Raw genomic sequence first — 243,793 nt, 5'->3', positions numbered from 1 at the left:
CTCTGTATATAAAACCATTGGGAGGGTCTCAGATATTTAAATGTTGGCAGTATTAAGATTCAAAGACCATTCCCCAATCAATCCGAGGACAACATTCATGACAAAAAGGCAATAATGATCTAGACACGCTGGTTTTTAAGACACACGTAAAGCTCCAGGGACAGAAACTGTTCTGTGAGATTTTAATCAGAAGCTTGTTGAAGTAATAAAAATCCCTTCTTTCTGACTGGGTTTGAGATTGCACCTGTTGGGAATAAGACATTGTCTTCATGCCTGCCAAAACTGTTTATATAGCTCAGGGGATGTTGGTATGAGATATCCTTTAAACAGTTTCCCATAGTAAAAGCATAGCAAAGTGCAATAAAGCAGTGAAAGCGTGGTGAAGCATTGGTAATCACTGTAAAGCCCAGCAAGGTATGGTAAAGCTTTAAAAAAAAAATCATATGGCAAACCATAATAAACTATGGTAAATATATTATAACTTATGGTAAATACATGGTATAAAAGTGTGGTAAAACTACAAACATAGCATGCAAATTTACTGTGGTACACTTTTATAAGGGATGCCCTTTAAAAATCTATGTTAAACTAGAAATGTTTTTTTTACAACAAAAACAAAGCATACAGTAGAACATAATGTAAAGACAAAAGCATCTAAGCAAGTAAGTGCAAGTTAATTGTAATTTATATAGTCAGTGGTTAAAACAATGAATCAGTGAAATGGTTACCAGTATTTGTTTACTGGTAATAAAACAAGACTTGCACAATTACAGAGATCAGCTAGTGGTGTAATACGTATAAACTGTGGTTTGCATCATTGATATGACCAGAGGATAAAACAATGAGGTAGAGAAATGTTTACAAGACAACACTGGCAGGAACATCCCTGAGAAAACAGCGTGTGGCAGTGTGTAGGTGTAGTTGCTCCAGACAACAACAGACACAAAGTTACGGTTCAATTTAATTCAGTCTCCTCCTTTGTTTGAGACCATTAAATAATAAGGCTGGTTCTACCCAACAATGGATATTGCCAGCATATAACACAAGCGTTTTGCAGTCCCAAAATAAGACAAAACACAGACACTTAACACAGAACAAAACACGTCTCCAGACTCTGTGTGCTCTAGCGCTGGCTCCGTGCTGTAGCTCCCGGCTTCGTATTAGCTGTGTGACAAAGACAAATACCCACAAGTTACAAATTAACAAAACACTCCACTCATGTTTCCACAGTCCTTATTTCCTCTCATTAACCACAACAAAGGAACAGATTACGGCGTCACGCCCCCCTAAAGTACCCTCAGTCCCGCCCCCTCCGATAGCTAGTTCAATCACATCTCCTCCAATTCATGACTGAAACTTCGCTCACCGTACTAAGGCGATGACTCCTGGTACCGTGACACCGCCCCCTTCCTGAATGGCCAGCTTCTGACCGACCCTGGAATGAACTGCCCAACCACACAGGCACACAGTTCCTGTTGTACAGTGCTCTCACAGGTCCAGAGGGAAATTGTTGATTCGGTTTCATTTGCGCTGTCACATATCCCACCGCTCAGAGTGCAGCCGAAGGAACACTTGGCTGAATCTACCTTGCCCATTACATCCCCCCTCCCGGGAAAAGTAATCCGCATTTTGGTGATCTTTCCCTGCACGGTGCGTCATGAAATACATGAAGGATTGCAGTGCCAGATACCATGAGTTATCCGGGCACTGCTATCCTTCATCATGCTTAACTATCTGAGTTGGGCGTGGTCAGTGACGAGATTGAATGAATATCCCAAGAGGTAATAGCATAAGGTCTGAGTGGCCCATTTAATGGCAAGACATTCCTTTTCTATGAAGGAGTAGTTGCGCTCTCGAGGGAGCATTTTCTTGCTTATATACAGGATAGGGTGTTCTACTCCATCGACTCGCTGGGACAAGACCGCTGCAAGACCAACATCCGAAGCATCGGTGTGGAGGAGGAATTCCTTATCAAAAACTGGTGTGATCAGGGCGGGGGCTTGGCCCAGAATTACGGGGTGCTGCAGCCTTTCCACCACCCCCACTGTGAGGTGGCGCTGTATCTGACCTATCAACATGCATGCTTTTACTGTGGGGTATGTCGCCGTGTCTCCATGGATACAGGAGATGGCCACCTTGCCTTGTGGCTGCCACGACACACCGCTTAAGAGAGCTGATTGAATTAAGGTCTGTGCACACCCCGAGTCCACTAGAGCTGGGATACTCGCATTACCAACCACCACATCAATGATACAAGGCCCCTCCCAACCACTTCCATTCCTTACCTGCTTCAGATGCCAGATTGCACGTCACCACGTTGCACTCCATTGCCGCGGGGCACAAGCGGGAGATGTGTCCAGGCTCATGGCACATAAAACAGACAATCGGGGCAGAAGGCACTGGGGTTAGCTGACTGTCCTGCTGCCGGGGGTATTAAATCTAACCCAGCTGGGGGCCAACCACTGCCTCCATGGTAAGGAGGTGGGCTGGACCATTGAGGTCGGTGATCTGGGAGGTCTGATTCCTAGCTTGAGAGGCGATGGCAATGGTCCACAAGTGGTTGGCGCGACGAGAGGGGTCAGCAGTCCTGGCTTTAGAGAGACCTGGGAGTCCTCAAAATCCTCCGCCAGGGTAGCCAGGTTGTGGCGCCGTATCCATACTTGGGTCTCAGCGCCGACCACATAGCAGAACTGCTCCAGGACTGACGGATTATCAGTTAAAGTTGCAGCAGCTGCTACATATAAACTCTGAGACAATGCTTAATTATGTTTGAGACCATTTGTCATGTTTTAGTATGAACTATGAAAAAGCCTATACAATGACTGCAATAGGTTTAATAGAAACTTTATTACAAGACAAAGGTATTCATTAAGTATCTGTTCAGTACATCATTAATAAAACAAGATAGAGTGGAATGTTAACTGCACAGGTAAGAAGGCTCTGGATTAGGGGGCAGCTGGGAGATCCAGGATCCAAAATGGAAAAGAAATGCTGGATGTCTCCAGACAATACCCTCCCAAAGGCGATTTTGTGCAAGTGGGGAAGGGCTGCAGTATTTTAACTTATGTCAAATCTAGCTTCTAACACAATACATCGAACAACAAACAGGTTTCCTTCCAGGGACCACGTTTATTTACCTGACAGGAATGAAATCCACAATTAATCAAGAGCTTTCTCCTGTAGATCTGGATAAAGGTGGGTTCTCCCAATTATACTATTGATATGACATTAATTACCATTATAAAAACTGACTTCATTTTCAAAGTTTGTGTGCCACAGTTTTAGTCACATTAAAAGGTGCAGTAGGAGGAACAGTTATGAGACAGAAAAATACATCATAAACTAATAAGGAATATACAATTGCGGGAGAAGGAACATATCAGGATTTTCATCTTGGTTAGTTAGTGAGATATCTTTTGGTTATCTAAAGTTAGGTCCAGTATTTATAGTACACAAATTGAACCATCAAATGAATGCTCTGGCTTGGGTAGGCTCTCAGCCACATCTACTGAACCAAGTCCAGCCTTTCCTTCAAGGAAACTGGATTTCCTGTGCAGCTGAGAACTGTTTTTACAGCACACAATCCCTTATAGCACAAAATACAGAATTCCTTAGAGTGGACTAAATTACCAACATTAACAAACACCTCATTTTATTTTGGTAAATGTTGTATTTCCTTATATACAGTAATTAAATTCCTAAGCCTCTCAAAATGAGTTCTGCATTCCTGTACAGATGGATATGAAAACGAGGTAGGCAAAGCTTCCCGAAAACCTGCTGTGATATCATTAGCTCTTGCAACAGCTAGTTTTGCCAATTATTATCACGTTGCCTTTAAATATATGCCTAAGTGATTAGTCGTCTTTAGTTTTAAATACTGTCAGGAAAACTTTTTTTACGTACAACGTGGTAGGTGGCTACCAGATTTTGAAATTATTCAAAAAGGTACTGGGGAATTTAGGATGGGTACCCAGTTACGTGTTTGTGCACCCCTCTATTTAAATTGTACTCCCTATGAAAATTCATATTGACAATTATAATGCACTGACCATAACTCTTACTGGCTTGAAAAGAACTTTGGTTTAAGAAAACCTCAATCATTGACCAACTCACATAATAGTTGACTGAGCAAAATGTAACCAACTAGGTCGACTTGGAATCCAATCACACCCTTTGATCAGGATCTGTTATTCATAATGAGCTGGTTAACTGAACTGTTAAAAGGCAAAAGGCAGCTTTACATGTAGCAGCATTTGGCTTCTTTTTTTAAAAGTTTTGGCTCCTGTTGGCTCTCCATACTGTTCTGCAAATAATAATCATCATAATGAGACATAATAAAAATAAAAAAGTGAAATAACAAAAACACAAGACATGACATTACTTATAAAATGCATACAGAAAGCAGTGAGTGGGTTGAATACAGTCAACACTGTATAGAAGATCCTCAGTCAGAAGAGGGTCTTGGCTTCTTTGAAACACCTTCTCCTCAGTACTGAGTGGACTGGTCTGCATCTGGTGAAAAAGCATGCAACACACTTGTTTATGTATTCATATTTTTTTAATTTAGAGTGTCCAATCATTTTACCCCTGATCTTCTCTCCAATTTAGAATGTCCACTTATGTTCCCTTATCGCAGCAATTCCCCACACAGCTCAGAAGAACTGAAGGTCTGTGGCCATTCTCCGACCCCTCAACCAAGCCAATTGCCTCTCTATACCCAGCAACTTGAGAGTGGTCAGCGAGCTAACAGTCTCTGGAGGACAAAGGCCAGCCCTGAGCTCACCAGGCAACTGGCTAGTAGGGTTAAATGGTGTGTCAAGACGTAACACAGCTGTCATGTGGTTCCAAGATTTTTTTTTCAGCCAGCAAAGCGCAACTAATCTAGTCTGCTAGAAGCGCAATCAATCCTTATTGTTAAAGGCACAGTAGCATCTGCAAGACGGGCGGATCTGGTTTTTTCAGCCGGGCGACGACAGCCACTTTGCTGGGTGGCCCGCCTGGCTGAAAAGGCCAGGGGAGGACCCTGGCATCGATTCCCCAGCTGTCTCTCAGACTCTTGACTTCTTTCTTCACTGTTCTTTTACTGTTCTTTTACTGTTGTGGTATTGGTAGAACGTATTAGAATGCCTTGTGTGTAAGATTATAAAACACAGTAACATTTTCCTACCACTACCTTTACACACTGTCGGTGTCCCCATCTCCCTGCTTCTGCATCTGGGCCTGCATCTTCGCAATCATCTGCTGCATTCGCCGCAGCTGGAACACAAACACAAACAGGTCAGCAAGAGGCACGCTGTTAGCACCAGCAACTCTAGTGAGGAAACACTGGGATCATGAAAGCCAACAATTTCATAGAAACTTAACCCACTTATCATAATTGGAGTACAACTGAAATACTTTTGAAACACTAAAATATACTCAACACATACTAGGACAACATGTTTCTTGTTTTTCAGACAGGAAATCAAGCAGCATTAATGTTTCTTGCTACATGCCGTTTGTAAGGGTTGAAAACTTACTTGGTAAAATGCATCCTGCATAAATAACTAAAAAACTTAGTTTTGTCCACTATAATTGGTGTTTTTTTCTATAGGCATACAAGGCCAGGTTCATACAACTTGCTCACTACTTGCATTCAGTGTTTAGACTATCATGTGTGATTATGGTAAGCCAAATCTGGGCCATTGTTTGCAAACATCAGTGTGGTAAACTAACTGGACTTCAAAGTTCAATTAAATTGTGCTCAATTCCAAGCTGTGGTTCTGTAGAGGAACATCATTCTGAAACGATACCTCAGCTTCCTTCTCCATCAGGATCATGTCCTTGTCCACTTCCTCAGTCTCCGCACCCTTCCTGTAAAACACAAGTGTCAGTTAGCAGCATGCCTATCGTTTTACCCACCTACGTCATCATCTTCCCAAATCTGAGGGATAGGGATCACCAACCACAAACCAAGTATCTTACGTGAACCTTAAAATGTATGCAAGTGTTCCCTCGATACTGCTGTGGCATTGACTCAGCTTCTTACTGTGCAAACTATAGTTTCAGCATCAGTGGTTGAGGCTTTGAGGTATTACAACAAGATTACAGCACAATAGTGTCCTCTTCTGTTTGCATAGCAAATCATCCCAATTAAACACATAAAACAACCTGAGATTACACAACACTGATGTAACTGCCCCTCACACACTCTCCTCCAGAGAGATTAACCTCCTGTTCACACGTCTTCATTTAAACAGATACAAGACAAGAGTACTGCTGACATGCAGCAGATATAAACAGTTCTTGTCGTACAGCCAACCAACCCACCCTTGATAATGGACACAAACTGATCTCTTGGTATCATCCAGGAAACTTTCATAGATGTTGAAGGTGAAACTAATTTGATAATAGATGACCTCAAAGAGCCTAATAGGTGCTGAGTTCAAGCTTTTTCTAACCAGCAGCAAAAGTAGTAACAGACAATCTTAGAAGGGATTATGCTGCAAAACAATGAACCTGTAGTACAAAGGAATGGAGCCTAGAACACACTGTAACTAAATTAGAATGAATGAGTCAAAGTCATTAACAAATTAAATACCCTTCAGTAAGGAGGGGGATGAGCTGGAATACATATTAATCCTAGCTTCAAAACATATCCTCAACTAAAGGAGTTTTGACTGCATTAACAGGCATACCAATAAAAACAAACACACCCCATTTAATGAGTAAGTAGCAGGGTTCCGAATATAGCGTTAAATGTCCCCACGTGTTGTTACAACTGTTAAAATAAAGTACCTGTAATTTCTTTTCATTGTTTAATATCCTAAAAACTTTTTACACTTATAACTTTAAAGTCTGTTTCAAAGCTTTTTTTAAAATGTCCATTCTAATGCCCTTGTAGTATAAGGATTATTGACCACATTGTCAAACAGGTAACACAGCAACAACGATCCATGATGTGGTATGAAAAAGAAAAGCCAGAGCACTTATGTTTTGTTTTTTTTTCCTGCAGTGATTTAGAGGACATATCTCAAACACCAGTGCACTAGAGCGAACACTTTGAAAAGAGCTTTGAAACAGACTTAAAAGTTATGTGTAAACAGTTGTCAGGGTGTTGACAATAAAAATAAATGACAGGTACTTTATTTAAACAGTGGGGACGTGTAACACTATTTTTTCGGGACCCCACTACTTACTCTTTAAGGCAAATTCTAAATTGAACACTTCAGAAGAAAACTGTTTTGTTTGGAAAATGTAAGTCATATTTTTTCAAGGCTTTTCTTGCTGTGAAAGACCAAACATTGACACAGCATGTTTAGCTCCAAAAACCTGAGAAGGTCAACTCCACAGTAAATTCTGCAAGGTTTGCAATGATAAAGATATACTTTTACATGAGGTCCCTGGCTGAAACAGGCCCAAAACAAAACAACCTAGCAAGACATGCAATGGCACCAAACCACCTTTAGTATGGCAAGATTTAACTAGATACAAACATACTGTGGCAAGGCTGATATCCTGCAAATTAGAAAAAAATGTGTTTTTGCTTTGTTTATTTTCGTTCAGGGATTTTATGTTTATTTTGGCGAATAGTATTGCGCAAACAGTGTGTAAATAATTATTACAGAGCCGGACACTCCGTTGGGGACATCCTACCTGCTGTGCTTTCTTGCAGGGAAAAGCAGCTGGCTAGTTACGGATCCCTAACCAGCAGGTGGGCGTGTCCCGGTGGGGTGTATCATGATTGGAAGGTTCTACTAACACACCTCGGGGCAGCTGCAAGGCCACAGGACTAAGAACGTCTACGCTACCTGCACAACGAAATCCTCCGATCACCTTGTGTCTAACCAGGATCGGAGCTCCAAAAGAAGATGCCAAAACCACAGATGAGTGCGTGTACCTGGGGTCAGGTTTTTAATTGTGTAAGGAACAAGGATTAGTTCAGGGATTCCCATGTAAAAGTATAGGACGTGTATAAGCGGAGCCTCCACTGATTAGCAGAGCAGCGCTCGCATATTCACGGCAACTTTTGTTTTCAGTGTTTTATTTTGCTTTTTGTATATTTGTTAGATGCCCCTAGTGAGCCACCATTTCTGGTGGGTTCTTCCGTTTGTATTCCTGTAAATAAATCCTGCGCGCCTGAGCGGCGTTGTCAACATCACCTCCATACCTCTCAGCGGATAACCCACACCCCCTATCATACATTTTATCTACCTCCCCAATTACAGAATTCAGCGGTGAGCATAACAGCCTCCAAAACCAGGATATATCAATGCAGTACTGGATTCTATCCAAGCCACTCGTGCTATAGTAGGGCATATAAATGATAGGGAGAATCACACAGATATGGGAAATTACATTTACAGTAGTTACTGTATTTTACTCAACTACCATAGCTGTGAAACGTACTGTCCAGTATACACATTATTATAAACGGAGGGAAATGAAATGTACAGTAGAAGCAATTACTGTATTTAGTGATTCACTCAACTCTCTCCACGATCAACACTAAGCTCCTTATCAGCAATTGTGAGAAAAACATTATAGCTCCTAGTGCCGACTATATAAGCTACCCTTTATAAATATTTACCATAGTATTTCTGCTTGGTAATTTAGCAGTTTTCCCTGGTTACAGTCTTCATTTGCCATAGATTGCCATGTTTTTTTAATATGCTTTACCATACTACTCTGGGCTTTACATTGTTTGCCTATGCTTTACCATGCTTTCACTATGCTTTATCACACTTTGCTATGCTTTTAATACGGGACTTTGATAAGGGATGTTCCTTGCCTTAGGCACTGTTTGTGATGCATGCAGCCTGCAGGAAGTACTTGTTTCCATACATCATATGCAAGTTAATATGAAGGGGATTATGTGATTTCACTGTAGACTGGGTCAAAAGTACAGTTTTGTACCCAGGACAAAGAGGCTTTTACTTAAGACATTTACTTAACAGCTGTCTCGGACGGGTGCCACATGTTACATGTCACCACGATGCTGCTGCCAACTATTCTTTCTTAACGAAGATTAACATGCAACAGTATCTTAAAGAACCACTTTAACTCATGTCCTTTTTTCTGCCAAACAGATCCCCATTTGCATGTTGTTTAATATCCTTTGTTACCCTGAAATGACGGTCCTATCAAAAACAGGAAACACACAAAAAAGAGGAATGAGTGAAATGGAAAAAAAAAGTACAGTGGAAGCCACCAAAAAAGACAAAGCAAAAAGATGCGGCAGTAGAAAATTTCACAGCGTGAATCGCAAAGACCAGGAACCCTGCTGAGCACACAGAGCGCTCTGCAGCAGCGTCCGCTCCTCTCTGAACTGGCTTATTCTGGTTACTTCTGTATCAAGAGGCAGGCCTGCACCGCAGACCGTGCTTGTGAGACCTGTTTAAGTTTTATCTTTTGTGCAATAGCTCCAGTGTACTGTAGTGTAAGGGAGTTCTTTTTTTTTTTATTTAATCTTATAAGCCAAAACAGAGCCTGGTTGAAAAACACAAACACAAATACAGCATCTAGATTGGACAGAGTATTGCTCTGTGTAACAGAGTAGGTTTTACTATTTCAGTGTATAACTTGCACTTGTACATTTTCAATGTGTGGTTATTGAAGGGGAAGGGGAAGAGATATGGGGCCATATCACAAATTTGATTATTCCTGTACTGGAATTGGAAATATGGAATTAAAATGTTCGATTAAAACAGCTTCCAATGTACACTCTTATTATTTTCTATACTTCTTAGCATTGAATGTACTCTAATCTTCGGAGATTCAACTTAATTTAAGGTTTAGTTTGCCATTATAACTGATAGCAAGGTGGTCAAACCATTTGAGTTCTATGCTTCTTTTATCTTTTGCCGCAGCTGTTGAAGTTAAACAGGAAATGGAGTCTATTTCTGGGAGTTAAAGACTGTGTACAAGTGTTTGTTTGTGCAAGTGTGTTGGGGATGGGAATTGACTCACATTTCTGCGAATGAGGTGTTCCACTGTGTGTGTGTGGGGGGGGGGGGTGGGGTGTAATGAGGGCCTGCAAGAGCTTACAGTAGTACAGAACTCGAGTCTGACAACTTGAGGTTATACTTGATACTGGACTAGAAGAGGAGCACATCTTTGCTTTTTTACAGCCAGGTTATAGCTGGTGGCTTACAGCTTGGTTCGTGGATATTACTTTTTTGCATGGTAAGATTTTGGAAGTTGGTGGTTTAGCTCTAAGGAGTTTTGGACAAACATCTTTAAAAAGTCTTGCATTTAGAAGATTTGAGCATTACAAAAATAATGTATGCTGGTTGCAAATGTTTTACCATCACGGATACCTGATTATCTTTTCCTTGCAAATATACCATCATATGTACAACAGGCTACTACTTATCATTTAAATTCTTTCTGTGGCTGAAAGATTGTGATATTGATTGTGGCATAAATTGATGATCAGTTCCAAAGTTTTTATTAAACAGTTATATACCTGCAATAGATGTTTCATAGTTTCTTTTTTTTAATGACCAGGTGTTTAATTAATTAATTCAATGAAATCTATGAAGTAAATCTAATCAATGAATCTATTGTCTGTTCTCAAATGGAGTGATTAACCCGATTTCTGGTGTGCATGTTGCTTTTTGTACGCCCTCTAGTGTTCCATACTACATTGGTGCTCAGGGAGGGAGCGGAGACGCAGAGAAACAGATAGGCCGACAGAAAGACAGCTACGTACGCAGGAGACAGAGGCAGAATGAAACCATGGGAAGACAACCTGACGCCTTTCTTGAGACGCTCGGAGCGGAAGCTCTCGTAGTGAAGGTCCTGGGTCACCTCCTGAAGGTCCTGCATGTGGGTTCTGAAAGAGGGGCAGATAAGTTAGACACTGGCCAAACCCAAGCCAATTCAGGCTTTAATGAATACATCCTCTTACAGGTGCATGCTGAAGCTCACTACAGCACTCAATGGTGAATGTGATCCGGCAACGTTCAGCCGCTAAGCAGCAGATTGTACTTTACATTGCTTTACACCTCCAATACGAACAACCACATCTAACAAAACCTGTGCATTTCACATCACTTACTGTGAAATATTGAACAAGCAATTTGAAATATTTTCCATCACGACATGAATTCATGAAACAGTTTGACAAAGTTAGTGAAAATGTATATCAAAATCTGGGCATATATGGAGTAATAAAATAATCTATAAATTGCTTAAATGATTCCTAATGTATGTAAAGAAATAAATGACAAATATTCTAGAATTCAAGGATATAATTGATGTGGTATAGAGCAGCAATATTACAGGGAATACTGTACAAACTGGAACTCTAAATGAAAATCTAGCCAGGACTGTCCTTTGGAACATTACTTTTTAAACTCGCTCTCCTAACACTACTCTTCTGACCCTTTCAGGACTCACATGAGCATGGTGCGGAGCTTCAGGAAGTCGTTGTGCTCAGGGTTCTCCACCTCCACCACACCCCAGGGGTACAGGCGCCCTCGTACCTTCTTCCCTTTCGCCTCGATCTGCTGGTTCGACCCCACCACCGCAAATGGGACACTAGCCTGCAACAGGACACATTATTAGTTAAGAAGAACAGATATTCTATTTAAAAGCAGTTGTAGCTATCAAAATACTGAAATAAACCACACTTGTGTGGCAGGGTGAAAGCCCTCCTGGTGCCCAGGTGTGTTTGGGGAATATTGGGTTTTGTGTGGTGTGTTTACAAGAAAGCGGCAGCTCAGCCTTAAACACACAGGGTATTGGAAGTGTTTATATTGTTTTGTTTAACCTGTTTGTTTTGGCCTCCGTTCCTGTGTTTAGTTTGTTGTTTCATTATTTAATTTGTTACACTTGTATTTCTTGGATCATTTCACCTCAGCAGTGTTTTGGGGTCAAGCAACTTACAAGCTGCAAAGCATGTCAGTCTTTGGGAAGGAAAAAAGGCCCTGAAATGACAATGAAAGTGGTCTATCCGAAAGCAAGGTCTGCAAACATGAGATTTCTTTACCTAGTCTAATATTAGATATCATGTTTTACAATGAAAATCCGTTTGCTAAAACACTAAATGTTCCCATGCTAGGAGAGCCACATGTTCAACATGTGTTTCCCTCAGAAAAAAAAACATCTTTAACATAGAGAGTACATTGTAAGAACGCCAGTGTTTTTCCTGTCCTTATGCATCCAGAACTTTAACCTGCTAGCTGGGTTCCAGAGAAGTTAGGTGTGGATGTTTACAGCACTTTCAAACACAATTGGACAATTGTTTAAGATTTATAAACCCAAAGAGAGCACCATACCCAAAATATTTTCCAGGCATAGACATCTGCTGTAACTGGTAAATGGTGCCCCAAAGTGTTATGGGCCCCCCAGTGAGTGTGGATGTTCTGGAACAGCCCCTCTAAACAGAAACTTCCACAGCTCAGGCCTCATCAACTTCCTGCTATTTTACCTTAAGAATGCGGGTCTGTTCTTTGAAATCCTCATCTTCATCAGATTCAGCATCAGGGAGGTGATAGATCTTAATGCCGTGCTCATCAATCTCATCTAGAATCTGAAACAGAAAAAGCATTTAGACCAGATACTGCAGCAATTGCTTACATTTCTTTTAAATACATAAAAGCTGGGTTTAAAATGAGCAGGGTTCACCCTGCAGGCTCCCTGTTTTCCATACAGGATCATGAAACGCCAAGTAGCACCATCCTGTCTGGCTCCAATATTTGTTTCAGCCTGGTACCACACAAAACTTTTTTTTTTTTTATATATATTGGCACTCTCATGTCTAACCTTAAGGTCCATAAAACATTATGTTTTCTCATCAGCTCTGATGTTAAAATCAGTGTAAACCTCAGCTAACCCTTGGAACAAAGGTAAGTCTAGCCAGTGTAAAACTTGAATGTGGATCTCGTTGTTGTTGAGTCCCTGATCGTCCCTGAGTTTCTTTGAAAAATTATAACAGATGATTATATAAGGATTCTAATTATACCACACATAGCTGTCTAATCAACTTTCAACACCCCCTGCTTCAAAACTGGCACTTAATCAGAAAACCTTTTTAAGTTTAATGTTTCATCTTGGGGATAAAAGCCACGACTTTTAGCTTGTGCAAGTTACATCTTGAAAGCTGATTGTACTGTAGTCATCAATAGAAGCTGGCTGTAGTTTGAGTTCAGGTGGTCTCTTACTCTGCGCTTCAGTCTCTCTCTCTCCTTCAGTGTCAGGGTGTCTGCTTTGGCGATAACAGGGACAACATTCACTTTGTTGTGGATGGCCTTCATGAACTGGACATCCAGAGGCTTCATTCTGAAAAGGGCACAGGCATGAATACTGAGGGTTTATACAGCAATGAAAACAGAAACCCTGGGCTACTCCAGACAGACATTTTGATGTTATTTTGTAATCTCTTAAAACACTAGTGACTATAGAAAATATGCAGTCACTCTCTCTCACACACACACACACACACACACACACACACACAAAATGCATTCCCCTCTACCCATAATGCAAACTAAACTATAAATAAACTAACACCATGCTTTTTGCAGTTCACTAAGAGTAAGTAGCTTCAAATAGCATTTAAATGTAAAGTTGCCTTTCTATTTAATAGTGTTTGCAGCCATTCTATGTGGTTTTGGGTTCTGTTGCTCAAATATTGGTTTTCACAGTCTCTGAATCTGCCTTAATATTGCTTTCCACTTGCTTAGAGCTTCTCTGGAGAATGCCAAGTACCAGGACTGAACAGCCTTCTTCAATCCATTGAAATCATGCAATAATGCATCACGTGGCAATATGCCACAGCACTCTCCAAAGCCAGGTAAAGGCAGATTTAGATTATAACTCAACACTGAAGCAAAATAATCTAGAAAAACTCAATTAAAAACACCACAAAATATAGGAAATTTAAAAACAAAAATTTAAAATTACATTTGAAGCTACTTACTCTTTAAAAAGAAACCTTCTAAAAGCTAGACAATTCTAAAAACAATAAAAGACAAATCAAATGAATAACACTGATCATTTATTAAATAGTAGTGTAAATACCAGATTAGAAAAAATAAAGCACAAGGAGAATGACATTTAAAAAAACAAAAACAATTATTATTTATTCATATGGAGACTTCATTTATATATAAAACTGTCATGACTTAAATACTTAGAAAATCAGGGGGAAACCATGTCAATGGGAGATCTTGGTTTAATCCTAAAATATAGCCTGTCTGATCCACAAAGCAGATCCAACGCGCACCGTTTGCAGTCGGCAACTTTCGTTGTTCACAGAAAGAATGATTCTTGGTGGTAAATCTCCTGACCTGTGAGGGCGCTAAGTAACGGGAACAGAGTACCCTGGACTGTTTGGCCTGACAATTCATTCCTAGGTTTAAAAGGAAGCCGGTCATTTAAAAAGGGGGCGGAGCTTCAGTGCATTAACTCATCGACCCGGAAGGGAAATTATGTGGCAGCCTTGGATTGGAGGAGCGGCTGCAATCGTTTACCAAAGGGTCATGTGTGACGGTATAAATACGGGACGAAGAGACGTAATCTGTTCCCTCATTTTGTTTAGAGAACAACCTGGAAGGACCTGTTATTTGTGTAAACGTATCGTGAATGTTTGTTTGTCTAATTGTGTCTTGTTATTAGTAGACAGCTAACACGTTCTGGAGCTGTCACCAAGGGCCAGCACAAACCAGGAACAGCATTGCACTTGCATCACAAATAAACTGTATTTGCACCATGAGAACTAATTCATTCACTAACGGACTTGTGTACATGTTTTGTGTTTCATGTGGGTGTATAAAGAACAGGACTTATTATTTCGGGAATAACCCGGGGATTACAATTTAAGTAATACACGCCGCTGTATTACTTAGCATCATTTATTGTTCACCGTTTGTTTTGCCGTCAGGCACTGGATATTCAAACTCATTAAACAACTTTGCACCTGGATTATAACTGTCTGTCTGTTCACTGATTACCTGCACACTGTTAACCACTTTGCCACAAGTACCTACCCATGTCCCAGCGGAGAGATGAAGTAGAAACAGCAGTGCACTCGATTATCCACTATGTGCCTGCGGTTCAGTCCACTCTCATCATGAAGGTACCGCTCAAACTGATCATCGATGTAGGCAATAATTGTGCTGAAACTGAAACAGAGAACAAGAAAACAAGAAAACATTCATATGGATATAAATAACAAACTGCAGGTGCTAGTATCACCACACCATGTAGAAGAGCATATTAAACAAATAACCATGCATACTTTCAAAACAGAAACGTAGAAGAAGGTGGACATAACCTCTGAAACTCATGGTTTAGTAAATCAGGTGTGAGGATGCCCTTCTGAATTTCCAGAAAGACTTTTAGGGTGTTTGACTCCATGAATCTTACATGAGACAGACAGGAAACAGTAATTATATTTTGCCTCATGCTCTAATAAAAGATTAATAAAACACAACTCAAATTCAACTAGCTATTGTATTATTATTATTATTATTATTATTTATTTCTTAGCTGACATCCTTATCCAGGGCGACTTACAATTGTTACAAGATATCACATTATTTTTACATACAATTACCCATTTATACAGTTGGGTTTTTAATGGAGCAATCTAGGTAAAGTACCTTGCTCAAGGGTACAGCAGCAGTGCCCCCACCAGGAATTGAACCCACGACCCTCCGGTCAAGAGTCCAGAGCCCTAACCACTACGAAGGCAGTTAAATGAAATCCTTCAGAAAGATCTGCTATTGCTAGGATCACATCATGAAAAACTATTTTCACTTTATTCTTTCTGTCATTCCTTTACTGAACTGTAGTGATCAACACCACATTTAGTATGCACTGTATATAAAACTCAGCAAATATGAAGCAACTACATGAAGATCTCAAGAGCGTTGAGGCTTTGACACTGCGGCGGCCAGATCTTTGTCAAATTACTGCCAAAAAAAGGGTTACCTTTCTTGTACGATGCCAACGATCGACTTCAACCGAGAGAATCATATGATACTGAATAGTCTCAAAGCATTCAATCTATCATCCATGAAAGGTAGTTTTGACCAAGGAGCTTCCACAACAGAAAACAATGAAGTCTCCATATGAAATGGGCTATGAGGGCGGGGCAGCTGGTTTACTCAAATATTTAAGTAATTTACTCAAACACATTTCCCTCATACGGTAGGGTTATATTTTTTATAATTGTATTTCTTTTTTTTAAATACATATTATAGTAGAATACATTGTTATACTCAAAAGGTATTAATATTGACATAAATGTCCAAACCACACATCTATGTATATTAGCCATCTATGTATATTAGCCATACTCCTATATTACCCAATAACAAAATAAATATATTACTTTTCAAAAAATCATGATGTAACTACAAAAACTCCCCCCCCCCCCCCCCCCATCTCAGATAGACCCATTTTATTGGAAAGATTTATGAATGCTAGTACAATTTTTTATATCGCGTGGTGATTTTAGACTATGTCATCAAAACTTTTCAAGTTCACTGCTTAGTTAAACTGAAACCTGTTCGGTCTCTAATACAGTTCAATTTACATGAACTTTCTTTCAGGGAGCAAGCCCAGACACAGTTAGGCAATACCCCTCTTACAATCTGCAATGGCTGTGTTTGTGGTGATCACACAGGAAGGCCTTGACTGCAGAAAAAGAGGCTGCCAAACAAGAAGTGGTTTGCTATCTATAGCTGGCTTAAAGAAACCATAGCATGAAAAATGACATTGATATGTAAGGCAGCTAAGGAGAATATGAAATGAAGAAACCATGAACTAGTCCCAGCATTAGCTTGTTATAAAACTAACAAGAACAGTTTATCACCATTAATACAAATATTATTTAGGTGAAAGACCAGCGACAAAACACTTGGGTAAAGAGGCCTAAGATTGGGTGATCTGGTTGGTTTAAAAAGAAATGGAAAAGGGCTTGTGACAGAGAGCGAATGAATCCTAGTCAACAATCTCCCTCCTGATCTGTGAGGGCTTTGTATAACAGGAACAGTGGATGGTCTGGCAGTTCATTCCAGGGTCAGTTGGAAGCCAGCCATCCAGGAAGGGGGCGGAGTCACAATGCCCAAACTAACTATCGCAGGGGGTATGACTAAGGCTATAATTGGGAAAGTGACGATGTAATCTGTTCCTTTGATGTGGTTATGAGAATGACAGAGAAAGGAAACAGACTGTGAAAAGCGTATCATGAGTGTTAAGTGTTATGTTTGTTTGTCGAAACTAACGGTCTGTGTTTGCCATTGTCAGACAGCTAACACGAACCGGGAGCTGTTGCTACAGGCCAGCATCAAGCCCGGACTACAATTCACTACTGTCACTATACTTGCCTTGCACCGCACCTGCACTAAGAGCACTCGCTATCAGGAGAAGTGACCGTGTCTGTGTTGTGTGGTGTTCTTTGTATTATTATTTTGGGACTGAACCCTGAGGTTTATATGCTGGAAATACACATCGTTGTGTAGAGCCAGCATTACTATTTGACCGGTTGCAAACCGGGAAACAGAAAAATAAAGAACTGTTTTGAACCGTGAACTTTGTGTCTGCTGTTGTTGGAGCACCTGCATCATCTGTACACCTGCGCACTGCAAACCACTCGATCACAGGGCTTAAGAGGGGAATATTCAAGTCAGAACACTGTTTCTATAAAGAAAAACAAAATCACCAATGAATAGAAGCTGAAAGGAGGTACACACAAGGAGCACAGGCTAGCTTCTGAGGCTGGGGAAAGAGTATGTGGTTCAAGCTGGGACAGCCAGTAGATTTGTCTTTAAATTTCGGTAGAACCCAGTAGGTATATAATGAACAGCCCTTTTTATTGTCTCAAACAGACAATATGCACAAAGTACTGCGAAAAACTAAATCATTATGGGCCATATTCATAAAGCATGTTTATCTCGGGGGCTCCCGAGTGGCGCATCCAGTAAAGGCACTCCTCGCAGGATGTGCCCTATAGCCTGGAGATCGCAGGTTCGAATCCAGGCTATGTCACAGCTGACCGTGACCGAGAGTTCCTAGGGGGTGGCACACAATTGGCTGAGCGCTGCCCGGGTAGGGAGGGCTTAGGTCGGCAGGGGAATCCACGGCTCACTGCGCATCAGCGACCCCTGTGGCCGATAGGGCGCCTGTGGCTGCAGCGGAGCCGCCAGATCTGTGTTGTCCTCCGGCACTATAGGTCTGGTGGCATTGCTGTGGATCTGCAGTGCGAAAAATGACGGCTTGGAAGGAGCACGTTTTGGAGGACGCGTGTTCCAGCCTCCGTTTCCCGAGTCGGCGGGGGGGTTGCGAGCGGTGAGCCGGGGATACAGATAATAATTGGGCATGCTAAATTGGGGTGAAAACCGGGGTAAAAATAATTGGCGACGACTAAATTTAAAAAAAAAAAAAAAAAAAAGCATGTTTATCTCTTAGACGTGAGGAGAAAATGTTGCTGCACTTAAATCCTGAGGTTATTTTTGGTCTCTTATTCTTAAAGCATGTTGATACACTTACATCTGTTCTACATTTTAGACACGGCCAATCAAAACACAATAGAATTTGTTAACATTTATGCAGTGCTAAAACAAATACTCATTCTTTTTTTTTTTTTTTTAACTTTATATTAATACTAATTTAAATAATCACTTACAATTCACTATTATAAAAAAATGACATGACTTTTTTGCAATTTAATTGTCAGCAGCAATGAGGTGCAAATGCACTCATCTCAAAACAAACTGAAGTCCCGGGGATCACCTCACTGCATTGTTTACAGTATACTGCTTTTATTACCTGCTACTGTACAGTATTCAAACATATCATTCTGTTATTTTTTCCATCTTTCCTGGGTTGCAAAAGACAACTCTGTAGGTTATCACTATAGCACAGCTTCTGTATACCAGTGGAACAGACTGCAGAGAGGTGCAGGGCAGCAGTGAGAGATGTAGAAAAGGTTTATTGTTTTAAAAAATATTGATTTAGCCCTACATATACATTTTTAGCCCTATGCTAAATATGTGTGTATAACACATTCGTTTTCAGCACTGTATTTAACACATTTATTCTTTAAAGTATTCTGCTTTTCACCTGCTTCAGCACAGTATTGGAAAAGTAGGATTTCATTTTTTTCTGTCTTCCTTGTGTTGCAGCTCCTTTTGACTTGCCTGATGGCCGAGAGAGACAAGTCAATTTGGAGTAAATGTGCCCCCATCTACTGGACTATGGATGATGGCACTAGTTGTTTTGGCATTCTTTTTATTATGTTATACCCATAATATTTAAAGCTAAGTGGAAAAAAATGATCCAAGAAAGATGGGCAATACAGGCAGAAAGTAGCTTCAACAGTAGATTAACTATTTACCATCGGCATGAAGGTTTGATATTTACTAAACTTTTCTATACTGTTATTAGTATACAGAAAATGCCACAGTATATATCAAACCATACTTAATTAAAACAGACTAACAAGTTAAAATTTTTCCCAGAGGACTCCTAGTCTTTCTTTCAGATCTGCCTCCAGGGTTCACCTGCTCCTTAAGGATCACATACCAGTCCTGACTGTTGATGGCATCTCCATATCCTGGTGTATCCACAACAGTTAGCCTCAGTTTCACTCCACGCTCCTCAATCTCCACTGTCGATGCCTCAATCTGAACAGTCCTCTCGATTTTCTCTGGCAGAAGCAGAGGAGAGAGCAGCAGGTTAGTATAAGGGAGTCTGGTAAACCTAGATCTGCTGAACTTCAAGATGCACTAAAATATGGTTTCAAATGAGACTGTAACTAAGGGTTGTTTTACAGTGATAGGGTAATTCAGTAACTGGCAATTTAACTAATACTGCTAAATAAATTCACCAATTACACCATGAAATTTGCAAGTGGTAGTAATTGTTTTTGTGAACAAAAACAAAGAATTTCAGGGACATAATCAAAGGGGAATGTCATTTGAGATGGAATGTTTTTTTTTATATATAGCGGTTGAAACAATGGCAGTGAAATGGTTAATTTCTGTAATTCAATTTCTGGTGGATTTACAAATACGGTACGATACTTGTAGTATAACCCCCCTTCACTGGGATGTATAATGGGGCAGCAGTGTGGAGTAGTGGTTAGGGCTCTGGACTCTTGACCAGAGGGTTGTGGGTTCAATTCCAGGTGGGGGACATTGCTGCTGTACCCTTGAGCAAGGTACTTTACCTAGATTGCTCCAGTAAAAAGCCCAACTGTATAAATGGGTAATTGTATGGAAAACTAATGTGTAAAAAATAATGTAATTTTATGTAAAAACAATGTGATATCTTGTAACAATTGTAAGTCGCCCTGGATAAGGGCGCCTGCTAAGAAATAAATAATAATAATAATAACAATAATAATAATAATAATAATAATAATAATATCACCCTTACCTGCAGCTCCTGGGATGACTCTCTCTGGGTACAGGTCTGTCAGAAACAGGCTGTTTATTAGGGTTGACTTTCCCAAACCAGACTCCCCTGAAAGACACAAAACTGATTAGCTTGATCTGCTCCTGGACAAAAGTCAGGATTATTAATTGAAAATCATAACATGCATTTTGTAATTTTTGCCCATTAAATTCCATATGGGTCAGTATAATCCACATGATGAAAATATATGTGAGTGAAACTCTTACCCACGACCATTAGGGTAAACTCAAAGCCCTTCTTAACAGATTTGCGGTGGACCTGGTTGGGCAGGTTTGCGAATCCCACATACCCGGGGGTTTCTGGGTTTGTGAACTGGCCCTGCTGTTTGAGAGAGGGGTATAGATAAGGAACCACCAAAGCCAAAATACACAGGAGCTGACTTCACTAATACAGTACACTTTAATCACATAGTCCCAAATCTTACCTTAATCCAGGCCAGTGCCACAATACAGTGATTAATTTATTGCAATATTGGTGTAGAACACTTAAAATGTTAGTAACATCTGACCCAACCATATTCTCATCTACAGACAAACTGTGGATCTTGGGAACAGATGGGGTTACGCACTTGAAAATGTCTAAGTCTCTCTATGATGCCATTATACGTGATTTTAGTAAAAATTTTAATATAAATTGTACAAATCAGACCTGACTGAACCCTGGAGGCAGTTTAACAAACCACTTCTAGGTAACATTCAATCAATATATATATATATATATATATATATATATATATATATATATATATAGCTAGCAGCCTGCTGAGTTCTAGAAGTGCACTGGGGCCTGGTTATTACAACGTGACTGACGTGCTCGTACTGTTTAAAATACTCAGTTATTTGCTTTATTCACTACACACTGGCTACCGTTCCAATGAACTGAGCATATTAATGGCAGGCACGATGATGGAAATCCGACTTCAGACTGTCAAGTCTAAAGACAGAGTGTGGTCAGCTCCAGGTCACTCTGGGATTGCTGATACAGAGCCGACAGCATAGCAAACATTCTCCCAGCAGCAGCTCATTGGAGACTGCGCCAGAAGCAATCAGTATCAAACCTTAAAGTGATTGGACTGCAGCCAACAAAATACTTCCACTTTTTCTGCCATTCACATCCATTCATTATATACATCTCAAATGTGCCGTTTTGAAAGAAAACAGGATATCTGGTATTACACTAGGTTAAAGAGATCTCTGTTTGCAGGGTGAAACTAGCTCCACCCCTTCACTGTGTAGTACCAGATCTGTTTTAAAATAATACATTTGCAAAAACATGTGTTTTTTTTCTGCACATTTAAAGTGAAAAGGGTAGAATTTGTGGAAATATTGTGTTAGCTACAATGAATTTAAAGAGCAACTTGGTATGAAGTATCAGAGTTATCTTACTGAATGTATTCTTTTTGCTTCAAACTTTGTATCACTTTCTGTTTCAGAAAAAAAAAAATAACTCAGAACTTGAAAAGCACCTTGTGGCCTCTCAAACACCAGTGAAACAATTCAACACCCTGCCACTGCTAGATGGGAGAAACAACACATAGAATAAATGTGGCATTTCTTTCATCCACTGGGGACTTGCAGGGGAACATGTTAATGGTTACATTCTGGTGTACCAGCACGAACTCGAGATCTGTTTAAAAGCTGGTTTAAGGTTTTAAAGTCACCAGGATGTGATGACTGAGGCAGAATATGATCTACAAAGACAATCTAAAGAAGAACAAGAAGAATCCATAGTTAAGATAACTTGAGATATTTCAAACTTGCACCAGGTTGTTAAGAGCTTCACTCATGCTCCGTTTATCACCAACTTCATTGTGTTTCAGGTGCTTGATAAATACATGAAAGAAACAGATGCAATAACGAGTGTCAATATTCTTGACTAGTCAGACAAGAACGCCATGCCTTGTTAAATCTGGCCCTTTGTGGTGAATGGGTTTAAAGTTAGACAGGACAAATCATGCTTACCTTCAGTTTGTCAGCTTGAGACATTATAAACCGGGTAGAGTTTCAACCTGAAGACGATAAAAAACAACGTACTGTAAGCGTCAGTGCTTTGATATTACACATGCATCAGCTTGAAATGTACGCTTTTTATTTTTGTATTGGTTTAAATAGTAAATGTGCTGTCCTATAACCTATACCCACTGTTAAACAGATGGACGCCTTTCTTTTTTATTTGTGGGAGGGTGTAGGGAATCACTGAACACACAGGAGTGTGTTCAAACCGCCTCACTGGCATTTTATTTTAGACACAAGGGGGCACCCTTGTACCGTGGATGGCCACTACCAACAATGGTATTACAGCACAGTTCGGAGACAACTGCAAGTGTCAAGAAGTAAACACAACATTTCCACAAAACCAAACGATGAAAGAAAATAGGAAAACAAAACACTAATAAAAGTACAAATTATTATTTATTTCTTAGCAGACGCCTCTTGCAGCGTCCCGCAGCCTCCGCTACTCGGTGTGGCTCGAGTTTCTGTGACACTCTCCTATTTCTTCGCTATCACTCAAGGGGTTGCCCAGACTTCCCCAGTAACACTAAACGTCCCACTCGGGGTATGTGAAAAATAAACGATGTACAATCGGCTACCTTCCTCAGCTAAGCGTGCTTGTCCCTTTTTTCTCACTCCAGATTCTGGTGTTCTTGTTAAATTTTAACGCCAGGTCTGTGTATAGACCTCCTGCTGTCGCTTCTCCTAAAAGGGCAAGACCGAGGGAATAGCAGAGTGTTAGTTTTAATGGTAGACCACCCCGACCAGACCCACCTCCTGACCACTCAGAAAGGGAGAGAAGTAACAGACCCTCACCCACCTCTCCGTGTCATCGCCATGACTGACGGGCGGATCCAACAGGGCTTTCGACTTCCCCTGCAGGAGAACGCATGCGCCCGACAGCCAGCACAGACCTCCCCTGTTACAATTACATTTACAGGGCATAAGGTCTTGAAGGGCAAGGCAATGTTGCCTTCAGTGAGCATGAAAATTCAGGGGCACCAAGGCAGTTCTAGGGCGCAAAAAGGCAAAACATAAATCCAACCCAAAAAAAAAAAAGAAAAAGAAATAGAAACTTCGTCAGGCAATGAGAGTGCTCTGCATCACAATGATGAACAGCTGGATGTACATAATGTTAGATGTTTACATTTGAGATTCAAAGATAAAAATAAAACACACAAGGAAGAGAATTAAGTAATGAGTTTATTTAAAAATATATATATATATTCTCATTTCTGATACAGAAAACAGTGTGCTTTTTAAGGTGCAGAGAGCGATGGAGCACAAAACAAGCACAAACCACATCACCACACAGTGCTGTGCAATGTAGGTAGCTCATATGTATTTAAATGAGTATCTATAAATAGCCTGGCTAAACGGCAGTTGGGAGTTCAGTTCGAAGCGACAGACAAGCAAACCAAGTGCGAGAAGGAGAGCGGGTTGGGAGAGGGGAAGAGGGAATGGGCCAGCCCCAGATTCGGCTGCTGGAGCGGAGCTGAAGCGTCTCGTCTCCCACAGAAAGCCGCAGCTCCTCTCGCAGCAAAAAAGTAAATACATTAGGAAAGATAAGCACGTAATAGGCCTAATATTTATTTAGTTATAAAACAAATGCTGAATAAGATGTCGGTGTTATAAAGTGCAAGTGCAGCTTTTCTACAGTTCAGATACTGTACCAAAAGGGAGAGACAGAAACAGAAGTTACACTGATAAGTTGTTTACAGTTTGAACAGCGGTACTGTATTTACTATAGAAATATTGCACTTGTATACAGAATTGGAGTACATGCTGTAGGAGCGTTATTTCCGAGGAGCATTATTATGTATACCTTTAATATGGTCCCCTGTCTTTGCTTCCTTTATTTAGGTATGTATTACAAATAAAAACTGAAATAGCTTGGTTGGATAAGTGTCCACCCCCCTTGTAATAGCAATCCTAAATTAGCTCAGGTGTACCCAATCGCCTTCAAAATCACACAACAAGTTAAGTGGCCTCCACCTGTGTTAAATTGTAGTGATTCATATGATTTCAGGATAAATTCAGCAGTTCCTGTGTGTTCCCTCTGCTGGGTAGTGCATTCCAAAGCAAAGACTCAACCATGAACACCAAGGCGCTTTCAAAAGAACTCTGGGACAAAGTTGTTGAAAGGCACAGATCAGGGGATGGGTATAAAAAAATATCAAAGGCCTTGAATATCCCTTGGAGCATGGTCAAGACAATTATGAAGAAGTGGAAGGTGTATGGCACCACCAAGACCCTGCCTAGATCAGGCCGTCCCTCCAAACTGGATGACCGAGCAAGAAGGAGACTGATCAGAGAGGCTACCAAGAGGCCAATGGCAACTTTGCAAGAACTACAGGCTTTTATGGCCAAGACTGGTCAAAGTGTGCATGTGACAACAATATCCCAAGCACTCCACAAATCTGGCCTGTATGGTAGGGTGGCAAGAAGGAAGCCATTACTCAAGAAAGCCCACCTTGAATCCTGTTTGAAGTATGCAAAAAAAAACACTCAGGAGATTCTATAGCCATGTGGCAAAAGGTTTTGTGGTCTGTCGAAACTAAAATTGAACTTTCTGGCCTAAATGCAAAGCATTATGTTTGGCGCAAACCCAACACAGCGCATCACCCAAAGAACACCATCCCTACTGTGAAGCATGGTGGGGCAGCATCATGTTATGGGGATGTTTCTCATCGGTAGGGACTGGGGCACTTGTCAGGATAGGAGGGAAAATGAATGGAGCAAAGTACAGAGAAGTCCTTGAGGAAAACTTACTGCCCTCTGCAAGAAAGCTGAAACTGGGACGGAAGTTCATCTTTCAGCATGACAACGACCCAAAGCACACAGCCAAAGCTACACTGGAGTGGCTAAGGAACAAAAAGGTAAATGTGCTTGAGTGGCCCAGTCAGAGCCCCGACCTAAATCCAATCAACAATTTGTGGCATGACTTGAAAATTGCTGTCCATCAACGCTCCCCAAGGAACTTGACAGAGCTTGAACAGTTTTGTAAAGAAGAATGGTCAAATATTGCCAAATCTAGGAGTGCAAAGTTGGTAGAGACCTATCCCAACAGACTCACAGCTGTAATTGCTGCCAAAGGTGCTCCCACCAAGTATTAACTCAGGGGGGTGGAGACTCCAATTATGATCTTTCAGTTTTGTATTTTTAATATATAATTTTTCTCAATAAAAACTTTTTTCCCCTTAACAGTGTGGGGTATGGTGTCTAGATAAGTGGAAAAAAAATTCTCATTTAAGCATGAAACTCTGAGGCACTGACACAACAAAATGTGAAAAAAGTTCAAGGGGGTGTAGACTTTCTATAGGGACTGTACATCTCATATGTAAGGGGGTCCTGTCAAGAGGAGACGGTAAGAAATAACAAAAAAAAAAACAATCATAACCACAGTAGTGTAATACAACATAAAACAATTCCAATTGACATGGTCCTGGTTTAATAGTTTAATAGAGAGCACAGTGTTGCTGGTTGTAATTTGCATTCAGTATGAATCTTGCAGCACTATTACAGATGGGAACCAGCTTGGTCAGAACTGTATGGAATGCTCTCATGTACACTGAATCAGCAGTCTATTTGGTAACATTGTTTGGTTTACCAATCGAGAATGGAAATTGGAGCCATGACCATACCGCATTAACTGGCTCTGTGGTATAGAGCACTGTATGTTAAAATGTAAGTATCTAGACAGAGGTTCACCCAGTACTAGGTTTCAGAACAAACCTAACTTGCATATGTTATTTAAATAATAAAAAGTATAGTTCTGAAACACAGGACTGGGTGCAGACATACAACCACATGAGAAAACGGCAGTCTATTCAGAGACGTCTGCAATTCTAAGTTACGGTGAACAACTTAGTTTTATACTGATGCAACACTTCTAAATTTCTAGTCGACAGAACGGTGTGTATACAATGTAATTATTTACAATGTGTATGAAGCATAAATGCATCTAGATTATGCCAATATCCAATTAAATACCAGTCAAAAAACACACACTTTGCTGTATGTAACCCAAGCACATCTTTACTGAACTAGATATAACGATTGAAAAAGAACAGTCTGCCCATATGCACAATTACATTGTACTGTAATACTGACATTAACACAATTGGTTTTATTATTTAAAAATATTTAACATCAACGAATGTATATCTTTTATCTAGCATTTCATATCCGGCATCTCTGGTGTATGCCTGATCAGCGAGCTCATATTATACTGTAGCGTTCTCGGTTCCCGCAGGCAAGTGCATCACACAGGGCGAGGCAAACCACACACACACAGGCGGGGGGCGGCCGCGAACCCGGGACCTCTTGCGCCGATACCGCTGTACAAAAGAACCGGCTCCTTTGCAAGGAGCATATATCGAGCTACATATATCGGGCTTATGTCTTTGTGTCTTTGTGTGTGATTACGTCACCTACCCCTACTGCTGCCTACCCCCGTGCACGCTACAATACTAACAATAAATCTAAAATCCGTTATTTAAATATGAAGTAAAACATCTTTCTACATCCGCCTTTAACTGCAGTTCAAAATGCCTTTTTCTCTTATGGACAAGTATTACTAAAATACCAAAACAGACAATTATTTAAGTGTTTAAATCTTTTGCTACCAAACAGGCGAATTCCGTTATTTCATGATAATTATGTTTTACAAGATAGATGGTCCGCTCAGTCTGACACGACAACAAGCCATCTGTGTGATGATGGCTATGTGTAAGTGACAGGAAAAGGCATATTAAAATGTGTTTCTTTGTGAACACAAATTACAGTTACTCTGAAGAGCTCACCTTATCAGAATCTTACTTCCAACTCCGTGGGAACCTCGTGCACTCGTAAAAAGAGGAGTAGAGGTCTTCTGTTTGTAAAAAATAAACCCCAAATTCCTCAGATTCCGGAGCGAAAACAGGAGCCCGCTTCACCCACGACGAACCCAGAATGCACCGAGGGGAAGCTCCTCCATTGGCCCACAATGCAGCAGCACCGCCAGCCACTGAGGAGCGAGAGAGCTACGGTAGGATAAATTGATTTATGGTCTTACGAGCTGTCAACTTTTTACTTTTTATTTTCAAGGCTCACCTGTGCCCTAGTTATTCAGTGTATAGCATGAATAATGTATTTAAAAAATCGTAGTTATTTGGAATACAACAGACGGTGCTGTACGTATTTTATTATTATTATTTTTATAAACATTATTCACAAATATAATGCACAAAGATAACAATAATGTAAGTACCAGTGGCCGTGGTACCTTACACATATATAATTATTGTAATGTATAACTACGTATTTAATTATACCCAAATCTTAAAATGAACATTCAAAACAAGTAGAACCCATCGTCAAAAACACTTTATCATGTAAATGTAACTGCCCAGAACAGACTAGAACTTCATTAATTACATTCACAACAGCAGGACTGATTTGTTTACAGCAACCTCAAGGACTAGACAGATAACCAAGAAACTCAACTGAGGTCATAGTCTCTCTCACATAAATGTACTATCAGAAATATAATAACTATACAGGCCCATCAAGGTATTTAAATTTTGTATGAATGTTTTTGATAACATTTATCCTTTCAGTGATATTTTCAGTGTTGCATGCATCCTGCAATGTCCCTTTGTAAATGTAAATAATTACATGTATTGATCAATGTAGAAATAAATAAATTCAACAGGCTGTGACCTTTCACTTCTGGAAACCAGCTGAACTTTCTGTCACAAATACTAATAATTCTGTAATGCATACATGCTATTACACAGTCCCCAATTAGCACTGCCTGCAGTGTTTACTAATTGGTTAAATAGTTCCCTGTTTGTGAAGAGAAACTGAATAAAAACAAGCTCATTAAAAATAGTCCAACACTGCCATCGTGTGTTGAGTCTACAATTTTATGTTCAAGTGGTCAAAAGATAAAGCAATTGAACTGTCACTCATGAGCTTGGAGTCTAAAATATGCGTGGGCTTGGAGTCTAAACAGCAAGTTGTCAATTCATCTTGGTAAACTGGTCCAGTATTTCCCATAGCAGTGACTGGAGCAAGCTAACACTCTTCTGAGGATTGGTAACTACAAACTGCACTAGTATCATTCTGTCTATGCCAGGTATTTTGCCATGTCTGAAATCCTATTAGATTATAACTGGGTAGTCTATTTCGACTCATGTTTCAACATAATCCTAAAATGCTTTCTGAATCTCAACGATTTTGGGACGAGGATAATGTCACTGTCTACACCTACAGTGTAAGGATTTGGTCTTCTCCGCACACAAGGGGCAAGCATTTACTCCAATACTCAAATAAAGCATTATGGTCATATAAATAACCCAGGAGATTAAATGAATATTCCCTGCATGCATCTTGTTAGTTCTATAAAAAAAAATTAAAATATTTTTTTATTATTATTATTTTTTTTTCAAACAAAGCATGGTCAATGCTGCAAGTATGGCCCAAGGCTTAAGAATTGGTATATTATGTTATCTAAACATAACTGAATCACAGTGTCACTTCTGCGGTACATTTGTCTTAAAAGAAAACAAACTAGAAATAGGAGTTTTTGTGACGAAAAAGTAAACATCTCCAGGGACATAATGTAAAGGGAAAGGCGTATCTGATCAAATGGTTTGTAAACATGGTCTGTATCAATGATATGGCAAAACAATGTGAAACCATAGGTTTATTTTTAATGGGCAACACTGGGAAAGGGGCCTTGACATAACGAATCTTCAGATGTGTAAAATAAAGACATTGAGTCTATTTTAATCATCTTAACAACAACAATACCACCCCCCTTTACTCTGTATTAATCCTTCTGGAGTGATTATAGGTGATTTGTCGACCTTATTAAAATTAATTAACACAAAAATACAGAGGAAAGAGGTCTGCAAAATATCTGGTTTAAAATTATTAGGGCAGTGGTATTATGATCTGCCAGTGCTTAGATCATTAAAATAGACCCCGCTATGTAATAGTGTGTGGTCTGTATCATATCTGGGTTGTGAAACAATACATTTCTACTGGCCAACTCCTGTAATGGAACTTGCCTAAAAAACAAATCATAGAATATAGCTGTGTTTCAAATATTAAGACAATAACTCAAAGGGTTTTGTCTCTTTACCCCTGAAACTTAAAAAGTAATGTGTCACTATGGCAGCCATATTGGGTCAGAGGTCAATGCCAACTAATTTAGCATGCTGTGTTTATATAACCCTGCAAATATGAAGTCACCACTGGCAGCAGCAGCTGTGTAAAATTACTGACATGAACGGGTTATTTTTTCTTGGACAATACTCACGAGCTAGAGAATCTTGACCAAGAGAATTAAAGAATATACCTGTGTTTGAACAACTTCAGTATTTTGTTTAGCATTAAAATGAGCAAGATGGCACAAGTGGGTCTACATAAAAAAATTATAATGTAGCAATAGATAAATTCTGCAAATATACCCAGTTCCATTAATCAATCAATCAATCAATCAATCTTTATTTGATATAGCGGCTTTCATAGTGGACCACCATCACAAAGCTCTTTACAAGATGCAGTAACAACAAAAAAATCCATAATACTTTAAATACAGAGAAATGCATAATACATGATATACATTAAAAAAAAAAAAGTATAATACATTAAATACAGTGGAAAGTGCATAATACATGATCATAGCATAATACATGAAATAGTACATTAAATACAGTGGAAAGTGCATAATACATGATAGTAACATAATACATGAAATAGTAGCAGCAACACAGCAGCTAATAGCAGATATTAGGCTTAAAGAGCATGGAGAGCAAGCGAGCAATGGTGGGAGTATCACGCACCAAGCTGGGAGAGAGTTCCAAAGAGTTGGAGCCATGAAGCTAAAAAAGCGTTCTCCAAGTGTGGTGCACTTTTCCTTGGGGATAACAAGCAGGCCAGAGTCGGAGGACCTCGGCTTGCGGGCAGGGACATAGCGGATCAGCAGGTTGAGGAGGTACTCAGGACTTGGGTGATGAAGGGCATTGTAGGTGAGCAGGAGAGTTTTGAAAATAATCCTGAACTTTACAGGCAGCCAAGTGCAGCTGGGCAAGACGGGGGGTGATGTGATCATGTTTTTTACATCTGGTAAAGATCCTGGCAGCGGCATTCTGGACAAGCTGCAGTCAGTTTATGGTGCGTGCCGGGAGACCACCATATAGAGAGTTGCAGTAGTCGAGTCGAGAGGAGACAAGTGCATGACAAAGTATCTCCGTATCTGGGAGGGAAAGGTAGGGATGGACTTTGGAGATGTTTCGAAGATGGTAGAAGGAAGATTTGACCACGGAGGAGATGTGGGCATCACATGTCAAGTACACCAAGGCTTTGTACTGTGGGGGAAGGCGGCAGCAGACAGTTTCTGAGTTTCAGGGCAGCTATATTTATATTCTTAAATTGAGTTTTAGATCTTAACAGAAGGCGTTCAGATTTGCTAGTGTTCAGCTGAAAAAAATTGGCAGACCTCGATGTCTTGAATGCAAGCCGAGAGCCGGACCATGGCAGAGGGGCTACCAGGGTCGAGTTTTAAGTAGAACTGGGTGTCGTCAACATAGGAGTGAAACATAAGGCTGTGTTGGCGGATGAGGTGACCCAAGGGAAGCATGTAGATATTGAAGAGAAGGGGCCCAAGAACAGATCCTTGGGAGACACCACAAGTGACTGGATTTGCAACACCACCATCCAGCATAGAAAACATACTACATGATTCCAGATAGGTAAGAGAACATCCAGGAGAGACAGGTTCCAGAGATCCCAGCATACTTCTGAAGGCGGTCAAGAAGAATGCCATGATCTATGGTGTCAAAAGCAGCTGTTAGGTCAAGGAGGACAAGCATAGAGGGAGCACGAGCATCATCCACTGAGCAGGAGATCATTCACAATCCAGAGCAGAGCAGTTTCAGTACTGTGATGCGGCCGGAAACCAGACTGTAGAGATTCAAGCAGATTGTTGTCCATGAGATGTTTCATCAGCTGACTGGCTACAGCCCTTTCGAGAGTTTTTTGAGAGAAAAGGGAGATTAGAGATGGGACAGAAATTAGATAAGTCAGCCAGGTCAAGGGAGGGTTTTTTGAGTCCAGGGACAGGTTGAGAGTGTGCATAATGGAGGGAGCAAGATCAGAAGCACAGAGACAGACAACGTTAGTTGGCCAGGGGTCCAGGGGGCATGTGGCAGCAGTTGATTTCAACTGTAAGCAGGAAACATCAGCAATGGAGAGAGGAGAGAAGGAGGAGAGGGCAGGAGGGGCAAATGGGGGAGCATCAAGGTTTTCAAGTAGTAGACTGGGTTTGTTGCGGGTGAGCGTAGAATAGATGTCGATGAAATAAATTAAAGGTGAAATAACTTCCATAGTGTTACATATTTCATTTTTAGCCGTCACTTATAGGCAAAATTCGTCTATTGCAGGTATATACAAACATGCCCAGGTTTACAGCAATAAGAATTATGACTTTAGAAATGTACAGTAAAGGGCCTTTACAATTACTATTTTTTGTACAACAGACCCATCCTTCTACTTGAAGAAGTGGCTACCCTCTGTCCTGAATCTGTCTAGACTCAAGTTTGAAATAGTAACAAGGTTTGACTTTGTTAAACCCTTGTAATATTTGTAAAAAATGTGATCAAGTCTCCCGTTCTATTTTCTAGGCTAAATACTGTAGGCACCTCAACTTCATAGCATTCTTTATTGTTGCATTTCTGCTTAGAGCATTGTTCGCCATGTTTACTAACAATTCCAGCAGAGACTTACTTTTCAAACGACTTCTTAAAGTAGAATTTCTTAAGTCGGTGTCTATTTACACTAAAATGGCAAACGTTTCAATTTTTGTAGAACAAATAAAGAATGTAAGAAAAACAAATCTGGTCACAGTCACGTGATAAAGGTATCGGTAACACTGTAAACAAAATAAAGAAGCAGATATGTAGCAATATTGACAACTTTATTGATATTTGTGCATTTATTAGAAGCCATTGATTGTGCACCTTGTGAACTACAAAAAATAAAAAAATAATGTGTTTCCATATTTGATCAAAACAGCCTTGTAAAAATCCTCTCTGGTCTGTAACATGCTTGTCGCTTTTGTTTTCAAAACAAGAGAGACGAGGACCTAAAACAAACCGTGTGCTTGTGTTTCCCACTATATCCTGCTGTAAGGGTTACGTGTATGTGTTTCATGTGTACTCTCTTTAAAGATACATGTATGTGATTTACCAACGCAAGGCTCTGACGTGTCTCTGTGTGATTGGAGGCCTAGCCCCTGTATAAATCAAGCAGGCTCCACGGCCAGCCTTTTCAATCGGAGTTTCAAAGCTTCTCCACCGGAGAGGTCTGACAGGAGCACAAACACAAAGTAAGTAAGAAATATTTGCACAATATAATCCAGGGGGACTACATATCTACCTTAAATGTTCAATGCTGATATAAGAGAATGTGAAAAGCGACGGGAGGGAAGATGTTTGTAGGTGTGTGTATGTTTTTTCTTTTCTCTTTTTTTTTTAGAGGCCGTTTTTTTTTTCAGTAAAATGTCCACAGTCGACTCCATGTCAATTCCGCCAGCCATCTGCCTTACTGCTTACGTGGACTTTGTGTTTGGGTGATACTTTGTAATTAACCTTGCTCTTTGAAAAATCAGTATTGTCTAGTTTTGATCAGGGGTGATTTTAATCGATGGTTATCATTTTAAATCGGATAGGGTTGTGTTTTATTTTAATATATCTTTTTAAAATTAAGTTTTCTAATGGAGTCTCGTCTAAGCAGGTCGCTACGTGTCACCAGTGCGCATGCGCTTATTAGTTTAGTTAACTTTATAAAAGTTGCCGAAATTGGTTATTTTTGTTTATTTAAAACCATATTTCACAAGCTGTGTTTGATTTAACTGCGAATATTTTGTTTGTACATTTCTTCAGTGCAAGATTTATTATTATTATTATTATTATTATTATTATTATTATTAATAATAAGTCTTGTTTTTGTTTATTTTGCCAGGCCAAACTGACAAGTTAAAAACAACTTTATGTTGCATAAATTAGCTTGATTAATTACAGCTGTGCCGTGTGCGATTATGTAACTTCCAGAATACGGTGGGGATGGGTAATCCAATAGCGATGGTAGATGGAATGCCAATATTTAAATTAAATTGTTTAAATTCAAATGTAAATTCAACACACTTCCACGACTGTAAGCTTAGGGTACTGTACCAGTTTGTACTGAGTGGATGTCGGCGGCAGTCCCGTGCGAAGTTTAAGTTGATTTAAGAACGCCGTAGACGTGCTGAGCTGGCAGTCTGCATATTTAAAGGAGCCAGCGGAATATTAAAAAAAATGGGTCTGGTTTTACTTGATTCCCTCCACGAAATACATTCATAATATCGATAGCTTTCTTTATCAATCTGTAGGATGAACTAGGTTATCCAATTAATTACTGCTATTTACAGCACTAAAAAAGAATTGAGCTCGTATGACCTAAAATGTTTGTGGAAACAAGGACTGGAATGTCAACAGCATAGCAGGAATTAAATGTGTTTTTCAAAGTGTGCAAAAAAAAGGGGGGATACTGTGGTGGAAAAGAGAAACCTGTAGTTTAGACAGTAGTCTAAACTTGTTTCTTGCTAGTTTTGTTGCATTGCTAATTTCACTAAGGTCTGAAATCCAACTTGTTTTAAAGCTCTATGTTAGCAAGGAGGTGCTGCATATGTTACTGGAACACTTGATGGTATGTTCGCTTGCCCATGAATACATACAGAACCCATGTTAGTGTTTTGTTTTTTTCCATTAATATTTAAATATTTTATGGGTAGAAGTGCACATAATTAGACCAGGTTATTGCCCCCAGTGATTTATACAGTTTATACAATTCTCTATTGCATTCTGTTTTAAAATCAACTTGAGTAGTAAAGTGTACTCTTTGAAATGAATCCCTATTTACGCGGCATATTAGGTCTAAGGCTTGCAACCTAAGGGAATACATGTTATGTTTGTGGTAAGGCTGTTTTGTAGTCATAATATTTGAATAAGCAAACAGTAATAGGATACACTATGTAAAATAGCCCAGTATAATTGCCTGGTGAAACCACGGTAAAGCACCGGTAAGCCAAAATTGCACGCTAAACATTTTTCGGTTTGCAGTGTTGTATTAAGTTTAAAATGCTTATTGAAACACATACTACAGTGTGGTAATATATCCCATCTGATATGATACAAACAGAAGGAACACAGTTTTCATGTGCAAGTCCACTGAACTCGTATTGAGAGAAGGAGCTACACAGAGCAAGCAGACTAACATGGTAACTTCACAGGACTAACTCAACCCACTTAATGTGGGACTTTGTACCAAGGCTCTAGTTTAGTACCCTGCAATTACAGTAGTCTGGCGCATATCCGACTGCAGTGGGACCAGACTAAGGGCGGATATGTGAAGTTGGAGAAATGTCCCAATACCATTACACAGCTGTAACAATTGTTATATTCACACATTTATTGATTTGAGATTCAGCTTTCATTAGGGAGCTACCCTAAATCCCTTGTTTAGAAAGATACAGTTAGTATACACAAGTGTCGGATGATTTGCACAGTAGCAAAATGTATAGGTTTACGGAGAAAAAAATAAACTGCAAGTACTGTAGTAAACATTTACTCCAACTCTTCAAGTAGGAAACTTTTTTTTTTTTTTTTTTTCTGGGAAGTTACAATAGAAATCAAATGCACAATACTTATATTACTGTGTTGGAGTAAAAAAGTTGAGTCAGATTGGCTTTGGTTTGCTGTTCCTGCCAGTCCAAGAAACTATCTGAATCCAATGCAAACATTAATCCCCGAGGCAGACTTTAAGATCAGTCACAGTGCTCTTTCCAATTCCAAAATCGTGTACTATTTTCTCCCTGGTAACTCCCTTTTCCAGAAAGTATTTCCAACTTTTTTTCATGAAAGCATGACTCGCTTTCTTTCCTGTAGCCATTTTGCATTCACTCTGTACACGTGAAGGGGGCGTTGCTGAAGAGCTTGATCATGGCGGCTAAATGGTTGGAGTGGATATGTGATGGGCGAATACACGACTGATTTTACTGTATCACTAACCTTCATCTAGTTAACATTTTAACTGCTAATCCATTTGATATGCTGCGAATTACCCAAAGAGGTGATCTACTGTTTCATGTTACTGATGACTCTAATTTTGTAGTTAGAGCTGTGGCCGGGAAGTGTAATACTGTTTTTGTAACTTGTATCTCTACCTGGTAAAGGATATGTAGATGGTTCCAGCTAAAAGCAAGGCATAATATTATGAAACTGGATACAGTATTATTTAGAGCTGTGCAGATGGTATGGTGATTTCTTAAAGTCTACACACACTAGACGCGATGCAATTTTCTTTAAAATTGATGAGACACTTTCGCAGGTACATGACCATACATGCCAGAAGCGACACAGACAATGTGACGGGTTTGAAAACTGCCAGATCTATACAACTGTTCAGAATTGCTATTGACAAAACTATGATCAAGACTGATACATATTTGTCAACATGTGGAAATTGAGTGTCTTCTCTGACAGTATTTCAACATATATTGCAATAAATCGCATGTACCCGGCTCATCCCGTTCCTTCGAAATGGACTCCCGTATATTATCTTTCAAATCTATCTTTGTAATTGTGATGTCCTTTGTCATAAAGCTCTGGCTGTTGTTTTCAATGACAAGCATTATTGTTTCCTCTGTCATTTTGAATACTGCTTCACCCTGCTGGACCACATGCATTGGAGCTGTTTTCTGATTGCTCAATGCCCTAGTTGAAGTGTCCAATCCTGTATTTTGTGCCACTCCGCCGTGGCCTGTGGTGTGAAAGATACAATACGAAAGTACAGGTTGTAGTCATTTTGACGCATTGTGTCTGGGGGGTGGCAGCCCCCCCCCCCCCCCCAGTCATCCCCTGTTTTTTGTAATTTTTTGAATTCTTTCAGTAATTCAAACCTCTTCTCCTCTTTCAGTTGTTGCTGTACCAGTATAAAAGGGTAAGGATTTAATTCTGTTAACTTAAAGCCTTGTATTTATTGATTTTATTATGTATCAATTGCCCACCCTTTTGCTATAGCTTCACATTTACACTTCTCAAATTTTATGACATTTCTGGAATTACAGTAAATGAGTATTTTCATTGCCACTCACAAAACCAGTGAAGTGATTTGGTTAAACTCAAATTGTAAACTAAAACTATGAAAACCAATACAGAACACAGTATTTAAATTAAATAAAATAAAAAATACTGACAACTTGCAATATGCCATCTTGATGAAATACTGGTATAGCAAAATACAGAAAGAGGGATTTAAATTGTATGATTGTCAATGTTGTATAATTACATGTTGGTACCTGGTTCTATATATTTACAGTGGCGCTTCCCATGTGTTAAAGTATTTCCAATCCAACAATCTCTATTGTATTTTGCAGGCAAAAGCTGGCAGGCTGACAAGCGGAAAGCTTATCAGGACGGATTATCTGGTAACTGACCATTTAGCTGGTAAGACATGTAACGCTGCAATTAAAAGCCAGTAAACTCATCAGCAGGTGACATTCCCGTATCTTGTTAGAAGGATACATTATCATTGTTTATATTGCCTTTGATCTAAGCCTAATGCTGCCTATGCCAGCGTGGTTGTAGCCTGTTGCTGGAGCAGTGTTTCTGATTGAGGGAAAGGTGGAGCAGAGGCCCAGTGAGGGAGCCTGGTTTGCTTGCCTGCTGTGTAGTAGAGGCCCCTGTGTGCGGAGGCCTACACGCTGCAGAACAGCTGCACAAGTTATTGGGGTTAGCAGGGAAATCGTCTTGGCTTTCCAAGGTTATCTTTCAAGTCCAGCACTTGTTTTCATACTGTGTCACTCTGTCATCTGTACCAAGTATTATTTTATTTAATGTACTTGTCATTTTCAGTTTTATCTGAACAAACCTGCTGTAGTAACTTGACCTGTTAAAATGCAGACTCTTCTGACCTGATAAATTTGCTTTAAGAATATTGTTTACATTAGGACAGCGGTTCTCAAATTGTGTTTTTGGGTGGGGGGATAAAATTTTTTTTTTTTGTTTGTCGATACGTTTGTAGATATGACTATCACAAAGTCCAGAAACAATGGTAAAATATTTTGCACTGTATAGAACTGAGCTGATTTTGCCAGTGCTTGCTAGTGTATTAACCAGTTTGAAATGATTTTGAAGAAAATAAAAGCATTTTCTTTTTGGCTATTGTTAAAGACTTCACATGTGGCTGACAATTACTGTATAGCAGTACTGTGACATGTTGTGAACCATAGTTTTAAAACTGAGACTGCAAATGCTTATCAAGTTTACTGGTTCTTAAAAGTAAGGGACATTTAAGAATGATAAATACTATTACTGGTTAGATGGCAGCCTCCTCCAAGTTGCTGCAGTTACATTGTAGATGCTATCAAGTTACTGTAAATTAGATACTGTTTTAGCAGACATTTAAGTAAACCATTTTATTTAAATGTTTTTGGACTTTAGCAGTAGAAATGCAAAACTGAAATTTCCTGTTATATGGTATAACTTTAAAACAAATCTTTATGCCGACACCTCCAGGCATGTCAATGTTTTTAAGCTTGCATATTTTTGGATGAAATCTGCTGACATCTGGTAATGTGTGTATCAGCTTACGATGTAGTAAACGTTGGTCACAACTGGTAAACTCTAATTTACAGTTTAAGTTTGCTCATATTATGATGGATCGGTGGCTGGAAATTGAGAACTGCTGCATTAGGAAGTGTATCTTAATGGCATTGGATTTTTTCTTGTATGTTATGAGAAACTTGGGTTTCTGTACCATAAGTGGATATCTCCCTCTGTACCGTATAGGGGTAGCAACGATTCGTCGACTAGAAAAGTGATAGTCGACCTCAAACTGGTAGTCGACTAACCACAGCCTTCGATTGCAAAGCAGCAACATAGTAATGTTTTTGTGTTTTTTAAAGTGTATGCTAGCAGCAATGTCAGGACACTGATAAAGCCAGCTGGAATGCTTTATATTAATAGATAATAGTTAATTTGCCCAGTTGGGCACTCCATTATGTATTCTAATACATTTTGTATGTCTTCCTCTTAGTGGCACACTCGGACTCCGTGTAAAGTGGGATTTCGACCATGAGCTCCGTCGCCGTACTTACGCAGGAGAGCTTCAATGAGCATCGCAGCGGCCTGCTGCAAGAGCAGCTCGGGGGTAGGTGCTCCCCCTCCACTGCTATTCATTGTACTATTTATACTGTATCCTTCATCCTCTGGACTGTGAGCTATTACAGGGGTGGAAATGACTTATTGCATAGCACTTTCACCCATTCCAGGTTGTAATACTGTAGAAGCCTGATTAGTCATAGTGTATAGGTAACAAACTCAAGTGTCGTCCTAAGCTCGTAGAGAAACCAGAAGTGGGTCAAACTGTTATGCAGTGGGAGTCGTCTTTCCATTCCTGCTGTTACAAGCCTGTATCCACAGTGGGTGGGGTCCACCATGAGATGGTTAATCTCAGACTGGGCTCAAGTTCAGCTGTTTACTACATCCCTTGGTCTTCTACATTATACACCATTGCAGATGCAAGAACACCTTTATTGACATTTACATTAGTTTTCCCAGGAAATATCTATGTGATTTGATGCTGCTTTAGCTTGGTTTAGTAGGTGACGTTGCTTGCTTTTGCCAACCAGTAAGTGCCAACACACTTATCCCAATGGTCACATTTGGTGAGAATTGTGATAAGGGAATAAACTGAATGTATTTACAATAACATTCATGTAAATACCCTTCCCATTAAAACTACATCCTGTACAATTCCTTGGATAGTTTAGGAAAGTTAATAAACGAAATACCACTTTAGAATAAGTACTTCATTAACCCTTTGCAGTCCATTGCATTTATTCCTCACAGGTCCTTTGTCGGACTGGGTCCGACATCATTATAGCAATGCAATAAACGGGTGTTTAGTCGTTTTTTCTCCGGAAAAAGCCGAGAAAACCATTCAATTGCCGAGTGGGAGCGACAGGAGCCGAGACAAGTCGGGGGGGGGGGGGGAAGGCACATCTCATGAATAGTCATACATGGTATCAGGTATCAGATAACGGGGCGTTCATAGTAAACAAGCTGGCTGAGTGCGTCGGCGCACAGAGACTATCATGGACATTTGCAGAGCTTTTTTCAGATGTTATAGTAATAAAATAATGACTTGGATCGCATTATTGAGGAGTTTGGTGATAAAACGAGTGATCCGGAGATGATCGATCGGTATGTACGACTATTATTATTATTATTATCTTTTTCTTACATAGCTGAATGCTATAGCAAACGAAAGGGTGGGGCGGGGCTGGAGATGCCTAGTGAGTGCTTTGTTGATATGCAGGGCCATTTAAACCCATTTGACTGTGAAAAAAAATACTTTTAAACAGCGCGTATAAAATTAACTGCGCGTGTGAAAATTAATTAGACCTGGCGTGCCTGACGCGCAGTTAATAAATGGACTGCAAAGGGTTAACATTATTCAAGGAAGTTAGCAGTATCTTCATTCTAGAAAATGAGTAACTCAGATTTATTTCTACTCTGACAAGGCAACAGCATTTGTTACTGGTTACTTTGCATGGTCTGCACAGGCTACTGTTTGAACACTTTTGTGATTTCATGCAGTGAGCCTCCAAGATCCTCTACATAGAACTACACTGATGTGTAGGAATCTACATGGATCTGCAAGGCCCACCCAGTGTCATCTTTGTGGATGCTTTGTGTGACATTCTGTCCTCCAATGGTTGTCTTTCAGCTAAGGACATGCCACTCGGCTCTGAGGATGAAGGGGCCCTCCCAACCTACAGAGATGCCTTTCCACCTCTACCCGAGAAGGCCGCCTCTCCTGATGGCACCCAGGAACCTGCCAATGCCTGGACTAAGATTCGACCAATTAAATCATCCATGATTACCCAGGTAGAGTAGGCAGAACTCAGCAGGAGGGAGAGAAATTGCAACAAGTATTTAACTAAAGTCCTTTAACTCCAGTAAAGGTCTGTAGAGTCATCTGTGTCTGGTTGGGGTTCATTGCCAGATTCAAGCAGCCAAAATCTGGTGACATTAGGACCCCAAGTCTACAAAACCAATGTGATGCAGGGACTTCACTATTTCAGAATTCGATCAGAGTCAGACAATACTCCAAGTTATTGGTCTGAATCCAGATTCAGAACATGAAATGGAAAATTATAGGTTGTACAGCTTATGGCTTTGGAACTTGTCAGTGTTGGCTTTAACACCTAGCATGCAAAAAAAAAAAAAAAAATTTAGTTGGGCACTGAAGTACTCCCCAGTTTCTCGGTTTAATAACTGTCAAGTTGTTGTAAATAGTACAAGCACCGTGTAAGGACCCTTGACTAATTTGCTGCCATCAATGTTTCAGGATTATTTGATATGTTTTATATAATGCCCATAAAACAAAATCTGTCCTGAAATTATGAAGATGTATGTTGACCTACAGAAAAGTATATACTGGAGTGGGAATACCGGCGTAGGTGACTGCTAAGTTGCCAGTCTTGTCTGGGGCTACTAGGAGCCTTTGGGACTTGACCCTGTTATGAAGGGTTTCAGTGTGACTGTATGCTCTTCCTTCCTGGTCCTGCAGGTGTTCCATGTGCCCCTGGAAGAGCGCAAATACAAGGACATGAACCAATTTGGGGAAGGTGACCAGGCCAAGATCTGTGTGGACATCATGTACAAGACTGGGGCCCATCTGGAGCTTTCCATGGCCAAGGACCAGGGTCTCTCCATCATGGTCTCTGGGAAGCTGGATGAGGTCATGAGGGCTAGGAAGGAGATTGTTTCCCGACTCCAGACTCAGGTGAGCATTTATTTGTTCCTCTGTCTGCTACTTGGTAAACATTTACTATAATTTGAGTAACACTTCATATTCCTTCTATTTTAGTGTTGAACTAAGGCGGCTGTCGTATTGTGGCCAATATGCAAATGTTTTCAAGTGTTTTAATTTTTATAACTAATAGTTACACTTTTAGGAACTTAACACCACTAGTTATCCCTTCCCTGGTGCACCAAGTTGTTCCTTTTTGACCTGTAGGCCTCTGCGACTGTGGCGATCCCAAAAGAACACCATCGCTTTGTGATTGGTAAGAACGGTGAGAAGCTGCAGGAACTGGAGCTGAAGACTGCCACAAAGATCCAGATCCCGCGGCCTGACGACACCAGCAACCAGATAAAGATCTCTGGCACCAAGGAGGGCATTGAGAAGGCCAAGCACGAGATTCTCCTCATCTCTGCTGAGCAGGTAACCAGCAGACCAGGATTCTAGCTAATCTGTGGCCGGTTGCTGAAGGGTGGAGTGTGTGCTTTAACCCTGATGTTGCATTGTGCCCAATATAATAGAAATTTGGTAGTGCAGCTGGCTTAATTAGCTTTAACCTTAAAATACTCTTTGTGGATTAAGATCTAATTGCTAGATGTCTATGTATTTTTTGTTCTTGCTTTCATCCTGCAAGCAATGTATCTCCATGTCTTAGCAATTTTTAAATGCCAGCTTTTCAAAAACTCTTCTGAATGTCTTTCTTGGTGACTCTGGGAAGGTAGTGGGCTTGCAAATGATTTTGTCTTGTTTTTCAACTAAACTGGTAGATTGTATTTGCAGGACAAGCGTGCAGTGGAGCGAGTCACTGTAGAGAAGGTCTACCATCCCTTCATTACTGGGCCATTCAACAAGGTTGTGAGTGAGATGATGCAGGAGACTGGAGCGAGGATCAACATTCCACCACCCAGCGTCAACAAGACTGAGATAGTCATCACCGGGGAGAAGGAGCAGGTTGCCCAGGCTGTGATGCTCATAAAGAAGATCTATGAGGAGAAGGTAACTGCCAGGGGGGAGTGGAGAAAAAAAGTGTTATGTCATTTTGTTTAATCTCTGGTTGACAGATTTACAATTGTTTTTTTTTTTTTTTTCCTGATGCCACTTTAATGTTGGGCTTAAAGTAGGGTGATTGGAGGAGACGTACCCCTTGTGCCAAGTCAATGGAATTTGCTATCCAGCCAATGGTGTGAAACAGTTTTGTAATTTAGATTACTGTCTCCATCAAAACACTTTCACTAAACAGTTAAATTATAAAACAGGGGTCAGAAAGATGTGACATCTACAAAAAGCCCTTAGAAAATTTAGAAAAGATGTGGGGCTCACTAGTTTCACATTGCAAGAAGTCGCAATCACTGACATTAGTTGGAGGGATTCAAAAATATTTTTGGCCTTGCAATGCATAATGCAAGTTGTTGAAGGGTTAGCAAAAGTGTAGGTGAGTGGTGTTTTTTTGTTGTGTTTTTTTTTGGGGGGGGGGGGGGGGGATTAGCCACGTTCTTTTAACCACTGACCGGATCTGATTTGTTGTTGTTGTTGCCCCCCTCCCCACCCTTTTTCTGGCTGACTTTTACATGCAGCAAACCCAAAGCATATTTTATTGACAAATGGGCTGATGGCAGTGTTCTAGATGTAGGAGAAACGAGGGTGTGTCCTAGTAATTAAAGCTGCCAGGCTGTTCACTCATGTTCTTCCCCATTGCAGAAGAAGAACGTGACCACGATCGCAGTGGAGGTGAAGAAGTCTCAGCACAAGTACGTGATTGGACCCAAGGGGAACTCCCTGCATGAGATCCTGGAGAAGACGGGTGTCTCGGTCGAGATCCCACCCACCGACAGCAGCTCTGAAACGGTCATCTTGCGAGGAGAGCCGGACCGCCTTGGACAGGCTCTGACGGAGGTCTACGCTAAGGTAGGGGGCTTTGTGGTTGGATGGGGTGGGTGGGGGGTCAGCAACAATAAACTGGCCACACCTTGCCTTAAACATCTTATTTAAAATGAGGTAGTTCACCATTTACTGACCAACGGCAGTCAGTAAATGCCACAATGAGAATTTTCAAACTAGACTAGGCCTTTTGGGCTATTAGTGTTTCTAGTAACTGGTTGATCTCCAAACTTTGCCAAACCAGATCTTAGATCCCAATGATTTGGCATCAACATGGCTACAGTGAAGTCCTGTGACAAAGCTCCCAATCTACCAGGAGTGGACTGACTTATTGTTGGTGGTGTTTATTCCTGTAAACTATTTTAACATTTATCCTACTGCTGTCCCAGGATTCAAATATGGATTGCACCTAAAGTTCTTACTTTTCCCAGAAAAGGTGTGGTGTTTTTTTTGTGTTTTTTTTTTTCTTTTTTTTTTTTTTTTTTTGTGGTTAATCCAAATTTATGAACTTGAGAAGGGACCTAGTCTGTTCTAGCTTTCTCATTTCAGTTTGAGAAGGGACATTGTCTTGCATATTTCTCTTAGGCAAACAGCTACACTCTGGCCTCTGTCTCGGCTCCATCCTGGCTGCACCGCTTCATCATTGGCAAGAAGGGGCAGAATCTTGCTAAAATCACACAGCAGATGCCAAAGGTAAAGTTTGTTTTTATAGAAAGGGAGACCTTTGAGTAGGCTTGACCAAAAGCCGCTACAATGAGAAGCTTTGATACTGTAATCCTCAATGTAAAACTGTTTTTTATTTTACCTTTATAGGCATTTCAAATGTTGCATTCTGTTTAGCACACTTGTTGAGAAATTGAAGTATTTTTCGATAGTACTTCCTCCAACGGTTTCCTCTCCCCTGCTTTTGTCAGGTTCACATTGAATTCACAGAGGGTGTGGATAAGATCACCCTGGAGGGCCCAACCAAGGAGATGCAGCAAGTCCAGAGTCAGATGGAAGCAATTGTGATTGACCTGGTGAGTGAATGAGTCTTCACATCCCTTCTGACTGTTTGTTTGGTGGCACACAGTGGTGTTTACCTGTTTCATTTTCCAGTGCGCAAACTGGTTGTATGGGGCAGGTCTGGTATGGCACCAAAGGCACGGCAGGAATGAGCAAAACCCTTGAAATGGACTTCATGCATATATATATATAGTACACTTTACAGAACAGTATTTGAAATACTGTGCTCAAATTGACATTAATATATTGCTTTTCTGATAATACCATATAACAGGAAATTTTGGCTGTTATTAAATTTGGTGGATTTGCTACCTTGGTTGACTGACTGTTCCTGAATTGGCGTTTTTCACTTCGCACATTCACAAAGAAATGCCACAGTTTTGTATTCTACTTTTTTAAATTTAAAACATTCAAATACATGTTTACTTAATCAGTAACTTGGATAAGAACAAAGAAGGCCTTCTAAAAATGAGTTGCATCATTATCATTATAGTCCTTAAGAAACTAGTAATTGGAAAGGATTAGTAGCTGCAGTACACTTTAATGATAGGCATTTGCTAACTCTCAGTTTTAAAATGTAGCTCTGGTTCACTAACGTAACACAGTGGAATGATCACAATATCATGTAGTAATTGTAGGACAGTATTGCCATGTGTGAAAACTAACAATAAAGCCAAAACAAAAATGCTTTAAATTTAAAACTAGTTAAGACTAGCAAGCACTGGGAATTTTACAGTGCAGAACTAATTTATTTTAACATTTAGGGACGTTGCAATACCTGCATGGTGGGTGTCAATAGTAGTATCTACAACGAATTGACAATAACAATCCAAAGCAAATTTTGCATTTGTTTCAGACTTTCTAACAAGTCTGGAATAAACACTTTTGGCTGTTGCTCTACTTAATTTAAAAAAAAAAAAAAAAGCAGGTGCAGTTTACACTGCCTCGGAGTTCCTGATCGCATCATAAATTCCAGATTTTGTAAATCCATTGAATCCAAACTGGCTTCATCACACTGCCATTCTCATTCACTTTGACATCTGACACATTCTTCCCCTTACCCAGTGCTTAACCTGTGCTGCATACAAGTCTGTCAGAGGCCGGGATCACTCGCTGTATGGCACACTCTGATTGGTGGAAGAATTTATTGGCGATCCAATAAAAACCGCCAATAAAGCAAAAATAAATTCCCTGCCAATTTCCTGTTATATGGTATTCAAAACTTCAGTGAAAATAATGAAATGGAGGTTTATGATGGGTTTATTTTCTGTGTACTGGGTATTTCCTTAAATGATGCCAATTGTAGCAATAGCTATGTGAAAAGCCATCATAATGGAATACTAACAAAATATTTTGGCAATCCTATGGTGTTTTTTATATCGGCCCAGGGATTTACCTGTAGAAACTGGCTGTAGTCCTTTTTGTTGACCAATATTGACACCAAAACAACTTTTCAAATCTATGCTATTCTATTTGTAAAAATAATTGTTTATGGTTTGTAATTAAAGTTGCTAGTGAAGATGTAACTTTATAAATGCCAAATTAACACACATTAAGTAATGTTTGCCTTCTTGTGCAGTGAATTGTATATGGTCAAGTATTTCTAAATAAAAGTATTCAAATTCACGTATCCACACAACTTTACATTAAATTGTAAAGAGATGCCTGGCCTAACTGTTTTGAAGCGTGTCTCAGCGGTCCTTTTACTTTAGTGCAGTAGTTCCAACATACAAATAAAAACTACTAAACAAACGGCCGTTCGGTCCAAAAGCTTACAGAACAATTTTTCAAGTGAAAAAAGCCTTCCACCTATGGGAAGATTGGGGAATGGGGTCCACGAATCTCTGGGAATTGCAACTTTTTTCTCCCTTTTTGAAAGTTTTGTATGGACAGCTGCAGCACGATTTCCTTTACGTTTTTCCAGGCTCGCTGTTATTGTTATGTGTCTGCAATCTTGTATTGATTTTCAAAACGGCTGCATTCACGATTCACACGCACTCGCCTCATAGGGGATAACGTGATCACGCCCAGTGTTCGGCCAAATCTATAGGAAATGTTATGGGGGTGTGGTTTAGTTCCCCCCCCCCCCCCCCCCGCCCATCAGTAGCTCCATCCACAATAATTCTGAATGTTTTTTCTTTTCAAACTGAAGCATTGAACTTGTGTTTTTGTGGTACAGCAATTTTTGTATGGCATAATTCTTTACACACCACGGTTTTCTTGTCCGGTTCCTCAAAATACTTCTAAACGTGGCTTCCTTTGTTTAGGGATTCCATTTTAAAATGTAGAACAAACTCAGAAAAAAAATGCTTGTCATTGACGTTATTTAACACTGCTGTGGAATTGATACCATACCACACTTACTACAGGCATAAACACAGTGCACCCAATTAAGTACCAGATCAACAGAGAATAAAACCCGCCCCAGTGTCAATCTCTGTTGCACCAATTAGAAAAGCTACTTGGAAGCAATTGCCAAACCCCTTCCTTTTTATAATATCCGCCCTTCCTGTGGCACTAGAGCAGTCTGATACGCGACGGACCATTGATGATAAATTACTAATTTAATGCATATAAAAATCTGTTTTTTGACATTTGTCATGTGACCGGCTATGTCTAGCACATTAAACGTTTTACCGCTTTTTAGCATTTATACGTTTTTAAAATTTCCATCCCTACTTTGGATATCTACCACCACCCCAAATACCTTTTGTATGTATTATGGTTAGGTTTCTTGTGACTACAACATCACTTGAATGTTCTTTCCTAAACACCAGTAAGGACCTTTTTTAATTGTTAATTGCAATGTGTTTCTAGTTGGGAGGGTAGTGCTGTGAATTGAAGCTATCTGTCTTGCCTCATTTTCCACCCTCTCCCTTGTTCAGGTGAGCCGCATGGACTACACTGAAATCACTGTGGATCCAAAGTTCCATCGTCACCTTATTGGGAAGGGCGGAGCTAACAGTAAGTCTGCTCTCCAATCTAGTGGATCTGGAGATTTATTCTTAAGGTTATTTAACCCTTTCAGTCCTGATGGCACCTCAAGGTCCCACCTTATCTTTGTGCCGTATGATAACATGGTTTCTGACCGTATATGTTGGAACCTCACGGGACTCCCAGCTCCCAGTCCTATTTTTGTGGATAGTCAATAAAGGAGTTTATTCTTAGACTGACAATTCAGGACTGAAAGGGTTAAACAAAAGCGGGTGCCAACACTTAAAACTCCGTTTTTAGATTCTCAGTTGTACTCCCTCTTGCTCCATTCCTTTTTATTTCTCCCTAGTCAACCGGATCAAGGATCAGTACAAGGTGTCTGTTCGTATTCCTCCGGACAATGAGAAGAGCAACCTGATCCGGATCGAGGGTGACCCCCAAGGTGTGATCGAGGCCAAGAAGGAGCTACTGGAGCTGGCATCCCGCATGGTGAGTTTCCCGGCCATCTGTCTCCTGCTGTGGTGCACAAGTACAGGCCTTGCTTGTTCTATGGTAGTTGTACAGTGGCCTCAATAGTTAAAGAATCTGGATGACTGCTAAATTATATAATTGCCTTTTGAGCCTGGTGTATCTGCAGTAGTATCTGGGGACATTTGTAGTTCTCAATTGTCAGCATTGAGGGCTGTTAAATATCTGGAATAGATTTGCTGGGCATATTTTTCGAGCAAAACTGACTTGTTTGTTTTGCTCGTGCAGGAGAACGAGCGTACAAAGGACATGATTATTGAACACCGTTTGCATCGAACCATCATCGGCCAGAAGGGAGAGAAAATCAAGGAAGTCCGTGATAAATTCCCAGAGGTAGGTTGTGAGTAATTCTAAGGCTGCATTCACACTGGGTCTGATTTTTCAAACAGGCTTGACCTGGTTTGTTTAGTTTGAAACAATGTATCCATGTGCTTGCTGTTTGTCCTCTTCCATTTTTCAGGACAGAGTCCTTTTTGTGTTCACAATGCAGTTTGCAAGTGTAGAGGGTATGTTTTATGGTCCGTGAACCAGAGGTTTACAATATCCTGCAAGGCGTATGGCAGCTATTGATGTGCTGCTTTTGGTTTTTAATATAGCATGTTTTTTAGATTCTTGCATATTGCTGTGGAAGAAAGCACGGAGGGAGCACTTTGCTAATGAATACATGTATTGAGTGCTTATAGTAGCAGAATAATGCAGTTTATGCAATTTTGCACGGCTCTCCTACTGTCTGCATAACAAAGTAATTTAAGATGAGACAAATATTTTTTACTATTTTGAGTTTTGTCCAGTTCAGATTGGGTTTTGGTGTATAACAACATTTCTTTTGACCTTCAGTTTCTTCCACTGTCCAGATTTCCAGTGAGGAAAAACTGGGATGTTTTGTTTCTTGAATTCACTGATGCTGTAACAACTCCTGAAGCTGTTAAAATATAATAACACAATAGTTAAACATTGGGTGAATTTATTGGAAATCATAACTATTTTATATTGTCATCTAGTCAACACATGTTAAATGTACAAAGCCAGATTTAAAAAAAAAAAATCGGCTATTGCCATTTTAAACAGACATAATCAGAATGATTAAACAAATAATCCATGTAATGGTGTGTGGTTTGTTTGTTTGTTTGTTTGTTTTTAAATGATGCGAACACAACGGAATACATTATTCTGCTATTAACTCGGAGGGCACACCCCTAGCCTGTGTCAAATATGCATGTGGTGTGGTGATCTGCTCTAATTTTGGCAGGGATATCTTTCGCCCACCATGTGTTGGTTAATACTTTTAAACCTGCAGTGCAGTATACTGCTTGACATTTAACCCTTTGCGGTCCATTTATTAATCGCGCGTCAGGCACGCCAGGAATAATTAATTTTCACACGCGCAGTTAATTTTATACGCGCTGTTTAAAAGTATTTTTTTTTCACAGTCAAACGGGTTTAAATGGCCCTGCATATCAACAAAGCACACACTAGGCATCTCCAGCCCCTCCCCAGCCTTTTGTTTGCTATAGCGTTCAGCTGTGTAAGAAATAAATAATAATAATAATAATAGTCGTACATACCGATCGATCATCTCCAGATCACTCGTTTTATCACCAAACTCCTCAATAATGCGATCAAAGTCATTATTTTATTACTATAACATCTGAAAAAAGCTCTGCAAATGTCCATGATAGTCTCAGTGCGCTGACGCACTTAGCCAGCTTGTTTATTATGGACGCCCATTATCTGATACCTGATACCATGTATGACTATTCATGAAATACGCCTTTTTTTTTTTTTTTTTTTTTTTCCCCCCGACTTGTCTCGGCTCCTGTCGCTACCACTCGGCAATTGAATGGTTTTCTCGGCTTTTTCCGGAGAAAAAACGACTAAACACCCGTTTATTGCGTTGCTATAATGATGTCGGACCCAGTCCGACAAAGGACCTGTGAGGAATAATTGCAATGTCGGACCCAGTCCGACAATGGACCGCAAAGGGTTAAGGTTCTTTCCTAGTAAAGATGTACAGTGAGCTGTGGTCTAGGAATATTAGGATTTGGTTATGATGACCTAAACTTTGTTACTTTTTTTGTCATGGTTTAGATTTTTTTTTTTTTTTTTTTTCTCCCTTTTAAAGGTCATCATCAATTTCCCTGACCCTACACAAAAAAGTGACATTGTCCAATTTAGGGGACCCAGAACTGAAGTGGAGAAATGTACCAAATTCATGCAGAAGATGGTGGCTGAAATGGTAAGTTAACATATCTCTCTTCCTTTTGGTTACAGAAAATGTGTAATTGTCTAAATAGTTTCATGCAAGCTTGGGCAAATGCAGGTTCTATTGCAAAAATAACCTTTTTTTTCTATTTTGTAGATGGAGAACAGCTTTTCTGTTTCAGTTCCAATTTTTAAACAGTTCCACAAGAACATAATTGGAAAAGGAGGAGCCAACATTAAAAAGGTAGGAAGCACGAATGCCCAAAGGAAGGGGGAGGGTGTTTGTGCTTTGAGCACATGCAGGATACCCTGTTAAACAAGGTTTGGGAGGTGGGCAGGGGAACAGTTCGCTTGAAGCACATGTTGGTATTTAGCCTGCTTTTGTCCATTGTTTAATAACCAGTGCCTTTTTTTGTCACTCCAGATTCGTGAAGAGACCAACACTAAGATCGACCTTCCAGCTGAGAACAGCAACTCTGAAGTCATTGTCATCACTGGGAAGAAGGCAAACTGTGAGGCTGCGCGAAACCGCATCTTGGCCATTCAGAAAGAATTGGTAGGTTAACAGATGAGCCTTGGCTATTTAGAGAACGTGAATGATTAGTCATGAAATAGACCGGTTCCACAAACAAAACTGACAGCGACTCTTACGAGATTAGAGAAGCCAAGTTGAGAAACTTTTAGAACTATACTTTCATTCTTCATGTATTTAAAATGGCGTTCCTGAATTTGTGTAACAATACATATTGGCTGATCTTATTTTAAAGCTTTAACTCTATGCTGCCTATGTGGAATGACCATATCTGGGCTTGAATAATATAATATTTAATACAACTTTGTGTTGGCGCTTGTAGTTTAGTAACCGTAAATCAGAAATTAGAACCCAATATATCAACAGAAAGGCATTAAGTAGACTTTTTTTCAATGATATATGTTTGGTTGTGGGATGTGTTATATTTTTACACAAGCCATGCCTCCCTAAAAATATTAATGTATAATAAATATTTGTAAAACATGCAAATTTACTGATGCGTTTTTGTAATAGACATCATAGTATCTAAAATCGGAGCATGTCGGCAGCAAAGGCTTAAACGTCTGCCACAATTGTCCTTCTATTATTACCGGTCCATATCTTGCCTGTGTTCAGACCTGATTCTTGTACAGTACTTCTCAATCTGTTTCCTGTGTGTGCCTGACTCTTTTGCAGGCAAACATCATTGAGATGGAGGTTTCCATCCCCTCCAAGCTGCACAACTCCCTGATTGGCTCCAAAGGGCGCTTTGTGCGTTCCATCATGGAGGAGTGTGGTGGCGTCCACATCCATTTCCCCACAGAGGGCTCTGGCATTGACACCGTCATCATCCGGGGGCCAGCGGAGGATGTAGACAAGGCCAAGCAGCAGCTACTGTCCCTGGCTGAGGAGAAGGTATGGCCTTGGAGCTATTCCTGAGAAACTGAGTGCATTTTCTTGTCCTACATGCACTTTTTTATTTGAACTTTTAAACTAACTTTCCAAGCGTTTCCACTGGCTATATAAGCTGTACAGCCCCCAGGGGAATGTTTGGGTATTACCTGGTGTAGTTCTCGGAGGCATCATGTGTGGTTTTTTTTAATTTTAACTTTGAAAACTCAGGCCACACTTATTTTATTTTTATTTTTTTTGGGTGCAGCAGTAATGACTCCTTTAAGTGCCAGATCAGCACCAGTACACCAATTTAGCAATTTCATTCCTACCAGAGGCTTGTTTCCATTTACAAGCAACAAAGGGCAATGAAATGCTAATAAATTACAGCAAGATTTAACGGGACTTCAAATCCATTTTCCATCCTTTGTATAGTATTCTAGTAGTAACATAAAACAATGTCTTCATTGTAATATCTCAACACCACTAATGGCCATGCTACAGCAAACTTCAACTTTTTTTGTTTTCTCAATCATCATCCCCCCCCACCCCAGCAAACAAGGAGTCACACTGTGGAGCTGCGAGCCAAGCCAGAGTACCACAAGTTCCTGATTGGGAAGGGAGGTGCAAACATCCGCAAGGTGCGTGACAACACAGGCGCCCGTATCATCTTCCCCACCGCCGAGGACAAGGACCAGGAGCTCATCACTGTGGTGGGGACGGAGGACTCTGTCCGGGATGCACAAAAGGAGCTGGAGGGCCTCATTAAGAGCCTGGTAAGGATCCAAACTGAATACCTGGCCGCACTGTATTCCTGTGAGTGTACAGAGAGTTTTCAGAGGTCTGGAGTTCTTTGGAAATATCCAGCAAGCACTATTTTAACAGCAGATAAATGTTTGAAGCACAATTTATTATACAAAATTACACAGGCTTCAAATGTAGTTCAGCCCGACCTATTCTAGGTAAGAAAATATAAAGCAAAAGTGTTTTCCTCACAGTGTGTTTTAAGAAAGTATTATTGTCTTGACTCTGATCCTTGTAGTACCTAGAGGGAGCAAACTAGTTTTGTTCTAATATATGCATATTTTAATTTTTTTTTTTTTTTTTTTTTAATTCACGAATCAACACTGAATGAGAGAAGGAATGAATTTAAACTTGGACAAATACTGATCTAAAGTGTTGCTGGTCATCCATTGTAGTTAATTGTGATGCTTGATTTGTTTCTTCTCCCCTGGGTTTGCAGGAGAACGTAGTGGAGGATTTTATGATGGTGGACTCGAAGCATCACCGGTACTTTGTCTCTCGACGGGGGCAGGTGTTGAGAGAGATCGCTGAGGAGTACGGAGGTGTGATGGTCAGCTTTCCACGTACTGGCACCCAGAGTGACAAGGTCATCCTGAAGGGAGCCAAGGACTGTGTGGAGGCAGCCAAGAAACGCATGGCTGAGATTATCGAGGACCTGGTGAGTGCTGGAGCCCAGGGGTGTCTGCATGGGTGGTCGGAGGCCTTTTGAGAATTAAAGGTAAAATGGATAGGGTCCACAAGTCTCATTCAGTGTTTCTTGTATTTTGTTTCACTTTCTTAACTTAAGGTCCACAAGGTTAATGACAAGACCATTTTAAGATGTCAATAGTGCAGTACACCCTCCAGTAGGGCTCTGTCATTGATCATGAAATGCATTCTGATGTATGCTGTCTTAATTGTCTAATTAAACAGTAGCACTTGGCTCAAACAATAGTTCAGTGCTATTCTGAGCGGTCCTCGTAGTTTTTTCTCTGGAAAAAGCAGAGAACCATTCAATGGCCAAGTGACACTGATAGGAGCCGAGAGAAGCCGGGGGGGGAAAAAAGGGGCGGATCTGAGCAATACACATTGCCCCGGCACCACAAAGGTAACACGGACATAAACAAGATAGCTGTTTCTGCATCCAACGCTCAGAGTATTACGGAAATTTGCAGAGCTTTTTGAGATGTTATAGTAATGAAATAATCACTTGGGTCGCATTGAGGAGTTTGTTTATTTAAAACGAGTGATCAGGAGATGATTTATCGGTATGCACTACTATGAAGAGGTATGTGAAAATACAGCAAACAAGGGGTGGGGTGGGGCTGGAGATGCAGTGCCTTTTAAACCTGTTTTACTGTGAAAGTACTTTTAAACAGCGTGTCTAAAATAAACTGCACATGAAAATAAATTTGACCTGATGTGCTGAATAAATGGACTGCAAAGGGTTAAAGGGGAAGACTCTTTGATTATCAGTTTTGCAAAGAGCTGGTCTAGGGTTGGTATGAACCTTGCTGTGCTTAATTTTTCAAAAGTTAAGTATCTGAAACAAACAGGATACATTTTAAACCAAAAAAGACACGAATGACACATGGTGGACACTGAAAAGCTTAAGGAATGGAACAGGAGAGTAAAGTGTTTTCATAGAGATCCTAGCCTGTGTAATGTATTGTGGTTTCTTTCCCAGGATGCACAGGTGACCATAGAGTGCGTGATTCCTCAGAAGTTCCATCGCTCCATCATGGGCCCCAAAGGCTCCCGCATACAGCAGATCACTCGCGACCACAATGTGCAGATCAAGTTCCCAGACCGTGAGGACCCCCAAGGTAAATTAATTCTCTCGCTGCATATAAATCAAATGAAGCTTTTTTGAAAAACTGCTGTGTTAACTGCCAAGCTACACTAGTTAGTTTATCCCTGTCATAGCTTTAACCCTTTGCGGTCCATTGTCCATTGCAATTATTCCTCACAGGTCCTTTGTCGGACTGGGTCTGACATCATTATAGCAACGCAAAAAACGGGTTTCTAGTCGTTTTTTCTCCGGAAAAAGCAGAGAAAACCATTCAATTGCCGAGTGGGAGCGACAGGAGTCGGGGGGGGGGGGGGAAGGCGTATCTCATGAATAGTCATACATGGTATCTGGTATCAGATAATGGGGCGGTCGTAAGTAAACCAGCTGGCTGACTGAATCAGCGCACAGAAAACACTGACATTTTGCGGAGCTTTTTTGAGATGTTATAGTAATAAAATAAAGACTTGGATCGCATTATTGAGGAGTTTGGTTATAAAACGAGTGATCAGGAGATGATCGATCGGTATGTACGACTATTTTTATTATTTATTTCTTACATAGGTGAAAGCTATAGCGAACAAAGGGTGGGGCGGGGCTGGAGATGCCTAGTGAGTGCTTTGTTGATATGCAGGGCCATTTAAACCCGTTTGACTGGGGGGGGGGGGGGGGGACTTTTAAACAGGGCATCTAAAATTAACTGCGCGTGTGAAAATTAATTAGACCTGACGCGTGATTAATAAATGGACCGCAAAGGGTTAAGGTGCCAATTGTCTTTGAGAGTGAACGAAAGCTATGTGTTTATCACAATAGTGAGGGGACCAGAGAAGTTTGTCATTAACAATAGGTAACAATGAAGGCCTTATCACTATTGTAATATATAGAATGCTTGTATACTACACCTCAACTAATCTGAACACCTGGGTCTCCCAATTGTGCCGCAGCTAGCCCAGTCTCTCCGGAGCCAGCAGTGCATGAAAATGGAGAGGTCAATGGGGAACCCAAAGAGCAGGCGGACCCAGCAGCTCCCAAAAAGTGTGATGTCATAGTCCTCTCTGGGCACAAGGACAGGTGTGAGGCAGCTGTGGAAGCACTTAAGGTACATCCTTGTTTTATTTGTATATACATATAGAAACACTAACTGAAGTCTGCCTACACAGGTTTGTCAATTTAAGATTTTGGGGGATATTATGTATTCTGTTTTAATCACTGTACACATTTTGTGTGGTGTTTTTAATTGAGGGATCACGTGAGACCGCAAAAGTTATGTAATGCACCAGTCAAACAGAGCAGCGTGTTTTAACTGGGTTTTGTCTACAGGCTCTGGTTCCTGTCTCCATCACAGTGGATGTGTCTTATGACCTTCACCGCTACATCATCGGCCAGAAAGGGAGTGGAATCCGCAAGATGATGGATGATTATGAAGTAGGTTTCATTTAAGCAGCAGTCTGTAGTTATATTAAATGCCTGCATTTCATTTGACATGAACCCACTTGCTTCTAATCCTGGTTTTACTGTGCTACAATTCTAAAGATGAGCACACGTGTTTCTTGCTCAGATCTAAATGTGTCTACACTGCAGTTAAATGGGTGTGTTCATTGGATACTGAATGATGCATTTCCTGCACAGGTGAATATCCAAGTGCCTGCCCCTGAGCTGCAGTCAGACACCATCTCCATCACAGGGCTGGCTTCTAACCTGGACCGTGCCAAAGCAGGCCTCCTGGAGCGGGTCAAGGAGCTGCAGGCTGATCAAGAGGATCGGGTAAGGAGGGGCTTCACCATATCTGTCAATATTGTCTTTAAAATGTATATGCATTGTATTGAGGTAGAATTTTTAAAGTAATTGCAGCTAACAAGTAGTTCGTGTTTTCTCCGCCATGCACATCCTATATCACTTTGACTAGTGACTTTAAACCCAGAAGACACTGCTGGTGTGAAATGAAGCAGTAACAGACTTCCTGAAAGGCAACACAAGTAAACGGAGTAGCTGCTTTAATTTAGTGTAGTGTCTTTCTAAAAGTACATGTTCAGTTTAAAAACTGAATGTTTGCCACCGTTTTGATGGTGCAAAATGGTTAAGGTTTGTGGAATTGTTTGCTGCAATTACTTTGGTGCAATTCAAATCCAAGATGCACTTTAAATTCCCTAAAGCATTTCAAATCATGCATGGGTCTATCAATTTGGGAAATCAAGCACAGGTGGCAATCGTTCCAAGTTTTGATTTAATTAATTTTCTATGAATAAACTGTCTGCTGTAAGTTATAAGCTTTCCAAAATTGATAGACAAATACCTATATGCTGTTTACCACATTCCCTTAATATAAACAAGGAAGAAAAACAATTTTACATTGGGACATTGCATTTAGTCATGAATGCAGTCTTTTACCAGTGCTGTCTTACCCCCCTGACACTGATTTCACTTCCCTTGCCCAGGCTCTCAGAAGTTTCAAGCTGACCATCTCTGTGGACCCCAAGTATCACCCCAAGATCATCGGCAGAAAGGGGGCAGTCATCACCCAAATCCGCACAGAACACGATGTTAACATCCAGTTCCCAGACAAGAATGATGACAACCAGGTAAGGAGTGCCCCCTGATGGGGATTTGGAGATATTAAGGGAAGCTAGCAAAATGTATTGCAGCAGTGGTTCCCAACCCTGGCGGGACCCACTGTCTGGTTTTCATTATTTCTTAGCAAACGCCCTTATCCAGTGCGACTTACAATTGTTACAAGATACCACATTATTTTTACATACAATTACATTATTTTTTACACTTTTTTTTTTTACATACAATTACCTATTTATACAGTTGGGTTTTTACTGGAGCAATCTAGGTAAAGTACCTTGGCTCAAGGGTACAGCAGCAGTGTCCCCCACCTGGGATTGGAACATCATGACCCTCTGGTCAAGAGTCCAGAGCTCTAACCACTACCCCACACTGCTGCCCATATGTAATTTTCATTCCAGCCGAGCTCTCAATTACATAACTCAGTTGGCATAAAAACCAACAGTGAGTTTTATATTTTATTTGTTTATGATAGACCACGAGTTCTCACTTTAAGATAACTGCCTGCTCCATAATAGGCATGTAGACCCAAGTTGACGCAGTATTAGTCAAACCCCTGGTTTGTGTGAAGGGTAATTGTGAATTTGCTGTGCAGGACCAGATCACCATCACAGGGTATGAGCGCAACGCAGAGGCTGCTAGAGATGGTATCCTGCAGATCGTGGGAGAGCTTGAGGAGATGGTGTCCGAGGACATCACCCTGGACCACCGCATTCACGCCCGGATTATCGGAGGTCGTGGCAAAGGCATCCGCAAGATCATGGACGAATTCAAGGTGAAGCACTTCATTAACAGTGCTGCTGCTGCTTTGCAGCACAGAATTTTCAGAATCATTTATGCATCCTGGCACTTTTTTTTTTTTTTTCTGTATACGTGATTGCAGGTAGACCATTGGTGTTTTTTTTTTTTTTTTTTTTTTTTTTGTTTGTTTGTTTTTTAAATGCAATACATACATTAAGTGATTAATAAAAGGAAGCAGTAACTTCATTTCTAGCCTTGTCTTTGAAATACTGAACCAGGACTGTCCTCTAAATCTTAACCTGGATTCTAACAACTTCTAGAATCTAATTGTTAGCTTTAAAACCATTTATTTACATGCCCTTGTGATATAAGTTTAGTAATTCTCTCATTGAGTCCAAATGATTTCATGGAGGGACCAGTATAATTGTTTAATTAAACCAATGAAAATTATATCCTATAGGTGGTTGTAGTAGGAATATAAAATGCCATTGGAATTGACATCTACAATTTATAAATTAGCCACAAATTTTAAGTTCAAGCCATGTTATTCCGGACTTGCATTGTTTGACATTTGGATCACCAACTCCTCCCTGCCCCCCCCCCCCCCAGGTGGACCTGAAGTTCCCCCAAAGTGGAGCGGCCGACCCCAACTGCGTGACTGTCACCGGGCGTCCCGAAAATGTGGATGAGGCCATCGACCACCTGCTAAACCTGGAGGAGGAATATGTAAGTGGCTTTGGCATCAGGAGTTATTTAAGATTTAACCACAGAAGAAATGCATGCATGTTCCATTTTTTTATGTAGTAGACAGGCTGGAGATTGTGCTATGGGTTGCAGGGACTGTTTAAAATGATCACATGAAGTAACAATCAACTCAAATGTGTGTTTTTGGTGTGTGTTGGTTTATTTTATTTATTTATTTTAACCTTGTTAATTAATGAAAACATTTGGTTTTAATTTGTAATAGTTGTACTCCAGTTTTACATACCCCAGTGGAAATGTGTAATTTTTAGAAATTTCTCAAAGAATTATAGGAAATCTTTGGTGGGTGAGGAAAAAGTTGCAAGAAATAGATGTCTGCAATTTATTAAAGCAATTTCTTTGCAAAACTCCAAAAAATGCTAATTCAAGTATTCATACCCTGACAAGGAAGATTAAATTGAATAGCTATTTGAGGCACCTTTTTAGCAATAACCCCTTTTAAACAATTAGGATATTTGTCAATGAGCTTTTGGCATGATTCTTTAGTGTGTGTGGGTAGGGGTGTGTTTTTTTTATTTAACCATTCAGTGCAAAATTTGTTTGTTCAAATTCCGAGAGCTTCTCTTGTGGACAGCTGCCTTCAACTCATACCAAAGATTTTCAATCAGATTTAGATTGGGACTTTGACTAGGCCATTCCAGAACCTTGATTTTATTCTTCTTTTAACCATTCTGAAATAGATTTTGATGTGTGCTTTGGATTGTTGTGTTGGAACATCCAGTTGCGCTTTAAACCAAGTTTTGTAGCAGAGGGTTTCAGATTGGCCAATATCTTTTGGTATGCTGTGGAATCCATTTTACTATGTATTGTAACTAAATTTCCTGTGCCATTAGAGGGAGAAACAGCCCCATAGAAGGATATTGCCACCTCTATCTATTTGTTTCATCACTCCACAAAACCTTTTGCCCAGAACACATCCATCATTCAAATGCCATTTTGCTAACTAAGCAGCAATATTTTTTTTTGTCCTTGTGCTGTTTTCCTAAGTGACTTTTTTTTTTTTTTTTTTTTTTTTTCCTTGACCATTGAGGCCTTCACCATGCAATACTTAACCTAAGGTTGAAAATTGAAACCCCACTCCCACTTGCAGCTAATTCACGTTGAATATCTTTGGCAGTCAATCTCGGATAATTAACCTTCACAATTCTTCTACTTGTTGATAAAAACCTTCTGTTGTCCAGACCGAGGGAGCGTTGACAGTACCATGAGTCTTGTACTTGATAGAAACAACATTTGAAATTGGGATACTCAAATGCTTGGAAATCCTTTGTATCTTTCTCCAGCTTTTGACAATTTTCTGCCTAAGGTCTTAAGATAGTGTGTGTGGTTTTTTTTTTTTTTTTTTTTTTTTTTTACTTTCCCTTATTGACTTTTTGGTAATCGACAGCAATCATCCTATGCCTAATCCTTTTTGACTCGAAGAATATTCACCTACAATCCAGTATTTTCTGGAATTAGGCTCTGCATTTATATTGACATTTCTAGCACTTTAGGCAATACTATCATGGCATCAAAGGGTATGTTTACTTTTGAATTGGCAGTTTGAGTTTTGCAAAAAAATTGCTCAAATAATTGGACATCTATTTTTTTTTTTCCCCCTCCACAAAAGCAAAACTTGCTACAAAAGATTTCCTAAAATTGTTTTGAGAAATTTGTAGAAATTCTACATTTCAATTGGGATATGAACTTTTGACCTAAGTGTGTTTGGATAGAGAGAGAGAGAGAGAGAATTGTTTGTTCCCCAGATGGGAGACGTGGGTGACAGCGAGTCTATGCAGACATACATGAAGCCCCGTGGCGGTGGCGGTGGCGGTGCTGCTGATGAGCCCAGGGGTCCTTCCAAAGGGTTTGTGGTGAGGGATGCTCCGTGGACCGCTGGACCCAGCGACCAGGTAAGTGTTTAACCTACACATGGTTTCAACGAAAAAGCAGGAGTTCGGCTTAAACACTTCTATTGCAATCATATACTACCCTCCAACATGTACTGTAGAGAGATGTCATTTGAAATGTAACTTTATTCATCAATCACCTATCACAATCAATTTTAATCCGTCATTTGAACTACCGATACCTTAAGTTAATGATTTTGAAAACAGTTTTCTTACTTGCACATCCCTTTCTATTAGTTTAGTGCAGCGATAAAATACAATATGGGCTACACTTTCCTTAACTGTCATGCTACTAGAACTATGGCCATAATAAGCCATTATTTCTACTGTCAAGTGGAGCACTTGTCATAGTTGTGGAACAATGAAACTCTACGTGTGTGTGGTATGTAGCCTATTAAATTTCAGCTTTTCATTGTACATATGCTTTATCTAGTTTTAGATAATTGACTGTTCTGAGAATCATAGCTTTCTTCATTAGAATTGTGTTTTTCTTCATTTGGTTAGTAGTTTGACAGTATAGAATCTTTGCGTGACCATCCTTTTGTTACTCTTTCAGGCCCCAGACATGAGCAGTTCAGAGGAGTTCCCCAGCTTTGGTACTCCTGTGGCTCCCAAGTCCTCTCCCTGGGGACCCAAACGTTTCTGACCTGGAAGTAAAAGCTCGCCGCCCCCTTTCCCCAACTGCTGATTTACCTGGACACCTGCCCCTGCCCCTGAACTGTCGGCAGCATAGTTCAGGGGCAGGGGAGATTGGGCAACTAGGCCATAAACCCCGATTTTAAATGGACTGCCTTACCTCTTGATCAGAAGCCCAAAGGAGAGCAAACGTTAACTCCCTCCCCCCCCCCCCCCCCATTATGGAAATCCTGTTTTGGCTATGAATTCATCCCTGTGCTGTCCGGCAGACTAACTTGGCTTAACCAAAATCTGTTGCTAACTGGCAACCACGTACTACTTCCACTCTTACCCTGTTACTATTTGTTTTGAGTTAAGAGGAGTGGCTGGGTTTTTATTTAAACTGTCTTTACTCTGTATTGAGTTGTCTTTGAGCTAGACAGGAGAATGAACAGACCTACTCATTCCATTCAAATGTCATGTGACAGTATGACCTGTTTAGCTACTAGTTATCATCCTGGTTAAAAGCACATTTTTAAAGAGAAATTACCCCTATTGGATGAACAGAACCCACAACCTTCAGAATGATTGCTGCAGCCTAGATTATGACAAATATACAAAAGCAGCTAGAAGCTACTTCATTTTTAATGACCCACAGAAGTTCGTTTCCTGTAAGGTCTGGCAATTGGCAACAACCTGGTTTTAAATTTGCCCCACTAAAGGTTCATCAGTCAGGGCAGAGAGACTTGCCTAGTTTTTAGAATGGGGATTAAATTCTGCAGCTGCTGTGCTAAGTGGATTTGTGCCATTTAAGAAAGATTTAGTTAAATTAGGAAGTAATTCATGAAACCTCTGTACATGCTCTTCCTCATTATTTGGTGATCACTTTGATTGTAAGAAGAAATTCACTTTAGTGGCCCCCCTCCCAAAGGTGAAGTATAAAATGTTTCTAATGCAAATGATTTAACTAGATATTTCTGATTTTTAAGTTAATTCTCTGGCATCCAGTAAATCCATTCCATACCACATGGAAGGGAACAAAGCTGCTACCTAATGTGCTGTGTTATATTTAGAACAAACAACCAATAAAACACTAGAACCATACTTAGCTGCCAGGAACAGTTTGCCCTTTTTGGGTCCTAGCCTTTTTAAGGTGTCTTTGGGATAGCAACCATAAGAGACGTGAGAAACTGTCAGTCACAATAAAGGGTTAAAACACTACTGGTTTTCCTGTACAAAATGGTCTTTGTTTTTGTTTTAATGTTTTAAAAACCATGCTTGCCCTTCCTGGGTTAAATATTCCAATATTGAACTGGGAAGTTCAGTCTTGTTGGCCAGCGGGTTGGCGTCCAATCCCTATCTTGTCTTCCAGTTGCCAAGCAGAGTAATCTGTTCCCATGGCAACAACCCTTTTTCTTTTTTTTTATTGGCCTTGATTTCAGAAATGAAGATTATGCAAAAAAAAAAAAAGCGCAAAACCTATTATATGGATAACACTGGAATTGAAATGTCCAAAAAATAAAAAAAAGGAAAAATGTAAAGTAGTATGGTCTCCTTATTTATTTGTTTTGGTGAAATGTGTTTTGAATTTTCAGTAACAACCATTTTTAGATGTGTTGCACCTGCTACAAACCTCAGTTTAAGAAGTCTTCCTTGAAATAGTCTAACCATGAACCTGGCAGCTGACAACACAACCCCTGTACAGAATTTGGCACCTCCTTGCTAAATAACCAGTAACACACTTCTGCAGTCATACTGTAATATTCTGAGGGCAATATTGCTGTACTTTGAGGGACAAATTAACATAGGCCTTTTCTGTTTTAATAATTTTGTATTTTCTAGATCTGGTTGCTGGAAATTTACCATATGCCACCATAGAAAAAAGAATATGCTCAAGTTTGTGATGACTTTGGAATTGGTCACCTAATCTATGATAATGAAAACCACAATATTTATCTTTTGTTTCACTAGTTTTAGCACCTGGGGTCGGTATGTAAGAAACATAAAAATTGAGTGGAGGCAGTTTGGCCCATCTAAACTGGTTCCTACTGGCTGACTGATCTCAAAACTTTGTTTTAAAGGATCCAAGTGATTCTGGTATTAGTCTGGTTTTACATTTTTCTGAACAAGATTCTTTATCTTTTTTTGAAGCTGCTCAACAAACTTGACCAGGAAACAAATCCAGAAATTGCTGCTGAGGGTTACACTGCTTAACCGCTGGTTGACACACTGATCCCTTCTCAAGGTTACCCTTTACAGATGCACATTTGTCCTGCCCCTTGGCCTTTGTTAAAACACACTGCTAGGTACCTATTTGTATACTTTTGTTCTTTTACATAATTTGCACACAATTATTCATACAGAACATACATGTATTTTGCCAGTTGTTTAGGAGTGTATATAACCACTGACAAGTAAGCATCAACAGTTCCTAAAACCAACAAAGTCATTGCAATTCTTATGTGAATATTTGCTGCAAATAATGTATGCAACTTACTCAGTAACCAAGGCATTTTTTATCAGCACTCCCTTTCTTGAGATTCAGTTTTTATTGTTTCCAGTTATGAATTAAAAACAAGTCAAGCATATTTATCTAATAGTAGAACTTAGTGGTGCACATCTCCACTCTGAGGGCAACAGGGTCTATTGTTAGAAGTATATTTGAATCATGACGTGGAATGAAATTTAAACAGGTACATTTGAATTATTTTAGGGAACAGCTTGATTAAAAGAAAACTGAAATACCTTGTGTATATTAGTTTCATACTTCAATCCTTAAGATAACCATCAAGACCAACATTCAACCCCTCCAATTCCTTTTGGGATTGTACTACAATCACATTTATGTCAACACATTTACACTGCATAAGATATTTCAGTACAACAGAAGAGTACCAGACAACAACCTCCATACCCAAATAAGGGATGTGTCCTTAAACGTAACGTTCCACCTGCTTGCTGTAACATTGCATTTATGGAAACAGACAAAGCAACATATAAAATAAAATAAAAAAATCATAAAACAACACATTATGTCTACCAGTTCCACTGCTTAATACCTTCTTTGTCCACTAGATGGCAACCCAACCACACACACATATACCTTTACAGCCTGACTTCTTTTCAACCTTTCAATTTTTCATTCCTGTAACACAAATCGTATTGGCTAACTCTTAATTAAAAATAAAATATAAAAAAGAAATGCACCTCATAATTACTGGAAATCTTGTATTGGTAAGCTTTTAAATTTTGAATTAAGTATTAATTGATAGATTATTTTACAATTTGAAAGTTGCAGCAATAGTTGCATATGCTTTCTGATGTATTTTCTACAAAATGTATATATAAAGTAAGTTTTAAGAAAGTATTTTAAATGAAATACACCAGTAATGCTTTCAAAATAAAAATGTACAATGTTGTCAATATATGGCCAGCTCATTTATTAATGGTCCTTATACTGAATGTTTTACATGTAACAAATCTATTACAAATATATTTCCTTTCCCTGTGGGCCACTTTGCAAGTTATTTTCTATTATTTTTCTAAATCGGGAATTAATGAAGTTAAAATTAAGAATGTTGTGGTTTATGAATAAAGTTTGATAGTACTTAAAGATTGTGAGTAGGATCCTTTATCCTTGAAAGTATATTTTTGCTGCTTGAACCAGATATAAGCTCCCCAGTATTGCTTATTATGTTAATAACTGACATTTAAAAATGATATCGGCGACTCACTCAGAAAAAAACCCCAGAGACCTCTCCATGGTCCCTGTTTCCAGCGCGCTCTGGAGTGAAGTGGGTGAGAGCTTGTTTATATACAGTACCCTTATAAAAGCATTTAAATATGTAGGGAAATTTAAACTCATTTGATGATCGAATTATTTATTACTAACACCTGTGAGATGGATTCTGTAAAAACTCATCCTTATTTTCATACCTACAGTGCCTTGCGAAAGTATTCGGCCCCCTTGAACTTTGCGACCTTTTGCCACATTTCAGGCTTCAAACATAAAGATATGAAACTGTAATTTTTTGTGAAGAATCAACAACAAGTGGGACACAATCATGAAGTGGAACGAAATTTATTGGATATTTCAAACTTTTTTAACAAATAAAAAACTGAAAAATTGGGCGTGCAAAATTATTCAGCCCCCTTAAGTTAATACTTTGTAGCGCCACCTTTTGCTGCGATTACAGCTGTAAGTCGCTTGGGGTATGTCTCTATCAGTTTTGCACATCGAGAGACTGACATTTTTGCCCATTCCTCCTTGCAAAACAGCTCGAGCTCAGTGAGGTTGGATGGAGAGCATTTGTGAACAGCAGTTTTCAGTTCTTTCCACAGATTCTCGATTGGATTCAGGTCTGGACTTTGACTTGGCCATTCTAACACCTGGATATGTTTATTTGTGAACCATTCCATTGTAGATTTTGCTTTATGTTTTGGATCATTGTCTTGTTGGAAGACAAATCTCCGTCCCAGTCTCAGGTCTTTTGCAGACTCCATCAGGTTTTCTTCCAGAATGGTCCTGTATTTGGCTCCATCCATCTTCCCATCAATTTTAACCATCTTCCCTGTCCCTGCTGAAGGAAAGCAGGCCCAAACCATGATGCTGCCACCACCATGTTTGACAGTGGGGATGGTGTGTTCAGGGTGATGAGCTGTGTTGCTTTTACGCCAAACATAACGTTTTGCATTGTTGCCAAAAAGTTCGATTTTGGTTTCATCTGACCAGAGCACCTTCTTCCACATGTTTGGTGTGTCTCCCAGGTGGCTTGTGGCAAACTGTAAACGACACTTTTTATGGATATCTTTAAGAAATGGCTTTCTTCTTGCCACTCTTCCATAAAGGCCAGATTTGTGCAGTATACGACTGATTGTTGTCCTATGGACAGAGTCTCCCACCTCAGCTGTAGATCTCTGCAGTTCATCCAGAGTGATCATGGGCCTCTTGGCTGCATCTCTGATCAGTCTTCTCCTTGTATGAGCTGAAAGTTTAGAGGGACGGCCAGGTCTTGGTAGATTTGCAGTGGTCTGATACTCCTTCCATTTCAATATTATTGCTTGCACAGTGCTCCTTGGGATTTTTTAAAGCTTGGGAAATCTTTTTGTATCCAAATCCGGCTTTAAACTTCTCCACAACAGTATCTCAGACCTGCCTGGTGTGTTCCTTGTTCTTCATGATGCTCTCTGCGCTTTAAACGGACCTCTGAGACTATCACAGTGCAGGTGCATTTATACGGAGACTTGATTACACACAGGTGGATTCTATTTATCATCATTAGTCATTTAGGTCAACATTGGATCATTCAGAGATCCTCACTGAACTTCTGGAGAGAGTTTGCTGCACTGAAAGTAAAGGGGCTGAATAATTTTGCACGCCCAATTTTTCAGTTTTTTATTTGTTAAAAAAGTTTGAAATATCCAATAAATTTCGTTCCACTTCATGATTGTGTCCCACTTGTTGTTGATTCTTCACAAAAAATTACAGTTTCATATCTTTATGTTTGAAGCCTGAAATGTGGCAAAAGGTCGCAAAGTTCAAGGGGGCCGAATACTTTCGCAAGGCACTGTATATTTCCATGTTTTGCACATTGCATATTTACATAGAGAGCTGATTGCATTGTGACTCCTGATAATAAGAATCACCGCTGAAACTAATTTTCTTGCTGGTCCCTTGAAATTTGTATTAATTTGTGACGTCAAACGCCTTTTTCTATCAATTAAAATGACACACTCCCTACAGTCTTTGCTTTAAGACTCAGCAATTTGGCACAATTGTCAACCTAGTACCACGTTTAGCTAATGCCGTGCACAACAGTTTAATATTTCTCACAGTCCAACAGCAGACCCTACTGGCCAGGCACCTGGTGAGTTCAAGTGGACACCTGCAGGGCTGGCCTTGGCTTTGTTGTCCAGAGGCCACTAGCTCACTGACATCTGCCCTTGGAGAATTGCTGTGGTGAGGGAACATTATATATGAGGGTGAATGTAATTGTATAGCCTCAGTCAGCGGTGCTGGTTGGTGCCGCCAGAACTAGTCATCGTCAGAGAGCCGGTGCTGAGAACTCTGGGGGTAGTCCCGGCTGCTTGAGGCCTGCTTGGGGCAGCAGTGATCCGGGCTGCTGCAGTCCTGGGGCTTGTGAGCCCCACAGCATGCTGTGCACCTTGGCTATTGTACCTGTTTCACACCCTTCTGAATGTGAGTGGGTAGGGTATGTGAGCCGAGGTTAGAAACGTTATAAATCATGGGTGAGAAATTAACCAATCAGTAATGTTACAGTTATTTAAAAAAAAAAAGAATCTTGCTATCGCACTGCATCAAGAAAACTGGCCTATATTTTGAACGATTAAGAGGGTCCTCACTCTGTTTCGGGGTCAACGTTGTATTTCTCCACCTGTTAGCCATCCAAACCTATAAGCTTCTGATGGTGTTGCTGGGTATCATTGCAGGTGTGGGGTGAACTGCAAGTCAGTAATGAACAACTTTACGAGGTAAAGCAGCAACATCTCTGAATAGAATTTTGTTTAGACTCCATGTATCATAAGATTAATTGAAATCAAAGTGCCGTTTTTTTCATGCTGGCTTTATTGATATTACATGCAAATCAGTGTATATGAACTTGTGCAATATATCAATCTGACAATTATAATTCCATTCAAATATCTACACAGGCTTGGTGCCCTGAAACAAAGATATCTTTCCATATTAATTACCATAGCTTTAACTTAAACAATGTTTCAAGTTTGCTCAAAAGTACAAAACTGAATAATTTTTTTTGTTAGAGGAGACCATCAGGCTTAAGAATTAAGGGACTGTATGGGCCTACTCACTATGAATTTTATACAATTCCTTGGACCCACACAGAACCACACAGTATGAGCATACCCTTTTGAGTGAAGTTAGAGTATATTCTGTACGTGATCAAGCCTTATCTAATTTGTTACCAGAAATGGACTTGTGTTTTGTAACCCACTCTTCAATTGTAGTGTAATACTGGGTTTACTCTGTGTGTAGTACTCACCTCCAACTATTTCTTAAACTTCCCATTGCTATGGAGATTCTAAAACACTAGACACTACCCTTATAAAAGTTTCCCACACTATTTTTGCATTGTAATTTCGCAGTTTTCCACAGTAATACTCTGCATTTACCATGGTTTGCCTTGTTCATTAATATGGTTTACCTTACCTCTCTGGTATTTACATTGCTTACCTACAGTATGCGTTCACTATGCTTTATTACACTTTGCTATACTTTTACTATGGAAAACATTTCTAAGAGTAACCCTATCTAGTGAAACTTGTTTTTCTGTTTATGCAACTGACCAATTATACAACTGGTACAGGTCCACTGTGCAGCTTTCTCCTCCATGCTGTTCCTCTGGTATTTGAGTGCCCCAATCCTCTCTCTGCTATTGATCCTTCAAAAGGAAATGTAGAAATCTGTGATATCCACCTGTCTTAGTGTTACAGAAAAGCAGAATGGGAAAACATCTGTCAATGGACCAATATGAAGGAGAACTGCTCCATAATGCTGCACCGTTCAGAGATGTTTAAAAACATATTGGGAATGAAGCTAATCGCAGGTAGAAAATGCATCTACTAACCCGGGCTGAGTGGTTGCAGGATTTCTCCAGCGGTCCCTATAGAAGGGTCCTCTTACCCTGTTCTTTGTTTTCACAGTTACAGATTCATCTCGACTCAAACACAGCAATGTCCTAGAGAGCACTTTTAAAGTTTTCTGAGCCATTATTGTGTTTAGTGTACTGTAATAACATTAAGCGTTCCATTTTTTTGTCGTTTTATCTTTTGTTAGGTAAAGTATTACATTTCCTACAGCAACTTTGTAATCCATCTTGTTGAATACGGAACAATTTTCGTGCCTCAAGCGACGCTGGATTAGACAGGTTTTACCTTTCCTCCTTGATAGGCTCTCTTGAGAATGTCATCCTACTGGAACCAGGAACGGACTGAATACATTTTTACATTGAAAAGCAGCTAATGTTTAATTTTTGTATGCATCGTTCTCAGGAAAATTGCAATAATTGTTACAGATATTTGTTTGTGGGTAGGCAGCTCAGGTCACTATTACCTGGTGTTGGACATGGTTTTGGGGGGTTGGCATTCAAACTCCTCCCTGTCAATTTCTCAGCCCCTCCTGAGAGATGTTAATAAACCAAATGCCGCAAAAAGCGAGGCCACGTTCAAGAGCAAGCAAGTCGATGCTATATGCTGTTCTACATGTTAGCCGTTTTTTTTCATTAATTAAAAATGTTGTTTTTAAATTGCAGCAATTCTAAGTGAACTGGGTTTTCATGGCAATATAATTCTTATGCCAACACCAGAGATATTGGATTTAATCTTTCAAATTTGTCATAAACTGAACCTGACAGCTTAAGGATATGAAGTAGGTCTTAGTATTCAACATCTTTTTTTTTTTAGGGGAATCGATCTTACAATAGTTTTCATAGAAATATACTTAGAATACCAAAACAGTTATATTTCCTAATTTCTCTGAAACTGAACCTGGAAGCTTAATACTTCATGCATATGAAAAGTGGTTCAGTAGTCTACATCTAATCCTACAAGTGTAGCACAGAGACCAGTACTAGAGGACACATTAGAAATGGAGTAGGACCACCATTTTGAGACACAAGTGTTTTTTCTATGGTAGTCTACACTAAATACTGTATAAGACTAAATAATTACATATAGTTGTACAGCCTTTTATTCTGGACTATTAAAATGTAAACTTTCACAGCTACTAGGAAACATGAAGGGGTGAAAAAAGACATAGACATGGGGTACATAGCCAGTTGCATAAGTTCCACGTTTATTTAATATCCCACAAGTTGTTAATTGTACATAAACATTTGAAGACTCCAACACTCAAATATCTTGAGACACTGATTAAACTACAGCCCATTTGGGATGATACAGACGAGTTACAGTTGTATAATACATCGTTCACAGCAATCATGTTTTTACAGAGCAAAAAAAAAAAACAAGGAAGTGTTTAGTTTTACAGAGCTTAGGAAGAACCCTTGAGCACTAACATTAGATGGAAGCACAAAAATGAAATGGATTAAAAATGTGTCTCTTTTGCTGTACCGATTTCAGTCACCTCTGCTGAAGGTGATGACAGGAGGACGTGCATGATGCTGTGGTATGGGAGCTAACAGCAGTTGATACTGAATTCCTTCCTCAAATCTTTCATTTCCTCTTTTAACCTGCATTTCTCACACAGAGAAAAGGCCTGGACCTGACTTTCATTCTTTAGCATTTTATAAACTGTCAGACCTTGCACAGGAATTCAACTTCAGCTAATTTTGGGGGGCAATATATGTAATGTATTTCATGTAATTCCTACATGGGAAACGCAAGCATGGGCTCATGTGTTCCTTTCTAAGAGCTCTGCTTTATTATTTGCAAAACAAAATGGTAAAACATTTGAGAACTAGCAGCCATTTGTAAACATGTTTTCTAGGCAGTGCTGACTGTCACAACAGTAGCAGAAGCAGGGGCCACACAAGCTAGGCAGTCAGTGTTACTTGTAGACAGCGTTGTAACCAGAGCTGACATTCTACCGAGGTCAAACTTGGTTTCAAGCTATAGCTGCAGTATTTATATGACTGCTTGGTGTTTACTATTCACCCTCCAAATCTGTGTTACATGGCAAACCAACAGAGAAAATTAAAGTCTTTTGTACCAGAATTTTTACATGAGCATCAGCATTGATGATGCAAAAAAATAACCGAGGACACGGCCTCGCTGTCCTCATAGCTAGTTACAGCCACACTTGCAGGGGCTGCTGTTGGAACTGATGCAGACAGAAAAAACAAACTGCCATGCGTTCTTTACAAACAAATACCTTAAAGCTGAACACACTGTGAACAGTGACAAGCTGCATAGGTCTCACACTTTGCATCAATGTAACTAAAACTAGTCTTTTCTTACATTAAAAAGTTACTACAATAAGAAACGCAAAGTGTTATCTATTGGGATAGCATGCAACAGGTTAGCAGTAATACATTTATTTTGTAAGACAGTAGAAAGCAAATTAAAAAAAAAAGGTCAACCGTTTTCTTTGTTGCAGGTTTGAGAGACTGAAGTTGACTTCAAATAGCCCCATCTTAAATCATAATGGTATCACAATATTGACTGCATTTGTTTCCTACCTCGCGTTAGGATGATAACATTAGCCAGAGATAATCTTAGTAGATCACCATCACAAACATGGAGAGGGAGGACGGGGCTCTAAGTGGTTGAGATAGATTGTTCCCATGAAGGCTGTTCAAAGATTATGAAGGATACCATTCTATATATATAGACTGAAATCTTGTGCCCACAAATGAAATACTTTAGGGACATTTTCAATTGATATAAATGGCTGCGGATCATATTATTGTGTCCAATAACGGTCATATGTTCATCGCTAGTTTGAATTTAATATCCTTGCATTTTGCGGAGATTGTTTAAATAGATCCAAGGTCTATTAATATAGTCAATTAACAAAATATGTAATGAAGGCAACCAGATTGATTTATTATGAGGTTTAATTGATGTACAGTAATTAGGATTTTTCAGTTGGCGCAAACAAAAAAGGCATAAAGGCAGGAAGAGCCCTGTATCACAGTAATCAGCACTACCCTAAACAATCTCCTGTGAAAGTGTGTCATTCTGCTTTTCTCTTTCAATCCTGACTAGGAGGCATTGCAGGTTACAGGCATCTCTTACAAGCTTATGGCTTGATGTTCTTTTTTTATTTTTAAACTGGGAAGGCGGGGATTAAAAAACCCAGATGTGGCCTGATATTATTAATTCACAGAAAACAGATCAATCTACCAGGCAGGTGAAATCTAAAACTTCTAATTAAAACTTCCAAGCTGTCAAAAGTGTTTCTTGAAATCCCATTAGTTTATTCTCTTGGATGATTTAGATGTTACTCTGTTCTCATGGTGTTATTGCCCACAACTAAGCATGCTCTGTAGGTTGGCTGGCCTCAGGCACACTCGTTCTTGCAGTGTTCATAGGAACAGCTTGAAGACTCAAGGAAACATCTTTCCCCGGTCGCTTCTGAACTTTTTAAAGGATCCAGAAAAAAAACCAAAAAAAAAAACCATCCAGACTGGACAAAAATGTGATGTCATACGTGCGCTTACAGCTGTCTGACTGAAGGCATGTCCACTATTGAGGGATTGGGATTGGCAGCGTCTGCACCTGCTACTCAATACTACTCAATATTCCCCACTGGAGTTAAAGGGTCTTTAATGGCCCTGAGATGGCCGAGATAGCTTTATTATAGTGGCTTATAGTGTCCCACCCCCCCAGAAAACAGATACAAAATCAGATAGTAAAACGAAAAAGGAGAGCCAGGGGAAATCAAATTCATTAGAAGGTGGACCTATCTTAGATGTGAAAGTTTAATGCCGTCGCTCACTGATACAATAGGAGCTGTATTTCATGCATAGTTGTCTCCACGCATACAAAGCACACCAAAATAATGCAAAGCTATGAAGACAAGGTAAACTTCGAAAAGGGAATTAGAAGGTATCCTTCTCGTTTGGAAAACTAGGATGCAGCTTCTCCATTAGCATAAGCTCTGGTGTTAAAATACAGCAGATTTAAACATACTTTGCTCCCAGGGAGGTTTAAAGGTGTTCTATTGTACTTGAATGTACAGGTAGTGAACAAAAAAATGGAAACACCTGGGTAAATGAGGGACACCAAGTATATTGAAAGCAAGGGCTTCCACACAGGTGTGGCTCATGCGTTAATTAAGCAAATAACATCCCAGCATGCTTAGGATCATATATAAAAATGCTGGACAGGCCTGGTTGCCTATAATTATGGCTAGCATGGCTGCAAGAGGAGACCTCAGTGACTTTGAAAGAGGGGTGATTGTTGGGGTGCGTTTGGTAGGAGCTTCAGTGACCAAGACAGCTCAACTTGCTGATGTTTCATGAGCAATGGTGTCTAAGGTGATGTCGGCATGGAACTCCGAGGGAAAGACATCATCAGCAAAGGACAACAGTGGGCGGACGTGCATACTCCAGGATCGTGATACCCATGCATTAATTCGAAGTGCAAGACAAAACAGGCGAGCAACTGCAGATCAATTGACTGCAAATTTCAACCTGGGGAGCGAGCAGCCAGTTTCATCAAAAACGGTCCGCCGAGAACTCCACAGAGCGGGATACCATAGTGGCCCAACACCCTATTGAGTGACTTCACATTGGTGTTTCCATTTTTTTATTCACTACCTGTATGACTCAAGCCTCCAATTTATGCAAGTACAACAAACAATCTGGACCGAAAATGTAATGCCTTAAATGCTCCGCAACTGATCGGTTTAATTCCATGACAATAAAACAGATCCGTTTCAAATCTTTACAACAGCCTTATTAGTGCTTGGTTTACTTTGCACTTGGATCGAGTTAGTTACAGACTAAGGGATTTAAGACTTTGTTAAAATTCACACATTTTGTTAAGAAACACATTCCCTATAGGTGTAGCCATCATTAACACATCCATGTTTATGTCCCAACTGATTTTACTTGCCTCTCAGAACTATCCTTTGATAACCAAGAAATGAGCCCTGTGACAACCTGACAGCTTTTTAAATCACACCTCTTCTAAAAGCACTTTCCTGTTAGGTCATCGGCAATTTGGAAACAATCATTTCCAAGATCCTGCCCAAGTTTGGCTTTTTTTGGTCAACAAGCGTTCAGCTCAGAGTTTAAACTGTACAACAAGGACACTTCAGCGTTGGCTCTACGGCAAACTGCAAGCACACCGGGTGATACATTTGTTTTGCTCTTTAATGTGTTTAGAGATACTTAATTTAAAAAAAAAGTGCAAAATGCGAATAAATACACAAATATAGAGATCAATAAATAAATATATTTTTAAATAATCTGCAACAAGTTAATTATGAATATTCTACTTTCAATTATTTTCACACAAAAGACATGACAAAGAAACATTACTTAGTACTACTGCGCCTTCAGTTACCTTGCTCTCTCACAAATTGTTAGTACATAGGGTAGTCAGCTTGGCTCATACCCTACAAGGAGTATTAGTTAAAAGTTACCTTTTTTTTTTTTTTGTAAAACAACCGATATGCACAGACACACTGCTAGCAGGACTGGCTAAACTCTGGATAAAATACTTGTTGTTTAGTATAACACTGACCCAGGTGCTGTGATGAAACCAGAGAAGTGTAACATTCTGTAGATTGTTAGAAGATAGAACACTGGTTCCAAGATGTAGGTGGTGTACCTCTTTGTGTGCCAGTCACTTTCAATGTATCATTCACCAAGCTAGATACATATGGCTTCATAAATGTTTTTGCTTCAAAATTGTAAGTAATTAAAGGGGAGTAATTCTTGGGATGGGGGAATGACAGGGTGGGATTGAAGCCCCATACCTGCATGTACAGAGAAGGAGTACAGTACATGAACTGTGAAGCTCTTTCAACAGGGGAGAACCACAGCAGCTCTTCAGGACTAGAGAGACCAGAGGAAAACTGGCTGGGGTGGAGATTTGGGGGTCCCCCCAAAACAGCAGCGAGTCAGAGACAGCCTCTGTCTCACAACAAAGATAGAAGCCCTGGGTTTTTTTCTTCTTGGTTTTACGGTGGTAAACTGAGCATGTGCAAGAGCAGGCAGGTTACAGAAGAGACAGAACAGCATAAGACTGGTGTGTTCAATCAGGTGATCTAAATACAAAGTTAGTCATTTTTCTCTGAAAAGTGATTGGCTATTCAGATCCTCATCTGTCCAGTTCTTCTTCTCGAGAGCTTTGATCTAAAAAAAAAAAACAGATTTATTACAACCTTTTAGAATCTTCTGGCTGCTAACAGTTCTGAGTTTGGAGCACATATATTTTATACTTAAAATGTATTTTTTTAAATCTGGTTCGAGTGGTTGTACCTATGTATGACTGAATTACACTACAACTGTCTACCCAAACACTGAGGCACAGATTGTTTTGTGAAGAGCAGGCTCAATTGTGTGTTATCCAACTTCAAACCTCTGCTCAAATTTTTAAGTACATTGCTACAGAAAGAGCTGCAGATGCATACCAAACTGTTGTGAACAGAGGCATCTGTGATTGCATGACCTGTAGGTTTAAAGTAAAGTGTTAACTCCTTTTAGGATTTTAAACACTTTAATAGTCTTCTAAAACTAAAACGTCATTCCTTTTAGCTCTGGGATAAGTGTGGCTTCTCTTCGCTGGATTCTCCAAAGCCGTAGTGTCCTTCTTCAAGTGTAGGGACGAGAATTAAGAGGAGTTGATGATACCAATAAAATGGTTTTGATCTGTCTGCCAGATAACATCCTTTAACTTCTACACTATTTTAGCAAGTTAAGCAATACCTACTGGTCTATTCAATTCATCTAAGTGGTAGCAGATCTCCTTTTAATGATTTAAATAACAGCGGTACTAAGATCCACCGTTTAAATCAATTGAGTCGACCACGATACCTTCAGTCCGCAAAATAAATCCATTCTTGGAACAATGAAAAGACAAGGTGGCTCAATTTTTAATATCGAATGTCTTATACAAAACGTTACCTCTGTTACCTTTTCCACACACAGCACTGTTTCTTTCAGACGCAGGAAAAAACATTCTGCCTAACTATTATTTGTGACATTACCTGATAGATCCGGCCAGCAGGGGGTTGAATGCGTACAGCCAGTCATGCATGTCTTTGTCGGTGTTTGCTTGCAGCAGTATCCCACGATGCTCAGTGCACACTGCAAACGTGTTTGGGGTCTGCAATTCCAAAGAACGGATCCAGGTAACATTTAAATTAAAATATCAAAGTTATCTTAAATGTAGCATTTTGTTGTTTGGTTTTAAGTTACTATTAAGCACTGTAGATAGAGTTTACAAATACTTACAGATTTGTGAATGACAAATAGTGTAACACAGTAACATATTATTTCAAAATTATTTTCAGCAGGAACGTTTTTTCAAGCATCAATATATTTTATAGGTGTATACACATATTAAATAACCCTGCAAGAAGCTGATATATAATTGGGACTGCATACACATAGACTGCTGTCTAGCAAGTGTGTCCTGGCTTGCTCACCTTGAGCATAGCCTGCTGGTCTTCACTGTACTCAACCTGAGCAGAAGACAGGTTCAGGATGGCACGCTCTACGCTGTCCTTGTCAGTGTTGTAGATGTAGACGTATGGACGGCGCACCACCACAAAGCGCTTGACCCAGCCGTTGGTGTGCGGCTCCAAGAAATGCAGATAGCCCTTCTTTGACACGATCGGACTAGAGCAACAACAAGAAAAGGCAATTCAGCAAGCCCCTTTCAAGCACGAATAACACCCTCAACACCATTTAAAAATTTTAACCAAAAGTAAAAATTTGAAAACAGCACATATATACAGGCTAACTTCACTATAACGAACCCTTCTTATAACAAACACCCGTTTTTAACGATCCCAACAGCAAGAACCGATTTTTTCAATGCACATTAGCCCTATTAGAACGTCACGTACAGGATCGACCTGGATACAACAATCTCAGTACTGACTGACACTGAACTTTCTCCAGTGTCAAGTGTGTTATTATCTCTCAGTGAAAACAAAGACCATGGTTGACTAATTCAAAGATAACGCTAATTCAAAGATGACCTATTGTAGTACGAGTCATGCATTACGAATGCAATCGTTTCCTGTCAGTCATCTTCACACAAACTGCAACCAGGCAACAGGCAACAGGCGTAAAGAGCAATCTATGCTGGATAGGTTTTTCAAGAGAAAGGACATGTAATTACTGTATTCAGCATGTAAGTGTACATTCTTTCCTTTTTCATTTCTTTACTGTTTTCTCTTAAACATACCACAGGGGGGAATGGTGTAATTTATATGTGGAAACATGTTTGCTTTTTTTGGAGTTGTTATGTTTGGTCAAATGATTGTTTACAGACGGGTGCTCGATTGAGACTTCCTGCCTGCCTGTCTTGTATGTGTCCTCTGTGTGTTACCGTCGCTGGCAGCATCACATGACCCGTTTGTTTACTTTCTGTTTTGTGTTTAATAAATCCTGCGCGCCTGTGCCGGCGTTTCAACTCCAACTCTCAAGTCTCTCTGTCTTGCAATGCGGTTACCCACACATGTGACACGAGTACCTTGTCACAATACTGTTTAAATGTTGATCAATGTGAAGGAATCTTCATAAAAGTACTATATATTGATGTTCAACTCAAATTTGCAGTTTTGTCATTATTCTGATACAGAAAAATGCCAAACCCTATTACAGTGAACACCCTGATATAACAAACATTTCTCCAGGTCCCAGGGGGGTTCGTTATAGTGAAGTTAGCCCGTATATATTTACAATATATATTGTAAATCTAGTAAAATGAAAGGTGAGTGCCAGAGAACAGGGGGATTTTCACTGAAAGCGAAGTCATCAAGGGTGTAGGTTAGATAGCTGGCCTCAACAGAAAAAAGAATATTGACAAGCATATTCATCTTTAGTCTATGTTTCCATGGAATATGTACGTCCATGTCTTCGGGGTTATTTGCTGTTGGGTGTGTGGGTTTGTGCTTGTATTCAGATGGTCTTGTGTAGTTTTGACATTATCCTTGCAAGAAGACTTCCACTGCAATTGAATTCCAGTTTGCTTGGCTTTCACATGACATTCTTTGGGGGTAAACAAAGTAGAATACCCATTCAATCGAGAGGAGACCACTGTATCATGTAAACCTACTCCCCTTGTTTGATGTGAATTCTTATTCAAAATTATTATTTTTTAACGGTTTCATGCCTGCCCAACCGATTGAAAATCTAAATCTTCTTTCTCTTTCTCATATAATGTATCAATGGTGCTGATGCATACTGAGGTCTGTTTCAAGAAGTGCCCACCCACTTACCTGACACGGATCTCCTGGATATCAGGAACAAAGGCTCGCACTCTCCTCTTGATCTCCTGCCCTCCACTGGGAGACTTCATCTCTCCATCCGGAACAGTATCGGGATCTGGGCTGACAGCTCTGGAGCGTGGCTCTGGGGTTCTGTAAAACAAAACGGCCTTCAGTAGGGCACAATCAATACAGTCTGATGGTTCTTTAGATAAGTCATACTTCTTGTGTTACACAAGGAGTAGTGTGCTTCACCTCTGTAAATCTACAACTGGTTTTGTAAACTAATAACTAGGGGTGGCCCAGGATCATGTTAGACCCTTTACGAGTGCCATCTTGTTTACGAGCCTCAAATGAACATTAGTTGAGTTGTGCTCAGCTGTGATATAAATCAAGAGCTGCAACCTACACACCAAACTGCCCGGGTGCCAGTGAAGATCATAGCATCTACCCAGGAAGACAGAGACCGCGGAAGATGTTTGGTTTTATTGGTTCATTCTAGTTGGATGTATACTTGGTCTGATTACATTCCTGAGTGATTAACAGCTTGTCTGTCTTATAAGGCGTTGTAGCAGACATCAAGATGAGATGCTTACAGGCTTTTTTCTAATAGTTTCCTAAATATTTCTTAAACTCCACTGGGCCTTTTTATCTTATTAGTAAAGTTCAGACCATGTGGCTAATATTGCACTCTGACTATTTTATAAAACAATTATTTCCATTAACTCTGGGATCACTTTCCCAAATATCTCAACATTGATAACAACTGATGAATATAGAGGTGTAACAGCATAATACTAAATTATTTGTCCTTTTAAATAATAAATAATAAAGAATGGAAATGCAATCTATTATTATGGCACTGCACCTCTATTTTCATCCATTGTGATCTTTTTCTCTTATTGCAATTCATTTGTGTGGGCCTAGGTCCTGCTGTTTAGAGTGCACAATGCAGTTCCATGCTGTCACTCTGACCTGAGCTCAGTGTTGTTGTAGCGCCCCTCTACCAGTGAAGGGCAGGTCGAGGAGGGGGTCAGTGTGCTGCTCAGCATCGAGGCCGACGAATCCCTCAGCAGGGTGACCGACATCTCAGACAGCTGGGAGGAAGAGCCACAAACACCACATAGCATTGGCCAGATTTTCAAAGGTGTCTACATTTCTATTACAACATTTCTACAAGGCCTCTATACACCTGACTGAGCAAGGTGCCAGCGACTGCAGTGTTCTTAGATGTGTAAATTAGCTATTTGTGCTCTCAGACATCTCCATTCCCCTAATAGGGTTCCAATCTGACACCTGAAAGTGGCTGACTGGGCCAAAAGAATGAGAATGCAAGTATACAACATAGTCTGCAGTATATGTAAGAATATGTATTGATGTGACAATACTGTGTGATCCACTACAAGACAGTCCCCCAGGTGTTCCTGGAATCGAATGAGAGATCAAGCCCACAGACTTATGCTATGTATTGCGACAAGTAAAACACATGCTACAGTGGCCCAACTCACAGAAACCTCACATTATATCACATGAACACACTGGTGAAGCGTTTCTACAGAGTTTTTTTTTTCAATATTAGATGAACACATGCCTGCACTTGCTTTTAAATTTTCCCTTGTTACTGATTTATTCGTAACTGAAAGTCTTACCTGACATTTAAATGAATCACTAATGAATACATTTGCTGAGCATGCTGCCTTGATGAGTCCTGCTCTGGCTGTACATCATCACATGCTCTACACTTATGCTGAGGCTGTAGAAAAGGACAATATGCCATATGAGGGACTCTCCTACCTTGCTCTCACTGGCGCTGACGCACACGTGGCTGTATTCTCTGTTGAATGTGTGAGTGAGGAGCCGCAGGCACTGGGGAAACAAATACAACACTGATCAGCAAACTCATTCTCAAAATGATCTTTCATTTCATTTTAAATCTAGAAATTGAAAGAGAGCTATTATATCTTTAGCAGCAATCGCAGTTTCAACGGAGGTTCAATGCTGCACTCCCTACCTTGGTGGCCAGCTCTTTCTGTCTCTCACTGGGGCTGTCAGGGGCACTGCTCGGGCCCTGGGGGGCCCTGTCTGTGAGGGAGGAGATGCTATGAGGCTCTGTGGGGTACTCGCAGGCCAGCAGGGAGTCTTGGCCGCACAGTAGCAGCGTTTCCAGCTTCTCCCGCAGCAGCAGGTAGTGCCGGGTCTTCTCAACCTGTCCAGGAGGAGCACACAGAGGCAGCGTTGTTTTCACTTTGCTAAAATACGATATTTTATAGAGAGAATCGATTTGCTGTGTTTTATGGAGGACTTACAACAGAAGAGGATTCTTTTTCGCAACCAAAAGTTAAATATCATGAACTGTGACACAAATAACATCACTGGTGGTACTTCTGCAGGAAGGCATGGGAATAGTTCAAGCTATATAAAAATGTCATCATTTTTTTTTTTTTTATCAAAAAGCATACACTGCTCTCAGCCACTCTCTGTTTTAACATACAGGTAGTATGACTAAAAAAATATGAATTGTAGCGAGCAATTAAATTGGGGATTGCTTGAATGCTGATATCTCAGATGTACATTTTCTCCAGTGTTAATCAAAAAATTAGTATGTAGCATTGATTTTGGCATTTTCAAGTAGTCGTTATGCCTATTTCGTTATTAAATAATCGTCCTTATGTGATTTACAAAATAATGTTGATTTACAAAATAATGTTAATATCTTAACAGGCAGTGCTTCTTGCAACTATTTCTTTTGTTTGCATGGGAATTTAAAAGGAAATCTGTGTTAATTGTCATCATTTATCAAGAGTTAATTTGCACTTGGAAAAAAAGGGTTTTAATTGACGAAAAAGTATATAACTCACCTTGAAACAGATATGTAACAGACCGTGGCTGTGACACCGACGATACGGAGAGAGAGTGTACAGGACCAGGGTTAATTTCTTAATGACTACCTCGATAATTCAATATTTGTAGTTATGAAAATAGTTAATCCTTTTCTATACTTGTGGTTATGAATGAGATTTATTCACTTGTTTTAACCATTTGTAACTTTACGGAACATGTGTTGTATTGCTAAAATGATATAGCATTATTTGCACCCAGTGTAATGTTACTACCAAGAAATTATCAATGCAACTGTAGCCTATTTAAATTCTGCATACATACATTATATGACAGCTGACCTCTACTGTAGATTTTATTTGAATTATACAACTGAAATCTTGGTATAGAAAACAGCATATTAGATATTACAATAAAGTTTCATTAGGTGATTGCGGATTTGCAATGCATCCTTGGCTTTTAACACCTGTGTCTTCCACACAAGAATGAAGAACAGGCGTCAAGGACACACAGCGATGCACTAGGAATGTGATCAAGATCATTGAAGTGTTACGTACATGCTATACATGTATAATAACTAACAACTATAAACACCAATGGCATTTGAAACGTATGTATTTATAGCCTACAATCGTACACACTAAAATACATACAAAAGTAGATGTCAACATAAGAATATAAATTCCAACCAATATACATAGATGGCTTACGGTAGTTTGTTCTTTTTAACCAAAAAAAGATTGCAAAATGCACATTAAAAGAGTTGCAGATGGTAAGATGTGGCAAAATATCCCGAGAGAGAGAGAGGGTAAATGACTAGTTTTCATTTTAATTTTTTTAATTTATTTTTGTAATCTGTGCCGTCGGATTTTTACCCACAAGCCAGATAATCATAAATCAGCATTTTATATTTGAAGTATATTTGAAATAAATGTACATTCTGCATGATAAAATGCATAGTTTTAAATTAAGTTTACAAATTATAAACAAAATAGATATTCCCATTTTTTTTTTTTTTCATTTGGCTGCTGTTCACTGGTGGGAGCCACCTGCCTGTACAAATTATGGTTCCATTCATTTTTCTTGATCTCGTTAGCGTGCATTTTGATTAATGAGTTCCCATTATTTAGTCGTTGAGACAGGAAGTGATGTACGTGACTGGCGACAATTAATCTTTTTAACGAGAAATGTGTTCGTTAACAACCTCATCGACTCAGTTTCAAAGCATTAACGGATTGATTTAATTAACACATTTCATTTGAAAATCACTTGCTACTAAAGCTCTCTTTACTATACCACGAGTTAGATACAATAATACTGTTTTTTGAAAATCCTGCCCCTCCTGTCTTGACAGTTTGTTGTGTATTATATGTGTTTTTAAGCTATATTGTGGTCTGAATTGCTTTAGACTGATTTAAATTAACATTGACGTTTAAAGTTGCAACAGTCTAAGGAACATGGCCCTAAGTAATGCTTTGCCAACTGAAGCTCAAAGTTTATGAAAGCTGTACAGTAGGCCACATACTTCCTGCAGTAGGCTGAGTTTCTCCAGTTCCCATTGGTGGTCCAGAATGAGGCTGTCACTGCGGGGCCTCCATCCAGCCAGATTCTCTTCTCCTCGTACATAGGCCACTGATGTATCTAGGACCCTTCTGCGCCTCCTCTGCATGCCTGATAGAAAAAGACAAAAGTGAGCAGGTAGCTAATAATAATTAAACAAGCAACTAATAAATCATTTTCAGATAAAACTACAAAATATTTATTTCTGAGAATAAACAGCTTTAGTCTGGCAATTTTTATGATCTAGGCTAGATGTAAAGTCACTAAGCCACTTTGAAATGCTGCTGTGGGCACGGTACTAAATGAAGGGAAACAAGATTCTAGGACTACAAGACAAAAACCATATCAAAGACCTTCAACTCCAGACACGGCTTTAAATACAAAAAGGACAAGTGGTCCTATAGATATATAAAAATATGTAAGTGTGACATGTAAAAATGTGACATGTCTGTATGGGTGTCACCTGTCTATCTCTGCTGCCTGTGAGGTGCATGACCTGTAGTAGTAAAGTAAGTACCTGGGCTTCCAGCATCCGCCAGGTGACACAGGCTGACCTCATAAACACCAGTAACACGGTTACTGTGGACAGGAAATCACACTTTAGTTTAGAGTGGAAAATCATGTTCTTTTGAGAAAAAACCCCCCACAAAAATTACATTGTCAAACTGTAACAACAAATATGTTTAGAGCTGTTTGGTGAACTCACCTCTCCAATGCCTTGAGTCCTCCACTGCCGAAGAGGTTACGGATGGATCTAGACGCAGGTAATTTGGCGTCTCTGGAGTAAAACACCATGCAGAAGTCTTTGGTAATCACTGTTGGTTGAGTACAGTTCTCCATCTAAGGACACAAAGGATCAAATTATTCCCCATTCACTAGAGAAATCCAACTTGGCCAATGCTTCTTTATACATTTCCATAGGACCATGCAGCATCGTCTTACATAGCTCGTAGAACAGCAATTAGCTGGTGAAATCCTATAAAAGTGTTTATCTTTCATTCAGAAACACAAATGTTCATATCCTGTAATGTCATTTTTGTGCATTTATATATATATATATATATATATATATATATATATATATATATATATATATATATACATATATATATATATATATATAAAAATAAACAAAAGGGTTTTAAATGGTCCCCAGTGGATCGTACAGTAAAGGTGCTGCATTGGTCTTTGTGCTCCTGTGGATTTGGTAGGGGTAGCAGATGAGAGGAGTCCACCACATTAGGCTTAACCCTTAACCCCTACTGGCCTATGAAGGCTGGGCACTTCCCACCAGCTCTGTGGCTTAGTAACAAGATTGGCTTGACAGTGGAAATGAAGGTTATCCATGATCTGATTCAGTACTAAGGCAAAACGTAAGTTGACCAGCTCTTTAGATAGTGCCTTCATCGGTGTAATGGATCTTCAGTGGGTAGCATTTCAAATTGGATAGCTACAATAAAGAATCACCTTCAACAAACAGTCCAGCTAAGCCTGGCCATGAAAGAAAGAGAATTCTGAAATATTTAACTTCTGTTTGACTCCTTGAGTCCAAATAGATTCTTTTTCCAGTTCTTCCAGTTTTAGAAGGGTCTTCTCTGTCATTTTAAGAAGGCATGGAGATTCCTTTTCTATATATTTGACTGCGGAATCATTGCATGCACAGGGAGTACAGACTATCTATTTGGGACGATGGACCAAAGTCAGATCAAAACAAACTACTGGAAGCATTCTTCAACCTAGGGTCTGGATCCCCGGTAAGCTGCTGTGTAGGACTGCTATAGATGGAGTGACAGAGCGTAGCAATTTCTAAAGCAAAGGAGCCGGGGGCCACCACAGTGGATTTAAAAACACATGAGTGGCATATGGCAGCCATGACCAGAACGCCTTTACAACCAGGTCCTTGAGGAAGCACTGCCAAATAGTCAGGGTAGTGACTTTTATCTTAAAATCTTAGTTGACATCACAGTTTAGGTTAGGTCTGCTTTTGGGTTTTGAATTTGAAATCACCTCTAGGTAAGCTGACAGGGTCATGTATATTTTCTCCCCGTAAGGTGTAACACGGTTCAGTAGCAGGGAGTTGTGCATTGAGCTGTCCCAGGCAGCCTCAAAACGGTAGAAGGTTCTGTGAAAAAACACACAGAGAAAAAGCTTTAGAAATTGCTTGTTGTTATTATTATTATTATTATTATTATTATTATTATTATTATTATTATTATTATTCATGTTTTCCAGTTCAGCAGCCTCTATGCAATGAAGGCTCAGAGTAAAGTGACTTGTATGGCTATGTGACTCCTGAGTAATATCTCTGGTTTTCAGTGATATCAGGTAATATCAGTGTTGTGTTGGTGTTTCAATGAACTGGTGTGCAGATAAGACCCTCCCCTTGACCCCTAACCTCTAACCTCATTCCCACCAAACTCTATGGTTTTTATGTAAGATGGTTCTAATGAGACTTGAGTTGGGAAAGGAGACAACAGCAACATGACAGACATTAGAACTACTGCATGTGGTAATGTGATTGGTACAAAGACAAATGGCCCCAGATGAAAAAAATACAGTAAAAGAGGCTGAATGACTTTCATGGCCAGATTATTCATAAATATTACTGCTGTATATTACAGCATTTTATTAATAATTTTAATACATCCTAACATAAATACCATTAACCATTCCAGCATAATACTGCTGGATGTTACATGCCTTTCTTTGACCAGGTTAAAAAGTCCTCCATTTCACTGGATGGTGAATTGATTTAACATAAAATGTAATGGTGATTGCCAGTTCTAATGTTGTTTATGGAGGGTTGTAATAAAGATATTAAAAGGTTCACAAAAAATGTAACCCTAATAGTAAGAGTACTTTGAGAATTACTTATTGTTAATATGAGTTATAATTTTAACATTGTATGTTTAAATGGAAATAAATAAATTATAATGATGTATTCTTATAATTAAGAAATTGGAAATCTGGGGTCAGTATACATTATATATTGGTAATCTTGCAGGTTTAGAAAGAGTCTAAAAAGCCCTGCAGAATATATAGCTCACATGTATAAAATGCATGTATTTGACACCTCAACACAACACCACATCAATCTCAGCAGAGAAAATAGGACTTAAAAAGTGACATAATATCTAAAACACAGCAAGCTCTTGGAAAACATTCACAAGACTTGGGGAAGAGGCAGCATCTGCATGCAACAATAATTCAGAAAATCTGAGAGACAGAGTTCCTTATTTCTTCAAAACAATGAACCAGTACAGAATAGGGAAAAAGGGTGAAAAGGAAAGAGAGATAGGAGAGGTGTGATATACCTATGGTCACTTCCCATCGAAATGCTTTGAGAGGAAGAAAAAGGCAATCAAAAAGAAAAGATAAGAAACAAGAATAAAATGTGAAATTCAGACATTTTATGGTGGAGTGGCTTCACGATTGGAGAAGTTATTTTTCCTTCTGAGTGCTTCATCGTCTCACCTTTAGATGGTTAATAATGTGGATGTTTAAAACATCATCTTCCTCAATGACTTAGTGATGATAGCCTCCCCTTGCTAGGCAACACACATTTTGTGTACATTATCCCAACAGTGCATATAGCATCATTTGCTTTTATGCTTTTAGTAAAATGCTCAATTCATAGTGGGTCTCTTTTAATTGTCTATGGAATGCAATGGAGGACACTTTTTTTTTTCCCAAAAGGTCTATCCCAAGTTCAGCACAGATTTGTCTCTGAGTATACTGAAAATAATGGTATTCAGAAAATAATATGTTTGAAATAATTTGACTCAATTGAGTTTACAGTGATTACTGTTGCCACCGTGTGATGTTCCAACTAGGTCACTTGCTCTCCACATTAGAGCAATACCATAGTTTGTTTTTTTTATTAAGATGTACTGTACCCAGAAGGAAAAGTGTTGTGATAATAAAGAGCATCACATGACAGAGAATAGTTTGTTGAATGGGGTAGAGTGACAGTGCAGCCCATACTAGCACGGTTCAAAGGAGAGGTGAGCCTCATACCCTCCAACAACCTGCCAGGTAATTCTAATGGGCGATGGCTTCAGCCAGCCCCAGACCTGAATGAATGCAAGCCCTGGAGCTCCAGGTTGAGTAAGTGCTGTGAAAGTGTCCCCCAGCACCCCATAGGACAGGCTGTTGGAGGGTTTGTTCTGTACTGTTTCCAAGCAACACATGGACAATAACGAGAGACGGCATTCTGCAAAGACCTCAGGTGGAATCCAGCGACACCTCCCCTTCCCTTCAGAAGAAAACTGTGTCTACAAGGCTGTAACCCAGTGTTTAAAACACATCTGTATTCCTGTTGTAGAAAATCCAAAAATGAATAAAGAATGATTGATTTTTGAACTCCCAGTTCCAGCAAGTGACCGTGAATATTTGTGTTTCATTCTTGTTATGATCTGGCATCTGGGTAAGCAGCCAAACTGAACTGTATTTCTGTTTGAAAAAGTCATGCTGGAACGTAATGGAATTCATTATTTCTGTTGTGTTAAGTGGTGACACAGGAAGGAAGTTACTGGTATTATGAAATTCAAATGCTATACATTTCTAATAGCTTGTGTAGTGTATTATCATGTGAGGTTTTCTCTTCAGCCTTTAAAGTGGGAGTCAGTGACAGATGTAACTGGTTGGCACCTACCAATGTAAATTGTTATAGCATATACTTTAAAGTGAATATATAGCAGAGTGGAAGTTTTTTAAAAAAACAGAGCTGACCTTCGTTTTGTTTAATATTTCCATTACTTTGAATAATTTGTTTCGGTTTGTATATACAATTTGAAAATTGCAATGACTGTGAATGTTTCTTACTCTGATGTAATGTTTTCCCAACCCCAAGCAGAGCTACGGTGGCCACATGAAAACTGACCCTTTAGAAATAGGTGGGCGTGGACAAAACTCAGGAACCATGGAGATTATTGACAGTCACATAGGCTAAACATCCCTTCAGTCATCCAATACTAAATCTGACTGGCTAGACACACCGCCTGCTCCAGTGTCTGCTGTCACAGATGTAAAAATCATTGGAGTTACTGTTGCATTTTCACTCACAGACACGACTATGTGATAGAAAAACTAAAGTTGATTGTAAGAAGACTGCTTACAATAATTTGTGTTTTACAGGGGAACAGCTTATCAGCCCTCTAATAAACTAGGGAAATTGAGTTGGTGTTCTAAAGCTTACGTAAGTTCAGTTACTGTTTCCAAAGGAGACAGTTTTTTTTTTTTTTGGTTTTGTTTCTTAAAGGGCCAGATGGTCCGATGATTAGTAATTTCAAACTTGTAAATAAAGTAAGCTTTGGTGTTAAATATACTTCTGTTTCTTTCCTGGATTATCTGACACACACTAAAAACCTATGGTTTCTGACTAGCAATGATTATATATATATGTCCAAACCTTGGGGGGCCATAGGGTGCTCAAGATGTGAGTACTGGTGGGGGGGTTGTTTAAGTGGTCATGAAAATATCCAAGTGACTATCCAATCACACTTTACATACAGTAACAGAACACTGCAACACTACACTTGCACTAATCAACTAATACATCTCAGAAATAACTACTAACAATGAACGATGTCTGATCGCCATTTAATAATAAAAATAGAAAGCACATATATTTGTCCTGATATTTTCCTGACAATATTCAAATGACATCTTGCAAACAAATAATTATACAAATCTCACTGTAATTATTATTATTATTATTATTTATTTCTTAGCAGATGCCCTTATCCAGGGCGACTTACAATCGTAATGTTATTAAAACAGCATGCTATTCATTTTAATTTTATTAAAACTAGAAAATGTTCTGAAAATGACTGTGCAGCAAGCATTCAAGTTAACTAATGAAAGCACATCAATTAGTGATCGCTTTATTTATGTTGTATATGTTGTATATTATGTTGTAATTAAATAAATGGCATGACAGTAAACAGAGGGAAAGTGTTTAGGCTCGTTTACCAGTGCCTGAACACTTTCTGGTGGCCGCATTGCTATTTTTTCCTAAAAATACTTAGTTTATCATATGAAAAATAACACAGCCACATGCGGGTAGTGGAGCTCAAGTTATGCTGTATTCAAGTAGCATGACAGTCTGCGACTGCGCACTGTCGTTAGCTCATAATGATTTCATTTTATTTGCACCTTTAGAGAGCCCCATAATACATTGCGCACCAACCCAAAGTACTGGCTTGTGGTATATGGATAAATTACTGAGAAAAATAAATAATCAATGGCATATTTTCTCAAATTAAAACATCGATACCCGGGTAGTAAAATTCGGGTACCAGTGCCGACCTCTATCTAATGTTACATTCCTATAGTCTTGCTGCATGACCTACTGGGAAACCCACTGTATGCTACTGATTTTATACATACATATTGTAAAACCTCCCTGCAGAAAAACATGTGCGTAAGGCACATTTTGGTTTTGTTTTGTTTAATTGTTTAATTGTTTTTGTTAATTGTTTTATTATTAATCATTACCTGCACCTGGCTACTATTGAAAATTGGAGCCAGGTGCAGGGTTTAAAAGGAGAGCAGTCAGTCTGCTCTGGGCAGCTGCTGAAGAGGGTAGAAGCCCGACTGTGCTGGTGTGTGGGTACAGCCGTAATTAAAAGAAAAGGTAGTGTGAAGCCTTTTTTGTGTGTGTTTTGTTTTTGTACAGGTAAACAGCTTAGCTGTCCTGTTTTTAGATAGGGTCCTGTTTTGTTTAGTTATTGCTCAAAGATAGCTAGGTGTTTGTTTTGTTTGTTTTTGTTTTTGTTTCTTTAAAAATAGCGCAACTGCGCTTCAAAAATCAATTTCTGTGTTGGGTCAGTGTTTTTTAAAGGGGCAACGAACTGTGGTGAGTGCAATTCTTTCACATATGGTGGCAGTGAGTGTGGGCGCCACTGGAGACCCAGATGGATTTTAAAGAATTAATTGAGAGGCTCAATAAAAACATGGCTGCTCAGGAGGAGCAGATGAAGAAAATGGAAAGGCAGAGACAGGAGCTGGGGTTGGCCCTGTTGATAATACAAGAGCGGGAGCCAACCGAGCTGGAGCGGCTGTTGCAAAAGTGGGAGCTGCCATCCCGAGAGCCAGAGGGGGTGGAGCTACCATCCCGAGAGCCAGAGGGGGTGGAGCTACCATCCCGAGAGCCAGAGGGGGTGGAGCTACCATCCCGAGAGCCAGAGGGGGTGGAGCTGCCGTTACCAGAGCCCAGAGGGGAGGAGCCGTCGCTTCCAGAACCACCAACAGTGCAAGTGAGTCCGGCGTTGCCGAGGGAGGTTCCCGGTCCCGTCATCGTGGACACCTGGCCGGAATGCCCAGATCTCCCTGCACTAGACCTGGCTCCCAGGTCGCAGTACAGCCAGGCACAGTCGTTTGCCTGGTCCCTTGCTCCACTCCCCCTGGAATCCCAGACGTCGCTACGCAAGAGGCAGACGTCGCTATGCAAGGGGCAGAGGTCACTAGCGTTCCCCCTGCTGTTTGCTCCGCTCCCCTTGCCTAGTGCTACGCTCCACCTGAGATTCCAGAGGTCGCTGCGCAGGTCCACAGGCGCATGCCTTTGCCTGTCAGTCCTGGCTCCCCGTCACCGGTCCGCGCTATGGTCACCCTGGACAAGCCGTCTGGGTCCCTCCTTGTCGGTCCTGGGTCCCTCCCTGGAAACGCCGGAGGGACCAACCCACCCTCAAGCCCGCCCGTGGAAGAGGGCGAAAATTGACATTTGTGGACTTGTGGGTGGTCTTTTAAGGGTGGAGGGAGGTGGCCGTTGTATGGCCAGTGTCTTGAAAAGACATGGGGAGGGATGTGTGAGACAGCAGGGAGGGGGTTAAAACCTCCCTGCAGAAAAACATGTGCGTAAGGCACATTTTGGTTTTGTATTTAATTGTTTTTGTTAATTGTTTTATTATTAATCATTACCTGCACCTGGCTACTATTGAAAATTGGAGCCAGGTGCAGGGTTTAAAAGGAGAGCAGTCAGTCTGCTCTGGGCAGCTGCTGAAGAGGGTAGAAGCCCGACTGTGCTGGTGTGTGGGTACAGCCGTAATTAAAAGAAAAGGTAGTGTGAAGCCTTTTTTTGTGTGTGTTCTGTTTTGTTTTTGTACAGGTAAACAGCTTAGCTGTCCTGTTTTTAGTTAGGGTCCTGTTTTGTTTAGTTATTGCTCAAAGAGAGCTAGGTGTTTGTTTTGTTTGTTTTTGTTTCATTAAAAATAGCGCAACTGCGCTTCAAAAATCCATTTCTGTGTTGGGTCAGTGTTTTTTAAAGGGGCAACGAACCGTGGTGAGTGCAATTCTTTATATATATATAATATATATATATATATATATATATATATATATATATATATATATATACACACACACACCATATATCGCCAGTCTCCAATAGGCACCGGGGCTACTGGGAAGTACTGTAAATAAACGTCAGGTCTCTTTTAAATGCCAGGTTATGAATAATAAAATATTTAAGTTAAATGTGGAGCATGTGAAAAAGTCATTCAAAGCTTGTGGACTCACTACAGCTCTGGATGGAAGCAAAGATGACCAGATTCATTGTTTTAAAGAAGGGGAACCATGCACATAATGGAAAAGAGCTACCGTCCATAGAGTGCAAGAAGGCACAGGCAACTGTCATTGCCATTGAAGCTGAGGAATATGCAGAGGAGCTCGAGCGTAATGAACTGTTAATAAGTGACAGCGATGAAAGAGACTCTCAGGATGAATAAGAAAGCTTAATTTAAGGTACATGTAATGTGTACCGTTTTATTAATGCCGTTATTACATTTTAAAACCAGTTTTGAATCATATTTGAGTGTGTTGTGAGCCCACAGTATAAACTTATTTTCTGATATTTACAGGGTTGCCTTTTTTTTGTATTAACAGTATTTCATGCAGTTGTTTTGCAATGAAGATGCTTTGCTGGTTCATTTTTCCATTGTTTGTCCATGTTTACCAATGTACAAGTTAGAGAGTGAACAATAAATAAAATAGTTTTGATAAAGCTGATACTTATTGCTTTTATTGTTCATTTTAAAACCATGTTTTGAAGTTTTTTTTTTTTTTTATTGTGCTGTAAGCCTACCGTAATACACGCTTCTGTTCCGATATTTACAGGGCTGTCTTTAGTGGATTTTACTGTTTTTATTATGAACAGTGGTAGATGCAATTGAGTTTTTCAATGCAGATTTGTTCTGACCTGATCTTCTCCTTGTTCATTTTCCAACGTTTTGCATATCCTTGCTTACCAATGTATATAAAAATATATATATAAAAATATATATATATTTTATATATATTTTTATATATATATTTAAAAGCTGTGCTGGTTTGTGAGGTTTTCCATTATTTAGATGACCTACTTACGAAATGTCTTCTAAAATATTACAATATGCTCTTCAAAAGTATACATATTTTTTCATGAGCAAGCTGTAATGCAAATGGATCAATTTTGTTGAAATGATGAAAGAGTGGGGGTGGGGAATTAACTTTCCATTTTACACCAATAAACCTTTTCACATAATACCTTGATATCTCTCAACAGATTCTCCTTTTCAAAACAGAAGATTTCAATTGGTGCAGTTGCACGTCATATATCATCAATTTCTAACATTCTGTTCTTCAGTTTACCCCCCAAAATGTGTCTTCAGTGTTGACTGGCAACAGCAATATGATATTTCATTGGATAGCAGTCTTGGCAGTCATTATTTTTTAAGTATATATTCCACCAAGTCATTCAGTATGGGAAGTAACTAGACCCATTTGGGATCAAACTTGACCTGTGGTATATTGTTTGCATATTTCTGAAGTTTCCCATATCAGCACATATATTAATTTTTGCACATATTCATGTATTACATATTTTTCTTAGATATTTTGGTTAGCAGTATCAGTATCTTGTAAATCCCAGACTCAGCATTTTGAATAATAAGAGAGGGGAGGGGTTCATTTGTAGATGTCATATTACATGTATCAGCATTAATGTAATCTTGCCAAAAGGATGTTATACATGTCAAAAGCAGGCTGGGTCTTCCAACACCCCCAAACACGAATTAAACTGTGCCCATCCCTTCTGTGATAGTGGAGCAGAGTGAGACTCTGATTCTTGCTTAACAACATTCCTCAGCTCCACTTCCCTGAGACATTGGTCAGCTTTAAAAACAAGTCAAAATAATTACCAGAGAAAAGGGAAAAAGGGAAAGCTAGTATCCAGAAATGTTTTTAAAGTCTGATTGTTAGATAGTGCTCCTTTTATCTTAAGGTTGGATTTCACATTGGCACTATACAGACAGAAAGAGGCTTGACCAATCGCTACTACCCTCCACAAGAAATGCAGCCAAATCACAGCCCAAAAAAAGCAAAGCATATCATGCAGCCTCCATGAGTTAGTCCCAAACCAGCTCTAAACACTTCCAAGGGGTCTTTGCAGAAAATGCCCTTGCATTCAAAATAAACCCAAAAAGAAAAGAAAAGAAAGCAAAAGTAAAATAAATTGAATGAACAAATACAGAAAAAAAAAGATTGGTGGTGATAAGGGGTGGATGTCAAGAAGTAAACTAAATTAATGAGGAGAGGGATTTGAAAATAATACCTAGGCATATCCGAATCAAGAAACTGTCTGCAAAAACACAAAACAACATTCTGTTAGTGGATTGAAGAAAAAAATGTCAGCAACAGCAAGTTCTAGAGGAGCAGTCCACCACAGAACTGAGCAGCAGCCCATCTCAACAGGGAGAAGGCATATAGTACAGTAGCACCTTTCTGCTGACCTATTCCAACTGACTGAAAGGAAGGCCCCTGTTCAACAGGCAGGTAAGGAGCTGGGCTGAGCCAGACTCCTTCAGCAATAAGGTTCCTTTCACTCAGCCAGTCTGCAGGGAATGGAAAAGTGCCATGATAATAATACAGCTGTACTAGAGCTACTCAGGCATGTGTTCTGCTCCTTTAAGGTCTTTCTTTGTTTGTTTTTTTTTCTTTTGCAACAAAAAGCAAACCCATGCCTGAAGCTTGGAGTATGTCTCAGGCAGGGGATTAAACATTAACTGCAAAGCAGCGTGGTTGAAGTGGTCAGAAAGGAGGTCACTTGGAAGTAAGCTTTTCCATTCTAATTAAGAATGATTTTTATTTAACCAGGATACATATAATCTGTTAAGTAATGTGCTTGTGGACAAAAGAAACTGACGAGGTCAACGTAAGGACATTTATGAACGAGAGGAGATCATTCAGCCCATCAATGCTCGTCTGCTTCCTAGTAGCTGATTGATCTCAAAACTTTGTCAAGTTGGGTCTTAAAGGACCCAGTGATTCTGCCTCAACAACTTTACTAGGCAACCCATTCCATTCCCTCACCACTCTCTGTGTGAAGAAGTGTCTCCTTCCCTCTGTCCTGAGTATCTCCACTTAATTTCCAACTGGGTCCTCTGGTCTTGGTTTCTGTATTATGCTTAAAGTAATAGTTTGGGTTAACTATGTAATTTCCTTTTAAGATTTGAAACACTTCAATCATGTCCCCCTAATTCTTCTTTGTTTCAGGCTAAACAGATTCCGTTTTTTGAAACTAGCTTTATAGCTCATTCCTTCAAGTCCTGGGATTAGTCTGGTTGCTCTTTGTTGGACTTTCTACAGGTCACACTGTCCTTTTGGTTCTGTGGTGAACAGAATTGGACACACCTCATCATAACCTCAATGTGTTTGTAATGAATTACAATCAATGAGCTTTATGTTAGCAATACTGAAGAACAGTTGGAACCAACTACAGGGACCACTAAAGTCCTATGCAACAGAAGGGTGTACCATGTGGTCCTAATGTCAAGGGTAGATGTGGAAGAGTAGCTGAAAAATACAGAGTGCAATTAGGGGAATTCTGGTATAAGGCAATCTTCAATAATCAGTAGTAATAGTATATGTTTGTTGCTACTCTCTTTTGTTGCTCAAACATTACCTTTTTGAATCGCCTTTTTTAATAGTTAGAACTTAGGGAGTCTGGGGATGAAAACCAAAAGTTTACAAATGACGAGAGCATTGCTCTGTCTGATGAAAAGAGCAAGGCAAGTACACAGGGATGGCAAAATGGAGGAAGAGACACAGAGAAGAGAATTCTTCACCTCAATATGTGCATCTGTTTTCTAGTCTGGCAGAATTTAGATTTAGATTTTGTTTTATTAACCTTGACATTGTTTTGTTTTTTGTCTTAATCCTTTAGGTGTATGCAGAAGTTCCAGGATTAATTTGGTTCAGCCCTTGGTTCTGCACTTATCATCAGAGATCTAGATTTTCTAGCAGTTTTGACTGGATGAGCAGGTAGCTACTATCTCTTCAGACAGTCTTGCTCTGCCCTCAGGAGCCAGTCATCTGGTTTTCTTCAGTTACTGTTGCTTGGGCATAGGCAGGCCTTTCAGTGTGTGTGCACTTTTACAACTTCTATTACAACTGAACTAGTTAACTAAATAAACTTGCAAATCCTAAGATTTTTTTTACTTCTTTTTTTTTCATCTTGTGCCTGAAGCATATACCTTCATGACGTCAAAATGTTCAATTCAATCGGATAATAAAATTTTTTTTTAGAGGTGACACTCTTGTACTTTAGCTGTTTCTCAGTGACCTCCTTGATTATGACAGGTAAAACCACATTTTGTTTTGCAAAGCAGGAGCTGCTGGGGGAATGGGGGTAGGAGGGACAGGGATTGATAAAAAGATGTTCCATTCCAGCTGCACAATTATATGACCCACTTCATTCTAGCAGCATTCCGGTTATTTTTTTTCATACGGATGGTAAAATGTCAAGTAATCTGTAACAGAATGCAAATTCTACCGTATTTTCCTGTTTATAAGTTATATTTGTGTACAATACATAGGAATCCAAATCCAGAAACAGAATGAACCTCCAAAGGGATGAAATGCAGGTACAAGCCACATGCATCCAAATCAAATCCTGGACATGTTAACCATAGAAGAAAACAGGCCTGTATTCCTCCTCTGGGGGGTTGAACCATATAAGAATATTGGTTTGCTGTATATTCTTATTAAGAGTTCAATAGCTAGAACAAGGGTTTGTTAGGTTTTGACTGTGGCTTTGAGTAGGATTCGGTAGCTCAGTGTTTAGAGTGTGTTGGTCTGCAGTGTGGAAGGTTGTGGGTTTGAGTAGCTTAGTAGTTAGACTGCTGGGCCACAGTAAAGAAGGTTATGGGTTTGAGTAGGTCAGTTGCTGCAATTTCTAGTTAATGGATTGAAGTAGCTCAGTGCAATCCTAGGCTGCAGTATGGATTAAAATGGGTTTGAGTGGCTCAGTGGTTAGAATGTTGGGCTGCAGTATGGATTGCAATGGGTTTGAGTGGCTCAGTGGTTAGAATGTTGGTCTGCAATATGGATTGCAATGGGGTTGAGTAGCTCAGTGGTTAGAATGTTGGGATGCAGTATGGATTACAATGGGTTTGAGTAGCTCAGTGGTTAGAATGTTGGGCTGCAGTATGGATTGCAATGGGTTTGAGTGGCTCAGTGGTTAGAATATTGGGCTGCAGTATGGATTGCAATGGGTTTGAGTAGCTCAGTGGTTATTGTGCCCAACTCAAGCCAATGCACCTATATAAAAAGTATATGTTAACCTATAATCAGAAAAATACGGCATGTACATTTAGGCATTTATCCTAATTAGGGTATAAATTCACCTTGTATGGCTACTGGTAAAGGGTTGGCACATTATCAGAAAGTAGCAATGACTCAGGAGAGTAATTGAAACAAAAATACTGATTATTACAAATATCATTCACATATATTTCAGTTATGTTTGGCATAGTGTGGTAAAGGTATATAAATTCAGTAACTTCTTAGATCTATCTGTCTCTAATGATAGCACTACACTGATTATTTATAATTGACCTACACCATTCCAACTCAACAAAGTGTGCCTCATTTTAACAAAATAATACAATTCAAGCTTTACAAAAAAAAAATATCAGTACATCACTAATAAATAAAATCTCTAAAACATCTCTACTTAAAACTTTGCACAGCCCAGACAGTTTGATACCTCTGGACAAGTTGAAGCAAGGTGATTTGGGCAGCCATTCCATGCTAGTGCCCTCTTTAATTTTGATGACATTTTGTCATGTGCAACATTGAGCATTAAGCAACCATTCTCAAGATAGGTCCTTTTTCTTTTGAAGTGGAAGGGGTAGGGTATATGTTAAAAATGTAGCCTAAAATTTATTATCACCTTTCCAGAGTTCTGTCAGGAGAGAATCATGATGCTATTTCATTTGCCATCCTGTGGCCATTGGGGGACAGTGCATGCAATATAATGGTATAAAGTAAAATATGTGTCATGTTTCTCTGCAGATAATTCAGAAAGAGCCTAATCTTAGTAACTTCTTTAAATACATAGCTCAGAAAGGCTGCATTTTTACCATCAACAACTCCCTCTTCTCACAAATGGTTTAATGTACCTTAGCATAGAAGAATAAAAATCAGAAATGGTTGTGCTGAAGGGGTTTAGAATAGATTTATCAGTGCAAAGTTTATGTCTATTGTGTAAACTATCATATACATGCAATGCAAATACAGATGCACAAAACATTATAATGTGGTTAAATTCACTTCCCCTAATTATCAAGAGATATTTGATTTAATCACTGAGAGAATTTCATAAGGGTTTTATCTGCAATCATGCAAATAGCAGTACAGTATACTAAGTTCTGCTTTCTCTGTATCTCACAATTAAAGTCTTGCAGGTCATTATGGAATACTTGGCCAGTCCTGTTTCAACATTGTCACAACAGCAGTAGAACCAGTGACCCAATATTGATCCACTTTTGCTTTCACAATAAGTATGTGTAGCATAGAAATGAGTGTTTATAAGCAATTGATTTCCCAGATCAAGCATGAAAAAACAAATGTCAGATAGCTCATAAAACAGCTGTGGAATGATCTTCATTGGTTCTAGCCTTGGGTGGTTTTAAGAAGCCATGGTGATCTTAATCTGAGATATTTGATTGCAGTATCACTCTCTATTTGTTTTCATGCTGTGTCTGGGTCAATTATTCCTCTTTAAAAAAATCACTAAGTTCTATGCTATAAATACTTACAGATGCTAAAATGTACCTACTGTATCACACTGTGGCATCTATGGTGGAAGAGTATTTTTTTTTTTGTCAGAAAGTCTATAATGTAATTCATTTTGCATTCTGTTTCAGAATAGTTACATTTCCCAAACTGCCCCTTTTTGAAGAAGATTTAATTTAGCCATACTATCCTGATTTCTGCCTAGCTTTAATGTGTTTCGTGTGTATTTGCTGGTTTGCTGTCAGACACAGACAGCGTGTGTCATTTAAGCTTTTTGCAACTGATGCAAAACAGCTTGGTCTCGATAATCTTGTCAGTCTTACAGCAATACCTGCTGCCTCTTATTAAAAACCACAAGGTAATAATAATACATGCTGAAATGAGACAAAAAGGGTACAAAATGGACTTCTTTTGGCAATATAAGTAAGTCTTTCAGATCTTATTCACTAACATGCCCTGTGTCTCTAACCTCCAGAGAAACAAACATGCATGTTGAAAGAGGCTCATTTTATTACACATCAGCATGTTTTGCTGTTAATAGCCAGGGCTTTCCTTTGCACAACCCAATCTGGAAAACAAGCATATCTCCTTTAAAGATAAGCATTTCCTTGACTTAATATTTAACTCACTGACAAAAAACTAAAAAGTAACGAATCGTTTTAATAAAGAATGTGAAAAAATCAATTTTGACCTCTTGGCTTCTCGGTTTTCAGCTTGTATTATTAGCTCCTGTTTTCAGTCTTTCTTTCCCTGTGGACTCAGCCCCACTTCACTGTTTAGTATATTGCTCATTGAATTCTACCTGCCAGTCCTTCACAGAAGACAGTCCCTCCAAGTTATACCGGCACACACAGGGCTGTGGGGCAGGGAGACTTACCTGTCGTCCTGGCTGGGCTGGATGTATCCGACCGAGAGGATGTTCAGAGACAGGATGTTGGGGTCAATGATCGTCTCATCGGCCTCTGGGGTGTTACGGAGACGACCTTGAATGAAAGACGAGAGAGCAGTAAGGTTTGTCACGTGGTAGCATTAGTGATTAATGAACTCACCTGGTCTTTTTCATTTTCAAGTTTTGTTTTGAAAAGTCTCTGATTAGCAGGGTCAGCTTGTAACACAGGCACACACAAGAGCCTTCCTCTAGACTAGAGATGTTAGAGATCCAATGTTTCTCTGAAAGAGAGTTTAAGACACAGAATCCTGAATCTCAGTGTACTCACCAACAACCAGCTCCCTCACTTCCTTCCACTCAATGTCACCGCCTGTCTCGTGCACAATGGTAACAGTGATTCTTCTTTGGATACCCTGTTGGATGTTAAAGAAAGGAGGAAGCAGTCTTGGTTTATCACATTTTTGAATCTCTGCTATTTTTCTTCAATGTGTAGCATCTATTGTGTCACCTTTATACCACGTGATACAGCAATTTATAAGTAAATCTGGACTCTATAAAACCTTCTTAAATAAACAGCTAGTTTAAAAAACAAAATAGGAAACATGAGTTGGGGGAGAAGTAAGTACATTTACAAAAAGATGAAGCAATTGCAATTTCACAAATTGAATTGAAACAATGAACTTTTCAGTTTTGTTTCAGTTCTCTTTTAACAGTGCTTCACTGTTGACAGATCTACACCAGAATGATTCAGTACAGGTGGTATGGAGTGTACTGGCCGTTCTGTAACTTAAGGGCTTTAGGACCCTGTGGGAAATTCCAGCTTTGGGGACATCTTGGTTGAGGGCAGTTGGAAAGTTTGGCAGAGCTAATTAGATAAATAGTTTCAGATATGATTGCTAGTACTGCCAATCGTTTCAGGCTGTTCTCTACAAATTGATTAGAAGAGCTCTATGAAAAGGAGCTGCTGGTAACACTTGAGACACCAAGAAATACAAGCTGCAGGAAACGCTGTACAAGAAATAGAAAAGGTCTCAAAAGTGTTTGTTTCCTTAAAGGACAGGAAGCCCGTTGTAAAGCTTGTTTCTTTCTTTCTGAATAAAACTGCACAACTTCCTCTTCTATGTGGCTTCTTTTCTACAGTCAAGCGTCTTTAACCAGAATTTGTGGTGTATCTCACCAGACATTCCAGGCGCTGTACCACCCCAGGGCATAAAGGAGCAACTCATACCAATCGTCAGGGTCCTAGAATGAATCACTCTTGTGCTTGTCTGTAATGTAAAATGTCACCCCCCTCAAAGAAAAGCTTCTTTGCAAAGTATTATTCAACAGTATATCCAGTGGAACTGTATTCATGTAAATGAAACAATATCTAATAATTGTCAATGGGAACTCTACCTGATGCAGCAAAAAGGTCCCATGACAGGGCATCCCACCCCTGTGATCCACCACTGCTGGGATGTAGCTGCAGAGAGAAAGCAGAGAGTTAAGCACATTTCATCACATTGACGGGTGTATTATTACAAGTAGAGATTCAGTGTCATCTTGTAAAGGCCATGACATGAAACAGCACATTCAATACAACCCTACTTGATGTTTAATAATAACTGAATTTAAAGTCTCCATTGATGCTGTTATTTGAAATGAATAACTTTCTGCAGGAAGATGTCTCTGTAGAGGAATGTTTCTTCGTGGGAGGTACACATGGAAATCTAAATTTCGTCATAGTGTTACAATCGGATTAGACATGTGAAAGTAAATGCGATTCTCAGAGTTCTGGAGCTGTAACCCTCCTCCCAACTAGGCTGAATATAAATGAGTATAATAATACATGCACAAGCAAAGAAAGTTGTGTAGTCTGTCAACAACTGATGTAGACATTTACAGGATGATGGAAAATGTAGTTCTGAGAGGTCTATGAGGGTACATGGGACGCCATCTTGAGGCAGGGAATGCAATTTAAAAGTTTAAAAAAGTGGTCAAAATGTAAAAAAATAAAAAATAAAAATCGAAACAATTTAAGTTACAAGTTAGTGTGACTACTTACTCTCCGTTTGCTTCCAGCTCGCAGATCTCAAAGAATACCATCAGGTCATACTTGCAGTGGCACGGCCCTGCAGTCGGGCGGCTCAGGGTGGTCAGCTTGGTTGCAGGCACTGAGGATAACAATAGCCATTATTATAAAGCAACAGCAGCGACAAGAGAGAAGTGAGCTTGAGAGGCCCAACACCACACCTCTTCAGAGAGCCCATCTGCAGTACAGGTGTAGTCAGAGGGGGTAAGCCACAGCACACAAACAAAGTGTGAGCAGCAGCCTCTGTATCTTGTGCAATTCCCGTAACTCTTTTTCGTGTGTTGAGTTACACTGTTGTTATTATTTTGTGTTGACTCCGGTCACTGAAAATTTCGGGTATAATGATTGTTCAGTTTTTGCATTAAAATGGGGAAAAATAAAGTATTCTTGGGTTTTGACCAGCTTGAACAGATTGAGAATCTTACCCAGCCTGATTCAGGACTGCAAACAAAACAGGGATGTACTGTAATAGCCTACATAATGCTTGATTCATTCAAAGTGATTTTTGTATTATTATTTTATTTGAAAAAAATAATACACAACGCAAAGATCAATGAAGATTACAGTGTACAGGTACCATTAAAATGCAGCATTACCAAAAAGCAAGGCGGTGTAAATATTCACCATATTGTATTTTGAAAGCTTATAGCGCCAGAACCTGCTGTGTGCATCCTGTACGTTCATTGTGTTGCTGTAGCTGAGTGCACCAGCCTACGTTACTTGTTGGTTTTTATAGTGGTGAGGTGCACAGTGAGCTTTTTATAGTTAAAGTCGTTCTTACATAAATAATTGCAGTATATTAAAAATAAGTAAAACCATAAGAACCATTATTTTAACAGTAGGTTATTATTATTATTATTACTATTTACACAATCATTTGGGGATACTAAACATTTTGTGGCTACTTGTTGAAACTGACATAAAAGTGGAATGGGTGTGGGTGTGAATATGTCTACCTGAATTCATTCAAAGCCCAATTTCCTTTTTTCACTCCCATATTTAATATTTAGAGTGCCCAATTATTTTAACTCTGATGTCTGGCTATGTTCCCTCACTGCAGGAGCTTACCCTGTGTAATTCTAGGGGTTTTATTGTTTGTTTTTTTGTGTTTGCACTGAAATGTGTTTAACTGATTAACATCTGGACTGAAGAAAGATATTTATAATATAAAGAGAAAGAGAAAGGGCAGTTACATTTAGAATGTTTTTTGGGGGAGAAACAATATGCACAGTGTAATAAATGTCAGTGTAGACACTTATTCTAGTCCTATAAATAAAAAACAGAGACAGGACAAGGCCCAAACTACGCCCGTCATGTGAGAGGGGACCATGACCAGCAGAGCTGTCAACTAAAAAACAGTCACAAAGAAGAGACCAGAGAGAAAACAACTGAAGTCAGATCCCTGTTTCAAAGATAAGGACTAGAAACTCACTCAGATCACCACCACATGCACACCCTAGGGGTTTTAGCTGTAAAGTATAACACACCAGCATGCCACCTACCTGTCCTGGCTTTCTGGCCATAAGGCTTCGAGAATTTCAGAATTTCAGGTGATAACATTCAGAGAAATGTCATTGTTCCTGGAGAGAAAGTGGGCTGCTCGGGTGTATTTTCTGCACACTACTATTATAAACAATCAGCACCCTCTGTACACAGGGTATTCACTGGTTTTCAGTTCAAACGACTCCACAAACATTGAATAGTCCCTTCTTGGTGCGTCAGCAATCTATATTTCAAGGGCTTGTTTAACAGGAATCATTGTCCAAGGCAGCTAATATTTTCACCCTTTCATTAGCTTTAGTAATTCCTGGATATAATTATTTTCTCTTTTGATATAATATTATTAGATTACCAGTTACAGTAAAAACTTGCTTTTAAGACCACTTGTTCAGGTCTTTTCTTCTATATCGACAAGATCATTGAGAAAATGGGTCAAGTGCATAGAAATACAGTACCAGCCTTGATAGCATCAAAGATAAATCATTTGATCGGTTTTTGTGGTTGGATCACAGTTTAAAAGATTTTACAGTTCTAGCCTTGAAAGGGAATTTCAAACACATCAAGCACAGAAAAACCCAGGGACTGATTTGCTCCGCGGGTGAATGTTTTCTCTGGCACTGTTCAGAGAGCTCGGTTCCACTCTGGTCACATGACCAGGCACTCGCGCTTGGCCGAGCAATCTTATAATTCAGATTCACAGATTTTGTTTCAGTGGAGCCAAGTTTAAAAATTGCTTCTGCTCTAGAACTATGTCAGAAGAAAATGACCAGATTCTTAGATTAGATTCATCTGTAATGGAAGGCATCAATATCAGTTTGAGTCTGGCAGATATTTGCACACTACCTGCAATGCTTGGTGCTGTTTTCTGCAGACATACTGCTGAGAAACTTTGAGGACAAAGAGATTCAAACAGCTACAGGTGGCAATTAAGTATACCAGACAAGGTTGGACTAGATACATTTATAATGTCCTGTGATGTACTGTACATACAGACTGACACACACAGAACTTATGTGAAGAAAGTACTAAAGCTAATGCCTTGAGATCAAACAGGTGGTCTTAACGTCCTTCCAGTTCAGCTAAAGATAAAAGGTCTTGCTGCATACCTAAGCCTAATTCTTAAGCGTTTTGTAAAAGCAATTTCTACTGTACATGATTCTAGTCAAGGCTATAACAATTCTGGCATGGTTTATTTTTAGTGCAAGTAAAACTGGATTTAAAATTTCTAATGAGTGACATTACATATACCAGCACATAGGTCAGAGGAACTAAATCTAATTATTGACCAGTAAAATCCTCCTAAAGGGATTCAGAGGAATGGAATGCACACACAAGCACTGCCCGTGTGAAAGGTCACAGCAGCTCCAGGTTCTCCCAGTCAAAAAGTCTGGAGGGGGTGCATTAAAAGGAATAAAGAACAGATCTAAACAGAATTAAAAAAAAAACACAAACAAACTGGCTAGTGGAAAATCCATTAAACTGCTTCTGAGTTGGAGGCAATATTTGTAGGCTTAAAAGCCTGCAATGGGTTTGTTTTAGAAGCTTTAAGTTAAACCTGTTTGGATGGATATGTAGATAATGAGATTCTTTAGCAATACTGGTTTACTAGTGTTTTCTCCTGCTGGCTTGTGGATGTTAGCAACACATCCAGGTACACCAGCCTGCAGGACTGTCACCTTGTATACAGGGGGAGCTGTATGCACCTGATGCCAGCAAGCTGTCCAGAAAACCCCAGAAATACCAGTGCTGCTAACAATAGAAGCTCAAAATGAAATGATTCTTTCAATTTAAAACAGTCATGTTATTTGCCATCACAGTTTATGGGATTTTCCCTCCCTGTTCTTAGGCGCTACCAACCCGGTTTCTGTGCTTTGAGGACAGCACAATTCATGCCAGAAGGAGGCGGAAGCACGCTAAGCTCCTCCCCCTCTGACAATAAAGAGGCAGCCAGGCCGGCTGCAGACAGAGCATGCCCAGAGAGCGAGTCCATGAGTTGGCAGTTTAGCACGTCTGGCACCAGGAACTTAATCAGCTCGATGGTTTTCTCTCGATCTGTCACAGGCAGAATTGCGTCAGGGAAACAAAGGGGTTTACAAAAGATGCAAACGGTCATGAGTGCACATACAAAAACAATTAATGAATCACAAAACTAATAAAAAAAATAACACAAATAAAATTAAACCCAACAAGACATGTGATATACTACAGCCTCAGAGATGGTAAAAAATGTAATGACATTGTGCCCAAAATCTCTATTTTAATGCCTGGTGCATGGTATAATGTTTGTGAGCCATTTAGAGAATTTCACTTGATCCATTGAAGAGATAAATTCCAGTTGGATAACCCTTACATTCTGTATCTGCAAGATGCATAGGTGCACACAGGGTCAGTTATACATTGTGAACTACATTTTATGAAGGCATTTTATAAAAAACAACCAATGTGTTTCAGTTCTTACCTGGTTTGGATAAGGGCATGACTCGGGGAAACTGCCTTCTTGAGGGCCTCAGTGGACTAGGGAAAGAAATAAATTTCTATCATCATTAATGCAATTCATCTGATTTTTGCAGAATGGGCTGATTGTTTAATTATTGCTAATAACTAGGTTGAAAGACTGGCAGCTTGTGGCTGGAGGACTAAATTACAGACAAGAAGTTCAAAACCTCTCTGCCCTTAATTATACATGTATGCAACAGAAGAAGTTTTTTTCTTTTGCGTTTACATTGTTGGAGATGTGGCTGTCTACATGTGATAGATGTTAGTCTTTAATGATCTTCAATGAAATGTTCTGGATAAAGTAATTTAACCAATATGAAAAAAAAATATGCTGATTGTCAGAACCTCTTTGCTAATTATTATTATTATTATTATTATTATTTATTTCTTAGCAGACGCCCTTATCCAGGGCAACTTACAATTGTTACAACATATCACATTATACATTATTTCACATTATACATATATCACATTATTTTTACATACAATTACCCATTTATACAGTTGGGTTTTTACTGGAGCAATCTAGGTAAAGTACCTTGCTCAAGGGTACAACAGCAGTGTCCCCCACTGGGGATTGAACCCACAACCCTCCGGTCAAGAGTCCAGAGCCCTAACCACTACTCCACACTGCAATGTTATGGTTTTCTTTAATATATATTTTATTAAAAAACAGTAGTAATAAAAGTAATAATAATAAAACCAAACCAATACTCGACAAACATTCAAAATGTAAACACCTGTATGCAGTGATGCTCAGAATTCCCCTAGTGGGGGTTACAGGTACAGACACTAAGCAAGGGGTAGTCCTACCTGATGAGGTCCTTGCAGAGAGGTGGGAAGGGCTGTCTCTGGTAGTGCCCAAAAACTTCAAACACAATAGGCTGGGTCTTGATATACTCCACAAATGATCTGGTAACCTCAACCGCGATCTGGGGGAACAAATCAGTTGAAAACAAATCAATAAAACATGTGGCCTGTATAGAAATAGAAATAGTTGGTCAAGGAGAAAAAAAACAATAATGTAAGTAACAACTGTCTAGCAGTAAACTAGTAATAGGACCAGAAAGTGCATTTTCTAATGAGCAAACGTACAGCCTATGGGAGTAATGTGTTGCGAATGGGGAAGATTGTTCAGAGATATACACTGAAATATGGCAAGAGAAATGAGTGTATCATGTATCTATTCTGATGGAAAATAATGTAAAATATAACTATTTACTATTTTACAGTATGTCCATTACAAAAAAATGCTTTTATCAAGGGAAATAGGTAGTAAGACACAGCTAATATATGGAAATAGAAAATAGAGATTAGAGTGCAATTTAGAAAATTAAAAAATAAAAAGAACGGAGGTCTCTTTAGAAACATTAGAAATGCTCCATACTAGAACAAGTTGCAATCTTTAGCTATCTAGCATCTAAACCATTGCTACTGTAGCTAGTAATTACTCCAGACCTCTCCATTCCCATGCACCACACTCACATTTTGAACATGGTAGAATCCCAGTGGAGGGCCGCGGCCTGTGTTCTTCAGTGGTTCAGTTGAGAACGCTTCATCGTGACGGTGAATAAAGCTGTAGAAGAGATGTATGTTCTATGTCTGGAGCAACATTGTAACTCACACCATGAAATTGATAGTGTTTAGATATTGTTAGGAAAACAGAGTGCAAGCAGAGCTCACAAAGTTCAGCTTCACACACACACACAGTTAGGCAAGATATATAAGACTTGAGAGTGTGAGTGAGAAAAGCTACCGGAATCCTCTCCTGACGACAGACCATCACCGTACCTGATGACAGACCATCGCAGTACCTGATGACAGACCATCGACGTACCTGAGCTTTCTCCCAGAACATTAGGTAATTGATCACTGTCTGATTTCTGTTCATAACTAGGTGCTACATAGTTGTGTCTAACAATGATGTTTGAGCTAAATGTATGTAATTTTTGAATACTGGAATCAATAAATGGAGACTTACTAACACAGCAATTGGTATTGTGAAAATTAGTTTCCTTACAACAACTTTCATCATGCTCATCGGTTTTTTAGCTCCACTAAAATAGGAGCTCTTAAATTCGGTTTTGGATTTAGCTAGTGTTTTTTTTTAAATAACAACTTTCAATCAAAATCACTGTAGTTTAATTTAACATGCAATAGTGCCTATAAACGTATATGCTGATAGTGCAAATTAATATTTAAATAATAACTTTCTATTCATATACATTGTAATAATTATTTTGACGGCTTACTGAATTCTCATGCAGACGTTTTAACTACAAAGGGATGTTCTTGTTAACAAAATCATTGCAGGGCATATTAAATGTAAAGGAAACAACAGCTGCTCTGCTAATAAATCCACACATACTTACTTGAACTGACAGAATATGTCTGCATACTCAGCAGAGATGCTGGAGGCTTGCAGCACTGTCACACGGAAGGTGAAGATGCTGCCGATTTTGAGATGCTCCAGCGATCCCTCTGCCTGTGTCTCTGTGCTCAGCTTCAGTGGACTGTCAAGCTCCTCTGGACTAACTGTGGAGACAAGGAAGAGGAAGGGGTCAAGCCAAGTCTGAGATCAACTGAGGAGTGATTGTGTCTGACTTTATCGCAGTTACATATTCCATGCAAAAGCAGAAAGACTTGATTGATCTTCAATGCTTAGAACTCAGGTAAAAAGGCAGTGCAGTATTTTGGCAAAATTACAAAGTTTGTTACTGTGACCATTTAGGAACAGTATACCTATATGACAAAAAATTAGGTACTGAGGTTGGCATGATATCAATCAGTTGTGGTACTTAGTTATTTGTTGGAGACAGCCATGGATTCAGAACTTTTGAACAAGTTACTGCAAGGATGCATATGAACAGAGTATGACACCATTCATCTAGATTTTCAAAAGGCTTTTGCAAAGTGCTACAATAAAGACTAATCGTTTAGCCCATGGTAGTACATGCAAAAAAGCAAACATATATAGCCCCAACTAGAAGTTATTCCCTCTACAAGGACTCTACTTCCTGTGCTTTAACAGGGATGGGAATAAGACTGATTGCAGAGCAGTTTGATCCATTGCATAGCAGGTTTTACTATGAGTTTAATAAAACACACCTGATCTTACCTATACACTGTGCCTAATCAAGCTCATAGTAAAACCTGGAATGGATGAAACTGCTATGCAATAGGAGTCTTATTTCTATCCCTGTTTAACCAGTGTCCACGTGCATGTACAACCTTGAATTTGTGACCTGCATATGTATAGTACAGCACAGGTCATAATTTTAAAGTACACTTGCTAACTGTTTATTAAAATTACAAAATATTTATATATTTTTTAAAGGTTTTAAAATCATTTTTGATTACACATGTTGGGAGAATGTGAAAAACATAGGCAAAGCATTTTAGTATGCTGTAGATCAGCCAGGCACCCTGCATTGGTTCTTTGTGTACTATGTAACTGCCCCCGATCCCTGCCCCCCTCACCTTCGCAGGTGTTGTTGTTGACCTCATCAGCGGAGGGCCCCAGGTCTGAGGACTGCCCCTCCCCTTCCACGATCCTCAGCTCTTCCTGCGAGGTTTCTGAATGAGACATTCCCACTGGACACGACTCTGTCTGGTACTGACACGTCACAGACTGTTATTCATTTGAACATATCTCACCTATCCCAAGGTCAGCAAGGTCTAATCTGGTCTAAACTTACTCACTTTTAAGCATCTTAAGAAAAGTTTGCAGACAGTAATTGTTGTTTTATTTTTTAATTACTGTAATAAAAGCAACAATACCAGCTGGTATTTACTGCATGCCTGTTGCGTTGGGAAGCATTTTGTTTTATGGCATGCTAGAAGGCAAACCGATTTGGCAGGCCCAGGGCAGAGCTGAAACACTAGGGCTGGTTGCATAAAACACTTTAATTATTAACTTTACTGTAAGTACTGTATATAACACTTAAGGATACATTGTCCCTTAACAAGGATATTGACTTACATGTGGTAAGCTGCTTTCTGCAATACCCTTAGACTCAAGGAACACTTAAGGAGAAAACTAAAGGGGACATTTAATTAAAGGTGTTTAATGCAACTGGCCACTGGCTTTTAGACCCTTTAGAGTCTTAGTATGCCGTCATTTTGTTTGACACTGCTTTTAAAATGTCTGTAGTCTACAGTGATCTTCCAGTAGAGTAATTCCCTCTAATTAAGGCATTAAAAAATCAGTAATCTCTATTTCTCACCTTCTCAAACTGTTGGTCTTCAAAGGATATCTTAGCCGTCCCAGACTGTCGCACACCAGAGCCATAGTCTGGGGCCTCCTCGTCAGCTTCAAAGAAACAGAAATAGTCAACAAACTAAACTAGAAATTCACCCCTGGGAGCGTAATGTAATGGGAAAGGAATCTCTGTTTGAATGGGGGCAGCAGTGTGGCGCAGTGGTTAGGGCTCTGGACTCTTGACCGGAGGGTCGTGGGTTCAATCCCTGGTGGGGGGACACTGCTGCTGTACCCTTGAGCCAAGGTACTTTACCTAGATTGCTCCAGTAAAAACCCAACTGTATAAATGGGTAATTGTATGTAAAAATAATGTGATATCTGTATAATGTGAAACAATGTATAATGTGATATCTTGTAACAATTGTAAGTCGCCCTGGATAAGGGTGTCTGCTAAGAAATAAATAATAATAATAATAATAATTTATAAACATTAAGTATATTTAATTTGAGGTTAAAACAATGTGGCACAATTAATTCATTTTTACAGGCCAATGCGTGTAATGAAACTTGATGACAGAGTAACAGAATATGGCTGTGTACCAAATTCAAAGACACTCAAACTGTGTGATCTGTGTCATTGACTTGGCAGTGAAACACCTGTAATGGGAGCCTGCCTTTCCAATTCGCAAAGGGACAGAGTGACAAGAAGTCTGGAGTTAAAACTTTCTTTAAGGGAATATATGCAAACTAGACAACAATTAAGTACAATGAACAAGAGGTTGATCTATGGAGGTGTAACTGGGTTAAGTTTTCTTTGCACTTTATTTTGTATTTATAATTTATGATGTGTCATTTTTCTATTGTACTTTGATTATTTTATATTGATATGTTTTTTTTAGTGTGCATGAATGTGTGTAATTGATTAATTAATCCAATTGTTTAAATAAAGCATATAGCAATTGTAGCTCATGTGTTGCCGCTGTTGCTACATTCTTAGCCTGGCACCGACTCTGTCTGTAGAGAGAGGGGTAGGGGGAGATCTAGAATGGCTCCTATGTGATTATTTACCCTGTAAAATGAAAATCCATCTCCTTTCTCTGATAGCTGTGAGAATGGGATTATGTAGTCAATGGAATACGTGCCCGATGCTTGGTATCTGAACTCCATTGGAGGTGAGATTGAGGACTCGCTGGGTTTTGTTTAGTTGGAGCCACTGGCGTAGATTTAGCTCGGGACGGTAGGGACATGTCCCTACCAATGTCAAGGGACCGTTGAATTGTCCCTACCAATAATTTTGATAAATCTGAAACGTCTTTTGTCAAGTCATTTTATCTGCTCCACAAAGGGTTAACTCTCTCAAGCCCCCCGCCCCTCCCCCTCGTTACTCCTCCCTCCTCCAAAAAAAAACAAACAAAAAAATAACGCTAATTTGATTGGCTTAGGCCCTTCCATAATGCATCACTGTAACACGGACTCAGTGCGTGGCTGAGGTCAGGGACCAGCAGAGTGTGTTGCTTTCATTGAAGTGCGAAAATGCACAAGGACTCGGGTGTGAAAGGTAAATCTCCGGGTTTAAAATAAAAAAAATTCTAGTCATTCTTAAACGGTGTATATTGTGCCACAATTTTCACATTTATTTTAAAAAATAAGAATAAATATAATCAGTTTAATTCAATGTTTGTGTTTGTTGGTTAATGTGTTGTCACATTATTTCAATCCTCCTCCTTCCTCCCTTTGTAACTAACTTACTGCTTGCTTGATATTTTTGTATCGTGTGTGTAAAAAGCAAACACGAACATATGTATTTGATTGAACGGACAGTGTGACTATCCAGGCGGCTAAATAAATGCACTATATTATATAGGCAGTAATAAAATATATATATTAAAAAGTCAAATTAAACGGGGGCGGGGGGCGACGACGACGACAGATATACAAATAAATTTCAGTGGGGCGTGAGTAAAAAAAGGTTGTGACCCGCTGGCTTAGGCTGGACTCTGGAAAGACGCTCATCTGAAGCTGCCGCTTGCCGCTCAGTCTGATATGAGTGTGAGCCACTGACTGAATGAAAGCCAGGTGCCAGGGCTGAAGGTATTGTCAGGTCGTCAGCAACATAGTTTGAGAGAATAAACCTACCAACCTACCTACCTATTACATTAGCGACCCATTGCTAGCTGCTAACCCAACGTCCTTGGTGGCTAGCTAGCTTGTTTCACAGCTAAATCATTATGTGTGTGTGTGTGTGTGAGAGAGAGTGTTTTGATATCGTCATCCAACTAACGTTAGCTAATCACTTCAATTTGGCTTTAGGTGACTAAAGCATAATAGCAACCAAAAAAAGAAAGATGGACATAAGGAAGTTTTTTTTACAAAAAGTCAAAGTGTAAGTAGGAAGATGTTATTAAAGTAATAAACACCATTGATAATGATTCTCATAGCAAATGTAAAAATAATTTACTAATGAAGTTAGCAGAGTCATACTTTCTCTCTAAACAGCATGCATCAATTTATCATTTTATCAGGTGAATGAAGCCGTGCAACCTGGTAAAAGCAGTATAGAGGCAGGTGGAGCAACAGGGTCGCCGGTGAGGTCTGTAATGGCTTAGTGATTATAACAGTGAAAGTATTAGACTCAGTTTTGAGATATATTATTGTTTGAGGCACATTGAGATATAATAGTAGGCTAATGCTGTATAGTAATACTCAGCAAATAAAGTTAGCATAGCCATATATTTTCTCTCTATATGGCATGCATCAATTTTTTATTTTATCAGGTGAATGAAGCAATGCACCCAGGTAAGAGCAGCAGCACAGACACAGGAGAGGCAGGCAGAGCACGTGAGCGTGCATGTGCTCATGCTTGTAGCGCCAGGGGTATTGGTAGCTTACAGTAAGGCTGGGATAGGTTATAATTCAGGTTATTAGTAATTCTACAGCAGGGATGTCAAACCAGCTTCCAGGAGGGACACTTTATCATAGTGTTTTAAGTGTATACCAGCCAACTTCATGTCAATCAAATTGTCCTCGATTCATGTCCAGCATTCATTTCAAGCCACCAGAAGTTACCATTTAACAGTTATCTCCTAAAAAATTTCTTCCCGGGGGGGCATGCCCCCGAACCCCACTAGCAACCGTGACTCCGCCCCCCTACAAAATTGTGTCCCCACCAATGTTCAAACCAAACCTACGCCCTTGGTTGGAGCACTGAGTTATTTTGATTTGAATACATTTTGTTGACTGAGTCCTCAACCACATCTCCAATTGACCAATGCAATTAACTCTGGATTGTTTTATTCTGTTTATAGGTGCCCTTTAGTGCTTTATAACCTGTGATGCTGACATATTAACTACTGTGTCTAATTTGTGTAGCTGATAACTAACATATCTCTGTTTTTACAAAGCCCTAAAAAAAGAGGATCCATTTGTTATATTTTATTTTTGTAAATGCAAAAAGCATATTTTATCTCATAAATAAAAACACTGAACTCCATTGTGCATGTCCAATAAAAACATTGAACTTCCTTGCAGTTCATGCATTGCTCTTTCCCTATAAAAGAACCTGTGCTGTTAAACTAGGGCAAAATTTGGGAAACATTACATTTGAGTTGATCTTTCTTTCTAGAGCTGGCGTAGTCGGATTACTGCACAGCATGGTTTTTGGTTTAGCCTGAGCATAGTTGTCTGTAGCTGTGTACACCCCTATACTGGTTTGGCTTTGTTACCCTGCCCCCGTTACAGAGGACTGTAGCAAATAGTTGCTCGGAAATTAATTGATCATTGTGGGATACTGCAGCTACTAAACAACTTGAGCACACTTCTAAAAACTGTAAAACAGTCCAGTTGATTTATATATGGTCCAAGATCTAAATGACTTTAACCTGCTTAATTAAAGGAATTGTTTAAACAAACACATATGTGACCTACCAGAAATGGCCTGCACAGCCACCCTGAGGAATCCCTTCACTTCTCCCTTCTCACTGACGATGGCGACGCGGTGCACCAGTGGGACTGGGTACAGCAGGTTACTGAGGTACACAAAGGCCCTGCAGGGAAAGAAGAGGGGAGAGGAGAGGGGAAAGCACAAGGGAGTCAGCACCTTCAGACACAGAGCCACACTGCACTGGACACCTCACAACAACATTGAGCTGCAAAGCAACGAAAGAAAACACAAGCTGCATCTGCTCCAGCAACAGCCAAAGGTGCCGACTACTACTGTTGTCATTGCTTCTTTTTAAGTGTCTCCCCATGTCATGTTTTTATTTTCCCAACGGGTTCTTGCTGAGGAACAAAGATATGATATGACTTGTCCTCAAAAATCGTATATTAAAATCCACAATCTCTTACCACCTATTCCTCAGCTCTGACCAGTAGGTTACACTGCCTCTCAGTCCCTCAAATCAAAAAGCATGGGGTCTTCTTTTTACACACCTCACAGTCATCAGCTCTAACCATGGGATTGCACTGCCTTCCAGCTCTCATGCTGACCCTTGGCTCCTCTGTTCAAATCAATCACTTGCACTGCTGCCCAGCCTCTCAGCTCTACCCAGCTTGTCAAATAAACTCCAATATTCTAAATACATAAATATAACAGTCTCCCAATCCTCATATCTTACTATTAGATGCTTCCATTCCTCTTAATTTAGAGCTCTATGATTTCCAGTCCTCAACTCAATATATCAGTGAGCTACATCGACTTCCACCCCTCAACTGCATTTCTATAAAACTGAGATAACTGAGAGGCACTACAGTGTTAGTGTTACTTGAGCACACTTTTGAGTAATATATTGGAACTCATATATGAATTAAGATAATTAAAATATTATGTATATAATACAATTAGACCTTACCTATAATATACATGATCCCATGATCTAAGTTAGTTTAACCTGGTTAAATAATATATTATTTTTATGTAAGCGACTGCTCATGTCCAGACAGACTTTAACATGCTTTCTGGGGGGTACGGTACAGTCTAAAAACATGCCATGTGACCTGGGTTTAACAACCACGTTACAGCTACAGGTATCGTCCTCATTATAATACATTAACCCCGATTCTGAAAGATTTTGCGGCACGACAATTTTTTTTTTCACCCTGTACATTGATGACTACTTTGCCAAGGTGATAAACTGTGATAATTTCCACACTGTCAAATATCCTACCCAGTTATTTTTTACCTCATGAGTTATTAAAAGAATGCCTTTTCACAGTCTATTTTAATTGGTTAAATAACATTTCATATTCATAAAAAACAGTTTTAGACTTGGGATCTTTAATGGCAATCTAGAATAGTTTTGTGTATAAAACACTTTATTTCATCCGCAAAACATGATAACTAGCTGCTGAGTTAAAGCTTTGTGAATAAAGCCCTACATTATTACAACGTTAAAACAGTCTTTAAAGCTTTGTCAATAGGGCCCATAGACTGCTGTGAAAAATTCAATGGAAAGCCAAGGTGATCATGCAGGGCTGATCTGGAAATCTGGTCAGTTTTACACAGACTTTCCCTAACGCTGTATAGCTCTAGCATGCAGCTACAAATTAATGGTATAGACCATAAGGACTTACTGTAAATCTATAAAAGTAAATCTGTATTGGCAGCTAAAGCACCAGAATGAGATCCACAATAAATCAAAAGTAAGCCCTGAGAGGAATAGTAACAAGTAGAATCCTAAGCAGCTATACACAAACTATACACAAGAGACAAAGCTGAGTCTTAGAATAAGGATGGAGCACATAGCAGCCCCGTATCAGAGACACAGAGAGAATCACAGAGAGGGGTGAGGACTGTGTTGTATCACTGACAGCACTGGAACAGAGATCTTAAGCGAGAGAGGGAAGGAGGAGTGAGGAGGATTATATCACATACAGCCCTCCAACAGGGAGAGAGAAGGTGGAGTGGACAATGGCTACATTCAGATCGAGAGGTGAGGTGTGCAGTAACCTTATTTTTGAGACAGTGCTAGAAAAGGAGGAGAACACTGACGTTCATTTTTATTCAAATTGCAGTATTTTTCTTCTCGTTAAACCGAAGTAGGGACCAGAAAAGGTTTATTGTAACTGTTTTCGGTTCTCGCATACTTCCTGTACTTCTAAATACCTGAGCTCAAGTATCCAGAATATCTAAAAAATATTAAATTAAGGCCAGGATTCTAATAGTGCAATATTCCATGGTCCTTAGCTAGTATGACATGGCAGTATCTTGGAACATCTGCATTTATCAACTACACTTCCCCCAAGAAAAAAAGAAACAACATTTTCCTTCTACAGTAAGCACAGCCCATGGGTTTCCCTAGCAAACAGACATGGCAATAATATTATTTATATAGCAAACTGAACTATGGTTAGAGGAAATGCATTTTACTGTGGCTCAAAGGCCTGTGTGTTTAACGGGTATTTTGAACCCAGGCCCTACTGAGTACTACAGCCACTATAAAAGCACCAACTGGTATTGGCCAGGTGTATAGTTTCAGAAGTAAAGGACACTTGATGTTATTTGACAGAAGTGCTAATATGTATTTGTATCATCATACGTGGGCTAGGCCAAAACCAGAAGGGCCCTTTAAAAATAAACAAAAATTAACATTATGTATACTAAACTTTGTACTTGTAAAAATCTTGTAACGGATTTCCCATTTACACTTGTTACACAGCAGACCGCTAGTCATAATTAAATTAAAACTAGCAGTGCTAATCTGTGCCTTGTTTCAGTACATACTACATAATGTAAACATTTCAAAACAGTACAGACAACCTTATAACTTCAATTTATAGGACACTAAAAATGTTAAATAATAAGTATCCAATAACTGTGCCTTATATACCCTGCCAATACTTAAATCCAAGCAATGGCCAGGGAAATAAGGTTCTATATTACATACCATAAATCAGACATTACTTCTGGATAAAGAAGGGTAGTAAAAGGGAATGTGGGATATTTTATTTTAGTTAGACAGTTATGTGGGCTTCCAATTGGTCCTTAATAACTAAGCAGGGACTACTAGACATGTTTCATGTTTTGTGGCGAGTACAGAGTTAGAAAGACAAATCGCTGATTTTCGCTAGGAGACTCAATTGTGATGCCTTTATCTATTTCATTCTGAAGGTATTCTGAATTAGAAAAACAAAGGTCTAGGGGACTATAAAGGCGTGATCATAACGTCAAAATCCCTGGTAACCAAACACCAAACTAAAGAACCCAGACTGTGGGAGACTAGTCCATTAAAAAGCAATGCTGACTAATTAGAGACCTATGGACTGATTAACTTGACACCTGAGTCAGACTGAAACCCAGAACCCCGAAGGTGAAAGACCAGTGTATGAGCCACTGCGCCATGCAGTGTCTGAGTAGCAATGCAAACAAGGAGAATGTCTTCTCTGGAGAGACTGGGTGGGTGTGGAGGGGGTGAACGAGTGAAGGGGAGGCAAAGGGTAGGAGCTTACGACAAGATTGGTGAGGTGCAAAGATGGCATGCTCAGAATATAACGTCAACGCAAAAGCTTTTCTGTTTGTTGACAAAACATAAAAAAGTGAACTGATAAAAAAAGAAAAAAATAGCTAAGCTTGGACCAGTAGAACCAGCAGCTAAAAATGTGTGAAAATAAAACAAATTACAAAAAATAATTGAAATAATCATAAGCACACTTCACAATAGACTTCTATAGTCACAGCTGCTGCATGTGTGTAGCCAATTCATTAGAATGATATATAAATAGAGAATTAAAAAAAATATATATGTGCTCTGGCATGCCTGGTAGAGACTGCTGCAGGAGAAACCAGCTCTTTCATCTTGAGATCCTGATTTTGCAGCACATATTAAATAGGTTTCGCTTTAAGTTAATTAGTCTAACAATCGCTGTTTGGAATCAACATAAGTAAATATACAGGATTCATTCGTATGACTTTGGTCACTGGACAAGCAGTGTTAGAAGTGCTTGTTAATGTGGTTTAAATAGACAAGGTGGCTAGAGCAACGCCCTTTAACCCAGTCAAAGGAAGGCAAGCACCCCAGAGGCTCTTTAGCCACAACATTATGTTTGTTTCTTCCACAGTCTAACACAATCTACGTAACCACCACTGAGTGATTCAAATCAAGAAATTGAATCCAGAATATTTGGACTCATTGCTCAAAATAAGGCGTTATCTAGATTTAAGATAACACTACGCAATCTGCTGAGCAGACAGTCCTAGCAAGTTATAAACTGGCAGGTATTTCAGAGGTCCCAGACAGAGGGCTCCTCTGATGTGCTCAGTGTTCTCAGGAATATCTGTAGACTGGTTTCTGATGGAATGAAGTCCAAAATCCTTGACATTTTAGTAATTCAAACATATATTTTTGGAGCACATTTGCAGATTGCATGTGGCATTTCTGCAGTGGCTGTTCTCATAGCTGGTGATACTTTACACCTTGCAGTGTTTACAAGTACTGCTTTTTATTCTCCTGCCATGTAAGTTTCACGTAAATATCTTTAACATAATTATAACTGTTGTTTATCTTTTTTCACATACCCTGCGTCTTAAAACAGCTGGAGAACAAAACCGAACAGATTTCACAGTATGTTTTTGTAGAAGAGATAATGGTAACACTTTAATGAATAATGAATTCCAGCTGAATAACACCTGAATATCTTCTGCACTTCCTCTGAGTGCTGAAATAATTCATTTTGAATTCACCCTTGTTAATTCGTGTGGGTGTAGTTACCTGTATTCATTTCACGTGTATAAGGGTTAAATCCTGATTAATCCATACCCTCTTACTCACCCCCCCAGGGGATTGTGAAAAATGAATTCATGTGCTTTACATGTGATCAACATCATTTGTTAAATCCACATAATTAACAGGGGCTGAATTAAAAATGAAATACTTCAGAACTCAGAGGAAGTGCCATTATTTGAAAGTGTTACCAAGATAACTCTTCTGTACAGCTTTATGTTATTTATGAAATATGAAATGTGTTTCATTCCTCAGTTGATTTATGCCCCAGGTTATGTGAATAAATAAACATAAAGACGATTGTGATTATGTTGACAGGAACAGTCAATAATGCGTTGTAAACACGACAGGGTGTTCCTTATCAGGATATGGAAAATCAAGCTAGGATTTAATTTCCTGTACAGTTTGCCTGGAAATTACAAGTTTTGTTTTATTTAACTAATCAAACCTTTATTCCTTATTGAAGGTTATCTGATCATTTAATAATATCCAGACCTATCTTTCCTTGTAAAATATTTGAAATTATTAAAAATGATGCTGAATCATTTCTTACAATCAGTAACATAACCCTGATATGTATGCTGTTGTTATTGTCCGCAATTATCTTGATAATTCTTCCAATGATAAGGTATTCCACATTCTAACTACCGTAACTCTGAAAGCCCTGATACAGTAGATGAGTTATTTTGCAGTCTCTGGCTCCCAGGGGCTGCATCAGTGGAGCAGTGTAATCAGGGTCTAAAATTGACGTTCCTATCAGTTTTGTAAAATAGTGGCCATGAATGGTCCACTTCTCAGTGTGAAAGAACTAGTTCCTCTCTCAGCATGCTCCTGAAACCTCACCAACCTTCCCACTACACTGAATAGAGGTGAGCGGTCATAAAAGGGGTCCTGGCCTTCGCCGGAGAATGGGCAGTGCTCTCCCTCATCTCCCCCCAGCTCGGAACACGGGTCGTCCAAAAAGATCTCATCTTCCAGGTCCTCCAACTCCTCATCCTCCTCCTCCTCCACCTTCCCATCATGCCGCTCGTCTGCGAGCTCGGTAATGTCAGAGTCAGGGTTGGAGAGGGTGGGGGAGGGGGTGAGATCTGCCATGCGCTCGCTCATGCATGTGTTGAAAATGTGGGTGCTAGTGCAGCCAGAGACATGGGAACTGGGTTAGTACGACAAGATAAACACAGACACAGGTTAATTATATTAGCCAGTGGCTTATGCCCACAGCACAGACCTTGTCCTGTTTTTTTTTGTTGTTTGAGAGGGTAAAAGGGTCTAAAACACTGGTGTTAGTCCCCAGAAACATTGTTCTAATACGGCAATGACGGTCTAAACACAGACCTTTATACTAATAGTCTTTCTAATAAATGTTCATCTTATCTACCAAAATAGTTCCATCAATTGTCTTAATCCACATTACTTCTAAAACCTTTTTTCCCCCCTGGGAACTTACTGTAAAAAAGACCTAATTTTTCAAAGTTCTCTTTCTAAATCTGCTGGTCTGTTTTCTTGCTGATGGGCCAGACTTTAGCTGCACAGTAGCAGGGCTTTCTTATCAGATCCTGAACTTCCTGCTGCCAAACTAATTCTAATCTGATTCTTTTCAGGCCATCAATGCTCAAAACCAGAACCAGAGATGCCTGCTTTTGGATCTGCAACAGACCAGTACTGTACCTCACTGAAATGGATGTACTGAACAATTCACCTCATGCACTGTAAATAGCTAATAGCTAAATGATGAAGTGCATTATACAATTATCTACTGTGGGAAACAAGGGAGTAAATCACTTTTTACCCTTTATCCAAATATACATTTTGTGAGTGAGGCTCTAAATGTTATTAAATGTGTTATTAAAAGTGTTGATGTACAGTTGGTCACAAAAATGTTGTGAACTTGCCGTTGTAGTAGACAGTGCGCGGAGGCAATTAAAAAGGTAACATAATTAATGCCTATCACGTCAAAACTACAGAAAGATGGGCCATGCTCTTTACCTGGTGCAGAAAGACGGGCCAATGTAATATACATTCTTTTGAACAGTATGAAACGTTCTCTTTGAGCCTTTGCGTTTACAGTTAAGGTTAGATTACAGTTAGGAATAAGAACTGATTTAAATCTTAAGCTCAGTGTTGGTATTCTCTCAGCTGGCCTGTCATTAAAAAGCCTGGCTCATCTTTCTACACCTACTGTGAGACCGCACTGAGAATACTGCGGCACAGATCTCTAACAGAAGTTGATGGTTAAACAACATTTTCTATAACACAACACCAACTACCAACAACTTAAAGGGATAACTGTCTGCACTACATGTGAAGGGACTTCCTGATTTCATATAAAAGCCAAATAATAAAGTTGCTGAAATAGAAGTACTGTACCAAGCACTGTCACCAGAGATGCACAACCCTGAAGCGAGAATTGTAAAACTTTAAATGAAAAACTGTCAACAACAGAAAGCCCTTCATGGTGTGGATTCAAACCCTGCAGATGTTTTATGGAGTAAGTTGATGTAGTAATACTGAAAGAAAGGTCTATAGGAAACAAATGTTTGTCATATAATTTGTTACATTAGTATTAATACAGATACCAGCATTGAGTGTTTTATAGTTATGGATTAAATACCCACAACAAGTTTGTAAAGATTGGGTGTAATGCAGAGCTAAGTAGACTAAGGACTACAATATGTTTTGGATGACATTTTTTGTCAGATCTGATTACATGTTTTACAGTTGTGAGATTGTCTGTACAGTATCTTCAGGTGCTGGTTTATAATTCTAACATTAGCATTTTAAGAAGACCAATACATATTAAAATAGGTGTTCTTAACCAGTATTTGTGGTCTGAAAAACATGACTGTAAATTGAATTTTGTTTTGTGGACTTTTGGAAAGACATACCTCATTTGTTTTTGCATGAAAAATACAAATAATTGTCAAAAAATAATAAACCTGTCCTCTTTTTTTGGTCTGTATCGCATACAGACAAAACATAAATATGATGACCTTTCAGTTCTCTTGCTTTAAAACATTTCTATACATCTGTTCTTTGAAAAAAAAACCAGCATGTTTTCTGTCAAAATACGAATATATAACAAATAATAATGCAGTAAAAAGCACTCGTGAGTAAGGGTAAGAGTATTGCTTTAAATTTACATCCCTGTGAAAATGTTTTAATGGATTTCATGAAGGAAGCCTTTTTTAAATGATCATTTAAATCAGAAAGATAAATAAAATATAAGAACATATAACTGTATGTAGTCTAAAATTATATTTTAAGCATATATATATATATATATATATATATATATATATATATATATATATATATATATATAAAATCCTTAGGTTTCACAGACCCTGATTAAGGTATTTATAGCCATAATTGTCCCTCGTTTTTAGGAAAAGTTTTTAGCCATTTGTTAATGTGTTCATGACTCAACCATTCTTCAGATCAGTTGAACTGAAGCTCTTATTTAGTTTTATGCAGGCATCTGGAGGTATAAGACTGCATGGTAGGCGAGTCAGTTTGTGTGAAATCTGTGTGAATTTCTCCATGCCCCAGTTATTATGTTTCTTACTCAGACACTTTCTCATTGGAGGTGTTTAACAAAGCCCTTGTGGGACTGCATTGACAAATTGGCAGCTTTAGTGTTCTTTTTTTTATTTATCGTTCTTTCATTTTTAGTGTTTTTCTGTAAGTACGGTGTCTAGAAATGGGCAATATAAATATGTTTTAAAGTGTATTCATATACTGGCACTGAAGATATTAATAAAACTGCAGAACACGTATTGTTCCATTTACCTCACAAGCATGGGCAGGTCTTCACTGTTTGTCACATGGCGATCTACTACCTCAATATTCCAATTATTATATACAATTCACACAGCCAGCCTCTATGCATTCACTGAATTACCATGGAATCATGTGGCCCACATTAGAGACAGAACCTTAATCTAACCTCACAAATACCGTATGTGTGACTGAAGGCATTTCATGTGAAATGCATTTCAATGTGTTGCTTATCAAAGTCAGATGATGACATCACCATTATGCATTTTCAAAATGCTGGCTTCTGTCACTCTGCCACCCTGTGCTCTTCTCTCCTTATTTCACTCCACTAAGCAGTTCTCTAAAATATCATCCCACATCGGACTGACAGGCCCTCCATATATCCCCAGACTCTGATACTTCCAAGTTTGATATCTCAACTGGATAAGAGGATCTCTACAGATCTGGAGATGAACCTGAACCCCCGCTAGAGATAATTGTCACAGTGGTTTTGGGACAGTTCTAATGCATCCTTCTAGGGCAGGTATATCATTGGCAATGTGGTAAAATCATATTACTTACCTGAAATAAAAAATGTTAGGGGTGGTAGTAGTATAGTAGTAAGACAAATGACAATTTTACACATTGGATGAACACAAAAGTGCTTTTACCACCACCCCTAATTTATTTCACCACATTGCCAATAATGTACCCAGCCTAGATGTAAAGCTATTTTTTAATAAACAATGTATAAATGTACTGAGAGTAAGCCATATATATGCACATACGGTATGTACAGACAGCTGCTATATCCCTGCTACATGCTTCACAAGCTATAACTAGAGACTTCAAATCAGCATGTCAATGCTGACTCTCCTTGGAATGTGTGACTACAGATTACAGGCCAGTGTTAAAACGTGACAACCTCAAGCAGAAATACAAAATCCACGCACATATTGTTTATTTATTTATTTATAATTTCAAATATTTGCCAATCTTCATTGGTTTCACATACTTGTCACCTGATCAAAACCATTTCATATAGTATACGAATCTAAATAGGTTTCAACTAACATTTATAAAGTTTGGAATTTGCTGTCATTTGGGAAAGTGACAATTTGAATGAAAATACACCCCATTAGCCTATCAATGTGATCTTATGATGTGATTTTTTATTTTTTTTTACAGGTTTTAAATTGCCATGTATGTTTTTTGTCCTTGTGTGTTATTTATCAGCTTCCTCCCTCAAGCGCAAGATTACTCATATCAATGGGATATGCCTAATTACTCTTAAGAAGGTTGTGTGTCTGTTTAAACTGGCTTGGACTAATTCAGAGCCAGCGATCTGCAATAGTACACTGACAGCAATCACATACTCAGCCTGGGCTGGATCTGGAGAAGCTAAAGGTACTTAAGTTCTGCCAACACAACTACTGAAATCTGGATTTGCTACATAAGTTAGCAAAAGCCCTGTTTAAAACCCAGCTTGGAATCTGATATTAGACAAGCCAAACTGTAGGAATATTTATGACCATACAAGGCCAATGTACTACTACTAATGCATCTATATGCACAGACAGGGCCCCTGCACGACTACTAATGCATCTATATGCACAGACAGGGCCCCTGCACGACTACTAATGCATCTACATGCACAGACAGGGCCCATGCACGACTACTAGTGCATCTACTGTATATGCTGAGCAGCAGGTCAGATACTAAATCTGCTCAAAGTGCAACAAGGTCGGTGCTGTGGACAATTCTAGATGGAAATTTGTAATAAGAGAGAGCACAGAGTGTTACCTGTCAAATGTGAAAAAACAAGCAGACAATGAGACTAAATAATTCATCACTAAATGTGATGAAAGTTAATAGGTGAACACAGCAGAACCAGATCAGTAGGAAATCAGAGGAATACAATTTTAGCATGTTATCTTTGGATTTGTAAATCCAGAATTCATGTAAATATGTAAAAATCACCAATTTAGAATTGCACAGTACATCGTTCTCATCTTTGAGAATGTTTAGTGTACTTAATTCATTCACAGCTATCTGCCAAGTGTCAATCAAATTGACTGTTTTATCCATGATTCCTAAAACAGATACACATTACATTATTTTGGGTTTTTCAGTGTTCTTACTAATCAGGTTCTTGAGTTCAACTGCGATACACTATGAGAAGTCTTGTAATTGTAAGTAGGTATGTATCTGTGTATCTATTCTGTATACACATCTATTGAAACATCTCCACTGTGTCTCTCTACAATGTGACTCATCCCCTCTGCCTCTGCTCTTATTTATCACTCTGTGTCTGTCTGTCTCTATACTACACTGCTCCTTTCTGTCTATCTGTCAGAGTGTCTCTATCCTGTCCTGTCTTTCTCACTCTCTGGGTCAGCTTGCTTTGCAGGGATGCTGTGACTCACCTGCCCACCAGGCGGAACCATGGGAAGCGATCGTAAAAAGGGTCTCCACCAGTCATGACATTATCACAGTCGTCAATAGCACTGCTGGGCACCTCTGCTGCGCGATCGTACATCTCCCGCATAAGATCCAGCCTCTGTCTGCACAGGGAACATGCACAGCTAAGTACAAAGACATTTCAAGTATTTCTGTCAGCCTCTCCAGTAAAAACAATAATCAAAAGGGTGGTCTCCAATTCCTTCTGCCATTTGTTTTTTCGCCAGTTGAACCTCAGCAGTGGATCTTACCATGGAGGCAAGGGCTGCCAGTTAATTTTAATGCGTCAGATTTACTTAACCTTTTTTCAGTCCTTTGGAAACAGCTCTGAAACTGGTGCATTTTTTAAATATCCCTTGGTGTCAAAGTGAAATGTTATATTCTTCAACAATAGTCCTGGGTATACGCAGTCTAGTTAAACAGATCTTCACATGTAGTTCACATGTACTAGAGGATTTTTTCTACAAATGAGTGGTATCAGACAACCACTTTTTTTTTGCACAGCTTTTTAATGCAATGCACCTTGCAATTTTAAGGGTAAAAAGGTAGAAGCATCATACTAGATGAGGCAAACAAGCAGGCCTGGAAAGAGAGATAGACAATGGACAGATTCCCTGTCCCGGACTGAAGATACCTGAGTTTCTCAAGAGTCCAATAGTGGGTGGCCCCATTCTTCTGGTCCTGGACCTCTACAGCCACAATGGTGCGTGGGAAGGGATGCTTCTCCCGGTCCTTGGCAGCATCGAGGGGCAGTAAATCAGTGGACAGAGGAGAGTACAGGGTGTCCGTCAGCAGCACGAACTGGAATTGAACCTGCAGGACAAGGAGGGCACAACAGCTTGGCATGCAGCACAATGGATGACAGGACTTTGTTGATTGAATGAACAATATAGTGTCATACTGACTGAATATATTTTGAGGGTGTCTTGTGGTCTTAGACCAGATTTCATTAGAAAACTAATTTCCCCAATGCTACCAATAAAAGTAAATGGACCTGTCATTGCAACCTTGTCCTCAACAGATTATCTCGCTGGGAGAGAGACGGTAGGACAACTCAATTGGTAATAGAATAGAGTTTTTGTAGCTAATGGAATGGATTTTCATGATGAACCCATGAGTCAATCCTTCCCAATGACATTGACCTGTTTCTCCTCCCAATCAATGCCATTTGTAAATTCTAAGGTTTGTCCCCTTTGAAGTAAGAGGTCTATTTTAAAGATCTGATTTATTGACCACCTATTACATCACCAAAGACGGAAAATAACTTGTCTATACATTTTATGTTTGTCAGATCATTGAAACAGACTCCAAAGTTGGATAGATCCAAAACAGCAGCAGTTTGACTGTGCATTCAATGTGACATGGTAGGATAACAAGGTCAATATCCTCACAAATGTATTTTTTTTTTATTCTGCTCCATTAGAATATCACTTACTTCCTACAACGGAGTACCATGGCTTACCATTAGAATAAGTCTGTTAGGGAGGGTTAGCTCCACAGTAGTCAGGGATGGCTTGGCTAAACCTTTACTCACCTTCTTCTTGAGCTCCACGCTGATGGCGTTGGCTTCTTTCAGGAAGATGGCGTTCCCCCACAGCAGGTCTCTCAGCGAGGTGAACTGGTAGCACTTCCACTTCCGGAAGGCCCACAGAGCCTGCTCCAGCTCTCGCTCAGTCCATTGCACTGGGGAAGCACAGGAGAGTGAAGCACACTGCACTGAGCACACCACAGTACACAGAGCCATTTCCAGCTCTCGCTCAGTCCATTACACTGAGGAAGCAGAGTGAAGCACACTGCACTGAGCACACCACAGTACACAACAGAAGTGCAATGCTGTATTAAACACTTTCTAATTCTGAGAAGCACAGAAGTACTGTATTACATACAGATAAGCAGACAGACAGTCTTTTTCTTTTTGAAGAATTTTCAGGATGTCATACCGTATATATAAAAGGGGGAATTAAAACAATAACAATAACAGGGAATGCTTCAATATTACTCAAAATATGAGTTCCAATGTATCTGGATGGCATCATTGTCACTACTGCTTTGTCACGACTGTCAACAGTCGAATACATTTTTTCTTCATTTTGCACAGCCTAAAGCATGCTTGTGAGTAACCATGCAATAGCGGTGTAAATATACACTACAGTCATGGTATTTTACTTATTGTGATGCATATGATGGTCCTGATGAGATACTTTGTATCATGTGTAATATGATAGAATTAAGACTGAACTACTAGGAAATACACAAACCCTATTACAAACACTTAAAATAAGACAACTGCTGCATGCTCACCTTCTTCCTCAGGCTCTTCCTCCTCCTCTGTGGTTTCTGGGTAATAGCGCGAGTCCACCTGCTTCTGCAGAGCTTCCAACTTACTCTCATACTCCTAGTCAATAAAATAACAGGGCTGAGTCACTATGCAAATGGAATGGAAATGTGGGTTTTATAATCACATCATGTGTGTCACAAGGCAAAAGGTGGTCCTATCGAAGCAAGTGCTCCGAGCCTACCAGTAAGGAAAGCTAGATACAGTACTCCATCTACCTGCACTGCTAGATCAAAGGACCCATCGCATCAATAAAATGTATAGTGAAAGCATGGTAAAACAGAGGCAAGCACAGAATGATAATATATACCCACCATGAAAAATACAAAACAATCACATATATTCCTGTTTTAAGTGCATGATACATATTTAAATACTATATAGTACACATACATTTCGCCCTCTCAGGTCTTGTATAACCTTTTTCTGTAATGGAAACATCTAAATAATAATAATAATAATAATAATAATAATAATAATAATAATAATAATAATAATAATACACATCTCTGTTCAAATACAGTTAATAATGTTAAATGTGCATCTTTGCGACATATATTGGCCATTTTCCGCTGTTGTTGTTGTTGTTGTTGTTGTTAACATGGCTGTTATGTTCAGTTTTAAACTAATGCAGTAGTACAGCTATGACAGCACCGCTATTACGTTATGGACTGTCGCAATAGCTACTGTAAATTGAGCCAGCTGGGTTTTGACGGCAGTCGCAAAAGAGACATGTGCGTCTGTTTGGGTTTAACAATAAAGAGCCGTTCCTGATCACTCAATTCTGTCTTGTGAATACATAACAATGGCATCCAAGCAAAGCACTGGGTGGAATTTCTTTACCAAGCAAGAGAAAATGGAATTTGCAAACTCTGCCAAGGAAATATTTTGAAGGGGGAAGCATGCTTACTCAATGTGCTCCACATTATTTTATTTTTATTTTATTTATTTGCTTGTTTATTTTTAAATAAAGGCTACTTATTTTATATTTTTGGTAAGAAACTATATCTGCGCAATAACTGTAGATAAAGCATTCTTTATTGGAAGCCACACGGTTCTTATTAATGGATCACAGAGTTAGCATTGACAGAAAGCAGTGCAGCAGTGTGGAGTAGTGGTTAGGGCTCTGGACTCTTGACCGGAGGGTTGTGGGTTCAATCCCAGGTGGGGGACATTGCTGTTGTACCCTTGAGCAAGGTACTTTACCTAGATTGCTGCTGTAAAAACCCAACTGTATAAATGGGTAATTGTATGTAAAAATAATGTGATATCTTGTAACAATTGTAAGTCGCCCTGGATAAGGGCGTCTGCTAAGAAATAAATAATAATAAACCAACAGGATGTTGTTATGTTGTTTTGTTTCCGATTTTAGTTCCTGAGAAGTCGCCGCATGAGGTGTACTTGCCGCTCGATGTGTGTTATTGTTTTCTATATTTTCTTTAAATTCTCAAATTAATAAATCGATACCCAGGTATTAAAAAGAGACCCGGGTAGCGTCAGGTAATTTAAAACCCGATGGGTAGCCGGGTTTTTGGGTACCCGTGCCATCCTCTAATATATATATTAGGAAAATCAGGAATATATATATATTATAAGCAAGTAAATGGTCAAATATTCTTGGGGTTATACCCCAAAATATATGAAAAACAGAGTATAATTAGGAGAGACTAATTAGAGGAACTTCTAATGCTGAAGGTTGTGCAAAGCAGCTGGATTTATAAGGTGGAACCCTGAAGAGGACAGGAGTGACGTATTTTGTAAGATTATTATTATACCTTTTTAATTCATATAAGAACATCAACAATCATCAGAAACACCACTGTACCAAAATTTGGTTTGCAAAACAAAAGTAAATTAAGAAATTCAAATGTACCGAGGAAATGCTGTCCCCAAGTTTACCACCCTATTTCTCTAAGATGGGTCCGTTATTTCCACTGGGTCTATATGTCTTGTTTCACTCACAGAATATGATCTCACCACAGCTACATTTGCCTGGTATTATTATTATTATTATTATTGTTATTATTATTTATTTCTAAGCAGACACCCTTATCCAGGGCGACTTACAGTCGTAAACAAAAATACATTTCAAAGAATCACAGTACAAGTATAATACAATTAAGAGCAAGATAAAATACAATGACTTTGGTTCTAGCAAGTACATTTGTATTATTTGTCTCTGTTTCAAAGCATCGGTGTTGCATCAGGGAGCCTTCTACCCTCCTTAATTAGCTACCAAAAATGAGATGAACCACCCTCCTCCAACATGTTTGTGTTTTTTTAGTTTGCTTACAGCATCCTCTATAGTAGCTAGCCCAGGAATGAACAGGCAGAGATGATACACTATTTTTACATCACAGACTAGAAGAGCATTCTCAGATATCACAGACTAGAAGAGCATTCTCAGATATCACAGACTAGAAGAGCATTCTCAGATATCACAGACTAGAAGAGCATTCTCAGATATCACAGACTAGAAGAGCATTCTCAGATACCCACCAGCCTCTGCTGCTCTAGGAGGTTGTTTGCTTCCTCTCGCTCCCTTCGGTATTGATCCTCCAACTCCTGTAGTCTAGAGAACAACCAGCATGTGAGTAACAAAGAACTTGCCACAGAAAAAGTGAAAGCCAGCGGAGAAAGTATATTTGAATGTATCTAGGCTGTACGTTAGAGAAAATGTATTTGACAATGACCATTATGAAACCCAAATCAAGAGAATCATAAAATACAACTGTGTCCCAAAAATGTCACTGAAATGTTCTCTGAAATATGAGGCTTTGATATCTAGTCGATCCAGGGGGTATATGAAAACTAAGGTGAATGTGCGTTCTGAGAAGCTGCAAAAATTGCGTGGATTTCTAGTTTGTGGTTTCTCCTACGCAGCATCAAACCAAACAATTTACACAATATACTAAAGCAACAGAACCTGAAGAAGAGGGCTTTACCATCTGGTAATGCCCACCTCGTGCAGTTAAATGTTAAGGCATTTAACATAATTTAACATAAAAGGGCCTCATCATAGGGTAAAGCCCTCTTATGAGGGGTTCTGTTGCTTGAGTATATTGCGTAAATACACACATATCCTGTGGGTATGGTAAAACTGCACTAAAATAAGTTAATACAAAGCATCTAAGTTTGTTGACTGGCAGGTATTCATAAAACATCTGATCAGATTTACAAGCTTTCATGCTGATGTCTGACGTGCAGCATCCCAATGTTATCATTGCTGCTGATGTCTGGCGTGCAGCATCCCCATGTTATCATTGCTGCTCCTGCTCTGTGCCTACCGCTGCTCCATCTCCTGCTTCATGTCAATGCCCTGTTTGTCGAGCAGCTCGCGCTGTGCAAAGGCCCAGTCAACAGGCTCAACTGGGGTCTCGGCACAGGGGGTACGTTCTCGTTCCTGTCTCGCCTGCTCAGGGTGATTGAAACGGAACACATGGCTCTTCCCCAGGATGATGCGGTTTCCTGGGGAGTCAAAAGACAAAGAACACCCCTTTAATTGAAGGAGAAACCATTCTACTGTATCTAGTAATAAACTCTATTTATCTATCTATCATAGATACTCTAATAACTATGGAAACCTTGATAGACAACTATCTGCTGAAACGCTTATTAAAACAGCCATTGCACATATCCACTTAAGGCAGACTCACCTGATCGGAGGATAGTAGCCTCAGAAACTTTCTTCCCGTTAACGTAGGTTTCTGCTCCTTCACACGGCTCCAAGATAACTGAAACTACACCAAGAAAGATGAAAGGTAAACTTGAATGCGTCAAAGAATAAATGAGCAATACATTCTCCATATACACATTCTCACAGCTGAAAACTAACACAAATAAAACTATTGGAAACATATCCTTACAGATATCAGAATATATACTGATACAAATCAGTTGCTGATTCAGTTTACAGGCTATACACCTTTATAATAGTGCAGTCCCGGGTATTTCAGATATTAATGAGGAAGCCTCTACTGTATGTTCTGTTGTTATTCCATCAAAACCACTGTCAAAAGAAAAGTGCTAAATTTCATTACACAAAAATAATGTTACATTATACTTTAGTTCATCCTAATTATAGTAGCGGTTTTCTATACAGTGTATATGTAAAAACTTCAGTGTGACATTGGCACTAAACATTTTTCATATACTGTACATTTCAAAATCCGTAGTTCTATATATTGCGGTTTGGTTCAAGCTAAGTACTTAACATTATGTCTCTTCTACAGCTGTGTACCAGATATGAAAACCATATCTCAGAGTATACTGTCTCTATCAGCAGAAAACCTCTGTACAATACACACAATAGGCGGGAGAATTATAGTTCATAGTCATAGGTCAAAGTCAGGGGAACCATTACTTTGTACCCAAAGTGTCTAGATAACATTTTAGTTTTCCCCCCTTATATACATCGGGATTTTCACACCTTTCATTAACAAATTCATTTAAAAATGCAGTACGCTTGTTAATACAGTACTCACAGGATACCCCTACAGAGTGAGAAACCAATCTAAAGTAGAAATATCTTGTTAAAGAACAACAGTATGCAGCCCATTACATTCCTAAAAACTCTCTGGCGCCATCTGCTGGAAAAAGAACATATTTGTTTTACACCTAAAGCTGCGCAGCACGATAACCGTGGTGCACTGTGTACTGCAAGTTTACTGTGGTGCCAGGGAAGCTTTCCACGTTTGAAATCATCCATTACTTCCAACACTCAAATCAAAAGATAAACCTTGTAAAATGAGATCAATGCAACCTATTGCACAAATGCCACTGTAATAAAGTTTCAACATCCCTGACTAAATATAGATTTCTTAGTTTTTATGGAGATACTGATCACAGCCTTACCTTCTCCCAGTGGGCAGGTTGTGCTGGTGAAAGTGCAGTGTTCTTCCTTGATGAAGTGTCCACTCAGCACAATATCCTGTCTGCTGGCAGCGTCCTCGCGGCCCACCCTGTCCAGAGAGAGAGATACCGGGAGGATTAACAATACAGGAAGCTGCTTTACAGAACATGGAGCCGAATTACAATAATGGTCTGATATTAGCCCTCAGAAAATATAGCACAGTATGCTGCCATTTTTTAAAAATAATCCTTGTCAAAGAAGTAAAAAGTGGGTACAACTCCCTCTGTTTACAAGAAAACAAAACCCATTTTAGTCACCATACTGTTACGTTAGACTAACCAATACACTACTGAAGGAATACGCAGTGAGCTTTGGCCCAGTTTCAATGACAAGGTAACCCCTTACCTGGTGATTCCATCTTTAATGTAGTACAAAAGACATTCGGACATCAAAGGATCTTCATTCAGGTTCACGAGGTGAGGGGTCTGAAAAAGATCCGGGTGTACATTTAAAGTGATTCTGATCTTCTGATTCAGACTGGTATGGGATCAGCAAAGGAACAGAGCTGCCACCACATAAAACTGGAACATTAGCACCGCCCTCCATCCTCAACAGGAGCACCGTCAGGGCTTGAGCTCTCCGGATTCCGTTTTGGGAATCTCTTGTTTGTCACTTTTCTTATTCGCATATATTCTTGTATCTGTAGTTCTGTAACCTGAAACTCAAGATGATGCCTTAAAGAACATAGCATCACAGCAAAAAAAAAAATAGAACCGTCATGCATTTCAAAACAGCATGCATAAGAAGACCTTGAGTGAAGACAGCAAAGTGTTCTCTGCAACGAAAGACGTCTGACCCAGGAATGTATGATACTGCATAAGGATCAAAACCCATATGTATAAACTAAATGAAAGGAAAAAACCCATATATATATATATATACATGGTTTAGCACGCCATCTAACACCAAGTAAGAGTAGTTCCTACTGAAAACCCATATGCATAACATATATATATATATATATATATATATATATATATATATATATATATATATATATATATATACACACACATGGTTTAACACGCCATCTAACACCAAGTAAGAGTAGTTCCTACTGAGTCAACATCACCACAAAATTTACTGAAGCATGTGCGTTTCCTTAGCAGTTGCCTAAGTACTATCAGGCCTAGGGTCCAATTGGTGGATTAAGGAAATTACCAATGTAGTAATGCTGCCAGTAACATGTGTCACTTATTATTCTAAGCCAGGGGTGTCAAACTCAGTTCCTGGAGAGCCGCAGTGTCTTCTGGTTTTCGTTCTACCCGAGCTCTCAGTTACTTAATTGGTCTAATTATTTGATTAACTGGACAAATTTAACACTTCTGTTCAGGCCTCAAAATGTTTCATAGGTAGTGTACCTTCAATCAAGTGCATTTCTAAAACCATCAACTGTAAAAGACCTTGAAAAATATTAAATATGTCAAATTGAACAAATAATTAGATCAATTATGTTAATTGAGAGCTTAAGCTGGAATGAAAACCAGAAGACCCTGCGGCCCTCGAGGACTGGAGTTTGACACCCCTGTCTAAGCAATCCTACTTTATCTTAGACAGAAGAGGACAGAGATAGGAACTATGGAAGCTCACTGCAGTCTGATTCACACACAAGCCATATTTCAGACCCGTTCAAAACCAACCAACCTCATTTGGAGAAAACAACCCAACTGTATCGATAAAAACTGGCTGAGGTTTTCTTGCTGTCGGCTTAAAAATAAACAAAAGTGATTTTAACTTGCTCCAACACAAACACAAATACAATGAAAACAAGGTCAAATACATAGAACACATTTTTATATAAAAGTATATACATGTACATGCATAGACACATATATAATTACATAGAAACCACAGGATGGAGCAAATTGAATGATCACCACCTGTAAACATACCCCTGGGAGCTCCTTTTTCCTTTTAGACATCTGTTTTGTTTGATTGTTAAGTGTAGGTATTATACACGCTACATTCTCAACGTTTGATTACTAACCTTCTTTGGTGAGAACACGCCCACTGTGCCTCCATCCTCGCGCATGGCCACGCCCATCTCTGCAAGCAGAGCCTCTCTGGGGAAATAAAATAAGAGACCAATATGCAGACATGTTCTAGCATTACTTTCTTCACAGTTCAAACATAACAAGTGTGCCAGCAACATTGCTCTTGCATTAAAAGGAACAACGTTAAAAATCTATAATGAATAACAAGGTTTTGACTATACAGTCTTCTTCAAGCCTAGAAGTAACCTATTTTTTTTCGTCCAGATTTGTTTGCGCTGAATAAAGCAGTGTTCTTTGTTCCTTCACATAGGAAGCACACAGGTCTGTGTTGACCTGATCACTACCTCTCCATCCTGATGGCTTCTGTCCGGCGGAGTTTCTCCTCCCACGTCTCGTTGAGCTCAGCGATGATTTTCTCAGTTTCCTGTCATTAAAGAATATCTTAATTGAAATCCCATTGAAATCACAGAGAGAAAACACAACTGAACCCCAACTGCTGCCAATGTGGTTATGGAGAAATTACTTACTTATCCATCAACTGAGCTACAGTAGTTATCTATGTACCTATTCCTGTGCCATGGTAAATTTAAATGAGTGTTTGCTCCTGCCTCTGCCTGTGTCATTGCTGGATAATATTTACATTCCGTGCAACCAAAATGCTTCTTGATAACCATTTTTGGATCACAAGGCTATGTTTGAGGTGCTCAGCGGTGTTAGGGTTGCACTTGTTTGGTCATTTCCCTTGGTGGATGAAATTGTCCCCTTCAATGGCTTCTTTCCATCATTAACCAACCAGCTGCTTCCCCTATTGACTATGTTTTCAGAGAGTAACATAACTCAGAAGACACTGCTGAGATGATCCAGGAAGTGCAAGTGTAATAGATATTCTAAGAATAAAGTATACAAACTGAGAACTTTCTGAAATGTCTGGTAGGATGAAAATATATTTGCTATAATTTGTTCAAATAGCACATCTGAGAAATATGTAGCTAATGGAAGAGGAAAGAAGTTAAGGTTTATGGAATTATTTTGTTCGTTACGGTTACTTTAAGCAAACACTGAATTGTATGCGTTATTATTATTATTATTATTATTATTATTATTATTATTATTATTATTATTATTATTATTTATTTCTTAGCAGACGCCCTTATCCAGGGCGACTTACAATCGTAAGCAAATACATTTCAAGTGTTACAATACAAGTAATACAAGTACTACTAACGTTAATGTTAGTTGAATTGTAGGATTACATCATGAAATCTGTCTCATCTTAAAAAACTTAATTTTCATACATCATTTCTTAGGAGTCTAAAAAACAATAGTCTAGGATGACTACGTGACTCTAGGATTAAATTATATCCAAAATAATACACAGGAATTATTTCATAACAGCAGACTATGCACTTTATACTGTTTTATTTATGAATGCACTCAGGGCATTCTATTGTGGTTTGTAGCAGGGACTTATTTTGCGTAATCCCTGTTAAACACTTTGTTGGCAGTTTAATACTTCCATCTGCGCTGTCAATGTGCAATAAAAAGCAAAACTGCATCCAATGCGTACCTGTACTCTACCCCAGTTATGACATGACTTTTTTTTTATTTAAGTTTTTTCGATTCTTTAATTTTATTTACCCCATTTCCACTGCTGGCTGGCCGAGGTCGCTTTTTCTGGTCTGGTTTGCTATATCGTATCGAGTGTGGCCACAAAGGAACCACATCACCACATAGCAGGGAGGCATGTGCTGGATAAGAAGCCGACAAGGGAACAGAGCAACACATTTGAGGCTTTTTTCACTACTGCAATGGCTGTCAAGAAGAGTTTGGTCAAAAAAGAATGAAGAAACGAAATTTTTTTTAACAATCTGGACTCTGAAATCCAGATACGGTGAATGGGCGCTGTGCAGAATATACACATGTTCGAGAATATACAGTCCTTGGCGAACACGGATTCAGTCAAACACCACATCAGTGCCGGGACAAATTTTAAAAACTTTTATGTAGAGCGAAAAATAAAAATAGCGATGAACGTTCTGTCAACTGCAGCATCCATTGTTCTGGCACGTTTTTTTCTGAACATAGTACTGCTACCGTTTTTTTAAAAAAACAAAGCACAGTACTATCCCACAATCCCACCGTGCTCTATTGACGCAGGAAAATAACCTACACATTTTGGAAAAAGCATTGAAATGTATTTCTCTTGGCCATGGCTGGCTCTGGCCCACAGTGGAAACGAGGCATTTGTCACTGTACTTTTTTCACGCAGGATCCTGTTGCTATGTATTTTTGTCCAGCCTGTACTGCAGTAAGACCTGTCTTTGCCTCACCTTGAGCCTCTCAATGGCCTCCTCGCTGCCAGGACTGAACATGATCCGGTCATGGAGGCTGTTGATGGATCCGGCCCGACTGGAGAGGGTGGAGAGAGAGGGAGAGGGGCTCATCCCTGTCGTCGCATTGGCCACTGTGGAAAGATCACCCCTTTGATTGACAGCTTGGTGATTTTTGTTATTGTTCTTGAAATCGGATATGTCTGTCATAGGAAGGAGGGAACCAGGAAGGAAGGATGGGCAGGACGGGGAAGAAGAGAAAGAAGGGGAGAGGTAGAAGAAACCAGAGAGTAGAGGAGGAGGACAAAGAAGAAAAAGAAGAAAAAAACAAGACACAGGTGGTTCGAAATGAATCCAAAAAACAAGGCGATAGAGAGATGTTCGCAAAAAAAAGAAATACAAATTAAAATAAACTGAAAACAAATTAAATACCCTTTTAGGGTATAAAGCACTCTATTCTTTATAGTCTTAAAAAAGAGAAAGACAAGAGTGAAATTAGACAGAAGTCTCGAGGTTAGGTTGTGAGAGGGGGTCATTCTGCTTGTAAAACCTCCATTGAATCCTCCTCAACAACAAACTATTTTGTCCTCAAATTCTACACCTGCAAAGAATAGGTCATTTAAACAGCCAAGACACAAACAAAAACAGCAACTAGAAAGCCCCACATGCTGTGCTCAGTAAAGTGTTAAGGTAGCCAAAACCGGTAATCAAATACATGAAATTGCAATAAAGATGTGCAGAGTTTATCAAAACCTTGGAATCCAGCAAGAAACTAGCAGTTACCCTTCCGCTTGCTATACCTGCCCAGTCTGATGTTCAGTCTAAACCACTAGGCCACTCTGCCTCCCAGTCTCAACCGCTAACCTTTGGCTACAGTTTGTCCTCCACCCTCTTATGCTGAAGCCAGTGTATCTTCAGTTTTTACCAGCTGCCTCCCCAGTTCTAACCTTTCATTACACTTCCTCCCATTCCTCAGTCCTAAATTCATTTTTTTATGTTAAAATGGCAGTGTTTTAAAACATATGGTGCAAGTATGTCCTGTTCACAATTGATCTTACACGATCTGCAAAGAAACGGCCGGGTGAAATATTGTGCACTTTAAGGCAGCCAAAGATGGCACTTTCTGCCATTCAATGCCTACTTTTAAGTCAGCATGGAAGCCAGCTAAAGCAAGCACCAGCAGGGGCACACTATCGCTGAGAACGCAAGCCAGAGTATCTCTACAGCATGAGAGAGGCCAGCAGGTTTCTGACACAGCTTTCAAAGTTGACCCAGGGCAATAATGAGACTGCAGTGCATTGTCTGGTTTTATGGAAGCCTTTTGGGACTAAAGTAATGTCCTTCATTATATATCCAGCTTTCCAGTGCTTAACTAATATGTGTTATACCGGAATTGTTCATTTAGAAAAAAGTGTGCGACCACCAGTACATTTCAGTGGCTACATTTTCAGATCCAGTGACATAAAACCCAGGTACACAGAGGCATTTTTGGTGAGACTATGAGACGGCAACTAAAATGTATCAATTGATAAGCATATGGTAATCGATCCCTTGCACAGATTTTTGACTGGATAAAGAAACAGGGGCCATGTGACAAGGGTTAAAGAAGAAGACTGCTGAGATGTTGCCTGAAAGGTTATAATTATAGTTAGGGGATTTCACACAAACTAAATCTGCATTTCTACATTTTGGTTGCCACTTTGTGCAGACCTGTGGAACACTTATTTAAATCTCTGACAATGGTGCAGTTTTTATACTTATTCTGTCCCAGAAGTTTGTACATTGAAAGAAGAGATGGACTCCATTACAGGGTTTAAGAATGACTGTATAATGGATTGCAGAACAGCGGCTTCCCAACAGTATCAAAGAAATGAGCTAAAATCAGAATCTAGTGTTACATAGCCTCTGTCTGTCTCTCTGTATGTCCATTTGTTTTACATGTGTATACAGTGGATACAAGTCATGGTGATCCACTCTTTAATATTACTCATAGCTGTGGGTTGTTATGAATGTCACTGAAATGCTTGTTGCTAATTCCATAGCCTAGGTTGAATCTGTGACTATAAATGAATTACAGATAAACAGTTCTTCCGTGAATTTCTCTAGGCCCTATTTATCTCCAAAATAATAAATGGAAATGATTTCATAAAACCAGACTATTATTGAATGCCCCTTGTACACTAACCCCACAGGATACCTATATCAATCTATGAAATATCTTTCTCAATGAAAGGTCTGTTATTTTATATTTCCCCAACCCCTCGCCTCATGCTGTAGGGCCCTGCGATGCACAGTGAAGCTGTAAAGTGTTGGACTATTGAGATACACACATTTCAAACCGGCAATCTCGCTGCTCTTCCCTGGAAACGCTGGGAGGGAAAGAGACAGAGAAAAGAAACCAGTCAAACACATTTACATGCACTCCTGCCCCAGGTGACTTGTAAACAGATACAAGTGCATAAAGCAAGTATTTTTGCGCATGTGTATGTCTGTGAGTGATGCAGTCAAGCTGTGTACACTATTCTGTTGTGATAAGTCTCATTTATGAACTTATGCTCGGACCACACTAAGACATTAAGAAATACAATTGACAGGAAGCACACTGTGATGAATAATCAACATGGAAGAAAATACAATTAGTGAATGTGTGTGTATCATATACACATATGTGGCACTGCTTGTGTGCATTTGTGTGTCACTGTCAGTGTGTATATTACAGTTCAAGATAAAAAAAAGTTAACAATTAAACTTCATTTCAAATTATGATCTACTTATATAAGTTTTCAATAGAATACATGGGTTTTAACAACAGGTCTTTGTAGTTATAGTAATTGTGGCTGATCTATGTGTGTGTGTATAGAGTTTAGACGTGCACGATGAAGTGCATGTAAAACAGTATGCAAACCAAGAAGTCCTCTCTCCCCCTCCCTCCACCAGTCCCTTACTTGCTATGATGTCTCCCAGTCCTTGTGATAACAGCAGGTCCTTCAGTCGGGACACTTCCTCCTTTAGTTCTCGAACCAGCCGGTTGTTGGGGTCCTCATTAATCACTGCGTTACAGCGGATCTGCTTGGCCCGATCTGCGTACCTGCAAGAAGAGACGATAACATTTGAACATAGTTACAACTGAAAACATGAAATACCCAAATATGTACTGTAACTAAAATAAACTTTTTTTTTAGAACCATTATGGGTGTGCAGAGAAACCATTATTTTTCAAAGTCCTAATGTTCCATTTAAATATTTTTTTTAAAGATAGATGATACGATGACTTTTAAGGGGGGGGGGGGGGAAGGGGCATATTTTTCTGTTGAAAATATTTTTTGGTTTGTTTTTTTTAAAGGTTGTTCAATTGTTTAAAGGTTGTTCAGGGCAGCAGTGTGGAGTAGTGGTTAGGGCTCTGGACTCTTGACCTGAGGGTCGTGGGTTCAATCCCCGGTGAGGGACACTGCTGTTGTACCCTTGAGCAAGGTACTTTACCTAGATTGCTCCAGTAAAAACCCAATTGTATAAATGGGTAATTGTATGTAAAAATATAATGTAATATCTGTATAATGTGAAATCATGTATAATGTGATATCTTATAACATTTGTAAGTCGCCCTGGATAAGGGCGTCTGCTAAGAAATTAATTATAATAATTGTTTTGAATTACTGAACTACTTACAAGAACTTCAGACCACCATGTGGTCTCTCTAATGCAACGGTATTATTTTAGTTGAATTAAAATAAGGAAAGGAGATCTTTGTAGGTGTCGCAAATGAAAATAAAATTAACAACACAAGAAATCTCAATTTGTTAAGATAAAGAAACCCCTGTCTTCTTACAAGATGATATACAAATGCTTTGCATTTCAAGATGTATGATAAAACAGATGTATATTAAAAGTCTTTCGTTGTGTACAAAAAATATAGCAGGCTAAAGCTTTTAGACACACACAAATGAGCTGTTCTTGAGAGACAAAGATCCAAAAAGCATAAAAAACGACTACAATTCAACACAAAAACACCATCAAATAAATGATACACTTGAAAAATGAAAATAGGTTGAGCACACACACAAACTGAAGGATTGGCCTTGAAAAATGATAAAACCCCCAAGTTACCCAATATCAACTCAAAAAGTATGTTTTAATAAATGATATTCATCACTGCCCTATTGGAGCCAGGAGCTAATTCAATGCATTATTTAAATCCCTTTTTCCTCCAAGTAACGAGTAATAGCAAAATGACCTGTACTCGGTTAAAAATAGCTATACTCATTACACATATTCATTTTTACTTGTTACTCGGCACACTCGGTAAGTTTTAAAGCTATTAATATCTGAAATACAATGCTTCCTCCTTATTTCACGATTTGATAATTGACAAATTCGGTTAATTCAAAGTTAGGCCATGTTGACAGTAGATTGTGTTCTACACTTTATTGCATAAGAACCCTCCCCTAATTCACTATTTTCAATATTTCACATTGTTTGGTGTGGGACCATCCTCCTGAGTGGACTATACACAAATTATAACTGCATGTCAACAGACAAACAGCTCAGGAGATTTAACCCAAACAACTCAAAGATTATTTACTAACTCAATCTGAAAGCTGGCTACATGCCAGATGCAAGGGTTTCAAAAGAATCAATATTCTAATTTCAGTTCACTTGAAGCCCATTGAATATGGCAGTCACTTCAGGTTTCATGCAGTTTATATGTACGGTTTTGGTGTAAACAATCTCAACAAAGCAATAAAGACAATAATCTGCCCGTCTGTCTCTGAGATCAGGCCAATCCACAGTAAACATAGAATGAAACAACAGAAAGTACTGTATACATTTCAGTGTTTCTGTGGGAGTCCTTCTACTCTGATAGGTGAGCTGTATGTATGTGTGAGGGTTGACCTGCGTCTCTCTGCTTTGATTGGTGTGCTGTATGTATGTGTGAGGGTTGACCTGCGTCTCTCTGCTTTGATTGGTTTGCTGTGTGTATGTGTGAGGGTTGACCTGCATATCTCTGCTTTGATTGGTTTGCTGTGTGTAAGTGTGAGGGTTGACCTGCGTCTCTCTGCTTTGATTGGTTTGCTGTGTGCAAGTGTGAGGGTTAGGGTTAGGGTTAGGGTTAGTGCCCGGGCGCTGTACTGGACTCCCTACCTGAGAGTACTGAGAGTCTCATCGTAGTTGATATCAGCAGGGCTGAGCGCAGCCACCATAGCAGTACGGGAGTTTCCACCTGATAGTGGAAGGCAAAAATAAAGTGAAACGTCATTTTAAAGGGTTGTTTATATTCCCATAACCTTTTTATAAGTGATTCTGAGTTCTGTCCAACATGGAGATTTGCTTGTTATTCTCATTTGTTTTCAGTACCTGGCTACGAGCTTGCTTGGAGATGCTTCCAGATTGCATATACTTCCAAGAACAAATCACGAGAGTCTTTGACCTTTTAACTGCTGCCCTCTACTGCTCAATAATATAGTGAACAGAGCTGAAAAGTAATAGTCTCATGTGATTTGTCTGAATGTGGCAAAATAATAGTTGATTTAATCCACCACCTGGCACATTTTTTAGTAAGGAATTATTCTTCATGTGTTTAATCTTCTGGGTCTGTGTTATTAGTTTAATATAAAATATAAATTAATTGCACTTTGGAGCAGACCTTGACACATGTATCCCACAGGACCCAATGTCCATTTTGTTTGCAAGCAGAAAAATTCTTACCCAGGTTTTCCCTCAGAAGCCAAGTCAATACCGAGTCTCTGTAGGGGACGAAGTTTTCTGCCTTTTTCTTTTTCTTGTTCTGTTAAATAAACATGTATTTAGATATTCATTTTAAACATGATAAGTTTATTAAAAACTCTGCACTTAAGTCCCTGGGGAAGATTACATAGTTTTAGGAATTTTTTGATAGAAGAAAAATAGCAAGCAATACTAAAAGTGTTTTCTTGCCCTTTCGAGAGCTACCTACAGAAACAAGCAGAACGTGGACAAGACTTCTCCGATGGGTTGTATTAGCAATAGAAAGGGGTATTTGAAGTGTGCAGTATCTTATTTCATTTGTATTAACAATAGAAAGGAGTATTTGAAGTATATAGTACCTTATTGGATCCTGAGTCCTACAAGAAAGAAGTAAACAATATTTTAAAATATTTCACCAATTTCTTTGCAGCAAACATTTTGAGGATGGAGATGTTAAAAATACATAAATATATCATTGATACATTTTTCTAACAATCTGTTTAAAAATATCTTAATGCAAAAAATCCATTGAAGTCCTTGTGCTAAAAAACCTGTCTCATAACAAAGCAATTTCCAACAAGATGTGTGTCTCCTGATATCTACTACCCACATATAAGCAAGAAAAAGTGATCTCCTGCTGCAGCCCTTCCTTTTCTAACATACATCCCTGCTCTGTAAAACATCTCCACCTTCCTACAGGAGCTCTTGCAGCAGGAAGTAGCTAGCATTACCCTACCTGTGTTTGAAAAAGAAACCTATCTTCTGGTTAACGGGAATTAGATAACTATACACCAACCTGCATCACAGTTCCCTACTGTATATTCAAACGGAATCTGACTCACTTTATGTATTTATTTTATTTAAGAACTTTATTCACTGGAAAGGCCATCTAATCTGCAAACAACTTGTTTACAAAGACAGCCCAGTAAAAGATATATACAATATAATACACTACAATTCATATATCTACAGTGACTTTCATCACAAGGATCCCAAAGCGCATCACAAAAAAAAGAGTAATAATACAAAATGTAATAAAGTTGAAAGAGATCACTAATTTGGTTTTGATTATAACATTGGAAAAACTAAGATAATAAAGCCACTTTATAAAAATACAAAACATTAATACAATTTGAATTCATTGTAAAATTAGAAAAGTATGATATATCTTCAATATAAAACATTTATAAAACTCACTTCCGCCAAGGCTGAGATAACCTTCCCCAGAGTTGTCAGAGATTTGTTGATATTTGCACCTTCCTGTTTGGGTCAGAAATGGGAGAAGTTACAAGAATATATACACATTTACAAGGGACTGTATATTCCAAAAGACAGGACTCCACAATACAAGGGTGATCTCACACATACCTTTAACCTGGTCCCTTTGGCACCTGTGGAATCCGCCCTTTCACTGCCCGCCAAATCAACCAAGCTGATTTTGCTCACCTAAAAATAAACAAACCAATGTTAACAACCCTTTAACAATGAGAATTAATTTCTCCAGTTCAGTGCGGTGTTTAGTCCTGCACTTCCGTTTGCATAAAACAAAAGATCTCAAATGTGTATTTTTATTTTAGAATTTTTTTTTTTTTTTTTTTTGGCAAGCTAACTAATTGGAGGTTTATTTCTCTACCATATAAGAACATAAGAACATTTACAAACGAGAGGAGGCCATTCGGCCCATCTTGCTCGTTTGGTTGTTAGTAGCTTATTGATCCCAAAATCTCATCAAGCAGCTTCTTGAAGGATCCCAGGGTGTCAGCTTCATATGGTCCCCTGTTATACACCTTAAGGAAAGCAATCTGCATTCTGACACAGCTTTTTTTTCCAGAACTACAGTATCTTCCCTGAGGTTAGATCAGCCGTACCTTTTCGGAGGTGTTGTCAGATTCCTCATCCTGTCTTTTCTGTGTGAAAATGATGTTGAAAACGGCATGGGAGCGGCTGCTTGTCTCGTTCATGTTGGTGGCTGCCACAGTCCTGGGGAAGGAGAATCCAGTTTCAGGAAAGCGTATCATAATGAGAAAGCGAACAAGAGGCTGTAATGAAATCCCTATAGATCAGGGGTGTCCAATCACGGTCCTGGAGGGCCATTCCACTCCAGGTTTAACAGGGAAAATGAGACCATTAACTACTTCAGGGTCTGGATGGAGGTTTAATTGGTTCAGTTAAACAATTTAGAATCAGGTTGGAACAAAGACCAGGAGTGAAAGGGCCAACTGGCCACCCATGGTATAGATAGTCAAGAATTTAGTAAAAGCTCCCTCATTACCTGGCCTTGTTCCCAGAGTCCATGAGGTCCTGGATATCATTGTAGGAGGTCACAGCCAGTTTGGACAGGTCCTCCACGTATGGGCCCATGAGAGGGTGCTCTCGCACTCGCAGGTTGCCCTTGTTCTTGGGGTTCAGCAGGTCACGCACTCGCTCGCAGTAGATCTCCATGTAGCTCACCTGGGAGTCGACACAGATACTCATCCCAGCTGTGCACTCACACAGAGCTCACCCCACCCAGATACACATTCCAATACAACTCAGTTTCAGGGTTCTACAGAACTGAGTGCTAGGCTCTATGGAAATGCTTTCTGGTTCTTATTGAGTTGACTGTTAGGGGCTTATAGAGAGTTCTGGTTCAGTTCAGTTTTTTTTTTTCAAAGTTATGGCAGGGCAACTTCTTGAACTCCATAGGTTCACACAAACTGTTTTAAAATTGATCAAAATTACATTAAAAATTGTGTGACTGAAGGAGATATTATGATAGCAGTAATGAATGCTATAAACAGGTTATGAAATATTACATTAATGTAGCTCATTGATGGCTCCTCATTGTGAAAACAAATGCCATTCAACTCACCTCCACAGAATAGGACAGGCTGTTGTCAATATTGCCATCATTGATTCTGGAGAACAGGTCTTCACACATCTAGGAAAAAGACAATATATTGTGTTAGTCGTTGTTGGTATTTTTGAGTTTCCAGAGTGGAAAAGCCAAGCTCAGGTTCTGCAACTCCCATGTTGTTCTGGGCTGTATTAATATGTTTTTATTAACAGTAATGAGGTGACGAACTGCCCAGAGTATCACGAGAGTTACTTCTGGGCTTTTGGCGGAGTAAAATGGCTTGACAGTTTTATTTTGTGTTTTGCAAAAAATATAAAATTAATAATAAATCTAGTCTAAGATTTTGAGTGACATTTTGTCAACTGGACTGTAGATGGCAACATCTGCCACACACAGAAAATCCTGTGTTATACATCATCAGCTCTATTCTACTGATGACACCAGGGATGTTTTCTGTCTCTCCATCTTCAAACCTGGCAGTGATCTTCAAACCTTGCAGTTAAAGTACATGGTGCCTATATGAAACCTATGTGAAAAACGCACACATTATGGTAACGGTGAATTAAATTTTTTAATGATAATTTATTTCAAGCTGTGTTAGAGAAGAATATTTATTGAACACTCCTTGCAGATCCTTCAATGCTGTACTTCTGGTCAACTTCCTAAAGTTACCATTGAAAACAGTCATAGGAAAAGCAGTGATTGGTACTCACATGCGAACCAATGTGTCTGGCTTCTGAGAGTTTGAGTTCTTTTAAAGATAATATATGGCAAACATTTCGCATGTTTATTTTTAAGTTTATTTTTCTGGAGAATTATAGGTGTTTAAAAAATGCACTCAGAAGAGTCATTGTCTAACAAAACTATATGTTCAAAATTTCTAACAAGGCTCCCAGAAGGAACTTGTGTTCGGTTGCGTTCCTGCAACAGGAAGTACAGCATGGAAAACAGTACAAGATGCATTCACCAGTTTTATTGTTTAAAAATGCAATTAAAAAATACCATTAAAAATCAAATGCACAGATAGAAAAATGTGAGATCTACGAAGTGGTGGTAATACATATTAAATAAGATTTACTGGAATTATTTGGCGACATGTACTAACTCTATCCATGCACAAGGCCAAACTAACACCACTTCTTTCTAGACACTTTACTGAACTCACATTGCCCTTCAGCTCAAACCCTGCCATCCTATCAGTCCTCAGCTAAAATTCTCAATGCCACCCTGCCTCCCAGTCCACAGCTTTACTACTGTCCTTCCTCCCTGCTATCCAAATACCCCAGTTCTAATCCTAGACCTCCCTTTCAATCCCAGAACTCCAAAGCAGTACCAATGGAATGATGCCCAGTTGGTCCTTCTCCTGCCTGCCCATCATGGTGTAGGATTTGCCAGCTCCAGTCTGTCCGTAGGCAAAGATGCAGACATTGTATCCCTCGAAGGCGTGCTGCAGCATCTCCTCCCCAATGTCTCTGTAAACCTGCTGCTGTGATGCATAGTTTATATCTTCTGGCTGTAAAACACACAATAGAGCAAATTAACACTCACCAACCCCTGCCATAGTTACACAGATCTTATAACATTACCTAATATTGGGCATTATTTTCAAAGCGTTCCCCCCATTCTTTAATAAATCCTTTTATTTTAAAGGCAAAAAAAATTATGTTAATGTGACAAAATGAGATACAAAACACATTGATATTTCTTTAAAAAACTTGAAATATATAACTTAGTTGTTTGGTTTTAGCTTTGTAAAAAAAAAAAAAAAAGTGTTTTACCTCTTATAGGAGTTAATAAAAGACTGGAGTAATGCTTTGAAAACATGGCCCATTGTGTCGTACTTGTGACATGCTGTACACATACATTTGGAAACAATATAAGTCATATTCAGTTCGAACCAACACAAGATGGCAGCAAAAAACTAGACACAGCATGGGGTATTAGGGGAGATTTTTTTGTGTGTGTGTGAAACAGCAACAAGAAATAAAGCTTAGAAAAGTCAAGTACGCAATTAAATCAGTTAAAATCAACAGCTTTTTTGTGATAAAAACAGACTGCAAGGAAGGAAGTGATGTCATGAGCTTAGCTGCTGCAGTGCCCTTCACCATTTATCACTGTAGTTTATTTTCTCCTCTGCTTCTTTTTAATTCGCAAGGAGCCAGGGATACAAAAAACAGTAGTCCCAGTTTTAAGCCTCACAGAGTCTAGCTAGGAGGTACCGCTTGGATCCCAAACACTTTCCAGTAATTATCAAGAGAAGTATCTGGTGCAGTATTTCTGCAACATATAAACTGTACCAGGTCTCCAGTTCAGGTACCATTGTATTTCTGAGTACAGCTGCAGCTGCCAGTGCACCCACATGTTCTTGCTAACAATGACACTGTTGACATGATAACATCACATTAGTATGTTGCATAATGCATGAAGACAGTCAGGTGCTGTTTACTATGTAGAGCACTGCAAACATTTGAGGCTAAAAACCATATCTTTCACAGAACCCAGTCATGTAGCAGCCAGCCAACTGTAACATGCAACAGGACCACGCCTATGTGATATAACCTATATTTACAGTACCGAACACATATTTTAATGAGCAATTCATCTCACAAGTAGACTGGTACCCCGAAATGTTCTCCTTTTTCTAGGAAAGCAGCACAACTGGGGATGGGGAGTTTGTTGCCGGAAAACCACTCAGACTACTTCCTCAATAAATATCTTGGTATCACTGAAAATATAATTGTCTCCTCTTTAAAAAACCGCTAATCGTTTTAATGATCTCACAAGTTTACGGCACCCTAAATATGATTAATTTATTAGAAATGCTGAACGGCTGGGTGGAGCATTTGTTCTCTATTTTACCCAAAAAGCAATTTTGAGTATTTTGGCTACTGCCAAGACTAGTACAATATTCAGTGTAGCACTGTCCTTGGAAGTTCTTAGCCAGAAATCTTTTTTTGAGGGTAAAGTGAAGACAAAATGTCATACCCAGTTAATCTGCATTGGTAGTAAGTGGATCATATTTGGGGACCACGGCACTTGTGGGACAGGTTGCTCATTAAAATTGTGTGCATATTTTTAAATAGAAAAGGATTTTCTATTCAGTGATACCAAGATATGTCGTGAACAAGTAGTTTAAGTGATGTTATCCGGCAACAAACTCCCCACCCCGTCTTGCTGTAAATCATTTGTTGTTTCCACAATTTGTGTCGGTACTGTATATATATATATATACAGACGTGCTCAAATTTGTTGGTACCCTTACAGCTCATTGAAATAATGCTTCATTCCTCCTGAAAAGTGATGAAATTAAAAGCCATTTTATCATGTATACTTGCATGCCTTTGGTATGTCATAGAATAAAGCAAAGAAGCTGTGAAAAGAGGTGAATTATTGCTTATTCTACAAAGATATTCTAAAATGGCCTGGACACATTTGTTGGTACCCCTCAGAAAAGATAATAAATAATTGGATTATAGTGATATTTCAAACTAATTAGTTTCTTTAATTAGTATCACACATGTCTCCAATCTTGTAATCAGTCATTCAGCCTATTTAAATGGAGAAAAGTAGTCACTGTGCTGTTTGGTATCATTGTGTGCACCACACTGAACATGGACCAGAGAAAGCAAAGGAGAGAGTTGTCTGAGGAGATCAGAAAGAAAATAATAGACAAGCATGGTAAAGGTAAAGGCTACAAGACCATCTCCAAGCAGCTTGATGTTCCTGTGACAACAGTTGCAAATATTATTAAGAAGTTTAAGGTCCATGGAACTGTAGCCAACCTCCCTGGGCACGGCCGCAAGAGGAAAATCGACCCCAGATTGAACAGAAGGATAGTGCGAATGGTAGAAAAAGAACCAAGGATAACTGCCAAAGAGATACAAGCTGAACTCCAAGGTGAAGGTACGTCAGTTTCTGATCGCACCATCCGTCGCTTTTTGAGCGAAAGTGGGCTCCATGGAAGAAGACCCAGGAGGACTCCACTTTTGACAGAAAAACATAAAAAAGCCAGACTGGAATTTGCTAAAATGCATATTGACAAGCCACAATCCTTCTGGGAGAATGTCCTTTGGACAGATGAGTCAAAACTGGAGCTTTTTGGCAAGTCACATCAGCTCTATGTTCACAGACGAAAAAATGAAGCTTTCAAAGAAAAGAACACCATACCTACGGTGAAACATGGAGGAGGCTCGGTTATGTTTTGGGGCTGCTTTGCTGCGCCTGGCACAGAGTGCCTTGAATCTGTGCAGGGCACAATGAAATCTCAAGACTATCAAGGCATTCTGGAGCGAAACGTACTGCCCAGTGTCAGAAAGCTCTGTCTCAGTCGCAGGTCATGGGTCCTCCAACAGGATAATGACCCAAAACACACAGCTAAAAGCACCCAAGAATGGACAAGAACAAAACATTGGACTATTCTGAAGTGGCCTTCTATGAGTCCTGATCTGAATCCTATCGAACATCTATGGAAAGAGCTGAAACTTGCAGTCTGGAGAAGGCACCCATCAAACCTGAGACAGCTGGAGCAGTTTGCTCAGGAAGAGTGGGCCAAACTACCTGTTAACAGGTGCAGAAGTCTCATTGAGAGCTACAGAAAACGTTTGATTGCAGTGATTGCCTCTAAAGGTTGTGCAACAAAATATTAGGTTAGCGGTCCCATCATTTTTGTCCATGCCATTTTCATTTGTTTTCTTATTTACAATATTATGTTGAATAAAAAATCAAAAGCAAAGTCTGATTTCTATTAAATATGGAATAAACAATGGTGGATGCCAATTACTTTTGTCAGTTTCAAGTTATTTCAGAGAAAATTGTGCATTCTTCATTTTTTGTGGAGGGGTACCAACAAATTTGAGCACGTCTGTATATATACAGTACCAATTATGTAAGTTTAAAGATACAAATAACCATGTTGAATCTAAATGGCTTTCTAGTACACATAAAAGGCAATGTTCACAGTAGTAAATAAGCAGTATTAAAGAAGGGTTACTCACAGAGGTGTGGGACCAGTAAGAATAATCAAAGTTGAAGCTCTTGTTCTCTTTAGGCTGTTTGGGGTTGAGAATGGCTGGAAGAAAAACAAAGATAGGACTGGGTTCAAAATCTATCAAGAAACATTCAAATACAATGCAAACGCTAAGGGCCCTGATGCCTTCAGCTAATCAAGTGTGACCAGAAATCACTTTGAGATATTTAAAGCTTTACACAGACCAGTTAACAGTAAAATGGAAGTTATGAGTATCCTATTCCAATGGATTACCGTCAGTGTTTTTTTTTTTAATAGTAAACCATTATGCACAGCCAAACATTTAAGAAAAAACTAAACCTTAATGACACAAACAGGAAATTATAATTTAAACTGATTTAAATCCAGGCTGTTGTTCAGTAAGATGGTTGGCACAATTGCTGGCTGGGTCTCATAAACCACTAACCAGCCTCCCAGATGTTCTTATGGAGGAGCAAATGAGCCGGGCTTGGCACCAGTTCACACCCACAACATCTCCTAACTATCCTGGCTACCAAACCACAGAACCTGCCAGCACTTACTGCATCTGAGTACATACAAACATAAGAACATTTACAAACGAGAGGAGGCCATTCGGCCCATCTATGCTTGTCCGGTTCCAAGTAGCTGATTGTTCTCCAAACTGCCAAGTTGAGTCTTAAAGGATCCCAGTGATTCAGCATAAACAACATGACTGAATAGCCTATTCCACACCCTCACCACTCTGTGTGAAGAAATGTCTCCTTCCCTCTGTCTGCCTAAATCTTTCTCCACTTAATTTCCAACAGTGTTCTCTGATAAGGGTCCTGGTTTAGCTACATTACTGGCTTAAAGTGTCTGGGGTGCTGAACCAGTCATTGGGGTTCGAAATCTACATTGAGGAGACATGAAGTGGAGTTTCAGAGCATTTTTTTGCACCTTTTCAGTTCTAAATTGTGCTGTAATAGTATTTATAAGAATGTTTACCACTTTGTTAGTAAATTCTTTACATTGCTATTGGGTTTTCAAACATTCAAAGTTGCATAAGATACATATTATATATGCAGCATAATTGTCTCCTTTTTAAATACCGTTCCCAGCAAATTAGCTCCCCTTAGCTAAACTAGAAAAGGTAATTATAGAGTATATGGACTGCATTTTTACAACTATAGATGACACAATCACTAAAAGCATTTCAAAGCTGTTAACACAATGACATGCTTTACATCTTCAGCTCATAGTTAATCTGTGAGTAAACTACATTCTCCCTTCCAAAGACACTCATTATAAGAACATCAAGTCTTCAATTTGTCTGTATGCATTATAATTATATAATAAAATAGGTAAATATTCTCTGTGGGCAGACAAAGGACTTCAGTGTCCAACTCAGAATATGGCAGTCAGCCAGTCATGTTATTTATCTAGTTCGCTTTTGGGTTTTGAAAGAGACAATGGCCCAGGGGTTTGGCTGTGAGATTCATTACAAAGGGGAGCCTTTCACAGCCGTGTCAGCTTCACCCTCTTCCAGTCGCCACCAGAAACCCCAGTGAAACCAGCTTACAGAGTCACACTTGTATATAGTATCTTTCAAGCCAGTCTCTCCACAAGAAGCTCCACACAGAACAATACAAGATATTAGTGCTAAAACAGAAGGTAGCTTTGCCCTGTTTTGTTTGTGGAGCTCTGCTTTCTTCACACCCTTCCTCTATAGAATCTGTGAGGTTCACTTGCTTAGAAGCAAACATTTAATCAGAATTAAATCAGTAGAAATTACTTAATATATGCACAGTTGCTACATTTGTCATAGAACATAAAAAAAAAATCCATGTTCATCGGTTGCTTGTTTTGTTTTGTGTAGAATATTTACAGCACACGTTGCTCCCTCACCAAAACTCAACCCTGTCGTCTTCAGTCCTGGAGAGAAGAGTAGATTATATTGCCACTATCCTAATATTGGCACGCAAATACACACACACACACACACAGACATAGACACACACACACACACACACACAAACACGCACACACACACACAAATCTCCTGCAATCAGATCCTTCTGCCTGTGTGAAATGGCTCTTGTTACCCTTAGGGGCTTAAATAAATGATGAGCACTTCTTGCAAGAATCTATGGTCACCTAGCAACAGAGGCCTGAAATCAAGACCAGGTGCCCTTGAGGACTGGGGCGTATGAGACGCAGAGGAAACAGAGGGAAGGTGTCAAAAGCCAGATGTGACATCAGCAAACACAACCTGTGTATGTGCCAAATCAATTGGTGAAATGTTTATAAAGCTTCGCTTGGGCATCACAAAGGCTGATATTAACTAAGATTCATTGTCATTTGCAGTGTCATTCTTGCCTCAGATAGCGGTCATGAAGGGGTCAGACAACGTTTGCTTATTGATGCTCTAGCTGTTGCATTGCATTTGTGAACCTGGCAGACAATTTAGTTTGCTTCCGCTAATTGAGTGAGCTGCACAATTTCTTTAAAATGTGTTTACGAAAAAGACACCAGCTGCATCAGCGATTGGACATTTCACGGGTCTGCTGTTATTTTTAAATTTGTTTGATAATTCACTGATGGTGAAAATAGAATGTCTTTAAAAGGTTGACATAAAAAAAAAATATTCTACAATTCAGCATCCACTGTTTATCAGGTAAGCATTTACATATTCAGGATTGAAAAGAACAATCTATGAAATTGAAATTGATATTGAAGCACTTTGTTTACGAGTTAATTAAATGAACCAAAAGCCATTTTGCAAAGCTCTATTAAACAAACATAAACTGGCTCTTTCCTCTGTAAAACGTCTTTCCCAACAGCATATGACGGAATGTTAATGGCTTACTTACTTGTAAAATTATATTTAAAAAGCCACGGCCACTGTTACAGTGAGGATCCTGTCAACAAGGTGTGTCAATATAAGACGGCAAAATAATGTGCAAATGACATCAGCGAGTACTGCAGTAAAGCGTGGCTGAACGCTGAGTGAATTCAGCCACCATGTGTCATGTACTCACTGGAACTAGAACAGAGTGCGTAGGTTCTCTAATGACGAGTGTAGGTAGTGGCTTTGGAAAAAACGCAGAGACTGCCACATGCTAAGACATGAGAATTACTGTATCGACTTACAGTATAACACCGTTTTGATCATTCTCCAATAAATTTATCTGATGGAAGCCCATCATAAGGTCTCGATCACAACAGTATTTTTTTTTTTAACATTTTTTAGACAATAGACAATCTAAGAAAAAAAAAATGGTATATAACTATAGTCGCTACTGTAGTTTGTTTCCTCCACTTTTAACTTCATCAGGGTTTTACCTCACCTGATTGGAGGGCATTCATCAACAAATCGCACCCCATAACAATCAATAATGATAAAAAAAACACAATTCTTGGCAATATAGTCAAAAGTGTAGAGTGGAAATCAAGGTTCAAAGTTGTGCACCACACTGGTGTGATGGCATTTACAGAAGAATACTGCACTCAGTTTTGGTCCCTGCATTATAAAAAAGGACAATTCATGCAAGAATTAGAACTACAACAGACAGCAGTTACAATAAGGCAATTCAAATATTATTATTATTATTATTATTAGTTTATTTAGCAGACGCCTTTATCCAAGGCGTCAGCTGCAGAGTCACTTACAATTACGTCTCACCCGAAAGACGGAGCACAAGGAGGTTAAGTGACTTGCTCAGGGTCACACAACGAGTCAGTGGCTGAGGTGGGATTTGAACCAGGGACCTCCTGATTACATGCCCTTTTCTTTAACCACTGGACCACACAGCCTCCTATATAATATAATATAATATAATAAATATAATATAACAATCAATGTAACCTTCTTACCCAGCCGCACTGAAAATTATACTGGGAAAGCCTGGATCAAAATGAATAAGGCAGAATTCTTATTAAAAATGTAAATTTAAACAGCTTACTCACTGATTAAAATGAAAACTAACTAAATAATGCATAGAAAGATCTTAATCATGCTTAAATGATGGCAGACATCAGCCATAGGCACATATGAGACACCAGAGGGTACCGGTTGTACCAGAGTCTCTCTGCGTCATAAGAATATTATTCCTTATATCCCACATCACCAGTAAAAACAAAAGAGCTTTGTACGCAGGTGGATTCTCACAGCTGAAACAAATGGCTACAGCTCATGAGACAGATCCAGAGAAGATAGCAAAAGCACTGCAGTCAGGTAAGGATGCACAGGTTCAGCAGCATACCTTGTACTAAAGATATTGTAGATGACAAAATAATTTCAGAAATTGTACCGGTTTTGCACTTCCATTAGCTAAACTGGTCACAAGTGTGCAGTTTTGAAAGAAACACATGTTATAGCAAACACGTGTTTTCGGTTTAAAACATGATATCTGGTACGTCTTTAGGTTAAAGGAAGCTCTCAGTGTATATGCCTTGTTCTCAGGTTATCTGTTTGCACTTGCAATTCCTGGGTCATTTCACCTCAGCAGTGTGTTCTGGGTCAAGGCATGTTACTGGCTGAAAGCATGTCAGTCAATGGGGGAAGCAGCTGATTTGTTATTGACCCAGGAAGACCAAGACTAAAAGCATGGCTGCAAATACATTTCTTTAACCTGTTTGTTAAAACATGTGTTTCTTTCAAAACTGCACATTTGAGACATATATCATGAATTGATGTGAATGGTGGAATTTGTAGATATTGAAACATCAAACAACTTTATTATGAATAATACAATGTTTTATGGTCTTATTAATAGATGTACTTAATGTAATACAGTTATTTTCATTCGTGTGGACTGTATTTTGATCATGGTTTTGGAGGAAACTCTTAGCGATATAGAAAACAACTTTCAGTACCTTAAGCGAACGCAGCAGATAACCTATTTATTCTCAACATGGCTTTTTAGGTAAGTGAATAAATCGTTTTTGTACAAACTCCATGTGTAATAATGATTTGGAACAACATTGGAAGCTTACTTTTGCAATGTCCTGTGAACTGTAGACACAAATCCATGAACATACGTCTTGGTGTTAAAACACATTTATGTAATGGTTTTTCGCTACGCTTTGGGGCCCCATGCCAAAAATAAATAATTTGGGCTATTCAGATATTAAAACAATCAATAATTTTATTTCAAGAACCATGGCAAGTTTACATAGAAATGTGTTTACTCCCCATGTGAAATAAGAGACATGAGAAGTCTATGGGTATGCAATACACACTATGTGAACCAAATGGACGTAATTCACAGAGAACGTTACTTTCGAAATACTGCCTTGAATCAAGTTTCTTTTTGCATTGCTGGCAATACACTGCTTTGCACTCAATGGTACTGGAGCTTACTAATATAAAGATGATCTACCCTACGTCACATATGTTTATGGCAGGATATAGTGTATACAGTATATTCAACATAAATACACAGCCACACTTGGTTTAATTTAAAATACACATCTTATGATGCACTTGGAAACATCATCAGTGATGTAACCTGAGGTCATCGGGTGTTTCGGGTCTTTCAACATCATACACCCTCGCCCAGGCGACCCAGCCAGGGTTGATCAAATCCCGACTTGTGTCCAAGCAGCGTGTCTACTTCACCCACGGGTCATTCCTCTTGATCCACAGCCACCTAGAGGCTCTATCAGCTGCCTCTGTGGCGGTCTTAATGGCCTTCCTCCTGTTGGCCCCTGTGATGCCCAGTAGGCTATAGGCCCTGTAGAGGGATTGTCCAGCGAACCCTCTGCAGCCCACTTCAACGGGCTCACACCTTGCTCTCCACCCCTGACTGCGGCACTGCTCCACCAGGTCCTCGTACTTTGCCCTCTTTCTTTCGTTGGCCTCCTCAATGCGATCCTCCCAAGGGACGGTGAGCTCAAGTAAAATTACTTGCTTGGAGGTTTCAGAAAGCAGCACAATGTCTGGCCTCAGTGTCATCACTGTGATGGTGTCTGGGAACTTAAGCTGCTTTCCCAGGTCAACTTTCAACTCCCAGTCTTGAGCTGTTGCGAGAAGACCTGTGGAAGTTCTAGCAGCTGGTGTTGGCTTTTCCCCTGCTCTGACAAAAGCGATGGCCTGTTTCGCTGGTCGGAATTCCACTGCAGATGGCATCTGCTATGGCTCTGAGCACCTGGTCATGGCGCCAGCGATAGCGACCTTCACCTAGGGCTTTTGAGCAGCAGCTGAGGATGTGCTCAAGGGTTCCTCTCTTCAGGCACAGAGGGCATGATGGTGAATCGACCTTGCCCCAGCAGAACAGGTTGGATGGGCTTGGTAAAACATCGTAGACTGCCTGGATCATGAACTTGATGCGATGGGGCTCGGCCTTCCAAAGCTCAGACCATGTGACCTTTCGCTCCACCGCTTGCTCCCATCTTGTCCAGGCTCCTTGTTACCGCATTCCAACCATCCTGCTGGCTCACTCCTCCTCGACTGCTGCTCGCACCTCCTGCTGCACTAGCTTCCGTCTGTCTTTCCCTTGGGCCTTGTCGTAGCGTGGTGTTATAATTCTACCAAGGCCAGCTCTTCCGGGAGTCACCGTACCCACCAGCACGCTGTGCCGTAGCCGTGACACAGCCTGCTCCACTGCATCCTGAGCCCTCCACTTTCTCCCTGTCCTCACCTCTATACCGGCTTGGGAGACTTTTGGGTCGCTTGACTCCCTGTATTGCAGCACCTCCCTTGTACGGGTCACCATGAATTCCTCAATCAGGCTGCTGATGGGTAGCTTTAGCTTGTTCTTCTGACCGTACAGGGCGATGCTGCTCAGGCTACGCGGTAATCCCAGCCACTTGCGAAGGTAGCTACTGACCCTTCTCTCGAATCCCTCGACTATGGAAATCGGGACCTCGTAAATGAGGAGGGGCCAGAGGATCCGTGGGAGGACACCATGTTGGTATATCCAGGCCTTGAACTTACCAGGTAGACCTGACTTGTCCACTACAGCCAACCACGCTTCCAGCTCCTGGTTGGTCGTCTGGATTGATGCTGTATCCCTCAGGCTGCTGTCAAACATCTTGCCCAGACTCTTTACCGGTTTCTCTGTGACGGATGGAATCTGTGCGTCTCCGATGGCGAAGCGGAACTTGTCCACCGTCTTCCCCCTCTTCAGCACCAGGGATCTGGACTTTGCTGGCTTGAAGCTCATCCGTGCCCAGGTGACAAGCTTTTCCAATCCCTTCAGAATCCACCTACTTCCTGGGACAGATGTTGTTGTCACGGTCAGGCCGTCCATAAAGGCTTTGATAGGAGGTTGTCGCACACTAGACTTGGTCAACGGGCCTCTGCATTCCACCTCAGCTGACTTCACCAGCATGTTCATGGCAAGGGCGAACAGGATCACTGAAATGGTGCAGCCAGTGATGATTCCCTTCTCAAGCATGTGCCATTCTGATGTTATGGACCCTGAGGTGACTCTCAAACTGAAACTGTTGTAGTAGTCCAGTATGAGATCCCTGATCTTACCTGGGACATGGTGCCGATCAGCACAACAAGGTCTCCTCTGTTCTCCCGGGCTTCCCTGATTAGCTGCGTGACCACGCCTGTGTGCTCCAGGCACCCTGGCACCTTCGGGATCCCTCCTTTCTGGACTGATGTGTCAATGTAGAAATTCTTCAGGAGGTAGTCTGTCAGACGCCTGGCCACAACGCTGAAGAATATCTTTCCTTCAACACTGAGCAGCGAGATGGTTCTGAACTGATCGATGTCCTTCGAGTTCTCCTCCTTCGGAATCCATACACCTTCTGCACATCTCCACTGTTGAGCGACTTTGCCCCTCCTCCAGATCACCTTCAAGATTCTCCAGAGCCGATGTAGTAGCTTCAGGCCTTGCAGTGCTCCAGCTCTTGCTCTCTGGCCGTGTCGCTATAAGTGCTACGGAGATGGTTGTCGATCTCATCTTTGGAGCAGGTAAGGTGGCCACTTCGCTTTGGCCCTAGCAGCTGTTTGGTGAATCCAAATGGATTTGCTAAAAAGGCAGCCCGCTTCCTGGCCCTCTCTTTCCTGCGCCTTCTATGCCACTCAGCTCTCCGCAAGGTTATGAGCTTCTTTCTGATGATGTTGCGTAGCTCTAACAGGGCTCCTCTCTCTTCCTCACTCGCCTCCTTAAACTGTCGTCTCACGGTCCTCAACTCCTGCCTCATCTGGTGGATCTTTGCCGCTCTCTTGTTCATGTTGTATGGGGCCTTCACTGTTTTCTTCTCCTCCGTGCCAAACCTCTCTGCAGCCAGGCTAACAATGATTGTCGTCATTGTCTGGAGACGTCTGTCTGCTTCACCTTTGGCTGTTACTTCAAGGACTGTGTCAGCATCTTCATCGAACTGGAACCACTCTTTCTCCTTGTTGGCTAGAGGCCACTTGACCCGCCGCTGTTCCGATGCTCTGCGTGAGGTTGGAGCTTGCTTCACTTGGAGGTTCCAGGCACTGTGGGGTGACTCCGGGCCTGGCTCCTCCTGCGTCTCACCAGGAATGATTCCTGTGCGCTGTGTCGCATGCACCACCTGCACGCATTTCATCCTGGCCTGGTGGATCTTCAGGCCACGCGGGTTCTTGCAGACCTTACCACAAACACATTCCGTACTCGTAGTCGTTATTCCATTGCATTAGTTTATTGTATAGTTAATTTAACCTAGTAGCAGGAAGGAGCTAAAAACACTTTTATCCACTACTGTAAAAACTGAAAATAGAGCACCATAACAAAACAGAAACCAATGGTGTTCATCAGACCTCAGGGAACAGGAGAACATGAGTCGTCTGTCAAGGACACTCTGTTGCTAGGCAACCGGGTCCTCTAGTCTCACCTTATCTTGTCGCTCTAAAATGTACTGAAGGAGACAGTGCCTGTTCAGACGGCTCAAATGATTTATAGATATTAACAGTTGAAATAGCTGGCACTGATTTTTACAGTAAATTATTCATATGAAGAAAAAACAATCTTGCATGGACGTTTACATCAACTTATTAAAATATTAAATCATTTCAACAGTGCACCACCACGCAGTCTTCACAAAAACAGAAAAGAGCAGGTGAGACATGAGGGGATTAGCTCTACATCTACAGAATAAGCAGAGGCTATCCATTACAGGTCCTTTGAAGTGAAGTGCATGAAACAGGAGAAGCACTCCCACATACATAGGGCACTTTGGAAACTCAGGTAAAAATAAACCAGTGTACGTCAATTGTTCCTGATGCAGTGGGAAACACTGGAGGTAAAGGAAACAGAGCTGTAATAATATACAGGAAAGAGGATAGCGGTACTTTAGATTCACCATTGTTCAGATCCACCCTTTGTTTTAATTTAGCTGCTGGTAATGCAATTAATTTGTAATTTCTATACAAATGTTTGGCTTGTTAGGGAAATCAAATTCATGTGTATTCGATGCATCTTTATTAAAGTTTTGGGTTTGGGTTTATCACAGTTTCTAGATGATTTGGAAAAAGCATGTTTGATCTTTTTGCACAAGTCTAAGGGATATTTTTTGCAAATCTCCTTAACAGATTAGTTTAAACTGTTCAATACTTGAAGACCATCATTGGATTCAGAACTGGAGATACTGTAGTCTAGGTTATGGACCAAATCCTGTTCGCACTTTCTGGTCTTGACTTGAGATTTGTGTGGAGCGCTGTATTGGCATTTGAAATGTAGGCTAGGGAGGGAAATGGTCTGGTTTTGGTTCACAACAGTGACCCCTACTGGTTAAGCACCGGCTACGTCTGGCAGAGACCAGTCATGATCCACTCTTGCCTCCAGAGTTCAGTAGCTTGCAAACGTCCTCTGCTGAGGTTCATCGGGGGAAAACAAGCGATTGGCTAGATCATCAGTCTTCATCATTTTTTTAAGTGACTTTCAAACTTTGGGGAAAAGGGGGGATACATGTTTTTAAAATATAAGGGTGTATCCACAATATTACAATTTCCTAGGATCCCTAGTAAGGGATAATCATACCTGAGATCTCGTGATTAGTCTCCTGGTTTCTAAGTACTGTATATATAAAAGCGTTGCTTCCCAGAATTGGTTCATTATTTCCATACAGAGAAAGAAGCAATTTGACACTCCCTAATGATAAATAATGGTCTGAGTTGTTTCTATCATTCACTTTACAGCTCAACCATGAATCACTGCAGTCACCATAACAAATAGAGGTAATGACTTCATCAGCCGGGATCAGAAGAATAGAGCATTAAGATAAAGCAACTTATGAGAAACTGCCCTTCCTCACTGACCAGGGACAGGAAAGAGCACCTTCCTCACTGACCAGGGAGAGGAAAGAGCACCTCTGTATTTCCTCCAGTCCAAAAGATTTGGGAAGGGACAGTATTTTGTCAGTCAAGCTTTTATGCATGACTGGCTCCCTTCAATAGCATCGAGGAGCAGAGAGTGTGGATATGTCAGCAGGACTTTGGTCAATGATGATACTCCTAACAAAGGGTTCCTGGATTTGTGCCCGGAACAAAGTGATTGAGATCTGTGAACTAAAGCAGGCGCGCTAGGACAATACAGGAAAGAATGGTATTGTCTCTATACAAAGAGCTATTTGCAACTAGTTTGCAATAACCACAGATTTGTCCACGGGTGATACTTGCTATTTTAGACCTGATTTCTGGAATGGGGGCCTTGTGAGTCTATCCCCTGATAACTTCTCTGTGGTCTGGGTTCAAGGACTAGTAGTCGGAGAGATAGCTGGGTGTAATGTACATCTTTTTGAGTTTTATTGATTGTTTTAGTACCACCAGACACAGTGCTTTGAACTGTTTTGGCAAGCTTAGCAATTTATCCAATGTTGCCTGAATGACTTTTTTCTACTGCACTTCCTCATTCCAGGTATGGCTACCAGTAGTGGCCCTTTAGTTTGACCTCTTGCTTTGTTTTTCAAAAGAGGGGGGTTATTTAAGTAATACTTAGAAACGTCAATTGCATTAGTTTCAGCATCTGGCTGTTATTATTGTTTATATAGGTTCGCAACACGTTTTTTGCTACAGTACCAACTTGACAACATGCGCTTTACTGAATAATGCATTTATAACCCACTCACCCAATGTCGACAATCCATTCAAGTTCTTACACAAGCAGTTTAGATTATGGGTGTATGATAATTTTTTTTTTTTTTTTTTACCATTATCAGTTTGTACTAATGATGAGCTGGTGTTGCAATGCTGGAGGTGGTTTACTTCAAAAACAGTCATGCAAAACTTTATGTAGAAGCGTTTTGACAAGCATCTTCATCACCATCATCATCATCATCATTATGCCAGTATGTATATATAGTTTTCCCTATATGCTCTATTAATGACTTAAGAGTAACTTATGTAACTTATGTAATGTTATGTAGCCAACAAGTCACAGGTGGACATCTCCAACACAATAGATGAAGGCACTGTACGGTTTCTAAACCAGAAGACTGCATCACTGTGGCTGCAGTAGCTCTGCAAAATTGCAGACACAAAAGATTTTTCTTTTCTTGTACGATACCCAGGATTGAACTTTGAGCTAGAGAATCACAGAATACATTTCATGAAAACAGTCTCTCAAAATCGTACAAAAAAAAAAGTCCGGTCACAGGTCAAAGTGGAGAATATGAAGTCAGCAGGGAATATGAAGTCAGCATCTGAAATGGTTTCTAAATAGGTCTAGTTGTGGCAACAGCACGTTTACAAAAGCATTAAAACTCCCCTCGTAGGGATCACATGGGGTCTGGGACTTCAGTCTCTTTATTATTCAAAACATTTGTTGGGATTTACATTCATATACATTAAAATAATATTCAATGCAGGGAATGCATTCCAATGTAGCCATCTGTATATAACAAAACTTGTTTCAAAATACTGCAGTATTTATCACTAGCGAAACACAATCGCTAGTGCAACACTGGTCTTCTTTAACAGTATCCAGTTGCTCCGGAGAAGCCAACACTTTTTTTTTTCTCAAACCAATTAGTGACAGCACTGTGGAGCACAAATTAATACAACAGCAAAGACAATGTCTTCTGTTACAATTGTGCCACAATTCCTCCAAATTAGGTCCTTTGTGTGGAAGTTTTTACTTAGGGGCATTCAAACAGAAAATAGGAGACACTTTTTTACACAGAGAATTGTGAGGGTCTGGAACCAACTCCCCAGTAATGTTGTTGAAGCTGATACCCTGGGATCCTTCAAGAAGCTGCTTGATGAGATTCTGGGATCAATAAGCTACTAACAACCAAACGAGCAAGATGGGCTGAATGGCCTCCTCTCGTTTGTAAACTTTCTTATGTTCTTATGTCCTTATGTTCTTATGTTCTAGAAAATCTCACATAATTGCTTTGTCAGCTAACACTGACTCCTGGTACCTAACAATATTAAGTCACTATCATTGAAAATTACAATGGGCTATTAAAAAAAAAATCTATTTCTACAAGATATGCCCTCCACTGCAGTAATATATATTCGCTGTACATGAAAACAATTAATATCTTGGTATCACATTTTCAGTTTGTGTGAACATACTGCCCCTAATGGGCCCTGGTTTGCTGCCATGAAAAAGAGCCAGAATTTTCCTCCTGGGAAAATGATGTTGCATGTGTGCAATACTTCCAGTACACCAAACTGAGACCAACTGGCAGCAGAATGCTACACTAGTTGAAAATGATCCATTTTGTCACAGTTCAAAGGCATCTGCCAAATAAATAAATTAAAGTTCAAACGTCCACACAGAAAAATCTCTGAAGGCTTGCAGTGTTCCTGGTTTCTACCGCAGCACAATGTAGTGTTGCACATAACCCAAAAGCTCAAAGACACAAGACGCCAAATACCTGAAGTACTGCAGTCACAGCAACATCAATACATGTATCAATAACAGGCAAGCATGTATAGTTCACATGTATAACTGCACACGTTCTGCACTTATACCTTACAAACAAATGCCTCCACCTTTAACACAAATAGCACTATAGCTGTAAAATTAGCCTGCTGCTCTGCATATTGATGCTTTTAGAACTATATAGGTTTATATTGGAATCTGAATTTCAAGTGGATCTTACACTTTATTTGCTGTTACATTTGGAATCATTGGTAACAATCAGGTAAAAGAAAGCCAGACAAACAGAATCAAACATTTCTTTTTAGAAAACTGTTTTAAAAAGACTTTTCAAGGGATACTGACTAAGTCCAAGCTTACATCTGATTAGCTAGTGTTATAAGTCACATCAAAAATAGCTGTTCACATGCTTCTAGCTAGCTGATGCGGGTCAATGGAATTATTGAAGGTCGCAGGTAAGACTAATCAAACAGAACTTCATAATTTCAAAAGCTTTAGACGTCACTGGTTTCAAAAGTCCTTGGCTGGGGAGCACAAAATGCAATGTCAATAGTCAGCATAGCCTGAATTTCTACACAAGGTTAAAGCGTTGGTCAGCTATTCTATACTATGGAAGCTTTTCTGCATTAGAACAAAGATCTCATTTAATAGATGGGCTAAACCAATGGCTACTATAACATAGTACTGTATATCACTTATGAGAAATCACAGTGAAGGAAAAACTCCAGGACATCTTATCTTGTGTACAGATGTGCGTGGTACAGGCAGCATGACACAATTCTAAAGTTCAAATACAGCAATACTTATTTTTTACATTTAATAGTAGTTCCAGAGTATAATCTATGTTTTTGTGATTTATAATGCAATTATTACGTTTTGAATCTCTCAATAGAACCCCCACCATTTCACAGTTTGAGCAGCCAGAATTGCAACAATAGACACCCTACACGCAATATATTCGAATATGAAAGGTAAGCATGGTTGCACTCGACAGAGACTGATTGTTGAGCATTTCATCTCCTTTTATAGGACAGCATTGCTATGACCTTGAGTGTGCTCAAATAAAAAGTAGCATTTATTAGAAAAAGAGATCCAGGACAGGTCAGATACTTTCAAACAACATTTTAACATTGTTTTATGCTCCCTTATATATATATTTTTTACATGATATTTTCAGTCATTCTGAGTGCAGTTGCTCAAATATTTAGTTTCATTTTAACGTTTTGAACTGCCCAGCTCCAGCTCTTATTTGCTGGAACCTCCAGAATGATTTTAAGCACCTATAATAGTTCCAGTACTGGCATGAGGCCAGGCTCCATGGTTACCTCTAGCATCCCGTAGTTTGCAGGAAACTTTGACCCCCTCAGAAATGTCACTTTGTTCGTTGCTATGCATTTATTTACTTAGACACGTCAATTGAATTTGTTTTATTGTGACACCACTTTTAAAGTAATATTACATGTAATATTTACTGCAGAGTATGTGTAATAACCAGGGATCCTAGTTTTCCGCAATAAAAAAAATGAAATTCTTCGATTAAAAAAAAAAAAAAAAACTGCGTTATTCCGCGAGTAAAACAAAAGTGTAAAAATTAGTTTTCTTAAAATATTACAAATATTCATGTTAGTTCAACTCTGAACTAAGGTAGTTCAACCAATTAGTCTGACTTTGGAATGGCACCACCTCCCTAATGTGCTTGCTGAAAAAATCTCGAAGTGCCGGTTGATCCACTTTGTACAGAGGAATGCCGGCTTTTACACACATTTTAACAAAATCTGAAACAGCAGTTTCACACTGTTCTTTGGCAATTGTAAGACGCTGAAATGATCCAAACGCAGTGGTTTGTTTCAGTGTTTTCGATGGCTCTGCTGTTTCAGCCTCATCTTATTTACGTTTCCTTGCATTCAGTTTATGTTTAGCGTTTCCTATGTGTTCTACAGTGGTCTACCTACGAGTGTACAGCACATTAATGTTTACATATTATACGTGTATTGATTTGGTTATTATCAAACAAACAAAAAACTTGCATGATTTTTGCCCCTCCCCAAGTGTAAAACTAAAAAATCTCTGAAAACATAGAAAATCCGCTTTTTTCTGTGTTATCATAGAATATATGCGTTTTCCGTGTTATTCCACAGCAGATGGATGTCTAGACAGAATCTGTTTGAGATTTTTAGTTTCTTTTTTTCTGACTTGGTTTTAGTATAGATAATGACCCCGACGATGTGCTTGGCATGTTTTATACGAATAGTATGGAAACATTGAATAATTCTGTATATTAAAAATAAATAATCCTAAAAAACCATAACTGCCTTTATTTTTCCAAATGTAAGAATATGTGTACAGTAAGGCCCACCCCCTCCCCAGCTCAACCAATGAAAACATTTGTCATTTTGCTTCTCCTTCAGAATAAAACCTTTCCCCATCCCCCTATAAGTCAGACCCTGTTCACGCTTGACCATACTATAACCCTATATAAAACACTAAGGGCTGGTTTCACAGACCCCAATTAGCACTAATATAACACAAACTAATGTTATTTTAGGTAAAGTAGTGCAATATTTGTGCAAATCGGGGTCTGTGAAACCAGCCGTATAAGTTCAATTATAAGGCAGTGCTATTACAAAACATAAACTTGACTTTGTACACTACACCAAAACAGCTCAACCTAAGCAATGGAATTGTACACATTTTTCTACAATACAAATTGCTTGCTTGTAATTACTAGCCGAGTACAGGGACTCTAGTGGTAGCCATGGAGACCACGTCGTACATCTGTACTGGAACTAGGAAAACTCTGAAAAGCATTCTGGAAGTAACGTCAGCTAAGATGTTAGAGCTGGGATGTTTAAAACATTAAAAGTACTTTATCCATATAAATCAATAAACTAAAAGATTAATGGAATATTTTTTTTAAAAAAACAGTTAAATTGATATTTGTAGCTACTTTAAACAGCAAGTTATGGCATCTTTAAAAAAAAAAAAGGTGTTAGAGGCTCAGGTTTCAGGTCAGATACCCAGCCAGCAGGTGGTTGAGAAGGTGGAAACCAGACCTGCTATTTCTGCAAGAGCCATTTTGCAGCCAGTTGCCATTTTGCAACAAATCCTAATTGGTCTTCTGATGTGATGCAACCACCTCTCAGAATTTACAACAGATCTGACGTTTCAGTGTGCTAATATTAGGACCTTGTGTGGTAGGTGCTTATGTATCTAAGACTACACAACTCACTGATGCTTCACAAGGAACAGCCTAGATTGGCCTGGCCATTATGGGAAGTAGACTTTTCTGCATAAGATCACCCCCTACCCATTAAGTCCTCCTCATGTTCCTCCAGAAAAATTGAGCCAAAGTGGCACATTGCAAACCTAATATGAGGTTCTAAATGTTATCCAATTTGGGAAAATGTACAGTTTTTTTTTATTTTTACACCATGGTAGGTTAAATATATTTTCATCAAAAACTTCACAAAACTCTAACATAAAGGTAAAACATAGAAGTAGACAAACATTTTTACCAGTGTCTTCTTCAGTGGGCTGTAGCGTATAATAAGCATATTGATGTAATTATCAGTGATAACAAATGCCTATTTATTCCATGCAGATAATACATAACTTGGAAGTAAAAAGATTAGTATGCACTTTTGTAAGAAAGAAATATTAAGACCAAAAAATACTGTTTTATGTATGCTTATTTAAAAATTAAAAAAAAAAAAATCTGAAAGAAAGATTATATTTTCCAATCCAAAACAATCACTTTGTCAATTATGTGTCTTGTGTTTGCTCAATAAACTATGAGTAGAGCTGTATTTTTTTCACAGTAAAGAATTTTACAACTAATTTCACTGCATTTCACTGTCTAAAAATAAGTACAGTATTTCAAGATGTTATCAATTAAACATAATATTTATTACAGCAGAAAAAAATATCAAAAATGTTCTCTAGAGTTATACGACAAATGTTCCTAAATATTTAAATGCTTACCTGAAAAACAGTAAATGCTAAATTGTAGAATATTTCATTTTTTATGTCCACCTTTTAAAGACATTCTATTTTCACCATCTGTGAATTATCAAACAAAATAAAATCATAAATAAATGTAAAAATAACAACAGACACGTTAAATGTCCCCTTCTAGTACTGGACATAGTGATCTTTAGCAGAAATATTTTCAATCTTTGATGCAGCTGGTGTTGTTTTCGTTAAAGACATTCTAAAGAAATCGTGTCGCTCTATGCAGTGTGTTCAAGGCTGCCAGGTTCCTAAATGCAGTGTAACAGGTAGTGCGTCAATAAGGCAACACTTGCAGTATTTCATTGTAAGTGATACAAAATATGTATATTTACATTATTTTCATATTACACTTCATATTCCATGGCAACGGTTACATTTCATTAGCAACTTTAATATAACAACTTACAACAGGAGTGTCTGGAAAATAAATGCAAATTTCTGTACAAAGAAATTAACTTACTCAGAGACCACATTAAGAACGCAACACCTTAAACAAAATATTTAAAATAAAAATAGTTCCTCCTAAGCCTTGAGAAGCAGGGGGTGGAGGGGTGGGTGGATAAAGAATACATCTAAATTAGGCCAAATAGTGAATATTTAACTAGCTTCATTTATAATTGAAAATATGTCTCCATCTTATACACTAAGGAGCCACAGGGTTGCAATCCTACCCCAACAGAGTCATTTCCCATTTCCTCACAGCCAGAGAGGAACAGTCAAATATATAATATAATATATACAGTATATATACCTCCTACCTATACTCCTAGTCTCATTCTCCTCAGACATAAATAAACTGAGCTGAGACTCCTCTGTCTTACAGTATGTCAGAAATGAGAGCTGTTACTTTACACAGAACACTGGTTATACAGGAAAGAGGGGGAGCTCTGTTTAAAATAAATGCAAATGAGCTTTGTAGAGTTCTTGCACACTACAATATCTAACGATGCTCCCTTTTAAATTGTAAAGCATGCACAATCAGTATGACATTTACTGTAAGGTCCTTCTCTGTTTAATAAAGCAACAATGCTAATATGTTGAACACACTGCCAATACATCTAGGAGCAACCTTCCATGTGTTCTTGACATAAAATAATTGTCTATCCCTGACCTAAACCTTTTAAAATGCACATTGAAATGGCCACCAAGCCTGGCGTGGGGTCAGCACATACTTCATACAATCCCAGCTATATAAACGCCCAGTCTCATGCAAAGAAGCCAGATGGATTGCACTGCATGCCTATTAGGCAAGTATGTGCTCTACAATGATGTGATGCACACAAAATCACAAAGTGCACGAACCAATGACAGGACGTGTAATGGAGCCTATGGGTGATTGTTGTCTGTACAAGACATTTAGACCATTGTGAAAACACTGATAATCATTTCGGCTAATAATTCATTATTAGTTTCCAGCTTAGGGTCCCCCCTAACTGTTCTATGTTTCAGGTTTTATTCCCTCAAACTGTCTTCATAACTCACATCTTTTAGCCATGGGATTAGCCTAGTTGCTCTTCACAGGACTCTCACTAACACTACAATGTACTTTCTGTAATGTTTCTGCCCTATTCTGTAGGTTGTCTAAATCCCTTTTGGACTTTGCCAAAGGCTATTTGAAAGTCCAGATGTATTACGTCATCCAGACCTATTAAACAAATTAAAAGTAAAAAAAAGCTAGAATATTTACAGACAATTCACATTAAAGACCAAATTACTAAAAGCGTGGAGCTCCAGTGACCAACCATAAACCAACACCATAATAGAAAAGTCTATTGCAGTCAAGCATACAATATTGAAGGTGCTGTCAAACAATATCTGATAAAAAAAAGTAACATATTTAACAAATGGAACTACACATAGTAATAACAAATATCATGTATATTTTTGAGAATAGAAAGTTACCAAGCCCATGAACAAGAAGTGAAAATATAATATGCAAACAAATGAACTAACTGCACAATAAATGAGTTAATACAACAGGAGCCCCTCAGTGCTGGGATAGGCGAAGGCCCCTGGAGAGGTACTCACTGGTAGTGTTTCCTGTCATCTGTATAATGCACTTGGAATCTTTGCTGATCTCCCTGGAATTGAAGGGGCGGACCCTCACCGCCACCTTCACCGACGCTGCTGCCATCGTGCTGGGAGCTCACCGAACAGCGACGGCCTGAGCAACCTTCAAGTACCTGGAGCAGGGAGGACGAGGGCAGACTGATTAGTGACAAAGACATGCCAAATCCAAATCCAAAGTAATAATGAGATACCCAATCTCTGCAATTACATAATGGCTATGAGGTACTTTGAAATTAAACACACAAAAAATGTCCTAAAGAGAACCATGGCAATGTCCTGATATAGCCACGGCTATAACATCACATAGCCTTTGAAATGAATAGGACAACCCTTGTCATTGTATAATAATTATCAATAGGGGTGGAATGATACACTAATGTCACAATACAAGACATATTCTGGTTGCAATTCAGTATATATCACGATACATGTGATGGTCCTGATCGACTACTTGTATGATGCATGATAAGATCCACACATTATTTAATGATTGTCTATTTTGTTAAACACCAGCTATAAAACATAACATATTCTTCATTCAAAGACCAGTTGGTGAACTCCAATGAGCTTCTGTATGTTGTGCTGTTGATTTCAAAATATCCGATGGACCCATTTTACAATGCAGTGTGTTTCCGAAGGCCCTGTGCATCACACACATGGTAGATGGCTTTAACTCTCAGTAACAGCAGTGGAGCTGGAAGTCAAAGTGGTCTGTAGGGCAATAATTGAATGCTTCCTGGACTATGTGACAGCAGGTGGAAGGTTTCACTGTCAGATATTGAGGCCAAGTCACTGACCTCCTTTAGCTCCCATCAAAACCAGCTGAAAAAACGTAGTGGAAGCAACTACTACCACCGTAATCTAGATACTGCATCTCATCTTCTGCAAGATGTGATCTCATTTCTTAAATCTGGAACATCCGATCAAACAGAGAAGGTTTAAGTAATACGATGTTCGTAATCTAGGGAGTGGATCAGTGTAAGAGCAGGAAAACCGTTACACCTTTTTTTGTTTCTGGCTATGCTCAAGTAAGGTTTGAATCATCATCAATATAAATCAGTTCTTTCTGCTTCTGAGTTAAGAGCATGTCATGGAAATGTAGTCAAAATACGACTGATGAACAAAAAATGTTAGAAGTGTACATTTTGAACTGTTTTTCTATTTTTGAAGAGGGAGCAATTACCTATTGAGGGATTTGAGAGTTAAAAAAGAGTGGTGTCAATAGACAATTATCAGAAACTTGCAAAGCTTTGTAAAAGGGTTCACTTTGTGTTTCGTTTTTCGAATGAATAATACAAAATATAATTATCCAACATCTTACAGTTTGTGCTGAAAAAAAAAAAAGAATTATCATGTGATGCACAAATACACACTTTGAAATTGGCAAGCATACATTTGTAAAAGACAGCATGTCTGTTTCACAAGCCCAGTATACATTTTAAGCTGGGATGGGGGTTCCTCAAGGTCCCCCATGATATCTGGCATCCGGACTAAGGAGCCCCACCCAAAATGTTGGTTTTGAGACCTTTAGTGAGAGAGACTTGTCACAGACCAATGATGGTAAAATGTCAACGTTTCTGCTGGAGACACACTCAGGAAACTAAATGACTCATGTAGGCAAACCAGAGGAATGCAATTCAAACCAGATATAGTTTGCTCTCCACTTAATGTATCTATAACATAAAAGCTATTTTGATTCATTCAGTTTCATTTAATTTCCCTTTTCTCAAGACCTTGAACTGTCCCCCACACAAGTGGAAAGGTTAGGGCTGTGTGCAATACAGCACTGTCATACTGCTTGGCACCAGAACAGATCTATTTACATTTAAGGACTGCATTTGGGGTTGTTGTGGTGCTGTATCCTTCAAATATACCAACCTCATCTTTACTGAGGGAAAGCAAGTGTTTCTCTCTCCCTCCCTTTCCTTCTATGCTCATTCATACTGTATTATCAAATCAATACATGGCCTGAAAAATTATAAGTATATAATTTCTGCTGAATAATGTTCCATTTTATTGCGCTGTTTACAATGCAAATAAGTAATAACTAATGACAGCTCGGCCTGATTTTTAAAATGCCCTATCCACTTGGAATCAGAATTGATTCTGCACAGCACAACTCATGTCATTTATTTACTTAAGAGGAATACAACAAAATGAACCATTTTAAATAATTGTATCTTTGTTCATATGTGTGTTTAGCTGAACTGGGTGTGTCATCCAGTCTTCCTTGCCTGTCATTTTTTTTTATTATTATTGTTGGGTTTTCTTTATTATTACTCATCTCTTCCTCTTTGTACGTCTGTCTGAAAAGGTTGGTCTTCATATGTATCCATTCCCTTCTCTGCCTAGCCTTGTTTTTCGTTTATTTTGTTCAGTATTATTAGAATAATGTAGTTTGTGTGTTGTCTGCATGCAAATGGCTTCTTCCCCACCTCCCTGTTCTAACTCCGTATTGACCTGGTGTCTGGTTTCATGGGTGGGTCTTCCTGCAGCACGCGCAGATGGGGTTTATTATGAGAGGCACCTGCTGTGGAAAACAAACAGACGCACGGGATGGGGTCGAATTGAAACTGATAAATTAGATAACATTGAATTAAATCTGACACGGGCATAAGAAAATACAGCTAATCAAAAAACAAAAGTGGTTACAAAAAACGGCGAAATCATTCGTGTGTGTGTGTGTATATATATATATATATATATATATATATATATATATATATATATATATATATATATATATATATATATATATATATTAATTATTTTAATCCACATGTAAACCCATCATCGTATGTGCACTGCGGTTAAAATAGTGCTAATTTAATAGTCTGTCCAGTTTCATCAGTCAAATTACGATAGGGCTGTATGTGATCATTTTTGATGGTTTATTTGTATTTGTTACCCTTCCTGTCCAGCGATTTTATTTTCTAATTATGTATTTAAATTGTATATCAATATATGTTTCCTACATGGAAAAAAAATATATAATTCATCTAGTCTAGATGAAGTCGCATGACCTGATGTCGTTTTAAAATTGGGTTTTGAGTTTGACTAAAGGGTTGGGTATGTCTAGTCTTTATAAAACGCAGTTTTTTTGAGGGAGTGGGGGCGGGGGACTGAAACCTCAAACGTTAAATGTAACAAAACAACTGTTAATAAAAAATTAAAATGGCGATTTTATGCATTTTAATCTGAATCAATTACACGGCAACAAAACATAAATGAAATAAATGACCCCGGTTTGTATTTAAGAAAAGAACCACTAGTCTGTGGTTTTACATCAGGATGCCCCTTCACCGGTCTCTCATTCTAGTAATGCAAGTGCCACCACCACCATTTTGAAGTGGGCTGAATTAAATATAGCAACCGCATCATCCGCACTCACCCAAGCACCGAACAATGCTTCTGTTTATCAGAGATGCTGCGATTAAAAAATACATAAATAAATAGCAATGTAATTACATTATTTTTAAAATTACATCACACGATGTATTCAGGTCATTAAAACGGATACATTTGTGTGGTTTCTGTTAATAATAATAATAATAATAATAATAATAATAATAATGTATATATAGATAGGTACATATACACACAGTGTATCTTAACATGCACGTTTTTAAACCAGAGACTGACATCTTTTTCTTAGCAAAACAACTGAATTTGCCAAGTGTTGTTTTCCCCTAATTCTCAATGACAGTGCACTTTGCAATTAATGCTTGTTAACTCAGGATTAAGATAAAGGTTAATTGTTGGTCATTTTACATACATTATCTTAGGTTTCACTGCCTTTTACGCATAAACAAACCCCAAGAGAACTGCAGCACCCCTGCCCATCCCAAACATAAAAAATCTCCTCTGAAATGGGGATCAAAATGCTTACCTTTTTGTGCCTGTGAAACCCAATAGCTTTTTGTTTTAGCTCCTGTATGTCGTTCTCTATGTTGTTGCTTGTTCCTGGTTGACAGTTTCTGAGTAAATGACAGCTCCTGAATGGGCAGCTAAGAATGACAGCAACCCCCCCACAGACAGACAGACAGACAGACAGCACCCACAATGTACCCTTGCGGAGATTTTGTAACTGGATGTGTTCTCTGGTCTGGCTGAGAATGAATTGCTGGGGGGATGAGATCAAGTTGCCCTTATGTTCTCCAATCCAAAGGCAAAATGGCTCTGCTGTTGGATTCAGGCAGGGATGCTGAGCTGTAGTGAGGCAGTGACATCATCACTGGGAGAAGCAGCAGTATCAATGCAGCAGTGAGGGAGAGAGGAGAGGGGGGGGGCGGGGATTGACATCATGGGAGACTGGGGCGCACACACTGCTAGCGTGTCACATACACAAGTGCTGTTAAATGCATGTTTGTTGCCTATATAAAGCGACACACTTTACATATGTTCATCGTTGTGAAAGCTTGATTTGGATTAAATAGAAAGTAGCTTCAAATTTCATTTTCTTTGTTTTTTCTTATTGTCCCTATGCTTTCTATGATGCCTTATTATAATTACTAAAAAGTTTTTTATATATATATATTATACTCTGATAAGGTGTTTCGACTTGAGTAGAGAAGCTACTCTTAGTTCCAGTTGCCTACCATAGATATAATGTAGTAAGGCTGCACAGAGGTTGCTGGTTCTTACTGATATAAAGACACTTTGGGTGATCTAGGTCTAGCTAAAACACCTTGCACAAAAAAAAACACAAAACACTGTGATTGCAAGACAGACCACTCACAATGATTGCAAACAACTTAAAGATAGAAGAGGACAGAAAAAAAAGAAAATGAAGCTACTAATTACATTTTCAAATTACTTTTTTGTACCCATGTCTTTTCATGATGTTTTCTGACTGTGATTTTTCAAATATAGATTTTTATATAAAGTTGCCTGTCATAGACATTTGTAATGTAGGCTAGATCAGCCACAGTGTCCTCATAATAGTAAGTGTCAGCACCATCTAGTGCTCAGCTGTGCATTACCGGCAAAACAAAGAAAAAAACTAGCTGATCACATGTAAATTCTGACATACAGACAGACAGATTCCTTCATATTCTGCCAGATTCTGACTGTCTCAATAGCTTGCGCTAACATAAGTCCACAATTAAATAACCACTTTTCAAGATACACTCTCAGATACTGATGGAGAGACCAAGTGCCTCCATGCACACCTGTTTTCCATCTTAGAAGGACAAGCAGTTCTGTAAGTTTGACAAAAAAAACAAACAAGGCAGCAGCCTCCATACATCGCCAGATTACGATACTCAGTAACTTGTGCTAAAGATGATCCTGGCAAGTCTGATCACATCTAGAGAAATTGTGATTTGGTAACAATTAACTAGATATATGCACATGTTAGAAGATGGTCAAACATACAGACAGCCTCCATGCGTCCCAAGATTATGACATATTTAATAACTCAAGTTTCATCACAATGGGACAAGTGGTTCTCCAGTTATATGTGGCATACATACCCTCCTCCACTATGTATCCCCTAGTGAGGGATAGCAAGAAAACAGCGATGAGATCATTAAGACTTGTAGGCTCACACATATAAACCCAGTGACATTAACACCAGTACACACATTTCGTGGCCCTAAAATATTTACTGAGCATCCCTGATCTCACAGTTTTCATTCTGTGTATTTAGTAGCAGAATATCACCATACAATAATGACTGTATTATTGAAGAATGGAAATAAAGCTTACAGGGGCATCAACAATACTGATTAGGAACCAGAGTTGTCTTATACAAGTCTTGCACAATTTTAACTCATACTTAGAGTCCCATGAAATTATTTTTATTTTTTATATTTCATTTTATTTTTCACAGATTTAGTTTTATTTTGTTTTATTACAGATACACATTAATAAAGCAACTGAAATAGATGTATATTACTAATAGTATAGTATACAGACATGCTCAAATTTGTTGGTACCCTTACAGCTCATTGAAATAATGCTTCATTCCTCCTGAAAAGTGATGAAATTAAAAGCTATTTTATCATGTATACTTGCATGCCTTTGGTATGTCATAGAATAAAGCAAAGAAGCTGTGAAAAGAGATGAATTATTGCTTATTCTACAAAGATATTCTAAAATGGTCTGGACACATTTGTTGGTACCCCTTAGAAATGATAATAAATAATTGGATTATAGTGATATTTCAAACTAATTAGTTTCTTTAATTAGTATCACACATGTCTCCAATCTTGTAATCAGTCATTCAGCCTATTTAAATGGAGAAAAGTAGTCACTGTGCTGTTTGGTATCATTGTGTGCACCACACTGAACATGGACCAGAGAAAGCAAAGGAGAGAGTTGTCTGAGGAGATCAGAAAGAAAATAATAGACAAGCATGGTAAAGGTAAAGGCTACAAGACCATCTCCAAGCAGCTTGATGTTCCTGTGACAACAGTTGCAAATATTATTAAGAAGTTTAAGGTTCATGGAACTGTAGCCAACCTCCCTGGGCGCGGCCACAAGAGGAAAATCGACCCGAGAGTGAACAGAAGGATAGTGCGAATGGTAGAAAAAGAACCAAGGATAACTGCCAAAGAGATACAAGCTGAACTCCAAGGTGAAGGTACATCAGTTTCTGATCGCACCATCCATCGCTTTTTGAGCGAAAGTGGGCTCCATGGAAGAAGACCCAGGAGGACTCCACTTTTGAAAGAAAAACATAAAAAAAAGCCAGACTAGAATTTGCTAAAATGCATATTGACAAGCCACAATCCTTCTGGGAGAATGTCCTTTGGACAGATGAGTCAAAACTGGAGCTTTTTGGCAAGTCACATCAGCTCTATGTTCACAGATGAAAAAATGAAGCTTTCAAAGAAAAGAACACCATACCTACAGTGAAACATGGAGGAGGCTCGGTTATGTTTTGGGGCTGCTTTGCTGCACCTGGCACAGGGTGCCTTGAATCTGTGCAGGGCACAATGAAATCTCAAGACTATCAAGGCATTCTGGAGCAAAACGTACTGCCCTGTGTCAGAAAGCTCTGTCTCAGTCGCAGGTCATGGGTCCTCCAACAGGATAATGACCCAAAACACACAGCTAAAAGCACCCAAGAATGGATAAGAACAAAACATTGGACTATTCTGAAGTGGCCTTCTATGAGTCCTGATCTGAATCCTATTGAACATCTATGGAAAGAGCTGAAACTTGCAGTCTGGAGAAGGCACCCATCAAACCTGAGACAGCTGGAGCAGTTTGCTCAGGAAGAGTGGGCCAAACTACCTGTTAACAGGTGCAGAAGTCTCATTGAGAGCTACAGAAAACGTTTGATTGCAGTGATTGCCTCTAAAGGTTGTGCAACAAAATATTAGGTTAGCGGTCCCATCATTTTTGTCCGTGCCATTTTCATTTGTTTTCTTATTTACAATATTATGTTGAATAAAAAATCAAAAGCAAAGTCTGATTTCTATTAAATATGGAATAAACAATGGTGGATGCCAATTACTTTTGTCAGTTTCAAGTTATTTCAGAGAAAATTGTGCATTCTTCGTTTTTTGTGGAGGGATACCAACAAATTTGAGCACGTCTGTATATCATGTTTAAACTACATACATATTTTTTTATTAAACATCTGATTTTTTTTTTAACATTGACATAAACAGACCTCACACAGAAAAATGATTTAGTTACCATAATTTCTCATTAGCAGTAGTAACAGTAATGTACACTCTCCCATTCTTTTTAATTAACTGCCTATTTACAGTAAATACTGCCCATGCCCGCTGTATAAAAATACAATAAGATAAAATAAAAATATATATTTACACTGCCTTACTATTGTGGCGCTGTCATAATAATTGCACATACAGCAATCTACCCATTAAAAGAAATGATAGGAATTGTATTTCCAGTATACAAAACAAGCTTGGGGTTTCTCAGTATTTAAACACTAAGCAAAGCAGATTCATTCATTCAAAACCAAAACAGCCGGTGCAAAGTTAACACCACTTGAAATAAAACAAATAATTAGCATACTAATACAAACTATTAGCAAACAAGCCATATTTTCCCCAAAAGGAATAAACAGCTCATGCTTAACGACAGTATCTTTCGACTCCCGTTCCAGCAGTTGCAAAATCTGCACATCATTATTTGTCACCGTCAGCTGCATACATCCCCTCTTTGCAGCGTTGTTTAATTGTTACACGTGGTTTAGGCATTTTAGAAACAAAAGTCGCTTCTCTTCCACCACAATTTGACAACTTGACAACTACGATTGCAAATATTTATTTAAAGTATTTTTTGTATAAACATCCCAATTTAAAAATGTCATTCTGTGTTTGCTTTATAATGATTTTTCATTTTATATTTGCATTTCATTTTATAGTATTTTGTTTTATATGTTGCATTTCGTTTTATTTTATGCTATTTCGTATTTGTGAAAAACACAGGGCTCTACTTACTAAACACTTGCTGACTGGTCAAGCCCAAGTGGTAACCCATGTTCCAGAATAGAAAGAAAACAAGTGTAATACATACATGTATTACATGCTAAGAGTTAAGTGTTTACTGTAATGTATGTGTGCTGTCTGGCTCTTGGGACCATTCATTGTAATACATTTTGAAAAATGGGGAGACAAAAACCAGTACAAATTCTTCATTTTCTGTATCATATTCGCCAGGATAGTACATTGCAATTTAATGCATGTTTTTTAAGAAACATTTTAAACTTCCAATACAATATACAAGTTTACCATGATAATTTTGCACAGCAATTTTCACATTAACAATGCCAATACTATGCATTTGCAATTGACCCTTTGAGATGAAAGTTCCTTTTTCAAGGGTGTCCTTTGGGAGTACAGGTAAATTGTTACATGGTACACAAACAATCATTAATTAAAAACAGACACAAACTCTCTTAAGAATCTAACTTCCTCTGCACTAAAGAACAATGAGTATTGGGTAGGGTTAGGTAATATGCAGCATTTGATAATTAGCAGCAACGTCAGTTAGAATATAAATGGCATAATGAATTTGGATAAAATGAATGGCATGCAGGGAATTAAACAAAAGCAATTCATGTCCTGCACAAATACAAGGCTGATTTCCCTTTAAGCAAGGTTTGAGGATGAGTCAGTGACAGTTCATAGCATGACGTGTGCTCCGGACTGTAAACTGGGGGGAGGGATGGCAAGATTCATTGTCAATGAGGTTTACTCAGAATAAAGGGGAGGGAGGGTGGTGATTGTCTCACTGGCAGTTCTAGAAGGTACCACTGTGCTGCACAGAGGGGGTCAGGTTTCATCATGATGACACACAATGCAATTATGTTTTGTAACCTACGTTTCAGCTCTCCCTTCATGCTAAAGAGATCCATCTCTCTTCCTCACAGTTAATTTCAGCTCCCCACAGGGCCAGGTATTTTATACTAGAGTAGTGGAATATAGGATGTGAGAAAAGCTCCTAGATTAAGCTATCATACTGAACCATGCAGTAGCAGATACTGCATGCTTCAGAATGTTAAGCATGTTTTATTATGGGGGAATAACGGTGAAGTGGTACAATTCAGGCCAATAAAAAAAAACAATAAAAGTAATAGAAACATCAAGGTAAAAGAGACAAAAGAAGATAAAATGTATGAACGGGAAAACATATTATTTTACACAAGCCCTGTACGTCTGGCACATAGAGTCATTTTTATTTATTTCCTTTTCTATTTCCCTTACTATCTGAAGGTGTTTGCAGTCTTTCTAAGTGGTTCTGTGTGTTCTGTTACCCCAATATCTTTTCTTTAGATGTGTCTATACCTGGCTTTGAGCTTGAGCTACAGTTCCTAAGTGACAGCCCTGAACTGCATTCCTCTTTCAATTCAAATCATGTGACAGTGTGACCTTTCAACCCCATCTGCTCTCCATGTATCCAGACAGACAGTAGGTGGAGCTGGCAGAGTTAAAAGTGCACATTGTCACAATTTCAAGGAGATGACGAAGGCAGTTCTGCTGCTGGCACTATAGGAGCACAAGTTCAAAACCAAATAAAGGCAGAAAAGGCAGATTTAGAGCAACACTTACATATGAAGCTAATTACAAAACCAGCAAGATGCTTCTCGTTAGGTAATTTAATGACTCTTAAGTTCTTTCTTACAGTACTACAGGTAGTTGATCCTTTCACAAAATAGTGTGCAACGTGCAGATTGGATACATCTGGCACAATATTATCACTTGTTTCAGTTTGCAGTTGCCAATATGTAATGCCTTTAGTTTACAAAAGGCACCTCTAGAACAGAACGGCACATTGCTGGCAGGAAGTGAGAGTGCGGGGAAGCTGGTGCTGCAGCTCTATGTGTTGTTGCCAATCTATGGCTATAGAGGAATTCAGATTCCTGTGCTGTGCTGTGAATACAGCAGCTTTCACAGTCACACAGAATACAATGCATACTGAAAGGAGGATTCAGAGGCCCACCAGAGCCATCTTTAAACCCAACAAACAACAAGCAGTTATAGATTACAAAGAAATTGAAGCACACAGCATTTTCTAAGCTGCTTGATACACACCCTGGCACTTCCTCGCTCATTTCCCAGCAGCCCCACTACACTTAGTGGAGCTGCACTCTAAATAATTAATTACCTGAAAGAAACAGCTGCAGCTGAGGCTTTCTCTGTATTTGAGTGTTGCTGGTTCCGCACTCAGGCTGATTTTTTTCCGACAAATGATAATAACAGTTCACTGATCTAACAGCCAAGGAGTCCGATTTCACATGGCCCCTGGTTGTCTTGTTATCAGGAATTGTTTGAGCATGCCAGACGATTCAGTCATACAAGACAAGTCTCCTTTTTTCACTTTGTGTTCAGAGAAGCTCCACTTTCATACACATAATGTCAATGTCGGCGCTTTAGATGTACCCAGGTCTCTCTCGTTCATTTTAAGTCATGAGAATAATCTTCATGGCTCCCACAAACCTGGTAAAAACCAAAATAAAATGCTTTGTATGCAGGTGGATTCTCACAGCTAAAACTAAAAATGTAATACAATTTGTCAGACACATCGAGAATAAAAATACAAATAGCACTGTAAAGACCTGAAGTGAGGTACAGATACACAGGGTTAGCACATAACATGTATTAAGTCTATTATCTTCACTGTCAGTAAAGCATCATTTTTATTTATTGAAATGTCAGACAACTTTACTATGATTTTAATATAAAGGTGTAGTAATATCGTCTTATTCATAGTTCTGTTTATTTTTATTTAATCTGTTTACTGTATTTTGAGGAAACTATCAGCCACACAGAATACAAATATGCAATTCCTCAATGTATTAGCAGAGGGAAGCGACTGCAGCGGGACAGTCTACTTATTTTCAAAGTGGTTTTGTTTCAACAAGTAAATGAAGAAATCAGTTTTTTTTTTTTTTTTTTTTTTTTTTTTTTAAAAAACAAACTTTATATGTGTAATAATCAATTGTAACAACAATGGACATTTACTTGTGTAATGTCATGTAAACTATACACATAAATCGAATAACATTTGCCTTAGTATTAAACACATGTTAATAGTTTTGCTATATGTATTTGGGTTTGTGCCAAAAAAGAAATCTGGTTCATAGTAGCTGATTAATCTCATAACTTCATATGGGGTCTTAAAGCCAATATGCATTAAAAAAAAGAACGATCCTGTCAGAATGTATACAAAACCACATTACCAAAAGGACAGTGTGGCCCTGGAGACTCCAGTCACCCTAGAACAAAGAAGAATTAGAGGGGACATTTGGGTAGCCACCATAGTCTGTGTTAGATATTACAAAATGCCTTCCAGCTTAACTGTTGCGAAGCAGCCAGACTGGTTTCTGTTTACTTGCATAGCTTGACACACTTTGAAGATACTGTCTCTGATGTGCGTTTCCAGTCCAAGCACGCAGTTGTCTAATACATGCAAGCAATTACTTTTATGATATTCAAAACTTTATTTATAAACATCACAGGTAAGTTTTGCTAGCTACTGTATATATTTATATTCTATCCATATATTATTCTGTAGCTTATGTTTGATATAATGTGTGGAATCAGTACTTTTATATTTTGGTGATTTGAAGATCTATTCCTTGGATACCACAGTTGATTTGTTTTACTGCTGGTAAAAAACTCATCTGTGCAAATGAGAATGTCTTCAATTCTCAAATGAAACTTCAATGTATATAGCACCTTCCATGCATGTAGCTCAACAAGCTTTAAAAAGGCTCAAACAAAATCTTTAAAGTATATCCTAAATGAAGGGTCAAACAAAAAACAACCTCATTTTCACTGGTTCACAATGCCAATAAACTTGAGTTAACAGTTTAACAGTTCAGTAGCCCAGGAAAATAAACTGGTACGTCAATAACTTACATCCCCCCCCCCCTGCTGTAAATTCAATATTACAGGGGTAGAGTTCAAAGGAATGGCCCACACCCTGTTGCTCAACCACAAGGTGCCCTTAAATAGGTCAAGTTGACTGTTCACATGATTGCGGAAATCAAGCTCAATGCACATATCTTGTATCTGCCATCCATGCAACCGGACTTAGTCAGCCCTTCCCTTTCCTCGGGGGTCGCTGCGTGGTGACAATACAAAGCCACACCTAGGCAGGCTCCAGACCGTGTTACATCTCCAGCTTTCCGTAGCGCCTCTGGATGTATTACAGTGACGCTAGATCCAATGTCTAGCAGGGCAGTATAAAGAACCCCCTCAGCTTAACACCAATTATCTTATTTGGGAACAGCCACAGTCTCACATGTATTTGCCAGGGACAGGAATTAACTCCATCCCTGCCAACCACCACCAAAACACACAACGCCAATACTTTATTTACAGACAGGGCTCTGTCCTGCCATAATACCTTTATATAAATGATAATAAAGAATTATGTATAACATCTACTATCCTTACAGAGACAATAGCAGCCATGAGCAACCAGAGTTAGGTCTGGTTGAAAAATCAGAAGCAAGTAACACTAGAATGACCAAGGTGGTCTGTGACAGGATTGACCGAGGTTTGAGACTCAGAGACAGTATAAAGTTCAAAAATAAAGTTTTTAATAAACAAAAATACAAAATAAACCAGCACAAGGGCCAAACAAAAAGGTTTAAACATAAAATAAAACACAAAGCAAAAAGCAAAACTTACAAAAACAAAGGTTTCCAGACTGGGCGTTGCCTTCACTGGAACAGAAAAACAAACTGAAAACACAGCACAAACAAAACACTCCTTCTCTTCTTCCAGAACTCTCTCTCTAGCCAGGGCCTCTCCCCTGGTTTTTATTCCCTGTGGCTGGAGCCCAATTATTCAATAATTGCTGATTAGTCAATTAGGGCTCCAGCCACATTCTCACATGTTTTCCTGGCAGGGAGGAATTTTAACCCCCTCCCTGCCAGTCCCAACCATGATCATAAAGACGGGGCAGTCCCCCGTCACATGGTCATTTTTACTGTTTTTGGAATTTAAATTTAAATTGTGGTGGGTGTGTTTAAGATACAGAGCTGTGCTTTCCTGACTTCCTAAATTATTATAAAAACCCACAGCTTTGGCTGAACGAGGTTGGGTTTTATTCAGAGGAGGAACATAAGTGAAAGTAACCTTAGTACCAGTAGTTAAACACGGCAGAGTCATGGAAATTCTTGTAAAGGAAGAGAAAGGTAGGCCTTAAACTTTTCATATATTAACAGGATTTATTAATGTGTGCAGTCATGTGCATTCAAAGGGCATTTAGTTTAAATAGGTGCGTTTTTAGAAACATCATGTAATTAAAAAAATGACACCTGCTCTGACTGTGACATTAATTTGCTATAGCTGATAAGCGGTTAAATTAAATACTGCAGAGTTATAACAACTGTAAGCTAATATAATGAAACAGCCCCAAGATGGAAGTCCAACTCTCTGAGAATGTTTAATTGTAAAATACATGTTGTACTGGTATTTTACTCCAACTGACAAATTACAATGCAACGATCAATAAATCATAATACTATGAGCTACATTGTCATTCAAAGCTACTCTGCCATGATGCCCGTTGCATGGAGGCTGCTCAGAAGAGACCTGACATGGAGGACAATGACTGTATGAAGGTGTTGACTATCGATTTATATGTATATGTAACTGTTGCTAAAATACCATTGTATTAAGGCAATGCTAACTTTGATTCACCTTTTTTGACTGGTAAATACCTTTAGCTCATAGTTGCTGTATTTTTTTACTATCATTATTGGTTGTCTTCACTTGCCTGAAATTGCCTGATTTGCTCCTCGCTAATAAAATAAAAAACCTGTGTGCTAAAACATTTTTATTTGGAGTATAATTGCTCCAAATTGCCATACTCGCAAACCCTTCTTAATTGATAACTAAAATATGATTTTAATTTAGTTAATCTTGTAACTGGGAGAGTTACACAACTATTACTCTGAATAAAAGGGCTCTCTGGCTATTGTACCAGGAAACTGTGTAGATAAGAAACGCAAACTACTAAAGGTCAGCAAACTCTAAGCAGATTCACTCCCAATCTGTTATACAACAAATGCAAGCAAGGTTTCAATATTTGTGAAGCAGTGGCCCTATATTACTGCAGGGTGAGTTTAGTACCTGAAAAACAGGTTAACTGGTCGGATTTAAGCCAATTAGTCAATGATGGAGCCAGGATCCAGCCTTAAAGTGATAAAAAGTCAAAGAGTTTTTTTATCAAATGAGATTTGCCCTGCTCTCATTATAATCAAAGATGGTAAAATATCGGAGATAGTTACAGGTTCAGACAGAGAAACAACAACTTCATGTGAGGTAAGTAAAACATTTCCTTGAACTCTTGGCTTGAGTGTCAGTTACTTAACAGTCAGCTACATCACTTGTTCAGTATGCATGGCTTTGCTAATAGAGTCAATTGGTTGGGTGGGGTTGGGGAACATCTGGGAGTCAAAACTTCTAAAATATTTTAAATATTGTGATACCTGTAGACGATTTGATTCTCAGCACCCCCCCCCCCCCCCCCCCCCCGATTCCGCAACACATTTTTTAAAAATCTTGAATTGCGAAACCCTGAAATTTGCCGTGCACATTTTTAGATTCTGCGACATCTTTTTTTTTTTATTTGTATACAGTTTCTTGTAAGAATGAGACCACACAACCCCCGAAATAATGCTATGCATTTTCAGAAATGCAGTTTGATTTATGAACCTTTGACTTTAACTCTATTTATAAGATCTAGGAATAGCTCTACCAACTAAGAAACTGTCTTGGACAATGCAGATATATTTGCAGTCAATGTTACTTCATACAATAACGTTGTAAAATATTAAAAATCATGGAGTAATAGATGAAAAATAGTTACACTAATGTGAATGTCCTGTAACTGTATGCAATATTGCAGAGGTTCTCAACTGACGGACGTCAGACCTTTTAACGGGTGCGGTGAGTGTTCTAATAATACAGTAATTACAGTAATCATAATAATTTACAGAAAACTGTCCACATAAGTTTAAATGTGGATTTTACATTTTATTTTTTTATTTTACAGGATAATGATACTTAATAAAGCAGAGCCCCAATCACAGGCGATTTTGTGTTTAAGAATCAGTGATAGTTCAGTCCCTGTGGCATTGCACTCTTGTTCAGCAGATAAAATGGATCAGTTTGTGCGGCGTGAAAAAAGCGATTTTACAGGTCTGAAAAAAACCAAACGTTTGGAATATGAAGAACGTTCTTTGGAAATTGGATTTACCTTAGTTGTCACTGCAGATGAAACTTGTCCAAGTACAAAAAATGGAGAACCCCTGCAATATTGTTTTTGTTCAACTTGATAGTGTTCTATGTTGTTTCCTACAGTTTGTGAGAAAACGACTAATTTTAGCTTGTCGGATATTCGCCCCAACTGTTTATCCACCATGGTCAAGCTCTTCAGCAGCGTCACCCAGCTGTACAGCGCAAATGCAAAATGGCTAGAGGAAAGCGAAAGCCAGTTGTGCTTACAATTAAAAAAAAAAAAGTTGGAAATACTTTCACTTCTGGAAAAAGGGGTTACCAGGGATAAAATAGCGCAGTGACTGGTATTAAAAAGCCTGCCTCAGAGATTAAAAAGTTTGCATTGGGTTCCAACAACATTTGCTTGTCCGGTCTTATAGCAATGGCATCTAAAAATCAAACCTTCAAACAAACCCGCGTTCAAGACTTTTTTGCTCCAACACAGTAATGTAAGTACTGCGCATTTAAATATTATTGTAATATCAATTTTCTACTTTTCTGTTTTTTAATATTATTTGAGCAAATGGACAGTACTTGCAGTTTTTATTTTTTTCTTAAATGTATGCATTTTGCTACTGTGTAAATGACCCGACACTAATGTTAGTGTAAACACTAATACCCTGTATCTTTCTAAACAGAGCATAAAAGCTGAATATCAAAACAATAATTGTGTGAATATAGCAATTGTTACAAGGTAAAATAATGTAAAACTTACTAAGAATGATTTTAAAGAGTACCTTCAAATGTAATTTTAATTTCCCTTTTCCATTTCCCTTTGTATTTACGGTGTTGGCTGTATTGCTGCTTTTCTCATTCCATTCAACTCCTGTGAGAATATGACCTTTCAACTCTGCTAGACTTGACTTGACATGTCCATGCAAGACAACCAGGAAAATCCACTCTGCACAGGTGCCACTGTGATTCCAGCAGCTCTGGGTCAGTTTATGGAGGATGCGTACAGGGAATCCTGTCCCCCTAAGCTAGCTGGTAGTGCATGCGTCTGAAGGTTGCAGGTTTGCATCCCGCTGCCACTCATAAGCTTAAAATGTATTTTTTATGTGATTTGCTCAATCAGATGTGGTATAGGTCAGATTAATGTGAAACTGAATTAATTGGAAGGAGCGCTGTGGAGGAATTTTGGCCCAGTCCTCCATGCAGAACTGCTTCAACTCAGTGACATTTGTGGGTTTTCGAGCATGAACTGCTCGTTTCAGGTTCTGACACAACATCTCAATGGGGTTTAGGTCTGGACTTTGACTAGGCCATTCCAAAACTTTAAATTTCTTGTTCTTCAACCATTCTGATGTAGACTTGCTTGTGTGTTTCGGATCATTGTCTTGCTGCATGAGCCAGCTGCGCTTCAGCTTCAGCTCACAGACGGATGGCCTGACATTCTCTTGTAGAATTCTCTGATACAGAGCAGAATTCATGGTTCCTTCAATGATGGCAAGGCGTCCAGGTCCTGATGCAGTACAGCATCCCCAAACCATGACACTACCACCACCATGCTTGACCGTTGGTATGAGGTTCTTACTGTGGAATGCAGCGTTTGGTTTTCGCCAGACATAACGGGGCCCATGTCGGCCAAAAAGTTCCACTTGTGACTCATCTGTCAATAGAACATTGTTCCAGAACTCTTGAGGATCATCCAGGTGCTTTTTGGCAAACTTGAGACGAGCATTCATGTTCTTCTTAGTGAGCAATGGTTTCCGCCTTGCTACTCTGCCATGAAGCCCATTTTTGCCGAGTCTTTCTGATGGTGGCGTCATGACCACTGACCTTAGCCGAGGCGAGAGAGGCCTGCAGATCCCTGGATGTTGTTCTAGGGTTCTTTGTGACTTCCTGGACGATTTTATGTCTTGCTCTTGGAGAGATTTTGGCATGACGGCCACTCCTGGGAAGATTCACTACTGTCCCAAATTTTCTCCATTTGGACAATATGGCTCTGACTGTGGTTCGGTGGAGCCCCAGAGCCTTAGAAATGTCTTTGTAACTCTTTCCAGACTGATAGGCATCAACAACTTTTTTTCCGGAGGTCTTCAGGAATTTCTGTTGTTCGTGGCATGATGTGCCTCTAGAACCTGTGTGCTGACAAGTTCACTCTGATGGTAAGGGCCAAAGTTAGTCAGATTTATATTGGGCAGGGCTGGCCCAAATCAGGCCTGGTTGTTAACCAAAGTACTCAAACATCTGACCCTAATTATCCCTTTAATTGGGTTGCGTTAACTAGGGGGGGGGGCAATACCTTTTTCACACCTGAAGATTGCATGTTTGATTACCTTGCACACCAAACAAATGAAAGAACACCAAACTTTGGTGTCATTTTTTTCTCTCAGACTCCCTCTATATACTACTACAACCCACGAAAAAATCTGACCAAATACAATGTTTAAAATATGCAAAAATGCAGAAAATCAGACAGGGGGCAAATACTTTTTCACAGCACTGTATTATTTAGTTCTACACGTCATTATGCGACACCAGCATGGCACATTCGCTATGAAGACACAAATACAGTATCACAAAATCATTAATTCAAAACAAACAAGGCAGCTTGTCATGTCGTGGCAAGAAATTGACAGTTTTACTTCATTAAAAGAGGTGTAACCTTTTAACCCTAGATGAAAAAAGGAAACATGGCCATCAGTAGTTTGTTCTCAGCGCTGCTGCCATTTTATTGACTCCTTGCCGCGTTAGTTTACCGTCTGTCTTCAAAATCTCCAGCGCTGTTTTTATTCTGCCGTCCTTAATAAAAATTCTCTTCTTGGGATCTTACTGTAAAACTTACTTTCCTCAAGTCGCATATAATATCAGATTCAACTAAAGCCATTATTGAACAAATCGCACAAATTCTAACTGCTCCAAATCCAGTAGGTGCCTTATCAAGCTGTGGTTACCATAGCAACTCCATCAGAAAGGGACTCATGTTGCCATGGTAACAAGCAGCTTTGTGAGGCACTCAAGGTTTCTGCATCACGCTGCAGTGCGGTAGCACCATATTGTTCCAGCTTTCTGGCGTTGCGCGTTCGCCACTGGTGAAAGCGAGTTGAGACTTTTAAATAATGTCACTAGTGCTTCTGTGGACTTAAATGTATTTATTATACTTAAATGTGTTTATATTTCTCAATTAAATAATATGAATATGCAAAATGGTTTTTTTTTAGCCTTTGGCATGCCCCACTTGCATTATTGAACTGCTCGTTCTTGTAAAATAAGCCTTGCATTTGAGACCAGAATACTTGCCTGGATTGCTTCCTTTACCTCCCTGTTACAATATCAGTTTAAAATTGTGTTGCAACATAATCAATACCAGTTTTAATTTTCAATTCAACCTCAAGCATTGCAAACAGTCAGTTGTGCAGTGTTTTTTTTTTTTTTTTGTAATATGCATTGTAACCAGGTAGGATACATTCATCTCCTTCTCTGAACGTCTTGCTGTTTAGCTAATTGATCAGCTTTCTTCTGGAAAAACTTGTGTCTTTTCCCTACACAATCTGGATGCCCTGTCTCAAAATGCCGACGCCTTAGCTTTCGTGAGGCAGTACTTCACAGCAAATGACACATGAGGACGAAGATCATCGTCGTTTCACCAATGTAAGGAAAACTGACGTTAATATAAGATGGTAATTGCGATTTTTTTTTCTTTGAGCTGCAAGTAGGATTAGACATGTTTAGTTTTGCATCCATTTTAACAACTGTTTTCAAAATCCCAAGTAACCGCATGTAAAATGTCACCTTGTACTTTTTTTTTTTGGTTAATTATTATTATTATTATTATTATTATTATTATTATTATTATTATTATTATTATTATTATTATTATTATTATTATTTATTTCTTAGCAGATGCCCTTATCCAGAGCGACTTACAGTCGTAAACAAAAAACAAAAATACATTTCAAGAATTTTGTGTCGCGACCCCCACTTTGGGATACGTTGCTCTATTCACTACCATTGCTGGTAGCGTCACATGGTTTTTCAGTTTGTATTACTGTATATAGATAAATCCTGCGCGCGTGAGCGGCATGTCAAACATCCCCTCCTGGTCTGCCCTTCTGTCAGCGGATAAACAACACCCCCTATCACACTGTCGCAGTCAGTTACCAATCACATCTGTTTCTGTATCGTCAGTTAAACGAATCTTATTTACTGAACATGGCTAAAGCCTAATACTGAATTTTTTAAATTTTATAAAAAAAACTAAAAAAAAACTTCTTATCTAGTTTCCTTAGCCTGTCTTTTCTCAAAACTTCTCTATTTGCTTCATATATTTGTTTGTCAGTGTAATTGTTATGTTTAGCTTCCTGCCTTACTGTAAGGTCTCTCAACATACAGTAGAACCCCAGAGTTACGAACACCAGAGTTATGAACTGACCGGTCTACCGAACACCCACTTTCAACCAGAAGTACACAATCACTCAACCATTAATGCAATGCAACCACATAGGCGCTCCTATAAGAGGCATGCTGGTCACAGAGAAGGCAGAATGGAACCAACAAAGAAAGGTGAGGCAGATTTCAAAGCAAGTACAGGCAATTTTACTAGGAACATTTTAGCTTTAAACAAAGCACAGTTTTTTTTTTTCAATCCAAAGGAGGCTGAATGACTGAGCGAGCTGCAGGAATGCATTTTGTTTAAAACAAGCACAACGTTAAGCCAGGTTTTCATGGACGTTTAAATCTGTGTTTTTGATACAGTTACGATTTCAATGGTAACTTAAGTGTAGAATTTTTTTCCATTTATAATACTGTTTTAAAGACTTTAGAACCATATGAGTAGTGTATTACTGTGCTGTATCCTTGTATTAATCGCCAGATTGAGGGTGTAGATAGCAGGTGTGCACATTTAATAAAACCATTGAAAACTCATTTTCAGAGTTACGAACATTTCATACTAGCAAACAACCCCCATTCCTAAGGTGCTCGTAACTCTGAGGTTTCACTGTATATCTAAGGATTTGGGGTGTGGTGGACCCAGAGTCTTTGTGTATCTAGCTTACCCTCCCCTGCTTTATGAAGACCTCTGTTCGCAGGTACTGGATGTTGGGGAGAGTCTGGTCATGCCAGGAATAGTAGACAGTCATGTGCATGTAAACGAGCCCGGGCGCACTGACTGGGAGGGCTACTGGACAGCCACACGATCAGCAGCATCCGGAGGAGTCACCACCATTGTGGACATGCCTCTGTAAGGAAACCGCCTTTTCAGTTCCTTGACGGAAAGGGTTATAGTTTATACTATGGGAATTGTGCCTACAAAGGCCTACTACGGATAGGAACATATCTGTTGCCACTTTCTTTTTACATGCGCATTAAACCCTATGTAGGTCCACTTGTGCAATTTTGCTATTTTTAAGGTTCATTTTTAAAGGTGAAAGTTATCTTTAAACAATCTTATTTATCACATCTCATCATGCTAAACATACTGAATAATTAAGTTGTCTTGACTTGGGGGGGACGCTGTCAGAGAGATGCACTGGCCTTTGCTTTACCATAGGCTGTGGGGAAAGATCAGCTGGGATCAGTTCACCTCATTGTGTTCTAGTGACCCTATTGGTCAGGCACTTGTTGAGCCTTTGCCTCCAAGGTACATTAGCTTGGTCGCATCCTTTTCCTGGGTTGACGGAGGGTACAGAGGATACCTCTTGAATTCATTGCTCTCGTTTGGTAGGTGGGTTGTTGTGGTGAGGTGACATTTTAATTCTGTATTTCAAATTTGTGTAGACAAATGTGTAAAAAATAACTAAATAAACTATATATAGTTGGTTATCAATAATACATATACCTGTATTTCTGTATTTCTTGTTTCCATAGCAACAGTATCCCCCCTACAACTACCCTGCAGAACTTCAGGACCAAGCTAGAGGCTGCCTCTGGGAAGTGCTTCGTAGACACAGCATTCTGGGGAGGGGTTGTCCCTGGCAACCAGGTCATTAGCCTCTATACTCATGCCAACTATATGTTTTATATTGCAATGATGTCACTGTTTGAGGGCATTGTTATTTGTATCGGTTATGTGTTGTCATTCTTATTTATTTTAAATCTGTTTTACCTACTGTAACATTATATTTAATATATAAAGCAGATGTCCAACTTTCTTGGCTGAAAAAGTGATACAAAAAAAAAAAACTAAAACAAAAACAAAAAACAGACTGGATGTTTACGGTCATTAAATGCCCTGGAAGAAAGTTTAGTGTGCTCTGAGCGCCCTCTTGTGGTCACAAATACAGTGATACAGCAGTTTTTTGCATTTGATGTCTGTCTTCTTAACACACATAGAGGAGAGCACATTTCTTCAGGGAAGGCTGACCTTGACTCACCATTTAGCAAGCTCTATTGAGTCTTTATTTGCTTATAAAATCATTCCTAGAATATTCTTTCTTCTAGTCTAGCTGCAAAACATTAAAAAACTTACATTTTAAAACTTAAAAGAAGTCTTAAGAAATTGACCTTAAGGTGAGGCCTGTTGTGGAGCAGACTTCAAGAGAAGCAACATCAGTGGCAAGTACAACTATTATAAGTGGTATTGATTTATAGAATTATGAGTGAAAGTGGGTGGTGCTTAATCATAAACAGATGGGCCAAATAAAAAGTTACAAAGTCACACTTACAATATTTGTAAATTTGCTTATCAGCATCCAGGTGATGTCCAGGACAGTTTTCCATTTGCTTGAAACCAGGCATGTGGAGCAATATGACCACAGGAAATACAGTGATAAGGGACTCCAAAGCCTGTGGTATGATAGTAGGTGCCTTTACAAAAAAAAGACAAGCCAGTAACCAATGATGAGATGATATCAGCTGTCATATCTATTAATGAAATGTTATAAGTGCAGTAACACACTCCAGACCACTCATCTGATGTGTAAAAGGTTGTGGTATATTAGATGATGACCACACTCCCTGTTATGTGTTATTGCTTACATATTGTAGGCTGACGGTTATTAAGTCAACAATAGGCTCTGGTTGCTAGCCTATTAACCACCATATTAGTGTGCTTTATATTCTCATACTGTATTGGTACTGTATGGTCTGAAGCACTAACAGCTTTTTCATTACCCACATTTAAGACAGATAGCCTAAACATACCCTGTGCTTGTAGTAAATAAGTCAAGTGTCTGGATGTTCCCTTGCAGTCAGAGCTGCGGCCCATGATCCGAGCAGGAATCCCCGGGTTTAAGTGCTTCATGATCCACAGCGGAGTCGAGGAGTTCCCCCACGTGTCGGAGAGTGACCTGCATGCAGCCATGGCCCAGCTGCAAGGAACCGGGAGCGTTCTGCTGGTAAACTCCACTGCATTCTCGTAGGCTTGTGTGAAACGGGGCAAGTGCTCACTACAGGTTAAGCTAGAAGCATACAGAATGTGTTTTAAAAGCATTTTTACATGTCCTTAACACCACCTCTTAATACTTCCTCTTAAATGGCATTTTACTTCATATCTTGTAAAGTGGGCGCTTTGATTTAAGTGAAGGGGGTTCAGAGCTTTCCAAAGCAGCAGTTCATTAGCAAATTCACTGGGGCTGTCTGAATGTCTTTATGGTAATCACACTGGTGCATGGCTTAAATCCACAGTAAGTATTTCCAGCAGGTATGATTTCTAAATGTAAAAATTATATTTTTAACCAAGGAGTATGTCATTAAATTAGACTGCAATACTCGATTCATCTAAAAATGAACCCCGGGTTCCAGGTTGAGACCCCTGACGTTGTCTACTCTGGGCCTGGTTGGATTTCCAGTTTGTTTATATACTGTACGGCAGCTTTATCGATAGGCACACTCCTATAGAACTTCCTCCTGCTTGAAACCTTCTTCCTTCTCCTGTCTCCCAGGAATCTAGTTAAAGTGATATTTTCAATATGTTAATTAGTTAACTAGGTGACAACCTTCTTAACTGTGTTTAAAATAGCATCTAAACCAGTATGGTGCCTCATACCTTACAGTACAAAGAGCTAACAAAATATTCCCATTAAATCTTATCTAATATATATTGCTAGTACTTTTTAGGTAGCACATTTTCCTGCATAAAATATATTACAGTAAAGTTTTTTTTTTTTCACCACTAACTATTATTTCTTTATTGCTGCTGGTGTTTTTTTTCAGAAAAAAAGGTATTTTTATTAATTGCAGTACTTCTTCAGAAAATCTCAGTTTTCAATTAAAAATCAACATGCTAAATATTGGGAATCTGGTTTTGTGACTGTCACACCATATTAAAAGTTGATTATCTATCTGTCTATCTATCTATCTATCTAATTTGTTTATAGGGGTTTGTTGGGCAAATGCAGAGTGCTGGTACACAGTATAAAACCTCACCTCTTCCTTGCAGTTTCACGCTGAGACAGAGCTTGAGGATCAGAGAATTGAGAATGAAGGTGAGCAAAAAGAAGCCAGCTTTGATTTAGGAAACATATTCTACTTCATATTTACAGATGTATATAGAAGCCTCGGTTTTTAAATGTCACTTCACTCTTGCTTTAAAGAGGCATTGCAACCCCCAGACAACCACAGTGATTGACAGTGTTTATTTTACTGTATAGTCGTGGTATGGTCATGGCTCCAATTTGCCCCATAATGACATTCCACTAGAACTTTCATTCTCCTTATAAGGTAGAACACAAATAGCACAGTCTCATAACTATGGCTGGCCCTGGACTATGGAGCACTGTACCTGTATGTGTACTGCCTGTGCAAGATACACATTGCAATTGCAAAAGGCAAAAGCATGTGGTTACTTTTTAGCAGTGGTAAAGCCTTTGCTTTTGACTAGGTAGACAAAAAACAGTTGTCTTTTCTGGGACAGATTCTTCAACAAGTCCCACTATCTTGTCCAAACTCTGATAAACAAACTGCAAACAACACTGGACCTGACCGTCTTGCGCAATCAATCACTTGTTTCAACAGAACATTGCTGGTTGTTTTCGTAATGGAGTTTCATAAAAAAGTGTCTTGCATCCAGCTGGCCTCCAGAAAGCTGGCATTCTGAAAATCTAGCCACCCAGTGTTGGGAATACATTTATTCCAGAAATATGTGGACCTTTACAGCTCCTGGTACTATCTGAATTACAATAGGAGTTGTCTTCCTTTAAACTTCCTTTAAAAAGTAAACCAAAGTGCACATCACATCCTGACACGCTTAGATAGGCTGCACAGCCTCCTCTCGTTCCTACATTTGCTTATGTGCAAATTCTAGCAGCATTCTGAATAGGACCACCATACTGCACATGCAATACCAGCCTAAAATAAATATAACAAGTGTAACGAAATAAAAGCAATATAATGAATAAAGAATATTAACAGAGAAGCATGTTCCTCATACATCTGTTGTACAAATGAATATCAATATTAGAGAATCGCACAGTTGCAGCTGCTATTGATTTGCTTATGCCACCAATGATGCAACTAATAGTACAATTATACAAGAAGTTTTATTATTCACACAAGAAGAATCTACATCAAGTTAAGGAGGTATTCCTTTTTTCAGTCATATACTAGGATGGTTTATAAAACAGGTCACATTTCAGATTGTTGTTTGTAATATGCATATTTTCCACTTGAGACACTCCTTAATTCAAGCCTAACCTGGAGGTCTCTCTAGTAACACTTTACAGTAAGTGTCTCTAATTACTGTGTACTTACACATAATTACACTGTTATTATGCATAGTTACAACATACTTAACAGAATATATGTAAGCACACAATTGTATCAGAAAACTGTTCGGGTTAGAATTAGAGTTAGGGTTAGGATTAGGGTTATATCATGCAAAAAAAAAACATTAAGTATATTGTAACTATGCATATAACATTGTAATTATGTGTAAGTACAAATGTATTTACCAAGTAACTAGTATGTAAATACACAGTAGAAACACTTGCTGATAAGTGAATATCAGCCCTGAATATCAGTTCCCACACAGTGCTCAAAGGGTTACCACCATGTGTCTGTCTTGCAGATCCCTGTGAATATTCAGCCTTTCTGAATTCTCGACCTGACAGCATGGAGGTGGAGGCCATTCAAACAGTCTCCCAGCTTTGCCTGCAGTACCAGTAAGACTAACTCCCCAAATCCCCCCCAGAACCACCTTGTCCACACGCAAACCTCTCACTGCCAACCTTCCTCATGAATTATGATGGGGACCCCCCTGGGGTTTGTTTTACAACCAGCATGGGACGTAAAACACACCTGTATTTATACTACAAAATGTACTTGATAATAATCATTAAGACAATATCAGATTTTTTCATTTTTGAGAAAGAAGATTCTCGAAAAAGAAATCAGCAGTTATGAGGAACTGTTTTGTGCTTTGCTTCCGATTTCTTGGCTGTTGAAATCAGCTTTGTTTAAAATCACTTGACTCAAAGAAGCACACGAATGGAAAAGATTTCCAAAGAGGCTAAAAGAAAAAAATGTAGGGAACTCCCAGCAGCCTTTTCAAGCAACAAACTATGGTTGTGTCTACTTTGAGTCATATGACCTGTAATTCCAGTAACCAGGAACTTACGAGCGAATAAGAAACACACAAAATACTGACTAGATACTTTTTATTTTTACCTGTTACTATAAATTGCCGAAAATATTACAGGTACATTTAAAACATTATTACATTAAACAACCATGAATTTGAGATGAACATATTATATTCCAGACAAGCTTAATTAATGTATGAACTTTTAGTTCTAACATTGTTTCTATGTCCAAAGTATCATATATTTGCAATATAATTTTTTGTTGCTTCTAGGGTCCAGTGCCACATTGTCCACCTGTCCTCTGCCAAAGCGCTTGATATCGTGAAAGCTGCACGCAAGGCTGGAGCCCCACTGACAGTAGAAACCACTCACCACTATCTGACCCTGTCTGCTGAACATATCCCCCCGGGGGCCACCCTCTTCAAGTGCTGCCCCCCTATCCGCACACAAGACAATCAGGTGACACGGCTCACATCTCCACACATTGCCAGGTTTTAGGCAACAGTAACATAATTGCCATCCTCCATGTTTAAAACTAAAACAAAATAAACACTGTTCAAAATTATGAATCTGATCATGAACCTAGAGTGCTTTTGTCACATCCAAAAACAAGCAAGAGTGCCTTCCAAATTAAAAATAAAAGGAACAGGAATAATCCTGGGGTTTAAGTATAAATTATGAGGACAGGTACAGCAAAGGGAGATGAACCAGTTTATCCTAGAAAATAAACAGACTGGTGACCTGAGAAGTATTCAAAGTCTGTAAGGGGTCAACAGAGTTTCGACATCAGCCCAGAGAGCAAGGCCAGAGGCCGCATTTGGAAGTTGTGTAAAAGCTGATTCAGGACAGTGTAGAAGGCACTGTTTATCACAGAGTGGTGCGTGTGTTCAATGTAGTTGCCATTGTGCTGCTGAGTCACTGGAATCCCTAAAGAGCTGTCTGGATTCGGTTCTGAGATCAATTATCTACTAGGGACTGGCCTCCTCTCGTTCATAACTGTGTTCTTATATTTTCGATCTGTTTCAGGTCAGGTATAAGAGGGCAGGGACCAATGTAAGCCTGTAAATAGGAAAGCAAGGCTGATACATACTGCATTCTGCTTGTAAATATTGTACATATGCAAGGGATTCTTCTATCATACACCTAGAATTGAATATAGGATAACAAATTATCTGTAAAAACCACAAACAACATGGTCTTAAACTTGTAGTTAAGTGCAAGGAATTATAAGAGACAGCAAATGATGCAGAACATCTCTGATTTTGTTTCAATCCCCTTATTATTTTTAGTTCAGAGTGTTTCTCTTCAGGTCCCCTATCACACTGAACCATAAAAAACGGTTTGACAACAAAAAATGTCTTTGGATGTTACAATCATCAATAATCAAATTGGTTTCGCCTCAGTATTGTCTCTCACAGAACGCTCCGGAAATGAGTTTAGTTTTTCTTTTAACATGCCTGTTTAAATATTCAATGAAAAACTAATATTATTACCTAACAGAAAAAAATAAATACTTATAAATGAAAGTACTATTAATAAATGCATATCTGAAAATGTGCTTGTAGCCTACTACTATTGTTATTATTATTATGCATGTATTAATTTATAATTGATATGTAGTATTTAGAGCCTTGCTGGCAATGGAAATAATAGACTACAATCCCAGGGACAAACAATGATAACCAATACTCAGGGCACTTACTCCATGATAATGTGACCCAACATTGTTTTTCTTTATTAGTATCCCTACACCTCCCTCCAGGGTTAAGGTTTGGATTGACTTACAGAGGTAAGGGTTTAAATGAGTGTGTTTCTGACTCCTCCAGGAGAAGCTCTGGTCTGCACTAAGAGACGGCCATATCGATCTGGTGGTCTCAGACCATTCACCATGCACTGCAGACCTGAAGAAACTGGAAACTGGGGACTTCATGAAGGCATGGGGTGGCATTTCATCACTACAGTTTGGTGAGTCTTTACAGATGAAAAATCAAAGATAAAAGGTGCAACCATCTATTACTTTTTTATTTTTTTTAGATGAACCTGTTTTTTCATTTCCAGGTTGCTAATGGTTCTGAAAACTAGTTCCGTTTGAACAATCATATATGGAACTACTTGAAAATGGAAAGAAAGACAATGCTGTATTGTCTTATATATCCAGAGATATCCAGCTTTAGCCCCCTTTCTCAGGACGTTGATCTTTTCATCTAAAGAATGACCTTTGAGATATGTTTCAATAAAGAGATTAATTAATAAAAAACAGTAATTAATATAGTTATGTAATGTGCAAGCATGCCTGTAGTGCAGGACCGTAAAGAACACAGAGTGAAGGCTAGCTGTGGAGAACAGTCTGATTCTCATTGACACACCAGTACAATAATTAACTAGACCTCAGGATGCAGCCCTGTACAAAGTTCCTTACACAGGAGCTGTTTTCAAATGCAACATAATAACACTTCACCGCACTGATAAGTCTGCTTACTCTGTGTTTTTTTGTGTTATCATGGTGCATTCATAGCTGAATATCAGCAAGGAATGCAGCTTTGTACTGTCAAATGTAATAAAGTCTTTATCAAATTATTTTGATGAAAAAAAATCGGAATTGTGTTATTCTTTATATGACCAAACACGAAGACAATCAATTTTCTATGCTCATACGCCATTTCTTGATAGTGTGTGCTGAACTGTGCTCCCGCTGATTCATTCTGTAGTAGTGGGAGAGAGAAATGGCCTCTTCTGATACCACACGCATTACATCACTTCAGGTTTTAAAATGCAGAAGACTATACTCTTGCAATTAAAGCACTCTGACTGATCAATTCATCCATTCCAAATGTATCAACTGAATTAGAGTTGGAATATTTTATCTTTACGTTTCATGACATAAGATGTCATGTTCACCCTATTCCTCGGAGCTGTTTGATCCCAAACTGTCGGGTATTAAAGGATCCCAGATTCAGCAGATTTAATAATCTATTCCATATCCTCACCAATCTGTGTAAAAAAAATTAAAAAGTCGCCTACCCTCTCTCCCAAGTCTGGCTCCACTTAATTTCTGAATGTGTCCTCTAGTCCTGGTCTCTGTGCAGTGCTTAACTTTGTCAACACCTTTTAAGATTATAAAAGCTTTAATGAAGTCTCCCTAAATCTTTCTTTGTTCTTCATAACCCATTCCTTTGCTTTGAGAAGTAGAATTCAAACCCACACGTCTACACTGTTAGAAGTGTACTTAGTAGACTGTCACTGTGCTGATTCTGTTATTCCTAGTGGTTTAGAAGAAAACCCCACTTTTTCTCTGTTTCTCTTAATCTAACTAGTAGGTTGGCGTGTGTATGTGTTCCAGTGGCGTTCCATTTCTTCTCCACCCTTCATGCTGTGATTCACAAGTGGTTTTGTTTTCAGGGCTCCCTCTGTTCTGGACCTCTGCCCGAAAGAGGGGCTTCTCGATACCGGAGGTGGTGAAATTTCTGTGCCAGAAACCTGCAGAGCTCTGTCGCCTCGGCAACAGGAAGGGTTCCTTTCTTCCTGGCTTTGATGCTGATATTGTCATTTGGGATCCAGAGAAGGAGTTTGAGGCAAGTGGGCAGGAATTCTACATTTTTGCAATATTGCACAAAGCTATTTAGAGAAACGCTAATTGAACATTTGCTGCTTCTGTTGTGTAGAATACCTCTGTAGTGCTCAGAGAAGCTTCAAATGCCATACAGTGTTTTTCCTTGTTATTCTAATCAATACATCCACACTGTAGAATGCTGGCAATCATCTAACACTCTTAAGCCCCTTTCACACTGGCACTCCTACCCAGGTCTGGATCCGGGCCCTGGCTACCTGGGTCATAATTACACATAGTGTAAAACCACATACCTGGGTCATACCCGGGTAAACCCGGGTCCCAGTGACCCACCTCAGGATGTGGATTGACACACTTTGACCCGGGTTGAGCGAGACAAAATACTTGACAGCCGTTCGTGAGCCGACGCAATAACAAACAGCCATGCCTGCGGTGAAAGTTTCACTTCTGCAAGGAACATTTCTGTTTATTCTGTTTAGCCATATTTTTGTTGCTTGAGACACACCATAAGCCAGATCGCAGCAGGGATGAAGAAACATTTGCCCTAATCAACATCTGGGCCGACGGTTCAATCCAGAGAAGCTTGGATGGAAGCGTCAGTAACAAGCTGCTTCCGGGGCATTGACATGCGCATTGGTCACTTGCGCCTGGCACCCAGGTGAACCCTGCTTTATCAAAAGCAGTGTGAAATCTGACCCGGGTAGATCATGCGTGTGAAAGGGGCTCTAGAATGAACAGGTAATCAAACCAACATTAAAAGTGACTAACACATACTCAAATTACTTCAGATTTACAAAAAATATATATTATTTTAATAATCTGATCATCATTTAAAACAATTATACCATCATTCACTTACTCCCATTCTAAATCAAACAGGGGAAAGAAATCCTTTAAAATGCTTAGCGCTACAGCACAGCATTACACCGTATTGACATTTCTCAAGCTTTATGAGTGGACTGTCTAGACTATAAATGGTTATTGGTAATACGCGTAAGATATATAGACCTACACCTTTGATAGATGGATTCAAACCATTTAATGGTCAGACAAGTTAGCTTAATATGTGAATATGAAATGACCTTAGAAAACAATCAAATAAGTAGAACAGGATGCAACATTCTTAGAATTCCTATTAGTTTCTTTTTTTAACCCTGTTGTGACACTTCATTTATAATAATGAAGAACTGAGTATAGTAGTATCATTTATCTGTTTTAGTTTTATTAACATTTCGTTTTAACACTTAGGTAACAGAAGCGTGTATTCATCACAAAAACAAGGTAAGTTATCTGCAGTATGTTAGTGGGAATGACTACTGGTTTGTACACTTCAAGCAGTGATGAAGCTGGTGCACTGTCAGTTGAAACTACGTATGGAAAACAATTGAAATAGATTGTGGGGCCATTCAGCTTAAAGTATCTAGATATCATGCAGCAGACTGAGGGAGCCACGCTTGTGGTGCCCCAGACACTTGCTTTATAAGACGGTACTTTCTACCATGGGACAGGTTATAAGGAAAGGTGGTTATGGCTCCCCCTTTCTTTCTTGTTATAAGACACAACACAAAAAGGGTTGTCTACTATGGCTCCTAACTAAAGTGCTATACTGGGGGAAAACTGTAATTATGTTGGAAAATTGTATTATTTGAAATATTTGCAGAAGTCGAAGTTTCATGGAGGACAGAAGTGAGTGTTGCACATGCTTGAATAGTTAGTAAGCATTGTCAGCAACAATCTATGGAGAAACAGTAGAAAATAGTACACAACACATGTTAAATATTAAACTGGTATGAAATTAATTCTGAAACAGCTGATCATATAAATCTTTTTAAGCCAATTCAACCTAACTGGCTATATTTGAACAGCATCTCTCAGAACCAATTGGTAAAATGTCACTTGAAACTACGTGTATTTGCGCTGTACCCTACAGTGTTTGCATGTTCCATAAGAAACTCTTTGTCTTTGCAGCTTACCCCCTACCTCGGCTGCAGGCTGTATGGAGAAGTGTTTGCTACTCTTGTCAGGGGGAAAATTGTCTATCTCAAGGGAAAGTTCTCCCCAAATCCACTGGGAGAACTCCTTCTTGCACAGTAGAAGGAATCTTCTACTGACAAACCCACATTCATTCAGTTTTGTGATTTCATCACAATAATTATATCACAGCTTTTAATCTTCAATGCAAAACCAGTTACTGTAATACTGTCTTTGTTTCTTATTATTCTTATTATTTCTACTAGCAAACTAGCAATGCCAATATTTTAATTGTTTGCAATTATACCAATGCACTTCATCAACATTTTTTATTAAAAAGAAATAACTGCTGGATTTTGCCACTGTGTATTTTTTCTGTAGCAGTTCTTGATATATTTTCTTCCCCCTACATGAATAAAATAACCCATACAGCTCCCGCTTACCTTTACAGGCTTATGTTGCATTTGAGGTCAGACAGTGAACAACAGTAATTATGAAGCAGTTTCTCAAAAGTCCAAGAAATGACACTGAACATAATGAAAGCAGTAGCACTTATACCGGTGCAAAGGAACAACCTCTGTAACTAAAGGTATTCAAATCTAAATTTTGGGTAGGGTCTTTAGTCCAGTTGCCTAATGTCACAGGGGGCCTTGAGCTAAGAAAGTTTAGAAACCCCTTTTCTAACTGATATCCAGAAATGTTGCAAGCAAGCAATTGGAAATATAGTTTTTAAATAAGTATTTAAATAATATTTTCATCAGTTTTGATTAATAATGTACATGTTGACATGAAAAGGTTCTATTCTGATGATGGCTTCCGTAACCACAGCTCTGAGCACAATGTTAATGTCTCCTCTGTTGGAGGGCAGTGTGGCTTGTGAATATTACAATATCAATGAAAGAAAGGCTTGGAAGCAAATCATATTTAGATAAGGATTTGCAGTCTAGAACTGGGTCTGTATGGATTTCAAACCCATTAAACCTGGTTTAGTATCAGAAGCATCTGGTTCAAATGCAGCAGTGTGGAGTAGTGGTTAGGGCTCTGGACTCTTGACCGGAGGGTCGTGGGTTCAATTCCAGGTGGGGGACACTGCTGCTGTACCCTTGAGCAAGGTACTTTACCTAGATTGCTCCAGTAAAAACCCAACTGTATAAATGGATAATTGTATGTAAAAAATTATGTGTTATCTTGTAACAATTGTAAGTCGCCTTGGATAAGGACATCTGCTAATAAATGAAAATGACCTAATTGCAATACACATACACTCTTAAACCATTCTTCCAAAACACTTTCCTTCACATAACTGTCACTACAGTACAATGTGCATCTATGTGTAATAATAATCAGAAGTTTCAATACCAGCGTCTTTATTGTATTTTGTTTATGGGATTTTTTTTATTTAGAAATGGTAGATGTCCCGATTTACTGATCCCTGCTGTCTCCTTCTCTCTCAACAAGAGAGAACTTCAGTGTACCAGTGTATTTTGTTTCTGTAATATGAGCCATTTCTTTGTTGTTGGTTTTTTTTTTTACCATTCTAGTACCACAATTCATCTTATTCATATTAAAATGGGAAACAACAAGGACTTCTTAAAGAAAACGTTTTGGTTTCAGGTAGATTTTGCCAATTGCTTTTCTGTCTACCAGAACCGTATCTTGCTGTGAAGAGATATTCCATCAGTTGTTGGTATTGTAAGTTTTGTTGCTCATGGAATACCAGCTTGTGTTAGGCACACCCACTGCACCAGTGAATCTCTCAGTGTCTGTGTATATCCAATCAGATTTCACCAGGAATGTAGACGCCTCTGTGGTGGAGAGGTAATGATGGCAAAACAAGCAAATAGTCTTGAAGACAAATCAATAGAGCGGTTGAGCTCTTTCACAACAGCAAAAGCCCAGAGCAGGCTCTTGCTTAAGGGGAGATTGAATCCTATTAATGATTATACTGTCCAGCACCCATTGGAAACTAACTAAGTGGCACTTTAAATGCTTGTCTGGAGGAAATCATATAACATGACATAAAGAGACTAACAATTAAAAGCATTTCATCACTGCATACATTTAAAGAGTTATTCAAAAATAAACACAATACGCAAATAATAAAAGCTCCATGAATACAGATGAGCCGGGCTCTTTTACATAGCGGTTAAAACTCTCGCTTGCGGGGTGTGTGGTTGATGGTTTGTGCTCATGCGATACAGGTATCACAATAATCAGAAAAGCGGTACTCTAGATAAATGCACAAATGGAAGTGTGACATACGGACAAGTGTCTGCCCTCTAAAGCACTGCTTTACCAAGCACTCCCCCCTGCAACAGTTCAGTTCTTCAGCGCTGTCAGTACCCAGCATCTTGATAATGAGTGCTGCAAGGCAAAATAGAGAGAAGAAATGAGTGATAAACACCTGTTTTTGCACCAGTTAATAATTTATAAGAATGTGTGAGCTTGAAATTCGTTTTTTGTATGTTTGATTAAAGCTGACTGGTTAATTTGTAGGGGTTTTAGTTTGTCATTCTTGGATATCTCCATTGAGATAGTAGAAGCATTGAAAGTAGGGTAAATATTTTTTTATTTACCGGGACCCCAGTCCAAAAGATCACAGCAAAAGCATATGTTTTTGTTTCAATTAGGGATTGTTTTTCCTTGGCCCGAGATCAATGTGCTGGAGGTCAGGGACCTGTTTATTTAAATTCTTGTCTTTTCAGCTACTTTTTATTCAAGCAGTCTGCAGTCTGGGAGATAGCACACAGTGAGGCCCCCGAGAGAAGCAGTTATTAAGCATGCAGAGGGCTTTGATTTGCAGAGGTGCGCTTTTTGCACAGCAGGTAGCACTGGAAAGCTCCCTGACTACTCGGATTTCATCTGTTCTGGTGCCTCGCTCCTATCGTGCCATGTCCTCCCTTACTGTCCCAGCACCTGCCTCTCTACTCCTGCCCCTGAAAGTCCCCTACCGTCTCATGTTGGGACCTGGACCCTCCAATGTCCCTCCGCGCATCCTGTCTGCAGGAGGGAGACCCATAATTGGACACATGCACAAGGAAATGTTTGAGGTAAGGAAATAGAAGATCTTACTGCTTATACTGTAGGAAGTGCATATGCTTCAATGCTAAAGTTGCTTAACTGATGTATAGAAATGTATCTTCTAAATGATGAATGAATGAGAATATTCAGTTGGGTTGTGTGGGTAAATGTCTCGTGTATTGAAAGGTATTGGATATATTTGTATTAATGATTCATGTGCAAGTAACTACAGTGAGAACTTGATCAATCAATAGTATACATGGTTGGAACGCTACAATTTTAAAAGAATAGTCTTACAAAGAATAGTCTTACATAAAAAAAGCTTGTCTATTTGCAGTAGAGTGCGTGGCTTAGGTGTGGCCCTAAAACTTCCTGCATCTAAATTGAAGGACACATCTGGAAATTAAGTGAAGATGGACTTAGGATAGAGGGAAGGAGGCACTTCTTCACACAGAGGGGTGAGGGTAAGGAATGGGCTAACTAGACATGTTATTGAGGCAATCACTTGGATCCTTTAAGAGCTAACTTGACAGTTCTGAGATCAATCAGCTACTAGGAACCGGACAAGCTTAGATTGGCAGAATGTTCTTATGTAATGCGATGGCTTTCAGGGTTAAAATGACAAACAAATGTCTGAAACTTAAAGCAAGAAAGTTTTTATTCTACAAGTTCTGAAAATGTCTTGATGAGGAAGGAAGTCGTCCAGTGATTACAGTGGTCTAGTGACCTGCTTATCAGAGGAAATGGGCTGAGAGGGAGGCAGTGTTTTATAGAGGTTATCTAAGGAACCTGGAAGGAGGTAGTGTGTTTTAGTGGTTACAGGTGAGGCCCTAGGAATAAGACAGTGTGTCCTTATGGGTGGAACTGAGCATGTGAAAGCAAGAGGAGGGACTGGAAAGAAGATCATGTAGCTAGTGATCGATGCTGAAGAACGGGGAGGAAGGCAGTATGGTGGTTAGAGTTCATGTAAAAGGGAGGGGTTAGACTTGAAGGACTGACTGATGGCTAACACTTCAATCAGACACCTCCTTTAACCTTCACCCAGCTTCAAACATGCAGCTACATTCAGGTGACTGGAGACGCTAGACAATTTTCCGTAAAACTATTTTTATGTTTTCTTTTTTAAAATATGATATTTATTCTTATTATTTGTGTTATTGTGTAGTGTGCATAGGGTTAGGGGTCAGGGCTGGTAGGTAACGCAATCTAAAACATGAAGACATAAGCCTGATACGAGCGCCCGAGGTTCACCACAATATATATATGGTATGATAGTCACTTCTGTTTGCTTTTCACCAGAGTGTTGTTTATATTAAATAGCTTATCTATTGAATAGAATAGATGTGAAGTACTTGCTTTTTGTGCACGATTTCCATGCAATCCACTGGGCACACTTCAGTGTAGGTTGAGCGATGTCTTTGAAATGGAAACGCACATTAGAGCGAGTGATGTCACAATCTGTCTCTATATTGTACTGCACACTCGTTTGTGTCTGATCTCTAGTAGCTGACTGTATACACTGTTTTTTTTTTTCTTGTAGATAATGGACGACATTAAAAAGGGAATCCAGTATGCCTTCCAGACAAAGAACGAGCTGACAATGGCGATCAGCGGATCTGGCCACGCTGCCATGGAGGCAGCACTGTATAACGCGGTGGAGCGCGGGGAAACCGTCCTGATCGGAGTCAATGGCATCTGGGGAGAGAGGGCAGCAGACATCTCCGAGAGAATGGGTACACTGCTTTGCAGTCCTGCCATACCTTCAGTAGTTTCACCGTCAACCAAATTCCAGCTAAATACCCGCACTGCACATGACCAACAGCTTAGTTCTGACACCCCCCACCCTGTTTTAACCTCTCAAAATCAGTCCTCCAAACCAGTAACAGATGCTAGTCTATTAAATATGAATTCAGAAAATGACTATAACTTATGGTAGAACTCTCCGTTGTCTTTCCAGCATCATAGTCATAAGTGCTGAGCCCCTGTGCTCACCACACAGGGTACTTACTGTTGTCAAGGCTGGTGTTATTGTAGCCTCACTGCACTTAATAATATGGAAATCTGTAAAAGGGACATTGCCCCTCATTGTGTTTATCCTTGCTATGTGAATCATTTACCAGTTTAAAGTGTTCAGTAACTGTATTTAGCAAAAGCACATATATTATAAAATAGAAATAAACACTCATCTGACCCAGTCATTGAACTGCCCTGAGAAAGAAAGAAAACACTGTGTGCATCTGAAGAACCTTGTTTATCTGGATTCCACAGGTGCAGATGCTAAAAGACTAGTCAAACTACCTGGCGAATGTTTCACCCTACAAGAAATTGAACAGGTGAAGTTGTATTTTACTTTGTCTACATTTTGCCTGTATTTATACATTCAGTCAGTGTTAAATGTGTCTTTTTAAACCACATTCTAGTTATTAAATCAAGTTTGCATTTCATGTAACCTTTTTATCAACTGTTTTAGAGAAGGTTAGAAGTTAATTCTCATGTTTCAATGAGGATCTTGTTAAAGCACTCTAAAGTTTTATGAATTGGTCCCTCAATATCAACTCTTTTTGAAAAAAAACTGCAACGTAATAAGAAGGTAGCTACTAGGAGGCATGTTCATTCATGCAGAGTAAAAACTGTTAATTTTACAGAATCACGAATGAATATCTAAACACACCTTACAGAGATTAAATATATGACATGTCCGTGATTAACATCCTGTGTACTGACAGTGTAACTGCTCATTGCTTACTCTTCTTGCTCCAGGCCTTGTCAAAACACAAGCCAGTGCTGTTCTTCATCACGCATGGAGAGTCTTCGACTGGAATAGCACATCCCCTGGATGGACTAGGAGCCCTGTGTCACAAGTGAGTTGGCTTGGATGAAAAAGCCGTTTCTGAATGAATGTGCCCCCTCCACTAATTGTTTACTCAGGTAGCACCTGCTCCAGGTAACTAATCCTGCATGATGAATCAAACATCAGATTTCCAAAAACTACTGGGACCCCAAAAATGTCTAGCATAGTAAACCTGAAATAAGAAATTATATATGATAACTGGGAGGGGGTGTGCCGTAGTGCAGACTAGGGCTGAGGACACAGGCAGTATGGCCTAGCCTAGAGTTATAGCAGATGTATTGGGAAACAGCCAGTGGCGTAGTGGTGAGGGTTGGTGACAGGGAGGCTGACCCAGTGATCAGAGTTGGGCTGATGGCTTGCCTTGGGTTTAAATCTAAGGATAAAGAGTCTGTGTTGCTTGATCCCCTGGCTCAGGTGAGGCCTGGCTTTAGTTTCTTCTTTTCTCTCCCAGGTATAACTGTTTACTTCTAGTAGATTCTGTGGCTTCTCTGGGTGGAGCCCCCATATACATGGACAAACAAGGTATGCCAGCTTCACTGCCTATGCACCTGCTCATTGCTGTGTTTGTGTGCACATGTAGTGGAAACGGAAAGAGGAACAGAAGCCCATTGTGTACACAGACACACACACACACACAAACACACACACACACACACACACACACACACACACACACACATGTACATTCATTTTATTTTAATTACCGGTATTGTTACATTTTTATCACATACTATGTTATACATTTTAATTGTTTACAGTTTTTTTTTTTTTTTTTTTAACTGACTCTCTCTTTCCCACCCCTGAAGAGATTGACATTCTGTACTCTGGATCTCAGAAGGTCCTTAACGCTCCCCCCGGAACAGCTCCCATCTCCTTCAGCGAGAGGGCAAAGTAAGGATGGTCAGGGAGGGTCTCTTAGAATGCCGTTATCACACTTTGAGTTTAACAGAATGCCCAGCAAAGCAACATCAAGATGCATTGATTGCTATAGACATATTTCTTTACAATTGTGCGTAGTATTTATGAACTTTGCTGTACAGGTAACCTATATTTCAGAGTACCAGTGATTCAAAGGGTTTTGGGGAGGCATGTTTTTTGCATATATTATTAATGAGTAACTTAGCAGGTGCTTCTATCCAAAGCAACTTACAGAGACTAGGGGGGTGAACGATGCATCACAACTGCTGCTGCAGAGTCACTCCATTAAACAACTAACACATTTGCAGATTAATTAATTAATTCAAGACTTTACTAGGTTAGTTTATTTACAGAAAAGGGTGAAGGGGGTGGCATAAAAAAAGGAATTTAAATTAAAAGCACTTTCTCGGTCTGTTGGCTTTTTTTTTCTGGTTGAAAAACATCTTATGCTCTTATCTCCTCTCCAGACAGAAGATCTTTAGTCGAAAAACGAAGCCCGTTTCATTTTACCTGGACATGGGCTGGCTGGCCAATTACTGGGGCTGTGATGGAAAACCCCGCGTGTAAGATTTGAACTCTTTATTTATTTCATAGCTGTCTCTTTGCAGAGATGTAGACAATGCAAACTCTTATGCATTTGTATCTGCACTGCTAACTTAGCATTGCTACAAAATACTGTCACATACATTGGTAGTGGGAAAAAATACTTTTGTATATGAGGTACTTGGAAAGAATAAAATGTAGCAGTTTAAGAGTTTTGATGGTAAAGATTGTTAATAATGCCAAATGATCCTATTTCATGCCCACCACTGTATATACATACCCTTATGGTGACATATTACTGCACCATGCAAAGCTGCCTGTCTGTGGCTCAGTTTCTTGTTGTCCTGCAGGTACCACCACACTGGGCCTGTCTCTGGATTCTTTGCCCTCAGGGAGAGCCTCGCCATTCTAGCAGAGCAGGTGGGGATGCTGATTGGCTCAGCTAACTCACCCCTCAAGGCCTGGTTTAAGGAAATGCTTTCAATGACAATGGCACAACATTTTAAATCAGGCTGTAGCGATTATGAAAGTTTACCACAGTATTTTTGCAGTTTTTTCCCATAGTTGTACTATGCATTTACCCCAGTTTACCCTGGTTTATTAATATGTTTTACCACACCTTTCTATCATTCACAATGCTTACCTGTGCTTTACCATGCTTTCACTGTGCTTTATTACACTTTGCTGTGCTTTTACTCTGGCAAACTTTTGTAACGGATGGTCTGCTTATTGAAGTCTGCAGAAGAAGAAATCATTTTAGAAATGAATATGAACATTCATATTGTGGGGTACAGTAGCAACACATCTAAATTATTGACTTGTGTTTAGATTTTCTTCCATAATTTCCAAAAAAGGTTTTCATTTTTAAAATGGTAACACTTAATGTAAATGCTGTCAAGGGGTTGAGGGAATTAAAATGCAAATTAGGGTTTTCTTTGTGAAAATGCAATCCTAATTTTGTTATATTGCACACTTTTAATATAAAAAAAACTAATTAAACAGAAAAAAAAACTCCATAGAAAACACACAGATGCTGTGGGTTTATTTGTCAGCACTGCCCTCTTGTGGTTCTTTGCTGTCAGTGACTGCTTGTTTTTTACTGCACCGACCCCAGGGCCTGGAGAACAATTGGAAGCACCATCAGGAAATGGCTCTCTATTTACATCAGGGACTTGAGAAATTGGGTCTTAAACTCTTTGTGAAGGACAAGGTGAGTAGAGTAGAGAACCTGACCAGACCTGTATTAAATTCATGTTTCTGTGTAACAAATTATGTTGATCACATGTATAAGGCATGCAATTATAATATGAATATAAGATATTTAAAGTGTTACCGTAAGATTTTGTTGTTGCTAGTTGGGCTACATATTTAAAACGCCTGTATGTAGTACATACTTTTGTGTAAATGTGATGATGTCATGAATGAGCCATTCTGGAGAACAGTTTTTACTGCAGTATGTTAACCCCAACCTCCCTAAATACATTGTATGTGCTAGTCATTGAAGAAGGATCACATAAAACACCTTGCGCAATCATGGCTACATTGGTGTTACACCCTACTGACAGTGTTATGGCGGGTATTTCTTCTGATGTCCAGCCCTCTGTATATGTGGTGTAGGGCTTAGCCCCAATTAGTCTTCTATTCTGTAGTTGCAGTGGGTAACTACCCTTTGATATCTGTGATATACTTCTGCTTTGGCCTCTTCTGAACCCTAGACATTGATTTCCTCTTGACCTGATCCATCTCTCTGCACGTTCCATAGATTCCGAGATAAAACAGCATTTCCACCCACAAAAGACAGCGGCCTGGTCTGCATTGTTTTCCTGCACTCCAACCTTGAAATAAATACCAAAAAAGCAAAAATACAAAAACAGACCTACTGGGGTTCTATTACTGTAAAACAGCATTATATGTCATTAATAAATACTAAAAGTCCCTTAAACACTATTTGCTATATTGTTAAAGCCATTTGGCTTAAGCACCATTTTCACTGGTCTCCCATCAATGTGTCGCTGAAATGTTATTGTAAAAGAGACCTTCTAGAGGTTATAAAAGGAATGGAAATGTTGCACCTTTAGGCATTGTGAAGTTAAACATTTACTTGGAGTTACTCACCAAAACTGAACGATTATTAGGTGCTGTAATGAGTTTCGATATTTCTGCTTCCCTGCCAGAATCTGAGACTCCCGACAGTGACCACTATTGCAGTACCTGAGGGCTATGACTGGAGGGACATCACAGCATACATCATGAAGAACTACAGCATGGAGATTACTGGGGGACTCGGTCCATCAGTAGGGATGGTGAGTATAACTTTGGGGCCTGAGCAAGGAATGGATTTCAGTGAAGAAGCCAATATAAATATGACCACTGGGGGTGCACCAGTAAGTCTCTGACAGTGAAATGACTTGCACACTCCAGTACCCTTGCATCAGTATTCTGCTGGATATGGAAACACTTGCCGATTTGTTTTCATTGAACCCATGTAGCAATGAGAATTTTTAAAAATGGTATTGGCACAAACAGTTGTTTCATTAATTACCAGTTGGCTAAGACTAAATTTACTGCGTTCTGCAACATTTAACTATTTATGCTAAGGTATGCTGTATAAGATGCAAGAAGTGTCAATTGAGTCCCTTCCCATTGTTGCAAGGGCAGCTGAAAGAAATCTGGTTTGTGGTGAATAACACGCTTTCTCCTAACCTCTTGGGTCGCTTCCAAACCTCATTTTTAAAATGACTTCCCTTGCCGTTTGTTTATCTTATACACTAGTGTTTCATAGCATCACTAACTCTGAACATCTGAAATACTTGACTGTGTAGAAGCAACAAGCAGTGAGCATGGGTCATAGGGTCATTAAACAAGTGCTCAATGTTTTTATGCAGTACATCATCTGTTTCTGTAAATAGTGTCATTTTGAAGTCTAAATCAATGCATTTTTTAAACATTCTTTCCCAATTAGATCTGTATAGTAGTAACAGTGTGCAAGTCAAGTAGTTCATACAGTGAGAGAAGCAGAGGCTGCAGGGTTTATGAGTGCTCTGTGTGTTTCCCTTGCAGGTGCTGCGGGTTGGGCTGATGGGATACAACTGCACAAAGGCCAACGCAGACCTGGTGCTGCAGGCTCTGGGAGATGCACTGCAGCACTGCCAAAAGAGTAAAGTGTAGCAGCCTGGACAGCGTGGCACACCCAGGTCCCGCTCAGCCACGCTGACACAATAAAGACAGTATCATACACTGGGCATGGAGCTATGAGTGTCCTGTCTTCTAGTAACAGGGCAAAGTGGTTATAATGGGCAGACGCCTGGGCTCCTGTCCCACTCAATTTTAAATTGACTTGCGTGTTTAAAGAGACATTGTTCGTCTTTTTTTTTGTGTAATCTTTGCAATGAATAAAACCTAAAGAATTATATGATTTTTGTTAGATTAACTGTATCATTTACTGCAACAATGAAACCCATTAACTCATTTTAAAAAGCGAGACACTTCAGCTATAATTAGTTATTATGACTAAAGAACCATTGGTTGGCTATCCTTGGCCTAGAAAAAAAGAAAGAACTGAATCTATTTAGCCCAGAACAAAGAAGAATTATGGGGGACATCATTTCAATCTTTAAAATGTTAAAAGGAGTTGACATATTTAACACTACCCAATACTTTGAGCACAGCACATAAACCACACATACATAATGTAGTATGCGCAAAAACCAGGACCAGAGGACACAGTTAGAAATGAAGTGGAGACAGACTTGGGGAAGGAGACAGAGAGAGTGGTTTGGAATGAGCTACCTAGTCATGTTGTTGAGACAGAATCACTTTGATCCTAAAGACTCAACTTCACAAAGTTCTGAGATCAATCGGCTGCTAGGAACCAGAGGAGCTTAGATGGGCCGAATGGCCTCCTTTTCTTATGTTCCTCCTTGTGCTGGGCAACCATGGTGTCTGTGCAGACACAACATTTCCACGAGCTGCCAACTCCATGCTATAAACAACTAAAGGGTGTTGACCGTCCCAGAATACATGCTGTCATCTTAAATGTCATCTACAAATGAGATTAAGGACTTCTCGTTCCTCATTGTTAAAAATATTCGCGCAAGCTCTGATCCGGGTCTGATCTCGTTCTGAAGCAAGATCGGAGCGGGATCGGAACTTTAGCCAAAACTGAGCTGAGGATCAACTCTGAGCCTTTCAGTAAAACCCAAGATGTACCAGGAGCGGAGCCTGGATCCAAGATCAGATTCCCTAAGGATAACCGCCCCCATGACATCATATATCAGCAGTGTTTAGAGAAGAGTATAGAAAAAGAGTTCGCAATTAAATGGTTAATCACAATCTGATAAGCAATTCTCCAGATATATGGAACAATGTTAGTGTGACATACAGATGGACGAATGTACAGACAGACACACACACACACTCTCATATATCCCAGACTGATATGCTCAGTAAGGACAGCTGAATAATGTTAACAATAATAATGTTATGTTCATGACAACTGGATAAGCGCTTCTCCAGATAAATGGAAAAATGTGTGAAGTGTGACACACGTCTTCTACTATAATAACATGTAACATAATTTACAGTAATCCTTTAATACCATCTACTCATAGGATAATAATATCTAAATTGGTTGTATATTTCCACAGTTTATTATACAGTTCTGTAGTTTTACAGTAGCTACGACTTGCAGAAAGTGGTATTTAAATAGAAACGAGAGGGTGCATGTTTAAAGATTTATGCATTCTATTCAGTTTTTTTCACAAAAATATCAGTAATTTGATGCATGTAGTGTATTTATTGAGCACATTAGATTACTGTCACTTATTTAACGTATTTGAGACAGTGGAATGTACTTTAGCAATCAATGCATACCGACAGGATGCAGTCTGCCCTATGTAAAAATGTTATACAATGATTTGGGTGCATTCAACTTTGACACAGGATTTTTTTTCTGGGACCCTGTGACTGCTATTATTCAATTAGTAACTTTTGAATGGCAACCACTGTACTTGACTTCTAGCACGTTCCTTTACATCATTGTTCACATCTTCACTTCTCTGTGAACTTGTGTGACAGCTATAAATTAAGCATTTCCCTCAATATATCTTTCGCTATGTGAAATTATCAAACAAAACTCCATATTCAATCCATGCAGAAAAACTACGGGAAAAGGATCCTGTAGGAAATGGCATGCATATTATTGCTGCTCCTTTCTCGTGACACCCTTTCCTACATATTCCTGTTGTGTGGACATTGATTTAGGATCAATGTGCCTATTGCTGAAAGAAAGATACACACACAGTTGCAGCCTGCTCTCCTGTTACAGCAGCTGATATGGCTATATAAACCACCACCTGCAAATTCAAGGACATGACAAACAATCTTGGGCAGTATTTTTTCTGTTCAAACCATGGAACAACAACAGGTTCAGTGAACAATCTCTATGACTTTCGAGCACTTTGGGGTGATGGAGAACTGAAAAACATGGTTACAGACAGATGTATGGACTAGCTTATGAGGCACTGTGATCGAGTGGTTTGCAGTGCACAGGTGTACAGGTGATGCAAATGCTCCAAACAACGACAGACACAAAAGTTCACAGTTCAAAACAGTTCTTTTATTTATTTTCCCAGTTTGCAGCCAGTTAAATAATAGTACTGGTTCTACACAGCGATGTGTATCACCGACATATAATCCACGGGGTTCAGTCCTGAAATAATACAACAAGAATAACACACAACACAGACACAGTCACCTCTCCTGAAGTGAGTGCTCTTAGTGCAGATGTAGTGCAAGACAATAATAGTGACAGTGGTGCAGTGTAGTCCAGGCTTGGTGCTGGCTGGTAGCGACAGCTCCCGGTTCGTGTTAGCCGCCTAACAATGACAAACACAGACAGTTAGTTTTGACAGACAAACAAAACATTTAACATTCATGATACGTTTTCCAACTCTCTGTTTCCTTTACCGGTCCTTATGATAACCATAACAAAGGAACAGATTACATCATCACATCCCCTGTTATACCCTTAGTCACGCCCCCTGCGATAGCTAGTTCAATCATGTCTCCTCCAATCCATGACTGACACATCGCGTACTGCATTAGGGTGATGACTTCGGGCAGTGCGATTCCGCCTCCTTCCTGGATGGTTGGCTTCCGAATGACCCTGGAATGAACTGCCAGACCATCCAGTCCGGGGCACACTGTTCCTGTTATACAGTGCCCTCACAGGTCGGGAGGGAGATTGTTGACTAGGATTCATTCGCTCTCTGTCACCGGCACAAATGCAAACGTTGCTCTGTGCTCCTTTCAGATTGTGGGGAGAATGACACAACAGGCTTGTACTCAAGCCTCAATGAAATGACAACCATTTGGTGGTCAACATAGTAAAATAACTTAACTGTCTCTTGACCATCTGATACCCCTCTGGTTAAACAGGATGTAAAAAAGTCACCATTAATTCGGAAAACCCAAACACATCAATATTGGATTATTAATGGTATATCTATTATATATTGGGTTATTAATTGTATATGTATTATATATTGGGTTATTAATTGTTTTCCGCAGAGCTCTGACAATGGCAAAATCACGTGATGATGTTATCATGAAGACTTTTTTCAGCCTATTATTGCAGTGCCAACATTACCATGAAGATGGGACAATGCAGAAAACCCAGAAGGCTAATCTCACATGCTTAAGGGGAGAAAGTGTTCATGAGCCACCACCATACAACACTGATCAAGCTACGTCTGGAATAGACAAATCTTGAGCTAGGGTGTTACCAGTATCAAGTAATGAGCTCTAAAGCCACACCAAAATATGTATCCTGCAGATGGCAAGGAGACCACAAGAGCTACACTGTACCCATGAAGAACAGACACAAGAATGATTTTGCATGCAGTAGATCAGAATAGAAAGTGTGCTCTCGTTAGACAGAGAAGAGCTGTAGTCTAAACGCAGACACGGATGGTATTGTTTTACTGGTCTGCTATTTAGAATGTGGCTGAACTTTAGCAATAACAGATTCATCCCTACTCAAAATAATAGGTAGTCATGTCATCCTTTTTTCTGCCTGTGCTTTGACAGGCTATGACTCTGTCCCATCCTTGCTGGCAGTTCTACTGGATCATGGTGCAGACTGTGTCAGTGACCTTGAAGCATTAGCTGGACTTGATAAGTAACATGGCATTAATGCAGCATGGAACTTTATTGTTGCACTCTATGACCCATAAGGAAAAAGCACAAGAAATGGCTGAAGATCCCTAGAAATCCCTTGCAAAGCGTCCTCCTTGTAAACACAGCATGTACTGTACTGTGTGGGTGGGTGTTTGCCCTTATGGTCCAGCCGATGTATTTCCGGTGTAGTTCCAGTCTATTTTAATGGACCAAGGGCTACACAGCTTCTACAGTTTCTTTGTTCACCGAGTGCTTAACCCTGCAATGCAGACTGCAAGTATGCAGGGAGACAGTTACCAGGCACAGGACCGTGTCCCTGACGTTATGTTAGAACATGTTTATAAACAGAAACAGATTACACATTAATAGCAAAGTTTGACATTTATTAAAGAAAAATCAAATTCAGTCAGCTGGTTTATACTGTTTACTGACAAAAGCCATACATTGCAGAAATGCACTCGTCAACCAGTGTGAATTCCAGGGTCAGATATTTCAGTATTACTTTTTAAGTAAATGCACTGTTAGTCATCTGATTCAGATTTTACAGAAAGATACAGAGCTTGTAATGAACTTTTCCATCCACTCGCCCTCATGGCTAATGAATCTATTTGCCCCGTACTGGCACAGGATAATGTTTATTGATAGTTCACCAAATATGCAGAGTTTGTGTTGCAATGTATGTTTAATATATTAAATAAAGGAACAAGAGAAACTGCAAAAACAAGCAAATACTGGAACTAATAATTGTGACCATTGAACAGGCCATAAAGAGTTAAAAAAAACATACAAAACTAAAACATGTTTCAGTTTGGGACTCATTTCTAAGCAAGTCCCCCCTTGACTGTTAGCTTGAAATGTGCTATTTGTCACTTCCAAGATCTCTTCTTCTGATTCACTTCTAAGACAATCTCTTGTTGTGTTTCCTTACTCTGCCATGTCACTCTCTGCGGTTCATGAATTCTGATCTGCTGCATCAGCTGCTACCAGCATAGGATAACTGCACGGTTGGGGTGAAGCTTTTATGAGCTATATAAAAATACATTTGTATTGTATTATATTGCAAGCCCACAAACTGCAGTCACTCCCCCTTTCTTACATATACCAGCACTATCTGTACAGTCATTTGACATCACTGACAGGAACTGCACCTTTTATTTTAGCAATGTGGTACATAATGACCCTTGCTTGTTTGCCATTTCTGTAAGTGCTTCCTACATTTAACCCTTTCTATTCATCAACCCTATGGAGAGAACCAAATGAAAACTACCTTGCATACCTTTTTCTCCTTTCTTGAAGTTAGTCCAGAGATCTAAGTTATATGCTGTATGTATCTGTGTCAGTGTTAGGAGTCATCTTTAAGAGCCTGAGTCAGCTTCTGTTTATTTAGTCTCGGCTAACAATAACAGTTCTCTACATCATTGGCCCGTACCATCGGCTGCAATTGCTGATAGAAGTCACTAGATGGCAGCATCAAACTTTTTAAATATCACATACAGAAATAAACTATCCTATCTGTCGCTAGGGTAGTCCCATAAGCTGAATTGTGTGATGTAAATGAGTTTGTCTTCATGGAAAAAAGCATAATTATATCAGGAATATAGTAATACATCACAATAGACAATAAAATCATACAATTAATTGAAAAAAAAAACGATTATGGTAGCCTTCATTACGACAAAGAAACTCAGTCCTTTTATATACGAATTTGCACAATGAAAGTGAATTCTATAGTATAAAGAAAATCACAACAAAGAAATGCGTCTTTCTGATCTTATTAACAGTCCTTTCCATTCCAAAATGGGTGAGATGTGAAAATAGTGCCTCGCCTCATAGGGTATAATGGCCCATTGAAAAGCATCGGACCCCCACATAGTTGCATTTAAAAATTCTGATTTGTGGTCATCAGAATTCATGAGAAAGGAACTAAATTAGATGACTGAGTTGGTCACAGTTAAAGTGTCCACAAAGGAACAATCTTTTCACTGGCTTTCCTATGCAGCCGTTCTGGTTTGCATTGCATGGTGAGAGCTTAAGGACAGCCAGCTACCTGCAGTATTATCATCTACATTTACCCCATACGACCACAGAACGGTTTTATCTGTAACAGCATCATTCAGACTTTGGAATGGACCCTTGGGATATCATGGAGTTACAGACAATAAGGGAGCATTTGTCAAAAGAAAGTGCACATCACAAAGTTATTGTTATGTTCATTAGAGAGCTGTTTTTCACAGATTCTTTTCTTATTATGTGACCAAAACTATTTCATGTATTATACAAAAAAAGGTGAGTAAAAGTAAAGGGATGAGTCATATAAAGATGTGATATCTAAAAAGGGGCAAAGTTATAAAAGAAAATGGGGCTGGCTTTATTACTTAAATAACTATAAACAACTATATATGGCTGATTATTTATTATAACTTATTTTTGTACATGTTTTAGGTGTACAACAATTTGTACACCAAAATGTAAATGAATGTTGTTACTTGTAGTATTTGATGTTGCACGTTGCAGTAAATGTCAGAATTTTACAACATTACAGTAATGGCAGTATTGCTTACTGAAGAACATTTATTTTAAATGCATTTTTTAATAAGTCCAACAAAGAGTGCCACAATTACACAAAGTTTACATGCAGATAGTGAAAATGTATAACTGACTTATAATCAAAGCAACGGTTAAAATATTTGATCACATTCTACCACAAAGACTGCATTACACTCATTATTTATATATTTATTTAGCAGATGCCTTTATCCAAGGCGACTTACAGAGACTAGGGTGTGTGAACTATGCATCAGCTGCAAAGTCACTTACAATTACATCTCACCCGAAAGACGGAGCACAAGGAGGTTAAGTGACTTGCTCAGGGTCACACGAGTCAGTGGCTGAGGTGGGATTTGAACCGGGGACCTCCAGGTTACAAGCCCTTTTCTTTAACCACTGGACCACACAGCCTCCTCCGTTACAATGTATTACATTTTCCAAATATGAACCCCAAGAAAATGTGTTTGTTTGTGGGACTAGGAATGTGGGCTGCAGTTTATTATGATGACAATTTTATGGTGGACACATTTTAAATATCAGGAATCGTCTATTAGTGCATATCCAAAGTCTTTAGCGATGCTCTAAGTGTGGGTTTGCAAGAAGGCACTAAGCTGTTCTTAAAGGACACAGGTCTAGGGTTCTAGGATCAATGTAACATTGGGCTTTATGCACAAACCTTTAGCTCATGAGTTCTTTAAACAATGGTTTTTCAAATGTTTTTAGCACTAAAACCAAGTTTGAGATTCCTAAAACTGGTCTGGTCTATTGATGGTTTAATTTCATCATAAATAGATGGCGCTAAAGATAATATCATAAATATCCAGCTTAATTTTATTCATTCAAACAGACTTCGAAAAAACTACATTTAAACAACACCTGAGCAGAGCCTATTGTTTTTTATCGTAAATGAATGTTCTCATTCAGATTTTTTTTTTTTAATTAAAAAAAATATTACTATATGCTAAGAAAGCGATCAAAAATAAAATGAAGATTTGTTTCATTCAAAAGCAGTCCTGTAAGAATGAGGAATGGGTCCCAGATAAGAGTTACACCGTACTCTGGAATAGCTGTATACTGTAGGTCTGACCAAGCTATTGTACCGGTATAAACAAGTGTCTAGTGATGTGTTTTTCCCATTTTCCCCTCAATTTGAAATGGCCATTTTCAATGTCACCTCAGGGCTGCCATCCACATACTGTCTTAGGAAGACTGAGGATCAATGGGCAACTTGCAATTGTTAGACAACAGAAAGCAAACAGACAGAACTGAAATGAACCCTTACTACTGTAGCTTTAAATGGTAACTGCCTACAGTTATTGACTTCATCATGACAATTATTGTTATTTACATTTGGCACACCCTCAAAATATGGCTGTGGAAGTGGACATGTTCCATTAGGGTTGAGGACCAGCCTCTCCTCTCTTCAGAACTCAGACTTAGCGCTCAATGAGCTCTCATGGGTCCTCTTCCCTTCTCCATTGGTAGCCACTGACTGCCCAGCCTTTTCCCCACAGAGAAGCCGTCTCAGACTGTCCCGGAACTTCTCAGCGCCAAAGAGATAAACCAGTGGGTCAAGAGCACCATTAAGACAGGTCAGGGAGGAGGTGAGCCTGTTGCCCAACAACAGGCCTCTCCTGGCCTGGCAGGAGGCTCCGGGATGCCCGTGAGAGAGGATGAAGGTGGCACGGCTGACGTGGTAGGGCAGGAAGCACAGCAGGTAGATAAGCAGCACCAGCCCAATGGTGCGCAGTGCCTTGGTCTTAAGCTCTGATTCGAGCCGCACTCCCTGTTGCAGGCTGCGGGCAATCAGCAGGTAGCATGCAAGGGTGGTGAGGAAGGGTGGGGTGAAGGCCACAGCAAGGGAGACCAGAGCACGGCGAGAGGTCTTCTCACGGTACAGCTGCAGGCAAATGGTGGTGTTGTCTACCTGTGCTGTCTGCTGGGTGACGAGCAAAGGCACCATTGACACAGTAACCAGGACCCAGAGTGCAGCACTGGCGATATGGGCATAACGTGCGTAGCGAATCTTCATTGAGCGCACAGCATGTACAACGGCCAAGTACCGGTCTCCTGCAACACAAGCCAGGAAGTAAAGGCTGGCGTACATGTTTACATAGAACAGGAAGCCTGCCAGCCGACAAGGCACTTCCCCGAATGGCCAGTGGCCTCCCATTAAGTGGTACGTGGCCCGCAGTGGCAGGATGGCCACATAGCAGAGGTCAGCCACAGCCAAGTGCACCAAGAAGACGTTTGCAGGAGACGCAGGTCCTCGCTGCCGAGAAAACACCAAGAGAGCAAGCCCATTCCCAATCAGAGCCAATAGGAAAACAACAAGGTAGAAGCCAGCAAACAGGATGTTCTCCAGAGCTGGCTCCCTGCTGCAGCTCTCGTTCGATTGGTTGGAGAGTAGCGATGCAGATTCCATCGATGAGGTGTTCATTGTTTACAGCTGGAATGCAAAGCAAGAAAGTAAATTACAAAATGAACTATATATATTACAATGGATATAAAGCAGCCCTGTTTCATTGAGAATCCTACTGGTTACATACTGTAGTGTTCAGAAAGACTTTTGTTTGTGATTATTAAGTTGATAACTTTTCAACAAAAACACACTTGTCTCTTATTTATCCAGTGCAATTAAAAAATGTAGCATAAAAAAACATGGTTGAAATATTATAGCATTCATTTGTTGTTTATATGTTATAGTCTAAGTGCCAAATCAAGTGAAAGGTGATTAAAGACATGTTGCTGGTCCTGTAGGGTTGTCAGAACCTAAGCAATGACTAACCCACGGGAATAACATTGATTCCATCGTAATATCGTGATTTAGTTTGAAGTTATAAAGGAAAAACTACTGAGGGAAGCGCTTGGCTATGTGCATTTGAATGTGGGCCGTATTCATTTTCATTACCATTGTTAAACCATCTCAATTACTGTACATCATGAATATCAGACAAAAATTCTAGTGATACATTCATTGAACAAAGCAGTTAGCTTTCCTCTCCCTGTAAGGAAGATGTAGTCACTACAGTACTACACACACAACCTGTTTCAGAAAATACATACATTCTACCTGGAGACAAATTATACAAAACAGAAGCAGTCGTCACTAGTGACTACTGGGCTGATTTTTTCTTTGTCACTGTCAAAAAACATTTGTAATTGGCGAGAGTGACGAGGGACAGAGAAAATGTACAATTTATTTTTAATACATCCCTTCATAAACTAATTAAGCTACACACATGCAGGCACCGAGTCAGAGATGTCACATTTTGTTCCCTGCAAAGGCATGTAAATATGTATATACAGTATATTATTGATGCATTCTTGGTATAAACAAGATATATCATTAAAGGCCATGACATACAGTATTTTATGTTATTGCCACATCTGCCCATGACAGAAATACCGTATGTCATGGCTTTTCATTACTTATCTGTCTGGAGAACACACTCACACAAGCACACCTTTTTATAGTCCCGTCACATCATTTATGCAAAGTCCTGAGAGAGAGAGAGAGAGAGAGAGAGAGAGAGGGAGAGAGAGAGAGAGAGAGAGAGAGAGAGAGAGAGAGAGAGAGAGAGAGAGAGAGAGAGAGAGAGAGAGAGAGAGAGAGAGAGAGAGAGAGAGAGAGAATGGCCTATTTATTTGATGGTGCTTTGTGACAGGATAGCTTGGGTGGTGACGTCAGGCCAGGAAATGAAACCACAACACAGGCAAGTACTACAGGGCGAGACGCAAGTGCCCTTGTTTTCTTTTATTAAATAAAAGATTTAAACAAAACAAAACCACACAAAGCAAAAGGCACGAGGGCCAAAACAAACAAACAATAACTACAAGTATCGTGCTGGTAGTTCCAGCACGAGTAGCAATTGTTTTATTCTAATTGTTATTTCACTTCCTCTCTCCCTTACTCCCATTCTCCACTCCTGAACACTCACCATGCAGCCAAAGGTGTACCCCGTCACATGCTGTTTTTGTACTTTTGTAACTTTATTTGACGTTGGCTTCCACTGCCATTTGCCATTCCAAATAAAATGAAGCCAGACACACTGTAAGGTATCGTGTGCACACAAGGTCAGTGCACACCCTGGCTTCTTCTGAAGAAAAGTGTGTTATCTTCATGACACTTTCTGCCAGAGATAAACTGTGGTTCTAGTACTGTAAAAGAGCACACTGAAAAACATGTGAGAGAAGGTTGGGTAAAGGTCTCCCAACATTTCCAGGAACAGTCATATACTGGGAATCGACTGGCTCAATTGATATGGATTAACACCCAGGCATTCCTTTCCACTTCCCTACAAAAACACAGAATTCATTCTCACAAGTTGTGTATTAAAATTGTAGTCTGTGTTATGTGGCCTTTAAATATAACTTTTTAATTGTCATTAACTAACACTAGAAAAGGGCAGTATTAGGGAATTATTGCAAAATTACTAGGGTGTGCCAAGAACTGTGTATAAACTTCTATCTATAATGAGTATGGCAACATTTGCGAGTATGAGTTCTATAGGAATGCATTACACCATTTTTAAGGCTCATGTGGTTTTAACCCTGACATTTCTACCATTAAAAAATGACACAGTTGGAAAATCAAGTTTAAATATCTATTAAGTCTGACTGACTGCCAAACATGCAAAATGCAAAATGATGAGGGATTCACCAGAAAGTTCTTATGCTAATGAGTGGTGTTTTTAAAGCTTTGGTTCTTGGGCCTTTAATGTAACTCAGGTTCCAATTGAATAGATATCCAGTATACTGTAACCATTATTGCTTTGCACCACAGTATCCACATGCTGTCTGCCAGTTAGGGGTTAAGAATAAAGTGTGCCCAAAAATGTTAATGCAACGCCTACCAATCCAACAGTCTTATTCAATACCACTTCGAGTACAAGCTAAAGTCCAGACTGAGCTACTTTGCAATGTGGAAGAGATTTGGGTGTGGTTAGTCAGTGATAACAGTACTGCAACTGTTTAAAATGCGAATTTGCCCTCCCAACATCTGTGCATTCCCAGCGATCCTCTGTAGCTTCTCCCATTACAGGGCCAAAAGAGAAAACAGGGTTCACGTGGGACGCAGCAGCACGGTGTTTACATCCTGCTAGATTAATTCGAGGAAAAATAAGATGTTCAAACTCTGATGTTTTCATTTAGCTTTTTGTCAAAACATTGCTGGAGTTTCAGGAAAAAAAGGTCCTTGTTCCACAATACTGTAAATCAAAGTGATTGCTAAGGAATGAGGCGTATTAAAGTCAGGGGGGGGTCTGTTTCTCAAGCGTAGTTGCTATTCAGCACAGTTGGCAATAAAGTGATGCAGCTGGGCACCCAGAGGAGATATAAACATGCTCTGGTGTGAGTCCCTCCTTAAAAATATTAACCTTTACCACATTCACTATGGGAGAGACAGAGTTATTGAATTTTAATTTCATTGTGAAAAGTATTTTATGGAACTTTCATAAGAGTGATTTGCTTTAGATGGGGTTATTGCCTAGTTATTTTATTGTGGGAGGATGACCCTCCTGGGGTGCTCAGTAATTGATCTCAGGCACCGTACAGACGAGGTCAAGAACAAAGACAACAGGTTTTTATTTATGATTGAAACAATGGCCGATCTAAAAATGCACTGTTTAATAAACCATCTGGGTTTCTCCCCCAAGGAATCATGTACTAACCCACTTATCAACATTATTGCATACTACAACTTCTGTCCAAACCCAAGGTCTTGTTGAAGCTGTTTCCTCTGCCAAGTATTGCCTTGCTCTGATGAGTTCTTGTTAAACACTGTGCCCATTACGCCTACTTTTAAAAATCCTCCAACAGGGAGGAGCAGACCTGTTTTTAATTAGAAACCAGGCTCAAAATGAGAACCGACTTCTGAAGTTTCCGTGCAGTTACATGCACACCAGAATTATGATTCTAAAAAATGCTTTTTCCTGAAAATTCATTCTTATTTCAAAATTGATATAAAAACAGGTTTCATAAAACATATCAGAACATTGCTATTTAATAAACTTCATGGAAACCTGACATTTTCAGTACATGAGGGTATTTTGCTCAGACCTAAAGGGAGAGGAGGACAATCTAGCTGCTCTAGTGTTCCCTTAAGGCTGTAAAACACCAGCCAACTTTTTTTTTTTCTCAGAACTGTTGCAGCAACTTGTGAAATGTTACAATTGTTAAGACATTTTAACCAAATTGCTCAAAGTTGCCAGTAAAATTGTTATAAAAATGGACTCAGGGTAGAGCCAGGTTTGTCAGAGTTTAAAAGGATCAGCTTCATTGTCAATAATAACTTGAGCAATCATGTACACTCAATGAAGGTGAAGCAATCCCTCATTGCATACACCTGGGCACAGAAGAGAAGAGGAAGTGAAGGAATTATTTATTTAATACTGATTGAGGCATCATATACTTGTTCATAGAAATAACTTTTGACAAAGAGATCACACAACAGCCGTACATGCTTGTTGCTGAACACAATGACAAAAAATTCAAAATAATATAATTACAAAATTTATCATTAAAAAAATGATTACATTTTTCCTATAAACTTACATTTGAATACTTTAACAGTCGTTCAGTAAGTACGTCCTTACTTGCCGATATTAAGATTGCAAACGTCCAGTTATCTGACAGCAGTTTTTCAGAGCTTATTTAAAGAACCAGTACATGCACACAACAGAACAACATTACTACCTGAACACCCAACAGTAGATCGAAAGTGTGATCTGAGGAAGACAGGGAGACATTTGTGGAAGAATAGAATAATGCAAGTACGTTTTTGTTTTTAAATGTTATTCTTAACACTTGTTCTTTCACTTAATTGTTACGAATTATCAGTTTTTCTAGCTCTGTCTTTTTAATTATGTTTCCATTATAACAAATAAAATACACCAACACTGTACATACAGTATAAGGCTGCAGTTCCATCTCAGATTCTAGTGACATTGATCAAGGACTCAAGCTAGTGCTCTTGTGATTTATATGTCCCCAAACACCCATGATTAATGACACCCTTATTATGTAGGGTTGGGTGCACAATGTTCCCCTTTTTATACTGTCTTACTACTAGCAGCCTATTGGAGCAAAGGGTTGTGGGAATAATGCATGAGAACCCAAATTAGTTATCTTAATAATGAATAAATAAATTAACTATTTTAAAATGTTAAAGATTTTGTTCAAATGTGTAACGATGACTAAATTACTACTTCTGAGCCAGTGGATAAGATATATTATCCCCCAAACACACTTTATTCAAATTTCACAAGAGATAAAAAGCAACTGCCGGACACCACGTATAATTTATGATCAAGTTTACAGTTCAACTTGAAATTTCTATGATGCTGGTTTGCTATTTCACTATGCTCCATCTATACTAATAGGCAGTTGCATAAAGGCAGGTCTAACTGGTTTAATGTTTTTAGGTAATTGATTAGCTAGGGAGCAAACTACAGCTCCCAGCCAATACAGTCATTACACTTCTTTTTATTCAAAAAATCATTTTTGTTTTACTTTTGCATATTTTGGCAAACCATCTGTTTCCACAATGACGGGACAGTGAAGAAACAGCTGTGCAAATAATTACACATCTTGCAGATCTGTAACTATTTGGCAAGCTTATTTGTAATGCTTAGTCCCATATAGAGTCCGTTCTTGTAGTGGTACAATGTTCAGTGGAAAATGATGCTGTTTAACAACCAATCTAAACAAACAGCTGGAGGGATAAAGCATGAAGAAATGTAAGCAATAACCCACAACCAAGTGTGCGGTAAAACCATTCACACACCCTGCAGTGAGTTATTGCACTTTTCTATAAAAAAAATAATAATTTAAAATCTAAATTAAGATGAAGTTAATGTTTCCTTCTGCCAGTGCAAACAGTTCCTATTATTATTATTATTATTATTTATTTCTTAGCAGACGCCCTTATCCAGGACGACTTACAATTGTTACAAGATATCACATTATTTTTTACATACAATTACCCATTTATACAGTTGAGTTTTTACTGGAGCAATTTTAGGTAAAGTACCTTGCTCAAGGGTACAGCAGTAGTGTCCCCCACAGGGGATTGAACCCACAACCCTCCGGTCAGGAGTCCAGAGCCCTAACCACTACTCCACATTTGTTCCTATACTTTGTCTTTAGAGGCTACACATGGTCTGCAATAACTTATTACTTGATTTGCTTTGTTCCTGCTTGTATTTTGATTCTATTTTTAATTTAACTTTACCTGAAGAAGAAGAATTATTTTTAAGAAGAAATCGAACCTCTTACACTTACACTATACACGTTTCCCTCGTATAATAACTGCACTCTTCCTCCAAACATGCTGCCTATTCTTCTCAAGAGTAGTTTAACTTCCCCAGTCTCGGTGCATCAGCTGAACTCAGGCAGGCAGGCATGAAGAATGTCACTTATATCAGTCAACCTCAACAAAACTGCTCACTGTGTTATAAGAAACACACTGATGAGCCCACAGATGCCACAGCGTGTGGTAAGACCATTCTTATGGCATGGTCATATGACTTTGTTCAGCCAATAACAGTTTTTGTTTTTAATGTATCCAACCCATGTTATAATCAGTTAATTGAATTAATACTGTGTGTTTTGTAATTATGGTAAAATGTTTTAGTTTTGCTGCTACCGCATGTCACAAGTGCATAACTGGAAGAAGAACATAAAATGCATTCAGTTTTTCTGATTCCAGAACATTGTCTATTCAATTTAACATCAGGAATAACGTAGCTTGGTAATCCATTCCTTACACTCGCCGCTCTGTAAAAGATTGGGGGTCCCAGCACTAATCCCTGCGGTCCCAACTAGAAGATACATCCCTTACAAGCGCTCTCTAACCAGTTATAATTCCACATGCATGTGCTACTTTGTATTTCCACCAATTTGATCTGAAGGATTAGTTTAAAGCAGCACTTTATCAAAGGACTTGTGAAAGTCTGGTTATATATCATATATCTCTGTTTATACCCATCCTCTCAGTAACTTCTTCAAAGAGTCAACCAGGATCTACTGTGCCTCTTCTGAATCCTGCCAAGTACAATCTACACCACAAAACCAGAACATAAAGTACAGCCTTTTCCATACATATCGTTAGTAGATCCATTTTATAGACAGGAAAAGCACAAGCAATAAAGTAAACAAGAAATAAACAACTCACATCAAGTGTTTGTAAATAGCCAGTAAATTGTTTGTTATCAGTTTGAGGCAAGTAATTGGTGTTTTTTTTCCTTTAAATAAAATTAAAGTGCTCTAATAATAACGATGATTGTATAGGAGTAGAAATCTTTAAGAATCTTGCCTGTTTCACAGTGTGTTCATAAGAGGTACTGGGCAGAATAAGGTTTGGGGCGTCAGTCAATACCCTGACAAGCACAGGAAGCTAATTTATCCCTGCATGCAGACAGCCTTGACAGCACTGGGCATCAGCTGTGTTTCCCACACCTGTTAAACTTTACAAACAATTCTTATGTTAGTGAATCGGACAAGGGCACAACAAATGCATGATGTGATATTATTTTATTTGATCCATCAACAAAGGTTTAAGAATGAACTGCATATGAAATTGCTTTGGGATGTAATCATGTATAAAGGAGAACAAAATCTAGTATAAAGAAGTGATTCAGTTGATTTTGTATATTTCACGAGTGGCTGTCATACTTGTTTGTTAGTATGCCTGTATAATAGATTAATCACTGGCAATTAGCAACTATATAGCCTAATTTATGGTAATCGGTGGTCTTTGTACACTAACTTTGTGTACATTTCTAATTATCTACATGACCTATTTTTATTTTTTATTTTTTGTTGTTTGATAGCCTAATTTGTACAAGGATTCTATGTGGGGACTTGGATAAAGGGCTGATTTTGGTAAAGGAGGTTGTGTGGTCCAGTGGTTAAAGAAATAGGCTTGTAACCAGGAAGTCCCCAGTTCAAATCCCACCTCAGCCACTGACTCATTGTGTGACCCTGAGCAAGTCACTTAACCTCCTTGTGCTCTGTCTTTCAGGTGAGACATAATTGTAAGTGACTTTGCAGCTAATGCATAGTTCACACACCCTAGTCTCTGTAAGTCACCTTGGATAAAGGCATCTGCTAAATAAAAATATATAATATAAACAAGCAAATACAAATATCTGTTTAAATTGTATCCCTGTGTTACAGGGGCTAGCTGTTAATTCATTTTTTCACTAAGCTAGTAACACTTTGTTATCCCTGTTTCAACATATAACTTGTGTATTCCCTGATTAATAAATACAAAATAAATACAAAAATACAATCTGAGGTGTGGCAAAAGCATGCACAGTCCTAGCATGTAAACCACCAGAATCGCCAAACGTGTGAGCCTTGCCAGGTGTAAAGGAATGTAAAAACAATACAAATCTTAAATACTGAGAGAAAGCCATGCTGGTGCAGTCATGAGCAAAATTTGAAAGGCTATATCATGACCTGTATGACACATATGCTAAACAGTTTAAACAGTAAGGAGGGACAGCAAGATGCAATCACATTTGCTAAAGTGCAATTTTCAATATTAGAATAATTAAGTATTGATTTAAGATTATTACAACTTAATTGCTACTTATTTCTTTTTTTTTTTAAAGTGGTAAAACTTTGCTCTACCTGGATTAAATGTCTAGTAAATACATTATTGTTCTGTGTTGAAATAATAAAGTAGGAACTCTTGTATCCTAGCCGCTAAGATAAACCAAAGTGTCCCATGTTAAAATGCTTGACCCCTAAACTAACACAAAGTAACTCCTCAGGACATAGTCCTGCTGCACCCAAGAAGAACACAATATAAATCAATTGCACACCGCCTTGTTAGTAATACCAGTCCCACAAACATTAGCATGCTGGTGAATCCATTTGACCCATTTTACAAAACAGATACTTCATGTAGAATATTCCTGTGAAAGGCATCCACTTTTCAGTGTGGGTTTTCATATGGAGTTGCTACAGTTTAGTGTCACGTGCTACCACATGTTTTAACAGTACCTACATTTGTGTCTAAAGATTAAAACCCTGTCAGACTCAACACTTAACTGACCAATAGAGCTCTTACCTGTTGGGAAGCTGCCCTCTTGGGTTGCAGTGTTGATAGAAAGTGCCTGCCCGGTGTGTGAGTGTCCGTCAGACCGTTGCTTCTGGCAGTGATCTGACAACAGCTGCCTGTGAAGTTAAGGAAATACACAGACACAGCAGCTCTGAGTTTGTGTATGTGTGAGAGAGATAAGAGTGGGAAATAAATGTAGGCTGCATCAGTTTTATAAGACCAGTTCAGTAAGAGAGATACTTTATATCCACCTATCAGCACCCTTAGCAAAATATTGTTGGCTTAATGTATAAAAAAAGAACTCTGTCTGGAGAACCACAGCTCTCTGAATCTACTTTTTGTTGTCTCTCTAATTTGATTGACATGGAGGGGAGGGGGGCTCTCAGTGTTGAACCTTGACCTCAGTTATATTCCTCCCTCTCTGCTCTGAGGACCACTTGTGTTCCATTCTATCCGTTCAGTCTATGGGACAATGGTCTGAGTTAAGAGAAGGGGTTTGTTTTATTTTGAAAAAGAATGATTCTCCATAGCGATGAGCAGGGATCCCGGGCCCCATGGCAACGAGGCCTAGCTTAATTCCAAATGCCTCTGTGATGATTTCTTTTTTGTCCATATCAATATATAGAGGGCAGTTTGTGCTGTTAATGGGGAGGGTTATGAATGAGGGGAAGGACATCATTCTTTGTAGAAGGTTTAATCTGAGGAGCCTCCTGTACTCGACAAAGATAAGAAGGGAGGGAAACTGAAAGAGAAAACAAGGCTTCTGTTACTAGAGTCCGAACAGGAGGCCTGATGTTTTGGACCTGAATAATCATCTCTATTTTGACAAGGCAGACGGGTTGGAAAACGAGCAAGAGAAAATAATATTTCTTTCATCCAGCAGATCACAGCTGTACAGTCTACATACACATCAGCCCATTCTCTCCTCCAGCCCAGTCCCGGCTCTGTGTCAACATGATTCACTGTGCAGAATGACACCCTCCAATGTCTCACAGGGGTTCATGTGTAGAGCTTAAAATATAAATGATGTATGAAAATACAAATTCTTGTTTCCATTGATTTATGGTCGTGGTTGGTAGAATCTCCAGTAGATTATGTGGACTGGAAACAAGAATTAAATTATATTTATTGTATTCTAGGAAGCTACTTTCACTTGTACTGAATTACTTTTTTCTGTTTCAAATAAGGCATTACTTAAGTAAAAAAAGCAAAACAGTAGCAGTTCTTGCAGCTTCTGCCAGATATTAAGCTGGAAGAAGAGATTCAATTGAAAGTAAGTTACTTTTTGCAATGCATCATGAAAAACCCCATCTTTCCCTTTGTCTTGCAATGTGATATTGGAATGACTGCTCTCTCAGCATGTTTCAAATGATCCATGTGGGAACCCCAAGTGGTTCACCTGGTAAAGACACAGCCACAATCAATGTAGGTATTGGGAAACTAGGGGTTTTAGTCTTGACTTTTAAATGATTAATCAGAACATCCGTTCCATTAATCAAGTGCAATATGGAATGGTAGAAAAAAGATTTCTAACATTTAAAATGTAGCTCTAAAAACAGGACAAAGCAAATCCATTAATGCTTTTCAAACTGATTTAAGGTCTTTATAAAAATAACTCATTTTAAAAAATGAGTACAAAAATGATTTGATTAATACCATACAACCCTTGTTAATGTATGTTTAAATATGATTTTAGAAAATTATTTTTAGAAGGACGTGTGCATGTGTTTGTACTGTATATGTGGTCTTATACTCAACTCAAAACGAGCTCCTATGATATCGAACCATGTATGGTTTATATTATAGGACAAATGGCAGAAACAAACGTACATATTTTGTGTGTGTCTGACTTTGTACACATCATTGTACTGTGTGTGTTTATTCTACTGTATGTCTCAGTCCATTTTTGTGTTTGTATGTTGTTTTCCTGACTGCCTTAGCCTGTGTGTTGGGGGAGAGGTTAGAAGAGGCCAATGTAAATGCAAGGCACTAGCTGTTACTGGCTGGTTGTCCATCTGTTCAGACTGGGAAGCGGGAATTCCTCTGCTTGTTGACAGCATTCAGGTACAAATTGACGTATGAGGTCAGAAGGTCATCCATTTTGTAACACTACAATAAAAAAAAAACAAAAAAAAAAAAAACATATTTTAGGGATGAGCATTTCCATATATTTTAATAATCGAATACACGTAATTTACCTACATGATTAAATGATTACACTATGATACTTTACATTAATGCACTACTGGCTAAACTATAATGCTAAAATTGTGGTAATATGTATATGCCTATAGTTTCAAAATGATCTTCCACCTGCGTGATTTCTTGAAGTGGATTTCCACTCTGATGTTAGGCACGGCTGCATTTTAGTAACAGCAATAGTGGCTCATTGAATTTGTGTTTGATGGAGTACATCCAGATCAAAAATTGATACATTTCTGTGGCAATGTGCCCCGCCCCTGTGTGCATATTATGTGTTGTATGTTGCGTGCGTGTGTTAATGTTGGTGTATAGTCATTGGTACACGGGATATAAACGGGTCTGTGTTTCACGTGTATTAAAAAGGTAGATTTGTATTTAGGCACGAGGAGGGCACAAATCACTTCACGTGCTGGTTAAATGTAATATGTGAGCACGGGGTTGCACAGAATTAATTCACGTGCTGGGATTCAAGTGAATAATTAATTAGTAATTGAATCCCAGCACAACAGTATATATAGATGCACGTTTTTTCACTCAGGGTTGGGTGTTCGGTGAGTGGAGAACGGGATTGGAGACGGAGGTAATTGTGAAGTATAAAAGTAAATAGTTAGAGTATCTGCTCACCGTGTTTGTTTGTCTGTCTAGTCCGTTTTGTTCGTCTATTTATTTTGGCCTCAAGTGCCGTGCCCTGTGTTTTGTCTGTTCCAACCTTTTATTTTCTGTTTATTAAATGCTGAGCGAAAGCATTCACTCAGCTTCACCAAACCACACCTCTCTGTCTGTTTATTTCCTGCTTCTGGTCTGACGCCACCCACTCCGGCCGTCTTTGTGACAATTTCTTACTTGTAAAATAAAAACGAAGGAAGAAAACACAAGAGTCAACAGAAAGTGCAAAGCGGCAGAGAGTTATACTGAGTCCCTTTGGATGATTTTATGTTGTTAGTTATTAGTTATTATAGTTTTATCTTAAGGTTAATGTTTTTGACGTTGAAAACATTTTAAATGGCACGCATAATTATGTGCAGATGGGAGTAAATGGTAACATGATAAACAACAGTGCTGACAATTTTGTATTCATAATAACTTTGATGAATAGAAAGCGAATACGTGTTCCCAAAAAGATGCCCAAATATTCTGTGGATCCAAAGACTGTTATTAAAAGTTTAGGCCGACCGTCTGGTATTCTGTCCTAAACCAGCAGTTTGTCGGTCCCAAACTGTTGTGACATACATTATATATTAAATAAACAGGGAGAAAAGTGTTAAAGTGTTAATCAGATTTTTCTGCCTTTAGTTTTATTGGAACTGTGGTACCATTCAATAGACAGAAAATTGTAAAGGGGTACTTAAGCTGAAAAGGTTGAAAACCACTGTTTTAGAGCACTGTGTTATTGTGACAGTGTAGGTAACAGTAATATAATAATAATAATAAAGGCGCTTGCTGAGATTGAACAACCTGTGTCATTTTTAGACTGCATTTTGCACTTCACTAAGAAAGGGCATTCCTGCCATCTAGTGTTTTAAAGAGTGATGGCCAGTAGTTGATATTTCTTACCAAAGACGTTTCAGAGAAATTAAAGGGGAACTGTAATGCAAATTAATATATAACCATTTCAATAGAAAATATGTTAACTAAAGCTTTTGACGCATTTTCAGCCTCTCCTTGAGCAGTAGATCGCATGAAAACCATTGAAACAAATTAACATTGAATGTATTGGAGCTCTCTTCTGTCGAGCTTTGTGTGACGTCCTGTCGTTGGCTCGCTCTATAGTCACACATAGTATTCTATTGCGCGTATGTCCTGTTCCTATATTATGTAGCCATTGTTTTGTTACGGCCGCCCTTTGTTGGTTTAAAGGCTTAGTCACACAAAAATACTTTTTGTTGCTGTTTTTCCTTTTGTTATTTTTGCACCCGAACGCTTTGCATTCCGACATAATTGACCCTGCCGGCGTTCACTGGTGTGGATGGCTGTCAACAATATGACGGAACAGCGGCGCCAGAAAGGTTCCAATATGGAGACGGCCTGCATTTCCAGCTGACCCAGAAAGCTGACAAAAAAACTGAAATGCTGGCCAAACAAAATTGCCGCAGTGAGACGCATGTGTTATATATACAGAGCATGTATAGAGAGCCCTGTTATTTTGAGTACAGTTCCCCTTTAAGCAAAGCGGTGGTTCTGACAGGGAACTCGCTTAAACCTTGGTTCAAATCACGTAAATATCAAGCATACGTTAGGTGCTTCCAATCCAGACTAAATCGTCAATCGAATAGCTGGTTCCTTATTCCTCCCTCGAGAAATGATCGGATAGGTAAGGATTTACATTTGACCTCAATCCACTACAACCCCGCTGTTCCACACATTGCTCACCAGTTTGCCTCCTCCTGCCCAGCCTCCACCTGCTTTTTTGGCTGTGTGTTATGTGGAGGGCATCTATCCTGACCCTCTGTCCGTGTCTCCCTGTGGCTAGCCTCTCCACTTATCTGTGAGCTAATGCATGGGCAGGGGTACTTCGAAAGGTAAGGCCAAAGAAAGCAGCATAAAACATGTGCATTGTAGTAGTGTTGTCTAGTGTTGTTTTAATAAATATCTAGAATCTATCGCATGAGTTTTCGGACTGAATCTTATTTCCCTTGACAAGGTTGCCAATGGTCATGTGAAAGTAGGCAGTACTGCCTGTATTGGATTTATTTGTACTCGTTAGCCTGACCTCCATCAATACAACCACCACCCACAGACCACAGGTCATCCCCAGCCCCACAAGGCTCCGATTCCTGGTGGATCATCTTTATTTGCAAAAAAGTCAAGGATCATAAATACATTGTACAAACTTTGCAGATGAGTTTTAGCTGGAAAAATAGCAACAGCGAAGTAGTTATATTTTGACTGAAGGATTGTGTGTGTAAATTGTAAAACCTTTTGCAAAGCCTGCAGTAGCTCAAATAAAGGGCAGTGAAACAAAGTTCATGTTGTTCTGCAGGAAGCATGGGGTAGACTGGAAGTGCTTTGTTTGTTAAGAAATGTATTTTTGTAAAACACTTGTGTGATTTAGTTCATACGTTGTGCATAGGGGGTCCCTTATTCTATAAGAGACACTCTACATATGATGTATACACCTGCTTGTGCTAAACTGTCTTACCTTGGCCATTTTTACTGCTGCCCTTATCACTGATGCCACCCTGCCCGTCTGTGCTAAAAGCCTAACCTGGATGCAGCCGAGTTACGGGTGGTATGGCATTCCCTGACTTTTGTGGCTTTAAGCTGCACTATTCCGGTTGATTTTATTGTCATTTAATTTTTTTGTAAGGAATTTCCTGACAATTTAGTTTATTATAGTTGTATATTACAACAGTATGGAGCCACCTAGTGGCTGTATTGAAAATACACTAAACAGTTCATTTGTAGTTATTAAACAGTAATGGCTTAAAACTCACACAGCTCTGCTGCACCCAGTCCTGGGTTCAGAACTCCCCTGAATTACACATATTATCGAAATGATCAAGAGTCTGTAAGATTATAATAAATAAATTGTTTCTCCCATATAGCTGCACAAACTCCTAAACCTATACTCACAGGTGAGATTTACTCCTGCTGCGGTGAGAAGTGCCATCAGTTATCTTAGTAATAGCTTGAGCTAAAGAATGCCCTGACCAGGTTTCCTCACAATAGGATAATGATTTCTCTAGATACAGTTGAGACACATGTATTTGTGAGTAGGTAAAGACAGGAATAGCCTCCAGACACACCCAGATTCTCAATAGCTTGTGCTGAAGAATGTCCTGACCAGGTTTCATCAGACAGGTGGTACAGCAGTTCTCTGATTTGGTAAAGTGTGTAATACAGTATTTTTGTTTTCTTTTTCCTTTTCTACAGTTGAGATCAGCAAGCCTGCTAACTGATCCTGAGAACATGAGGTTTTACCATCAAGCACAGCAGCCCTGTCTCAATTCACACATCGCTGTGGCAGAATTTATACAGCTGCACCCAGTCCAGGGTTTCAGAACTCCCCTCAGTGAAGTCTATTATTGAAATGAACAGGAGTTGGATGTTGAATCAATTGCTAATCCCTTTTATAGCTGCATGAACAACTCGTTATTAGTTAGCCTACAGACTCACAGGTGGGACATATTCACACTGTGATGAGAAGCACGTAATTCATACCTACAAGGAGGCCTGACATACGGATTTCCTGGCACCTCATTTACCTGTCTGGTCATTTCAGTAATATACCTGAACAAGGTAGGAAGGAGGGAGGGAGAGGAGTTCAGAACTGAAACCCAGGACTGGGTGCAGCAGGGCTTGTGTAAGACTCTCAAGCCGCCTGATGTGTTTATTCTGTTCATTGTTCTTTTGTTTAACAAATTCTGTCACTAGATATTACACAGGAATGGAGATTTGTATATTACCACTCCTAAAAGTAAGTGCAAAAACTGAACTCGTGAATCGTGTTTTTCAAATTGTATTTGTACATATTAAATAACTTTTTGAAGCAAACGGTACACGTTTGTCAAGGAGTGATTTCAACCAGACACATATAAATAACTAAACATGGTGTTTTTTTACTTGTACACATTTATTTTTTGCTAGAAACACGTCATTAATGGGGCTCCCGAGTGGCGCATCCAGTAAAGGCGCTCCTCGCAGGATGTGCCCTATAGCCTGGAGATCGCTGGTTCGAATCCAGGCTATGTCACAGCTGACCGTGACCGAGAGTTCCTAGGGGGCGGCGCACAATTGGCTGAGCGCTGCCCGGGTAGGGAGGGCTTAGGTCGGCAGGGGAATCCACGGCTCACCGCGCATCAGCGACCCCTGTGGCCGATAGGGCGCCTGTGGCTCTGCAGCGGAGCCGCCAGATCTGTGTTGTCCTCCGGCACTATAGGTCTGGTAGCATTGCTGTGGATCTGCAGTGCGAAAAATGACGGCTTGGAAGGAGCACGTTTCGGAGGACGCGTGTTTCAGCCTCCGTTTCCTGAAGTCGGCGGGGGGGTTGCGAGCGGTGAGCCGGGGATACAGATAATAATTGGGCATGCTAAATTGGGGTGAAAACCGGGGTAAAAAAAAATAATTGGCGACGACTAAATTAAAAAAAATAAATAAATAAAAATAAAAAAAGAAACACGTCATTAAATATTTAAGTACAGCCATTTGTTAAATAATAAAAATAAAACACTTTAACTGTGCAATCGATCCCCTGAAGATCGACCATCACAAAGCACTTTACAAGATAGTGAGGAACAATGTATAACACATTAAATACAGGGCACAGTACATTAAATACAACATAAAAAAATGCAAACACATTAAATATAGGCATAATACATTAAATAAAAGGCTAGGATGTGAATTCTAAACATTGTGGATGCGTGTGTCAAGCAGAATCATACACAGATAAGATGGAATAAAATACCTGAAATAGCAATTTAGACAACAGTTAATAACAGATACCAGGCTTAGAGAGCATTATAAGCAAGAGAGAACAAGTGGGTCTTGAGAGTTGATTTGAAGTGAGTGACTGAAGGAGCTGCATGCACTAAAGCTGGGAGAGAGTTCCAGAGAGTCGGGGCCATGAAGCTAAAAGAGCGCTCTCCGAGTGTGGCGCGCTTTTGCTTGGGTATAACCAGCAGGCCTGAGTCAGAGGACCTCAGCTTGCATGTAGGGACATAGCGGGTCAGCAGGTTGGAGAGATACTCTGGACCTGTGTGATGGAGGGCCTTGTAGGCAAGCAGGAGAATTTTGAAAGTAATCCTGAACTTAACAGGTAACCAGTGCAGTTGGGCAAGACTGGGTGACGTGATCATGTTTTTTTACATCTGATAAGGATCGTACCAGCTGCAGTTGGTTTATGGCATGTGACGGAAGATCACCATAGAGAGAGTTGCAGTAATCGATTCGAGAGGAGATGAATGCATGACAGAGTACCTCTGCATCTGGGAGGGAAAGGTAGGGATAGACCTTTGAGATGTTTCGGAAGTGGTAGAAGGAGTATTTGACTACAGAGGAGAGTTGGGCATCAAAGGAGAGGTTACTATCCAGAAGTACACCAAGGCTTCGTACAGTGGGGGAAGGCAGCAGCAGACAGCTTCCGAGGTTCAACGCAGCAATATTGAGATTCTTGAGTTGAGTTTTCGATCCTGTTGGTTCAGATTTGTTGGTGTTGAGCTGAAGAAAACTGGCAGACATCCAGGCCTCAATCTCTTGGATGCAAGCGGAGCTGAAAAATGGCAGAGTGACATCCAGGGTCTAGTTTTAGGTAGAGCTGGGTGTCAGCAGCATAGGAGTGAAACATGAGGCTATGTTGGTGAATAAGGTAACCCAAGGGAAGCATGTAATGTTGAAAAGAGACCCGAGAACAGATCCCTGGGGAACACCGCACATGACCGTGTTTGCATCAGCACTGCTTCCATCATAGAAAACAGACTGCGTGCGTCCAGATAGGTAAGAGGACAGCCAGGAGAGACAGGTTCCAGAGATCCCAGCATACTTCTGAAGGCAGTCAAGAAGAATGGTATGATCTATGGTATCAAAAGTAGCAGTTAAGTCAAGGAGGACAAGGACAAAGGGAGCAGCAGCATCAGCATTGAGCATGCGATCATTCACAATCCAGAACAGAGCAGTTTCGGTACTGTGATATGGCCGTAAGCCAGACTCCAGAGATTCAAGCAGATTGTTATCTGTCAGATGTTTCGTCAGCTGGCTGGCTACAGCCCTTTCAAGAGTTTTGGAAAGAAAAGGAAAATTGGATATGGGACGGTAGTTGGATAAGACACCCGGGTCAAGGGAGAGTTTTTTGAGCACTGGCATTACTTGGGAAAGTCTTGAGGACAGCAGGAACCAGGCCTGAAACCAGGGATAGGTTGAGTGTGCATAATGTAAGGAGCAAGATCAGAAGCTCAGAGACAGATAAGATTTGTTGGCCAGGGGTCCAGGGGGCAGTAGTTGATTTCAACAATAGGCTGGAGACATCAGTAATGGAAAGAAGGAAGAGAGAGCAGGAAGTGCAATGGGAGGAGAGTCAAGGTGGTCAACTGCTATACTGGGTTTGTGGCAGGACAGCGTAGAAGAGGAGAAATCATTGCAGGTAAGAGAGGAGGGTGAATGGGAGGTGGGTTTATTGATGGCAGGATGCAGGATATTGTCATTTGTTTTGAAGAGAGTATTTGGTTTACTGTGTCCCAGAGATATGAGTTCTGAGAAGTACTTCACCCTGGCAGCAGCAAGCGCACGTCTGTAGCTACTGAGGTGATCGGTCCAAATCTCTCTGTGAACTGTTAGTCCAGACGACCTCCATTTGCGCTCGGACTTGCGGCAGGCAGATTTAAGCAGTCGAAGTTTGAGGGTATACCATGGACAGTTTCGATGTTTCTTCACTATTTTGGTTGTAAGTAGGGCAGACCCAGGGTGTGTCCAAGGGGTGAGTGGTAACGCTGACGATTTGAGAGTCCAAGACAGTCCAGGAGCGTGACAAAGTTGGTCACTAGAGGGGAAGAAGGCAAATCGACAGGAGTAGAATTTTGTCAGTTGAAATAGCAAGATGCTCAAACAAAGAGAAGACTGGGAAAGAGAGAATTGAGGTGGCAAGCAGACTTAGCAATAACAGCAGTGCCCCCACCTCTACCTGTGAGGTGTGGAATGTCAAAGAGCGAGTAGCCATTTGGGGTGGATAGAAGTAGTGAGTGCTTATAATTTACAGAGTGCCAGGTTTCTGCTAGACAAAGATCATCAAGATTAGTATTGATTATAAGTTCGTTGAGAAGTTAGTCAGAGAACGGCAATTCATGAAGGAGAGTTTAGTTTGTAGCAGGCAGTACAGGAGGAGAGGAGAAGAGAAAGAGTGAGCACGCTTTGTCCAGGGGATCCAGACATTAGGTGTCAAGGTGGGAATGAGACCTCTAGTAGCCATTACGCAAGATTTGGGAAAGATCCTCGCTCTACCTGTCCCAGCTCAGACTGCCCTTGGACGTGTGGCCCTTAGACTGCCACAGCTCAGACTGCCCATGGAATTGGAGTGCAGACGTATTGCAAGTCCCACATCTCAGAGAAGCGCAATGCTAGTGCCAGCGTCGCTCGGTTTACTCTGCTTGCATACCTGCACTCACCGAGCGGAGACGGTGTTTGGCACACAGAGGCGAACTCTTAGCGACAACATTGCTGGACGACCTGCCCAGACAGCTGACCGCCGCCAAACACCCCGAGGATTTTTCAACCCACGTGAGAAAGGTTGCAGGCTGTCTGTGGAAGGAAGAACATTGTTTATCTGTTAGACTTAATTTTAAGTTGAAAGCTAGCCTATGAATCAGCAAGCTAGCTCATTGGATGAAACCTCTAATCTTAAGGTTAATCAACCCATAAACCTCTTCTGGCCAGTGTTGCTGGAGCGGGAGAACAAGGTTTTTTGTAGACATGGTGACGTATATTAACAGGACTCATCCGATAGGCTATTTTTGTTCTCAATGTAATCTTTGATTGGTCTCTAGGTTCTCATATGGGATTGGTGGTTGCGTCAAGACAAATTTTGCAACCCCACTAATTGTACACAAATCACATTTAGTTTCGCGATTCAGAGAGAACCAAGTAAAAACAAGAAAATGTTTTACTTTTTTTTATTGGTATTTTATCGTAATGTTTATACTTCTCTTGCTTTTGTTATTTATTGTTCTGGATGTTTTACATTGATTTGCGTCCGACTAAATACATACACTTTAACATAGTATATATATATATATATATATTAGCTCAAAGAGCCAGCTGCCCAACGTTTCGATATGATGTACATATCTCAAGGGAGCCTGTGTTTGAATCAAAACATTGGAGGTATTTATAGGTTTTTGACGGCATCACAACTACTTGTTATTGTTTACATTCAATATTAATATTCAATATATAATTAATCGTAATCGTGTCTGTGGCCAGCTTGTTGCTCAGAGCATGCAACTTGCAGAGCCTTGCTCAAGACTGTTTGGTACAAGTAAACAATTGCTTGAACACGGAACTTCTACGTGAGGGCCATGCACAGGAATTTGCAAAATAGCTTGTCTTACCTAAACAAATGGATGCAATGTGTGTGTGAAAAAAACCCCACATCTTATCGTGGTTATGATTCTATTTTTTGTAAGTTTGTTTTAGCCCCATGTACCAGTTTTGAACTGTGATGAGCATATTATTAGTGCAACTCTGGAAATAATACTACTCGATTTCAAAACAATCAAACTGGTAATGTTCTAATGTAGTTAATTGAAGCTGCTAAGAGGCACTTAACTAATTTAGGACCTGCTTGGAATAAAGACCAGGACTAGAATGGATCTCGAGGGCTCGAAGCTTCTGTTTGCAATGACTCCCGACTTGCAGTAACACCTCTGTAGGGACTGGCCCACAACAAGCCCACCTACATGGCAAGCCAGGACTCTCTCTAATAATTTGTTTCATTGCTAATGTGAAACACTGGCTTGGCCACCGTGGCACCTGTTCAACATGCACCCACTATCACACCTCTTTTCAAAGAGATCTTTCCACATTTCAGGTAGACTGTTTGCAATTGTGTTGTCATTGCAGAGCAGTGCAGCATGCTACTGTAATAACAGTGTGAAACCATCTAGCAGCAGTACTGAAAACATGAGACTAGAATATTTCAGAGGGGAACTTAATTCTTTATGATCTATGTGTTTTTTCCCCCAACAAGGGTTGAATGGCTGAGCAGTTGCTCTGCAGCTTCACTGAAGAGGCAAGTCTTCATTTTACAGCAGAAAGACCCCATGTACTGGGATACAAACAATTCTACATCTCATCAGCATTTCCTCAGCCTCATTTCCTTTTATAAATTAAAAAAAACACACACACACGGAAACTCCACCATTGTCACCTATAATATTTCATAAATAAATGAATCATTTATGTATCCCAATTAGTTAAAATTACATATTAAAGCTTAACAACTAAAAAAGTTGGCAATTTTATATTTTAGAATGAGAGTTAAGTGTACCGTAACTTGGAGAAAAAACACTATGTGGCTAATCATGCATTTATCGTGAGATTTAAGTGCAATTATATCTTTTAAATCGGTATAACAATGTTACAGGAATTTATACGACACCTAAATACAGTCGAGTGCAAATGATTAGATAGTCGTACATAGTCTATAAACACATGCACCTCAATATTGAAACCGTATTGATTGTTAATATGTATTACACGTATTATAAAAAATAAATTAGCTTATTGTGGATTTAAAACAAAAAATAAATAAAATGTTTCATCTGCAGTGATACTCACCCTGGAGAATTTTTTACTCAATCCTAAAACACAACAGTGAACGCACCCAAACGTTTACCATAGAAAAATATATTGCAAACCGAATGCTGCATGTTGAAACAGTGAGGTATGGGTACAACATTAAAATGCACACGAGAACTTGGAAAAACTGCAAAATCACCGTGCAAACTTACCGTGGAAACTACATACACTTCAGTACTTGCTTACTTACAATACGATACACGAATATAAATAACTACACATTTCGTTTATTTACACACATTTATTTTTATTTTGCTAGAAACACATTCAATTAAATATTAAAATACAGCGATTTGTTAAAGAATGACAAAAAAGCAACAACATTTTAACAATGCGATCGATCAAATGAAGACAATATTAATAAATTAAACATGAATTTAGTTTTACATCTAGATAGATAACAGCCTACACAAGCGTTCCGTGCACCCGGTCCAAATGGAACGAGATACACCACCACTTGATTCGAAAATAAAACTCAAACTTAGTATAGGCCTAAATGAATCTAAACTTCTATTACATGTGTTCGAGTGCAGCCGTATTGCGGGTCCCACGTCTCAGAGAAGCGCAATGCTAGTGCCAGCGTCGCTCGGTTTACTCTGCTTGCATACCTGCACTCACCGAGCGGAGACGGTGTTTGGCACACAGAGGCGAACTCTTAGCGACAACATTGCTGGACGACCTGCCCAGACAGCTGACCGCCGCCAAACACCCCGAGGATTTTTTAACCCACGTGAGAAAGGTTGCAGGCTGTCTGTGGAAGGAAGAACATTGTTTATCTGCTAGACTTAATTTTAAGTTTGCTGACAGCTAGCATATAAAACAGCAAACTACCACGTTGGTTGAAACAACCTCTAAATTTAGGGTTAGACAACCCATAAACCTCTCCCGTACACAGAGTGCTGGTGGCGCGGGAGACCGAGGTTTTTATAGACGTGGTGACGTATATGAAAAAGACTCATCTGATAGGCTATTTTCCAGTTTAATCTGTGATTGGTCTCTAGGTTCTCATATCCGATTGGTAGAGTGAACAGAGTAAAAACTAAAAAAATATGTTTACGGGGTTTTTTTTGTTAGTATTTTATCATAATGTTTATGATTTTGTTGCTTTATATAATCATATTTAAACCATATATATATATATATATATATGCATGTGTATTGCGTAACAACGAGCGCGGGCGGAACCGTGTGTCTGTGGCTGGATTGTTGTTCGGGACTGTCCGTGTCGGACCATGCTCTGCAAACCGGCGCTCAGAGGATGCAACTTGCACAGACTGTTCGGCGCAAGTAATTAATTGCTAGTACACGGGGCTTTTGCAAAAGTGCTCGCCCTACCTAAACAAATTGATACAACCTTGCACCAGCGATGACCTCTCTCGCCAGCACGAGAAAGGTGGATGGTACCGAGGGTGCACCTGTAGGAGGCACTGAAGGTTTAAGTTTACTGTTTGCATATTTTTTTAAAGTTGGTTTTAGCCCCATGTATTATATACCAGTATATGTTGCAATATGGTTGTGGCATTATGTGTTTTGCAGCTGTTTGTAATAGCTAACAATATTAGTGGGCTACGCCTATGTATGAAAATGCTCGCGTGAAAGTGAGATGACACTAAAGTGTGTTTAAATGTTGAATTTAATCAAGACGCTTAAAATACGATAAATTATTCGTCATTAAGTTGAATACACGTACATAAATAACGTTTGACACAGACCTGTTGACTTATTTGCGTTTTAACAACGCACGTACCAAAACGATCACATTTTTGAGTGTTATAAATACCACATTTTCCTGAACATCAATGAACTGATTTTCTCCCCTGCGATTTTTTATAGTATAAATTACCCTTAAAGAAAAAAAGAGAAAAACCCCCACCTAATTGTAACTGTTATTGCACTGATTTTATCTAACAAAACTAAACGTGTAGACAATTGTAACGCAATCAACATTTAAGATACTTTTCATTTGGTGTACACCCTGTAAATCCTAACTGTACTAGTAAACTGTTTGTTTTTTTTTTGTTTTTTTTTGTTAAATCGAGTTGTTTACGGATTTTTTTTAATGTTACACAATGCACAATCCAAGTGAAAGGGGAAAATACAAAAGGCCACTCCCCCAGATACCCCAGCACAGTCTCCGACACTCCACCTGTTTCTGTAGGTGGAAGCTGTTTAGAAAGTGCAAGCTGAGTCTTCAGTAACTTTGGGCCGTGGTATATTTCAGTGAGTGTTATAATCAGTGTTAGACTCGGACTCACTTATTTGGAAGAGTGGACTCAGTCCATTCACTATTTTTGGTGAAACGCTATTTTTCACACTGCATCTTCATTGTTATTAATCTTGAATAGTAGCCTATTTAATTTTTCCCCATCACTTCATCCTTTAATGTTGCCAGTTCATCTGCGTGTGATCTCTGGTTAAACAGTCACTCAAGTCTTGTACTGAAACTGATGAGCCTGCATCGACAACTGAATATGTGACAACTGGTTTTTAGATGGCGATTACATTTTTTTTTTTAAAGAATGTTATCACATTATAATAAGACATTGCTAAAATAAACTAAGTGAAAAGTAGTATAATAGCTGATGTTTTTTTCTCCTTCCAAAACTGACAAATAAAACTATCCGACAGACTCGATGAAAAACAGCACACAACAGACACTGCCTCCCTCATCGAGCCTGCGTTTCTAGTAAGATCTCTTGATTTGTTGAAAATAATTGTGAAAGCTTATAATACAAAGCAAACATTATTTAATATCGTATCATTGTTTACAAAGACACCGCACACCTGGTTTTACTAGGCTGTGATATTATTATTTGTTTATTTAGCAGATGCCTTTATCCAAGGCGACTGACAGAGACTGGGGTGTGTGAACTATGCATCAGCTGCAGAGTCACGTACAACTACGTCTCACCCGAAAGACGGAGCACAAGGAGGTTAAGTGATTTGCTCAGGGTCACACAATGAGTCAGTGGCTGAGGTGGGATTTGAACCGGGGACCTCCTGGTTACAAGCCCTTTTCTTTAACCACTGGACCACACAGCCTCCCATTCTTTATTTTATTGCATACATGTGTGACCTGCTATTATGTCCGATTTTTAATGTCTGTTTTTCTTGGACTGCACTGGCACTGAAAATGTGAAAAATACCCCAGGGCCTTGCCCCTGGACCTCTCCAGGGACCTGAAGGGTCCCAAAACCTCTTGCGTATAGGAAGACATTGTTGCTCCACATTGGATAGCCCGATAGAGTCCACTCATTATTTTCTGTAGGAGTCTAACCCTAGTTCAGTGGCCGATATTTAGACAGACACCCTTTCAGTTTTCAGAGCTTTTACTTTGCTGTGATAGAAGGTTTTTTTCAGCACGAGAAATAGTAGACTACTTTTAAGGCAGGAAATATACAGAGAACTTGGGTAATTAAAGAATAGAAAAAGGAACGCTTTAGATTTAGAACAGGATAATATTGTGGATGAAGCAGCAAAAATCTAAATTTCACCGCCACCAAAAAACATATTAAATTATTCCTGCAGGAGCCACTCCGCACAGCAAACTGCACTTTGATAAGCATACAGAAATACAGAACTAATGCTTGAAATATTGCTGTTTAATATTCTTTATCAATAAATTCTGTATGTAATGCAAATGCTATACATGGTCATTTTCTTTTTTGTTTGTTTTACAAAACAAACATTTAGTTTGTTTTGAAGTAAATTAAACAACTCACTACCCTACATTAACATAGCAAGCTTGTTATTATTATTATTAGTAGTAGTCATAGTCACAGTAGTGTTGTTATTGTTGTTGCAAACGTGAAATAACCAGTAGACTATAAATATGTAACCTGCTTCAATATTTGACATAGTTGTTATATTGCATTTATTTATCCATATAAATACTGCATTAAAATTTGTTAGTTTTTTTTAAACGAAATAGGCTAGGTAGTTTTTCCATGCTAATATGTTATTGTATTATAGAGAAAATAAAGGTATGGTAATAGACAAAGGTATGGCTATTTTATCTGTCGTAAAAGCAGCCATTAACTGAACTTTATGCAAGTACAAGCTCGGGCTCTTGCATTGTGTGATAATTCTGTATTACAAAGTTCATCACGTAGACTATTAGTATTACATCTTATGTTGATATATCCACACCCGTTAAACCATCTTTCTGTTCCAGGCCTTATTTATGTTTTAAACTTTTTTTTACAATAGGCGTGCTTAAAATTGAATTCACCCAGCAAAGCTATAATTTCATTTAAATGTATGAAAATTAGCAGTGCTTAATTTTATTGTTATTTAATTAATAATAGAACAACTACTACTTGTCTTTTCATTTTTCATTTTGGGTGACAGTTTCACTTTGTGGTCCTCGCACCTCAAAAGACAGGGTCAACTGTACTTCACTATTGTCATAACCCTTTCAGAGGTTATTTTGTCAATTAGAAATTCAGTTTTTATTGTTTTGTATTGACGTAACCTCAAAAGGGATGCTATTTGTCCCATTACTGGCAATTCAAGCAAGTTCTTGATGTAAGAGTTTTGTTACCGATATTGGCGAATGCTGCATCTTACTGGCATGTGTAGTGCGGTCGCCATGGAGATATGACGTGAGCAGGAACACACTTCAGTAGAGG

General features: G+C 39.3%; 6 protein-coding genes and 1 long non-coding RNA gene across 45 annotated transcripts; 4 read left to right on the top strand and 3 right to left on the bottom strand.

Annotated features, from left to right (window-relative positions):
• Window positions 1-2,828: 2,828 nt before the first annotated feature.
• On the bottom strand, window positions 2,829-27,427 carry LOC117423526 (septin-2-like). 6 transcript variants are annotated; one of them, XM_034039455.3, is made up of 14 exons: window positions 27,209-27,427; window positions 23,003-23,108; window positions 22,374-22,420; window positions 20,619-20,733; window positions 20,374-20,460; window positions 19,519-19,642; window positions 14,976-15,110; window positions 13,149-13,266; window positions 12,416-12,517; window positions 11,383-11,528; window positions 10,694-10,816; window positions 5,793-5,853; window positions 5,174-5,256; window positions 2,829-4,512 (listed from the first exon to the last, which is right to left on the bottom strand). In XM_034039455.3, the coding sequence occupies exons 3-13, from the start codon at window positions 22,395-22,397 to the stop codon at window positions 5,176-5,178; spliced, it is 1,116 nt and encodes a 371-aa protein (XP_033895346.1). In that variant the 5' UTR covers window positions 22,398-22,420; window positions 23,003-23,108; window positions 27,209-27,427; the 3' UTR covers window positions 2,829-4,512; window positions 5,174-5,175. The 6 variants fall into 6 exon arrangements, with proteins under 6 accessions (XP_033895346.1, XP_058846052.1, XP_033895348.1 ...); XM_058990069.1 differs by having other exon boundaries at window positions 20,619-20,730; XM_034039457.3 differs by lacking the exon at window positions 23,003-23,108 and having other exon boundaries at window positions 5,168-5,256.
• Window positions 10,035-11,509, top strand: LOC117423528 (uncharacterized). The gene is made up of 3 exons (XR_004547796.3): window positions 10,035-10,164; window positions 10,614-10,809; window positions 11,376-11,509. It is a non-coding gene; the product is annotated as an uncharacterized LOC117423528 (long non-coding RNA).
• Window positions 27,428-32,642: 5,215 nt separating the features above from the next.
• LOC117423525 (vigilin-like) lies at window positions 32,643-61,943 on the top strand. 2 transcript variants are annotated; one of them, XM_034039453.3, is made up of 29 exons: window positions 32,699-32,781; window positions 36,411-36,434; window positions 36,871-36,940; window positions 38,532-38,645; window positions 40,227-40,387; window positions 41,073-41,288; window positions 41,523-41,729; window positions 42,087-42,302; window positions 43,005-43,211; window positions 43,770-43,877; window positions 44,099-44,203; window positions 47,075-47,153; window positions 47,473-47,612; window positions 47,880-47,984; window positions 49,774-49,887; window positions 50,011-50,097; window positions 50,278-50,409; window positions 51,061-51,279; window positions 51,810-52,031; window positions 52,499-52,717; window positions 53,726-53,864; window positions 54,772-54,926; window positions 55,148-55,252; window positions 55,457-55,591; window positions 56,263-56,406; window positions 56,991-57,170; window positions 57,746-57,862; window positions 59,644-59,790; window positions 60,344-61,943. In XM_034039453.3, exons 4-29 carry the CDS (start codon window positions 38,570-38,572, stop codon window positions 60,431-60,433), a joined length of 3,825 nt encoding a protein of 1,274 aa, XP_033895344.1. In that variant the 5' UTR covers window positions 32,699-32,781; window positions 36,411-36,434; window positions 36,871-36,940; window positions 38,532-38,569; the 3' UTR covers window positions 60,434-61,943. The 2 variants fall into 2 exon arrangements, with proteins under 2 accessions (XP_033895343.1, XP_033895344.1); XM_034039452.2 differs by lacking the exon at window positions 36,411-36,434 and having other exon boundaries at window positions 32,643-32,781.
• A 7,270-nt stretch (window positions 61,944-69,213) lies between these two features.
• kif1aa (kinesin family member 1Aa) lies at window positions 69,214-171,035 on the bottom strand. 25 transcript variants are annotated; one of them, XM_034038403.3, is made up of 51 exons: window positions 170,709-171,035; window positions 166,778-166,932; window positions 147,958-148,031; window positions 144,297-144,476; window positions 142,979-143,047; window positions 142,400-142,578; window positions 141,996-142,107; window positions 141,496-141,573; window positions 141,325-141,387; window positions 140,487-140,504; window positions 140,110-140,188; window positions 139,546-139,624; window positions 137,352-137,494; window positions 136,737-136,775; window positions 134,407-134,609; window positions 132,421-132,500; window positions 132,070-132,145; window positions 130,428-130,507; window positions 130,025-130,131; window positions 128,827-128,910; window positions 128,458-128,638; window positions 127,670-127,742; window positions 125,137-125,230; window positions 124,370-124,518; window positions 123,470-123,648; window positions 122,802-122,939; window positions 117,467-117,748; window positions 111,830-111,948; window positions 107,931-108,016; window positions 107,185-107,320; window positions 106,077-106,239; window positions 105,190-105,280; window positions 104,518-104,636; window positions 103,667-103,722; window positions 99,682-99,790; window positions 99,033-99,099; window positions 97,966-98,050; window positions 97,626-97,731; window positions 92,283-92,309; window positions 85,009-85,032; window positions 83,702-83,816; window positions 82,401-82,534; window positions 82,212-82,273; window positions 81,660-81,805; window positions 79,308-79,502; window positions 79,091-79,162; window positions 78,272-78,393; window positions 77,309-77,449; window positions 75,506-75,698; window positions 75,065-75,183; window positions 69,214-74,210 (listed from the first exon to the last, which is right to left on the bottom strand). In XM_034038403.3, the coding sequence occupies exons 2-51, from the start codon at window positions 166,881-166,883 to the stop codon at window positions 74,168-74,170; spliced, it is 5,475 nt and encodes a 1,824-aa protein (XP_033894294.3). In that variant the 5' UTR covers window positions 166,884-166,932; window positions 170,709-171,035; the 3' UTR covers window positions 69,214-74,167. The 25 variants fall into 25 exon arrangements, with proteins under 25 accessions (XP_033894294.3, XP_033894295.3, XP_033894303.2 ...); XM_034038404.3 differs by having other exon boundaries at window positions 107,185-107,314; XM_034038412.3 differs by having other exon boundaries at window positions 134,407-134,540; window positions 170,709-171,034.
• Window positions 171,036-180,324: 9,289 nt separating this feature from the next.
• Window positions 180,325-198,894, top strand: zgc:103559 (Allantoinase, mitochondrial). Of its 8 annotated transcripts, XM_034928837.2 has the most exons (12): window positions 180,375-180,452; window positions 180,807-180,881; window positions 187,575-187,726; window positions 188,353-188,467; window positions 189,675-189,821; window positions 190,865-190,910; window positions 192,491-192,584; window positions 193,277-193,463; window positions 194,831-194,969; window positions 196,404-196,576; window positions 197,821-197,853; window positions 198,541-198,894. In XM_034928837.2, the coding sequence occupies exons 2-12, from the start codon at window positions 180,831-180,833 to the stop codon at window positions 198,664-198,666; spliced, it is 1,263 nt and encodes a 420-aa protein (XP_034784728.2). In that variant the 5' UTR covers window positions 180,375-180,452; window positions 180,807-180,830; the 3' UTR covers window positions 198,667-198,894. The 8 variants fall into 8 exon arrangements, with proteins under 8 accessions (XP_034784730.2, XP_034784731.2, XP_034784728.2 ...); XM_034928839.2 differs by lacking the exon at window positions 180,807-180,881 and having other exon boundaries at window positions 180,325-180,452; window positions 187,561-187,726; XM_034928840.2 differs by lacking the exon at window positions 180,807-180,881 and having other exon boundaries at window positions 180,331-180,452.
• Window positions 198,895-201,250: 2,356 nt separating this feature from the next.
• Window positions 201,251-209,288, top strand: LOC117423424 (alanine--glyoxylate aminotransferase-like). Its single transcript, XM_034039173.3, has 11 exons — window positions 201,251-201,593; window positions 203,105-203,297; window positions 203,833-203,897; window positions 204,325-204,425; window positions 204,867-204,937; window positions 205,222-205,306; window positions 205,801-205,896; window positions 206,227-206,296; window positions 206,991-207,086; window positions 208,051-208,179; window positions 208,937-209,288. The coding sequence occupies exons 1-11, from the start codon at window positions 201,324-201,326 to the stop codon at window positions 209,042-209,044; spliced, it is 1,284 nt and encodes a 427-aa protein (XP_033895064.3). The 5' UTR covers window positions 201,251-201,323; the 3' UTR covers window positions 209,045-209,288.
• Window positions 209,289-211,471: 2,183 nt separating this feature from the next.
• gpr17 (G protein-coupled receptor 17) lies at window positions 211,472-227,007 on the bottom strand. Of its 2 annotated transcripts, XM_034038690.3 has the most exons (4): window positions 226,683-227,007; window positions 222,299-222,330; window positions 219,070-219,105; window positions 211,472-218,051 (listed from the first exon to the last, which is right to left on the bottom strand). In XM_034038690.3, the coding sequence occupies exon 4, from the start codon at window positions 218,040-218,042 to the stop codon at window positions 217,026-217,028; it is 1,017 nt and encodes a 338-aa protein (XP_033894581.1). In that variant the 5' UTR covers window positions 218,043-218,051; window positions 219,070-219,105; window positions 222,299-222,330; window positions 226,683-227,007; the 3' UTR covers window positions 211,472-217,025. The 2 variants fall into 2 exon arrangements, with proteins under 2 accessions (XP_033894581.1, XP_033894580.1); XM_034038689.3 differs by lacking the exons at window positions 219,070-219,105; window positions 222,299-222,330 and having other exon boundaries at window positions 226,683-227,006.
• Between the last annotated feature and the right edge of the window lie 16,786 nt (window positions 227,008-243,793).

This window comes from Acipenser ruthenus, chromosome 17 (assembly GCF_902713425.1).
Source record: "Acipenser ruthenus chromosome 17, fAciRut3.2 maternal haplotype, whole genome shotgun sequence".
Lineage (NCBI taxonomy): Eukaryota > Metazoa > Chordata > Actinopteri > Acipenseriformes > Acipenseridae > Acipenser > Acipenser ruthenus.
Note: the sequence above shows the minus strand (reverse complement) of the source record. Positions and strands in the feature narration are given on the sequence as shown.

Bases quoted from the DNA above. Each gene is read 5' to 3' on its own strand.
- LOC117423526 (XM_034039455.3), bottom strand. From the start codon at position 22,397: ATGTCTCAAGCTGACAAACTGAAG. The intron at 19,643-20,373 runs GTAAGGGTGATA...TGCTTCTGCCAG, and splicing joins AGTCATCCCAGGAGCTGCAG to AGAAAATCGAGAGGACTGTT. The intron at 13,267-14,975 runs GTAGGTACTTGT...TGCCCTTTTCAG, and splicing joins ATCTCTCCGCTGGGACATGG to AATGAAGCCTCTGGATGTCC.
- LOC117423525 (XM_034039452.2), top strand. From the start codon at position 38,570: ATGAGCTCCGTCGCCGTACTTACGCAGGAGAGCTTCAATGAGCATCGC. The intron at 38,646-40,226 runs GTAGGTGCTCCC...GTTGTCTTTCAG, and splicing joins GCTGCAAGAGCAGCTCGGGG to CTAAGGACATGCCACTCGGC. The intron at 47,985-49,773 runs GTAGGTTGTGAG...TCCCTTTTAAAG, and splicing joins TCCGTGATAAATTCCCAGAG to GTCATCATCAATTTCCCTGA.
- kif1aa (XM_034038403.3), bottom strand. From the start codon at position 166,883: ATGGCAGCAGCGTCGGTGAAGGTGGCGGTGAGGGTCCGCCCCTTCAAT. The intron at 127,743-128,457 runs GTAGGCACAGAG...GTTGTTCTCTAG, and splicing joins AAGCAGGAGATGGAGCAGCG to ACTACAGGAGTTGGAGGATC. The intron at 125,231-127,669 runs GTGGGTATCTGA...TTTATTGACTAG, and splicing joins TCCTAGAGCAGCAGAGGCTG to GAGTATGAGAGTAAGTTGGA.
- zgc:103559 (XM_034039164.3), top strand. From the start codon at position 181,435: ATGATGGAGCCAGGATCCAGCCTTAAAGTGATAAAAAGTCAAAGAGTT. The intron at 190,911-192,490 runs GTGAGCAAAAAG...TCTGTCTTGCAG, and splicing joins TCAGAGAATTGAGAATGAAG to ATCCCTGTGAATATTCAGCC. The intron at 192,585-193,276 runs GTAAGACTAACT...TGTTGCTTCTAG, and splicing joins CAGCTTTGCCTGCAGTACCA to GGTCCAGTGCCACATTGTCC.
- LOC117423424 (XM_034039173.3), top strand. From the start codon at position 201,324: ATGCAGAGGGCTTTGATTTGCAGAGGTGCGCTTTTTGCACAGCAGGTA. The intron at 203,298-203,832 runs GTACACTGCTTT...TGGATTCCACAG, and splicing joins AGACATCTCCGAGAGAATGG to GTGCAGATGCTAAAAGACTA. The intron at 206,297-206,990 runs GTGGGGATGCTG...CACCGACCCCAG, and splicing joins TCGCCATTCTAGCAGAGCAG to GGCCTGGAGAACAATTGGAA.
- gpr17 (XM_034038690.3), bottom strand. From the start codon at position 218,042: ATGAACACCTCATCGATGGAATCTGCATCGCTACTCTCCAACCAATCG.